Here is a 288,358-nt window from a genome sequence, read left to right as displayed (position 1 = left end):
TAATTAAGATATTTCCTTTAAGCAAAGTTGATTCATACATTTCTTTGTCTAATTGCATAGGCTATCCAGTTATTATCTCGAAAGGAGATAGCCAATGTTTACCAAAGTGTGTAGATCTAAGATTGAGGAGCACTTGTGGAAGAGCTTTTGGCCATGAGAGATTAAATGCTTCTGAAAGCTTTGCCAATTGAGTTTTGATTGTGCCATTAGTTCTTTCCACCAATCCCGAGGATTGGGGATGGTAAGCGCAGCATCATTGGCCAAATATTACAAATAGATTTAATTATTTGTCTGGTGAAATAAGTTCCGTGGTCACTAAGTAACTCAGTAGGAATTCCCCAAACAGGAATTATTCTCTCCAATAATAATTTGTCTAAAGCCATCGCTCTTCTGCAAGGAAAGGCCTCAACCCAATGTGAGAACACACAGGTCATTACAAGATATATTTAACCTTGAGGTGGTGGCATTTGGACAAAGTCCAATCACCATACCTCAAAGGGTACCTTAGGAAAGGGAAAGTGGCCTTGTGATTCATGGTATTGTTTCCCTAGATTGTATTTGGGGCATATAACACAACAAGTGTAGGCTTTATGTGCTGCTGTGGGAGAAAGTTTTCAAAAGTATTGCTTTCCCCACAAAATTACCTTTTCAGGCGCTCCATGGGTTAATTGGTGTATATCCTGGAGCAGAGGCAATTTTGCTTCAAAAGGTACTATGGGTTTTTCCTTTATTGGACCCAAAGCTTACCTGTGAGGGGGTGTCAAAAATTCCCCCTTCGGACTGCTTTATCTGTTTATTTTCTTCCATGGCAATTTCTTGAGCCTATAGAAGGAAATCTTTTACTGGATTAGCAGAATTAATAGGAAGCAGCAGGCATTCTCGGGGCTGGACAGCATATCCAGCTTGATAATGTCTTGCTTATCACCTAAGTAAGACCCATCTGTAAACCAAAGTAAGTAGAATGCAGTGGTCTTTTCCTCTTGTGATGTTGGAAGCAAGGTAGCAGGGTTAAAATAGTGAATAATATTTACTTATGCAACATAACCTAAGAAAGTTTATCATTTACTTGACAATGCTTCCCATGCAATTTAGCATACAAAACAAGCCTAATTAATTTAGTACTTCCCTCTTTATAGCAAGAGAAAATAAATTTCTTTGAGAAGTCCCAGGGCCCTTTGAAAATTCTCAAAGAAAAAAGTCAAAAAAAAGACTTCATTTAGGATATGAATTTTGGGGAGCTTGCCAAAAATATCAAAAATATGAAACAATGCTTAGTTATCCATTCAAACAAAGTGACAACAGAAACAGTCAAAGGCAAACAGAGTCTAAACAGTCAAAAAAAAGCCTTAATAGAGAGACCTCAGTCTTTTGAACATAGGAAATCACCTTAACAAAATGTAGATCTCTGTCTTTTAGGTAAACTTAAGAAAATTATCCTTTTAAGAGAATGAGAAAACCAAATTCTAATTTTTGTACCAGCTTACTTCTGATATTAAAACTTGTTCCCTTAACTAAATTTATTTTAATCTTAGTCCACTTGACCACGTACAAAACTCTTTCCTCAAGGTTCCTCTTCAACAAACCTTCTATAACTTTCTTGTTACATTCAGAATTTGTCCCATGTCTTTCTTTTTTCCTTTCTAGTACGTTAGGACAAGTTTATCTTTCTTAACCAAACAAAAATATTTCCATTCTTCATACCTTTTTTACGAAAACATACATCTTACTTTCCTTGAATACAAAGATGTTTCCCTTATGAATTTTTAGTAGCTTTAATCACATATTAGAATTTTTAACCCTCAGAAACTTTCTTTTACATTAGCATTTCATGGCTTGGCAAATTTATAAATACCTTTTATAATTTTTAAAAATATGTTACTTCATAATACAATCTTTTAGTAAAACACAAGACATGTTTACCAATAGACCCAAAACACCTTGTGGTTTCTCTGTAATAAGCCAAAAGTAGATAAACCTATATTTAGCAATCAATGTCTAATATCTTATCTTATTTGGAAGTGATTTAGACACTCAATGAACTTTTATCATTTAATTTAACCTAGCAAAATTTCAAAGTTTCATGATACCAAAGAGATTTTGGAAGCTATTTTAAGTACATACACCATAACACATAATTATTGTTAAAAGTTCACCCAACACTTGTCTTTTTCACATCTATTTAGTTACATGTTCCCAATAATTATTTAGATTGCCTACAAGACTTCATGAGATATTAAATAAAATTAGCCATCATTTAAGTTATTATTTTTGTTAACCAGTTTTGTCATAGAAATAACATCAGCTTATTCGACCAATAAATGTAGAATAAAGGCTGCACATCTGCATCGTATCCATTGCTGAAAACCAACAAACTTAAATAAGCTTTTATTTACCAAAGATTATTTTATATCAGGTTAACTTGAAAGACATTTGGGTTAGTTGCATTTAGAAATTATTTTTGTAAGTGCTTACTTTAAGCCAATTAAACAGAGATCTAATTGTAGCCATACCATCCAGAGATAAAATATCACACACATATAACATACATATAGACACACATATAAACAACAGACAGATGCAGCAGAGATTTTATATCCTCTGTTTTAAAATATTTTAGCAATTTTCAAAAGCTTCTTTTCCCTTTTTTTTTTTCCTTTCTTTCAGTCTTAGTCCCCTTTTTTTAAGCACTTGTGCAAGTCTCCAGAGTTTGGAGGGGGAGGCTGGCCATTTGGGAACTAGTCGGGCTTTTTAGAAGCTCAATTTCCCACTTTTCTTTTAGTTTTGTTTTGCTATAAAGTCCGAACCACATCTAAGGACAGTGTAGTGGGTCAGAAGTGTGCTGCTTGTGAGTGTTACTCCCTAAAGAAAGATCACAATCACCCTCTTGTGTGCCTCGGTTTTTCCCGCCAGCATCCTAATACCTCCGTGGGGGCTTGGAGAGCAGGTGACTGACCCTGATAAGCACTTCTCTGGACAAACCTTTAATTAATTAATGTGAATGATAGTGGAGTTCCCTATGGGACCAGTGCACATCATAAGGATCACCTCTGACGCTCCCACTGAGGTTCTCAGTCACCTGAGAATGCCTTTCAGCTCAGAGGAGCAGTGTCCCTTTTCTTCAGAGCTGAACACATTCAATGTCTCATTTCTCTGTCAAGCAGTTTGTTCAGACCATATAAACATAATTCTTTCCAATTTGAAGCCAAATTAAAAAGGTCAGCCTGCCCCATTGACTCCAAAGTTCCCCCTAGGCTCCCCTGGCCTAGGACACTCCCCCTAGGTTTCTCTTCCCTAGGAATTGCCCCCTAGGTTTCTATTACCTATGGTATGTACCAGTACCCCCCTTAAGACACCTAGTCTTAAGCCTTGAAACAGCTCATATAAACTCTGGACCATCGACTTAAAATAAGGAGGTTTGGGTTTCAGCAGAACTCACTGAGGTCACCTGAGGAATGCAGGGATCCGGGGGTGCTCAATGGGCCCTTATTGCTACCGAATGGAGATTCCAGGTGGTCTCTGGTGGGTTTCTCTGAAATCCTGCCACAACCATGTCAAGATATGGGAAGCCATTCCCTCAAGACTCAGATTCACTCACAAACACAGACCCAGAGGTTTCCAGGGCAATCAAACACATAATCATGTAATCAATCTGAAGCAGGTGGTAGATGCACTCAATAAATATGGAAACTTCTGTCTTCCCTCCCCTACAGAGGTCAAGCTCCACTCGTGTGAACCTGGAGATTGGGTCTTTAAACTTGGAGAAGCAGTTCACCCCAAGATCAGCTAAATCTTATTTGAGTAGGGCCTCACTTGGTGTTACTAACCACTTACTCTTCTCTAAAACTAGAAGGAATCACCCTTTGGATCCACCACAACGTGGGTAAAAAAGGTGCCCACAAGTGCACATCAAGAGAGATCGTCTCAGACAACTGATGAGTTTTCCTGCAAACTGCTCTCTGATTTGAAACTCTTATTTTGGTGACATCATAAAGATAAGTAAATCCCAATGACCTGTCAACCTTTGAATGACTGGCTGTCCACCCCAGGCTCTGCCCTGGATCCTAACCCACCCCATACCATTTAGGCATGGTGTGCTTACAAGGAGGTTGTAGGTTCCTGGCCAGTGAGACTAGGTCCAGCAGAGAAGGATGAATAACCCAGTGTCTAGACTCTAAACGGGCTGGTGGAATCTGGACAGTGGGACAAGTATGCCCAGAGCCTAAATATGTACGGGTTTATAACCATACCACCGTAGCACCTCAACAATCAAGGGAGGAAAGAAAAAGAGTGCAGCAGGACTTCTTATTGCTGGGATAATCTCCCTGATCGGGTCATGAGTGGCTTTGGCTGGAGGCACCATTTATAATACGGTCACTCTCAAAGAAGTCACTGCCACGGTGGCCATGGTAACAAATGAATCAGGCCTGGACTTTAAGGTGTTACAAAAATCCATTGACTCTTTAGCCAAAATGGTACTTAATTATAGGATTGCCTTACATTATCTTTTGGCAGACCAGAGGGAAATCTGTGCCTTAGCTAATACATCTTGCTGTCTCTATGTTAATACTAGTGGCACTATAGAAGAGAGTGAAACCAGGTTACTGGAAAAGGCCACTTGGCTAACAGAAAGAAGCCAGCCAGACCTCCCACTCATGGGCCCCTTAATAGCTATCCTTCTCTTGCTCTTTGGAGCCTGTGTATTTAATTGTCTGGTACAGTTTGTGACTAAACGCAAGAGGCTATAAAATTACAGAGGGTTGTTACACAAGGACATGAGCAACTTGGGACTATGCCTGCTGACCCACAAATTTATCTTAGATTAGCTGGGGAAAAGTTCTGCTCCTGTATTGGTCCCTATGATAATGTCCAGGCTCAAGAGGAAGCAGCTACAGAAGCTGGATCTTTGACCCATGCCCCTCAAGAATGAGGAGCAGGATAAAACTAGAGGAGGGATTTTGCCACCAACTAATTGTCCTGAGGAACTCAAAGGAGGTTTCAGAATCTTTTAACTGTTTAAGAGATGCAATCACCAACCACCCTGAACTGGTCCACCACAAGAGCAACGCCTGCACAGATGGGTCAAGAAGTGCCCAAGAAAGATACCTTTGTTTCATTTTAATGTTAAGATCTTCACCCCAGGAGGAGCTTAGGCCTTATCACCATAACATGCGATGTATGTGGAAGCATGTTTTCCAACTGTGCCTGTGCAAGTGATTACCCATCTCTCCCTTTTGAATATTCATTCCCCATCCAAAATAAAAGGTTCCAGCTATCCAGTGCTCAGGGGCCACGCTTTGGAGACAATTGCCCGTGGTCTGTATTTGCTGCACATAAATCTTACTTTGTGTGACAACTACTTCTGGTGAAGGCTTTGATTTCAACTCACCAAGAAGTGGACCCACATTTGCTCAGTCACAAACCCACTTGACCTAATACCCATCAACAGTAGAATACAAATTCTTTTCAAGCACACCTGGAACATTCTCCAGGATAGATCATAGGTTAATCCATTAAAAAAAAGTATTAATAAATTTAAAAGGATTTAAGTCATACAAACGGATTTAAATTAGAAATCAAAAACAGAAGGGAGCTTCAATAATCAAGACTGTAGTATTGGCAAAAGAATAGACAAATAGATCAATGGAACACAGTAGAGAGCTGAGAAATAGACCAACACAAATATAGTTAACTGAGCTTCGACAAAGGAGCAAAGTCAATTCAATGAAGAAAATAGAATCTTTTCAATGAATGGTGCTGGAACAACTGGACATACAAATGCAAAAACATGAATCCAGGCACAGACCATACACCTTTCACAAAAATTAACTCAAAATGGATCACAGACCTAGAACACAAAACTACAAAACTTCTAAAGACATTATAGGAAAAATCCAGGTGACCTTTGGTTTAGTGATGACTTCTTAGACACAACAGCAAAAGCACAATCCATGAAAGAAAAAATTGATAAATTGGACTACATTAAATTTAAAAATTTCAGCTCTGTAAAAGACACTGTCAAGAGAATGAAAAGACAAGCCACAGATAGGGAGAAAATATTTGCAAAACCCGTATCTGATGAGGAACTTGTATCTGAAATATACAAAGAACTCTTAACACTCAGCAATAAGAAAGCAAACAACCCAATTAAAAAGTGAGCAAAAGAACTGATCAGATACTTTATCAAGCAAGATATGGAGATAGCAAATAAGCATATGAAAAGTCACTCCACATCATCTGCCATTAGGAAATTGCAAATTTAAACAAGACTACACACACATTAGAATGGCTAAGATCCAGAGCACTGAAAACAGCAAATGCTGGCAAGGATATGGAGCAACAGGAACTCTCATTCATTGCTGGTGGGAATGCAAAAATGGTACAGCCACATGGAAGACAGTTTGACAGTTTTAAAAACAAAGTATTGGCTTACCATATAATCTAGCAATTGCACTCCTTGGTATTTACCCAAATGTGTTGAAATCTTACCTTCACACAAAAACATGAACACATGGAGACAGATGAAAGTGAAAATACGACATGCTAAAATTTATGGGATACAGCAAAAGTGATTCTAAGAGGGAAGTTAAAGCAATACAGACCTACCTCAACAAACAAGAAAAACCCCAAACAATCTAGCAGTGCACTTAAAGGAACTGGTAAAAGAAGAACAAACAAATCCCAAAAGCAGTAGAAGGAAGGAAATAATAAAAATCAGAGCAGAAATAAACGAAATAGAGACTGAAAAAAAACAACAGAAAAACATCCATGAAACTAAGAGCTGGTTCTTGGAAAAAAATAAACAAAATTGACAAACCTTCAGGTAGACTCACGAAGAAAAAAGAGAGAAGGCTCAAATAAATAAAATCAGAAATGAAAGAGGAGAAATTACAACGGACACCTCAGAAATACAAAAGATTATAAGAGAATACTACAAAAAGCTACACACCAACAAATTGGATAATCTAGAAGAAATGGATAAATTCTTAGAATCATACAACCTTCCAAAACTGAATCAAGAAGAAATAGAGAATCTGAATAGACCAATCACCAGGAAGGGGATGGAAACAGTAATCAAAAACCTCCCCAAAAATAAAAGTCCAGGACCAGATGGCTTCCCTGGTGAATTCTACCAAACATTCAAAGACTTAATACCTATCCTTCTCAAACTATTCCAAAAAATTGAAGAGGAGGGGAAGCTTCCTAACTCAGTCTATGAAGCCAACATTACTCCGATACCAAAACCAGACAAGGACAAGACAAAAAAAGACAATTACAGGCCAATATCACTGATGAACACCCATGCAAAAATCCTCAACAAAATACTAGCAAATCGCATACAACAATACATTAAAAAGATCATACACCATGATCAAGTGAGATTTATTCCAGGGATGCAGGGATGGTTTAACATTCACAAATCAATCAACGTGATACACCACATTAACAAAATGAAGAATAAAAATCACATGATCATCTCCATAGATGCAGAGAAGCATTTGATAAGATACAGCATGCATTTATGACAAAAGCTGAACAAAATAGGTATAGAAAGAAAGTACCTCAACATAAGTAAGGCCACATATGACAAACCCACAGCTAATATCACTCTCAATGGAGAAAAACTGAAAGCCATCCCTCTAAGAACAGGAACCAGACAAGGATGCCCACTGTCACCACTCCTATTTAACATAGTACTGGAAGTCCTAGCCAGAGCAATCAGGCAAGAAAAAGAAATAAATGGGATCCAAATTGGAAAGGAAGAAGTGAAACTGTCACTATTTGCAGATGACATGATTTTATATATAGAAAACCCTAAAGAATCCACCAAAAAACTTTCAGAAAGTTTAAATGAATACAGTAAAGTTGCAGGACACAAAATCGACATACAAAAATCAGCTGTAGTAACAACAAAGCAGCAGAAAGAGAAATTAAAAATACAATCCCATTTACAACTGCAACACAAAGAATAAAATACTTAGGAATAAACCTAACCAAAGAGGTGAAAGACCTGTACACTGAAAAGTATAAAACATTGTTGAAAGAAATGGAAAGATATTCCGTGCTCTTGGGTTAGAAGAATTAACATAGTTAAAATGTCGATACTTCCTAAAGCAATCTACAGATTCAATACAATCCATATCAAAGTTCCAACAACACTTTTCACAGAAACAGAACAAAGAATCCTAAAATTTTTATGGAACAACAAAAGACCTCGAATAGCCAAAGGAATTCTGGGAAAAAAGAACAAAGCTGGAGGTATCACAATCCCTGACTTCAAAATATACTACAAAGCTATAGTAATCAAAACAGCATGGTACTGGCACAAGAACAAACACACAGATCAATGGAACGGAATTGAGAGCCCAGAAATAAAGCCACACATCTATGGACAGCTAATTTTTGACAAAAGAGCCAAGAACATACAATGGAGAAAGGAAAATCTCTTCAATAAATGGTGTTGGACCAGCCAGACCCTAGTGGATCCAGCAGCTGACTGAAGACATTGAGGGGGCTCAGCCAAGATGAGCTGAGCCTGATCCACACTGGAAGAACCACCCAGTTGACCCACAGAATTATGACCATTAATAAATGGTAGTTGTTTTAAGCCACAAAGTTTGGGCGTGGTTTATTATGCAGCAAAAGGTAACTGACGGAAGTCAAGAAATAAATATAGACTGTATATTAGACAATATTATGGAATCAATGTTCAATTTCTAGGGCATGATAATGCTATTGTGGTTATGTAGAAGAATGTCCTTATATTTAGGAGATAAATATGATACTTTATAAAAGTATCATGATGTCTACCCCCCAAAAACGTAAATCTACATATATAAAGATAAAGCAAATGTGGGAAAATGTTAACAATTAATAAATCTAAGAGTTTTTGAGTGTTCTTTGTACTAATCCATCCATTTGATATTTTTCAAAATAAAAAGTTAGAAAGAAAAATAAATAAATGAATAAATGGTGTTGGAAAACTGTGCAGCCACATGCAAAAGAATGAAAGTAGACCATTATCTTACACCATACACAAAAATTAACTCAGAATGGATTAGACTTGAATGTAAGATCTAAAACCATGAAACTTCTAGAAGAAGACATAGGCAGTATGCTCTTTGACATCAGTCTTAGCAGCATATTTTCAAGTACCATGTCTGACCGGGCAAGGGAAACAATAGAAAAAATAAACAAATGGGACTACATCAAACTGAAAAGCTTCTGGACAGCAAAGGAAACCATCAACAAAGTGAAAAGACAACTTAACAATTGGGAGAAGATATTTGCAAACCATATATCTCATAAGGGGTTAATCTCCAAAATATATAAAGAACTCATACATCTCAACAACAAAAAACTAACAACCCAATTAAAAAATGGGCAGAGCCGGGGCTGGCCTGGTGGTGTAGAGGTTCAGTGTGCACGCTCCACTGCAGGGGCCTGGGGTTCACAGGTTCGGATCCCGGGCATGCACCGATGCACCGCTTGTCAAGCCATGCTGTGGCAGTGTCCCGTATAAAGTAGAGGAAGATGGGCATGGATGTTAGCCCAGGGCCAATCTTCCTCAGCAAAAAGAGGAGGATTGGCAATAGACGTTAGCTCAGGGCTAATCTTCCTCACAAAAAAAAAATGGGCAGGGGAAATGAACAGACATTTCTCCAAGGAAGGTATACAGATGGCCAACAGGCACATGAAAATACGTTCAACATCACTAACTATCAGGGAAATGCAAATCAAAACTACAATGAGATATCACCTCACGCCCATGAGAATGGCTATAATTAACAAGACAGGAAATAACAATTGTTGGAGAGGATGTAGAGAGAAGGGAACTCTCATACACTGCTGGTGGGAGTGCAAACTGGTGCAGCCTCTATGGAAAACAGTATGGAGATTCCTCAGAAAATTAATAATAGAACTACCATACGATCCAGTTATTCCACTGCTGGGTATTTATTTAAAGAACATGAAAACACCAATGCATAAAGATACATGCAACCCTATGTTCATTTCAACATTATCCACAAAAGCCAAGATTTGGAAGCAACCTAGGTGCCCAACAAGGGATGAATGGATATAGAAGATGTGGTATATATACACAATGGAATACTACTCAGCCATAAAAAAAAGATGAAATCTGGTCGTTTGTGACAACATGGATAGACCTCGAAGGTATTATGCTAAGCAAAATAAGTCAGAGGGAGAAAGTCATATACCTTATGATCTCACTCATAAATAGAAGATAAAAACAACAAGAAACAAACACATAGAGACAGAGTTTGTATTGGTGGTTACCAAAGGGGAAGGAGGGAGGAAGGAGGGCGAAAGGGATGATTAGGCACGTGTGTATGGTGATTGGTTCTAAGTAGTCTTTGGTTGGTGAACATGATGTAATCTACACAGAAATCAAAATATAATGATGTACACCTGAAGTTTATATAATGTTATGAACCAATGTTACCTCGATTAAAAAAAAAAAACCTGCACACAAAGCTTTATTCATAACCTACTTAAACGTGGAAGCAACCAAAATGTCCTGCAGTAGGTGAAAGAATAAACAAACCATAATATATTAATACAATGGAATATTATTCCACGATTTAAAGAAATGGTAAGACGTGGAGAAACCTTAAACGCGTATTGCTAAGTGAAAGAAGCCAATCTAAAAAGACGACATACTGCATGATTCCAACTACATGACTGTGGAGAATTGACCTAAGCTACTCCACGGTATTGCTGCCTCAGCATCCATTTTGTTTGGCCAAGCAGCTTGTGCGGGCCTTAAACTGACATTAGCCCCTTAAGAAAGCACATGTGCCAGGTAACAGCCTGCTTCACGGGCAAATGTATGATACAACTTCCCCAATGGCCCTCGTGATAAACAGTATCCCCCCGCCCCGCCCCAGGGCTCTCCCCTTGTGTACCCCTTAGAGAAGACGCCCATGGAGCTTATAAAAACGCCAGCCTTTTCGGTTTGAATTGACCAATCTGGTCTTAGCCTGGGAACTCCAAAGCATTCTACCCATGGACCTAAATAAAAGCATGAGGCCCAGGTCCTGCCATTCTCTCTGCCCACACCCTGGTTTGACCTCTCCACATGGCCCCTTGAGGTACACTGTGTACTTCCTCCAAGACCTATGAGTAATAAACTTCTCTATTTCCATACCTTTACAGTCTTTTGTTGAACCAGGACACCCCGGGACTCTACTTAACAAATGCTAATTTAACACAGTCACAACAATGACATTCTAGAAAAGGCAAAATTACTGAGACAGAAAAAAGATAAGTATCTTCTAGGATTTAGAAGGAGTGAAGGAGGAATGCACAGGTGTAGCACAGGGATTTGGGGACAGTAAAACCATTTGTATGATACTGTGCAATGCATTTGTAAAAACTCATGGGATGTACGGCACAGAGTGAACCCTAATACGAACTATGGACTTTAGTTAATAATAATGTTTCAACATTGGCTCATCAAATGTATCACACTCATGCAAGATGTTAATAATAAGATGTTAGTAATAGAGAAGATTGTGTAGGAGGGGTGGGGCAGGGAGTGATGGTGGGCAGAGATGGTACTTGGGAACTCTCTGTACTTTCTGCTCAATTTTTCTGCAAATCTAAAACTGTTTTAAAAAATAAAGTCTTGGGGCCTGCCCGGTGGCGTAGCAGTAAAGGTCACGTGCTCTGCTTTCGCAGCCCAGGGTTCACAGGTTTGGATCCTGGGCGCAGACCTACACACCACACATCAAGCCACACTGTGGCCGTGTCCCACATACAAAATGGAGGAGGATTGGCACAGATGTTAGCTCAGGGACAATCTTCCTCACCAAAAAAAAATAAAAAATAAAAATAAAGTGTATTAATTTAAAAAATGAACAGTAAGGTTGGTTGCTATATACAAGATGGATACACAAAAATCAATTGTATCTCCATATATGAACAAAATTAAGAAGATAATTTCATTCACAATAGCACTAAAGAGAAGAAAATACTTAGGAATAAATTTAACAAGAGAAGTGCAAAACATACACTGAAAATTACAAACTTTCCTGAAGCAAATTCAAGAAGACCTAAATAAATAGAGAGGCATTCTGTGTTTATGGATTAGAAAATTTAATATTGTTAAGATGGCACCTCTCTCCCAAACTGATCTATAGATTCAACAGAGTATCAAAATTCTATAACATGATAGAGGTGCTAATTATCACTACAATGGCAATCATATTACAATATATAAATATACCAAGTAAACATATTGTACACCTTAAATCTACACAATGATATATGTCAAACATATATCAATAAAAAAACTTCCAGCAGGCTTTTTTTTTGCAGAAATTGACAAATCCTAAAATTTATATGGAAATGCAAAACACCTAAAATAACCAAAATAATTTTTAAAAATAAGAACAAAGTTGGAGGACTTTCAGTTTCTAATTTCAAAACTTACTGTAAAAGCTAGAGTAATCATGACAGCATGGTACTGGCATATAGACATGTAAGCATATAGATTACTGGAGCAGAATTGAGAGCCCAGAAATAAAGCCTTATATTTTAATCAACTGATTTTTTTACAAAAGTGCCAAAGCAATTCATTGGGGAAAAGAACCGTCTGTTCAACAAACGGTGCTGGGACCATTAGAAATCCACATACAAAAAAGATCAACTTAGATCTTCATCTCAGACCGTACACAAGATTAACTAAAAATGGATCATATACTTGAATGTAGGAGTTAAAACAAAAATTTTAGAAGAATATATAGAAGAAAATCTTCAAGACCTTGTATGAGGCAAAGGCCAAAAGCACGGTTCCCCAAAGAAAATATTGTTAAATTGGACCTCCTCAGAGTTTAAAACTTTTGCACTTCAAAAGGTATCATTAAGAAAATGAAAAGAGAAGCAACAGATAGGAAGCAAATATTTTCAAAACACATACCCAGAATTTACAAAGAATGCTTACAACTCAATATTAAGGAGATAACCCATCAAAAATGGGCAAATGTGAACAGACATTTGCAAGAGAAGATATATGAGTGGCTAAGGAAAAAATGGTACATGTAAAGATGCTCAACAATATTAGTCATTAGGGAAATGCAAATTAAAATCACAATGAGATAGCATTTCACACCCACCAGAATGGCTATAATAAATCAGATAGGCAGTAACAAGTGTTGGGGAGGAAGTAGACAAACAGGAACCCTCCTCCATTGCTGGTGGGAATGTAAAACAGTGCAGCCATTTTGCAAAACAGTTTGGTCATTTCTCAAAATGTTAGACATTAAACTACCATATCACCCAGCAATTCTGCTCCTAAGCCCAAGAGAAATGAAAATATATATCTGCACAAAGACTTGCACAAAAATGTTCACAGCAACCTTAGTTATAATAAGGAAAATTGGAAACAACCTATGTGTCCATTAACTGGTGAATAGATAGGGGAAAAATATGGTCTATCCATACAATGAAATACTATTCAGCAATAAAAAGAACAACTGATTGACACATGGTACGTCATGGGTGAGCCTCAAAAACGTTATGCTAAATGAAAGAAGCTAAACAAAAGAGACCACATACTGCATAATTCCGTCTGTATGAAAGGCTTAGAAAAGGCAAATTTATAGACATAAAGAGTAGATTAATGGTTGCCTGGGGCTGGGGGTGGGAACAAGAATGAACTGTAAATAGGCAGGAGAGATCTTACTGGGGAGGAGGAAAATGTTCTAAAACTGTTTTATGGGAATGGTAACTTGGTAACATTACTAAAAATCATTGAATTATACACTTGAAGTGGGTGAACTTTACGAAATGTAAAATATACCTCAATAAAGTTAAAAAAAAAAGTACGGTAACATGATATGTGAAGTATTCATTGATATTTTCTCTCATCCCTCTTGGTTTCCTATAGATCCTCCCAAATATAACTACACAGGAGAAGAAAGTACATATTTCCTCAAGTGATTTCCAAGGTGAAGAGAGAAAAAAATAGATGTCAAATTTTTCACTTCTAAGCTGAAAAGGACCTTTCCAGACAGAAAATATTTTAAAGGAAAAACAGTAATCTGAACGAGCCCCTACTAGATACGGAATCCTTTGAGCAAGAAATAGGCAACTTTGGAGAGAAAAAAGAGAGCTAAGTAAACTATAGGCGACATGCCTCTTGCAGGGCGACCAACTCCAGGACTTTCTGTGTTTTCAGACTGAAAGTCCTGCATCCTGGAAACCCTTTATTCTCAGGCAAATCAGGGTGATGGTGCTCAGGGCAAGCTACCCCAGGAGGCACCACTCTGGTATGCGGATTATTTCGAGCTGAAGATAATAAGGACTCAGAGAACTCAGGAAGAATATTTGAGTTTCCCCTCCCAAACTGCCTAGAGAATTTAAAACAAAAGATCTGTTTCAGGAAGGAGTTATTATCATGACGGCTATAAAGATAATGTAGGATAGAGGTTACAATAGAAAAGACACCAACAAGCCCATCTTATCGGAAGTTCTGTCTCTCTGGCCACATGCTCTGGATGGCCCTGCGAGGAGTACCAGACAATCATTTACAAGGGAAGTCTCCATTTGTAAAGGTATCTCTCTCTCTGTATTGGGAAGAAGGGGGATGACCTCATTTCTAGAGACTTATCAATGTGGAAGGTGAGGCCTTAAAACTGCATAATAAACCTTACTCTTGTTTACAGTGCTTTAGTGATAATCTCCTGTAACTGACACCCCCACCCCCAACATCCTCCTTGTCTTTGGTTGGACATGGTATTTAAGACGAGAATTTCTGCTATTGTGTTGAGAAACGCAGTGTTCCTGCTTTCTCCCATGTATATATGTTATTAAACTTGGTATTATTTTCTCCTGCTAACCTGTCTTGTTAATTATTTGGCCAGCCATAAGAACCTTAAGGGAAAGGGCAGAGGGAGATTCTCCCTCTTCCCCCGACAAGGGGAATTGGTCAGCCTACTCTTAGTTCAGACCTTCTCAGTTAAGTCCCAGGGGTTGATGCGAGGGTGTTGACTGGGAGCCAAGAAGAGAAGAAACTTGTGCCCTGATTTCCACCTGGAATTTCTGAAAGTCGGGAGCCCACTGCAGCCTCAAGGAATTAGGAAAAGAGTGAGGAAGGGGAGATTGTAGTGTGGCACGCCTGTGAATGAGATGTACACATCCTCCCGGGACACCTATGGCACCTGTAGAGTGTGGAAGCGGGTCTGAAAGTTCCTTTGGGCCCCACATGTGGCATGGAAACTAACTGGGAGAAAGCATGGTTACCTTGGCAGGTGGCCCTAGAATTGGGATAAAGAGAAACACACACAACAGGTCCTACCTGGGCCATCCTCAAAAAAGAAGTGACAAGAACGGACTCGGGGAATCTCCAGTGATATGAAGCAGAGCAGATGCCAAGATAATGCCACATTCTACCCACGTTGCCATTTGAGAAAGCATCATACTTAGCCTTTGCCAAGAATCAGATAGGATAAATTATGTAGAAATTAAGGATCCAATTTAGGACTGAACAAATCAAGACCTGGATTAGATCAGCCTCCTCTCACATCACCCGCAGTGTCAGTTGCATAAACTCCTAAAATTTAACAATCCAACCCTGGAAAAAGGGTAGCAAGAAAAGACTGAATGGGGAGAACATCCCGAATATAATTAAATTTCAAAACTAAATGACTGAATTTACCTTTATTTAGAAACGACTAAACCAAGTTTTCTGCCGCAGGCAAAATAGGAACTTTAATAAGACAAAAATCAAAGTGAATTGTACAGAAAATGAAGGAATGGATATTTGAGAAGCTTCTGGCGCAAGAACTCTACCCTCCACGGAGGTTCTGTCACTTCAGCTTCCAGAGAACGTGCCCGAGCAGTGGCCCGTGATTGGAATGAGGACACGTGCTGGCCGTCATCGATGGCTGCGTGTCCTTAGCAAACCTGGGCGTGTTGGCACCGTTACTAGCAATGATCCAACGGAGAGCCGGGTGCATCAGGAAACAGCTCATTGTGTGTTCGAGAAAACCCAATGAGGACAAATGGGAACTCGTTATTTACTTATTTTAATAATTTACAGACTGAGAACAAAGGTTTACTTCCACAAACAGTGATTTTAAAGTTAGAGATCTTTCAACAATCTTGCCCCTGAACTTTGGATTCTGGTTAAATAATATCTATTCAGATTTTCAGACTAACATGGGCAGAGAAACATGGTTTCAATACATTATTTTAAACTTCCTTGAATTTATTAAAAACTGGAAAATATGTTCTGTTTTGTTTCTCTCATTCACATACTGCCTACGTGGCCCTTCTCGTGCAAGGAAATGATATAACCTTGCTTTCAATATGTTTTACTCAACATTAAGTATTTTTTCTGATCCTGTTTGTTTAAAACAATTATAACATATCGTACTATGTTATTTAATCCTATCTTATTTCTCAGATACTGATAGAGTTATATTATTTAGCTAGTAGATATAACATTAAAATACACAGTGTTTTTGTCCGTATGAGTGAAAAACTATTGGTAAATAATCAAATGTAATTATCATTTATGATCTCGTATTTTGGCTTGGATCAAAAATCCACAACTGTGACCATACAGCATGTACTTCAAACGAGGATTATATTTCTACAGGAAAAAAACTGAGGAAAATTATTTGAAACTGAAAATTTGAAAAACTTTTCCATTACTAGTTCTGTTGTATAACACGCTGGCAAAATCCCCACAAAATGCAGAAGGAAAAATATGTGTGCCAGAAAGGTACATAAATACTAAGAAAAATATTTATATTCTTGATGAAAAATATGTCAGATTATACTGATACAGAATTAACTGTAAGAAAGATAGAAAAATGGAGAGTGGGAAGACTCAGTCAAGAAAAACACTGAGAGAGGAAGGAGAGAGTTGGAGAGAAAGAGAGATAAAGAAGAAAGGGAGGGAGGGAGGGGGAGGAGATCTAATTTATCCTCTTGCTGTTAATTAAATCGTACTATTCAAATCTCAGGAGTTCTTCGAAAGTAGAAGTTTTCATATTGATTTATAATAATGTTTTGAGAGAAATGGCCAAATTATAAAAATCACTGCTTATAAAACAATACAGTTTGCCCAGTTCGCATGAGATGGTACTTACAGTTAGACTTATGGAGAGAAAAATGGTAAATGGAAAGGAGAAATGGCAAAATAGTAAATGCACTTCTCAGTTTTGAAATTGGTCTTGATGTTTTTCATGGCATTGAAAAATAAGACAATGTCCAGTTTGGCTTCAATATCATCAGTCATTTCAGTCTTTGGTATAACCATATTTTTTTGTGTCAGTTAGGACTACATGCAAATCATGTTATAGGAAATCTGAGTGGCTTTAAAATATACACTCATCTTTTTTTCTTGCACCAGAGGAAGACTGAGGCAGACATCAGTTCAGTGGCTTACCTCCATCCATGGCCCTAATGGTCACAAAGTATCTGCTAGAGCTTAGGCTCACCACCAGTGAGCAGGGCAAGAAGAAGAGGATAGCGGCAGTGCTGCCTCACATGTTTCTTTTACCAGAAGATCAAGAAAATCCATGGAAATTCTCCAGCTCAATGGATGCAAAAACTGTTGGGTCAGCCAACCTACAGTGTCAGTAATCGTTTTCAAGAGCTGTTTTTAATTCCTTGTCCTAACTGAGATCCTTATTATTAAATAAATCAGATTCAAGAGCTCCACAACAAATTGTAAGAAATTTATTTCAAAAGAACTAAATATTCTAGGAACTAGGTGAACCTTTAGGTTCCTCCTTTGTATTATACCCAAAATGCCCACAATGCCTGACATTGTACACGTCTTTCCGTGAGAACTCAGTTCAGCATCTGCGTCTGCCAGGGGTAGGCACTGGCCCAAGGGCACCCGGCATATACAAGCTTCAGTGACCTATATGTGTGCTCTACGACCTGATCAAAAAGACGAGGTGGGGGCCAGCCTGGTGGCATAGCAGTTAAGTGCTCGCACTCCGCTTGGGCGGCCCAGGGTTCACAGGTTCGGATCCCGGGCACCCACCGATGCACCACTTGTCAAGCCATGCTGTGGTGTCCTCTCATATAAAGTAGAGGAAGACGGGCATGGATGTTGGCCCAGGGCCAATCTTCCTCAGCAAAAAGAGGAGGGTTGGCGTCTGATGTTAGCTCAGGGCTGATCTTCCTCACACACACAAAAAAAAGATGAGCTGGGCCGGTCAGATTCCTCTCTTAAGAAATTAAAACTGAAAAGCAGAGGCAGAAACAGTCATAGTTGTGAACGTGAAAGGGTTCCACAAAGTCGAAATGGACCCGTGGCAAGCAACATTCACGTGCAAGAAAAGTTATGACAGAGCAGAAGTTCACAGAGTAAATGATCAGTGCCCAGAATGCATCATTTTAAATTTTTTTCTACATGATTCAAGAATCAGTAAATTAAAAAACAACAGGCCAAGTGAGTTGCCCACATTAAAGTAGTAGAAAAAGACTAGGGCCAAGTTTCAAGAAATATGTATTTACTTTATAAATAAGGAAAATGTAATGCTATTTATTCCATTTTTTGCATAAACGTTGATTTATAGTTATGAATAAACCAAATAAACAGTGTTAAATTGCAACCAATTCACCTAGAAAATTAAACCAAGTCCTCTGTTGATTAACGATGGTATTAGAAGATCAGGACACAGTATTTCATATGAATACAACAAGCTCTACCAGAGCTTAGAAATCCCTTCACAGAAAAGAACACTGGCGCATATTATTTTCTGGACCGAAGTAGCCAATTATTTTTAAGTGGAGAATACTGCCAAAATTTGCCCCCCTAAGTACTTTGAGTGTTTATCCTCTAGTTTTATTTAGTTTATTTTTCATGTTTCACAGTATTTCCATATGATTAGCATGCTAGAAAATATCTCAGCATGACATCATGTTTGTTTTTCCCTGCTTGCCTTACATATAGGTATTGGTCAGAACTGTTCTCACAGGGAAAGTTCATAAAATAGATTTAGATATGCTGGAATCTATCTAACAAAAAGAAGCAGGCAAAACCATTAGATTGTATTAATGCTTTTTCCAGTAAATTATTAAAGTCAGGTAAGACAAGTTAATCAACAATTATCAGAGATTCTTGAGCTGTCTATTAAAGAATCCTCAGGCCTCTCTCTATGGTTATCTCTAAATATTCTGATGAAGGCAGGACCTGGCCACCAAGGCCCTGTTCCTCATCTTAGAGGTATTTGGTAGACAGCGTGATTCCATTGAATTCAGGGAAACCCATGGGCCTCACAGGGCTGTATGCCAGCCCCATGTTTGAAATTATTTAGATTTTTAAATTCTAGTTCATATTGGAAAAAATCATGACTTTGCCCTTGCCTCCGGAGATAGGCCAAGGCAGAATAGTCTTTGTGGCTCAGTGTCTGTGTCCAGGAAAGGTCGCACACACAAACTAGGAAACTATTTTTGATAGCTTGGACTTGGAAAGGCCAGCTTAGCTCTCTATGAGCTATTTAAAACCTGCTCTGGATTCTCAGGCAGCACAGATCTTCTGATTACATGTTTACAAGCCTGTCCTTAAAGATCTGTGCGGCTGTCTACTCCACAGCCAGGACACCTAACGCTATTCACCTTTAAAGTGAAGTCCAGATACTAATGGGGAAGTCTCCATAAATATCTGTGCATGTAGGTGAGTGCAATTAACCCCATTTTAGAGACAGGCCAATAAGCTCCTCGTCTGGTGTCATCAGGAGAAGCCACATTAAATCTGGGTCCAAATCTTACACTTTTCCAACTTGGTCACAGCTCTTAGGATAAACCTGATGTACCTGAAATATAGTATTTGAAGAAATATACGCTACATCCTGAGGAGCATGAGAATGTAGTGGTTAAGTTCATCGGCTCCAGAACCAGACTGGCTATCTCCCTTGGCAGTTTGCTTAATCTTCCTGTGCCTCAGTTTCCCCATTTTTAAATCGGGCTAGTGGTAATAAGCACCTGACAGATTTGTTTTCAGAACAGAATGAGTTTAATATTTGTAAAATGGTGAGAATCACTCCCTGGAACATTGTGAGTGCATCAGGAGTATTAGCCATCATGAATGCAAAGCAAGAGATCCCGTTCTCCATAAAGACTTATTTCCCATTACCAAAAATAATTCAGTTACATCTTCTCTCTGAAAAAAGAAAATTGGCCTTGCTTTTCTGTGACACCAGTGGTCTACTTCTTTAATCTTGCTCTGGACTAAAGAGGTCCCTATCAAGGGTGAAATAGTGGGTGTGAAGATTTATAACTACAAATATTGGGTGCACAAAAGTCTGTAAGTAACTTTTATTTCTCAATAACTGAAATTAATTTTACTCTCAAGCCCCAATTTGCATCTGTGGTAGACAATGTATTCTTGTCAATTCAAGGTAACTTAGTTACTTCAGTTTAAAACTCGGTCTCTTATGAGAAGTCCCACTTCTCTCTTCTTTTGTGTCCTCTTTACACAGGATACAGTTCCCGGGATGTGCCTTGTGTCCCTGGGAGAGGAAGGGTGTGCTGACCTCTCTCAGGTGTGATGGCAATGAGAATGAGGCTCAGGCTACCTGACCTTGGGCATCGGCCTCTGTCTCCACTGCCTCCCATATATGCCCTCAGCCGCTGTAAGAGGCAGTCTGGTGCCTTGGCATGGGTAGTTCACCCTTCAGACCCTGCTACAAGATTCCATAACCCTAGCTCTGAGCTGCCTTCTCAGATCTTGATTCTTAACCCAAAAGATTTGGGGGTCTGGGGTGGACTAGCTCATGCTCGCTTTGCTCAGACATGCCACACCACCATTTCTATTGAAGCCGTCTTTTGTTGGTGCTAGACTATATTAATCATCTATTACTGCAGAGCATGTTACCCCAACACTTGTGGTTTAAAACAATGAACATACGTTATCTCTGTTTCTGATGGCCAGGAATTCAGGAGCAACTTAGCTGGGTGGTTGTGGCTCAGGGTCCCCCATGAAGCTGCAGTCAAGAGGTTGGTAGGGCTGCAGTCATCTGAAAGTTTGGCTGGGGCTGGAAGAATTACTCCCAAGGTCACTCATGTCTCTGTCGGCAGAAGGCCTCAGTCCACACCACGTGGGCTTCTTAGAGATTCTGAAGACTCCCCAGGACGTGACAGCTGGCTTCCCCCAGAGCCAGTGATCTGAAAAGGAGAACAAAGAAGAAGCCACATTGTCTTCTGTGACAGCCTCAGAAGTCATATACCATTCTATTGGTCACAGTGATACAACGTAGCACAACACTATACAAGCATGTCAATACCAGGAGGCAGAGTCCATTGGGGGATATCTTAGAGACTGACTCTCGCATAAATATTGTCAGGTTTCCCCCCTCCCAGAATTCCATGTGGGATGCAAGACATAAGTCACTCTTTCTGATCCCCAAACTCATCAGAGATGGGGCAGGCTCTAAATTTTACTGTCTGGGTTCTAATTCTGTTCAACACATTAACTGTGTGACTCTGGGCAATTTACTGACAATTTCACATCCAAGTCCCCATTATAAAATGGAGATAATAATTCCACCTGCAACTAGAAGTTGGGAGAATTATGTGAAATAATCCATGTAAAGCACTTAGGACAGTCTGGCATACAGTTATTGCTCAGTAAATATCATCATCATCATCATCGTCATTATCAACACTTACAGAGATTTCAACCCAGGAAGGGAAGAATGGGCAGGTAGGGAGTCAAGCCTTACATTTATTTAAGCTCTCTGGTTCTTCTTCCCAAATTCTCCCCATATATCTTCCTCAAACCAAGGAGGAGTATTTTTGGTTGTTGAGTTTCTGTTTTGGTTTTTGTTTTCTAATTTCCTTACCTTGTCACTTAAGACTGCTCTTGCATCTTTATCCAGCAGCCTCCGTAATGGCTACGGTATATTCTCTGCCTTAGGCCCAACGGCTTTGGTTCTTGGTACTTAAAGCCAAGCTTTTGGAATTCAGAGAGAATTTTTCCCTCCCAAGCACCTGGCTCTTGGAATCTTCAATACCCTATTTTGAAACTCAAAGCCAATAACTAAAGCAATAGCTCATGCTCACTGAGGGCAGGCACTAAGGCAAGTCATCACAACAGCACAAACATGACGTAAGTACTCTTATTACCCCATTTAACAGATGAAACAGGTGTTTCGTGGACCGAGTCCACAGCTAGAAGACCTGACCTTTGAACCCAGGCACCCCAGCTCCAGAGTCGGTGCTCCCGACCACGGCCTCACGTCACCTTTCAGGAATAGGCTCTTGGTTTTTGCTAGTTCTATTACATTCTTCTTTTCCTGTAGCACTATATCCCAGCCCCAAGGACACTTCTTTTTAGCTTTTTATTTTGATGTAATTTCAGACTTACAGAAAAGTTACAAAAATAATACAAAGTATTCCTTATAACTGTCACCCAAATTCCACAAACGTTAACATTTTAGCATATTTGCTTTGTCATTCTCTTTCACTCTCTGTCTCTTCCTGTCACGTGTCTTTATGTGTGGCGATTATATATATATATGTATAAATACATCAGACTTCTTGAGAGTAAGTTGCAGACATAAAAGCTCTTTGCCCTTAAATATTTCAGGGTGTATTTACTAAAAACAAAGATATTTCCTTTACATAGTTTAGTACAATTATCAAAATCAGGAAATTAACAATGATACAATACTAGCGGTGGTATGCTGGTAAATATTTAACAACTATCCCTCCAGGTTTAAAAAATTTTTTACAAAAAGCCCTGGTTTGTCACATTTGTTACTTCCCACAGTGTAAATACTCCGACTACAGCCAATTTCAAGCCACCAACATGATGTCACTAAACTTGGAGTTGAGAAGATGTGCACGATCAGCTCTTATGAACCAGTAGAAACTGACTCTAGCACACCACTGAAAAAGAACACTTTAATTGGTATAATGGCTGTAAAATCTACAAACCATTAGGGAGAAAGAAAAAATGTATTTGTAATAATCAAAATATTTTCCTACTACTTTACTTATCTGTGTTCAGTTAATATCCTCCCCAGTTTTGTCTAAGTACTGTTGTCATCAAGTACCAGGAGAGAAAGTGTGGCTTAACAGTCACAATTTTATGTAAAAGAAGAACATGTTTTACTTGTAAAACAATGTTACACATGACTCGGTGGTTAATGTGGCTTCCAAAGCAATTAAGGAAATTTTGATATCTAGAATTAAAGAGATAATAGTAATCCTGCTCTACGATTATTCTCAATTGTAATTTAAATAGCTGCCAGATATTGTGAATTTGAGACTGAATCTGCAAAAATAAGGATAATAACAAATCTTAAATCGCAAGAATCAAATTTTGCCATATAATTATGTTATTTGAGCAGGAAATTGATATGAATCTTATTTTGAATTGAGTACACATACACAATGACATTGTTTCTCTAAGATATTGGAGAATTTTTTTTAATGCACACAGGAAAAAGTAAAGATAAACATCCCAATATATCAGCCTCCCCTCAGGAGTAAAATACTAGGGAAAAAATCTTGTTGGGCAAATGCCGTTATTCATCTTCAAATCAGTATCAGTAGAAACATTCAGGAAAACTGAAGAGAATATTTTTTTATACTGCAATCATTTCCTTTTAGTTGAGCATGACTTACAAATTCAACAGAGATAGTACAGGAGGAAAGAATTGAATATGATCAACTTTTATTTAATGAAACAATCACACAGATCAACTTTAGAGAGATACATGTTGTTTAAAACAATATGAACCTACAACAGACTAGGTATGAATTTATGCACATTTACGTTGTATCTCATCTCAGACATAAATGTATTATAGTATTTTCACCAGTATTGATTTAGCAAACCCTTAGTCTTTATTTGGAATTTGGAGCATCCTCACAAAACTGTTCCTGGTAACTAATCATCTACATCTAGTAAAGAAATATTTGATAGCAGCAATAAATCATTGATTTTCATCAAAACAAAAAGAAATATAATTTAAAGAATACTAAAAGTAAATAAACATCTCCCACAGAGAAAATATTACAGATGGATAAAATGGAGATGTGATCCTAGGGATTAAAATCAAATAGATTAATAGTTTAGATGTGAAAAGCGAGAAGAAGGCATCTGCATATTTCTCTGATGATGGAGAAAGCAGCGTCTGGGTTACTGATCTAGAACAAGCTGAGCCACCTCCAAAGTCATCAAACAAAACTGAGTGAAAGGAGATGATTTCAGAGGGCGTCTTGGTCAGGATTTTGATTAAATGGAAGGAGTACTCCTGAGCCATCAAACCCTGTGTATGTGTCAGGACCATGGCCACTTACCAGCATGCGCCCCTGCCAGCATGATGCGCTTACGGAGATTTTCTTCAGGGCAACACAAGGAATCAAATCTCAAGCTAGAAAAAGTTCATGTTATAAACCCACAAAACATCACCCGGCTGTTATAGTTAGAAGGTAGCAAGTTACTGGTATAGTTTATGAGATGCTTGGGGGCGGGATGGGGGGAAGAGGTGCATTACTAACAATTCCCTCAGCCATTTCTGAGTTTTATTACTTTCTGTCCCCCAAAATACTTCCACTGCTGGTGGCAATATTTTAGCCATGAATCTCAAACCACACTATGAAGGATTCATCCTTCCGTTGTTGAATCCTTCTGCCTTCAGGCATTTTCTCCTAATTCTTAAATACCAGTGTGAAGGGTAAACCTTTCTCCTAACACCTTTTAGGATAGTCAAAAACTCAGGATGATGGAGAAACAGGAATGGGCAGAAGATAACTAAACAGGGCACACACCACAAATGTTACCAATTCTCCCTTATAACTGAGGCTAGCTTTGCCACTTATATTTTTTTATTTTTTTCCATTCATAATTTTTTTTCAGTATTTTATTAGATCATAATGTTTATAACACTGTGTAATTTCAGATGTACATTATTATTTATCTATTTCTGTGTAGACTGCATCATGCTCACCACCAGTAGTATAATTTTCATCCATCACCATACATATGTACCCCTTTACCCCTTTCGCCCGCCCCCCGGTAGCTTTGCCACTTTTAAAATGCAAATGTATGTCAGGTAATAATCATAATCACAAAAACTCATCTTTATTAAATGTTTTCTATGTGCCAGACGCTGTGCTAAGTGCTTTGCCATCATTCATTCATTTGTTTATTCGATTACTAAGCGCCAAGTACTAATCTTGGTACATGGGTTATAGCAATGAAGAAAGCAGATCACATCCCTGCTTTCCTGGAGTGTCCATACTGGTGGGGAAGGCAAACAGACTGATCAATAATATATCAATAGGTGGTAAGGGATATGCTGAAAAATAAAGCAGGAAAAGATGGTTAGAAAGTGATGGCATCATCTCATTTAATACTCACAGCAAACCTAGGAAGTACAGATGAGAAAACACGAGGCTCTGAGAGGTTAAGTAACGAGACGAAAGTCAGACAGCTAAGGAGTGGAAAAGGTGACCTTGAGCACTTAACCATTGTGTGGTTCTCATGGTTATTTATATTTAATTATGTTCACTATTTGACAAATAGTGGGACAAAGAACAGCAAAGAACAAAGGGAGGAAAAATTCTGCACCTCTTAGAACTTCTAAAGGAGGGTAAGTCATAGTGTACCCCCGCCGGTCATAAAAGCCTCCCTGGTGCCAGAGTGGGGTGCTTGTCCCTACGTGGTCTTTACCATGCCGTATTTACTATTCTTTGTTTATTTTCTGTTTCCTTTGGCCTTGAGCTTCTCACACCCCAGCTGAGGAGAACATCACACACCATGCAGGGCCACACAGGGGTTGTACTGGGGAGCAGAGGGAGCCAACAAGTCAGGATTTGTAGTAACAAGCGGGTGAGCTGCTTCCCAGTTCCCACTGGGAGATGCGATTGGTTTGTTTGAATAATTTTGCAGGCTGACACAGAGGAAAGCCCATTAGGTTGAGGACTAGGTGTGGTGCAGCTGGTCCAGCTGAGAGGGGAACTAGCCAGGTGGGGAGCCTCTCATGCTAGGTGGGAGGCACATCTGATGAGAGTAAGGGGGCTCTCATTAGGACCCTTGGGGCTCAACAATGTCACAGCAGCACTTGAAAGTTTATATCTTATCCCTCTATTCCTGAGATTCTCTCTAATACTCCGTACTTCATTTTTGGAGTAAAACTAAGTGAGCCATCTTATTTTTGTCATAGAAATGAGTGATGGGAGAAACCAGTTCAATAGGGGAAACTGACCATGAGATTGACTCTCAGTGAGTAACACTGAATTAGGGAACTGATCTGCAGCCTGATGGTACTCACTCTTCGCAATTATTTTATGAGCACCAAAGTAGGGAGTAAACCTGTGGCAGAAACAATGTTGTGTGTTCACCAAACCCACCTAATTTTCCTCCTGAGAACACATACTGTCTGCCTCCTCAAGCTATTTTGCAACTACATTACAGCCATGAAACTGAGCTTCAGCCAATGGAATGCAGGCAAAACTTACAAATGCCACTTCCAGACCCATATGGGATCCGCCATTTTCTCTTCCCTTTCCATAATGACCCTGGAAGCCTCATGTTGAAGATGACAGCCTTACAAGATTAAAGGAGTTTATTCCCTGAATGACTGTGATCATTATGGTCCCCCACAACATCCTCATTGGACTAGGACATACCTGAACTATAATAAACTTATTGTATTAAATCTCCAAGTTTTGAGAATTACTTGTTATGGCGGATAGCTTACCCTGATAGATAACTGCAGTGCAGAATATTAAGAAAACTTCAGATATGAGAGCAGAGCCTAAGTATTGTTACAAATACTTGATACCATTTCCTCTGAGTAACCATTCCTCCCATTTTGCCTTGTGCTGTGGAAAATGTCTCTAAATTGTATTATAAAAAAAGAAAGTCAGCTCATCTTAGGCATAGTGGAAGGAGAATCAAGAATTAAACATATTACAGCAAAGATAAGTTCTGAACAACACTATGCAAATAAGAATAAGGTGAAAAGAAATGGGAAGACCATCTACTATGTTAATAAATAAAACAAGAGCTAAAAACAAGGTGATAAAAAACAAACAGAAGGAGAAGCAATGTGACATTATAAGAATTCAATTGAGGGGCAAACGGTCATTACAGATAAAGGAAATAAATTAGAAACAGGACAGAGACGAAAATTGAATTACTGAGATAAAGGAAAGATTTGAGAAATCACCAATAAAATCAATCACCAGATAAAAATATGGGAGAGGGAGGTGGATATTGAAAAAATCAAATATAAACAAATAGATATGGGCCACAGATATCCATGATTCAACAGGAGGCATTCTGAGACTAGAGAGCTCAACAAATGCAATAAAAAAAATGCTTCCAAGGAATTACCACCAACAAATAACCCATCAAATAAAGAATGATTCCAGCAGACTGAACACACATAATCAACATTAATCAAGCCATAGCTTAGTAAAATCATCATATTTTAAAAATAAAGAAGACAAACAGAAGAAAGAGAAGAGGGAGAGGAAGAGAGGGAAAAGGAGAGGAAAAGTTAGAAAAAGACGGCATTCTTCAGGCATCAGGCAGAAAAAAAAAAAAATCCCCTGAAAAGGTAAAAGAATTAAGGCACAGGATGACCCAAGCAAAATACAGTGGAGTAAGATATGAAGAAAATTTCTAAAGGAAAACACATATGGCCCAAGGAGATTACACTCAACCAAGATGTCGGAACGTCAAACAGACCTTCTCCAATCTGAAAGAACTCCAGGAATACAGGACTCATGGGTCTTAGTGAGAGGGGGAAAAAAAAAGAAAGCAAAACAAAAATTACTGAACTCAGAAATGGAAAATCCGTGTAAAAGGACTGGGGACGGACATGAAATCCTCCTAAATATGGAATAAGTGCTAAACTAGCATGGTCAAAAAAACAATAGCATGTAAAACAGTAGAAGTGATATACAATTTGACAGTCTGAGAAAAGAGCTGAATTAACCAGTGAGGATGCAGGCACCAATGTGAAGGAGGCAGTGAGAGTCGGGGACCCAGGGCTCTGGGCCCAGGGCTGAACGCTGATTTTGCTGCTTTCTCACAGATGTGGCCCTAGGTAAGCACTTACGTTTTCCTCGCCTTAGTTTTTTCATCTAAAAAATGGGGATGATACCTCTACCTCATGGGGTTGTTGTAAGGATTACATGACTGAATACACTTAAGGCATTTAGAATAGAGCTTGGCACATTGTAACCACTCAATCAGTGTTAGCTTTTTTTAGCAATGTCCTCATTTTCCATAGCAGAGACTTCAATCAAAACCATTTAAAATGGAAATAAGTAATTTTTAAGAATGACTCCAACTTCTTAGTGTGTTTTATCTCTTTTTTGTGTGTGTGTGAGGAAGAACAGCCCTGAGCTAACATCTATTGCCAATCCTCCTCCTTTTTTTTTCCCCTTTTTCTCCCCAAAGCCCCAGTAGATAGTTGTATGTCATAGTTGCACATCCTTCTAGTTGCTGTATGTGGGACGCCACCTCAGCGTGGCTGGTGCATCAGTGCGTGCCCGGGATCTGAACCCAGGCCGCCAGTAACAGAGCGCGAGCACTGCACTGCTCAGCCACGGAGCCGGCCCTTATCTCTTTTCTTAAGCTTAGAGAAATCTTAAAGAATATAATATTCCATCAATTTTATTTCTCTTAAACACAGATAAATTTAAATTTAATATTTTTAACTTAGAATATAATCTCATTGAAAAATTGCTTCCACCAATTTGTATACCTATGCTTCCATCTGTATATATGTGTAGAAAGATACCTGGATTAAAATTATTTCTATATAGTGGGGTTGGTAGTAATTTTTTAAACTTTTTTTGTTTTTTTATTTTTTTATTATATTATTTATTTTTTTTTTTTATGTATTTTTTTTTTTTTTTTGCTGAGGAAGACTGTCCCTGAGCTAACATCTGTGCCAATCTTCCTCTATTTTGTATATGAGAGACTGCCACAACATGGCTTGATAAGCGGTGTGTAGGTCCATGCCCAGGATCCAAACCCAAAAACTCTGGGCTGCCGAAGTGGAGCACCCGAACTTAACCACTACTCCCCCAAGCCAGCCCCTTGTTTTTGCTTTTTTAATTTTTTGCATTAACTTCTTTATGCTGATCTTGTGTTATTAAAATAAAAATAATATTACATGAGAACAAGAAAATTTCTTTCTTGCTCTCCTTAGACTGTGTATCTTTGGGTGTTATGTTTAGATATATTTACTGTTGAAATATTAAGGGATTTTATACAACCAAATACTCCACCCTTGGCAAAACCAGTTGGTTTATAGACAGTAGATCTTTTGGTTCAGCTCTCTACCCTAATAGAGCCTGCAGGAGCTTTTTATCATGTTTGCTTTTGTCTTTCAAAAATCTTTTCTTAAAGTTTTCTATTGGAAAAGTAATGTAAACTCTTGGAAAATTTCAAAGGAAAAAAGGTATGGAGAAAAGTAAATCCTATCATTGACCATCCCCCAATTCCCATTTTCATTGCAACAACTTATTATTACACCACCTCAGAAGATTTCTAGGCATTTATAAGTGTGCACGTGTGTGTGTGTGCAGAAAACATATGTCTATTCATTATTTTTCATATATATAAGATAAAACTACACATATCGTTTGCTGCCTTAAGTCAGGTTCCCAGGAAATAGACTTTGAGATGGAGATTTGCATGCAGAAGGTTTACAGGAAAGCGATCTCAGGAACAACACCAGTGGGAGAATACAGGGAGCAGGCTGGGCAGAGGGAGAGGTTGAACTGTGCTGCTGAGAGCATCAGTATCCAGGTCACTCTCGGCAACCACAACGACTCCATACAATTTTATCCTAATCTCACCTATCCCACTCTTCCTACCAGAATTGACTTGCAAATTAGATCAATTTTCATTTCCTCTAATGGAGCAATGTGTGAACAAACAGGTCAGAGTTCAGATCCTGGGCCAGGTACAAAAATCCACAAGAATGATGACCTTGCATCTCTTTTCAATCTTCTGTCAATTTATTATAGCTTTGGATAAGTTTTTCAGTGCGGATCAAGAAAACCACCGTCCATGTATTAGTTATTGCCGCAATAACGCTGCATAACAAACCAAATCAAATTCAATGGTTTACAAAACAAGCGTTTATTTTCATGCTCAAGGATCTGCAGGTCAACTACAGTTCGCCTGGTTTAAGCTGGGCTCAACTGAGTGGCTCTGCTTCTGGCTTGGGTCCAGATTGTGGATTAGGTTCAGGTTTGTTCTACATGTGTTTGTTCTACCTGAGGTGTGCTCTCTTCATGGCATATAACGGGAATGCCAGGACCAAGCCAAATTAAGAACCGAGCACATTTAAAGCGTCTGCCCACATCATGACTACTAACATTCCATGGGCCAAGCAAGTCACAAGGCCAAGCCCAACACCACGAGGTTGGTGAAGTACACTCCACCCACACTGTGAGGGAAAGAGGAGTGAATACTTGCTGATCGATTATCCAGATTACCACAGACTAGTTCGCTCAACATTATAGATGCCTCCTGACAGCTCTCTCACGTAATGGGTAGTTTGAAAACGTTCACTCTGTCATTGTTTTAAATATAAGGAAAAATTTCTTGATTGGGAATATCTTTTCCAAAATAAGAAAGTAATGTATGAATAATTTAGAAAATACAGTATAAATAAAAATTTCCCATAATAACATGAACAACAGATCATTACTCTTAAGTATGGTGCAATTATATATCCATAAATAAATCTATTCCATATCTATGTTTATATATTATATTTTATAGCACACGTCTCATCGCTTCTCGGCCTTTTGGCTAAGATCAAGTGCATAGCACATGTCTCGATTATCATTAAGTTATGAGCATTTTATTAGGTCATTAAATATTCTTCATAAACATGAAGATATTCCATCATGTGTCGATACTCTATTCAACAGTACTCATTACTGGGCATCAATGTGCATAAATCTTTGTGCAACTCTGATTTTTTCCTTAGTACTTACTTCCTTCTCACTCCTTACTCTTTGTTCCAGCCACACTTGCCTCCTTGCAGTTCCTCAAAATGTCAGGCGCATTCTAGCCTGAGGGGCCTTGCACTGGCTCTTCCCTAAGTCTGGAGTGTTCTTCTCCAGGATATCTCACATGATTCCCTCTCTTACTGTCTTGAAGCCTTTTCTCAAGTGTCACCTTTCCAATAAAGCCTCTTGTGACCACCTCATTTGAAACTTTAACCCATGCTTTATCCTCTTCCCCATTCCCTTTATCTGGTTCTTTTTTTTCATAATATTTAACATCTTCTAATACCCTAAATAATTTACTTATTTGATATATTTGATATTTATTGTCTCTCTCCCTCTGCTACAATGTAAGTTTTATGACAACAAAGATTTTAATTGATGTTTTTTCACTTATAGATCCCTAGTGTCTAGAAAAGTATCTAGCATACGGTAAGCACTCAATAAAGATTATGAATTAATAAACATCTAGAAGTAGAATCAAAGACTATGCTTTAAACTTTGAAAATTAAATTATGGCCATAATTGGCCTAAGAGTAGGCATTTTAAATAAAAGTAAACCAGGTCACATTTTATTGAGTATACTTTATAATGTTTCCACATCCAGATAAAAGTCTTGTACTATATAAAAATTATTATCTATTCACAATACACTCAGACTTCTTGCAAGTTAAGTGATCATATTCATACATAAATGCTTTCAAATTTCATTACCAGAAAAATCGATCCTGCTTTTGTCTAGTTAACATGGCCCTAGCTTGGCTAGATCATTAAAATTCTTCTACTCTTGGCATAATTTAAGAACAGAGTTAAAACTGAAAACCATTATTAGAGTCTCACATAAACTTTCTCAAATCTCTTAAACATTCACTAAAGAGGAAAAAGTCATGTAGTCAAAAGGAATTTGCTTTCAGTGTTTATAGTAGATAAGTAAATGCACTTTAGTGTTTTACTTAGGAAATTACTAATTTCCTGCTTCTCTTGTTCTCTCTCTTTTCCAAATTGCCTCATCTTCCTTGGCTATGTTACTCCTATTTAATACACATTCTTCCTTTTGAAATTTTTGTGGTATATATTCTTATTCTTTACCCATTTTCTGTACTTAACAGGGACTCTAAAATGCTGCTGTATCCAATTTTCATCATTTTAAGGGCTTATTTTCAAAATGACTTTATAATAAATACTCATAAGAATATTAGGAATTGTTGATTTTTTTTGACATGTGTTTCTACTAATCTTTAGTACTCTTTTAAGAGCATACACCCTTTCATGCCCATGAGGATGATTATAGCTGAAAAAAAACAAAACAGAAAATAACAAGTGTTGATGAAGATATGGGGAAATTGGAACCCTAGTGCATTACTGGTGGGAATGTAAAACAATGTAGCCACTGTGGAAAATGGTATGGCAAGTCCTCAAAAAATTAAATGTAGAATTACCATATGATCCAGCAATTCTACTTCTGTGTATATACCCAAAAGAAGTGAAAGCAGAGATTTGAACTAATATTTGTACACGCAAGTTCGTAGCAGCATTATTCACAATAGCCAAAAGGTGAAAGTAACACAAGTGTCCATTGGCAAAATGAATGCATAAACAAAATGTGCTATATACATACAATGGAATATTATTCAGCCTTAAGAAGGAAGAAAATTCTGACACATGCTACTACATGGGTGAACTTTCAAGACATTACACTATGTAAAATAAACCAGTCACAAAAGGGAAAGTATTGTATGATTCCACTTATATAAGGTACCTAGAGTAGTCAAAGTCACAGAGACACAAAGTAGAAAGGTGATTGCCAGGGGTTGGGGTGAGGGGGAAATGGGAAGTTAGTGTTAATGAGTACAGAGTTTCAGTTTGGGAAGATGAAAAAGTTCTGGAGATGGATGATGGTGATGGTTGTACAACAATGTGAATGTACTTAATGTCACAGAACCATACACTTAAAAATGATTAAAATTATAAGCTTTATGTTATACATACTTTACCACAATAAAAAAAAGCAATGAGAACAATTAAATAAATAAATAAGAGTAAACATTCTATTTCCAGTTAAGAACTGTGAAACACAAATCTTTCCAAAGGTTTGATAGAAGGTAGCACGGCTTATACGGTGCTTAGGGAAAGCCTGATGAAAATGGATTATGAAAAAGAAATCAGAAACTTCAGTCAAATCTTTACTATGCAGTTTCGCTTATAGTATATGAAATGAATTTCCATAGCATCAAAAAATATGTAATTGTATTTAAGAATAAAAGACTTTCCTACTCCAGGGGCCAGCCTGGTGTAGGCGTAGTGGTTAAGTTTGCACTCTCCGCTTCAGCAGCCCAGGGTTCGCAGGTTAGGATCCGGGGCGCAGACCGATGCACCACTTGTTAAGCCATGCTGTGGCCGCGTCTCGTTGAATGTAGAGGAAGATGGACACGGATGTTAACCCAGGGCCGATCTTCCTCAGCAAAAAACAGGAGGATTGACAACAGATGTTAGCTCAGGGCTAATCTTCCTCACAAAAAAAAAAAAAAAACTTTCCTACACCAAAACAGTTTTGGTTCTTCCTTTATGACAGACAATTGTATATCTTTATGCAACTATAGTTGTATAAATTTTATAAATACAATTGTTCACTACATATAGAACAACAAACGACGTTCCTCAATAATTCAGTGGCACTTAAACTCTTGATAAATGAGAGATAAGTTCATTTTTCTGTTAGTTTTTATTTATTTATGTATTTATTTTTGTGAGGAAGATCAGCCCTGAGATAACATCCAATGCCAATCCTCCTCTTTTTGCTGAGGAAGACCGGCCCTGGGCTAACATCCATGCCCATCTTCCTCTACTTTATATGAGATGCCACCACAGCGTGGCTTGACAAGTGATGCGTCAGTGCGAGCCCAGGATCCGAACTTGAGAACCCCGGGCCACCAAAGCAGAACATGTTCACTTAACTGCTGTGCCACCAGGCCGGCCCCTCTGTTAGTTATTTTTGATCAAACATAGAGGACTTCCCAGAGGATCTGAAAATGTAATCAGAAGAAGAAACTGCAGTACTAGGGAAACTGTCATTAATTATATGTTTTGGAGTCATCTGGGGTTCTTCAGTTTCCCTAAATAACAAAAGAAAAATCAGAGGAAAATAAGTACTGTTTATTAGTTATGATTTCTGAAAAAGATATGCTTTATGATGTAAAGGAAATAAACAGTAATGTTATAGATGCGTATCACAGATTTTTCATGGTATTGAAAATTTCATGAAATTGAAACCCAATTTCAAATATTATATCCTGTTGTCACACTATGAGTTCCAATTTTTGGTCTTAAAAATATGGTCGATACAGACAATGAGAACAGGAAATTCTTATCTCCACCTTTCTAGCAATGTGGGCTAAAGCAATTTAATGGAACTCTCTAAGCCTCAATAAAGTGAAATGGGAGTGGTAACATCTACCATGCAGTTGTCATAAGAATTAGTTATAATAAAATTAATGTCCCTGGAAAATATTAGGTATTTAACAAATCATTATTACTATTAATAATACAAATAGTGCAAGGACTTGGTAGCAAGAGGGACATCTATTTGGGTTATCTGTATCCTCCTGGGAACTTCACGTTGTACTCATGCACAGTTAAACGTGTAAGAAGAAATAAGGCTTAGAACCGATGTTAATAAAGGATAATAAAATGCCGTTAACTACCCTTGGAGCTTGAACCTAAGGGACAATAGAGTAAATGTTTTTTATGAATCTCGATCCAAACTGCCTTTAAATTTTCCTTGTACAGGAAACATTTTATTTCAAACTAAAAATGCCACCCAGGCCCACAGTGAACACTCGACATTTTTCCAACTGCAGCTCTCTTCTAGGTTCATTCCTACTGAAACAGCGGTAGTGGGGGAAAGACTGGAGGATAACCTGCCTGTTGAATAACTTTTCTAAAACTGTCTTTAGGGAGAGTGATGTCGACTTTCATTCTACCCCATTTACCAGTGGAATGAGAGGAAACGCTCTGATTACAACCAGAAAGATCTACTGTTATAATGGAAGTTTTCTTCATTCTGCTCTCCCCTCAAATTACCATCCTATTATGCCCTTCTTTCATCACAATGTCACAAAAATAGCTTCCTTTTCCTACCACATAATCCACGCAATGTGGTTCCTTCTCCTTCATTCTCAGAGGTCTCTAGTAATTTCACAACAGTCCAAAAATGTCCTCCTTGCATTTCATCCTCTTTCATTTCTCCATAGCATGTGACTGGACTAGCCCTTCCTTCATGGAACTAGACTAGTCCTCTCTGAACATAATTCTCCAGTGTCTTGAATGGACGCTCTTCTGTCACCTGTCTCTTAAGAGTAGGCATTCCCTAGCCTTAGGTCATCTTCCCTTTTTTTTTTTTGTCTCTGTCATTGCACGCTTCCTTCAGTGATCTTAGCCATTCTCATACTGTTACAGGTGCCCTATATTACAGCCACCTTGGGTTAAAGGCCATTTCAGTATACATCCTGCTCTTTTCTGTCTCCATAGCCTTACTTCTATTGTTTACTTGTGCTAAAATGATCTCTTCAATATCGTTTTTCAAGACTCAGCTCAAACTGCCACCTTCTCAATGAAGCCTTCTCCAAATGAAAGTGAACATTCCTTCTATGAATATCCATAGTAATTTTTTTTCACTTTCTTTTTTCTTTTTGGTGAGAACACTTAAGTTCTACTCTCTCAGCGAATTTCAGCTATACGATACAGTATTATCAACTATACTTACCATGTTATACATTAGATCTTCACATCTTATTCTATTTATAACTAAAAGTTTGTACCCTTTTACCAACCTCTCCCTACTTCTCCCACCCCAAGCTCCTGCAACCACCATTCTACTCTGTTTCTATGAGTTTGCCTTTTTTTTTTTAGATTCCACATATAAGTGATACCATGAAGTTTTTGTCTTTCTGTTGGGCTTATGTCACTTAGCATAATGCCCTCCAGTTTCATCCATGTTGTCACAAATGGCAAGATTTCCTTCTTTTTTATGGCTAAGTAACATTCTGTTATACATACCATATTTTCTTTATCCATTCATCCATGGATGGACACTTATGTAGTTTCCATACCTTGGCCTATTGTGAATATGCTGTCATGAATGTGAGCGTACAAATATCTCTTTGAGATAATGGTTTCATTTCCTTTGGATATATACCCAGAGGTGGGATTGCTGGTTATATGGTAGTTCTATTTTTAATATCTTGAGGAAACTCTATAGTGTTTTCCATAGTGGCTGCACCAGTTTACATTCCCACCAACAGTGCACAAGTGTTCTCTTTTATCCATATCCTCACTAGCATTTGTTATCACTTGTCTTTTTGATAACAGACATCCTAACAGGTGTGAGGTTGATACCGGCCCTGATATCAGTTCCCCTATGTTAAACCCAGAATATATGGAGTTAAAACCAAAAGCATTCATCCTCTATCCCTGTTTCTAAGTTACATTCAGGTGTAAATATTGTTTTTTTAAACCTTTGTGTCCCTGAACTTCACAAGGCAGATAGAAGTTACAAATTGTTAAAAGCCCAGGTGGCCTCAAGCTGGGCTCACACTGAAGTTTTGGCCAATTACCAGTTCTTGAGGTTTGTTACAGGGAAACTGATATCAAGAAGCTAAAGCTTCTCAGACCTCAACTCCTTGGCTTGCTGGCACCAGAATTCAACATCCACCACGGAGACAGAGAGAGTTGAAGGACACCCACCTTCGATTCCCTTATCTCGCCATCCTCCTCCCTGCCAGCAACCTGGCAAGGCCAAAGGCAGGCTGATGAGAAAGCACCCACCAACAAGGCCACAGGCTCCCTCTCTCTACTAGCAGCCACATTCCTCACAACCTTTAAAACCCCTTGCCTCCCATCTTTCAGGGAGATGGGACAAATTGGAGAGCTCTCATCTCCCTGCTGACGTCACCCAAAATAAAAACCCTTTCCTTGCCATAAGCCTGGCTTTCCAGTTTGGCCCCTCTTGTGTGGCGGGTAAAGAACCTGGGTATGTATCAGGTAACAAGGTGACATCTCATTTTGATTTTGACTTGCATTTCCCTGATGATGAGTGATGTTGAGCACCTTTGCATGTACTTCTTAGCCATTTATTTGTCTTCTTTGGAAAAATGTCTATTCAGGTCCTTTGCCCATTTTTCAATTGGGTTATTTGGTTTTTGCTATTACATTGTGTGAGTTCCTTGTACATCTTGGATATAAAACCCTTATTGGATAAGTGGTTTGCAAATATTTTCTCCCATTACATAGGTTCTCTTTTCATTTTCTTTTTTTTTTTTGTTTGTTTTTTTGTTTGTTTTGTTTTGTTTGTTGTTTTTTGTGAGGAAGATCAGCCCTGAGCTAACATCCATGCTAATCCTCCTCTTTTTGCTGAGGAAGACCGGCTCTGAGCTAACATCTATTGCCAATCCTCCTCCTTTATGTCCCCAAAGCCCCAGTAGATAGTTGTATGTCATAGTTGCACATCCTTCTAGTTGCTGTATGTGGGACGCAGTCTCAGCATGGCTGGAGAAGCGGTGCGTCGGTGCGTGCCCAGGATCCGACCCCAGGCCACCAGTAGCGGAGCACGTGCTCTTAACTGCTAAGCCGCGGCGCCGGCCCTCTTTTCATTTTCTTGATGATTCCCTTTCTTGTGCAGAAATTTTTTAGTTTGATGTAGTACCACTTGGTTATTTTTGCTTTTATTGCCTTTGCTTTTGGTGTCAAATCCAAAAAAATCATTGCCAAGACCAACGTTGAGGAGCTTACTCCCTATGTTTTCTTCTAGCAGTTTTATGGTTTCAAGTCTCGCATTCAAATCTTTAACTCATTTTGAGTTTATTTTTGTGTATGGTGTAAGACAGGGGTCCAGTTTCATTCTTTTGCATGTGGCTGTCTACTTTTCCCAACACTATTTGTTGAAGAGACTATCCTCTCTCCATTGTATATTCCTGACTCTTTTGTTGAAAATTAATTGACCATATATGCGTGGGTTTATTTCTGGGCTCTCTATTCTGTTTGATTAATCTATGTGTCTGTTTTATGCCAGTACCATACTGTTTTGATTACTATAGCTTTGTAGCTCGGTTTGAAATCAGAAAATATGATGCCTCCTCAGCTTTGCTTTTCTTTCTTAAGATTGCGGTGACTATTTGGAGTCTTTTTTGGTCCCATACAAATTTTAGCGCTATTTTATCTCTGTGGAAAATGTTGGAATTTTGATTGGTTTTCATTGAATCTGTACATCTCTTTGGGTAGGATGGACATTTTAACAATATTAATTCTTCCAGTCCATTAGCATGGAATATCTTTCCATTTATTTGTGTCTTCTTCAATTTCTTTCATCAACGTTTCACAGTTTTTGGTGTAGAGATCTTTTACCTCCTTGGTTAAATATATTCCTAAGTATTTTATTCATTTTGATGCTATTGTAAATGGGATTGTTTTCTTAATTTCTCTTTCCAATACTTCCTTGTGAGTGTATAGAAACACAACTGATTTTTGTATATTAATTTTGTATCCTGCACTCTTACTGAATTCATTTATTAGCGCTAATAGTTTTTGGTGGAGTCTTTAGAATTTTCTATACATAACATCATGTCATCTGCAAACAGAGACAATTTTTCTTCTTCTGTTCTGATCTGGATACCTTTAAATTTTTCCTTACCTAATTGCTCTGGCTAGGATTCCCAGTACTGTGTTGAATAAAAGAGGCAAGAGTAGGCATCAGTGTCTTATTCCTGATCATAGAGGAAAAACTTTCCGCTTTTCTACATTGAGTATGAGGTTAGCTGTGGGCTTGTCATACTTGGCATTTAATATATTGAGGTATATTTCCTCTATACCCAGTTTGTTGAGAGGTTTTATCATGAAAGCATGCTGAATTTTGTTAAGTGCTTCTTCTGCATCTGAGATGATCATATAATTTTTATCCTTCATTTTGTTAATGTGGTGTTTCACATTGATTGATTTGCATATGTTGAGCCATCTTTGCATCATGGTGTATGATCCTTTTACTGTATTATTGAATTCAGTTTGCTAACATATTGTTGATGACTTTTGCAGCTATGTTCATCAGGGATATTTGCCTATAATTTTCTTTTCTTGTGGTGCTCGTGTCTGGCTTTGGTATCTGGGTAATGCTGGCCTTGTCAAATGACTTTGGGAGTATTCCCTCCTCTTCTATTTTTTGAAAGAGTTTGGGAAGGGTTAGTATTAATTCTTCATTAACTGTTTGACAGAATTCACCAATGAAGTCATCTGGTCTTGGGCTTTTCTTTGTTGTGAGGTTTTGATTACTGATTACTACCTTACTAGTAATTGGTCCATTCAGATTTTTTATTTATTCATGATTCAGTCTTGGTAGGTTATATGTTTCTAGGAATTTATCCATTTCTTAGGTTGTCCAGTCTGTTGATGTATAGTTGTTCATAGTAGTATCTTATGATCCAAAGTATTTCTGCGTTATCAGTTGCCATGTCCCCTCTTTCATTTCTGATTTTATTTATTTGAGTTCTCTCTCTTCTTTTTCTTAGTAAGTCTAGCTAAAGATTTGTCAATTTTGTTTGTCTTTTCAAAAATCAGCTCCTGATTTCATTGATTTTTTTCTGTTGTCTTTCTAGGCTGTATTTCATTTGTTTCCACTCTGATCTTTGTTATTTCCTTCCTTCCACTAATTTTGGGCTTGGTTTGCTCTTCTTTTTCTAGTTTCCTGAGGTATAAAATTAGGTTGTTAACTTGAGATCTTTATTTTTTCATAATGTAGGCATTCATCGCTATGAACCTCTCTCTTAGAACTGCTTTTGCTGCATCCCATAAGTTTTGATATGCTGTGTTTCCATTCTCATTTGTCTCAAGATATTTTTTTATTTTCCTTTTGATTTCTTCTTTGACTGACTGGTCATTCAGGAGTATGTTGTTTATTCTCCATGTATTTGTGATTTTTCCAGTTTTCTTCTTGTAACTGATTACTAGTTTCTCACTGTTGTGGTTGGAAAAGATGCTTGATATGATTTCAACATTCTTAAATTTATTAAGGCTTGTTTTGTGGACTAACATATGATCTATCCTGAAGAATGTTCCATGTAATCTGACAAGAAATGTATTCTGCTGTTGTTGGATGGAATGTTCTGAGTATGTCTGTTAGGTCCATCTGGTCTAACATGTCATTTAAATCCACTTGACCTTTGCTGGTAGGGTGGAGATGAGACTACAGTTTTTACTGTGGTGTTTGACTGGAATAGAGCAGTTATTATCTAAAAGTTTTCTGCCTTGCTCAGCTGCCCCTTTCCTGATCCTTTGGCAATAGAGAGCAGGCTTTTCTTGGAGCTTTATTTGTATGAGACTGTTGGCATTTCTGGGTTTCCAGCTTCTCCAGTATCCAGTCTGTTATACACAAGGCAAAAAAAAAAAGACAAGAAAAGAAAACATGGGGCCATCCCAGTGGCGTAGTGGTTAAGTTCACGTGCTCCGCTTCAGTGGCCCAAGGTTCACCAGCCCAGATCCCGGGTGCGAACCCACACACCACTCATCAAGCCATGATGTGGCAGCATCCCACGTACAAAATAGAGGAGGACTGGCACAGATGTTAACTCAGGGCCAATCTTCCTCACCAAAAAAAAAAGAAGAAAACCCAGAGAATATACCTCTGTGTCATTCCTTGGGTCTCAAAGTTCCTAGCTGATCTGCCATCTTTTTTCTACTGTTTAGAGTCTTATTGTTTGTTTTATATATGTGTCCAGCATTTTTCATTGTATTTAGTGGGAAGAATAGAGACACATATGTCTACTTCACCTTCCTGGCAGCAAAAATCCCCCTATGCTGTGAACTGAATATTTGTTTCCCCCAGAATTCATATGTTGAGATATAATCCCCAATGTGAGGGTGTTTGGAGGTTGAGCCTTTGGGAGGTGACTAGGTCACGAGGTCAGAGCCCTCATGAATGGGATTAGTGCCCTTATGAAAGAGGCCCCAGAGAGATCCCTCTGCCTCTTCTGCCACCTAAGTTACAGCTAAAAATCAGTCATCTATGAACGAGGAAGTGGGCTCTCATCAGACACATAATCTGCAGGTGACTTGATCTTGGACTTTCCAGCTTCCAGAACTGTGAGAAATAAAATTCTGTTGTTTATAAACCACCCAATCTGATTGGTATTTATTATAGCAGGCCAAACAGACTGAGATCCCTGTTTAGCAATTTTTAAAACACTGTAACATAGCAAATAGTAATACCAAGACTTTCTCACTCATCATAATCTGAGGTTTTCTTAAAAAGTTGGTAAGTACCTGTTATGAGCTGAATTGTGTCCCCCTAAAAATTTATACGTTGAAATGCTAACCCCCGGTGCCTCAGAATGTGACTGTATTTGGAGATAGAGTCTTTAAAGAGGTAATTAAGCTAATGTGAGGTCATTAGGGTGAGCTCTAATCTAATAAAACTTGTGTCCTCATAAAAAGAGGAAATTTAGACTCAAATGCATGCAGACTGAAGACCGTTCAAAGACACAGGAGGAGACAGCCATCTAGAAGCCACAGAGAGACTTCAGAAAAAACAACCCTATCAACACCTTGATTTCAGATTTCTAGCCTCCAAAATTAGGAGAAAGTAAATTTCTGTTGTTTAAGCCACCAGTCTATGGCACTTTGTTACGGCAGCCCTAGCAAACTGATACAATTCCGAAGCGTTAAAATACAAGGTATTGATATTATTTAATTACATAAAAAATTTTCTATGTGATAAAAGTTAGATATCTTATTTTTTCTTATCTCTTCCTTTTGACTTAGACTAAAAATTTACAATTGTAATAGCCAGCATATGCTCCAAAAAAGAATTCCTTTTTTCTAGGAAAGATATTCAGTGAAAGTAGTTAAAATTTGAAAATCTGGAAAGTGTTTTGCTATTGAATCTGTTCCACAGTATGCTGACAAAAACTCCTAAATTCATGAGAGAAATACCTGTCTGATGCAAAGACAGATGGTGCCAGAAAAAAAAGAAATCTGGATAAAAACAATACATGTCTGGAAAATAGCCACATTACACCATACAAAGAACCAAGTAAAAGAGATTAAAAGTTAGATGCAGACACAAAAGAATAAAGGAGAATGAAGGAAGACAAGGAGAAGAGAGTGAAGGAAAGGAAAAAAAGAAAAGGGAGAAGAAAGGGAATTAAAAAGAGAAAAGGAACAGGTTGGGGAAAGTGAGAGAGAAAAAGACTATTAACCATTTTTCATCTTTATTTAATGTTACTAATAAAAGCTCATGGAGTTCTTCCAGAGCATTTGTATGGGTTGATAAAAATGTTTTGGAGAAAATAGCCAATATGCAAAATAGTAATGTGTGAATGTTTATAAAATAACACATTTGGTTTGCTCAGTTCTTTGCAGTGGTACTCATGACAGCAATGCAGCATGGGGGGAAAAAACAGTAAATGGAGAGGCAGGACAGGGTTCTCAAATATGATGACTTCAAAAAATTGCAATGCACAGAAAACCAGAGAGAGGCTTTTCCTCTCAATGATTGCATTCAGCAGTATTGTGCATTCCAAGCACTTGTAAATATTGTTACCAAAACCTGTTTTAATTCTTGTTGCTGGCTGATAGCCACTCACGGAAATCCCTTTCCCCAGAGTATTGCCCTCTGCCAAACAAGAGACACCTCGCCTAGAAAGATACTAATAAAGGAGACATTAACAATGATACAATTTCTAGAGCTCCCTTAGGACAGACTGAAGCTAGCCTCTAGTTGAGACCACAGTTTTGCTTAGCTTTTTATCCCCTGCCCTGTCTTGCTTCCTTCCTTCCTTCCCCTTACCCTGAGCATATTCCTGCAATAAATAACTTCATAATATCCCCCGTCTCAGGCTCTGTTTGTGTTCTAGGAGGTGGTCCTAAGAAGCAGGCTCTAAGGATGAGATTCTTGAGTTGGGCCGCTCCCCAACTGAATGACGATGATGACACATCACGGGTAACACGTGAAGTATTCATAGTCGCTGGCTTGCAGTAGCTGTGTGATTGTTAAGACTTTTACCTCTGGCGAACTGTAAAGATGTGTAAGGGTATACAAAAGCTGGCACTGTGTTTTGGGCATTTGAGAAGTGTTAGAGGAATAGCAGACATAAAGATTGGAATGAGTTGCTAAGTGTCATTGATTCATTGAAGAGAAAAAATAAGTCTCGGATTTATTAATCAACAACGTAAAGCAAAACATGAAAGTCAGAGGCCCTCTCTGGCTGCCTTTAAAGAGAATCTCATCTCCTGTAGTTGAAACACTGAAGACCAGGTACAGAATTTAATTGTCAAGTGGCAAAATCACAGAGAAGTCTAAATTCTCAGTCTGGCAAATCACCTGTGGCAAAGCCAGGGTTCTGATGGGGAAGGAGTGGAATTGAGATTTGGAATGGGGATATCTGGGTAGATGAACTTCAGAACCTTGAATCTCTGAATTCCCCTGAACCCTTCCAGCTCACAGAATTGACCGACTTTCTCTTCCTGGGTGATAGATCCACCTTCACTTCCTTGCTTAAAGCCTATGTGAAGACCTCATATGAGGCAGAAGCCTTACAAGACCGTATTGCCCCATCAAGACCTGCCTCCACCTCTCTAGCTATGGAGACATAAATAGGGTCAAGTCTCTGTATAACCAGATTGGAGAAGGCTGGGCCTGCTAAGAGAGAAAAGAAAGTATATGCTAGAGTTGCTGTAGGACCTGGCTAACACGTTCCAGCAGGAACTGAGAAAGTGAGTGTATCTGGAGAGTGCTGGATCAAGAGAGATGAAATCTAAGACTGGATATGGGTGCTTGTCAATGTGGGGACATTATCCCATAACACAGAACTAACATCTTGGTCAGAGCCCTGGGTGGGGGCTCCAATATACTACTGGGATAGTTCCTGGAAACTTAGAAAACATTATGGCCCACATTAAAGTAAAGATGCCAGATCTGCCATGGCAAATTAGAGGAGGAAGGAATCAAAAGGCTCAGAGAACTGGGCAGGCTAGAATGGGTTGACTGTATAAGACTGGAAAACTCTCCATGTGATTATGTTCAGTTCCAGATACTTCTGATTTTAAAGGAAGTAAATTCAGAATTTAATCTCAGTCAGTACAAGACTCTAAACTTTCTCCTTGATCTCAACTTGTCCACAGTAATGGCATGAGGAAGATGGTGATGGGGTAGGGGGGTGCTGTATATACCTCCCTGGCATGAGGAGCAGGTGTCCCATCCCAATGCCTTCCTCTGGTCCTCAAAGGCCTCCACTGAGGTACAGCTTCACTTGCCTAGTCTTCAGGCTTTCAGATTATTGTCTCTATTATACAGCTTAACACTACCCACAATTAACTGAAAAAGCCTTTGAAAATACTTTAACTATAGACCTGTATGAGACCAAATTTTCTTCATGTACTTCAACCAAAACGATATACGGTAAAAGATTGAATGCAGAAGTAGATATGAGAATTCCTCTGTCTACTACCAAGGCAAACATTAAAGATATTTGCAAAAATGTAAAGCAATGTCACTTTATGTACTATTTTTTTTTTTTGGTCTGGGAAAATATAGTTATTTTTCATAAATGTATGCTATGTTAAATGTGATGTTTATTATTGATATTTTTTAATAAATAAATGTTTTTAAATGTCTCATTTTTAGCTTACAACACAGTTAATGTAAATGGGTACAACCCTCATTAACAAAAGCTCTTTGCGGTCGTCAATAATCCTTAAGAGTCTAAAGAGTTCTTGAGACCAAAAAGCTTGAGAACCACTGACCTAGAAGATAGTAATCAGGGTCCTACCCCTCCATACACAAGCTAAACCAAACAGAATCTTGAGTAGAGGACCACAGACTCTGACAACGAATAGAATGCTTCCCACTGGGTTAGCAGCATCCCGACAAGGCAGCTCCTCCTCCACGAGCCCGTTGTTGTGTGGCCGCTGAGCTTCTTCAGTTCTTGCCCATTCTCAAGCTCCACCACCTCCCCCACATTATCCTCAAGTTCTTCAGAATAATGTCCCATATCTTTCCAACAAGTTGACTTTGCCTGAGTTACCTGGGGTAATTTCTGTTGACTGCAATCAAATCATGCTACCAGATACAGTGTCTAATAATACTCCATCATTAGGTCTGAGCCTGAAATCTTTCACACATAGTTCAAACTCAGTTGTGTCAATGAGTTCCTGCTTATGGAGGCAAGCATCTGTGACATCAACGGAACCACACAACAGATGAGGAATTTAATTGAAAGTGTTGGGAAACCCAGTTCTGTTCTCCCTGGACTGTTTTAAAACAGTAACGGACAAAGCTCACAAGACACCACCTCTTGTTTTAATTACACGTTGACAAACCAGTCACTAAAGATCCACTTAGTCCTTTACTCAAGAGTCAGGGTACCTGTTACATTTTATCTTCAAAGTGTGGTACATACATCAGTGGAATAATCTACAGAAGAAGTGTAAATATTGATGGGAATGTTATTAGCCCCATTTTGGAAAGTACAACAATTGAATCTCTTCGCTTAGGTCCTCAAGTGGATATCAAGAAGATCCTGGCTCCAAACCTCACACCACACAATATAATCATGGCTCCCAGAATAAGCATGTATGCTCATATCTATACAGAAGGAATTTGAAGATAACAAATTTACCGGACAAATTTTCTATAAGGCCTTATTTTATTTTTTTATTTTTATTTTTTTATTTTTTTTTAATTTTATTTATTTATTTTTTTCCCCAAAACCCCAGCAGATAGCTGTAGGTCAGAGCTGCACATCCTTCTAGTTGCTGTATGTGGGACGAGGCGTCAGCATGGCCGGAGAAGCAGTGCATCAGTGCTCACCCCGGATCAAACCCGGGCCGCCAGCAGCAGAGCGCGCGCACTTAACCGCTAAGCCACGGGGCTGGCCAATAAGGCCTTATTTTAAAATACAATAGAAAATTCATGTTGCAAATTTATTTTACTTTCCTCAGAGACAAATTTTATATTTCTCCCTTCTAACACTATCTAATTTCTTTCTACCTTTTTCTGGAAGAATATGTTCCCTGGGAAGCCTTATTTACTATCTTTGGTAAATGTCATTTTCAGGCTCTAGTTTTGGTAAAAGATTTATGGAATCTATGAACCTATGTCTGATCTGAGAGTCACAACACTTCGTATCTAGAATTAGCGAAGATACAGTCCTGCTCTACACTGCCTTTGTCAGACTACATCAGAAGGGATTGCATTTATTCTTGGTCGTGATATATTTAGAAAGTGTATAAAGTAGAGAAAATTGACAAGGTTGATAAATCAGATCAAAATCAGACATTTTACAAAGAAATTTGGAATTATTAGCCTAGAGAAATGCAGACTAGGAGGCATGACAATGGTTGCCTATTTAAATAAAAGAGTTATTAGACCTCACCAGCTTATCACCAATTTGTGAAAGCTACAGGCTTTCCGAGTTTTCTGAAGGTAGAGAATTCCCCATCACAGGGACTATATAAGATAACTACGCTATAGGTGTGGAAGCATCCTCCTAATTCTGAAATGCTTTCACTCTATAACTCTTCTCCTTTGTTATTTAAATAGCTTCCACGTCTGAATGTGAAACTGATTTTGAGTTCATGGGAGTAGCTACACAGCCTACATCACACAAATTAATTTTGGGCTTAAAGTTAATAATCTATAAGGATAAAATAGCTCTAAGTATGTATCTTATTTGTCATTGCATAAAAATATAGTAATGCTTTCCTCAAGCATCTAAGAACACCAGGAAATGTGCACAGAATGAAATAAAGTTTTAAGATGGTGGTGCTAGAAATTTAAAAAATCAACAGAGCAAATGAAATTGTCCTTTTCACTTGAAATCAAGGCCCAAAACAGATTTCAGGAAACAGAAAGATTTTATTTTCACTCACTTCTATTAAGAGTCTAGTATAGATTTAATAAGAAGGGAAAAAGAACAGAAAGAATGGATGAGTGGGAGAGGCAGGTTACAATTTACTAAGATACGAAAACACAGGGTCACTACTATGAAAAAAGGCCCCCTCTCTGGGCAGATGCATCTTCCCCTTGAGCACACGAAGGAGGCAGTGCCAGCTGGCTGGATTGTGGCCCCTACTCAACGCACATCCTTAAGAAGCACCTCTGTGAATAAAGGCATTTGATTTTCATTTTAACAAAAGAAAGTATTTTTAACTATGAATTCTGTGCAGTTTTAAAAATATACCTGTTTCCATATGCTAGATGCCATATATCTTGGAATATGTAGATACATGATCTCACTCTTAAAAAAAAAAAAAATGGTTAGGCCAACCTGGTGGCATAGCAGTTAAGTTTGCACGCTCCACTTCAGCGGCCCAGGGTTTGCAGGTTTGGATCCCAGGTGCAGACCTACGCACTGCTTATCAAGCCATGCTGTGGCGGCGTCCCATATAAGATAGAGGAAGATGGGCACGGATGTTAGCCCAGGGCTAATCTTCCTCAGCAAAAAAAAAGAGGAGGATTGGCAACAGGTGTTAGTTCAGGGCTAATCTTCCTCAAAAAAAAAAAAAAAGGTGTATAGAACTTTCACACCAATGGTTTTACCAAGGATTTATCTTCATGTAGAATTTGGAGAATCCATTCCCAGATACTTCAGAGAGGGAAGCATTCAATGGTAATTTTAAATATTAAGTGCTTTTTTTCAAACTAAATGGAATAAAATTGAAAGCACATTCAAGTTAATTATAATAAATATTCCTCTAGAAAAAGGAGAAAAACATAGATTAAAATGTATCTATGGAGGCTTGATCATTGGGATCAAAGCCAAGCAGAAATTAAGGCTTTCTGGCCAATAGAATGAAAACATTTAAAAAAAAAATGCTACCTATAAACATCCAGATACATTTTTGTATATCTTCCTATAAAGATGTAGGAAACAGCAGATAAGTTAATGGGAAAAAATGAGCAAATATTAAGTTGTTAGCTAAGACTAATTTTCAGAGATATTATGTTATTTTTTAAAGGATATTGGTCCAAAAATAAACGTTTAAGAATTAGAGTGATTAAGCAGTATCCCTCTTTTGGAAGGATGGCAGTAAGGCTAAGCATTCTGCAGACCACAGTGGAATGATCGTTTATGAGAGTTCCTGTGGAGCCAATATAAGTATCAATATGTTTCATCGGACAAATCTCAAGGCAGGAAAATGCCAATGATAAAAAACACAAGCAATATCTTTGTGTCTATTGTTATTCACAGTTGGAAATGATCAGCACCAAATGGTGTAATCTCAGGCCTGTGAAAAGTTCGGGAGTGGAGAAGGAATTGGAAACTTGGCCAGAATAATTCTCCTTAAAGTCTGCCAGGAGAAACATAAATGTCTGCTACCACTCTCCCCTTTGATTTAGCACTTCGAGAATCCTGCACTAAATTGCGCAGCTTGGGAAAAAATAACGTAGGCAAACACTTCTGACGTATAATTTGAGAAAGCAAACCCTCTCCTCTACCCCAAAGTATCTCCACAGCTAGTCTCGGATTTTGCACCTTGTAATTAGATGTGCATTCTTTCTAGGTCTTGAAAGGCTTTTGTGTTTGCTTGTTTTATGCAACTGGAAAACATTCCTGGGAAGAGTAAAGCTATCAACTAACACTTTAAAGAGAATTAGTTACTAAATAAGGGGGTGAGAGGTCTGAAGCAACACAAAAGAAGGAAAGCATTAAGCAGGGTACACCTGAGACAGATTTCAAGCAGTTCTCAGTCATCCCCAAGGCTTTGTAAATTTTTGTGCATAATACCATTAGTAACAATAAATAATGCTAATTGAACACATTCTACGTGGCAGTGTGCCTAACCCTCACTTGAGTAGCAGATTTGAAATTAACAGTCAAAAGGCTCTCATAACGCTCCAGAAATGCTTCCTTTATTTCTCTAGAATTTAACACGAATTAGTCCATGAGAACCTACATCCACTAATTGAGGAAAACTATAAACATGCCCAATCAAAGTAATTCCAGGCGCATCTGATTTTAAAAGAAGTAAATGCAGAATTTAATCTCAGTCACTGCAAACTTTCATCCTCCTCCTTGATCTCATCTTTCCTCTGGTAGTGGTGTGAGATAAAAACAGGCCCAACCCAATGCCTTCCTGTGGTGCTCAAAGGCCTTCGCTAGGCAGGTATGGTTTCTCTAGCCTGGTCTTCAGGCTCTCAGGTTATTGTCTCTATCATAGACATTAACTTTCCATTTGGAAACCTAAAGATAAGCAATACTCTGTAATTCTAGGCTGGATGGATGCTCCATCTCTATAATGATTCTAAGGGTGGAAGCCCAGGGCAAGTACATAAATCCCAAGAAATACCAGAAAGGAAGAATGTCTCTGTTAATACTTCACAAGGATTCTTCCACTATCCATGCTTTATTTTACCTCAACTTGTCCAAAGTTCACAGTTAGTGAGTGAAAAGTCTGGGAGTTTCCTCAGGTGGGCTGACAGCAGATCCTGAGATCTTACTTTCCCCCATTTATACTATCACTCAGAGGAACAACAAAATCACCATCCACTGTTAACACCTCAATTTTTATTTCAATAAGTTCAATGATTGGTTAAGTTCAATGATCTAACAAACGTCTAGGACACGGAAAAACAAAGAAAAGGGGGGGAGAAAAAACTCTCCCATGTGTTACTCTTAAGGAGAGACCCTAGGGCGATGCTAACATGGGGAACCACAGAAACCTCCTGTCGAGGTTAGGTGCTCCTCAGGGATTGTTTCCATCTGAGGAGACAATTCTCTAGAGGTCACTAGCATTTCTGCACTTGTGAGCAGAAGTTCTGGACTTCTTTTCAAGAATGTTTGCATAGCAAACAGTCTTGGAACATACAGATGATGCCTCCCTCTAGAGAAGGCAGGGTTGTTTACTGTCAAATATAACACAGATAATGTCTCCCTCCAGGGCAAAAGTTGATGAGGTTTGCTTGCAGTGCGTTAAAAAGATTCAGGTTTCCTAAGCTTGAGGTTCCTAAGCAGTGACACAAAATCATAGCACGTGCAGCATCTACACTGGCCAGTCCACTCCGCTTCTAATTTTGGAAATAAGGGGAACAGACGTGAACGTGAAGCTTATGCTGCTTTTAGTGCTGTCACAAAGTCCTTTGTATCTGAGCCAGGAGTCTCATGTCCTTTTCCAGCCTCCATGAAACTGGCAGGTTAACTTGTCGGCTTGCAAGTTGGGTAAAAATCTCAGATCCTTCGCAGTTCCTGATACCCGTCAAATCCTGTTCTTGCCTTAATGTAGCACTTACTGTAATGTTACTATGTTTGGGCCTGTTATATCTACCACAGCTTGTAAACTGTTTGAGAACGGTGTATCAGACAGCTTAGGCTAAGTTGTGGTGTGGTCACAAATATCCTCAAATATTAGTGACTTTAAACGCTGGAATACTGAGAGATATTTAACAACGAGCTCCGCAGGAATAAGAGCCCCAATTGGTAGTATTTGGCAATTTCCATAGTGTAAATAATCCCACTTTGCCAATTTTAAGCTACCAGCGTGGCATCACCTAACAGAGAATTGGGAGACGATGACTATAACCATTTCCCATGGGTTAATACAAGCTGACTCTGGCACACCACTGGCTTTATAACAACAGAGAGTTAATTCTCGCCCATGGTACATGCTGTTTTTGGTTCAGCTTTGACCCTGCACTAGGTCATCTTCATTCCAGAATATAGGCTGAAAGAGCTGCCCTTATCGGGACAGGCCAATTAGTGGCAGAGGGAAAAGAGTAAGAGTGGGGCTACAGGATGACTCTCAATGGTTCTGTTCAGAATTGACATAAGTCACTGCTACTCACATTTTATTGGCCAAAGTGGATCACTTGGCCAAACGAGAGGATGGTGGGTTGGGAAGTATAATCCTCTTGTTGAGACAGACCCAGTAAGGAGGGACTGCAAGTATTTTGACACCAACAACCTATAATAGTGTGGATCATGTCTTTTTTCTCCTTAAATCCACACCATCCAACAAAATGCTTTGCACGTAGTTAGTGCTCAGTTAATGATAAAACTAAACAAGCAGTTAGTGAGAGTCTGAATGATAACATTAGAAGGGTAGTCTGAAATATTTGCTATAAGACCAGCTAACATTGTGATATGGACTTTGTTTTCCCTTTCCCCAATGTGTTCTCAGAGGTTTACACAGCCCTCTCTGTGGAATGCAGTATATCTAGTAAAGACTGTTAATGTCGTAGTATTATACCTTCAACAAAAATATCTTGAACCCATACTTTGGGCCAAGCATTGTTTTAGATTTGGGAATGTGAAGAAAACAAAGTTCTTGCTCTCATTGAACTTAAAATCTATCAGGAGACATATCATAAGCAATAAATAGCATATAATACGTCATTCCATGATAAGTTCTGAAGAAAACTTATTTTGAAAACTTATTTTTGAAGAAAAATAACAAATATTTAACTAACATTTATGAACCCACAGCAAGAGTACAAAGGAAGCCTCACCTATATTGTTTTTGCTTTAATTAGTAATTAAACCTTCGTTTAGCAAAGAATATGAAGTTACACAGAATCATGACATGTGTAAGTTGTGAATTTGATGAAAATAATTTTCCTGCTTGTTTTTATTGTTTTGGTCACTAATCAAATCTTCATTAAATAAAGAATTCGTAAAGGGTTATCATAAATTTTATCTGAGTCATGCTTGACTCTCACTATTTGCAGTTTTTAAAAATTTAAGGAGTCTAGTTTTGCTTTTTTGAAGATTTTCCATTTCATTTTTCTTTTCAGGTTTTTTTATTTTGAGGGGTCTATTTTATATTTTTAAATTTTTATCATCCTTTCAACTTGTCCTTATTCTCAATGATCTAAAGAATAAAATATATATATAATTGTATTCAATGTGCTAATAATTTGAATTATATTTTATCAAAAATATAAATATAAAAATTAAAATTTTCATTCATGTTTTCAAATATGTTCTACTTTTCCTAAAATATTTAGTTTATCTGTCAAAATGAAAGGGCAAAATTCAAATTATAATTAGAGAATATCAAAACTCTAAATTACTATTACTTAAAGACAACATTTGAATTTTATTTTTCAACATTTTAATTAAATCTTATTAAAATTTTTGTCAAAGAAAACTATTTGCAATTTTACATTTTTGCCTAATTAATTTGCCAATGTAAAGAATTGGTATTGTGCTTTATATGTTATATCCACTTACGTACAAATTTAAGAGTAAATATACATTGTTAAACATTGCAAAACGTTCCTCAGGCCCCACAACCAATTTTTCTGAACCATGAATTGAAACAGAAAAAAGATAACAGGGCACTACTGGGAAACGGTATTTCATTATGCAAGAATTGATTGTATTCATGCTACTTGAGAGAATCGGTTTGAGAAGTAATTAGTTTGCCTTTTCTCTTGAGTTCTTTCACTGCCTTTTGAAGTCAAGTCAATCTCAGATGTTGGCAACAGCACAATTCACAAATACTCACAGCATTTGTATACAGTTGCCTTTTAATTTGAAGACATAGGTAAAAAAGGTAGAAAGACATTTCCCTGGGGCCTGAACAGAGAGAGTTCCAAGGATGTATGTTTAGCATGGGGCTGTGCCAGTGCTAGAAATGGGTCTTGAGTCACGAAGGTTACCTGTGTGTCCTTAATAAATCTATTTTTGTGTGTTTGTGTAACACGTGGGCATCTCTAAAGTATGGAACCATCCAGTACCTTGCAGGCTGCGGTAAAGAGTTTAGATTCTGTTTTAGAAGGATAATCGTTGGAGAGTTTTAAGCAAAGGAGTGACCTGATCTTACATCAATTTCAAAATTATTTTTCTGAATGCACCTTGCAGAATGGACTATAGGAGAGCAAAAATAGAAACAGAGAGACCAGTTTGGCTATTGCAATGGCCAGGTGGAAATAAAGACGGTTTAGACAACAGCGGTGGGTGTGGTTAGTAGCAGCCCAATTCTGGGAACATTTTGAAGGCAAAGCCCAGAAGCTTCGTTCACTTGCACCTCCACATTTTTATGATTAATTTTCTTCACTTTTAAATGGGGCCATCTTTAAAATTGGGTTTACAGAAAAATTAAATGTGATAATCTACGAAAAGTTATTCTCATGACACCTGGCATATAATAATCATACAATAAATATTAGCCATTAAATTACTTTTAAAGCATTACCTGATAAAATCACTTTTCCCGAATATCCTGTTTCATGCCTCTAAATTTTTGCACATTCATATTTCCATAATTAGAGAACTAATTGATCCTCTTCTTTTTTTTTTTTTTTTGGGGAGAAAGATCAGCCCTGAGCTAACATCCGTGCTAATCCTCCTCTTTTTGCTGAGGAAGACCGGCTCTGAGCTAACATCTATTGCCAATCCTCCTCCTTTTTCTACCCAAAGCCCCAGTAGATAGTTGTATGTCATAGTTGCACATCCTTCTAGTTGCTGTATGTGGGACACAGCCTCAGCATGGCGGGAGAAGCGGTGCATCGGTGAGCGCCTGGGATCTGAACCCGGGCCACCAGTAGCGGAGCATGTGCACTTAACCACTACGCCACGGGGCCGGCCTGATCCTCTTCTTTTCCTGTCAAAATCTTTCTATCTATCAAGGCTTTGAAGAACAAAAGGCTTTCCAGTCTCAAAAGAATGAAGATAAAATATTGAGAATGGTGGGGGATGGGTTGATGTTTGGGGGATGGGAGATCTTACTTTTCACAAGCAGTTGCCTATGCCACTTATTACTTGCTAAATCTGAAACTGACTATTAAGTACTACAGAATACCATTTCATTAGCAATTCATTCATGTTTTTTAAAAAAAATCTCACCTATATGCGTGAATAGATGCATAAAAATAAAAACTAATCTTCTTGTCAAGAGACTAGTACTCACGATCTTTGCTTGACTGCTCCAGGAACCATCTCCCCTCTCTAATGAGAAAATGTGTCACACTGAACTACAGAGACCTCACATTGTGTGGGGCTTACACACCAAGACGCTGGAAAATTAGACCGAGACCACATTTTCATTATACGTTTTACAATCAGTTGAGTTATAAATAACTCTCCATATTGAAGTTCTGAATATATTCTTCGAGTATCATAGAGCTAAAGTTGTCTTTTCAAACAGAGGACAAATTATAAAGTCCATTAAATCCTAAGACCAGATTCCTCATTTTAGTAGTCCTATCATTAATTATGCAGTCCAAAGGGGATTTGCAAAGTGAAGATAGTGTGGGTAACCAGAATTGGCCACCTCAAAATATGTCTTTTTGCCTTGATTATTTTCAAGAATAAGAGACTCTGAAAGAAACTTTGACCTTCCCTCCCAACTGCCTAAAAGAAATTTAAGATAAAAGGCCTGTCCCCAGGACAGGCCATCATCATAGATAACTCTGGGTATCAGTAGACTGTGAGGGTCCTTGCAAAGCCCATTCTTATTTACCAAACATTTACTGCTCCATCTCCATGTGAATTGCCTTCCTCCCCTTTGAAATCCCAAACCACTACCACCAACATCCTCCTTTGTCTTCAGCTGAAGATGGTATTTAAGATGACAGCCTCTGCCACTGTGGTGAGTTACTCAGTTTTCCTGGGTCTCTCCCACATATACATGTTATAAAGCTTTGTTTGATTTGCTCCTGTTATTCTGTCTCACACCAATTTAATTCATAGCCCAGCCAAAAGGACCTATAATGGGTAGAGGAATTTGTCTTCCCCCCCTACAATTATCAAAGCAATTATACTGATGTGATAATCAAAATGGTTGCCACAATAGTCATTATTGATACAGTCATAGTCAGAGAAGAGGGAACTTTAAACTTTGTGAATAATAAAAGCAGCTGGCCCTTTTGGCTAGCGGTTCAATTCAGTTTTGTAGGGAAAATACATTAGTCAGAAAAGCACTAAATTCTCAGACAGAAACACCAAAAACAATGATCCATGTTATTGAGGAGATAATTGTATCAGCTCTTAAGATAGACACAGCATCCACAGAGAAGAAAAAAGATACATTTGAAAAGAATCACCAGTGACTCATGCTTTAGTCTATTTTTAAATGGTAGAGGAAATTCTTCTCTGATAATGAAGAATATTGACTTCTATCCATTTAGTTGCATTAGAGGCTCCACCTTAAACATATATAAAATTTTGTACACTAACTCTACTAAAGCACTAATAGTGTTTCATAAATGTTGATTTTTATCTGTCTCTTCTGCTAGATTATGAACTATTTATTGAACTGAGGAACACTAAGAAAGGTCCTAACAGGGATGTGAGTGGTTCAGTTCTGAATCTGTTAAGTTTGGGATATCTAGGAGATAGCAGCCTATTTCTGGGACTCATTTATGTTTTCTTATATCATATTGATTACCCATCTCAGATCATTTTATATAATAGGTGCTCAATAAATATCTGTTAATTGACTTAACCACTAATGCAAATCATTACTGGATTTTAAAGCTGACTATTTCATTTTGCAACTTAATAAAATTCACTCTAACTTCTGGCTTTCAAAGAAAGAAATTGTGTGTAAAGTCATCATATAAAGTAGATATCCTCTTAGTGTCTACAAAACTTTTGTTAATAGAATATTTTCACTTTGATTACACTGTCTTAAGATATAAGTATTTCACTGTATTACACCATGTATGATATATATCATATGTATTCATATGTAATATATAATATATCATATGTATTACACTGTCTAAAGAAATATGTATTTCAAGGATGGCAGTGCTCCTGCTAATAAATGTAGTCACACTCCATGCCGAGAAGCGCTGGGCCAAGTTTGTACTCATTCAAACAATTTTCTAAGAACGGAAAAGGAAATGGGGAGAGGAAGTGAGGCTGACTCAGGGGGAGGATGTTTGTTAATTAGTAAACATGCTGTATGCATATTGAGCCACTGGGCTGCTTTTCAAAAAAGCAAAGTACGTGGAGAAATTTCAGCTGTTTCCAGAAAACAAGCTCACTTACACTTCCCTGATAGAGAGATGTCTTCTGACCTGTGAGAACGGAAGAGCTTGTTCATGGAGAGAAGAGACAGCATGTGGGGGAGGGGGAAGCAGGAGTGGTGGGGCATCTCAGAAGCAGGCTGAACAAAGAGACGACATTGGTGGCTGAGGGCTTGCTCAACAGAGACGAGTAGGTGACATGTTCTTCTTACCAGGAGGGCATAGTCGCATGTTTTTCCTCAGGAAATTTGCAAATTAAGAGTGGAGGACAGAATTTGGGTGTCGATGGGGTGGCAGGCCAGTGACAGTTGCTGACGATCAGCTAAGTTGTCCAAGTGTGTTTGAAATGTCAACGTTTTCCTCAAGGACTGTCAGGATCGCCAGGATGTGGACTGGTTGTCCAGGCCCTCGGCCCACGACCGTGTCACCGAGTTCTTGGACTTTTGTTTATTCAGTAAATATTTACTGAGCACATACTAAGAGCCAAACATTGTTCAAGGTGCTAAGAACACGGCAATAAAAAATTTTTGAAAAGATTAAAGTCTCTGCTCTATAGGAATTTACATTTTCCTAGAGAGACACAGGCAAAAAGCAAATAATCAAAGATTTTCAGATGATGATAAGTACCACGAAGAAACTAAACTAGGGTGATGTGATAGGCAGTGACTTTGACATTCAGTAGAATGAAATCCTCTCCAAGATGCCAGACCGTCTCCAATGGGGTTTGACCCATCAGCCCCCTAGGAGACCACGGGCCATGGTCTGTGTGAAGATGGCACATTATTTCCCTATTGGACAACAGCTCTGAAAGCCCCCAACTTGTCCTGGACCTGCCTTGGCTACAAGGGGCTCTTTATGATCCAGAAGAAGGAATGCTGTCCAATAGGTCTGAGCTGCTGTGAAATTGTAGGATTCTTTCAGCAGATGCTCCTTGACTAAAATAACTGCTCCCTCCAAGCACGCCCTGATTTGTGGTCTGCTTGATTGTTTCTCTTGATTGCCTTAACTTTGTTGTTATCAGATTCCATTTAGCCGTGAGCCTTACCTCCTTTCTCCACTGCCGTACCTAGACTCTCCTGCTTGCTTTCTGCGACGAAGCATGCTTGCCTAATCCTATTCGGGGTCTAACTCCGTCTAGCTGTAACTTGGACGGAACATGTTGCTGACGTGCTCCACAATGATGACATCCTGGCAGAACCTGGTCCTTGCTTTCCCTGTGCCAGTACCGGGACTTTTGCCAACTTGCCTGTTCTTACAAATGAGCCAGAAATCCCTTTTAATCCATACTATCTAAAATATTTTGCCAGCTGAGGTTAAGATGTTATGCTTTGAACACTTGGTGGTAAAAGGTCCTGAATAAGACATCTAAGCTCTAGGCCTGCTAGTTGCCAGAGAAACCCTCTATCCATCAAGACCAAAAATATCAACTGTTTAAGAGGTACACCCATGGGTACAGGAATTTGAACTAAGAGAGATAAGAGTTTGACTTAGTAACCAGTAGTGGTTCCTGGAACTGTAACTCCAGGTTAAGTCTGAGCCAAAATGGCCCCAGAGCAGGGCAGGGGCTCATGTTAAGCTGAGGTTACTCAGGAACAGAAACAAAGAGCCTTCTGAAAGAAGCCTGGCTGCGTAAAGGAGAATGAAATGGAGCTATAGGTGGAGAGATGCAGAGAAGAGAAATGGTGCTGCCTGAAAGAAAAAGGAAGAAAAAGTAGGTTGCCTGAAAAAGTTTCCAGCACTTCGAGGCCTAGTGGTACTATCTGCAGTTGGATTAGGAGGGATTCTGAAGTAACCTTCAAATAAACTCCCTTTTCACCTGGTCTATTGGAAAGTCTTTCTCAGCTCCCCAGGCAGGTGACTTTGGAGCGAGAAGCTGCATAGCTATTTCAGGGTCCCTCAAGCTCTTCGGTAAAGTGACCCGATTCCTGGCGTAATAAGTCTTGGGCAGGTATTCTCATGCTACCTGTGCTTCCTCCACCTGTGCCCACAGCTGGATCTCTCAGACGATTGACATTTTTGGTACTGATGGGTAGTTTCCTCTGCCAACTAGCAGGCCTGGAGTTTCGATATCTTATTCAGGACTCTTTGCCACCAAGTGTTCGAAGCATAACATCTTAACCTCAAATTCTCAAAAAGAGTATCTGATTGGCCCAGCTGGGCTTTGGGTTGTTTTGCTCTGGGTCATCCATCCAGTCAGCTGTGGCAAGGCCCTGGGGATGAGGATCTTAAGATTCTGTGCTACGAACATAATAGCCATGGATGTGGTCGGGGAAGGGCGGGGTGAGGGAGACAATAATTAGCATACAAGTCCAGAGAAGCTGTAAAGTCCAGTCATAATCCACAACTACCAATGAGGCCACACTTTCCAGGCCAATGGCCATAAAGAATCTGGTGCCTCTAACTTGCATGAAAGCTTGAATTGCCCATTGTTGGTGTAGAATGTATTTCTAAATTTGTCCACTTTCCAAAGGCAAATCAGATTGTAGGTGTGCTAAAAATACACATTTTGTAAATCTTGATCTAACAGAATTAGTCTAGCTAAGCAAGAACTTGTGAAGTAATGGTGAAGAAGAATATGAATAAAAAATAGTTTATACAGGGCTAGAAAATGGTGGAGGCTTCCCTGCACTTGCGTACTTTTTTTTTTTTTTTTGTGAGGAAGATCAGCCCTGAGCTAACATCCATGCTAATCCTCCTCTTTATGCTGAGGAAGACCAGCCCTGAGCTAACATCTATTGCCAATCCTCCTCCTTTTTTTCCCCCAAAGCCCCAATAGGTAGTTGTACGTCATAGTTGCACATCCTTCTGGTTGCTGTATGTGGGACCCTGCCTCAGCATCGCCGGAGAATTGGTGCATCGGTGCGCAACCAGCCCCGGCCACCAGTAGCGGAGCGCGTGCACTTAACCACTAAGCCACGGGTCAGCCCCTGCATACTTCTTCTTAGAACGTCTTTCTCTTCACCATCTTCTGGGCAAAGTCTTATTCACTGTTCAAGACCTAGATTAACTATCACTTCGTCTAGAAAGCCTTTTCTGACATGGCCAACTTTCCTCTTTCTCAGGCGAAAATAATCAGTCTCTTCTTTGATCAACACGGCCACATGTACCTTGTTTAAGCCTTCATTTCAGCAATTCTAACACTGATTTATATGTATTGCCTTACAACACTGTGTCTGCAATGCGAGCTCAAGTCCATTGTGAGCAGAAACGGTGTCTTATTCGACTGTATATTCCTGGCTCTTAGCTCAGTGCCCAAAACAGAGTTGGTGCTGAAGAAGTGTTGACTGAATGAGAGTAAAGGAAAGTATGTTATTGATTTGGCACAAACGCGGTCTGAGAAACGTCCCAGATAATTGAAGCTTATGCCTTCAGCAATCAGAACTTTCAGAATGTTTTATGAAGACGGAAATCTTTATAAATTGTCTTAACAGATTTTTCTGCCTCATTAAACAAAATGAAACAACCATAACGAATACTTTCTAATTTATTCAAATTCTTCATTATGAATCAGTTATACTATTCTCTAAAATATTCTCAAGAAAGCTTAGTTCAGGCACCACCTCCCACCGGGAAGCTTTCTCTAACCCTATCCCATCAGACTTTACTAGATACTCTCTTATATTATCCATAGAACCCCCTTGAATACAGCTTACAATATTTTATGGAAATTATCTGTTTATTTACTTAATTTCACTACTTCACATGGTCACACACGCTCTGTTTTCACACATGCTGTCTTCTCCATTAGACAGTGGAGGGCTCTGGACAGGAGACAATGTCTTATTCATCTTTTCATCACGAGACGCCAGGCAGAGCACAGCAAATGCCCAACACCTGTGGAACTGAAATGAACACAGTAATGCTATCAGAAGGTTCTGAAATGTGTGAACTGTTGGTCTCTACACTAAATTACTCCCAGTTTTTTCCGTTTTATAGTATTAAAAAATTTTTTATATTGTGTCTGCTTTTTTCCTCCCAACTATATCATGTTACTCTATCAGGTTAACTATCTCTAGAAAACCTTCTCCACCCCTTTTATCAGTCCAATGATTTTCAACCTTTTTTGATCACATATCTTATCAGTAGAAAATATTTGAACTCACACCTCCACTGAAAGAGGGAAAGTAAATATGTGTATAAATTTATACACATTTATTTCTAAATTACATACGTGTATTATTGTATTGATATTTTATGTATACTCATAACCCTAAGCAAAAAAAATAGAAATTAAAAGAAAAGGTTAAGTAAGGATGAAATAAACATTTTTAAACTAAAGTGATATTATGTTTATCAATAATATAAAAGTTCTTTTGCTCTTTGTGAGGTTATCTTATTTTAATTTTGGTATAATATATAGTGATATAATATTTTGAGGGCTTGAATTCTAAGTTCAACTGATTCAATACTTAATTATAATGGCTATCATAGATGAAAAAGATAGTTCAAAAATATGTCGATACCAGTGGACAAAGCATATTGCTGTCTTCAGTTATTTAAATATAATACTCATTTTTCATTCCCAGACACCAATTATGCCAATTTTTTGTTGAAATTCAAATAGGAAATTAGTTCACCTTGATGTCATCTTGATCTAGGCATTGAATTAAAAAAATAAAGTTAACAAAAGATTAAAAACTCTTCATTTAGAAGATGTTTAAGTAGTGTAGAAAATTCTATTTCAAAAGTTTTAAAGTTTGCAACTATAAGCATTCTTGTAGGTGACATATTTGTATCAATTTTCAGCCACACTATCACATACTAGTGGAAATATTTCTGAACACCTTCTCCATAATACTAATTTTCTCCAAAATCATTTACTTTCTCATCCACTGTAAAAAAGTGTTCCCTTTACTTTAATGATACCTAAAGGATAAGTGTGGTTGTTTTTAAACATCTGCTATGTGGCACTCTTGACAGCCTGCTGTCATCAGTGAAAGGGTCAGCAAATTTTAAGCACTTATGTTTTTATAAATGAAATGCTTAATTTGTCTTTAAATTCAACAACTTTTTAAAGTACTTTTCAATGAAATAAACAGTGAACTTCTCTGTGGTGGCAAATATTATCATTGCTATTCCCTATCTTATTACAAAGTCATGTAAATATTTGACAATATTTTGAAGGGCTGTGTTTTTATAAAATTAAAAACATCCATGTTGATACACTCTTGGCTTCCATTTCTCTGATGGAAAACTTGCCTATCAACGATGCAGTTTAAGACATTTCACATTTGAAAACATTACCTAGAATCTTTTTCAAATTTTTAACTCCAGGCAAAGCAGTAGCTCCATTATAACATATATTTCTCATAAAATATTTTTAAAAGAAATTCAGTAAGGATTCTCTTATACAATTTGAGACATACTAGAAATGCTGATATAGCCACCTAATTCTAACATGACATAAATTCTAACACTACCTAATTTGTTCTAATACCTTTTTCTCAAAAGTCTTCAGCAATGTTTTTTATGTATCTTCCAACACTGGTGACAAAGGAATAAATTTTAGTTTGTGGCTTATTGCTTCATGTCTTATTTCAGTCTTATTCATGTTGGAAGGAAAAACAGTTTTCCAAGGGGTCTTTATTATTAATAAGTAAATTTCTAAACATTCATTATTAAGTTTAGTGAATTTTCATTAAATGCCAGATTGAGTAACTCTTGACTTTGAAAACTTTTGAAAAATATTGTAAAAGAGTGTCCTATGTTTTGGATGCTTAGTTTTTTAATGCCTTGCTAATCACGAGCACATCTCCAGGCACAATACATGCAGTTGAGGTTCTTCATTAACAATAATAGCACAAAAAATCCACATTTCAAATAGTTTCATCATAACTTTGAACCTGGGAGGAGGTGACTTTTTGTTAGATCTGGTCAGATCTTGTTTAATAATGTGGATGCCAAAAAGCTTATTCACAAGAAGAAGTGTCACGGCTAAGATTTTCTTTTTTGTCCAATTGCGCTTGCATTGTTAATTTTATCTGCTATTTCTTTGTGGGAATTTTTAAAGTCACTTGTCCATTTCATAAAGGTTAATTTTGTTAAAACTTAAGGCAGCCCCGATAACCTGCAATGCTCACCATGAAGGAACGGGAGGAGGTGCCCCTTTGGTCTGGGGAATATAATTCCCACTCCCTTGCTCCCACGTGATACCGCGTCAAACCCTAACACCACGTATCCATGGGCTACGGACCGTGGTGGCCCATTGTCAATCCTTTCATCCAATGTTAGTAATGATAAAATTAATTCATATATCAGGACCCACAAGCTGGAGACCACCCCAGTGGCCCAGCCCACTTCGCAAATGCACCCCTAAGTTACCCTGCACTATGGGAAACGCCTGTTAAGGAAACTAACACACACCAATCACAATCCTCCAACTCAGCTTGAGCTGGCTACCTTACAATACAATACAATACAAATCAATACAATAATACACGTATGTAATTTAGAAAATAGGACGTGTTCACCTGATGAGGAAATTCCCAACGTCCTGGTGAATCATGCCCTGTCTCCACGTCGTCGCTTCTAACAGTCTGTAAAACTCACTGTTGCCCAAAATCCCTCCGGAAGGGCGCTCCACTGCCTGTGAGGCGCTGTACCCTCCAGTCCGTGGATTGTTTTCCCTTGAATAACGGAAATCAAACTCGTTACCAAATTGCTTTAGTTTTGTCATTTGGCAGTAAGTACTAGTTTCTTTTTTTTTTTTTATCATTTTTAAATAAGTAGAAGTTTTAATATTTTCTTCCCAAGTACAACGGATTGCCTTGTGCATCTCTGCATTTCACACACCCCACTTTGGAGTGACTGTTTTAATATGCGTTGAATGAGAAAACATGCCAATCCCTTGAGAGATTTTCATCCACTGAACTTCTAAGCCTCTTAATGTCTTCAGCACCAGAATGTATCCTTTATTGTTTGCTGTTATTTTCATCTTGAGCGTACTTGTCTTGTCTCCTCCGCTAAACTATAAACAACTTGAAGGCCTGCTATAATTCTTACTCTTCTATGATTCACATTATCTAGCACAGTACTCTGTCTAGAAGATCTATGACATGTATGTTTTCTTGCGCTTAATTGTTTTTACCTTCCCATATGCTATTGTCTTGTTTGCTTGAATTGCAGTTTCTGTAAGGGCAGGAACCTTGTTTTATTCTTCTTTGGATCTCCCACATCTGCCACATAACTCACATGGACTTTTAATGAATATTTTATGACTAAAACCAGATGACCAAATAGATTTGGCTAATAACCTAATTCTACACAGAAATTAAGCCAATAGGCTATGGATCAGGGCTCTAATGGAATGCTGAACCATTAATTTTAGATAATACAAATCACCTCTATTATTCCCACGACTACTTCCCCCAATTAGCAGATGTATTACCAAGAGAAAAACCTTTATATACATCTTACCACAAAGAGTACATGTGTTGTTATGTAACAGTATCAAAATAATAATTCAACAGTAAAAGGCAAATTCTATCAGGAAATATTCATTCATTCATTCACTCAAGTAATGTTTATAGTATACTGTCTATGTGCCACACATTAATTAGAAATGTGGCGTCATGAAACAGAAAGCAGAGAACACAAACTAAAAACCTGATAAAGTAACATGTTATATAATCATCATATAATAATCCACACTGAATAGAGGCTAAAAGAAGCTTTTACACTCTCTTGTAGAATATCCATTTTTGTTTTGTAATGCCTAGTGTGCCTCATAAATTTTTTGTTCAATATTGGTCTGTGTTTCTCACTGGACCGTAAACTCCAGTGGGGCCCAGAGCAGCTCTGAATTGTTATTACTCTTCCCCGGGTGTGTAGTACAATGCTGGCACATAATTAAGTATTCAATAAGCATATGTTGAATGAACAGGTAGACAGATGTATAGGCAGAAAACAACACTGAGAGTTGCATATTTTTTAAAGTCCTAAAATAAGGATTATACTGTATGCTTTAATCTTATACAGTGCTCTATGTCAATTATATCTCAATAAAACTGAGATATATTTATATACTCAAAAACTGAGATATATTTATATACTCAAAAAAATAGGGAGAATTATAACACAGAGGATTAAGCTATCCTTTATTGAAGACAATTTGAGAAAGACAAATTATCCGAGAAAATGAGTCTTTATGAGTAAAATTTAAAAGAATAATTTAAAAGATAAATTTCTATTGGACTTTGGCAAAGGCTGACAGGGTCAAGAATTCAGTAGTTTGCTCAACAAATATGTATTGAGTCCGTACAAAGTGCCAGGCACTGTGCTGGTGCTGATATGCAGGAGAGAAGAAGATGAACTTGGTCTCTGTCCACAGAGATCCAGAAGGTGCTAAAAGGCTCGAAGATTATTTTCCTAACATGTAACGTAAAACAAAAACTCTATTATCAAAAATAATTGCAGGGGCTGGCCCGATGGCCTAGTGGTGAAGTTCATTGTGCTGCACTTCAGCAGCCCAGGTTTGGTTCCTGGGTGTGGACCTACACCACTCATCAGTGACCATGCTGTGGCAATGACCCACATACAAAGTAGAGGGAGACTGGCACAGATGTTAGCTCAGGGTGAATCTTTCTCAAGCAAAAAGAGGAAGATTGGCAATGGATCTTAGCTCAGGGCAAATCTTCCTCAGCAAAAAAGAAAAAGAAATTGCATATTTGGTAACATAAGCAAATACCTAACAGGTCTTTGATTATATTTTGGCAAGTGTAACTCCTGGTCCCACGTTACGTTCTGTGGTTTCCTGTATAATCCATGCTGTTCCACACTCCAGGTCATTGTTCATGCTATTGCTCTTGCTAGAATCTTTTCCCACCCAAGCCCTTCTTTTACTTGTTTAAATCTACTCATCCTTTAAATTTCTCAAACACAAACACAGCCCCCCACCCACCACCTGACACCCTCTCAACCACCATAAGCCTGATGTGCGCGCCCCGTTGTTGTGCTTACCATATTATATTGAAATCATGATTTATTTTTCTGTCTCTTTTCTGAACTTTAAGTTCCTGTAGGGCAGAGGCTATTTTCACCGATTGTGTATTTACAATGCCTGGAACATAACAGGAGATCAATAAATGTTTGTTAACTTGAAATGAAGCCTCTGTGTTTTCTTTTTAGAAACCAGTATTTGCCTAATATGAGAGCAAGGACTTCACCTGACAGCCTATATTTCCAAGATTTCTTTAAAAGTCATTCTAAAATCTATGAGTCATCAGGAAAGGTCATAACTGAAAGCATTCACTAACCTAATTACGTTTTTTTCCTTCTTACCAACAACTTAAATCCACATGAGAATTTGAGGCAGAGAATGTCTTATCTTTACCATTCCAATCACATAAAATCCACTTACCTTATTAACACTTCAAATATCAAAAGACTGCATAATGAGCAAAGTCAGACTTCTTTTTTGGCAAGCCTAGTGCCTAAAATGCTACTGAAGTGCCAGAGGGGAACATTCTCTGGTATCGTTACTGTTCCCGGGGCAATAAATGAGTTTTTCCAGAGACAGAAGAAAACAAAAAGAGATATGAATATATGAAAATATCTACCATCTGTGAATATTATCCCTGACTTGGCATCCCAAATACATGGTGAGGTCCACTCATTGATTAATTACTATTTCAGCATATCTGTATTATCTGCTGCCACAATAATGCTTCATCACAAATCATCCCAAGTCCAGTTCCTTAAAATAATAAGCATTTATGTTGTTTACTACAGGTTGATGATTTTGAATGGGTTTAGCTGGGAGGTTCTTCTGATCTCAGCTGGATTTCCTCTCCTATCTGAGGGCTGGCTGGCTGATCTAGAATGGCCCTGGCTGGGGTGTCTGGAACAGCTCAGCTCCCTTCCACACGTCTCTCACATCCTTCCTGCAGGCTAGCCCAGGCATGTTCTCACATCATATAGAGGGGAATAGCGAGCAGGCCCACCCACACAAAAGAGCAACAAAAAAGCAGATGCACTTTTCAGGTCTCTTCTGAGGTCATATTGGCTAACATCCTATATACCAAAGCGAGTCACCTGCCCAAGCCTAGAGTTCGACTGGGAGGGAACTTTAAAGTAATAGGACAAACACTGTGAATTCACGGAGGCTGTTAAGTGGGGTCATTAATGCAACTAATCTGTGGACACCTGGCCTCCTGAACCCACCATGATACTAAACTTTAAAGACAAACCTGTTCAAGAGAAATTGCGTAACATTGTCATATAGTGAATTCTGGATACTTCAGAAAGTAGAGTTCACTAAGAAATGTACTACAGTGTTTAAAAGTTTTGAATTTTTATTTGGAATTTGCCACTCAGTTTCACAAAGCTATAGATTTAAAAAAAATACAGATTTTCTATCTGAGATACACTCATCTAACGTAAGGGGAAAGGAAAGTTATGCAATAATAGCAATTGTAAATTGCAAGTGTGGGAGGTCAGAATTGGCCACCTCAAAATATGTCTCTTTACCTTGATTATGTTTTCTGAAAAAAACTTTGACACCCCCCCCCCAACACACACTAACTGCCTAAAAATTTAACTCTGGGTATGGATAGACTGGGAGGGTCCTTGCTAAGTCCATTTCAAGTAAAAGTAGAAGTTATGCTTTGTAAGAGACATTTACATTTATAAAGGAAATTGCCATTTGTAAAGGTATCTCCCTCTCTATATCAGGAAGAAGAGGGGATGACCTTATCTCTAGAAACTCTTATCAGTGCAGAAGGCAAGGACTTAAATCTGCATACTCTTGTTTACTGTGCTTTTCTGGTAATCTCCCATAGATGACATGCCCAGCCATAACATCCGCCTTTGTCTACCTCAATATGCTATTTAAGGTAAAAACTTCCACCATTTGTTGAGTTACCTAGCTTTGCCTGAGTCTCTCCCATGTATACATGTTATAATGCTTTGTTTGATTTTCTCCTGCTATTTTCCTGGTCTCACGTCAATTTAATTTGTAGCCCAGTCAGAAAGGACCCAGAGTGGGTAAAGGATAGTCTTCCTCCCCTTCACAAGTAATTTTGTCAAACCTTGAAAAGTATCACTGAGACGGCAGATAATATAAATGGCCCACCAGAGAAGTAAATAGGATGTAACAGAAAAAATTTAACCTACAAAGATAGTATGCACATGCACACATACACACTTACACGTACAAGAAAAACTATAACCAAATTCTCTGAATGAATAGCAAAAAAAGAACCCACTGGAAAATTAAATCTAGCAATATTTAAAAAAATAATTGCATTAGTTTGGTCTTTTCAGGCAGCAAAAAAGCCATATGTAGATAATTTCAGTTGATACAAAAGGACGTATGCAAAAACAGTCTTTCAACAGTCATGTGGCCAGGTGTCCAGGGAAACCGGAATGCCAATCAGGATGCACAGGTGCTCAGTGTCTCTGCAACTATAGTAATCCAGCTGCGAGTCCTGTTCATCCTATGACCCTTCAGCAGCAAGTGCCTGTTGCTCTCTACTCTAGTTTCTCTTCCATATTTGTGGCTAAACTTATCTTTGCTTCTACAATGACTGTTTCTATTTCACTGCCACTTCCATCTGGCTGTTTTTACTTTTACCTCATGGCTTCTGATTACTGCTTCTGTCTGTAAAGCCTCTTTGTTTCCATTCCATTCTGTTATCTGCATCTCTCTGTGAGTGTCTGACAGTGCCGTCATTTTCTGGGAGACTGTTGGCAAAGCCCATATTCCAGACCATGTTGTAAGCTACAGGCTAATTTTAAGATGAACATCTTGGGGCCAAGGACCCATCACTGCTCAACTATTGTCAAGTTTTAGTGTTATTGGGCCAAAAAAAAATTTCTCCACTGTAGGTATAAGTATTACAAGCACTCTGAGTCCTCTCAGAAGGGGGTAGCCTAACTATCAAGTGCTTTCAATAGACTTTCAATAGTGTAATATAAAAAACCACTATAAACGGGAAAAGACTAATCCAGGAATGCAAGGATAAATCACTGTGTGGAACCTATTAATACAATTCCAATGTGTGGTTTTTTCAACACTAAGCAATTCTCCAATTCTCAGTGGACACTGACAGGGTGCCCTACAATTTAATTCAACTCTGACACTATCTACCTGGAGATAGCATCAGATCCCATAGGTTAAGGGCTCAGTCCTATAAGAGTTACTCCCATCCCCCCAGACACCAGTTGTCAAGTCCAGGTTGTCACCTGTGCTTCTGACCTACCAGCTATAGATCAGAGGTTCCCACAATCCCCTCTCTGGGTTTGATTAATGTACTAGAGTGGCAAATATCAAAGGATGGGCTAACCTCAGCTGACAACTGGGTTAACTAGTACATGTAGTAATTCAGACTGTGATTAAAAAAAAAACAAAGTGGCATTATAAGTCAGTGGGAAAAGGAAGCATAAATTAAAGAAAAACATCGCCTTTCCTTATAGGTTTAGCTAGGGAAGGATGGAGTCTTACCTAAGAGTACAGTCAAGGGATCATCCATTAAGAATTATATTCAACTTAGCACCTACTGTATGTCAGGCTCTGTCTTAGGCACTAGGGATACAGGAGTGAACACAGGAGACAAAACACTTGCTCTCAAAAACTTTCCATTCTACAGGGTGGAGACAGACATTTTTAAAGAGAGGGGTATATGTCTTAGTGATGGGCTATTTTTGGCATGCTATAAAGTATGCTTTGAAAGCAGTATGAATGAAGAAAATTTATATGGTCAGCAAAATGACATGAAAAACTACCTCAAGTAGCAAGGGAGATGGCCTTGAAAATTATGGAGTAATTAATTCATGCTTTAGAGGAAGAGACAGCAAACTTATTCTAGAAAGGGCCAGATAATAAATATTTTAGGTTTTGTATATCATAGCCTACGTTGCAACTACTCAACTGTGACATTGTAGCTTAAAAGCAGCCACAGACAACACAAAAATGAATGGACGTGGCTGTCTTGGGGTAAAACTTTATTTTTTTATTACCCAAATTCTCTAAGCTTCATACTTCATAGAGGAAAATTAGATAAAGCAAATAAAGTGGTTTGTCATACTTCCTGGTTCATAAAAATTTCTCAAAAAATTATTACTACATTAATGTTTTTACAGCCTCTGATAATTAATTTTGTCCTTGACGTGTGTGCGTGTGTGTGTTTGTAAGTGTATGCATGCATACAGGGAAATGTATGTTTGTGTGAGACTAACATCTAACATCCACTCTCTGGATTATTAAAAGATTAAAGAGTGTGGAAATCACACTGGTGAAATGGCCACCAAAAGCGAAGGTGTTTGAGTTTTCATGGCCATAGTAGGCAGAGGAGCTTTGAGTACCAGGCTCACCCCCACTTCAAAAATAAATCTGTTGGACTTGGAGGACCAAAAACTAACATGGACAGAACTTCTGGGGCCCTAGAACATTATTCTATACTGAATATCTCATGCTTGGGAATTCTACTGTTGCAGGAGTGGTAGTAGGGGGAGACTGAATGAATATTAAGGTGAAATTCACCCCCTGAGTTGAAAAGACAGAAAATATAGTTTGTGAAGATCACAGATTTTGGGGAGCAGAGAACTGGAGAGGAGAAAGCAACATGAAGAAAGAGATCTGGAATGCTGCACAGGGGTTCCCTTGAGACTACTGTTGAATACTGAGTGAGACATGCATAGCGTGAAACTCTTCAAGGCTAGACAGAAAATGGACCAGGGAGCCATAGAGTAAATGACACGGAAAGCTCACAAGAGCTTGGAGATGTTTGAGTTCTGGTCAGACAGATTCTAGGAGCCTTATTTAATACCCCCAGTACAGTCTACTCTAAATCAGCCCATGAAAAAAGGCTTAAAAACAAGACTCAAAAGAATCTAGCTGATTATTGAATAACTTAGCTAATAGAACAAAGTTTCAAAGTTTAGCATTCTTAAAAAAAAAGAAACAAAACCTAGCATTCAGCAAGCTCATACTTACAATGTCCAACATGCAATAAAAAATTACTAGACCTACAGAGAAGCATGAACATATTTCTCATACCAGAAGAATAATCTGTCAATTGAAACAAACTGGGAAATGATATAAATGATGGAATTAGCAGCCAAGAATGATAAAAGAGCTATCATAAAGATGTTCAGTATTTAAAGAAAAATGTGAATATAATGAGGAAGGAAAGTTTTTTTTCTCTGAGGAAGATTAGCACTGAGCTAACATCTGTGCCAACCCTCCTCCACTTTATATGTGGGTTGCAAACACAGCATGGTTGCTGAGTGGCGTAGGTCCATGCCCAGGATCCAAACCTGCGAACCTAGGCGCCATGGGGCCAGCCTACAGAAAGACGTTTTTAAAAATACCAAATGTATAAAACGTTATTGAAAGAAATCAAAGAAGACATAAAGAAATGGAAAGATATTCTATGCTCATGGATTGGAAGAATAAACACAGTTAAAATGTCCATATTACCTAAGGCAATCTACAGATTTAATGCAATCCCACTCAGAATCCCAATGACATTCCTTACAGACATAGAACAAAGAATCCTAAAATTTATATGGAACAACAAAAGACTCTGAATAGCCAAAACAATCCTGAGAAAAAAGAATAAAGTTGGAGGTATCACACTCCCTGAATTCAAAATATACAACAGAGCTATAGTAATCAAAATAGCATGGTACTGGCACATGGATCAATGGAACAGAATTGAAAGCCCAGAAATAAACCCACACATCTATGGACAGCTAATCTTTGACAAAGGAACCAAGAACATACAGTGGAGAAAAGAAAGTCTCTTCAACAAATGGTTTTGGGAAAACTGGACAGCTACATGCAAAAGAATGAAACTACACCATTATATTACACCATACACAAAAATTAATTCAAAATATATTAAAGACTTGAATGTAAGACCTGAAACCCATAAAACTCCTAGAATAAAATATAGGCAGTACTTTCTTTGACATCAATCTTAGCAGTATCTTTCCAAATACCATGTCTCCTCAGGCAAGGAAAACAAAAGAAAAAATAAACAAATGGGACTACATCAGACTAAAAAGCTTCTGCACAACAAAGGAAACCATAAACAAAATGAAAAGACAACCCATCAACTTGGAGAAAATATTTGCAAATCATATATCTGACAAGAAGTTAATTTCCAAAATATGTATAGAACTCATACAACTCAACAACAAAAAAATGAAGAACCCAATAAAAAAATGGGCAGAGGATATAAACAGACATTTTTCCAAACAAGATATACAGATGGACAAAAGGCACATGAAAAAATGTTCAACATCACTAATTGTTAGGGAAATGCAAATCAAAACCACAATGAGATATCACCTCACACCCGTCAGAATGGCTATAATTAACAAGACAAGAAATAACAAGTGTTGGAGAGGATGTGGAGAAAAGGAAACCCTCATACACTGCTGGTGGGAATGCAAACTGGTGCATCCACTATGGAAAACAGTATGGTGATTTCTCAAAAAATTAAAAATAGAAATACCATATGATCCCGCTATCCCACTACTGGGTATTTATCCAAAGAACATGAAATCAACAATTCCAAGAGATTTATGCATCCCTATGTTCATCATAGCATTATTCACAATAGCCAAGATGTGGAAGCAACCCAAGTGCCCACCAATGAATGAATAGAGAAAGAAGATGTGGTATATATATACAATGGAATACGACTCAGCCATAAAAAAAGACAAAATTGTGCCATTTGCAACAGCATGGATGGACCTTGAGGGTTTTCTGCTAAGGGAAATAAGTCAGACAGAGAAAGACAAATACCATATGATTTTACTCATATGTGGAAGATAAACAAACACATAGATAAGGAGAACAGATTAGTGGTTACCAGAGGTGAAGAGGGTGGGGGGAGGGTGAAAAGGATTAAGGGGCACATGTGTAAGATGACAGATAAAAACTAGACTCTTGGTGGTGAACACGACGCAGTCTATACAGAAACTGAAATATAATAATGTACACCTGAAATTTACACAATGCTATAAGCCAATATGACCTCAATAAAATAATTTTTTTAAATCATGTTGTACACTGTAAATATATACAATTTTCACCTGTCAATTATACCTCAATAAAGCTAGAAAAATATTTTTATAAGTTAGAAAAGTTAAAAACTGACACAAACTTCAAAGAGAATGCACCTCAAATCCCAGCTCTAACACTTATTTAGCTGCATGATCTTGAGTAAGTCACTTTGAGTTTCAGTTTCCTCACCTCAAAATGGGGAACTTAAGAATGTTTACCTCACAGGGCTTTTAAGAGGTTAAAGTAGATAATGCATGCAGTGTGCTTAGCACAGTTCCTGCCACATTGTGTTAGCATTCAATAAGTGTTTGTTATAAACGTTTAGTATTCTGCACTTCATAAAATTTTCACAATAAAAATGCATTTCTTTAATTAAAAAAAATACCAAATGTACTTTCTAGGGTTGAAAAATACAATATCTGAAAGAGGAAATTTATTAGATGGTCTTAACAGTAGATTAGACACCACAAAAGAAAAGATCAGTGAAATTCAAGACAGCAATAGAAACCATCCAAACTGAAGTGTAGACAGGAAAAAAAAACTCTAAAAACAAACAAATTAAAATATCAACAATAACAAAGACATAGCCTCAGTGAAGTATGGGAAAAAAATTAAAAAGTAATTGTTTAAAATATGTTACATATATTTAATTACAATATATGTAATTGAAGTCAGAGAAGGAGGACAGAGTAAGCAGAGGCAGGAAAAAAGTATTTGAAGAAATAACAGCCAAGACTTTTCTAGATACAATGAAACATATAAAGCCACAAATCTAAGAAGTTCGACAAATCTGATGTAGGTTAAATACACAGCAAATCACATAAAGATATATAATAATCAAATTGCTCAAAACTGTTGATTAAAAAATATTAAAAAAAAACAATAGCAACAAAAAGGGGCATTCTACAGAGGAACAAAAATTTAAAATTTCTTCAGACTTTTCATGAGAAACTATTGAAGCCAGAGGACAAGGCATGACATCTTTTAAAAACTAAAGAAAAAAAGCAATCAAACTAGAATTCTTTATCCAGCAAAAACTTCCTTAAAAAATGAAAGTGAAACAAAATTTTTTTGGTCAAATGAAATCTGAGATAATTGTTGCCAGTAGAACTTTACTATGAGAAATATTAAAGGATGGCCTTCAGGCTAAAGAAAATTGAAATCAATCTGTAATCCAGATGCACACAAAGAAATAAATATCACTGGAAATGGTATATATGTGAATAAATATGAAACTTTTTTTCATTTTTCAATTTTTAAAAACATGATTGATTCTTTAAAGCAAAAATGCTAATAATGTATTATAGAGGTTATAATACACTCAGAAATTAAAATTATGACAACAATAGCACTAAGAAAAGGAAGAGAGAAATGGAAGTATACCGTCATAAGGTTCTTACATTAAACATGAAGTGACATAAAATTATTCAGAGCTAGATTGTGTAAATTAGAGATGCATACTATAAACCCTAAGACAAACACAAAAAAACTAAGAGCTATAGATAATAAGTCAATAGTGGAGATAAAATGGAACATTAAAAAATACTCATCTAATCCAAAGTAAGGCAGGAAAAGAGAAAAATAAACAAAAAGAGATGGTACAGATAGAAAAGAAATTTTAAAAGGTAACTGTAAACCGAATCATACCAATAATCACATTAAATTTAAATGGTCTAAACCCTCCAACTAAAAGGCAGAGATTGTCCAGACTGGATAAAAAATCAAGCCTCAACTAATGTTGTCTGCAAAAAAAACTAAATAAAAAGACATTGAGATATTAAAGGTAAAAGATGAAAAAAGATACCACACAAATACCAATCATATGCAGGCTGGAGTGGATATATTAATATCAGGAAAAGTAGAATTCAGAACAAGTAACCCTAACAGATATTAAGAGGGAAATTTTATAATGATAAAGAATACATAACAATCCTAATGTGTGCACACCTAATAATAGACCTACAAAATACGTGAACCAACGGCTGACAGAATTGAAAGGATAAAAAGGTGCATCTACAACTATAGCTAGAGATTTCAATATTCCTCTCAGAAATTGATAGAACAAGTAGACAAAATTCAGTAAAGCTATAGAAGGCTTGAACAATACTATAATCCAACTTGACCTAATAGCCATTTGTAGAACAATCTTCACTCTCTCCAACAACAAAAGAATACACACTATTCATGTGCAAATGAAAAAGTCACCAAGAATGCCAGAGGACAAGACAAGTATCAACAATTTAAAAGGATAGAAATAGGGGCTGGCCCTGTGGCGTAGCGTTAAGTGCTCGTGCTCCGCTGCTGGGCAGCCCGGGTTCGGATCCCAGCCTCGCACAGACGCACCGCTTGTCAGGCCATGCTGTGGCAGTGTCCCATATAAAAAAGTAGAGGAAGATGGGCACTGATGTTAGCCCAGGGCCAGTTTTCCTCAGCAAAAAGAGGAGGATTGGCATGGATGTTACCTCAGGGCTGATCTTCCTCACAAAAATAAATAAATAAATAAAAATTTTAAAAAATTTAATTAATGTTCTAGGGCCAGCCCGGTGGTGCAAGCGGTTAAGTGTGTGCGCCCCGCTGCGGCAGCCTGGGGTTCGCCAGTTCGGATCCCGGGAGTGCACCAACGCACCATTTGTCAGGTCATGCTGTGGTGGCGTCCCATATAAAATGGAGGAAGATGGGCATGGATGTTAGCCCAGGGCCAATCTTCCTCAGCAAAAAGAGGAGGATCGGCAGATGTTAGATTAGGGCCGATCTTCCTCACAAAAAAAAAAAAAGAGTTAAAAGGATAGAAATAATAAAGTATGTTCTCTGACAATAGCGAGATTAAATTAGAAAACCACAACAAAAAGATATATGGGAAATTCCCAAATATTTGGAAATTACACAACATGTTTCCTGATAGCTCATGGGTCAAAGAAGAAATCACAAGGAATATCAGAAAATATTTAGAACTAAATGAAAATAAAATACATCAAAATTTTGGGGACACAGCTAAAGCAGTGCTCAGAAGGAAATTTATGCTCTAAATGCTTATATTAGAGAAGAAATAAGGTCCCCAGTGCATAAGGTAAGCTCTTACCTTAGGGAGCTAGAAAAACAAGAGCAAATAAACCCCAAATAAGTAGAAATGTGCCAATAATAGAGATGAAGCTGAAACAGAAGATGAACACACAATAAAAGTAATTAAACCAAAGCTGCTTCTTCGAAGAGACCAATCAAACTGAAATACCTTTAAATAAACTGATCAAGTAAAAAAGAAAGAAGACATAAAATACTAATATTAGAAATAAATGATGGGAAATCACTGCAGTCCAACAAATATTAAAGACTAATAAGGGAATATTATAAATAACTTTAGGCCAATAAATCTAACAACTGAAATGAAACGGAAAAATATCTCAAAAGACACAAATTTCCAAAACTGGCACAAGAAGAAATAGAAAAATTAAATTTCCTTTTACCTACAAATGAAATTAAATTCATAATTTAAATTTTCTCCAGAAGAAAACTCCTGGCCTAGATAGCTTCACTGGTGAAATCTTTCAAACATTACGACATAAATAAAAAAAATTATACACAACTTTTTTCAGAAAATAGATAAGGAGGATATACTTCCAAGCTCATTTTATTGGGCTAGCCTTACCCTGATAACAAACCTAAACAAAGACATAACAAGAAAACTACAGACCAACACCCCTAATAAACATGGATTCCTTAAAATATTTAAAATTTAGCAATATCCTGCAGTATATAAAAAGTATAATACGCCAAGATCAAGTATGGTTTATCTCAGCAATGCAAGGTAGCTTTAACACTTGAAAATCAAATTAATTTAATCCATCATATCAACAATATAAAAAGAAAAAAAAAAAAAAACCAGAAGATCATCTCAATAGATGCCCCTTGAAAGTATTTGATAAAATCTAACCCTCATTTGTGATAAAAACTCTCAGCAAATTAGGAAGAGAAAGGAACTTCCTCAACTTGGTAAAGGGCATATACAAAAAATCTAGAGATAACATCATACTTAATGGTAAAACATTGAATGATTTCCCTTAAAATCAGGAAGAAGGCAAGGCTGTCCTTTCTTACCACTTCTGTTCATCATTGTACTGTATGTTTTAGTGAGTGCAATAAAGCAAGAAAAAGAAATAAAAGCATACAGAATGGAAAGGAAAAAATAAAACTCTCTCTACTTGCAGAGACATGATTGTGTACGTCGAAACTCCCAAGAAATCTACAAAACACGACTAGAACTAATAAATTCATTAGCAAAGTCTCAGCACCCTAGGCCAATATTAAAAGAACACTTGTATTTAAATATACTATCAATGAACCATTAGAAAATGAAATTAAGAATACCATTTAAAGCATGAAATACTTAAGGATAAGTATATGCAATACAAACAGTATAAAAAATACAAAACATTGCTAAGAGAAATTAGAGGAGACCTAAATAAACTGAGACCTATACCGTATTTATGGATTGGAAGACTAAATATTGTTAACATGTCGGTTCTTCCTAAATTGGTCTACATATTCACAATCCCACACTCCTAGAGGTGTTTTTTAAAAAATTAAAACTAATTAATTCTAAAATTCTTATGGAAATGCAAAGAATCTAGAGAGTCAAAATCATTTTGAAAAAGAAGAATAAATTTGGAAGATTTATACTTCCTGATTTCATCACTTGCTGAAGTTTATAGTAATAAATACAGTGTGATATTTGTGTAAGGATAGGTGTATAGGGAAATAGAATGGACTAGAGAGTTCAAAATTAGACATTCAATTTATACCAAACTTGCCAAAGTAGTTCAGTGGGGAAAGGATTGTTTTCAACAAATGGTGTTGAAACAACTGTATATCCATTTAGAAAAAAAATTAACATTGACTCTCCTCATACCTTACACAAAAATTAATTTGAAATGTATTATAGACTCAAATGTAAAACCTAAAACTATAAATTTCAAGAAGAAAACATAAAAAATCTTCACTCTCTTGGAGTAGGTTAACTTTCTTAAATATAAAAAGGATGAGTCATAAAAAGCATGAGTCACAAAACAAACAACTGATAAATTGAACTTTATTAAAATAAAAACTCTGTCCTTCAAAAGACATTATTCAGAAAATGCAACACAAGTTTATCTGTTCCCATGTAAAAAATTTCTCCAAAACTTAGTGGAGAATAAAAATAGTAGAAAATAAAAATAAACACTCATTATCTTTCACAATTTTTGTGGATCAGGAATATGTGAAATGCTTGGCTGGCCAGTTCCGGCTGGGAGTGTCACATGAGAATGCAGTCATCCAAAGGCTTGACAGAGGCTAGAGGATCCACTTACAAAGTACCACCTATGGCCGCTGTGGGGGATCAGAATTGGCCACTTCAAAATATATCTCTTCACCTTGATTATTTTCAAGAACAAAAGAGTCCAAAAGAAACTTTGACCACCCCCTCACTAACTGCCCAAAAGAAATTCAAGATAGAAGCCCTGTCCCCAGGACAGGCCATCACCATAGATAACTGTGGGTATCAATAGACTGGGAGGGTCCTTGCCAAGCCCGTTCTTATCAAAATTCTGTTCACCGAACATTTGCTTTTCCATTTCCATGTGAATTTCTTTCCTCCCCTTAGAAGTCCCAAACCACTACCCCCAACACCCTCCTTTGTCTTTGACTGAAGATGCTATTTAAGATGATAGCCTCCACCATTTTGGTGAGTTACCCAGTTTTTCCTGGGTCTCTCCCATGTATACATGTTATAAAGCTTTGTTTGATTTTCTCCTGTTATTCTGTCTCATGTCATTTTAATTCATAGCCCAGCCAGAAGGACCCAGAGTGGGCAGAGGATATGTCTTCCTCCCCTACACCGGCAAGTTGCTGCTGGCTGTTTATCAACAGGCCTTAGTTTCTCTTTGCATGGGTCTGCCAAGGACAGACTTTCTCTAGAGCAGGCAACCCAAAGGGCAAGATGGAAGCTGCAATGTCTTCTATGACCCAGCCTCAGAAGTCGCATATCATCACCTCCACAATTTCCTCCTGGAAAATCTGACACAGGTCAGCTCTATAGGGGAGGAGACTGTACAAGAGTACAGACACCAAGAAGCCAGGATCAATGCAGTCCATCTTGGAGGTTGACCACCCCAGCAAGCCACAATCTAGGAAAATAGTCACAACACATGTATCTGACAAAGGATTGGTGTATAGAATATATACAGAATAGACAAAAACAATTTGAAATGGACAAAAGATTTGAACAGACACTTCACAAAAGAAAATATACAAATGGTTCATAAGCACATGAAAAGATGCTCAACATCATTAGCTATCAGGGAAATACAAATTGAAACACACTGACTTACCACTACACACCCACTAGAACGGCTAAAATCAGAAAGGACTGGCATTACCAAGTGTTGGAGAGAAAATAGAATAACTGGAACTCCCATATACTGTTGGTGGAAATGTAAATGGTACAGCCACTTTGGAAAGCGGTTTGGGAATTTCTCATAAAGTTAAATATATCCTTACCATGTGACCCAGCAATTCCACTTCTAGGCATTACTTACCCAATAAAAATGAAAATATATGTCAACACAAAGACTTTTCACCACACGTTCATAAAATATTGCGTCATAATAGCCAAAAACTGAAAACAAACCAAATATGCATCTAAGACAAAAATTAAAAAATTTTGGCAAATCCATACAATAGTATAGTACTCTACAATAAAAAAGAAGGAACTACTGCTTCATACAACAATATGAATGAATCTCTGAAATATGCTGAGCTAAAGAAGCCAGACACAAAAAAGTACTTACTGGATGATTCCATTTATACCAAATCCTTGAAAAAGTAAAACTGTTCTCTACTGACAGAAGGCAGATTGGTGGTTGCCTAGGACTGGGGTAAAACAAGGTAAAGCAGCACCCAGATGAGCAAAGCATGTGAAGCAAACCCAGCTTTTTCACACTTACATGTGCAAGAGGGAAATTCTAAGGTGCAGGGAAAACAGGTTAGTGGAAGGTTTCTCACCTGCAGCACTATTGTCATTTTGGATCTGATAATTCTTCGTTGCTGCAGGTATGTGTGTGTGTGTGTGTGTGTGTGTGTGTGTGTGTGTGTGCTGTCCCGTGCACCAAAGGATGGTTAGCACTCTCTGGCCTCTCCCCACTCGTCCCTGCCAGTTGTGACAATCAAAAATGTTTCACAACATTGCCAAATGTCCCTTGGGATACAAAATCATCCCCATTTGAGAACCACTGGGTTAGTACATTTGGTATCGAGTGCCACATAACAAATTATCCCCAAAATTTAGTAGCTTAAAACAATGAACACTTATCACCTCACAGTTACTGTGGGTCAAGTATTTGGGAGTGACTAGCCGGGGTTCTTGTTCAAGGTCTCTGACGGTGTTGCAGTCAAGACGTCTACAACATCCAAAGGCAGGAGTGGGGCTGGAGGATGGGGGATCTGCTTCCTAGATGGCTCCATCACATGGAGATTGACAGGAGGCCTCAGATCCTTGCTGGTTGTTGGCAGGATATTCAGTTCCCTGCCATGTGGGCCTCTGAAAAGGCTACTTGATATGTCTTCATGACATGGTAACTGCATTCCACAGAGCAAGTGATCTACAAGAGAGTAGGGAGGAGTCACAATACCTTTCTAAGATCTACTCTTGGACGTGAGACACTGTCACGTCTGCTATATTGTGTCCATTAGAAGGAAGTCACTAAGAATAACCCACATTCATTTGGAAGGGAATTAGGCTCCACTTTTTGGAGGGAGGAGTATAGATGAATTTGTGGGCATACATATTTTAAAACCATAAGAGTTGGAGAAGGATTCTTTAGCAAATGAACTGGGGAAGACTGTGAGCTATTTAGAGAAAAAAGGTAGATCATCACGCCAAAATAAATCCAAAAGGATTAAATTATTTTATGGAAAAAGTGAAATTGTCAAATACGTAGAAAAAAATAAAGGCAGATAAATGATATGATCTCAGGATGGAAAAGGACTTGTGAAGCAAAAAATAATAGAAGAAAATAAAAATGGAAAAGACCAATAGTTTTATCTAGAATCAATATCTACATTATATAAAGTGCCTTTTTGTGACTCTCTCAGCAAGAAAATGGACAATGAACCAACAATAAGATATCATATTTGCCCATATAAAAATACACCATGATGATTTTGGCACAGTGAAGAAGGACAATCATATACTCTCGTATAGTGTTATGGGAAAATTGAGAACAAAAATTGTAACAACAGTAATTTATTGATTATGTGCCATGTAGTTCTAAGTATTTTATTTGTAGCAACTCATTTAATTTTAACTACAACATTATATGGTAGCATTATACCAATTTCCTGGTTGAGGCACAGTCAGGTTAAGGAATTTGGCCAAATCTCATAGCTTGTAGGTGGCAGCAGGGTTGCCTTAGCCAATTGTCATGATAGGCACAGTGCCTCAGGCTCACCATAATTTTAGAGGCCCATAAATGTTTTAATTTCTTTTAAAATCAGATGGAAAAAAATGGATGTTCAGGTAGAAGAAAACTTTTTTTTTAGGAAGATTGGCCCTGTGCTAACATCTATTGCCAATCTTCCCTTTTTTTTTTTTCTTTTTTCTCCCCAAAGCCCCAGTACATAGTTGTGTAGCATAGTTGTACAGTTGCAGCTCTTCTATGAGGGACGCCACCTCAGCATGGCTTGATGAGCAGTGAGTAGGTCCGCACCCAGGATCTGAACCAGCGAACCCCGGGCCGCGGAAGGAGAATGCGTGAACTTAACCACTACGCCATCGGGCCGGCCCTGAAGAAAATGTTTTAATGTATAGTATCAATATATTGTCCTTATATCAATGCAGTTATAAATATAATTTTTAATATTATTTTATGGTGGAAGAGGCCACAAAGGTAAAAGCATCTAGGGTCCATGAAAATCTGAACGTGGCCCTGGGTGGCAGAGCTGTGGTTTAATCCCAGGTGATATGATATCTAAGCCTATGTTCTTCCTGGGAGGCAGCTTGCCAACATGTTTCTAGAGGGCCAAAATTGTTCATGCCTTTGATTATTTTTAAGGATTTAAATTAAGGCAGTAAGTAAGGACACAGAAAATGATTTGTGAAAAGATATTTATTCATAATAGTGTTCATCTGAAACCAAAGAAATACTTAATAATAAAAGGCTGGTTCAATATTGGCTGTCAACTTTGGGGCCTAGGTGAGCACTAGGAGCTTCTGCATGGAGGAGAACTGAGGGAGGAAGCTAAGGACTCAGGAGAGCTCCAAGTGAGACACAGTAGAGCAGGAAGTGGAAGGGGGCCTGTGTGCACTCTGCAGAGGGAATGCAGACCTCTGCTGGGTGTTTGTACGCAATGTCTGAGAGTGCACTTGTAAGTCTGTTCTTGAATTTATTTTTAAAGGAACTGGACCAACAAAAAGGTGAGGAAAAGGTTAGAGGAAACAGTACTCATTAAAGCAGAAACCAGTGAGCACAATCAGGGGACTCGGAAGAGTTTGTCGTAACAGGAGAGACAGAGCATGCAAGCATGAAAGAAGCCTTGAGGATCATGTTTATTTTTGTCTTAAAAGCTCTGATAAGCCAATGAAAGATTTTAAGCAGTGGAGTGTCGTGCTCAGATGTATGTTTTGGAATAATCATTGTGGATATAGTGTGCATCAAATCCAGGTATCAAGTCAGAGGGTAGGACCTGATGCAATGGAGAGAAAGAGAATGTGCATTCATTCAGTCCAAAGGTATTTATTGAACCCTACAAATATTCATGGAGTGTCAATGCTGTCCGTGGTACACAATTCTTTCAAAAGCTTGGTTATGATGGAAGAAGACAGAGAACTAGAAGGAGGTTGTAAAGTCAAGGGAAAATTTAAGACAGAAAAGTCTTAAAATGTGATTATACTGAGGAGTTGTACCCAACAGAAAGGATGAGGTTAGAGATACGTCAAGGAGAGGGTCCCAGGAGGGAGAGGTTTGCTTGGAGAGGAGCAGGGACACTCAGCCTCTGAGACAGAGCACAACTAGTAGGCTTGCGTGTGGATGTAGGTAATTTGTGGGGTTTGGGTGAGAGAGTTGGGCAAAAATTGCAGAAATCCCTGCTTGATGGTCTTCATTCTCTCTCTGAAGTAGAAGCACAGGTCATCTGGTGAGCAATGCGGTCACCAGTGACTTCTACTTGCAGGGTGGCCTTTCTTCTAAAAGCCACACACAGAACCAACAGCCCTTCTCTAAACTAGTTGATTGGTTTGTATAAATGGGGAGAATAGACCCTTCCATATGGGACTGCTGTACGGATTAATCGCCCTGACACGGGCACCTGCTCAGTATTAGTTTTATCACTGTACTCATGGGGGCGGGAGGAGTGAACGTTTTGAGTACCAATAAAAATGGACTGGAACTCTGCTTATGACCATCCCTAAACGCTATTATTTCCTCTCCCAATGGGTTCTAAGCCAAACACTCGGTTAGGTCAAGGGGGCTATACTAACAGCCTCCTTTTGCTGTAAAGCGTTCAAGAACTGAACGCCAGCGCCCCACGACCTCACCTGAGGTCACGCACAGGTCCGGCCTCGAACCGGAGACTCAGGTCTGCAGCAGCCTGCCCCGCCGCCGCCTCCCGCTCGGGGAAGACTCCTCCCAGTCTGGGCCGCGGCCCCGCCCCTTCCAGGCTCAGGCCCCGCCCCCCTCTCCCATTGGCTGGCCCCTCGGCCGCTCCGAAGACCCGGAGGAGCGGAGTTTCCCAGACGCGTCGTCGCGCCGCCTCACTGCGCATGCTCGCGGGAAGCCGGATTCCGGTCCGGAGCGGGAGGCTTGGGCGGCCGCGGCGCCGCGCGCGGGGCGGGGCGGGCGTCGGCGCGCTCCCGCGGGGCTGTGGGGTCGACGCGGGCGGCGGCGGCGCGCGGCGTGCGGGCTCCGAGCGGCGGAGGCGGCCTGGCGGCCGGGGCCGCGCTGCTGCGAGATGGCGCCCGTGGGCGCGGAGGGCTGAGGCGCCGCCGCCGGAGGAGGGCCGCCGGCCGACGGCGTCGCGCCGGTGAGGACGCCGCGGCGGGCGGCTGAGGCGGCTGAGGCGGGGCGGGACCCTCGGGGGCGCGGGCCGCCCTGCGGCGCCGGGAGAGCGGGCGCGCGGGGCCGGGCCCCAGCGCTGGCCGGCGAGGGGCGTGCCGGGAGTCGCCCGGCCCTCCGCCCGCGGCTCCGCTCCGACGCCGGCGGGGCCCCCCGCACGGCTCCGTCGGACGGGCTTCCCGCGCGGTGCGCTCCGGCCCCCGGCCCCCGCCCCCCCCCGCCGGTGACCTGGGAGGTGCGGTGACCTTGCAGTTTTGACTAGTCCTCAGCTCGCCGGTGACTTGCACCTTCTCGTTTCATCTCTGTTTTTGAAATTCTCGTCCTGCGCTGTGCCCGCTGCCGCTGCAGCCTGCGCACGAGCAGCCTGGGCGCGGGCTCTCTCCCCACCGTGGTTCGGGTGGGCTCCGTGGGCCCCCGTGATGCTGCGACCCCTTCCGTGCCGGGGAGGGGGGTGTCTGTTACCTTGACGTTTGGACTCCTCCTGGGTGAGATGTTTTCCAGGGCCTCGATGTCGCTTTCTTGCTCTGTTTGATAAGTTTTTATCTTTCTGTGTAGGCTAACGTGCGAGAAAGATTTGAGCGTCTGCTTCCAAGTGCCATTGGTAATAGGAGTGGGCAGGAATTACACCCGAAGTTCTCCTTTCCCTCCCTGTGCTGTTCTTGCCCGAAATTCCTAGTGGCCAGTGGTCTGCAGATTTCTACAGGAGCACATGTTTAAATCGGCCTCACCTGCCTCGCTCAATCGCCGTGTGTGGGGCGAGCAGAACGCACCTTTTAAGAAAGAAAGGCGTTCTTTTATTTATGTGACTTGCTGTTAGCCATCAAGTGGCACGTTATCTGTGACTGGAAATGGTCACTTTTCGTAAGAAGTTACTATTCTTTCAGTTGAAAACTTAGCGGCCAAGTGTTGGGAGCTGCTCAAATCAAGAAGTGTCGAGTGTGGGGAAGAGTTCTTCGGGCTCTAACTTATTCACATGTTCACATGGTTCTTCCCTTAAAATGCAAAAAGGTCTCTAAGACCTACCACACCAGGGCTTTGAAAAGCAGTAACTAAGGGTTATGTTTTTTGGAAGCCTCGCATGATAGAGAATGTCGCTGAGAAGGTCTTTGCCTTCAAGGAAATAGTCGTCTTTGCTGTTTACCCCGCGAAGGCTGGGATTTCTTTTGCCTCCTTGCACAGTTCTTAGCCTCTGCTGCATGACTGTGTGAGGTGTTTGGGGGAATATAAAGATGAAGATGATACCAGTTTCTGCTTTCACAGACGAGGTAGGCACGTAGGACTGTACACAAAGGCCTCGTTTGTCTTTTAACATATAGTTAAGTTGCATAGAGAATTCACATTCAGAGCGGGTAGAGCCCACATCTGATTTGGCAAGGTGGGGTTAGTTCATAGAGCTGGCTTCTGAAATCTTTGTTTTGAAGGATGACTGACTCGGGATAGGCTGGGAAAGGTAAACCAAGCAGAGAGAAGGGACTGAGAGCACCGAGGTCAAAGACTTGGGGAGGAGCAGGGCATTATGTTTGGATGGGACACAAGGTGTGTGTGCTGGTAGAAAGGGTAAAGCTTGAAGTAAAAATCTGGACCGGTTTATGATTGTTGTATATGCCTGGCTAATGACCTTGGATGGGGGGGGTGTCTTACAGATGATTTTTGAGTTGGGAATGAAATGATTAGAGCCTAGCTTTCAGAGGATTAATCTGGCACCAGCGTGTGGAGTGAATTGAAGTAGAGAGACCCTGGGGTAGGAAGGCCTTGATTGCTGTGGTTGTAGGTAGTGAGGGTCTGAACTGCGGCACTAATAATAGGAGTGGGAAGGAGGAAGGAAGTAGAAGAGACAGAATTTGATGAGAGAGGAAATGAAGAAAGTAAAAGATAGCTAAGATTCCCATCCAGGTTGATTGGGAGAATAGTGGTACCATTTTGAACGACATCCATGGAAGCTTTATCTTTGGCATATGTGTGTTACTTTACAGCAGTGGTTCTCAGCCTTTTGGGGATTACTAATCCTTGAAACTAAAATCTGCTGGCCTGGGAAATTTCCATGTGCACCTGTGCTTTGTGGATATAATTTTAGGGGAGTCCATGGACCACCTGAAGCTCATCCGTGTAACCCATGGGCCAGTGGATTAGTCTGGGAGCTGCTCTCAGAATTACTGGGGGCTTTTTAAGGCAGTAGAGCCTTCAGATTCTTCCACTTAGTTGATAAGAACCCCTACTGTAGAGACAGACTGTAAATACACCTAGAGACAGTATCTCCTTACACTTGTGTTGTGGTTTACAGTTTACAGAGGATGTGGACTAACTTATATTATTTGCTGTTATATTACAGAACAGACTAGCCCAAGAGGTTAAATAATTTGCCCGAAGTATTTCAGTTAGCAAGTGGGTGAATTGGAGTCAAAAGTTGATTGACAATGATGGTTTTCTTTGTAGGAAGATAAATGCAGCTGATTTACCATCGATTGGATATAGTTACTGCCTTTAAGTGACCTCATCAGTAAGGTCTAGATGATCCTGGGAGGTTTCTTCCAGTTTTTGACATTTTGCTATTCTTGGTCTTAGATTTTCCTTGAACTATCTGTACCCTTCTTGTTTTCCACGTGCAGGGTTGCTGGTGAGGCTGAGGGATGGATTGGGTGTATGGAGAGCAGATGGCAATATCAGACCAGTCATTTACTTACTTATTTTCTTTGTATCTCAGTTTGGGTTGGGGCAGGGGAGGAGGGATGTGAAGTGAATGAAATAAGAAGCTTTAAGAACTTTTTTCTGTTCAGGTATGCCTTACTTAAGAATACCCTGTCCTTCATTCAGGAAGCCTGTATCAAGTAAAAACTGAAACTTTATAAAATAAATGAAGTACAGGGTCCTATCAGTGAATTTTTTCATTGGATTAAGTAGCTGACTCTCCCTAGTATGGTTAAAGCATAATATGATTAGTAAACAATTGACCTTTCTGCACCTATAAGATGATCTTCCTGGTAGGGAACCAGAACAGGTTATTACTTGGTATCTTTTATAGCTCTAGAAACTGATTCCATAATGATTAGAAAGACTGGGGTCTTTTTTACCCTATAAAAATATGATGTAATTGTAACAAGCAGTGGAAAAACAAATAAATTGGCCTTTATAGTGGTGTTGAAGGACCTAGTTACTAATACGTAATGGAGGAAAAATGTCTATTGAAAGCACATACATAGACGATTTTTTTTATTCTCTCCTGGCATTAAGAAGAGTATCATATATTAGTATAGCATTTTACATTTTTTCATAATGGTTGTATAGACTTTATCATTTGATTCTCATGACAGCTGAGCACTAGTGTGTCGGGAGATAATCATTGCTTTTTAGATGAAAACACTGAGGCTCAAAGAAGTTATAAAAAGTTAAATTTCCAGGGTATATGGCTAGTAAGTGGCTAAAACTAGAACTAGAGCTAAACCCATATTTTTGTTCCTAGGTCAGTATTCTTTTCCCACTGACTCTTCATCTACAATGGAAATTTAACTGAAGGCTGTTGTGAGGAGATGGAGTTTACCTGTTTGGAATCTGTGTTAAACTTCTGTACTGTGTAGATCTGAACTTGTCTGTTTACTCCTTTGTGTTAAAATGGTAACCTCATTGCAGTGGCTGTTGGTAGGTAATTTTGAAATTTGTAAGTATTTATCACAAATGGTTATTTTCCTGTCAAGGAAAAAGCAAAAGTTGATTTTTTTTGGTCTGAAAAAGTACATTGGTGAAATGTAGGTATTAATTTCCTTTTGAAAATTTGTTGATTTTAGTTTAGCTGCTTTTACAGATGAAGTTTGTTCTCCTTTTATAGAAGTGTAGTTTATGAAAATTTGTGTTTTTGGAGCATGTAAATCGGGATCTGATTTCCAAAATATATATCATGATATTTCATGATTTTACCATTACATAAAAAGCTTTATCATTTAAAAAAAAAGATTTATCATTAAAAAGTTCTTAGTATACACTTCAAATTCATATGTTTAAACAACTTTTTGTGGAGTATATTATGTAAAACCATATATCAGATAATTCCTAAATTCTAAGGAAGGTTAATGTTTGTCTTGACATTCCTTCAACCTATTGTTTGTTCACATATTGATGTTCCTCCTACGTGCTGCACACTGTGCCGGTACAGTGCTGGGGTGACAACGTGGAGCCTGTCCTCTTGGAACTTGGGATTTAGTGGAGTCACTAACGTCACGAAGGGCATAGACTTTATCTTTTGAGATTTTGTGAATATTTGGGATTATAATTAATTACACCTCTCCTTTTCTCTGGGTTTTCAACATATTATGCAAAAACACAAAGAACCAGGTGAGCCTTGTTTTGGTTACTTATTGCTGTATAACAGCCCTAAAACTGAGTGGCTTTAAACAGCCGTTGTATTTGCTCACAGCTTGGCTGTCCTCTGCTGGTTTTGCCATTGGTCACTCTAACAGCTGCTTTCAGCTGGCAGTTCAGCTGGATGCCTGTCTTCTCTCTGTCTCTTGCTCTCTTTCTCTTTCTCCATATAGTCTTGTAATTTCAGGGCTCCTTCCTCTCAATGTGGCCTTTCCAGCAGGGGTGCTGGCCTTCCATGGTGGCTTAGGGCTCACAAGAGTGCAGAAGCATAGGCTTGAAACCAGCATAGCATCGTTTCTGCCACATTCGATTGGTTAAAGTAAGTCACAGGCCCAGCCCATATTTAAGGGAAAGGGACTAGACAAGTATGTGAATCCCGGGATTACACCAAGAGCTGTATTACACTAATACAGGGCTTCTGGAAAACTGGAAGCTGGGACTTAAGCTGCCTGGTGCTGTCAGTACTTGGAGTCTGGGCCTGTCAGAGGGAAAGCTGAGTCGAAAGTGCAAATGATAGCATATTTGGCTTCTTGGAGAGATGAAACAGCCAGCACTATCCCTGGGTAGAGAAGAAGAGAATGTTTTGGACCTCTGGGGTCTGACCCAGTATGCTGCTGTAATGGGGCAGACTGACTTGCTCTTTTGAGGGTTGTGGAGTCTAAGAAGTGTAGGACCTGAGTGCAGGCTGCTCTGAGGCAGAGATTTACCCAGTTTCACAACCTGGATCGTCAGACTTCCGTCAGCACCCGGTGCAGAGGGTGGGCCACCATGGGCAGAGATCCGTCCCCTAGCCCTATGAGACTGAGGGTCGCAGAGCTCCTTGGCTGGTCACTCTGGCCTTGACTAGCCTTGAGCAGCCTGGTGCCTTGTAGGTAGTATTTTCTGTTTGCAGTGTCTTGAAATTGGTTGGGATAAACCACTCTTCCTCGGAGAGGAGTCGTGATAGTGGAGAGAAGGCTCCTTCCTGGGGAGACTGGAGTGGAAGTCTCCTCTCCTCAGGGAAGTGTGAGGAGGAAGGGGATGCTCATCCCTTCCGGGAGCAGAGAGCCTCATTGGTTGCTAGCTGGGTTTCTCTCATTTTATCTTCTTTACTATCTTTATCTGACTATCACTTTATCTTAGTCTCAGTAGTATCTTTTTGTTTTAGTTCAGGTTATCTACTAAGTAATGTTATGGCTAACTGTGGAATTGAAGAAAATGAGCGTTTCATTGTTATTACATTATAGCTTCTGAGTGGAATAATGAATGAGTATATTCCATTTAAAGAATTTAGGTGTAGATTTGGAGCGTTTTTTTGAAGTGTTTCATGTACACTCAAAAGTGGGCCCCTGCATCCTAGTGCGAATCTCTGTAAATTTCTGAATCTAGTACATTGGCTGTTGAGGGGAGGAGTTTGGTGATGATGAATACTGAGAAATGTGGTTTATATAAATAGGAAAGGCCAGGGCGCAAGGAAGCGGGCAGATAGAATTACCTTAGGGTGTTTCTTTATGGCTCTCCTCCCTGCCCTAAATTACATGGGTAGTTTAAAAATGTACTAGCATTGACAGAATTGTAGGTGTGATAGCTTTTTATTTAACTAAGGAAAACAAGTTCTTTTGATAGCTGTTTAGTACACCCATAATTACGATTAAATAGGGTGGGTGGAAGCAAACTGTTGAGTCCTGACTTGAAGTAGGCTACTCCGCTCATGTGTTAGCCCCAACTTGTTTGTGTTTAGTTAGTGTGGGGAGGAGACTTAGTTAAATGAACTTGTTCTGTATAAATTAGGACGTACTCTACCTTGGAAGTAAATAAACTAGATCACTCTGCTCCTAAAGGGTAAGAATTGAAGGCATCCTGGCGTGTGGGTTAAGAGCCATAGCTTGAAGGCAGGCAGAGCTGACTTCTGTCAGTGCTGCTTAATAGCAGTGTTGCCTCAGTTTCTTCTGTAAAATGTAAAGAATATCTTCCTTACTGGGTTTTTGTAAGGATTAATTAAAATAATGCTTGTAAAGCAGCAAGTGTGGTTCTTGGGACATAAGCAGCCCTTAAATCATTTTTATTGCTCTTAATTCATTATTATTAATAAATTGAAAATTCAAACAAGTAGTCTAGTTTTCTGTGAGCCACTCATTTCTCAAAGACGTTTGTAGCTTAGTTTTGGCATGTGCAGAGCTGCATATCGAATCTCACCTCTTCACTTAAAAAATAGGTTGCCAGAAGGTTAAGAATGAATCTGAGAAAGATACTGACTCAGCACTGGCGGTGTATCAGCTGGTGATGGTTTGGCTGTGCAGTCTGAGAGCAAGAAGTTGTTAACACCTTCATGACATGAAATACGGTGCAGACCAGCGTTTGTCTAGGTGCAGTCCCCGCATCGCAGTCGTCTGGGATATCTGTGAAACGTAGATTCTTCACTACGCTTCGAGATCTGTGGTGTGGTTCTTGATGGTGGAGCTCAGGAATCTTCATTTTTAACAAATATCTCAGATGATTTTATACACATCGGTTTGAGAACTGGTAGGAACTGAATTGGTAATTTGGAGTTCTGGTGTTCTCTGAGGCTGTTTTTTAAGCTACAGTGTTCAATAAATACAGGTGTATAATGTAAATACAAAGAGAGCTTAACCTCTGAACCTTCAGATGTTTAAGGAGGCTTAAGATAATGGCCAAGAACTTGATCCAAACAAACTATGGACACCTGACAGAGGATGATTATGGTAAGGAGTAGGCCAGAGAAGTAACCCGTTGAGAGGCTCCATCAGGCTTCCTTGTTCAAAAAATTTCCCTGTACTTCTACAAAAGAAGAACTTTTGAATGAAGATATTTCTTTTTTAAAAAATGCCTACTGAAACAGTCAAGGTAGATATTGTGATTATCAGATAATCTGATTGCTTTTCACTTAGCTAAAATAAGCTGCTCAAAAATAGATGTTTTGGAATTTGGTCCTGTGAGCTGTGAAATACGGTGTCAGTGTTTAGATGTGAATACCCAGCATGGAAAGTATACATTATACTCAGGAATGTCACTGTTCTAGGTTAAAAGTTTTGGTAACTATAACTTGCTTTAAAACTTTCTTTGTGATTTAATTTTCCTTTAAAGTGTTAACTATTACGAGCTTACGCCTTAAAGTAAGACCAACCTAGATTTGAGTTCTGATGCTCATTTGTTGGCTAAGTGACCTTGGTCAGGTTAACCTTAGATTAAGCCCTGGTTTTGTCATATGTAAACTGGGTCTTCATATGTAAAGTGGTAACAGTAATACCTAATTCATACATTTATTGTGTGGCTTAAAAGTGGCATTAGTATTCAGTAAATATTCACTATGATGGGTTCATAATACCTTGTCGCTGCTGTCAGATGTGTTTCAGAATTAATTATTTTCTTAATTTTAGAAGGGTAATGCACTCCGTATACCACAGTACATGAAACCGCACTGAAGTCTAGGGTGGCACCTGGTACTTCTTTGGCAAATGTTTAATGAAGTATGGGTGAATAAGGATGGTACATAGCCACACATCTGGTCAGATTTTGCTGCCAAATGAGTTCAGGTCAGTTCAGTTTGCCACCCAATGACTTAATGAAGCAACTTGAAGTTTTTCTAGCTTTTTGGGTTTTGGATTTGTGGATAAAGGATAATGTCCCTGTATTTTAAACTTGAGAAGAATGATGTTATTCTAAATAACATATAGTTATTATATAAATAAAGTTTTAGCTGTTTAATTGATTATCTCATTTTGGAAAGTTTCTGTGTACTTTGAATTCCTATGTTTTCCTCTAAGAGTGAGGATATCTGATGAAAGTTTATACTTAGCAGCCTGCTTTAAAATTCTTAGGAAGAGTATTTGTAAATAGTAAGTTAACATTGTGTGTCTGATACTTAAGTAGTTTTAAAATATCTTGAAATGTGTATTTATAACAAAAAATTTAGCAGCACTATATTCATCTCAAGTGCTTCAGTGTAATTTTGGTCTTATCCTTCCTGCAGATGTGGGGCTTTGCTGTGTATCATTTTGCAGCACGCCTCTGCAACTGAAATGCCTCTCTCAACCTCCTGTCCTCTGAATTGTTGTGGAAGTATGCTAGGAAAATAGTGGAGTTTCTCTGCCTTGCAGTAATTGAGAGTGCGGCTGGAGTGGTGGTGGTGACAGGAGGGTGTTAGGAGATTAACACTTATGGGCACCTTCTATATTCCAGGTTCTAGAAACAGTTCTAGTTTCCTAGAGCTAATGTTAACACGTCACAAAACTACATTAGTATCCTTATTTCAAAGATAAGAAAACTGAGACTCAGGATTGAAATGTACATAGGTAGTAGAGTTGAAGTTTGGACCTAGGTTTGTCTGACTCTAAAAGCTGTTCTCTATGTTACATTACCCCAACGTGCTCTTCTTATGCTAGAAATTGGCACTTTGGAATTGAAGAGTTAGCAAGTCTCCATGGCTGCTTAAATGCTGGTAGTTTAGAATCCTTAATGTATTTAGAGACAATCAGGAAACGTTTTGGGGTGAGCCTAACTTTGGGTCCTGATGTCCTAGTGACTAGGGCAGTGCAGGAGAGTCCTAGCCGGGTCAGCAGGCCTGGATTTGGCCTGACGTTAAGGAGCTTTGTGTCCCTGAGGACGTCCCCTAATCACCTCTCAGCCTCAGCTCTCATGACTGTGCCTTCTGCTGCTTCATGAGACGTGGCAAGTACTGTGTATTTGAAGAATACCAAAACATTTAAAATTTTTGGATTTGAAGGAAAAAGTCTGGTAAGCAAGTGTTATATTATTAAGGTTCCACACTTTGAAACAAGTGACCAATTATGTACGGAAATGTTGTGTCATTTTGAAATATGAGAGTGTACATAATATAATTACATGAAGTTTGATCTTCCCAAATGGTAAGAATGTTATGTTGCCCAGAACATGTTTTTCCTGGAACACATGGAAATGGTTTATTAAACCCAGTCCCAACAGCTTCCTCCTTCGTTGTTGTTATTGTTCCTACGTTTTTACACATTATCTTTTTAAGATTACTTGTTCTTTGTCTCTCAGCCTTTGGGAGAAGTCTTTTCAATGACTAGCCTAAAAGCCCCACAAAGCCACCCTACTATGAAATTGTTTAATCTTTAAGTGATAAAATAAGAGAAGAGTAACTTCAGGTTGCTATAGCAAACTGCTCATTTTAAGGCGTGGGTTCAGCTCAGCATTTCTTACTTTATATTCTGTTTTTGCAGTGCAGGTGTAATGAAAAGAGCATTGGCTTTGAGCCCAAGAGATCTGGGTTCAAAATCCTGACTTTCACTAGTTTTCTGGCCTGGGCAATTTACTTAAATTCCTGAAACCAGTTTTTCCCACATCTGTTAGTAGGAATAATGACTCTGAAGGTAATTGATGACATTAGAGGTTTTTTGTAACATGGCTGACAAATAATAGGAGCTCATAAATGGTCACTGTTATTCTTACTATTTTTGGAGTCAGAGACCTGATTCAGATTCCGGGTTTAAGACTGCCTGAGTTTCTGTGTCGCTTAGACACCCCTTGGAAGTGCAGGGGTCCCAAGTAGTTCCGCTGTCTTATCTTACTCTTCTTCCTGGGGAGTGTTTATACCGCTCTTTTTATATATGACCTTGATTCTGTAAGTTTGGAACCCGAGTTCTCAGATGCTCAGCGTTCTTTGAATTTTATTTTCACAATTGATTTTATGCAGCACAGGAGTAGGAAACCTGTTTTCTACTGATGTTCACTAAGGCGTGGGGAAAAATTACCAAATGCAAAGTATTTTGCTTTCAGTTTTGGTGTTTTGCCTTTGTAAACATAATGTTGCATATTATAAGAAATTGAGAAATTATAGCAAGTTAGAGAAGAACAATCTCATTCTCAATGCTGATAGCATTTTGGTGTAGTTCTCCTTTTTGACATAAATAAATTTTAGTATCCATTTTTGAAAACAGAAATAGGAATCATCTCCCTAAATTAAGAATAAAAAAATAAAGTTAGTCAGTGCGTGATAAGTAAAAATACATTTGAGTTTTTTATTATGGCCTGGGGAGGAAAGGGAGGGAGCAGGGAGAGAAGGAAAGATTAGTGTGACGAAGGACCCAGTAATGGTGCCAGAGTCCTCTGTTCTTGTTGTGTTTTTAAGGACCATAACTGTTTAGCTTAAAAATTAGAATAGTTGCTGCTAAATTTGATGAATATATTTCCTCACTAATGTTTTCTAGCAAACAAAATACAAACATTTTTGATACTCCTTCCTTACAGTGGAGGGAAACTATTTCATTTTTTGGAAAGTTGGTATAATGTTTTTAATTATATTTTTTAAAGGTGCATTTTATGGAGCAACATCACCACCTTGTGGCTTTCTAGAATATTGTTGTCAAAGTTATGTTTTCACAACTATAAGCGTAAATTAAATTGTTCTTTGATGTTGGCCAAGGGCTCAGGTTTGTAATCGGCATTCTTGTTGTAAATGGGAGTTGGGGGTAGAAAATAAAATGACTTGTACACTAAGATTGCTACTTTGTAAAAAAAAAAAAAAAAAAAGTGTATTGGAGGAAAATAATGGTGCAAAAATGAAAATAGTCATTGGGCCGGCCCCGTGGCTTAGTGGTTTAGCGCGTGTGCTCCGCTGCTGGCGGCCCGGGTTCGGACCCCGGGCGCGCACCGACGCACCGTTTCTCCGGCCATGCTGAGGCCGCGTCCCACATACGGCAACTAGGAGGATGTATAACTATCTACTGGGGCTTTGGGGGAAAAAATTAATTAATTAATTAATTAAAAAATGAAAATAGTCGCAAGTTAGGTTGGTGCACTTATGGATGATTGCTACTCTTTCATGTTTTCATGCAGTATGCAGTGTTTTTAGTGAAGCAGTTGTAAGCTAGAAAATCTCAATATTTCTGTGCTCTATTTCTTTTTTTTTTTTTTTTGTGAGGAAGACCAGCCCTGAGCTAACATCCGATGCCCATCCTCTTTTTTTGCCAAGGAAGACTGGCCCTGGGCTAACATCCGTGCTCATCTTCCTCTGCTTTATATGGGACACCGCCACAGCATGGCCTAACAAGCGGTGCGTCGATGCGCGCCCAGGATCCGAACCGGCGAACCCCGGGCCACCGCAGCGGAGTGCACGCACTTAACTGCTTGCACCACCAGGCCGGCCCCTCCATTTCTTATTTAATAAGGTTACCACAGCCCAGAGAAATTTAGATGCCCTGTCTGATTCAGCCACTTAATGAGACTGTTTGTTGTCTAAGCTGGTAACTCTTGGAGGAGTATTTCCTACATAAATTTTTGTTTTTCATTTTGATGATAATTTTAAGGGGAAAAAAATCAATTTGAGAAGCATTGTAGTTCATTTAAAAGAGCACCTAAGAACTAAATAAGGCTATTTGGTTTTAAGCCTGTGTTTGCTTGTTTTTGAATTCAGTTAATGCTGGGTATCCTTCATCAGTGAGTGTGTGTTAGACACTCCTTTGTGCCAGGCTTTGAGGAGGTGCGTGGATGCAATGGTGAGGACTTGTCCCTAAGTTTACAGTTTAAATGCAGTGAGAAAAATAAAGCTATTTTGATGAACACACAAGTTTGAAATCAGGGATTCTGGATGAAAACAGCTGTAATTTATTGAGTATTTACTATGTGCTAGGCACCATGTGAAGTGCTTTTGGTATTTTCCTCAGTGTCAGCAGTTTATTTTGGATTTTGCTTGATTTTGCAGGAGCAGTGCGTATGCACACAGAGGTATTTGTAGAGGCCCTGAACTGCCTCTGTGGAACAGTAGGTCTCCTTGTGCAGCACGAATGGTTTGGCTGATACGGGTTGGGTGGGCTATTGTGGCTTGGTTTTGGTACCTTACCACCATTTATGAGATTTCTGTGGGAACGTTTGCTGTGTCCTAAGTAGCCATCTTTCCCCAGACTTTTAGAGTCCAGTTGATGTATAATTTGGGGATTAGCATATGACTCCTGAATTATTTTGAATATTTAATTAGGGCTAGAGAATGTCCAACTTTAATGAGCTTTTCTCTGGTTTATATACTTTTGGACATGTGAGTATTTAATAAGTCAGATGAGCATTTTAGGTAACATTTATCCTTTACTTTTGTATTGGGCATTTTTGTATTGAGCCTTTATTGTGGGCTGTGGAGATGAAATCAGATTGGTAAGATGGACTTGGACTTGGCGCTCAGAATTAGCAGGGCACAGATGGGAGAGGCTATAGATGGTTTATAGTCCCACCTGTATAGGATTTTCTTTATAATATTTTAGTTTAAAGTTCCAGTTCTGTGCTATATAGGTACTTTTTTTAATGTTTTATTTTTATTTTTATTTTTTCCCATTAACTTTATTGAGATAATAATGGTTTATAACATTGTGAAAATTCAGGTGTACATTACTGTTCATAGGTACTTTTTCTTTTACCCTAACTGCTTTAACCAGTTCTACAGCATTAATGTTTCATTAATCGTGAATCTTCATTTAATACACATTTATTGAGTATTTAATAAGGGCTGAGCACTGGGCTAGTGGCTGGAATTAGAAAGATGAATAGTAATCAAGATAGTGTAATAGGAGAGATAAAGAAATAAACCTGGTTAGAGGGCTGTGAAACATGGCAACTAACTCGTTCAAAACTGGAGGAGAGATAAAGAAATAAACCTGGTTAGAGGGCTGTGAAACATGGCAACTAACTCGTTCAAAACTGGAGAGACGACACTTGAGCTAAATCTTGAGGGATGATTAGAAATTAGGTAGATGAGTGGTGGGAATAACATTTAGGAAGTCATTGATACATAAATGTGCCTGTGAGAATCACTTAGAGCCCCCAGCGTCGTCCCCAGGTGGTTCTGACATGGCAGCTAGGTTGGGAAAAACTGGCGGTGGATTAGAAATGTGTGTCCTTAGTGAGCTTTGCATAAAGAGCTTTTCTGGAGAATAACAATCATCTTATTTTCTCTAGCTGAATTTTAACGAATGAAGGTGACAGAGTGTGTATACGTAATGCATTTGAATGACCAGAGGTATTGTCATAGTAGCTAGAGTATGCCCTTTTCTGTTCTGGAACCTGTGCTCTAACCAGCTCTAACAGTTAATGTCGTTGCTTCTAAACATCAACTATGAAAATGATTTGGAAAAAAATTCATGTCTGTGGAGATTGGTGCTGCTAGTCACCTGGGCCCAAGTCTCTGCTCCTTCTGCCTCAGATTCCTTACCCAGCCACATCCCTGTCAAAACAGGGCATTGTGTCTATTGACTATTGTGTTCCCAGTGCTGCAGAGTGCCTCCTTCACTGAGGAAAATGGTGGGTAAAACCTCCTTAACTTTCTTTCTAGACACTTTCAGAGATATCTGCATTCACACCCATTCTCTTCTCTTTCTAGTTTCAGTGTAAGAGCTATTTATGTCTATACCTTGGAGTTAAATCTCAAGCAGTCCTGCCTTCTCTGAGATCTTGTCTTAGTAATCATTGTCTCTCCTGTGACTTCAGCTTCTTCCTGTCTGTGAACATGGTTGAGTCTCTTCCATCTTCAAAATAAACCTATGAACACCACTTCCCCGTAAGCCTGTATCTCTCTTTTCCTTTATAGTCAAACTTCTGAACAGTGGTTCTGGCTGTTCATTTGCTTCTTAAGCCACTGGCTTCTGGTCCTACCACTGCATTAAAATTGCTCTTGCTAAGGGCCGGGAAACATCTGTACTGTCCAGCAAACAGTCGTCTCTTTTTACTGATCTTACTGGGGCACTTGGTGAGGTTAGCGACTCGTTCCTGCTCCTCAAAATTTTCTTGAAGTTTTCTTCAACCCTGTGCACATAGTCCTCATCTCCTGTTCAGCCTTTCAGTATTGGTGTACCCCAGGTCCTGTCTGTCCTTCTGCTAATCGTATGCAGTAGGCCTTTCCTGGGTGATTGCATGGACATGCACAGAGGCCTGTCGCATGGAGTTGGCTTTCCGTTCACTCTTGAGCTCCACTTACGGGATGCCATGCATACCTTTACCTCCAGCACATACCTCTCTTCTGAGCTTGCCTCAGTCAGTCAGTACTTACTTACTGGAAATCTTCCCTCAGCCAGGTTCTGGTCTGGTTCTGGGAAGAGAATGGTGAATCAGATCGAGTCCTTGCCCTTGGGGGTGGGGGTAGAAGTGAGAGGACAAAATATGTGAGCACAAATAATGGAGAATTGTTAGGAAAGATAAAGTAGGATGAGGTGGTAGGGTTGGAGGAGGGAGGGTCTTGCTTTGCCTGGGCTGACTGGGAATTTCTTCTGAAGGGATCATATTTGAGTTGAACCCTAAGACTGAGAAGGCAGCCAGGGGACTATCAGATGGAGCTGTGAATGCGGAGGTCCCTCAGCAGCACAAGGTGATCGGGTTAGGGATGGGAGGAGTGCCAATGAAAGGGAGGGGAGGGGAGGAGAGAAGTAAGAGATGTCGGGGCAACAGATCACAGGAGGCCGTGTGTGAGTTTGGATTTATTGTAGTTAAAATGAGAGAACATTGGAGCGTGCAACAGTTGTTGCAATGGGTCCTGTTAGGGAAAGATCACTCTGACTGCTGGATGGAGGATGGATATGAGGTGGGCATGAAGGGGGCGCAGGGAGACCTTGTAGCGAGCTGTGCTTGTAGTTTAGATGAGAAATTATGAGGCTTAGGGAGGAGAGCTGTACTGGAGATGGTCAGAGGTCATCTCCCTGTCTTCTCTCCCTGCATCTGCTTAGCCCACCAATTATTGTAGACTCTGGGCCTTCTTCCTCTATTTCAGGCCACATCCGGCCTAGCCCTCTTTCAGGCTACCCTCACAACACTATTAGAGCAGTTTTCTAAAATATAAGTATATTCCTTCCCTGCTGAAAGTTCGGTGGCTCTCTATGGCTTTCTTGTACCCTTCGTGGTACAGCTTCTCGATGCCGTCCGTAATGGTTTCATCTCTTAGATTTCTCTCTGCACACCCCTCCCTTGTATGCTTGCTGCACATATTGGTCTTGATAGCATTTCTTTCCTTTCGCATATACAGTCCTGCATAGGAGTCCTCCACAACTCGTCTCAACTGCTGCTGGCTCTCAGAAGCCCTTCCTGACACCTCTTCACTTCTCCCTCCAAATCCCATGTCAGTGCTCTTCTCTGTGCTTCTGTCGTGCTCTTTGCACAGCCCAGTCAGTGAGCTCACAGCTGCTGCTTCCTTTGTCTGTTTCCACTGCTGCGTTGTAAACTCACTGAGGGCTAAGAGCATGCCTTAGATGATTCTTGTGTTTCCTGAAAATATGTCTAGTATAAATGTGCTGAATGACTTAATTCAGAAAAATTGTTTAAAAAAATGCCTAATGTCTAGTTTGTGTATTGATCAGCTCTTTTTTTGCCCCACGGTAAATTGATTCTCTCTTACGGGAAAGATAACATTAGAGGCTTGGGTCAGGATTTCACAGGGAGAGCGTGAAGGCCCAGGGCACAGAGCACAGTCAGTGTTTACTGAGTGAACCATCGTCTGGTGCTGCAGAGGGGTCCAGGAGAAAGTGAGCATGATGTGGCCACGGAAGAGGAGGAAGTACTTCAGTCGAGTGGTGAGGCAGCAACCGCATTAGATGGGTAGGGGAGTCAGGAGGTGGGAAAGGTTAGCTATTCTTTTAAGAAGTCAGTTGGTCAAAGGATTTTTTTCTTTCTTTTTTATTGCTCTTTTTTTTTTTTTTTAAATAGTACACGAGCCCTAGGTCTGTTTGTTAGGCAAAGAGAGGAAGGTATAACTGGGGCCGGGCAGGGGTGGGGGTATCCTGGGAGGTGGAAGTGGAGTAGGTACTCAGTCACTTTGGAAAGCAGGAGGGTGTACTTCGTTTTCAAAGTGTTAATACTAGGACAGGATTTTATGTGGTCTATTTTTATAAGAATCTCTATCACAAAAACTATGTAAAATAAGGCAGATGGGGTGAATGTCTCCAAAGGCCAAAGTGTTAAGTTTTAAAAGGGTAACTTGAGTATTTAGAAAAATTGATAAAATTGAATAAATATAGCAGGACTATGTATATTTTTCTATATATGCTTTATTTTTCATTGTCTCCTATTGTTTTTCTCATGTTATGTTCTTAATAATTTAGCATTTATACAGCACTTTATAATTCACAAAGTGCTTATAGAATATTAATATCACCTAAGACATCTGCTGCTTAGAGAGGTTAAATTACTTGTCCAAGTTCTTGTTGATTTATTTGTTAAGCATTTATTGTGTGCCAGGCAGTTTTCTTGGCAGTTTGTCAATATTAAATCATTTAATTCTCTTAATAACCCTATGAGGTAGGTACTATTATCTTTCTCATTTTATAGATACAAAAACTGAGGCTCTGTGAGGTAAAGGAACTTTCCAGAAGCTGAGCATAGTCAAATGGAGCCAGGATTTGAACCTAGGCAGTCTGGTTGCAGAATTGACTCTCTTGACTGCTGTTATGCTGCCTCTTAGTAAATGTGGGAGCAGAAATTCAAATCCAGATTCAAACTAGACTCTGGTAAATGATAGTGGCTTATTTTCCATTGTTGGCTGTCCCTCCCCACCCCCAGTAGAAATAACTGGACTGTCAGCCAGACGGCACGTCTTCTGTATGTGAAAGGTTGGTCATTGACAGGATTTAACTTGGGTTTCTTGTAACTTATAACATTACTGGATGTTTATAGAGTTTATTTTAAGTTTGCAATAATTGTAATTTTTTTTAATTGCTAACCTCTGACTTGGAAAAGAGCAAAACCAGCACTTTTGTCAGCTCAGAATAGAAATATCTTTGATATTTGATCTTCTGGACTGACCTGTACTTCGTCGTGTCGTGGTTACTGCCTGCTTAGCCTCTAGTCTTCTGTCCAAAGGCTATTATTAATTATTTATTACTTTTTGGGGAAGGAATTTTCATTCTGTATAGACAAGAAGACCCTGTAAATTTTGCTAGCTCAAAGTTTATATGAAACTCATTTTGTTTGAAAGAGTGGGTGGTTAGTTTTGCTGTGGTAGGTAATTGTAACTATTTCTCATTAATTGGGGCAAGCACCTTGATAAGAGAAGCGAAAGTTGCTCTGATTATGTTTTTTGCTGTGACTGGAGCCTTGCTTGTTCCCAGAATCAAGAATTAACTTGATTAGAAATAACTAGAATGAGAATTGAGTTCAATAGTTTGGCTAGCTGTTGGACTTGAATTTCTGTGAATGGAGTGAATTTTATGTGAAGAGTAAGGAGGTGGTAAATTGCAGGAAGTCAATGGGCAGCAGTTAGAAGGTATGCCATGATAATTTGGGGAGGCATAAGGTTAAATTCAAGGCTTTTGACTACCACAGGCATACAGTAATAATGCAAATGTCTGTTGACTTGAGGAAGGGAAAGAAATTTAATTTTCTAACCGCTAAATCTTGATCCCTCTCTGGGTTCCCTTTTTACTGCCAGTTTTAACCATTTCTAAACTATGTGAACGCCTTGCTCTCAAAATTACTCTATGATCAATCTACTTTATCAGTTATAGTTAATAGTTAATACAGAATTGTGATGTGTATGGTGCTTTTTTTTTTTGTGAGGAAGATTAGCCCTGAGCTAACATCCGTTGCCAATCCTCCTCTTTTTGCTGAGGAAGATTGACCCTGGGCTAACATCTGTGCCCATCTTCCTCTACTTTATATGGGATGCCACCACAGTATGGCTTAACAAGCGATGCATCGATGTGTGCCTGGGATCTGAACCTGTGAACCCCGGGCTGCCGAAGTGGAGCACGCACACTTAACCGCTGCGCCACTGGGCCGGCCCCTGTGGTACATTTTAATGTAAGATTTTTTTTGCTTATTAGCGTGAAGTGGCAGCAGATACATATACTAATGAGAGGCAGATTTTGAACATACACTAATGAGAGGCAGATTTTGAGATAAGTTAATTGTAAAGCAGATTTTTCGTGTAATTGTTTGAAAGGAGTAACACTTAAAAATAAAAAAATACAGTTGAATATAAACTCCTTGTACACAAGAAAGTGAGATAGGTGAAAAATAGGGAGAGAATGAATTTTTGAAGGGGTAGATGTGAGATATATCTGAAAAAGAAAAGAGGCCTAGATTTGTGTTACTGGAAAAGTAAATATAAAAAGGGGAGGATGAGCAAAAACAGAACCAAAAGACCTGAGAAAAATTAATGTATTTACCTCCTCTGGTTGAAAATCTGAAATTGGGTGGAAATAAATAATAAGAGTTTAGTATTAATACTGACTTAGGAAATTTGGCATTTGGAAGATAAATACATTTTTCTCATTAAAAAACACCTCCTGTGGGGGCTGGCCTGGTGGTGCAAGCGGTTAAGTGTACGCACTCCGCTGCGTCGGCCTGGGGTTCGCCAGTTCGGATCCCAGGTGCACACCGATGCACCGCTTGTTAGGCCATGCTGTGGCGGCATCCCATGTAAAGCACGGATGTTAGCCCAGGGCCAATCTTCCTCAGCAAAAAAGAGGAGGATTGGCATGGATGTTAGCTCAGGGCTGGTCTTCCTCACAAAAAAAAAAAAAAAACCACTTCCTCTGTTCCTCCCGTGGAGTGCCACATGTTGTGCACTAAAAGGAACTTTGAAATTGACTGAAAGTTCAGAGAGGTGGAGTAGAAAAAGATGAGGTTATTAGATCCTGTGATTAGATAAGCTTTATTAGATTAAAATAAACACCCAAACTATAGTCAGAGGTTAAAGGGTACTGGTGGATGCCCATCTTTGTTTGTCCTTTGTCTGGTAGATATTGTGAATGCTCTTCAAGAAACTAGAATGGCACAGTTTAAAAGTATTTTTCTTTTTCGCCCAATAGCACTTGTAAATTATCAAGAGAGACACAAGATGTCTCTTTGCATTTAAGAGGATTAAATAAGTGATTTTTCGCAAGGAGGTCAGTGTGGACAAGTAAACTTTTTAAGAAATCAGTTAGCTTCTGTCCCAAATAGTTAAAAGCATACATTGAGACCTTAGCACTAAGTTTATTTAAAGTTAGAAGGAAAGGCAAAATGGTTGAGAGATCCTGGAAGGAAAAGCCGTGTGGGAGACAGAATAGGAATAAAAATAATGTTAATATTGCCTTGTTAAAATTGGAAATGATTGTGCTTAGCCTATTCCCCTGAGATACGTATGTGGCAGTTTGAAACTGTGAAGTGCTTTGCAAACAAAGTAGTGATGATATTACTAGTTAGTACTGCGAGGAAGGAGAGTTGGAGGGGCTGGGGGCCCAGAGTTAAGGGACAGGTTCTAAATGGAGTGTGGGAGAGAGAACTATTTGGAGATGTGAGCAGAGTGGGGCCCTTCAGCTCCAGCACAGAGTTGTCCGTGCTAGTCAGTGGAATGGAGATTGGTAAGATATAAGGCCAGTGAGTTGTTGGTGTAGAGGCAGAGACTGGGGAGTGAGGATGATGGCATGGTGGGATGGTGGGGTGAACAGTAGGACTGAGTGTTAGGAAGCTATTCAGGAAGTTGGAAATGTCTTCGGATCCTTAGGAGAACACAGTGGTAATTATTTGGTGAGTTTGGTAAAAGTAAACAGTTCTGAGGGCTAAAAGACACGGTATTGAGAAAGCTTGTTCCCTCCTCCTCCCTTCTCCCAACATGTAGTCTCAGTGGTGTGATATTCAGGTCTAGTGATGAATAGTCCCTGTAAAATTGATTTTTCCTTTCTCAATATTTAGGTCATACAGAAATGTAAAATCTAATAGAATTATGCTTTATTATAATAGGATTCCACTAGACAAATCTCTTTGAGATACATCGAAAAAGCTGTCTTTGCGGTTAGAGCCATTACATTGTTTACTAAGGTTACCAAATATCCCAATGTGCCCAGAACTGAGAGGTTTCCCAGGAAGCAGGACTAAAACCTGGATGGTCCTGGGCAAATCAGGACGAGTTGGTCACCCTCTTGTTTATTGTCCTATTTTATAAACTTATTGAAATGACCAGCAGTATCTTCTTATAAATAATCTCTCTGTACCGAAGTAATATTCCTGTATTGTTTAAAATTAAATCCCCTATTTTGTAGTTTATGTTTTTATGAAATACTTATTTTCTGCTTTAGAGTTGCTGAATCTTGGATATTTTAGGGCAAGGGAGACTGGTCTTGATTCATCTGGCTTTATATTTGCCGCATTCATTGGGTTTTAAATTTTGTGCTATTGATAAAACAGCATTGCCTAAAGGCAGGCTTTGTAGTTTTCCTAGTTCTGTGTTCACTGGGCTAAACTTCTCTGGCACCTGATATGTACCATTCTATCTTGTTATTGAGGTTTTTACTGTGTATTAATGTTGTCTTCAAAACTAGACTCAGTATTGATGCTCGGACTTGGTCTTCTACCATTTTTGTGTCCTTGCCACACCCACTTTACAGAGTGGGTGATCAGTAAGCATGTTATTAATTGATCCAGGCAGATAGATACGTGACAGAATTTCTCTGGCTTTTTCAAGCCTTAACACTACGCATAGCATGCAGAATAGATCAGATCTGTTTTTGTTTTTTAAAATGTTGGTTCTGATTTAAGAATGACGTCTTGAAGTAAGCAGGCAGTTAAGATAAATCTAAGTGAGGATTTGATAGGTCTGTAACCTTGGAGGACTGGAAATGTCGCTTATTATCTACATCCAGGACTCTCGCTCTGTTCTTTGCAGTTGAGTAGTAATGAACCTTTATACAGCTCGGTGGCATTTTGAAAGGGTTGAGCTGGACATAATCAGCTTACATAAACTGGCCATATCCTCTGGGCAGAGGTTATGACCTAAATTCATTTGGATGAATAACCAATTTGCTTCAAAGTTTATTAAAACTCAGACTCTGCTTTTTCTTTGGCCACGCTTGGTCACGCAACTGTGAAGTGGCAGATTGGAAACGAAATCCAAATAATCTGACTCCAGAGTCGGCTCTTGAAAACTGTGCTGTATCGTCTGGCACAGCTCGCTCCTCCTCTTCTCCTCCCTCTCCTGGTCATGGCGCTGTCATCCACCCAGGTAGTGAGGTGGGAAGTTTTAGTTGTTCAGGATCTTCCTTCTTTCTAACCCTCAGCTATCCTGTAATCATCTGATGGAAGATCTTATACACATCCTGAGTTTTTTCCTTCACACCACCAGTGCTCTAGTTCAGATAGTCGTTATTTTAAGTCTAACCCCACTGCTGCCAAAGTTATTCTAAAATGCAGTTCTCATTATTGAAACCTGTCAGTGTGTATCAGTTACCTTCAGGATAAACTTTAAACTACTATGGTTGGTATATTGAGAATACCTTATAAACTATTCCATAGGATCCTACACTATTTAGATTACCCTGTTTGCCTGTTAGCCTCGTCACTTTACACTATCCTTACATTCCATTTTCTAGCCATTCCAAGCTTCTCTGAATGCTCCCTACTTTCCGTAATTCTCTCTTGAAGAATTACACTTCAAGACACAGTTTATTCAAAGGTTATCTTCCCTGTAAAGCTCTTCCTGATTCCTGTAGATTGGATTGTCTGCTTTCTCTAGTGTGCCCCAGATGTACTACTGTACATTTTGCCTCTATTTAGTAACTGTCACACTGAAAGCTATTTATTTGTTTACAGGTTTGTCTCCTCACTAGACTATGAGCTCCTTGAAAGAAGGAATCGTGTCTTACTCATCTTTATATCCCCAGTGTCTAGTACAGTTCCTGGTACATAGTAAGTGATTAACTTTTTTTTTTTTTAACTAAGACTATGTTTAACAGTCAGTCTCCATACATGTTGATAGTTATTTATACCTATGTAGACCTAGTAATACTTTGTCATAAAAAGTATGGCGGTAGACTTTTCACACTTATGAGGCTCAGTTTCCCCATCTGAAACATGGGAACAGTACCTCCCTACTTAGACAGTAGTGTTGTAATGCTCAGATTAAAGAATATATATAACAATACTACATTATATTTTAAATACCACACAACTTTGTTATTAAAGCCTTCCGCACACTTTGTTATATAAACAAAATTGTTTGTTGAAATAGATAATTTTATTGGCTATGTATCTTCCTTTTTAAGGCAAGATGGTACCATTTTTGAACCATCTGTGTCATGTTTTGCAGTTTAAATTTGCAGTTCCTGGTTACCAGAGGCCTGCACTCTTGAAACTGAGGACTGGTTTATATAGAACAAAGGGAGAAATAGCTTGGAGTGGGAATCTGGGTGAAGAAAGATTTTCAAGTAGTAGACTGAACAGTCTTTACCTACTTGTCACTGTTTCCCAATCTGCATAGTGTTTTAAACTCTAAAATTCTTCTCAAATAGCTAATCCTATGCCTGTTTGTCTCCTTTATTCCCAGCAGTTATCTTTCTGTCTAGTTCACTAATAAAGTCCCTCAGTTTTTTTTTTTAAAATCTATCTACAAATGAATTAATATCTTCACTTATCCTTAGGTCTCTCTTTTATTCTTCAGAGGAAGAAGTGTCTTTTTCTTGAAAGACTAATTGTTACACACCATCTGTGGGAAAGCTATGTCTTTGCCTTCTTGTCCTTCACGGGCTACAGACATAGTCCCTTACCATCTCACTTGATGAATTAGTGATCTGAACTTTCCTGTATCTACTTCCTTGCCTTCTTTAAGTTTTTAAAATTCTGTAATTTGAACATGCTCGTTGTATGTAACATCTGGAAATTAGTAACTAATCTGGAAATTAGTAATAAAAACAAACAGTTGTGAACCAACCACTCGAAGTAAGAACTCGGTCAGTACCCACCCCAGTTAAAGAGCTGCCTGTGAGCATCTCTGCAACCCCGTATTCTTCTTTCCCCAACTTTTGTAGTAACTGTCTAAATTTGTTTATTTTTTATCTCCTCCTCTTTTTAAAAAATAGTATTGTCACAAATATATGTTTTAGTTTTAGGTTTCATAATTGTTCCGTTTGTAGGCTATTTAAAGCTTGCACAAATGTTATTTTATTATCGAGGAACATCTGATTTGTTCATCTTTATATATTTCAAAGAAAATATTCAAGCATCATAAAAGAATACATAGAAAAGTATGCAAATTTAAAACAGGAAAAAATCACAGAGACTTCCCTTTGGAGTGTGGATATTATTGTAGTAGATACAAAGTAGAGCTGCTTATCCAGAGCGCGTGAATGTAGCAGAAGCCTTCCACACACTCGTTTCTTTAGTTTGTGCAGGAGTGTTTCCCGTTAGGGTCATAGTGTACTCCCTGGCGGAGTGACAGCTTGTCGTGGGATTGTCCTTCAGACCTCAGCAGTTCTTCACTGGGCTTCATTTGTTTGTTTGTTGATTGTGCAAGCTTTTGAGACTTAGGATCCACAGTGCCCCATGTTTCTGTGTTTCTTTTTCAATCATAGAATTACAGCATTTTCAAAGGAAATGCGTAGGAAAAGATGAGGTCATGATAACCACCAAAAGTATTCATTTCTTTCTTTTTTGTTATTAGGAGTTGGAAGCATTTTTTGGTTACCTCAGTGTAGAATGTTAAATCTTGGAGGTGGGGCTGAGTGAGAGGAAGATGTTAATACTCAGAACTCATATTTGTCTTTTTTTCATTCCTAAGATCCATTCCTGTTGTTGCCTACAGCCATAGTTCATTCCTTCTCACTGCTGTGTAATGCTCTGTTGTGTGTTAGCCTAATTCATTTAACCATTTTCCTACCAGTGGACATTTGAGTGTTCTTCAGGTTTTTTTGTTGTCGTTATGGTGAGGAATGCTTATACTTGGCACACAAGTACAAAAGTTTTTATAGTATATATCTAGAATTGCTCATTGAATGACATGCAAATATTCAACTTTACCTGATAATGCCAGATCATTTCCCAACAATTTTACCAATTTAAACACCTACCAGCAGTTTATAAGAGCCACCACTGTGCCACTTTTTTCCCTATTATTTGGTACTCTCAAAATTCCTAGTTTTTACTATTTTAGTGAGTGTTAAAATAACATCATATGTAGTCTTAACTTATAGTTCTCTGCTGAATAATGAGATTCTGCATCTTTTTATATAATTATTGTCATTACAAGTTTCCTTGTCTATAAAAGTCTTGTTCATGTTTTTTGCCCATTTGCCTACTCTGTTGTCTTTTTCTTACTTTTTATAGAAATTCTTACGTAATTTAAATGTTACTCTTTAATCAGTTTTACACTTGGCAGATATCTCTCACTTTGTGGCTTGTCTTAGTTTTCTTTATGATGTCTTATGGTAAATGGAAGTTCTAGATTTCCACATAGGCAAAATATTCACTCTTTTCTTCTTTGGTTAGTATGCTTGTTTAAGAATTCCTTCCATTCTGGGAAGACATAAAATAATAGTTTTCTGCTGTAATTTCTTCTAAAAACTTTAAAGTTTGCCTTTCATATTTACATCAGTAGTCCATCTTGAATTGATTTTGTATATGATGTGAGGTAGGGATCCAATTTCATTTTTTTCCATGTAGATAGTTTCAGGACCATCTAATTGTCTCTCTTTTCCCTCAGATCTATGTTGCCTACATCTGCCACATGAGTATGTCCTTACATGCATTGGTCTGTTTGGGGGGCTCCCCATTTTGTTTTATTTTATTTACCCTTCATTAATCTTGCCTGGCATTTATTTGTTTTAGTGTTTCTAAGAACTCTGACTTTGTTGATCTTTTCTGTTACCTTTTTTCTACTTTATTTGCTTTTGGTCTTTATTATCTCCTTTATTATCTTCTTGGGGTTTACTCTGCTATTCTCTTTCTAACTTAACAGATTGGTCGCTTAACTCATTAATTTTCAACCTTTCTTTTCTTAGTAGAAGTCTTTAAGGCTGCAGATTTGCCTCTAAGTGTAACTTTTACTGTAACCCACAAATTTTTATATGTAGTATTTTTCTTATTCAGTTCTTGGTTTGTTTTTTTTTTAATTTTCAGTATGACTTCTTCTGACCCATGAAATATTTAGAAGTGTTTTTTTTTTCTATTTGTATTTTTCAAATTTATCTTTCATTATTGATTTTTAACGTAATTGTATTATGATCAGAGCCTGGGAACAACATGATGTATGCTCTCTGAAATTAAATGAGATTTTCATATTCTCCTGGTATGTATGTTGTTTTCCTGTACGTCCCTTGCATGCTTGAGAAGAATGTTTATTTTCTGATAGTTGGATATGAGGTTTTGTTTATGTTCATTAAATCCTGCTTGTTCATTATTTTGTTTTAATTTTAATTTTTATTTTTTTGGTCCATTTGACCTATGAAAAATTGGAATGTGTTGCATTGCCCACGACAATGGCCAGTTTGTCAGTTGCTTCCTGTGGTTCTAACAATCCTTTGAAGCTTTTTTATTTCCCCCAGGACATGGTGAGTTTTATTTTGTCTTGTCTGGACAGAGATTTGATTTGCTCAGGAATGTTCCGGGTTAGAGAGAGACTAGTAGAAAGCACAGAGTGTAATGTAATGTAATGTAGTGTAATGTAATCCTCCCCTCATTTTAATCTTCACCATCAGCTGAGAGAGCAGCATACTCCAGTACTGAACTTAAAGGCTGGATTCTTTAGGTTTCTTTGGCTCAGGTGCAGATTTGGAGTCTTGATCCTTTTTGTCATGTTTCCTTTCAGACTCCTTCCGTTGGTCTTTGTTCCCTCCACTTCTTGAACCATGCTGGAGTTCCCACTTTCACCTTTTGGGACATTTACCCCATTGGCTTTATTTTCATCTTTTCTGGTTGGTCCTTCCTGAGATAGTTGAGCTGGAGCTGCTTTTCCCCCATCGCTTGCTCTGTGAGGGGGTTGCTGCTCTGTGTCTGAGCTCTGAGATCAGGCAGAAGGATTAGCACTTCATCCAAGCGTCGTCTTTTGATGGAGGGGCCAGCATTACCTTTAGTGGCTGATCAGGTTTGGGAGGCTTAGAAGTTGGAGAGTGACAGTCTTCTGCCATACAGAGTATTTCATTTTCCAGAGACTCCTCACTTCCCTCCTTAAGTACCCTGGTCTGCCTTGGGATAGATGTAGCCGAGGTCCCAGTCTGAGGCGAATCCCTTCCTCTCCTTGACCATTGCTGTTCCTGAGTTTCTTCACTTTGCCGGTTTGAGTGTCTCTTCTGAGGCTGCATTCTAGTTTTGGTTCCTCTCCCTGATGCTGTGATTTCTCCTGTTCCTTCTGAAGCTGCTCTTCTACTTCTGCTCTCTCACAGCTGGGTCAACAGGCTTTGCCCCTCCAAAGATAGAAGCTGCTTGACTAGACTGGGAGGTACCAGCAGAGGAGTCATCTTTCTTAGGAGTACTGTGAGGCTTCAGATAAAGTTTGGGTCTTTGGGAGGGACCTCTGCCATCACGCCTGTAGTCGTCTTGAGAGGAATCGTCTTTGGAGCTCCGTGAACAAACGTCTGTCATATTGGTCTTCATAGTGGTCCTGCTTCCTGTGTGGTCGTCATCCTTAGAGAGCCCACTACCACATGCATCTCTGCACTGTTTATCTTGGAGCCATAGCCTCTGTCATAGTCTCTGCTGCTTAGTCACCGTAGCAGTCCTGGCCTCCATAGTGATCACAGTGTTTGCCTTCAGAGCTGTCGTCACCTCTTCGGGGTGGATAGTCATCAAAGCTGCCTGTGGCAGGACGATTCCTCCAGTCTGTTTCTGCTTTGTCAGAATCCTGATTTCTGTCTTGGCCAAAAGAACAACCATCCCTGTCTTTATCCTGTGTTTGATCAGCAATATCCACTGAAATTCTTTTACCCAGAGACTCTTCATTGAGGTTCAGGGTACTTAGCATGGAATCCAGGTTCTCAAACTCAGCATAATCAAAACCTTTCAGGCTCCCTGGATTGCTGAGTTTGCATGTAAATACACTGCACTGATATTTAATCCTCTAAAGAGCTCCTTAATGGAGACTTCTGTCCCATCACAAGTTGGGTTCCCTAGAGGAGCAATGTAGCGTGGCAATTCGGGAAGATGGCTCTGGTCAGTTTTGGGTCTCAAGCAGCCTGTGGAGCAGTGAGCAAGACGCAGTGGTCAGTTGGAGGTGCCTTATGCCTTGTCATCATTGCTGTGCCAAGTGATTAAATATCTTCCAGGTCATCTGTTTTATGGTCCAGCTGACTGGTTTAGGACAGATTCTTCCTCCACCAGGGCTGCCATCCTCAGTAAGGCAGTCTGTTAGCGAGAGACTCTTCCCTGTCTTTTTTGCTGATACCGCTGTGTTGGTGGGGGCGGGCAGTAGGTGAGAACAAAAGGTTAGGCATTTTTTTTAAGGCATGCAAGTTTAGAGTGTTGTATCTACTTACTGAATTGAACCTTGTATCATTTTCTTTGCTCTCCTTAATAATGCTGGTTGTCTGCTATTGTAACTAATCCCAGCTTTCTTTTTGTTTATATTTGCCTACTATATGGTTTCCGTATTTTTGCCTTTGTCCTTTCGGTATCTTTATTTTGTAGGTGTCTCTTATCTTGCTTTTGAATTTGTCCATATACATTTATTGTGATTATGTCTATATTTGGACTCTCTTACTTTGTTTTCTGATAGTCCTGGTTATTTATAATTCTTTTTCTTTCCTTGCAAGCCTTTTTTTGGATTGATTGAGTTGTTTTCTTATTGGATTCTCTTCTTTACTAGTTTGGAAATCATACCCCCTTATTTGTATTCTTTTATGATTACTCTTGAAATTCTGCTGGGAATACTATACAGTCTAAAGTTAAACCAGATCATAATCCCTCTGCTAAGCAATGCAAGCAAGGATTCACAGCGTTAACTGCCCTGCCCCCTCCGCTATGTGCTTCTGTTCCTTTGTTCCCTATTTTAGTGCTTTATAGTGTTTTTGTTTAAACATCATAATAAGATATTGTTATTTGAATCAGACAATGTTTATTTAGATTTACTTGTATGCTTACCAGTTTCTTCACTCATCTTTCTCTTCTTGTGTCTCAGGTCATCCTTCTGTGCTAATCTTACTCTTTTATGAAACACATCCTTTAGATTTTCTTGAAATAAAGGTCTGCTGTTGGTGAACTCTGTTTTATCTGGCAGTGTCTTAATGCCGTCCATGTTCCCCAAAGAGAGCTTTGGTGGTTGAAGGCTTTTGTCTCACTCCTTTGTAGATGCTTGTTCACCTTCTATGCTTCCATTGTTGCTGTTGAGAGTTCTGCCAGTGCTTTACTCTCCTCCTCTGTATGTAATCTCTTTCTCTCTGGCTGCTTTTAACACGATCTATGTTTTGGTGTTCTGCAGTTTCAGTGCTGTGTGTCCAAGTGTGAATTTCTTTATGTTTATCCTGCCCCTTTTATATATGTTATGTTTCTTAAAATTGTGGATAAATGTCTTTCATTGGTTCCAGAAAATTGTCGTTTTCTCTCCTAGTATGATCCCCCTCTTCCTTCATTTTTTGGACTGTGAGTAGAACTATGTCAGGTCTCAGTTTATCCTTAATGTCTTGTAACCTCTCTTTGGTATTTTCCTTCTGTTTATTTCAGCACTCTTTCTAAATGATTTTTTCAGACTTATATCAAGTTTACTGAGTCTCTTACAAGTTCTATCTCATCTGAATGAACTATGGAGTTTAGTTAATAATGATGTATTGATATTTGTTCATTAACTATGACGAATGTAGCATACTAATGTAAGATGTTACTAATAGAGGAAACTGGGTGTGGGTATATGAGAACTCTACTGTTGTCACAACTTTTCTGTAAATCTTAAACTATTCTAAAATAAGGAGTTTAAACAAATTCTATCTGGTTCTTTTTCAAATATGCTGTGCCCTTTTCATAGTCCCTTTCTGCTTGACCATATTTTATTTTATCTTTTATTTCTAAAACTAATTTTTAAAAGTTTATATGATAATCATAATATTTAAAGTCCTTGGAGGCTTAGAAACTATTATTTTTTGTTTCTGGTGACTCAATCATGATGGCTTATTTTCTTATAAGTTTGATTTTAAAATTATAGGCTCATAATTGGTTGCTCTTCTCCTCGGGAGATCCCAGTGGCCTAATTTGGGGTGCTTTCCTGAGAGCCTGTGTGCATGCTTCAGCTGTGTGTTCGAGGTGGCTGCTGACTTGGGCCCTCGCTTACTGAGGGAGTCTCGGCCCCCTTCCCTTGCGGCAGGCCCAGTGCTTTGTGTCTGGATCCCGGTGCTGCTGTCAGCATGCACATCCAGGGCAAAACTCTAATTGTTTGGCTTACTACTCACTGTTCCCTTCTGTTATTTCAAATCACTTTTAAAAAGTTTGTTTTTTTGGTTTTTTTGGCTACTATTATATGGAGTGGGAGCAGGCTTGATAATTTCTCATACTTCTTGAGAACATAACAGTGTTTAAAAAGTACGTTGGTTTTAGTTTATCCAGGATCTGTTTGCATTAAAGCAGGAAGACCTTTCAAAATATCTAGTATACCAGACTGCTAGAAATCGAAAACCTTCAATTTCCATTGATTTTCTTCATTGTCCGTTGGTTTTGTAAGGCTTCCATTTCCATTAGTTTTCTCATATGACCATGACAGCTGATGTACCTGCAGGTAGATGTGACCCTCGAGCCTGTTTTCTCATCTGCAGAATGAGAACATTGGCCTGAATGAGGTCTCAGGCCTGTGAATATATGTTAATTGGAATCAGTTAATCAAATAGTACGCAACCGTTTATCTTGTCGTTTTACACACATATATGCAACTATAAATAAGTGAAGAGAGTGTAATGATTTTTAGAATATTGGGTCCTTGAATTTGGAGGAGGGATCTAAATGGAGCATAGAAAAGACTACAAATAGGGAAAAACAAGGTAAACATTAATGTTCATTATTATTTCTCAATCTTGCCTAGAATGTTCCACTTTATCTTTAGTAGTTAAGAGTGGATAGAAGTTTAGCGTTAAGATATTTGTCATGCAGAAGAAAACTGAAATAGCTATGCTTTGTATTTTATTTAAAAAGTAAAAATTGGGGTGGAGGAGTGAAGCAGAACTTGAAAAAAGTTATCTATAAAAAGAAGTGTGGAAGATTTACTGGGAACATGACAACTAATACAATGTATAAACCTGAACTAGGTACTGCATTTAAAACATGATAAAGAACATTGTTGGGACAGTTGATGAAATTATAGAATATGGACTATATATTAGATAATAGTAATACATTGGTTAAATTCCTAAATTTGGTCATTGTACTGTTGTTATTTAAGAAAATGCTTTTATTCTTAGGAAATACATAGCTAAAGTATTAAACTGTAAAAGGGCAACCTACTCAGGCGGTTCAGAAAATTAATAAACAAATAAATAAAATGTATAATAATATTGTTATTCTATATAATATGTAATACTAAAATAGATGAAAATTACTTATATGTTTATTTTATTTATTAATCAACACATGACTCTGGATTCTTTGCTCAAATTGACCCAGATATGGTTTATTGGCAGTATTCTTCTGTAATGCTTATAGTACTAAGTCTTAATTTTAAATGGAGGACAACTGTGACTATATCAGCATGTGATAGGTTGAAAATATTGTGTTAGGTGTGGTTTCTTAGTTGATTCAAAGTAATAATTTTAATCATATTGAAAATTACAATCTCTTGTCTAACACTTGAATAAATTAAATTTTTTATAGGTTTAAGCTGAATTTTGGGACATGGCCACTGCTTCACCAAGGTCTGATACTGGTAATAACCACAGTGGAAGGTTACAGTTACAGGTAACTGGTAAGTTATTTTCATAATAATTTAAAATAGTGATTCCCTGATGAAACTTTCTTTTTAATCCTAATTCAGCAGACTTAGTTCATAAGTATCTTTTCTTTTAGATTCATACTGTAGTGTATTTGTTGCAACAGGCCTCTAAGGTAGATACCCTCTAAGAGTGTTTTATTTATTCATTAAATATTTATTGAATCTGTGCTGGATGCAGAAAGAAGTGCATCCTCTTCAGTAGTGGGAGAATTTCGATATTGGAATAAGTGTCATTAGGTTGGTCTTTAAATGATTATTAGGATGGAGAAGGATGCTGAAGGCCTTCTTTCCTCCATTTAGCCAATCCATTCAATCATTGGGCAAATATTTGTTAAGTGGAATTACGTATATGAAAACACAAGGCCTTAGTTCTCCAGGAATTGACTGCATAGTGGTGGAACAGGTTAGTTTTGTATGGACAGCTACCATGCGGAGTGATCATTAACTGGATGCAGTGAGGACTTAGAGGAAGGTGTCTTAGGTCTGCTTGCGATTGGAGGTGGCCTGTAGACATCGGAGAAGAGGATAAGAGAAGGATTCACAGAGCGTTAACACTTTCACTCTTGCTGGAGGAATCGGAGTTCATCTCAAATTAGATAGGCAGTGTAGAGCATTAGAGGGAGAGGGAACAGCTTTTGCAAAAGCGTGGAAGAACCTTGGTTAGGGGACTTCACATAGTTCATTCTTGCAGTTGCATACGTGATTCAAGGAGGAGTGGTCCTTACGCTAGCAATTTTACTTCTAGGAATTTATCTTGCAGATATTTATATTGTTTATATAATTATAAACAAAAGTTTATAAACTGTTACATAGTTTATATGATTATAAACAATATATAATTAAATATTATATTATTTAAATAAACAATACAAATATCTACAAGATAAATTCATAGAATTTATATATAGAGAGAGTTTGTAATATATGTATATAATATATAATTATATGCAGGGTTGTTAGTAGTAAAAGACTAGCAGTGGAATTTTAGATAGATAATGAAATGAAATAAATGAATATGTGTACCAAAGGGGTCAAGTTCTAAGATAATATTTTTGAGTGAAGAGCAAGATGTGGAACAGTGTGTATGATATGCTACCATACGGATATGGAAAAGGAGGGATGTGTGTGTGCGGCTTTGTGCTTAGAACATAACAAATAATATTGGCCTTCAGAGGGGTGGGATTGATAGTAGGGTAAGAAGGAGATATACTGTAATTCACATGGTACTCATTATTGTGAGGTCAGTTGTTTCTAGGAGTGTTCAGTGTTATTTTTATTTTACAGTACTATTTAAATATTGGGAGAAATCTCTCATTACTTTGTATTTTAAAATATGCCTTCACTGTGTTCTAAATTACTTTACCTTTCACTTGAATTTTAGAGTCTCCCTCCCTTTTCCTCTGTCCTTCCCGCCCTCCCCCCCAAAAAAACCTCCCTCATAACCAATGTTAGTGTTTTCCTTTAGATCATTTAAAAATAATGTATTGGAGAGAGTTGAAATCTTTCGGTGTTAACACTTGCAAATCCAGGAATATATCATGTCGTTCCCTCCAAGGCTTTTGTGTCCATCATAAAGTTTTGTGGTTATCTTCCGGTGGATCCTGTACATTTCTTAAGTTCATTACTAGTTTCTTTGGGGGGTATTACTGCGAGTGGGATTTTTAAATTAAATTCTCTTTCTCTACATATGTACACAGAAGATTCTCTTTTTCTGATAGATTTTCAATGTTTATATAATCTTACAGTAGAGGACGTTCTGTGTATAACACCGAAGGAAACTCATTAAATGGGGAAATAGAAACTATCCTGTGTATTCCACTAATTAGAATTTTATTAATAAGGTTAATTAGATTAATTAGTAAGGTTGTAAGGTCTAATTAATAAGGTTAATTTTAATTAATAAGGTTATCTTTTCGTTATTTAGAATCATAGTGTTCTAGTTATTTATATGCACGTTTTTTGCCTGCATATTATAAATTCCTTGTGAGATAAAATATTATATCTTTTTAAAAATCACTTTCCTTTCCCTGCCAGCATCTAGTAGTATTGAGGACTTTGCTAATTAAAGGTATATAATGGATGTGTTATGAATGTATCTGTAATTAACTCAGAAGAGTTAATACTATGCCATCGGTAATAATAATAGAGTAATAGGCACCACTGTTGGGTGCCAGGAGTTCATTGATGATATTAGTACTTTGCATGCCTCCACTCACCAGTCCTAAGAATCAGGTACCATTGGTCCCGTATTTTTCAGATGAGAAAATTGAGGGTCAGAGAGGGTGATTGACTGACTTAAGGTCAGACATCTAGTAAGGGGCAGAGTTAAAGTATGAACCCAGATGTGTTCAGCTCAGTGCTTTTTTTTTTAAGACTTTATTTTATTAGAGCAGTTTTAAGTTCACAGCAAAATTGAGAGGAAGGTACAGAGATTTCCTGTGTACCCCTGCTGCCACACATGCACACCATCCCCCATTATCAACATCCCTCAACAGAGCGGTACATTTGTTACAATTGATGAACCTGCACTGACACGTCATTGTCACCCAGAGTCCATGGTTTACGTTACAGTTCACTCTTGGTGTGGAACATTCTTTGGGTTTGGACAAATGTTTAATGGCACGTGTCTATCATTAGAGTATTATATAGGGTATTTTCACTGCCCAAAAAATCCTCTGTGCTTCGCCTGTTCCCTTACTCTGCCCTAATCCCTGGCAACCACTGATTTTTTTTACTGTTTCCTTAGTTGTGCCTTTTCCAGAATGTTATATAGTTGGACTCATGCAGTATGTAGCCTTTGCAGATTGGCTTTTTTTACTTAGTAATATGCATTTTGGTTTCTCCATGTCTTTCCATGGCTAGATAGCTCGTTTCTTTTTAGTTCTGATTAATGTTATCTGGATGAATTACAGTTTGTTTTTCCATTCACGTACTGAAGGACATGGTGGTTGCTTCCAAGTTTGGGCTGTTATGAATAAAGCTGCTGTAAACTTCCAAGTGTGGGTTTTTGTGTGGACATGAGTTTTCATCTTCTTTAGATAAGTGCCAAGGAGTGCAGTCATTGGATCCTATGATAAGCTTATGTTTAGTTTGTAAGAAACTGCCAAACTGTCTTCCCAAGTGGCTGCACCATCTTGCATTGCACCAGCAGTGAGTGAGGGTTCCTGTGGCTCCACACCCTCCCCAGCGTGCGGTGGTGTGCGTGCCCAGCTTTTGGCCGTCTGTTAGCTGTGTGGTGGTGGCTGGCTGTCTGACTTGCGCTTCCCTGATGACACGTGCTGTGGAGCTTATTTGCCATCTCTGTATCTTCTTCTTTTTTTTTTTTTTTATAAGATGACTTTTTTTTTTAATAATTTTATTTATTTATGTTTTTTTCCCCAAAGCCCCAGTAGATAGTTGTGTGTCATAGCTGCACATCCTTCTAGTTGCTGTATGTGGGACGTGGCCTCAGCATGGCTGGAGAAGCGGTGTGTTGGTGCGCGCCCGGGATCCGAACCCGGGCCGCCAGTAGCGGAGCGCGCGCACTTAACCGCTGAGCCACGGGGCCGGCCCTCTGTATCTTCTTTGGTGGGGTGTCTGTTAAGATCTTTAGCCCATTTTTAAAATCGGGTTGTTTTCTTATTGTTGAGTTTTAAGGGTTCTTTGTATATTTTGGACAACAGTTCTTTGTCATATGTGTCTTTTGCAAATATTTTCTCTCCATCTGTGGCTTGTCTTCTCATTCTCTTGACGTTTCTTCCGCAGAGCAGAAGTTTTTAATTTTAATGAAGTGCAGCTTATCAGTTACTTCTCTCATGGATCATGCCTTCCATGTTGTATCTGAAAAGTCCCTGCCATACCCAAGATCGTTGAGGTTTCCTCCTCTGTTATCTTCTAGGAGTTGTATAGTTTTCTATTTTATGTTTAGGTCTCTGTTACATTTTGAGTTCATTTTTGTGAAGGATGTAAGGTTTATGTTTACATTAATTTTTCTGTGTGGATGTCCAGTTGTCCCAGCACCATTTGTTGAAAAGACACCCTGTGCTTTTAACACCATCCAATACTGCCTTCCCCTTCTTCCATTATGTAGATAAGACCTGCATATACTGAGAAAATGGCACTTGTATTTGGAGTGAAGGATCTTGGTTGGGGGATTTCTTGGGAGAGAGAAGCCTGTGTCTTCTTATCACTCTAGGGGTGTTGACCTTGGAACAGTTTGGAACAGAGAAGGATGGAAGTGAGTTTTGCCAAAACCCTGGTAGTGACTCTTCAGGCATAACGTTGAATCCCCTTTGATTGCTTTATGTTGCCAGTATGTAAAATAGTATTTCCTTTGAGCCTCTCTTCCTGTTCTTCAGATATTAGTTGAGGACTACGGTTCAAACACTGTACTTCAGCTTAGCATTTATCACACCATATTTTGGTGATTTATGTGTGTGACTATTATTTACATTACTCTTCTCTCACAGCAGAATGGAAGCTTACATTAGTTTATTTATGTTCATATCCTTAACATGTGGTACAGGTATGGCAGAGAAGGGGTTTTCCCCTTTCTCGTCTCAGATCCTTGGTGTTCATAGGTAGTTGACTATAGAGGTGATCTTGATAAGTTGTTATTACTGCTTGATAGTCAGTACTTTTCCCTGAAGTATGTATTCCCCATTTGAATTAGTAGTTGTAAAAGTTATTTAAAATCAAATGTTTAGCCTAAATTAAGTCTTCCTCCAAATCTTAGGTCAATTAGATTTAAAATTCACTTTCTGTAAAGGGTGTGATTAACTTCTATAATGACATTTTGATTTCAGAGTTTTTATTTGAAAAAGCAAATACTTGATTTTTTTTTGAAACCAACTTGCCAGGTAAACCCTTTTTAAATTGCCAAAGTTTGTTTAATTTCCGATAGGCAAGTTATGAATACTACCTGGCAGAGAGGTTAATAGGTATGTTGAATCTGAAGACACTTACGCTTGACGCAGTTCAGTATTAAATTGAAATGGTTGGTGAGGACGTGGAGAAATCAGAACCGTTATATACTGCTGGTGGGACTGTGAAATGATACAGCCACTTTGGAAAATAGTCTGGCAATTATTCAACACAGTGACCGTATGACCCAGCAGTTCCACTCCTAGGTCTATGCCAAGGGGAATGGAAACATAGGTCCATGCAAAGACTTGTGTACTAATGTTCATAGCAGTATGTGCACAATAGCCGAAAAGGGGAAATAACCTAAATGTCTGTCAGCTGATGAATGGATAAATAAAAAGTGGTTTATCCATACAGTGGAATGTTATTTGTCAGTAAAGGGAATGCGGTACTGATACAAATGGATGAACTTTGAAAACATGCTAAGTGAAAGAAGCCAGTCACAAAAAGACGTGTTGTATGAATCCATTTATATGAAATGTCCAAATAGCCAAATCTATAGAGACAGAGAGCAGATTAGTAGTTGCCTAAGGCTGGGGGAGGAGAGGGTTTGGGAGGGGTTCAGAGGAAATAGGGTGACTGCTTAGTGGTTTGGGGTTTCTTTTTGGGGTGATGACTATGTTTTAAAATTGATTGTGGTGAGGGTTACACAACTCTGTGAGAATATTAAAACCGTTGAATTGTATAGTTTAAATGGATGAATTATATGGTATGTGAATTATATTTCAATAAAACTTAAAAAAATTCAGACAGCTCTCAGGCATTATCAACTGTTGTTTTTCGTTCTGGCAGTGAAAAGAGTTCGCGCTGCACAAGAAGCGCAGTTCCATTTTTATTGATTTGTTAATAGAAAACACTGCTTTTTGGCTACATATATTCACTAGTGATTATCATATTTCTGTTAGTTTCTAGTGCCAAACTAAAAAGAAAAAAGAACTGGTTTGGAACAACAATATATACAGAAGTAGTTGTGGATGGAGAGATTAAGAAAACAGCAAAATCCAGTAGTTCTTCTAATCCAAAATGGGATGAACAGCTCACTGTGTAAGTCCCTTGTATAAAAAATGCAAAACCCTCAAAAAGGAGGGTACTTCTTGAATTTTTTTTAATCATTTTGTAAGATGACTTCAAAGTATTGAGTGTTCTTTTCCAGTGTGAATGGACAATTTAAAGTATGCAAAAGTTTTTAGTTAATTTCATTTTCTTTAGAGAGAAGACATAATAATCCTTGCTTTTCCTTTATAAACTAAATTGTTTCTATATAGCCATATTTTCTCTTACTGTCTTGTAAAAATAAATAGGGCAGAAAATCAGTCATCCTTAATTTTGTCATTTCTGAAATATAATGTAATAAATTTTTGTATTGTAATTAATGCCTTCACTTGTCTTATATCTTTAGAAATTTGTTCAAATTGAAATAGTGTTGTTGTGAAGTCTCAGACTTATGATGTATTGCTGGTGTTTTAGTTTGCTAAAAATTCTTACCTAGTTATTAAAAGTCCTAATGTAAAAGTAAATATTGTTTTTATTTATAATTCAAGTAGTTTACTATTCCATACAATATTTTTTCCTCAAGTAAACTGAATTCATGGCTTTTTAAAAATTATTGAAGCAAATGATTATTTAATAGGAATTATCACTTAGAATAATGGTGTTACTCCTGTATTTTTGTTGTAATTTTACCCTTACAGAAATGTGACCCCACAGACTACATTGGAATTTCGAGTTTGGAGTCATCACACTTTAAAAGCAGATGCTTTATTAGGAAGAGCAACAATAGATTTGAAACAAGCTCTGTTAATACACAATAGAAAATGTAAGTTTTTGTTCTAACCTTTGTTTCTTTAAAAGTTTTATTTTAGACACTTTGAAAGTATCCTGAAGTCCAAAAGCAAAAACTAGTTTTGTATTTATAGAGGAGAACTTCAGTTATTGCCTGTGATTGCTTTAAGTTGTGGTGTTATGTAAGATAGGAAATATTTACTGAGGCCTTTCTCCATCCTACAGATTTATAGAAAGACCTCAGTCATCCATGAGTGCCCTATTGTCAGTGCTTATCAGTGATTTATCATTTACTTACTATTATATACTTTAAAACTTGAAATCATGATCGTTATCTTAGCCTACTGTACTTTGTTACTTGGTTAATAACAGTTGTGTTTGGACAAAATACATTCTAACTCTTAAATTTTCTTTTTTCATTTCATAACTAGTGCTTTGTAGAAAACATGGAGAATATAGAAATCACAAAGGAAGATAAATTATCTGTGAATTTGCTATGCAAGGATAACCACTCCTAATAATTTGGTCTCTTGTCTTTTTCTTGTTCATAGACACAAGCACATGTTTTTTTTCTTCTTTGCATCTGCTAGTTTATCCCCTGCTTTTTTCATTTAACACTATAATTTCTCCATGTTATTAAGTTTTTGTATTCTTAGGATAGTTTAAGCTTCAATTATTTGTAAGCCTCCTATCATTGTATTAAAAAATTTGGGAGTTTATACATATATTCTAATTCTGGGAAGAGAGTTCATTCCTTTTATCAAATTCTCAAAATACTGTGTGATCCAAAGGTTAAACACCAGAATTCAAGTTTATGATTTTTAAGGACCGTGTAATGTTTTTTCACACAATAATTTAGTTAAGTAGCCTTTTGTTTGACGTTTAGGCAGTTTCTTGTAGTTCACTCAAACTAGTGCCCTTATTCAAATATGTAAATCTTTGTATTTGTCTTCTTATTTCCTTAGAAATTTTCTCATTAATTCCTAAAAGTAGATTCGCCGGGTTAAGGGTTAAAATACTAATATTTAAAATGATAAGTTGATTTCTTTTTAAAAGTTTTTTTCTGTTTTTAACAAAAAAGAAAATCCACATATAATTTAAAAATCAATTTTTGATGTAGTTTTTAACCATAAAGAGTTATGGGTCAAGTAAATGTAAAAGCCACACTAATTTTTATGTATTCTGATTTAAAAAAAGATATTCTCTTGAAGCATTGAAAGTTTGATTCTCTGCTCTGCTGTGGCTTGTTTTTTGGTCGTGAAAACTGTCTTGGTGATGGAAATAGGTAGTTGGTTTTGTAAGCATATGAAACCTCCCCTGGTCTGATGGTGGCTGGATTTGTACTTTTCCTGGCTATAAGGTGTTATTGGTATGGATATGTAATACCTCAGTTAACCCATATTATTTCAGAATTGAATATTTTGTTTCACCTATTTTTATGCTATTTTTGTGCTGGAATAAGCATTTGCATAGAACCTCTTTTTTAGTACTCATACTTATTTGTCTTAATCTCATAGCTGAGGGATAGTAACTGCTAACATTTTGATGAATTTTGTTTACATGTATAAGTGTATAACAATTGGGATCATATTCAGTTTCATATTCTGCTTAGTTCTCTTAATGTGCATTTCCCTGTATAATAATTCAGTGGTAATGTGCATTTCCATGTATAATTCAGTGGTATTCTTTGAAAGCTGATTTTAGTAGTTTTATAAAATTTTATCATTTGCTGTAATTTTTTTAAACTGTGCTATTGTTGCCATTTAGATTGTTTTCAATTGTTCTATTAGACTGTACTGAACCTTCATATAAAGATTATAATTATCTTCCATACAAAGATTATAATACTTATCTGCCAAAATGATTGTTGTAGGAAGGTTGTAATGTCAATATACTTTGAAATGAAACTCTTATAAAATATATAAACTTAAAGTTGTCTCTTATGATTTAGTTGAGCAGAATATGCCCAGAGGAACAATAAAACTTTATAAACATTCATACATTTCTGAAGTCAGTGGCTTAAGAGATTGTAGTAGTAGCATCCTGTATGCTGTGGGCAGTCAGTAGATTTTTTTGGATAATTGAAAGGTGTATTTACCAGGGCTGCCGTACCAAAATACCACAGCCTGAGTAGTTTAAACAACAGAATTGTATTTTCTCGCAATTCTAGAACTAAAAGTTCAAGATCAAGGTATTGGCAGGGTTGATATCTTCTGAGGACTCTCTTTGCTTAGATGGCCATCTTTCCTTGTATCCTCATACGGCCTTCCCTCTGTGCATGTGTCTGTGTCCAGATTTCCTCTTATAAGGACACCAGTCGTATTGGATTAGGGCCACCCTAATGACTTCATTTAACTTAATGACCTCTTTAAAGATCCCATTTCCAAATAGAATCACCTTCTGAGGTACCAGGGGCTAGGACTTCAATATATGCATTTCTGGGGGGGGGGGGGGGGGACAGAATTTAGCCCATAACAAAAGGTAAGTAAATTAATTTAAACAATTAAATTTGTGATAGAATCATAGTGCTTTAATGGTAGAAGAAACCTATGGCATTAATCCTGGTCACTCATTTTATTGATAAAATAACTTAATGTAAGTGACTTGCTCAAGAACACAAGTACTTGTGGAGTTATGACTAGAATACAGGTTTTCTGATTCTTACTGCTTAATTTTGATTAGAAGTAATAGAAAATTAATACGGTTCGAGACAGTCTTGTAGAATTTAAAAATACACTTATAATTGATAAAATTCTTGGTTGCCTTTCATTTAACCTCTTGGACTCTAGATTTTACTTAGGTATCAGTTGAATGAGCTCTAGTTAAATTTTGGGGGTGTTGTGGTATTTACTTTTAAAAGAAGCAAACAAATAAGAACTGTTTAAGAACAAAATAATAGCCCCAACTAAAACATGACGACATAGTGATGATAAAGATACTCAGTACTAAAAACATTCCCTGTCTCCTCTGTCAAGTTAGAGTTCACTCACCAGCCTGGGAGGCAAGGTTGTTATAAAAAGGTATTGTGTTTCGGAGGTGTGCTGTATCGAGATGATGTTTGATGACATGCGCCTTAAATGAGTAGAATCTGTATGCTTGTATAAAAGGCTGCAGTGGAGGGATATTCCAGGGTTATGTCTCTGTCGCACACTTGTTTACAGAGAACAGATTTTTAAGGGATGAAGTGGGAGCGGAATCTCCTGACAGGAAATACAAGTAGACGGAGGTTTTAGGTCTTGTGACAGTGAAAGAAGAGAACAACATTGCAAGCTGGTCTGGGCTTTAAGGAGCCCTGGATCTGGCATGCTGAAAAGTTCCAATATGGTTTCTGGCAAGACACTTTAAAAAAAAGTCTGTGGTATGAATAGTAGACAAGATAAAAGTCCTTAAAGGCAGATTACAATATGCAGGGGGTAACTGGAACCAGAAGAAGTATTTGTGGGGGCCATGATATTCTAGGGTCATGTTAGCGATGTAGGGACATGGTTTAGTCATGGTAGGAAATGTTGTAAGAATTTGAGATGGCCCTTATAAAATCTGTAAATCACAAACATAATGGAATTAATGAGCAGCTTGAAAGCAGAGACTGTCTTATTCGTCTGTATTGTTCAGTGCTTTCCACAGTCAACAGCCAGAGGTTTGAATTTTAGGAAACTTGCTTATCCAAATAAAATCTTACTATAGAATCGTACTGTATCTAAAGCATACGGCAGTACTGGACTACTCAAGCATGCACATACACACAGTGACATGCCTTTAGCTCTTGTTACCCCCACGGTTCCTGAATTAATTTCTTGGGACGCTCTTTCTCAAACTCTTTTGAAAACCACTTGCCTAGAAGCACAAATCCAACTCCTGCTTTTAACACCTTTAACACCTAGAGTCTTAATTCAGTGTTAATTTCCACTTAGAGCTTACTATATACTCTGAGTGCTCTGTCCAGCTCGTCTTCTCCTGATCTTCTGAGTATCCTTTGCTTGTTCTCCTTTCAGAAGAGCAATGTCTTCGTCACTCATCACTTCCTTCGTATTTTCAATAATTTTACATTTGTTTAGTGTGTCTTTATATTTAATTCTTTAACATACATGGAATTATTATGGAGAATGGTGTACAAAAGTAATCTAAGTGAATGTTCTCCTCTTGCTACCCAGTTTTTTCCACGGTATTAATTTTTCTTATCACGTGGATGGATTTGGCCCACTAACATTTTGTGTTCCACTTATGTAGCAGGTTCTCCCCCTTTTTTTGTCTTGACAATGATGCAGGCTCTGTAGTGAACTCATTATTTTTGTCTAAATGCTATTGGAATGTAACTTTTTCTAAACTACCCTTATCTTTCAACATAAGTTTACTTAAACTTGCCCTAAATCCTTTCTGGAATAGGGTGGCGGTATAATAAATAATCAAATAAAAACATAAACTAGTTGTAATAATCATCTATAACTGAAGAAACTTTGAATATCATTCTGATGTAGGAATGAAGTTTTTCCTATAGGTAATGGTCCAACTTTCTCTTATCCTAAACTGGTGTTTATGGTTGCTGTATATACCTTACGTGACTCTTACTCCTTCTTTCATTAGTATTGGAGCTGTATGTTAGATATTTCTGTTTTATTGGGCACATGTTTATATTAGAACCACTTAAATAAGGATGATCTACCAAGGATCTTGTGAAGAAGGGAGCACCAAGAACGACAGTCTGAGTAACAGCACGGATTATAATTTGCGTTGCCACTTGTCCTGACCATAATCTTGATTTCTAAACTTTTTAAATGTATTCTTGTGTAATCCCAGTACCACTGAATTTTATTGACACACTCTTTTGGTGTTTTGGATCTTTATGTAATTTTCTTCTGTCTTCAGAATGAAAAGTTAGATTTATTCTCACAGTTCTCTAAAAGCGGCTGTTCAATAGAACTTTCTGCGATGGTGGATATGTTCTCTATCTGTGCTGTCCAGTATGATAGTCACTGGCCACTTGTGACAACTGAGCGTTTAAAATGTAGCTAGTACAACTAAGGAGCTTAATTTTAAATTCTCATTTTAATGAACTTGAAACAGCCACATGTGGTTAGTGGCTCCCATATTGGACAATGCAGCCTGCAACTTTTTTTTTATTGTTTGAATTACAAAATGAGAATTTATTCCTGTTTTTCAAAAAAGTAAGCTTTCCTTTCCTTTTGCCTGCTTATTTTATCTTTCTCTTTTGTGAAGTTTTAATTTTTATTAGTAGCTGTCAGGTTATCTTTCATGTAAGGGTCAATTCTGGAAGCTTCTTAGTGTATTTTCTTAATTGCTAGTCTGAAATCTATATTCTATTTTAGAAAAATTTCTGAATTTCTCCCCCATTATGATTCTCTGCCTTCTGTTGTTTGTGTTTCTTCTGGCGTCCTTATTGATATAATTTAGTCCTAATGATCTTTTTTCCTAGGTTTGTCTCCTGTGTCATCAGTTTGCTTGGTCTGTATTTGTTTTGATTATTTGTAACTCCTTTCTTTGTTGCCTCCAATGTTGTTTTTAAGTTTTCATGTTTACCATTGTATTTCTAGTTTTTAAAAAATATGTAATTTCTTTTATAATAGTTCTTAAGATTGTATTTAAAAGTCCTCATAGCATATGTTGATCAGTAAATCTTATTTCATTTGCCTAAGATTTAAAAAATTTTTCCGTATAACTTAAGGATTTATTCTTTTGACCTCTGCAGTCTTTTAAATCAGACCCGAGTTGCTTTTTTTAACTTTGTTTTCCCATTTGCTAACAGCCAGTAAGACTTATTTTTCATTTCTTACCATTTATGATTGTTTAAATAAAGATGCCTTTGTTGTTTTGATGTTTGGTTCAAAGCTTCCTGTCTTCCCAGAAGTTGCATATTTTACCTTTTATATGCTCTGATAACTTGACAAAAGTTAGAAACCCATAAAGTTGTTGTTTTTTAACTTCTTTGGATTTAGGACTTTTCTTCATTAAAGGAACATTTGTTGAGTTTAAGAAAGAAACGTATAAAGAAGACACAGTTTCTGATCACTCCCCCACTTCCACCATAGTATGAATTCAGCAGTCTCCCATATCAAAATGCATTTTGCAATTGTCAAGGTCATTGTTCCTCTTCGGATTTATGAGGCTAATTCCTTCCTGTACTCATGGCCCTGACATTTTCTTCTCATAAATTCATGTTTTTACATATCCATTCTCCTGATATATTTGGGGTAAGATTGGAGTATTCATTCATTTGGTTAGCTGTTTCTTCTATTTTTGAAGATGTTTACTTCTTCAGCCTTCATAATGTAATATGCATTGTTATAGCCATCCATAGCCTTAAATAAAACCCACAACTAGCCCAACATAAAATCATCGTATTTTCCCGGTAAAAATCCAACTGCAACTTACTGGGGAAATTTCTCCTCTTCTTCCTATTTTAATCCTAGTGAGCCTTCAAGGCCTTAACCTTCCTTGGTTTCATGTGATAAGCCTAATGGGTAGGGTCCAAAGCTTTTGCTCATGCAGTCCTCTAATATATTGACTCAAAACTTCTGTGGATTTAAGCCCTCATTTGCACCTCAGTTAACCTTCAGTGTTGCGTTCAGATCATTTGAATACCATTCTAAATTGTAGAAGTTATTTAATTGGCTCTGCAGAGATGTGTGGTATTTTTCGCTTTCTTTTCTTTATGTCACCAGCATTAGATACTGATATCTGAGGTATATTTTTTTCCTCTCAACCACACAATTTTTTAAGTTGCAAAGGAAAAATCCCTCTGTTGTCAAAGAAACAAAGCTGGACACTAGTTAAAGTGGTAAGGACAGGGCCCGCCTGGCGGGGTAGCAGTTAAGTGTGCGCGCTCCGCTGCTGTGGCCCGGGGTTCGTAGGTTCAGATCCCGGCCGCGCACCGACGCACCGCTTGTCAAGCCATGCAGTGGCGGCGTCCCATATAAAGTAGAGGAAGATGGGCAAGGATGTTAGCCCAGGGCCAATCTTCCTCCACAAAAAGAGGAGGATTGGCATTGGTGTTAGCTCAGGGCTGATCTTCCTCTGACACACACAAAAAAACTGTTAAGAACAGAGGTTAATCAATAATATAGTATTGGAATAAGGAAGCGAATCCAGCTTGAACTGAACTCAACTTTACCTTGGACAAAGGTGACTGGGCCTTTTAAAGGGAGAATGGGGAGAGGGGAGCAAGCGGATGCTGGGTAGAGTCAGGGAAGTGAAAAATTAGGGTTGATCAGTGTAAATGTGGTTAGGCCAGCTTTGCTAGTTAGAATTCCGTTTTCCCATAGACTGGGAGACCCTGTCTTTCCTGATGATTATGTTTCAGAGGAATGGCTTTCAGGTCCTTGGGAAAGACACTCCTGAGTTATAGGAGATAACATGTGCATCTCAAAGGGCCAGGAAGGATTCACCGTTGTAAGCTGTTTGTAATGCATGCTGTAAGAAGGCGTGGTCAGGGGCCATCCCAGGTGTTGGCTGGGACATGGTAAATTCTTTTCGCAGGCCTCAGCTTTCTGAGGCAGGCACTGTATAAGTGGGGCTGGGGTGATCCCAGGGATGCAGCCTTGAGCTGTTAGAAACTATGTTAGTGTTTGTTCAAGTCTTTTAATGTTTGGGGGATGGCGGTGGACGAAATCATTCATGCTGAGTTTGCAGTGTTTATAGGCCAAGGTTGAGGCCAAGTTGAGAAGAGGCTCCGAGGAGGCTGCTGGAGTTTAGTTAAGGAGAGAATTTTGTCACTGTATTCATGGGTAGGAAGATGTGTAGCTAATTCTCATGCTGGAGTGTATACATTTTGTATTTCAATTTTGCGGCTGACAGAGCCACTTTAAACATTCCAGAGCAGTGTCAGATGACTGCCATTCGAACACTGGGAATTACACTGAGTTTTTAATGATGTTAGTTGAACCCAGAACTTGGCTTTTGTGAAGGAAAGCATTTTGAAATCCCTTAAGTTCACTTCAAATTGACTTATGTTCAAAATGCTTTACAATGACCATTTATCTCTTTCCACTGAATGGTAGGGAAACACAGCAGAGAAATGTGTCAGTTATGATAGAAGACAGAGCATAGTCAAATTTAATTTTATTTAAAAATTTGCTTTAGCCTATTTACTTAGGTATTACTAGTTACTTGTTTAGTTTACTAAGTCTTAAGTTCTCTTTTTTATATTCACTTGCTTTCAGTACAAAGATATTTTACAGCTGAGGTTTTAAACAAACTGTGTCTTTATATCTGTAATATAAGTGCATTTCTATTCTTTAGAAAGGTTTGTAGGGTTGGAATTACGGGGTCAAAGGGAATGAGCAGCTTTAAGCCTCTAGCTCTGTATAGCTGTCCAGGTGCCTTCCTGAAGGCTTATGTTAATTTGTGTGCACAATACAGCATGTGTGAGTGCCTATTTGGAAATATTGGCCACGCTGATAGATAAAAAGGTGAAGATTTTTATCGAAACATTTCTTTGATTATTAATGTAGTCAGGTGTTTATTGCTTGTTCATATTTCATAATTTGTGATTGTCTTATATTCTTTGTACATTTTTCTATTGGTTTGTTTTTTCACTGATTTATAAGAGCTCTTACTTTTTTCTCCTTGTTCATCATTTGCCTCTGTATTTTTTATCCTCAGTTTTGATTTATAGAAGTTTAATATTTTTTCAGTCATTAAAGTTTATTCATCTTCTGTTGTTTGTAGTGCTCAGAGAATCCTTTCTAATCCTTGTGTTTGATAGTTATCTATTTTGTTCTTGCACATTTATTACTTTACTTTTACTTTAATTCCTTCTGTAAATTCTGAAATTTATTTTATCACATGATAGGAGATAGGGATTTCGTGAGTTATTGCACGTTGACTTATAGTATGATGTAATAGAAAGACTTAGGAATCGGAAAACCTGGTTATTCTCAGCCTGTTGCTTACAAGCTTTATAACCTAATGCACTCGTTTTTTCCCTAAAATTCTACTATCATCATATTTATGTGTATGTTGGCCAGCCTTCACATTGCTCCCAAGCATTCCTACCTTCTGGTGTTTCACACCTCTATGGAGTCCCCTCCCCCACTGAATCAGACGTAGTCTGTGTGCCAAACAGAGTATGGCGGAAGTCATGGTATATGACCTCCAAGACTCGATCGTAGAAGGCATTCCAGCTTTGGCCTTGGTCTCTTGGATTACTCACTCAAGGGGAGACGAGTTACCATTGTGAGGACTCAAGAAGCCCTGTAGAGAGGCCTAGATGAAGGGGAACCGGGCTGCCTCTCAGCAGTCAGCACCAACTTGCCCGCTACCTGTATGAACCACTTTTTAAGCAGATTTTCCAGCCCCACCTCCGAATTCCCCGCCCACAGAAACTGTGTGCAATAATAAGTGGTTATTGTTATTTTAAGTGACTAAGTTTTAAATAATTTGTTACTTAGCAATAGATAATATAGTGTGCAAGCAATTTCTAAAAGTAGCTTCAGAATGTGACTGAGCTAAATCTAAATCTGAAACACCTTAAAAACCAAGATTTTTGAAGATCTTTTGTTTTCTGTGGGGACAGAAAGAGCATTTGTTTTCGACAAATCCATGATTACAGGATAAATTTTCTAGTTATATACCTAGCTTCACAGAGACTCAGATTGTTCTGTTACCCTATTAAAACTAAGGAAGAATGTCTAGGAGGTAGGAAAAATCAGCTTGTGTCAGATACGGAAGCTATGTGACTGAATTAGGTGGACAAGATCTCTGCTCTATTGGAGACTTCAGTTTAGTTAGGGAGGTAAACTCCCCCCCCGCCCCCCCCCCCCCATTCTGGTGGTAAGTCTGATGAAGGAAATAAGCAGAGTAGTGTCAGGGAGGTCTGCCTGAGGCTGGCCAGGGCTCATCCTGCCTTCCCAGAGTACAGTACCTGGCACACACTGGGCGCTCAGGTATTGAATGGAGGACTGTGTCTGAGTTAGGTTGTCTATACTGTAATTAGGATAATACCCTCACACCCCCCACCACGTACATACCCATGTAGATGGAAATTATTTATGTGGTAATCCTCCCAATTTTATGATTCAAAAATGTTATACGCCAATCTTCCATGTTTAGCATTGTGAAAGACTTGACGGTATAATGGCCTTGCCCTGCAGAACAACTAGGTCCACAAGTTTTTGTGGCACTGATGCGTTTTGCAAAGAGGCAGAGGTGGTCTCCAAGGCCCCCCTTCTTCCGAAAAAGAAGGCAAAGAAAACCTTATGAACTGGAGTTAAAATAGTGAATAGCCACTTTAGGGTACTGAGCTTTTGGCTAACAGCCAGATAGGAGCTGAGCTTGGACTCCTGTGGTCTAGACACTTGGAGGTGCCCTCAAACCACTGGCGGAGTTAGAAACAGACCCTGACTATACTAAAGCCCAAAGATTACCCTTAGACTAATATCAGAGAATGAACTCACCATCAAAGATTACAAATTACAAGAACAAGCCACCATAAGCAGGGATTGGCAAATGTTTTTTGTAAAGGGCCAGATAGGAAATATTTAGGCTTTGCAGGCTATATTGTCTCTGTTGCACCTGTTCAACTCTGCTATTGTAGCAGGAAAGCAGTTATAGAAAATATGTAAATGAATGAGCATGGCTGTGTTTAAATAAAACTTTATTTACAAAAACAGGTTGATGGGCCAGATTTGGCCAGCAGACCATAGTTTGCTAACCCCTGGAATACAGGTTGGAATAGGGTAGATATTTTAAGAGATAATGGCTGTAAGTTGGTGAACAATAATGAAAAATAAGAATCCACAGATCCATAATATCCCGAGAAAGTCATGCCTAGATACATCAAAGTGAAATGCATGACACCAAAGACCAAAAAGCAGCTATGGAGAAAAACAGGTTGTTTGCAAAGATTTATAAATTAGTATTGCAGAATTAGCCGTAATAGGAGAAGATAATGGGAAAATATCTTCAAGGAGTTGAGAGAAGATCATTATCATTGTAAAACTGCATGCCCAGCAAATCTTTCGAGGGTGAGAATACTTGAAATAACTTAGATTAAAAAATGAGAGAATTTACCAACATGAGACCTACACTAAAGGATTTTGAAAGGCTGTTCTTTAAGAAGCTACTCAAACAGCTAAATATTTTAGGAACAAGAGCCAAACCTCCAAATTCCGGAAACTTTAAATGGAGAGAGATGACAAGAATGAAATAGAATGGTGGTCAATATACTCTTCTTCACATATAGATTATTAGAATCTAGATAAAGTTGAAATTCATGCTTTTGTAACTTTATGGGGGTTTTGGGGCTACTTTTGTACTCCCCCTAGTTTCTTTAATTATTTTTATTAATGTCATTTTTGTGATGTGGAGTGAAAATGAGGCTTAGGTTGGTGCAAATGGTTGGGGTAGGAATTCTGTAAGGTCCTCTTTTATTACATTGTTCTTAAATTTTTTGCAAAGAATTCCTATCCAGCAATTAGTCATTTCAGATTTTTTTGTCTTGTGTTTTCTGTACTTGGAGAATTAGTCAGTATGCTTATGCTGCACATTTGGTAAATGGACAAAAAAAAAAACAAACCAACTTGTTAAATATAGGAAAGACCAAAGTCAAGGACTTGATCTAAGAAGTGAAATGTTCCATGATTTCAAAAGAAATTACTGCAGAAAGCCAGTGAAGATCAGATTGAAGTAATTGGCCTTATTTTGTATAATAAAGGGATCACTAATAACTTTTAATATATATTCTGTGGGAGAGAAGTTGAAGCGAAATGAACTTGAGTTTAAGAACTAGATATCCTAATAATAGGAAGGAAATATTTGGTTTTATATAAAAAAGAAATAATAAACTGTTGTCACAGTACTTACCATTTATTGAGCGCCTACCATGTGTCAGGTGTGGTGCCAAGAGCTTTCTGTATGGTTTTGCATTTGGACCTTATGACAATCCCTTTAGTTTGATGCTCTTATCTCTATTTTGTAGTGAGGAAACTAAGGCTTAAAGTTGTTTGACCGCTTAGTCAAAGTACAGCTGGAAGTAGCAAAGCTAAAATTAGTAACCAAACCACCTGAGTCGCATGCAGAATTTTTCCCTCAACCACATCTTATGTGGTACCTTGGGCTGAAGAGCAGGTTTCGGCAATTGCTGCATTATTGTCTAGATATGTTTCTATGTTCTCTGAGGTCTGTACTGTGCAAAGGAGCAGTTACAGATGATACTGAAAGTGTGGGGGGTGGGGAGGAGTTATGCAATGAGGTGTGAAAGGGCGTGATCCTGGTGTCGTGTAGAAGGGTCTGCTGGTGAAAGTGCAAGTAACTGTTTCCACACGCAGACGCCAGGCACTGAATTAGACTAACTCTTGGTATGTAGTTTGGATTTCTAAAACATTTTTGTATGTGGCAAGAGCTTTTAAATTTGGATCGTTTTTTTCCTAGTGGAAAGAGTGAAAGAACAATTAAAACTTTCCTTGGAAAACAAGAATGGCATAGTGCAAACTGGTGAATTAACAGTTGTGCTTGATGGATTGGTGATTGAGCAAGAAAATCTAACAAACTGCAGATCATCTCCAACCAGTAAGCTAACTTTATGTTTTTTTAAAATTTGAAGGAAAAAAAATCAGCAGGAAGTATATAAAAACCTAGTTTCTTTCTTTCTTGTTGTTCAGTAGAAATACAGCAAAATGGTGATGCCTTACATGAAAATGGAGAGCCTTCGGCCAGTGCAACTACCAGGTAGAATATTTTATTTTAGTATTTGTGGCAGAGTAATATAACGTTTCCCATATGTGAAGTTTGTAATTTTAACCTTAGTTTGCCATAGAATTTAAAGCTCATATCTAAACACGTCATTTGGTTGAATTCTTGCAAAAGTAGTTTTTAAAAAAATAACAGCTTTATTGAGATATAATAAATATATCATAAAATTCACCCTTATAAAGTATACATTTCAGTGTTTTTTAGTATAATCACAGAGTTGGGTAACCATTACCACTATCTAATTTCAGAACATTCTCATCACCCTCAAAAAGAAACTGTTCCCACAAGCAGCAGTCTCTCCCCGTTCCTTTCTCCTCCCAGCTCCTGTAGCCACTAATCTACTTTGTCTTTATGGATTTGCCTATTCTGGTCATTTCTTATAAACGGAATCATACAATATGTGACCTTTTGTTACTGGCTTCTTTTCTTTAGCATACGGTTCATCCATGTTGTAGTATATATCAGTACTTCATTCTTTTTCATTGGAAATGGCCTTTTAAAATCTGTATTTAGACATATTTTATCAGTAAATAAATAGAGTCAGATAATGTGGGAAAATGAGTATCTCACTGCTATCTGAAGTGGCAGCTTCCTGTAGATCACTAGAAGAGAGGTGCTCCACAGATTGTGGCCTTCCTTCAGAAATCATCCGGTCATTTCAAAAACTTCCTTGCATTTATGTTTGATGACAGTTAATAGAGGCTTTCCATTTGAAATAACTTAAATTGAAATAAAAGCATGTAATAGACCAAATATAATGGAATGAACACCTGAAAATATAAAAATATATTGCTCTAAAACTGACTTGTTGCATTTGAAAAAGCATGCTAGTATATGACAAAGTGTGACCTTTATTATAATCTACAGAGTAACTAATATCATTACTCCTAAATTACCATTAAATGATTCTCTTCAGAGCACTTAAACAGAGAATATGTCTTCTAAATATATATTTGGCTTAAATAAATATATTAGTGTCCATATTATAATTTACAGGGTACAACAATAAGGTTGATTAAAATGTATTAGCACGTGCATATATGTGTCTGTTTTTATAATTTTCGAAATACAGTTTTAGATGGGTGAAGGAGCTTGAATCGTTACCAGTCTGAAACCTAATGTTTTGTTTATTAGGTAACCACACGTTTTGAATCAAAGATTAGCTCTGCAGCACCAGGAGAACTTCAGATGGGTTCTTTCACGTGGGTCGCTGATCGGTGCTGAGTGGCTGGGGGTGCTTATTCAGATACTTACTGAGTGCCCGTTGGTGCCAGGCGCCAGTCCACGCACTAAGAGTATCAGCCCTGCTCCTGTGAAGTTTTCCTTCTGGTGGGATAAAGGTAGATAGTAAACAAGTGAAGACATAAGTTAGCTAGAGATAGCGATAAGAACTGTGAAGTCACTGAAACAGGGCAAGGTGACAGGAGTGGAAGGGAGCCTGTTTTAAGAGAGATGTCAGGGAATCATTTCTGAGGAAGTGCCATTCGAGCCAAAGTTAAAAAGCCAGAAAATGAACTGTGCATGCAGAGTTCTGAGGGCAGAGCATTACAGGCAGAGGAAGTACAAGTGCAGACGCTGAGTTTATTTCTGCTTAATTTATGCTCTACAAATTCTTCTAAGTCTAGAAGATAATATTTAACCATTTTTTGATAATCCTGTAGACATTATAGTTTTACTGCCTGTATATAATAATTTGTAATAAACATTTGATGTCTTTTCAGCATGTTTTTCATATTCACTAAAGTTGATACACTATATCGGCTGCAAGGGGAGCCAGGCAGAGCTGGGCAGAAATAGATCAGACTGAGAGAGGGGTGGGGACTGACCTTGAAAAGCTTTGCTGACTGTAGTAAGAAATCTAGATCTTGTTCCAAATACAGTGGATTTTAAGCAGGAAGGGGACGTGATCTGATTTATATTTTGAAAAAAACAGTGAGGCTGCTTTGTGGAGAACAGCAGCTGCAGGATGCCCTGTGTGTTTGGAAGAGCTCTCCTGATCACTCACATGATGTCACCCAACTCCCTAGCCACTGCCAATAAGATTTAAGTTACAGTTTTTATTAATTTATTTGAAGTTGATTTATACACTATAAATTCTTTTAACTCTGCAATATAATATTTAGCTTTTTCTGATCATGTATTCATTATTTTAAAGCCTAGTATATAATGATTTGTAATCAATATTTGAAGATTTTTCAGCTTATTTTCCAGTATTTGATAAAATTACACTAGTTTGGAATTGATTTTTATAAGTTTGAGCTTTTTGAAAGAAAGTTCAGAGCATTTTTAAAATAAAAATTAATATTGTTAGACTTAAATATTTAAAATGTACAGTGTGATCATTATTTTGAGGGGCTGAATTCATTTTGACCTGGTATATTTGTATATTTCAGTATATTTTTATCTGCTGGCGTGGTGTACTTAGAACTGAGAGTAATTGAAGCTCTAATTAATAAGAGCATGTCATATTTTTGTTCATTACTCTGTCTCATGACTTTGCTTGAATGCTAAGAACTTAGGAAATAGTTCTTATGAAGATTCCGATGAAAAGTTGTTTAATGTACTTAACTCGTTGAAGTAAAGCATCTTCTTTTAAAGGTTGGCTGTTGAAGGTACTAATGGAACAGATAATCATGTGCCTACAAGCACTCTCGTCCCAACCTCCTGCTGTTCATATGTAGTTAATGGAGAGAACACACCTTCATCTCCGTCTCAGGTTGCTGCCAGACCCAAAAATACACCAGCTCCAAAACCACTCACATCTGAGCCTGCCAATGACACTGGTAAGCATGGCTATTTATGACATATTGTTTAAATGAAAGCTAATTAAATTTTATGTATCTGTGCCTATGCTTCTCTTATTGTGCAGTCTTTCTTAATCTTCAGTTCTATAATAGGAATTTAAAAATTACAATGCCTAAAATTTTTTCTAATTATTTGAATTTTTCTAAATTATTAATGAAGGTATTCCAAAAATATAGAGAGCACACATTTCGCTAAGCAAATACTTATGTGATAGCTAGATTCTTAGCCTTTATGCTATAAAAAATACCTATTTAATTCATAATATGGAATATATTTCCAGAAGAACTTTAGTGAATTCATTGATTTGTCAGTAATGAATGGTTCCTTAACTTGTCTTGCAGTATACAAATATTTATTTCTTGGCATGTAACTTAGTAGAAAAATGTACTGTGAGCTGATAAAACTCTCAGAAGATTTTCTATTTTCTAAGGGTAAGTGTTATTCTATCGTAGAAGGAATGCCTAAGGAAGATTTCCTCTATAATCCTGGTTTTCAATGGACTCAGCTGTAAAATTCATAAATTATTGTTTGTTTGATCTTTATGTATTAACTCTTTCAAATGAATCTCTTGAAACTCAAACATCTTATCACTTAAGATTACTAGGATATGTGCTGGGGCTGCAGTTGGAATCCTGGTCTTTTGATTCCAGAACACTGTATTCTTTCCTGTGTTTGTCTATTTATGAGAAAGTATTCAAAAGTAGAAACATGTAAAGAAGCAATTCAGTAATTAAGTGAAAATAGATGGATTTATAGGTAAGACAATTGTGTATTTATACCCAGGGTTGGGGGATATTTACCATGTGTTATCCTGAGAGTTTTTATAAACATGGGAACTGACATATGAATGGTTATTTACAAAATTTAAATTTGTTTATTAATGCTGCCCTTTTTTAAAATAAGATGGACTTGCAGATCCTAAGTACCCACAATAGGTAGAACTTTTTAGTCATTAAGGTGGCTGGAAAATGAACAGAAGATCAGTGCATATAACCAGAGTGAAATTAGTGAGCAAAGTGCATTTATTTTCTGATTCTGGCTTACTTTCTAGTATGAGCATTCGTCTAAGATTTCCGTTAGCAAAGTAGAAAAGGAAACATTATCTTACATTATTCAGAATTGTCTCTAAATTAAGAACAGACCAGTTAAAACAGTTGATACTCCATCTTTTATAGATATATATGAAAAGACACCATAGTGTGAACATACTTAATAATTCCAAGGAAGTAAATACAGTAGTGAGTTTCACAGAACTCTGCCTTATATTGTCTATCCTAAATTAAATTTTACAGTTTTAAAAAATAGTCTGAGGAAATACCAGTAAGAAGGATCAATAATTTATTCTTTTAAAATACAACACATAGAAAAATGGTTTATGTGAATACCAGAGTTCTTTGCAGTAAAACATGAGTCCAATGCCTTTTTAAGTGATCAAATATTTACCTATACCAGAAAACATGAAGAAAAAAGCCTAGTTATCCACTCATAAAAAAATTTCTGTTGTAAAACACTGTAACTTCTGCGAACTCTCCAAAGAGGTTATAAAAAAGAAAATACCCTTATGTGACCAAATGAATGAGTTGATTTGTTATATGGGATTATCATTGGATTCAGAATGATAGATGTAATTTCCTTCTTTCTGGAAGTAATTAGATAACGGGGCTAGTTATTTATTAAGTCCACTCCTGATTCATGAAAAGTGTAAGGATGTCAAATGCTCATTTTATTTTTTATTTTTTTAATGTCATAATAGTTTATAATGTTGTGAGATTTCACTTGTACCTTATTATATGTCAGTCACCGTATAAATGCACCCCTTCACCCCTTGTGCCCACCCCCCAACTCCCTTTCCCCTGGTAACCACCAAACTGTTCTCTCTGTCCGTGTGTTAGTTTATATCGAATGCTCATTTTAGAAAGGCTTATACCACCATTTCGTTCTTGTCATCACCCTCCATTTATAGTATATGGAATTTGGAGATTAGCTCTTCTTTCTAAAGTATTTAGCTGTTGAATAGATTGGTGCAAGTATCCGTTGACCACAGTTAGTTGCATGTTTTAGTGTTGGGCATGTTCAGATGTTGATGCAGAAGGGACTTACCGAGGCCACCTCATTGTAGAATCTCTTATTTACACTCTATGGCTTGTCAGATACTTTATAGACTCTTTTCCATTGGGAGTAAATTCACTTCCCACATTCTTACTTATTCTTGAGATTTCAAGGTGAAATAAAACACATATGTGAGGAACTAGAAATGAAGGCTCCATTGTAAATAATTCCCCTGACGTTACAATAACTGCAAGGAAACCTAAGACAATCAGAATAATAATGTTAATGTTTGTGCTGTGCATGTTCTAAACACTATCCATTTGCTGATATCACTCTCACAATAACTCTCTGAAATAGATCTGATATTTTTCAGTTTTTTTTCAGGAAGGAACTGAGGCACAGGGAGGTGACAGCTGGGAGGTAGAAGAGCTGTAATTGACATCAGCTCTTAGCTCTCGGCTTTCCTGTTCATCTTGATGTGTGTGATTTTTATAGTGTCTCAAAGTTGTACTGTTCATCTTTTATACTATGATAGGCTTCAGATAATATTCCCCCAACCAACGTAGTGACTGTGTTTTCTCCTTCTCTGATTATTGTTGGTGACATCTGACAAAACAATTGAACTGTCATCATTTGATTGGCCGGTTTACAAAGCCTTCCGGAACCTAGTCTGTTGGTAGCAACCACTTAACCAGTGTCTTTTGTATGATCTGTCATCCCTTAGTAGGAGGATGAATTCAGGTATCTTTTCAAAGAATGGGGTAATCTGCTTTAAGGTGTTAGTGCAAAGATGATATTCCTTTTTTGAATGTAAACTTTAAAAATCCGTTTTCATTGTTGAAGTGGTAGTGGGGATGGGAGTGTACGTATTCTGTGTGTAAGACATTACATGCTCTTAATCCCTTACCTGCAATTCTAAACTCCTAAAATCTTTAAAAGCAAAAATTTTTTTTTGTAAACTCATTTGGTGACAAAATGACTAGAACTGACTTGAGGGTATTACAGTTTATCATGTTTACTGTGAGTATCTCTACATTTTGCTGCAGAAATATTGTGTTTAATTACAGTGTATCCTCCAAACATACTCATGTAGTAGTGTAAGATACAGCATATGTGCTATACCATCTTTCTAAATTCCGGAAAGTTAGTGAGTTAACTTAACTGGAACACACTTTAGGTAAGAGATTGTGGGCCTGTGCCAAGCAGTTTGAGAAATGGTGTTTTTTCGCCAGAGACAGCATTGTCTATGAAGGCTTCCCTGCCCCACCCCCTGGTCTTTTGAGTCTTGATGAAGGGGCTCCGTTCTATAACTTGAGTTCCTGTGAATATTGGCAGTTGTTTTAAGCTAAAATGGGAGGCAGTCATGATTGAAGAGAGTAGATGTGGCTTCTACAGGACTGGGTTCAAATCCCAGCTCTACCACTTAATGTGTTAACCGTGTGGCCTTGACAAATTTAACATCCTCAAAATTTATCTCCTCCATTTGTAAAAAGAGGATAATATTCAGTTAACTACCTTTTAGGATTGTTTTGAAGGTCAAGTGAAATAATAAATCTAAAACATCTACCATAGTCCTTGGACAGTGACAGGTATTTAAGAAAAATATTATTTTCTTTTCCACTTCTTCCCCCCTGCCCCTCACTTCTAGTGTGAAATGACTTTTTTCTAATATGTAATTATTGTTTTGTTAGTAAAATAGATTAGAGCTCAGTGTGATGAGTTTCAGACAGGGCTAACTGATTTCACAAGTTTATTAGATTTTTGTTTTTAACTTTCTATTTTTCAATAATTCTAGATTCACAGAAAGTTGCAAAGAGATATACAGGGAGGTCCCCTGCACCCTTCACAGCACCCCCAATGTTACCGTCTTCTATGACTATAATACAGTATTAGAATTGAGAAACTGGTAGTGACACGGTCCACAGAGCTTGTTCACATTTCACCAGTCACCCCTGCTCTGTGTGTATGTGCGTGCACGCAAGTTTATCCCATGTGGCTTCATATAGCTACCACAGCGATCAAGATACAGAACTGCCCTGTCACCAAAGGCTCCCTCACGCCCTACCCCCTTTATAGCCACACCTGCTTTCAAGTGTGACCTTTTTTTATTTTGGTGAGGAAAATTGGCCCTGTCTAACAGCTGTGCCCATCTTCCTCTATTTTGTACATGGGGCCTCACCACAGCATGGCTTGACAAGCACGTGAAACTTAACCACTATGCCACTGGGCTAGCCCCTACACAAGCTGTTTTTTGTGTCAGACATTTAAAAAGGAATAAAAATGATATTCAGATACTCCAGTATTTCCACCTTTTTCTCTTTATTTGAATGAACTGTTGGAGTGAGGACAAATTCATGGTGTTATGAGAGGTACGTATCATAAAGTCCATGGGATACTTGCTTCTCAAGGATTAAACGTGAGATTAGGGAGATCTGTCTTACAATCCAGAAGTCATAATGGCTGAAAATAAAGCTTGGGGTACGTTCAATAGGAGACCGAGGGTGTGGTCTTATGTCTGTAGAGAAGGAAATGCTTTGCATGAGCTTCTACTATCGTACCTGTCACATAAGATTTTAGTAGTTTGCTTACGTCTAATTCTCCATATTCATCATGAGCAGTGATTCATCATGAGCCTGTGATCCGCCCCCCTTCCTTCCTTCCCTTTTGCTTTTGTCTTGTTTGTCAGTTTGTCCATTTAGTCATCCTTATATCCTGTCTTGGTTAACAGATGTTTATTTTGCAACTACCTTAGACTGCACACTGCCCAGTGGCTGGGGACATAACATCAGAATTTCTCAGCTTTGGCGCTGTTCACATCTTGGGCCAGATGATTCTTTGTTGTGAGTGGCTGCCCTGGGCGTAGCAGGATTACAGCAGCATTCCTGACCTGTACACACAAGAGGCCAGTAACATCCTCTCTTTGCCCAGTAGTGACACATCTCCAGACATTGCTAAATGTCTTTTGTGGGGGGGTGCATGTTTGTCCCCAGTTGAGAACCACAGATATGTATGAATAATGATCCCTCCAATCAAAGATGTGCTCCCCTTCCCCGCTCAGAAGTTCCCGTTATTAACAGCTTGCATTACTGTGGTACGTTTGTTACAATTAATGAACCAGTATAAATATTATTAACTGAAGTGCATAGTTTATATCAAGTTCACTTTATGTTATATGGCTTCTGTGAGATTTAAGGGATGCGTGTTGTCACGTATCCACCATTACAGTATCATACAGAATTATTTCACCACTCTAAAAATCCCCTGTGTGCCACCTGTTCATACCTTTCCCCACACTCCTGGCAACCACTGATCTTTTTACTGTCTCTATAGTTTTGCCTTTTTCGGAATGTCATGTAGTTGGAATCAGACAATCTGTAGCCATTTCAGACTGGCTTTTTTTCCCTTAGCAATATTGAAGCTTCTGTTGTATGGTTGTACCATACCACAATTGGTTTATCCACTCACCTGTAGAAGCATTTTGGTTGCTTCCAGGTTTTGGCAGTTGTGAATGAAGCTGATATAAACATTCACGTGCAGGTTTTTGTGTGGACTTAAGTTTTCAACTCAACTGAGTTGAGGACTGTGACTGCTGGATTATACAATGAACATGGTTATTTTTGTAAGAGACTGCCAAACTGTCTCCCGAAGTGGCTGTACCCTTTTTCATTCTAGCCATGAATAAGAATTCCTCTTGCTCTGCCTCCTTACCAATATTTGCATTTTGAGGAGAGTTTATTATTATTATTACTTTTTTTAACAATACTGAATTTTCCCATCCTGAGATATTTTGTGTCTTTCCATTTAATCTGTGTTTTAAAATGTCTCTTGGTAATATTTTTTAGTTTTCTTCGGATAGGTCTTGAGTGTAATCTTGATGTTGAACGTGTATGTGGTCATTGTGCTGAAATGTTTTGGACAAATTAATTGGTTCTAATGGTTTTTCACTTGATTCTTTTCTGTATTCTAAGTAAATAATCTTATTTTCTATAAATGAGTTTTACCATTTTATTTCCAATATTTTTCACTTCTTTCTTGTCTTATTGCAAATTGTCAATTATAATCAACAATTTTGAATTGGAGTGGTGATTATGATCTTCCTTGTTTTGTTCCTGATTTTAATTTGTTCCTGATCTTAATAGAAGTTCTTCTAATGTTTTTCCATTAATATATAATGTTTACTCTAGGTTTCTGATAGATAATCTAGATTATTCATGAATTTTCCTTGATTCCTCTTATCACGTGTTTTATCAAGACTTTATTGAATGTTTTTTGGTTTGTATTGAAAATAATCATATGGCTTTTATCTTTTAATATGTTAACATAGTCAATTTCTTAACATAATTTCCTAATATTAAACCATCTTTGAATTTATTCAGTTTCAGCTTTAGGGTTATATTACCTTCACAGAATAAGTTAAACTTTTTTTTCTTTTTCTCCCCTAATGTACTGTAACACTTTAAATAGCATGAGAGTGATCTGTTCGTTGAAGGCTTCATAGAATTTTCACAAAAAAGCTAACTGGGACTGGTGCCTTCTGGGGGGACAGTGTTAGATCTTTCCTCAGGTTTTCCATTGTTACCCTGATTGGTCTTTTCACTTTTTTTTTCTCTTGCGTTAGTTTAGTTAATATAGTTCAGACTTACTGGTATAAAGTCGTACGTGGTATTCCTAATGTTATTCATGTTATATATTTTTCTTTCTGAAACTTGGCAAGGTATATTTTATGGTTTCTCCATCTTTGCTGATGAGTTAATCTGATGCATTTGTTAAAAATACTGATTCCCAGACCCTTCCCTAGAGATTTCCCCTAGAGATTCAGTAAGTCTAGATGGGAACTGAGATTTATACTTTGAACAAGATCCCACCTGGTTCTTATCAGGTAAGTTAGGAAATTCTGGTCTGTTTTATTAGTCTTTTAATTCTTTTCCTTCTACCATCCTCCATACCCCCCACCCCCACCCCCAGCTCTAGAATTGAATGCTAAGCTCATTTTTTGCCACTCTTTCTTATATCCTTGGATACATCTTTGGCCATGTCCAATAGCAGTTTGGTATAAGTGTTTTCATTGCCATTAATTTTCCTAAAGTTTGTAATTTCATTATTATTTCTTAACACAATAATTATTATTATTATTTATCTTCTAAACAAATTCATTGTGGGTGGGAGAGAACTATCATTTTTATGGACATATAAGAATCAGTTTGCTTACCAGTAAAAAGGGAATAATGCTGGTGTCTGCCTCATAGTATTGTTCTGTGAGAATTAAATCAGATAATCCTTAAAAAGTGTTTAACATATTCTTCCAGACTTTAGTAAACATTTCAGTTAAGTTGTATTTTGTTTTGTTTGTTTCCAGTTTTATTGAATTATAGTCAGAATGTGGCCTCCTGATTATGAAATTGAGGATTTTCCTTTTGTCCTTTACATATGTCAGCTTTCCTAAAAATTCTTAGAGTAATTGGATGGAGTACATACACAGTGGAAACTCAGAACTACGTCTCTAACTGTGTAATTTAGATCAAGTGTATTGATTGTGCTGTTAAATCCTTCATATACGGGCTGGCCCCGTGGCTTAGTGGTTAAGTGCGCACGCTCCGCTGCTGGCCGCCCGGGTTCGGATCCCGGGCGCGCACCAACATACCGCTTCTGCGGCCATGTTGAGGCCGCATCCCACATACAGCAACTAGAAGGATGTGCAGCTATGACATACAACTATCTACTGGGGCTTTGGGGGAAAAAGAATAAAATAAATAAAATTAAATCCTTTATATATACCTAGTTAGTGTTTCTACCAAGGCTGCGTCTGTTATCTGCCTAGTTGTGAGAGAGGTGTGTTCACTTCTTCCTCTGTGATTTGTCTTTAATTTATTGATTCAACAAATATTTGTTGTTTTCTTATGCCAGGCATTTTGTAGCTGTTGGGAACACAAAATGAACAATTCTGACAAAGTTTTTGCACTTTGAACTGAATGAAAAAGACATAAAATGATTTCAGAACAAGAGAGGCAAAAGAAAACAGTGTAATAAGTAGCCTAGGGTGAGGGTGGGGTGGGTACAACATTGAATAAGTTACTCGAGACTGCCTTTCCAAAGGTGTGGTGAGCATGGACTCTAAGTGGTGCGAAGAAGCCAGTCCTGAGATATCCTGAGCCCGTGGGAACAGGAGGTGCACGTCCCTGAAGTGGGAAGGAGTTTGCTCTGTTCAGGGAACGGAAGGAAGACCGTTGAGAAGTCAGGCGTAGCTGTGGAGCAGACTGTCCGGTCTCCGTCACGGGCTGTGATCAGACACTGGACTTGATGCTGGTTGTAATGGCAATCCACTGGCATGTGTGAGTAGGGGAGTAAACAGATCTGTTATATGTTTGGAAAAGGCTACTTTGGCTGCGATTTGGAGAATGGGTTGCAGTTGGACGAGAGAGGCATCGGGTGGACAGGTGAGGGGCTGGTGCAGTAGTGTGAGCCAGCATGATGGGGCAGGCGATGGTGGTCAAGATGCAGAACAGAGCCAAGAGCCCTCACTGTTGGGTTATTGCACGAGGGAAGGTTTCGCCTCGAGCAGCTGGATGGTGCTGTTTCATGGTTAATCTTCTTCCTCTGCTTCTAGCGGTTTGTGTTGCATGTGCTATGTTTTAGTATGCACAAAGGTTTACGACTGTTTCTTGTTGGATTATCTTTGATCAGATATTCCTGTCTTCCCACTTAGTGTTGTTTCATTTTGACAAGACCGCTGCTAATCTTTTCTTTTGTGGAAATTAATTTCCACGCTACTGAAGAATAAAAATTAAATGAGACAATTCTTGTAAGTGAGCATCATAGAGGAGACACCAGAATTTAGTCTCTGTGCACATTCTCTTTTCTTCCTCCATGTTATCTAACAGTGTTGGGTACACAGCAGCTTTCTAAGTTTTTTATTTCTTGTATTTCGTCATTGATTGTGTTTCCCCCCAAAGCCCTTCTCTCCCCCGGGTTTGGTACAGAAATTCGTTCATTCTGTTCTTCTGCACTTACGGTTTGATTCCTTTAATAGTATACTCTTCTCTCCTGTCCACTATGTTAGTCTTTTTCTTTGTTTAAAAATCTACCTGAAGAGTCCATTACTCTTAATTATGTCTCTGTCCCCCATTGATTTAGAATCTTGATGTATAATCTAATAGATTTTGATCAGTAATCTCTTCTCTTTTCCATTTTAATTTGACTCACTTTTATAGTGATACATAGTTGAAATGGATCAATCACATTTAAAATGAAAATTAAGAAAATTGTATCACCAGATCCCAGTAGTAAGTTATTTCTTCAGAAAGTGTATCTTTTTTGCAGTGCTCTGTAGTACTGTCTTCAGAATTAATGCTATTACATATTTCCCACTGTTGGCGAAAGAGTTCTTTTGATATTAGCTACAATTTGCATACTAAAAGGGAGATTGAAAGCCATCATATTTAAAGTTTTTATATAGCCCATGCAGACTTTCAGAATTAATAATTTGGAGGAAAAACGTTTGTTATCCTAATGTTGGTTTCTCTTTCCTAATGTTGGGGGGTGTGTGTGTGTATATATATATATTCTTAAATTTTCATTATTTGCATGTTTATCTCTAAAATATGAACAACAAAAAATAGAATGTCATTTTATTTTCATCAGTACCTGGTACATTGCTCAGTGTGAATTAGGTCTGAACAAGTATAACTCATGAGTTAATTGGTTGCTGTGTCATCCTTTGATAGATTGTCTTATTAACGTTCCTGTTTCAGTTAATGGAGAATCATCCTCATCTGCACCAACCGACGATGCTTCCGCCCCGGGTGCCGCAGTCGCATCTGGGGAAGCCGCGTCATCGTCACCTTGCACTAGTGCTGCTGCTGAAGAACCTCCGGTTCAAGACCTGCCGCCTTCCACAGAAAACCATGAAAGTATTCTTTCTGCCAGTGCAGCATTTGGGTCTGAGGCTGGAAGTATAGTAGACCCTGCCGCCGCTCATTCTGGAGGCAGTTCTGCTTTAGATGCAGCAAAGTTAAGACAGCCTGATGGATGTGTGGAAGCTGTGCGGCAGCAGCCTGGAAATGCCAGCACAGAAACTTTGCCATCAGGGTATGTTACGTTTGTTGTTTAGACTTCTGACTTAAATTGAAGCAGCAACTGTTTGGTAATATATGACTGTTTAATATGTATGTAAAATTTTTCCATTGTTCATTAATTTGAAATCTAAGTTGGAATCTGATTCATACTATTTGCTTATTTGCTACAAACCAAGTACTTTTTAAAACGAAGAACAATTGCTCATCTAGTTGCCGTATGTGCAGTATGAAGGTGAAAGAAAAAAACTGATGTTAATTTGCAGGACCCTCTTGATTTGGTTCTTGGTTTATTTTTACTTTGTTTTTTCTTTATTGTGAAATTTTTATTGTACGTTATTGTTCGTCAGTCACCATGTAAATGCATCCCTTCACCCCTTGTGCCCACGCCCCTCCCCCCTTGCCCCTGGTAACCACTAAACAATTCTCTCTGTCCATGTATTGGTTTATCTTCCACTTATGAGTGAAGTCATGTGGTGTTTGTCTTTGTCCTTCTGGCTTATTTTGCTTAACATAATACTCTCCAGGTGCATCCATGTTGTTGCAAATGGGATGATTTTGTCTTTTTTTATGGCTGAGTGGTATTCCATTGTGTATATATACCACATCTTGATCCACTCATCAGTCGAGGGGCACTTAGGTTGCTTCCACTTCTTGGCTATAGTGAATAATGCTGCGATGAACATAGGGGTGCATAAGCCTCTTTGGATTGTTGATTTCAGATTGGTTGGGTAGACACCCAGTAGTGGGATGGCTGGATCATAAGGTAGTTCTATTTTTAATTTTTTGAGGAATCTCCATACTGTTTTCCATAGAGGCTGCACCAGTTTGTGTTTAAAGTGATGAGGTTATATTTATTTTTGGTGTTTTCTTTCCCTTGATCTTTGGTTTTATAATTGAGTGTCTGCTAATCTATTCTGATAGCTGCAATTTTGATGGTTTTGTCAACTTATTTTCTTCCTTGTTCGAAACTTGTATCCCCTTTCTCTTTTTTTCTCAGGCATGAGGGCCTTCTTGAGCACTTCTTGTAGTGGGGGTCTTGTAGCAATGAACTCCCTTAGCTTTTGTTTATCAGGGATAGTTATTGTTTCTCCATATCTTCCTTCATATCGGAAGGATATTTTTGCTGAATAGAGTATTCTTGGCTGAAAGTTTTTGCCTTTCAGAATTTTGAATATATCATTCCACTCTCTCTTAGCCTGTACAGTTTCTGTTGAGAAGTGGGCTGAGAGCCTGATAGGAATTCCTTGTACATTATCTTTTTTGTCTAGCTGTCCTTAATATTGTTTCTTTGTCATTGACTCTTGCCAGCTTTACTACTATCTGCCTTGGAGAGGGTCTTTTCGTGTTGATATATTTAGGAGATCTATTTATTTCATTCACTGGTATTTCCAGCTCCTTCCCCAGGTTTGGGAAGTTCTCAGCTATTATTTCTTTGAGCAAGTTCTCTGCTCCTTTTTCCCTCTCTTCTGCCTCTGGAATACCTATAATCCTTATGTTGGATTTCCTAATTGAGTTGGATGTTTCTCAGAGAGTTTCTTCATTTCTTTTTAGTCTTAGTTCTCTTTCCTCCTCTGTCTAGAGTATTTCTGCATTGCTGTCCTCAATATTGCTAATTCTTTCCTCCATATTGTCAGCTCTGATGCTTAAGGCTTCCAGATTTGTCTTTGTATCCTCTATTGTGTTTTTCATCTCTAAGATTTCTAATTGGTTTTTCTTTATAATTTCAGTCTCTTTTCTGAAGAAATTCCTGATTTCGTTGAATTGTCTACCTGTGTTTTCTTGTATTTCATTGAGCTTTTTTATGATGGCTATTTTGAATTCTCTGTCATTAAGTTTATACATTTCTGTGCTTTCCGGGTTGACTTCTGGGTGCTTTTCATTTTCCTTTTGGTTTGGAGATTTAGCATATTTTTGCATAGTGCCTGTCGGTGTTGGCTTACTTTTCCTCACAGTGAAAATATCTGATCGAAGTTTCCTCTTGCCGCGGTTGAATGGGGGCCAAGAGCTGTGTATTCTGTGCCTGCCTCGATCCGCGGGTGCTCTGGTCGGCCTGCGGCTGAGCTGAGGAGTGGCTGAGCTGAAGCGCAGCTGAGTGGAAGCAGCTGGAGTTAGAGAGGGCTTGGGTTGAAGCAGCTGTAGCTGAAGCGCGGCTGGGCCGGAAAAGCTGGGACTGGAGCGTGGCCAGGCCAGAGTAGCTAGAGCTGTGGCCAGTGCACGATCAAGCCATTGCATCTGGGGCTGGTGCGCGGTCGAGCCTGGGCAGCTGGGGGCCGTGGTGTGCAGTCGAGTCAGGGCAGCTGTGGCTGGGGTGTGGTCAAGCTGAAGGAGCTGTGGCCAGTGCATGGTCAAGCTATTGCATCTGGGGCTGGTGCGCGGTCGAGCCTGGGCAGCTGGGGGCTGTGGTGTGCAGTCGAGTCAGGGCAGCTGTGGCTGGGGTGTGGTCAAGCTATTGCGTCTGGGGCTGGTGCGCGGTCGAGTCAGGGCAGCTGTGGCTGGGGTGTGGTTAAGCTGAAGGAGCCAGGGCAGCTAGGGCTGTGGCGCGGTCGACGCTGGGCATCTGGGGGCCATGGTGCAGTCGAGTCAGTGCAGCTGTGGCTGTGGCACAGTCAAGCCAGGGCAGCTGGGGCTTGGGTGCTCTTGGGCCTGAGCCACTAGTGCCTGGGCAGGGGTGCGCTGCTGCTACTGCTGCAGGGGCTCCGGGGGCCGTCGTCTCTGGTGGGGCCGGGGTGTTGGGTGTCACCGCTGCTGGGGACTGGGTGTGGGCGCGCTGCTGCCGCTGTTGCCCGGGCACCGGGGGGCTGCCACCTCTGGGGCTGGGGCACATGTCGCTGGTGCCGGGAGAGGGGCACACTGCCGCTGCTGGTGCCGGGGCTCTGGGGAGCCACTGCTGGGGTGGGACACAGGTACACCGCTGCTGCTGGCACTGGGGCCGAGCCGCAGCGCCGCTGAGCTAATGCTGCAGGGCCACTATGCTGAAGCGCCGGGGGGGTGGGGGGGCTGTCACTTACTTTAGCCTCCCGATCCCAGAGGTTTCTCACTTCCCTGTTGCTCTCTGCTCTCCCGAGGGGCTAGCTTGTCTAAAGTACCCTCACAACAGTTCCGCCCCCTCCATACGGGGATTCCCCTCAGTCTGTGAGGGGTCTTGGGGAGCGCTGGTTTTCCCGTGGAGAGCTGCATGTTCTCAGTCTCAGGGTCGAAGAGCTTGAGGAAGGAAGGGAGCTCCTCTTACCTCGTTCCACTTCTGGGGATTCCAGCACGTCTGTCCTCGGGTGTACAGCTGCGTGGGTACCTCAGACGTCCCCTGTGTTGTGTGGATAGCTTCTGTTGGAATGTGAATGTCCTTTGTGTTGTGTCTTAGAGGGGGAGAGTTCAGTGGAGGAAGCTCACTCCGCCATGCTGCTCTATTTTTACTTTTAGATGAGAGTGACCATGACACTCTACATAATAACTTGAGTTCTCTGGCTTCCTTTATGGTCTACTCTCCAGGCCCCAAACTTGCGAACAAGTAGCCATCCTTTTTCTCAGTTAATACTGAGGGCTGGGGAGGGTCACCTAACTGCTGACTGGCTCTGTTACAAACTCAGGTTTTCATTGCTGCTTGGTAATTCTTAATCTCCTTTAAATTTCCCACTGTAATTATTCAGCTCCCATGATTTCCTTTATGGGGTATTCTGTGTGTGTGTTCCATTTGGTCATCTCTCCCATATTTACTTAGCAGTTTTTTTGAGTCTTTACTTGGCTTTGATGGTACTAATTTTAATTAATGATTCATTGTCTCTGCCTTCAAGAAGCTTATTTAGTGGCTCAGATTTGTAAACATATGTACAATGCAATTTGAAAATGCTGTAATAAAAAGATGGACACAGTACTTTCCAGTGCAGCTGATAGCAGTTAGAGTGTCTACTCACATGGCTGTGGAAACTGCGCTTCTGGAGGTCTCTCCCTTGTTGCCCTCATTTTCTCAGGACAGTCGCTGTGTTCACACCCCTTTCTTACTTTCTGAACTGTGTTACCTCAGTGCTCTCTCCCGGCTCATCTGATTTCAGTCGCTGCCTAATTGTGGTTTCGGCCTTTGGTCCTCTCCTGCGTGTGCTTACTCTGGTGGATCTTGCACTCTTCCATCACTGTGTAGTCTCTGTGTCCAGCCAGACCTTTCTTTGAGCTTATTTTCAACTATTTACTGGAAATCCCCACTTCTGTTTTCTGTAAGCGTTTCAGGCCCTACATTATCTTCCCTTCCCTCTAAAAAGTCTCTCACTGTCCCTTTATCTCCTATGTTTGGCAGCTTAGTTGTTTATCCTAGTCTCTCATGTGCCTGCCAGTGTGACGCAGACATATAAGAAGTTGTTCTTTGCTCTCAAGAACCTCATGGTCTAATGAGGGATAAAGATAAGTCAACAATCAATGACTATGCAGTACAGTTAGAGCTATGCTAGAGGTAAGGTGAGGATGCTGTGGGAGGGAACATATGCAGAGAGAGGTTAGCGGGGAGTAACTTGTGCTATTGAGATCAAAGAATCCTTTTGGAAGAGATGACCTTTATGTGGATTTCTGAAAGAGGAGTCTTTGTTAGTGCTGTCGAGTTGATTCTGACTCCTAGCGACCCTGTGTATAGCAGAGCGGAACCTTGCCTGGTCTTTTTCCACCATCCTCTCACTTTCCAGTGCTCTGTCAGACAATGCTATGCTGCTATTCACAGGGTTTTCATGGCTAGTTTTGGAAGTGGGTGGCCAGGTCTTTCTTCCTAGTCTGTTGCAATCTGGAAACTCTGCTGAAACCCATTTACCACGGGTGACCCTGCTGGTATTTGAAATACCAGTGGCATAGCTTTCAGCATCACAGCAACACGCAGCTGCCACAGTATGACAACCGACAGACAGGAGGTGTGGTTCCCTGACTGGGAAATGAACCCGGGCCACTGCAGTGAGAGTGCTGAATCTTAACCACTAGACCACCAGGGCAAGCCAAAAGTGGAGGAAGAGTTAGCAAAGCAATAATGGAGGCGCAAGTGGTGAAGGGATTTATTCTCAGTAGAGCCAACTGCATGTTGCTCTAGCATCCATAAAAACGAGTAAGCTGAGCTCAGGAAATAGTATTTTGTTACAGCTTGAGTTCAGCATTTGAAGAAGCAAGGTATATAGTACTGAAGAGTAAACAGTCCTATGAAGAATTTTGTATACCTGCTAAGTGTTAAAGAATTTTAAGTAGGGGAGTGGCATAGAAATGTTTGCGTTTTATGAAGATCATTTTAGTAGTATAGACAGATTAGGAGTTAAGGAGACAAGTTAGGGTAGCAGCCAGGCTGTTTTATAAATGAGAGAAGCAGGCATTCCAATTTAAAAGGATAAGTACATAAACTTAATTCTGTGGGGGCCAAATAGATGCTTCAGCTTGCCTGTAGCTGCCATATGTGATTTTTGCATTAGGAGAATTTTGTAGTAACCTAGATGAGTGATTTTCAAATTGCAGGTTGCAACCCATTAATAGATTATGACCAGCATTTGAACACATAATGAAATAAATCAATATAGATGAGAACAGAAAGTACTGAAGTGTTTTAGTTGTAGTAAGAGCAAGCATTGTTTCCAGAAAGTTTGTTCTTCTGGTGTTTATGCATATAAAATCTGTAAATAAATAGCAGACTAGAACACACAGAGATGTTTATGTAAAATGTATTTCTTACTCTGTGAGCTATGGTCAAAGAAGTTTAGAAGCTACTAATCCAAGTGAGAAGTTAAAATTGCCTGCACTAAGGAAGATGCTGGTCTTTCAGGGTGATGTTAGGATGGGCCGTGGAAACGGGTTGTGAGGAGACAGAAGAGTAGGAAGGTAGAGCCAGGGTTGGTCCTCCTGCCTTAGGCGTACTTGGCTTGTGTAACTAAGTCAGCGGTTTTCAGATCTACATCATCTTCCCTCCTCAGAAATCTTCCTTAGTTCCTATGTTTCCTCTCTTTGGTAATTTACTCAATTCTTTAGGTAACCACACAATAGAATCGGATGGCTAGAGTGTCCTGAAGGAAGAGTGTGCCAACTTGGCGATGACATCGGAGCATTATGCCAAGCGTGATCTCACCCAGAGACCTTTGCCTTTGCTCTAACTGCTGTGTGGAATGTTGTTCCTCAGATGTCTGCCTGACTCAACGTTCAGGTCTCGGCTCAAATGTCGTTACCTCCAAAAAGGGGTCTTCTGCTTGCCACAGCCAGCAGTCGAGAGGCAAGGTGACAGAAGAGAAAGGGTCTTATTACAGCTTGCTAGCAAGGTGGAAGGTGGGGGACTACCATCCAAAAGAACCATCATACAGAACAAAGACTACAGGCCAGTTATATAGGGGCTGGTCTCGGGGTGGGGCAGACATCTGGTCTATCTAGTCTTAGTTCCTTATAATCTTTTGTTTTACTGGATATGCCTCAGAGACTGGAGCAACGCCCCATACCCTGATGTAGATTAAAGATGATAAGAACAAAACCTTTAATATGTATGGTAAATACATACATTTATTGTATGAGTGGCACCAACAATGTTACCTCATTCCAGAGGCCTTTTCTGATTCCGCTGTCCAAATCAGGCCCCTCTGCCCCATCCCCTTACCCTGCCTTATTTTTTCCCAACCTTTTGTTATGAAAATTCACAAACAGGTAGAAAGTTTAAAGAATTTTACAGTGACTATTCATATACCTACCACTAGATTCTACAATTATTTTACTCTGCTTGCTTCATCTCATATCTCTTCCTGTCTCCATCCGTCTAATTTTTCAATGCAATTCAGTAGGTTGCAGATATCAGTACATTTTGCCTGTCAACACTTCAGTTTGTATATCATTAACTAGAGCTTAATATTTGTTTAAAGTTTTTTAGGTAAAGTTTACATAGAAAGAAATACACAAGTCTTAAGTGTACCATTTTGATGACTTTTTTTAATTGAGAGATAATTGACATAACATTACATTAGTTTCAGGTGTACAACGTAATGATTCGATATTTGTATATAGTGTGAAATGACTACCACATGATGAGTTTTGGTGAACACGTACATCCGTGTAACCCAAACCCTTATCAAGATACGGAGTATTACCATCACCCTAGAAAGTTCTCTCAAGCCTCTTTTTTCAGTCAATCCTTGTCCCTACTTTTAGAGAAGCAATCACTGTTCTGATATTTTTCCACTGTGGATTAGAGATTTCCCTCTTCTAGTACTTAATGTAAATGGAATCCATATCAACTCTTTTGAGTAGGTTTCTTTTAATTAGCATGCTATAATCTGTATTATTATTGTTTATAACACTTAAATCCCTGTGTGACATATATCTGTTTGTGTGTTTTTCTTTTCTCTCCCCTAGACTGAAAAAGGGACTTTATTTTGTCCATTTCTATATTCCTTGTGGCTAAAACTGTGCCTGCCGTATGGCAGGTACTTAATAAATATTTTTTAAGTAGAAGTGAATTAGCACTTGATTAAACGTGTTGAATGAGCGAGCAATTGGGCAAAGGCCCTGGCTTGTAAATGCCTCTAGAGGAAATGGTTAACAAGGTCAAAAGCGGCTAAAAATTTCAAGTAAGATCAGAACTGAAAGGCACCCATTGAATCTAACAACAAAGAGATTATTTGTTGTTGACCTTTGACAGAGTGGTTGCTGTGTGATGGAGTGAATGGGAGGGGTGGAAGTATGATAAAAAACTCTTGAAGAGTGAGAACTGATGTGTAAAACTTTTCCCCTGTGAACACACAGGGGAAGCAGAGTGTTTGGTAGGAGTGGGCAAGAAAAGGTAGAGGGGTGAGGGGTGCTTTTTGTTTTGTATAATGGGAGAGACAGGGCAATCAGCTGCTGGTGGGCAGGGGTCAGTGGAGGCAGATGAGCAGTACAGGAGAGAGGGAACTGCTGGGTCGAGGTTATGAGAGGGCAAGTCTGCCGTCTACCCCATTATCCAAGTTTGAAACCAGTAGTTATCCAGTCAGCAACTACATTCTGTTATTTGTATTGTCATGTATTTCACAAAATTCTTCCACATTTACTTTTTTTTAAAATACGGTTTTTGTTCAGTAGTAAGTTTTAAAAAATTTATATGTAATGTCTTAGTGAAACAGGCAGACTATATCTAAATACTAGAAAGGAGAGTGTTATGATTAAAAGTGAAATGTGGCAGGTACCGTCTCTCTGTGAAATTAAAGAATTCTGCTGAGAAGTCTCATCAGTCAGCCGGGTAATTAGCACCTATCTGGAGGTATTCATGAATTTCTACTACTGGAATAATCTAGTCTCTGGCTGGTTCCAGCCCACCACTCTTATAGGACCCATAGGGACAGCTCTAGTGAGCTATCACGGTGAGTCACCCACAGCAAGCCACACTGTCCCCTTTGCCCTGTACCACCTCTCCCCGCTCATCCCACCAGCACCTTCCTCCCTTATTGCTGCCGGAGGCCCACTCTGATCACCACCTACACGTTGGGGACTCACTCTTGGCAACTGCCAGTCCCCAAGAGATAGAATCTCACTCTGCCTCCTCTGGGACCAGCTGCCAGGGGAGGAGAGAAAGGCCTGGGACCCTGGAGTCACTGGGACAGATAGTGACATTGACCAGGCTCCTCCCCTGCACGCCAGGAGTTCTGTGTCCCGAGAGTATTGTCAGCAGAGTACCACTGGTACACAGCATGCCCACATCTAGGATACCCCACCCTGGGAAAACAGGTTGGAGGGCGACAGGAATTTTCTCTCCTATTATGTAAGTACCTACATAATCTTGATTTTGCCTCTTGGCCTGAAAATCATAAAATATTTACCGTCTGGTACTTTACAGTAAAAGTTAGCCTACCCTTGGTCTAGTGCATAGAATGTAGAAATTATAAAGAAGATATCCAAAAGTAGTTCTAGATATAATGTTCTGTGTAGCAAGCAGTTTAGTTTGAGAAAGATAAATTCTGTTTAAAACAAAAACACTAAAATGTGGAAGTGATCCCCTGTTTTGGAAAAATTAAGAACCAGTGGTTAGCATTATGCTTGGTGCTTACTGAATATTTGGTGAATTTCAATTAGAAATATTTGCAATTAACTTAGCGTAAAATTAGAAAAGGGCTTCATGGCCCATTATATGGATGGAGCACTTAGTTATGTTTATTTTTTTCCCCTAACCTTAAAATTTGTTTCTGATCACAAAACTAAGACATGACCAAATAAAATATTTAAATCATACAGAAATATTTGTTAGGGGCTGGCCTGGGGGCATAGTGGTTAAGTTCGTGCACTCTACTTCGGCAGCCCGGGGTTTGCAGGTTTGGATCCTGGGTGCAGACCTACGCACAGCTCATCAAGCTGTGTTGTGGCAGCGTCCCATATACAAAATGGAGGAAGATAGGGACAGGTGTTAGCTCCGAGGCATTCTTCCTCAATCAAAAAGAGGAGGATTGGCAACAGATGTTCGCTCACGGCCAGTCTTCCTCAGAAAAAAAAAAAAGTTTTTGTTAAAGTGCCCTTAGCTCACCACCCGACAGTGGTGGCACATATGATTTCACCAGCAGGTACTTCTCTGGGTCAGGCTTTGTTCTAGGCGCTGGGTGCTCAGAGGGGCCAGAGTGCCCAGAACTCTGCTGTGGGGCATGTGTTTCGGCAGGCTGACCACATGGCGCTGTGTAAAAACCTACTCAGTACTGTCAGATAGTGATAGTTTGTCTGAGGAAGATAAAAGGTGAAGAGGATCGAGAGCAGCTATATAAAACACTATTTTGCATACACTTGTGGAATTATCTTAAGAAAAGGAGATCACTCTCTACATACTGTTTTTCAGTTGCTCTTTTAAACTTGGTCATATTTCCACGTCAGTACAAGTAGATCCACACATTCACCAAACATTTTATCAGTCAGTATTAAGCGCCTTTCCTATGCAGGCACCGTGCTATGTGCTGTTAGTACACTGATGGGCAATGCAGACTAAGGCCCAATCTTCATGAAGCTTATGGTCTGAATATGTAGGTCTCCCTCAGTTCTTTTGAGTGGTTTTATAGTGTTTCCTTGTGTGTTAATTATTACTGTGTAACAAATTACCCCCAAATTTAGCAGTTGAAAACAACGGACGTATCATCTTACACAGTTTCTGAGGGTCAGGAATCAGGAAGTGGCTTAGCTGGATGCTTCCGAGCCAAGTCCCTCATGAGGTTGCCATCATGTGGAGGACGATTAAGTGGAGCTGACTGAGCAAACCCCAGAGAGCTGAGTTCTGGCCTGTCGGTGGGAAAAGCCCGCTCTATGCCTTGGTGCTTCTCAGTGGCTCAGGAATTGGCAGCTTCAGGTATCCCTGGAAGTGGTGGTGAAGATGGCACTGTAAACAGCAAGATAGATTGAAACTCCCTTTGAGAGATGAATCCCTAATCTTCCTCCCTGCAGCTAGGATTGCTCGCCTGCCCAGGGGTTTCTTCTCTGGAGGTTCTCTGCGTTTGGGAACACCAGGCACGTTTGAGGGCAAGGTCGTGTACCGAATCAAGGGACATAGGTGAACCTTAGGAGGTTAGTAAGTAAAGAAAGTTGGAAGTGAATTTTCAAACGTGCATCCTTCTTTCCTGCCCCAATCCCAGAAAATTGACAACTAGGATTTTACCTTTTCACCCAGGAGATTGGAAGGGTCTTCTATTGAAGACCCCTCAAAAGAGGCTAAAAATACTGATATCCTTTTGTTCAACAAAGTAGCCTTATATATATATCACCCTTCAATGAATCCCACAGTCCACAAGCCCCACCTAGGCACACACAGCGCCCGGTCAGCTGTGTGGTACTTACTCATCAGACATCTGAGGGAGACCTCAGTGTGGAAGACAGAGGTCAAAACAACCTAGAAAATGCTGCTTGAAGAAAACGGACTATTTTAGTATTCTCAGAGGGCTGAGAGTGGATATAACATATTAAACAAGAACGAGGTATTGTAAAAACAGAGTACTCAAACAAAAGCTCTTGGGAATCTAATTCAGTGGGACTTGGCTGACAAAGATAAAGAAATTTCCCAGAAAGTAGAACCAAAAGATAAACTTATAAAATAAAAGAAATAGAAAAATTAGAAGACCAGTTCAGAAGATCTGATAAGGGAAGTTCCAGAAAGAGAAAATGGGAAGAAATCCTTAAAATACGCCCCCCAAAAAAAATCTTTTTTCACAAATATGAAGAACTTGAATTTTCTTATTGAAAAGGCTCACCAAAACTCAGGATAATAGGTGAAAATAAATCTGTATTAAGACACCGCGTTGTGAAAATTTAGCACATTGGGACCAAAGAAGAAATCCTAAACATTTCCAGAGGTTTAAAAAAAGGAAAAATGCAGCTCTGATACTCACCAGAATGGCATTAGACTTCTCAGAATCAACACAAGAAGCTAGAGGACAATGGGCCAATGCCTTAAATGCCGAGGGAGATTATATCCCACCTAGAATTCTGTGTCCAGCCATGCTCTTGAGTGTGTGCACAGAATAAATACGTTTTCAGACATCCCAGGTTTCTAGAAGTTCACTTCCCGTGTATTCTTTCTTAGGAAGCTACCAGGACTCGTGTTTCTCCAAAACTAAGGAGAGAGAGTGAAAGACGTGGGATCCAGGAATTAGGGGTCTGCTGAAAGAGGAGTGAACAGAAGTGCCAGCACGATGAGGAAGGGAAAGGCAAGGTGGCAGACGTGCGGCAGCCCTGGCAGTCAGCTGGTGTAGACTGGCAGCTGATCAGAAGGCAGGTGACTAGGCAGGACTGATAAAAAGTACCTGATGAGCTTGAGTATTCAGAGAGGAGATTTATGCAACTAGAAAAGGATTTGGAGTTAATAGTAAGTACATAGAAAATGGGAAGAAAAGAGACAATTAAAAAAAAGAAATAGTGTTATGTTCCATGGCTCAGCTGTTAAGAGGGTTTACATAGTCATAATAATAACCCTAAGGGAAGGACGCAGCATGTGTGTGTGTGTTTGGAAGGGCTGGAAGGAGGGTAAGTGTTACAGAGTATATGTGTAAATGTGTGCAGGAAAGGGACTTAACAGCTTCACCTTCTTAGTGAGAAGTCAGCATACCTTGTTTGAAATTAGGTAAGAAGTACTATACACCTGAAATTTTTACAATGTTATAAACCAATGTTACTGCAATAAACAAAAAATTAAAAAAAAAAAAAAAAAAAGAAGAAGTACTGAAGTAAGCTTGTTAATAAGAAAAAAGAGGTAAACACTGAAAGAATTGGCTAAAACAGTTGCAAATGTGCCTGTGAGGAGTGGAAAATTAGGTTAAAAAGACAGTAGGCTGTGTTGTTTTTTTGTAATGAGCCTCGTAGACTATATGACTGTTTAAACTGTGAGAAGGTGTACATAATTATATAACTGTGAAGGTATATATTAAACTATGTGAAAGTACATATAATTTTGATAAAAATTAAAGCTAAATTAAAAATAGTAAAGAAAAGATGGAAATGAGAAAATTTTGCTGTAGAACAGCAATAAAAATTCAAGGTCTGATTATAGGAATTAATACCTAAAAATAGCAAAAGTATCATTATCAGGAAGTTCTTGAAATTTGATGCATTTTATAGATATTTGCTTTTGGCTGTTAAGCTTTCATACAAGTCAATAGCCTATTGGTATGTGTTATAGGTATCCCTGAAATGGAATCCTGCCTTCCCGTGAACTTTTATTATATAAAAACAAATGAAGTAAATCTGAAATGTCAAGTTATTTATTTTTAATGAAATACTTTATAAGGAATATCTAAATTTTTGTAGTACAGGATAGCATGAATGTTCCAGTGTAGGATTTTATACCACAGTGATTTTTTAGCAGATAAGTTTAATAGTTTATATGATCCTGAGTCACTTGTGAACTCAGACATCTTGATTGGTCATGGTTCCTACTTAAGAATGCATTTTGTGACTTACGTTTGTTAGATGTGACTCAAAGAACTATTAATTGTTTTTTTTGCATGCCATTTTAAGTATGTCTATGTTCTTCTTGTTTAGGAAATAGCTTTAATATATGTGGTCATTGTATATGAAAATAAGGAAATAAATGAATAATTAAAGTCTTCTCTAAAAAGAAGTTAAATCTAGTCTCTGGGTTTAAGAGAAAGGAAAATATTTTCCATTTATTTTACTTTGAAATTGAAAACAAGAATGTTAAACTCAGAAACCAGATTTTTACTTTTTACGATTAAAATTTTTCGGGGCCGGCCTGTTGGCGTAGTGGTTAAGTGTGCACGTTCCACTTCAGCGGCCCCAGGGTTCACAGGTTCTGATCCTGGTTGCGCACCATCACACCGCTTGTCAAGCCATGCTGTGGCGGCATCCCATATAAAGTAGAGGAAGATGGGCATGGATGTTAGCTCAGGGCTAATCTTCCTCACCAAAAAAAAAGAAAATTTTCTTCTGTACCATATTAAGGAAAGACTGGAGAGGAAGAAACAGGGACCACAGAGAGAAAATGAGAGTGGGGAAGTAAGAAATTGATGGTCTTCAAGATAGAACAGAAAAGACAAAACGGGGATGTCCATACTCTCGGCAGCTTACCAGAAACGAGAGAGGGATGGAAGCGCACAGCAGGAAGGCACTGTGTACGTCTAGAGGGAGGGTGTGCCTAGAGCAGTATCGCCACATGCTTGTCTAAGGCGATTTCTGCTAAAATTGTTTAGATGTGTATTTTTGAAATTATAGGCATAAATGGATGTTACTTCATTGATATTTTGTGCCTTGGGCGTGATATTAGGCTAAGTTCCTCTACCCTTGATTCAATTTCTGTTTTCTGATGGTTTGGAATTCTTTAAATTAGTAACGTTTAAAAACTTTAGATATTATTCTGTCCTCCTTTGCTAACTATACTTACTGAGTCTCCAATACTGTTAAGGAAAAGGAATAATTAAGAACTTAAAAAGCACTAATAATTGAGAAAATAAACAACTTTATAATATGTATAGCCTTTTAAGGTAAAACTTATCTGTAATTTCCCTGATTGTAAGAAGGGATCATTTTTTGGATTGCCTTAGTTTGTTGTCTTTTACGTTTATTTTTGCATTTTTATGAAAGGTGGGAACAGAGGAAAGATCCTCATGGTAGAACCTATTACGTGGATCACAACACGCGAACGACCACGTGGGAGAGGCCACAGCCTTTACCTCCAGGGTAATGTAGCGTCTTCATGCATCTTCACTTGTGTTTTATCATACATAGGATTTTTAAAATTTATTTAATACAACATAAAATGATTCTTTAATTTTGCATATTATGTTTCCTTGATTTGCTTTTGTGAATAATGTATGTTCAGTAAATGAGATTTATGTTGTATTTCTTTTGCAGCTAGTCTAAAGGGCTTTCTCAAGAGATTGTCAAACATTGGCATGAGTTACTGAGAATAGTTGCAGAATTTTGGTCCAATTTCAGTCCTTGTTGTTATTTTTTAAGGAATGAGAGGCATATTTAGGACAATTTATATATATGGTTCTCCGTAGATAGTGATCCCTAAACTATGTTATTTCATGAGATTTAATGACATAAGAGATATTAGAGTGGTCCAAAATTATGATCTAAAAGATTGCTGCAAGTAAAATTGTATTACATTATGGCTAAAATTATATAGAGAGTTGTAAATGAATAACATTTCTGTGACTAAATTAAGTTCATGCTCTTAGGCTGTCATTCAAGGCCATTCACAAACTGATCTTCCTTTTCCTTTGGGTTGTTCTCTTTCATGACTCTTTGTACGTACTGCTCTGAGAGCTAGTTGAAGTACACTATTTCTGTTCTCCTCGAACACTGTCTGTACGTGGAATATTCTCCTTATTGTCTTTGCCACTTCTCCTTCCAGGTGCAACTTAAAGTCCACCAATATAAAACACATTCATAGTTCAGAAAATTCAAGGCAAAGAATATGTTGTTTTTGTGATATTGGTTGCTGAAAGGCTTCTGAAATTGTTGTATAAATTAGTGACACAAATTGGTTTAAAGTGAACTGGACCCTGGAGGATGGGGAGAATTCTGGTTGGTGGAGAAATAGGGACAGGCATTCTGTTCTGAGGGAATGTTGAAACAGGCGTGACAGAATGAAGCATAGAACACATTTGGGACCAGCAAGTGGTTGATTTGGCTCTCATGTGGGTGTCTTGAGGGATCTCAGGGGAGATGAGGCTGAAGTGTGAACGCGTGCCTCTTTGCGTCGTGCTCTCCAGAGAGCCGGGGTGGGTGGGGTGATGAGACTGGGTCAGCACTTCAGTCCCGAAGCAGAGTGACAGCAGGAAGGTGGGTTCAAAAGCTGTGAGCCAAGTTAAGATCCTGCACGTGGGCGGTGGCTCTAGGGGCAGATTGCCCCCCTCTGAGTAAATGCTTATCAGACAAAGCGGGAGAAGGGGCAGTCAGGTTGACACTGGGACTGTTCTGTCTATGGCCTCTTTTCAGACAGTCCCTAGGAATCATGTAGTTGTAGAAGGGGAAGATAATTGAGCTACAATAGATAGCAAATTACGTGTTCATAATTTTTCTGAAGAATGTCAATATTTACATTCTTTTAAAGTTATTATGTCTTGGACTTGATATTAAAATATTATTTGAGTGAAGTGTTAACTAAATATTTTCCAATTTCTTATATTAAGAGATTATTTTTTATTTTAATTATTACTATTGCTTATGTTATTTGCGGTAGTTGGGAAAGAAGAGTCGATGATCGTGGAAGAGTTTATTATGTGGATCATAACACCAGAACGACCACCTGGCAGCGGCCGACCATGGAGTCTGTCCGGAACTTCGAGCAGTGGCAGTCTCAGCGGAACCAGCTGCAGGGGGCCATGCAGCAGTTCAACCAGCGGTACCTCTATTCGGTAACTAGCAGCGTATAAGGTGTTCAGACAACTTTTTCCTCCAGGCGTTTGCCCTTCTCTATTTTGGTGATTTTTTTTTTTAATGTTATAGATTGCATTACAAGGTATTTTTTAGTTGATCTTTAATGAATAATTAGCGTTTCTGATATACATGATATTAAGTGGCTGTTGCATAAATGCAATTTCTTAATAAAATAATTTGTCTTTGCCAATTCACAGTCCTCCACCTTTAATCATAATCATTTTGTTTGCTTTAAGCAAAACTGGTTATCTCCTGATTTTACTTGAGGCCAGTCTTGCCATAGTCTGGCTATTCTGATTTCCATCCTAGATTCTCAGAAACAACACTTTCATCTGTTTGGCCCACCAAAGACATTCCTGGGATTGGAGATAACTGTCCAAAAAGTCAAATGCTATCTGAAAATTGGATCAATTGGTAATTTATTTATTGAAGTAAACAAACACCCATTAAGAAGAGTGGGGAAAAAATTTAAAAACATTTGTTAAATAGGTTTGATCACAAGAAGTAGAAAATATAAGTTGTAAGTACTGAGCATTTCTAGGTAGTGTTTTGAGGCAACTTGAAAGCCCAAAATGTAGAGGCTAGCAGATGGAAAGGAATTAGGAGAGACACACACAAAAACTTAAGTAACTCTTTCTTCAGAATCCTGTCTCAGGCTGGCTCGTTCAACTCCATTTTCTTCCGAGGTTAGATAAGTCCTCATTTGCAGCTTGACCCACTCTCCTGGGTGTCTGTAGCCATCGGAGAGGGGGGTTGCCCAACCCAGCTTGCATAGCATCTCCTGCTGCCACCAAGTGCTGGTCCTTTGGTAACTTGTACAGAAATCTGTAGTAAGGTCCCATCGTTTAGTGGTAAATAGTAAACAGAAAATTTTGTACTGTGTGTGTGTATTTTTGGTTGGACTCAACTGTAGACATTAAAGCTGGGGGAAACGGCAGAATCAGGTCATAGTGTGTATCAGAAGCGTGTTCTCCTGCACATAACAGAACATCTTTAAACGGATTGAGGTTTCCTATCTAAGTACAACACCGAGTCTGGGGTAAGAGTCGAGGGCTGATCCTGCCTTGACGTAGTGGTGCCATCCAGTACCCAAAATATTCACCAAGATGCATGTACTTTATCATTAAAAAATGGTTTTTCAGGTAATGATTTTTGTATTTGTCATTCTTTTGAAATTGATGGTTGAATGTCTGCATTTTCTTTGGAATATATTTCTGGGTTGTAATAATGTGTAAACATAAATTTGTTTTTATGGATGTATGAATATATAAAAGATGCTAATATTAAGATAAAATTATTTGTACAAAGATGATACTAGAGTTTAATATTGGTTTTATTAATAGGCGTTTGTTTTAAAAAGAACTGTGATAATCGTTCTATTTTTAAACAAATAATATTGCCTTGTTTAAACACCACAATTTTCTATATGCTCTTCTCTCTCATCCTGTCTCGCTCCTGTAGATTATTATGGAAAGGCTAAGAGATTAAAATATTGATGTCAATATATTATTTTTAAATTAGTTTAGAAAAACTAATAATTTTAATCAGTTGATAATGACATTTTTAGGACTTAGTGTCTTAAAATTATTGTATTTGCATTCCTTTATCATATTTTTTAGAAAATTACTATAAAATTTGATTCTGCCAAGTGCTTAGTTTATCTTTGCTTTTACATTAAAATACTGTTGTTTTATTTCTCCTCCCAACCCTTTCTCCAATCAGGCTTCAATGCTAGCTGCAGAAAATGACCCATACGGGCCTTTGCCGCCAGGCTGGGGTAAGCTGATATGTTGTTGGTAAAAATATCTGCGAGGTATATATAGCAAATAGTTATTAAATGCTGTGCTCACTTTTTCAGAAAAAAGAGTAGATTCAACAGACAGAGTTTACTTCGTGAATCATAACACAAAAACAACCCAATGGGAAGACCCGAGAACCCAAGGGTACGTATATTTTACAGGTTTAAATCGTCTTACACGTATCTGCAGCAGAATCAAGTAAACCTGGATTCAGATGTTTTTAGTACCTGGAAAATGTTCACGCTGTGATTGTAGCTTTATCTGTTAGCTTACAGAATGAAGAACCCCTGCCAGAAGGCTGGGAGATTAGGTATACCCGGGAAGGCGTCAGGTACTTTGTGGATCATAATACAAGGACAACAACATTCAAGGATCCTCGCAATGGGAAGTCATCCGTGTAAGTGAAAGCCTATTTATTTCTGTGAGGACGATCAGCCCTGAGCTAACATCCATGCCAATCCTCCTCTTTTTTTTGCTGAGGAAGACCAGCACTGAGCTAACATCTATTGCCAATCCTCCTCCTTTTTTTTTTTCCCCAAAGCCCCAGTACATAGTTGTATGTCGTAGTTGCACATCCTTCTAGTTGCAGTATATGGGACGCAGCCTCAGCATGGCGGGAGAAGCGGGGCATCAGTGTGCGCGCGGGATCCGAACCCGGGCCGCCAGTAGCGGAGCGCGCGCACTTAACCACTAAGCCACGGGGCCGGCCCAGCCTGAAGTTCTTAAATGAGGTTTAATGAGGACATTAAGTTTAGCTCTAATTTACCCTAAAATTTTACTTCTGGATCAAGAAAACGTACACAAATAGTACCCCAGAATACCTGTCTTTGCTCCACCTTATTACAGAATGGATATGTGGCACATAATTCCTTAATAACTATAGCCAATGTTTGTATAGTGATTATGTGCCGTGGATTGTTCTCAGCACTTCATATATATTAGCGCATTTTATCTTCCAACAACCCCTTGAGGCAGATAATATTATTTTCCCTTTTTCAAGTGCAGAAGCTAAGGCTTAGGGAGCATAACTTCTGCAAAATCGTACAGCAAGTAATGTAGCTGGTTTCAGACCAAGGCAGTCTGTCTGCAGTCTCTGCTCTTAACTGTCACATCGTGCCGCTGGAATGTCAGGCAGTGAGATGTTCAACAAAACTGAATTTTCCAGATAAAGGTATCTTAATTAGAGCCGGCCCCGTGGCTTAGCGGTTAGGTGTGCGCGCTCCACTGCTGGCGGCCCGGGTTCGGATGCCGGGCGCGCACTGATGCACTGCTTCTCCGGCCATGCTGAGGCCATGTCCCACATACAGCAACTAGAAGGATGTGCAGCTATGACATACAACTATCCACTGGGGCTTTGGGGGGAAAAATAAGTAAATAAATAAAATTAAAAAAAAAAAGGTATCTTAATTAAGCATTTGACAGACCTCTCCTTCATCCTTACTCTTAGGCATGATGTCTTTGCATCATTAAGAAAATAGAAGCAGTCAGAAAAGGTCTTTTGCAAATTCCTAACATCACGTCTACCCACCTCCCAGCATCTGTCTTCCCTCTTGATCCTGCAGATGAACTATTGCTGTTCCTCTCAAGGGCCAGTCCCTCTGCTGATGCACTAGGTCCTTCCCCTCTTCCTTACTCTGGCATTTATCATCTTTCTGTCCTCCATCCTCAGTTTTTCTTTCTCTGCTGAATTATTCTCATCAGCTGTTATTCCTCCTAGATTAAAAAAATAATAATAACTCTTCACCTTACAGATCCATTCTGTGTAAATTCATCTTTATTGCTGCCCTACCCGAAAACTGCCTGGAAGAGTTGTCTCTATGTTGCTCGTTCTGACCTCTCTCAGACCTGCCACCAGGAAGTCCCACTGACCGTGAACTTGATCAGGGCACCAGTGGCCCCCACACTGTTAGTCCGAGGGTTGGATTTCAGTCCTGGTTCATGTGACTTATCAAGAGCGTTTGATACATTTCTCTTTCCTTGCAAAAGCAGTACAGGGACTCAACTTTCCTGATTTCCCCATGCTTTTCGGGTCTTATTTCCTCCTCTGCCTTGCGGGCCCGCCTTTTCTCTGCAGCCTCTGTTGAAGTGCCCGGAGCTCTGTCGTTAGTTCTCTTTTCTCTACACTCGTTCTCTTAATGAATCTTATCCAGTGCCATGCTTCTTTTTTTTTTTTTTTTTTGCTGAGGGAGATTTGCCTGAGCTAACATCTGTGCCAGTCTTCCTCTATTATGTATGTGGGACGCCTTCACAGCATGGCTGACGAGTGGTATAGGTCTGTGCTGGGGGGCTGGCCCCAGGTGTCATGCTTTTAAAACACATCTCTGTGCTGATGACTCACAGATTTTTACCTCTAGCTCGTACTTTTCACCTGAAGTTGCACTTCCTATTTCAGCTGCTCACTTGACGTCTCTACTCAGAACTGCTTCCTGATAACTCCCATAAAACCTGTTCTCCCAGGGCTATTTCCCGTCTCGGTTGATGGCAACTCCACTCTTAGGTGTGCTTGGACCAAAAATCTTGGAATCATCCTTGACTCCTCTTTCCCTCTTACCTCATAGTCCATCGAGAACTCCCCAACTTCAGAAGAGATCGTGAACCCAGCTGTGTCACCACGTCCACTCTGCCACCTTGGTCCAGCTACCATTGTCTCTCCCCTGGAGTGGTACCTTTGTCTCTCTGCTTTCTACCCACACCTCGTACAGTGTTATTCTCCATAAACGAGTGAGACTGATTTTTTTAAAAAATTTAAAAAGTCATTCCTTTGCACAAAACCCTTCCGTGATTTCCTTCTCAATCTGGGTGAAAAGTAAAATCCTTACGGTGGCTCCCAGGCCTCACAGCGTCTGAGCCCTGTTCGCTCTTCAGCCTCACCTCTCTTTTCTCTCCTCCTGTACTGCTCCAGCCTCACTGGCCACCCAGCTGAGCCTCAGACACCTGAGGCTTCTGCCCCTGGGTCTCAGCTTGTATTCTCCCTGCTTGGTGTGCTCTTTCCCCAAATATCTGTGTTGCTTAGCCCTTCCATCGTTCTGCTCAGATTTTACTTTGTCTCTGAACCTACTCTGTTCACTCTTCTCAGAATTGAAAAATTCTTCTCCCCGTGCTACTCCTTACCTTTTTCTTAGTGCTTTCTTTTTGTTTTTGAGGAGCGAGAATAGTAAGACATTTATTCCCTTCTTACACACTACATACATAGTGTACTTACTCACTCTGTTTCTTGTCTGTCTCCTTCACTAGCATGTAAGCTCCACGAAACAGGTATTTTTATGTTTTGTTAACAGATAGTGCTCTCACTGTCTAGAAGAGCACCAGGTGCATACTCTGCAAATATTGTAAATATTTGTTGAATGAAGTCACTTGAACCCGACACACAAGAGAACATTTTCCATCCATTCCAGAATGTTCTCTGGGGGGCTGGAAGTTCTTTGTGCTTGTCTCTGAGGCTTTCGCTCGGTGGGCACAACTCCCCGCTCTCTCAGTGTGGATCAGCCTGTCCCTGCGTGCTGCCCCCGCTGCCTCTTCCTCCCTGACCAGCTGGGCCCGGTGACCTGGGTGTCACCTGTGCCTGGGAGGAGTTTGACTGTGCTTTCGACCTCCAGCAGTATTTGTTTCAGGTTCAGATTAGGTTTAAGATGTGGTAGGATCTCCTTTCACGTCTCTTCTGTCTAGAGCCTCTGTGCTCCTTAGGCTTAGGGATTATCAGAGGTTTTCTTTGAGATAGGCAGTGATAGACTTAAAGATTCTGTTTAGCCGACTTCTTCACGTGAGATCCGTCCACATGTGCGCTCACCCTCTCTGGGTGTGTGTCGTGTGTCCTCACTGCTCGAGCAGCTATTGGCCCCTAAATAGATCTTTACTTCTCTCCCGGAAACTAACTTTCCTGAGGTCATTTCTAAGACTCTGGAAACACTCCAGTTTCATACTGAATATTAAATATCCAAGTTTATTGTGAATTAATATATGGTTTGTTTTTGTTTTTCTGTAGAACTAAAGGTGGTCCACAAATTGCTTATGAACGCAGCTTTAGGTGGAAACTTGCTCACTTCCGTTATTTGTGCCAGGTACTACAGTGGTAAATAAATCTTGTGTTTATAACCATTTAGTCTTGTCTTTACACAATGCATATACTACAGCTTACATGATATTATGATGTTATTTCCGTTTTTAGTCTAATGCACTACCCAGTCACGTAAAGATCAATGTGTCCCGGCAGACGCTGTTTGAAGATTCCTTCCAACAGGTAAGGGAGATGTTATCAGAAGAAAACAGTACGATTGGTCTCGTTGTAGTCTATATATCTAAATGGATTTAGGGTTTAGAAATTGTAAACCATTGAGAACCCAACTGTCACAATGACTATGTATCACTCACTGAATGTCCATTATAACGGTGTGTATTAAGTGATTGCCATATTCTTGGCACTGGCATCTTATATTTATCATTTCATTTAATTCATCTTCACAACATCCCTTTGAGATAGTTCCTATCACTATCTCCATTTTACAGGCAGAGGTACTGAGGCTGAGAGACACAATTATTCTACCATGAATTAGATTACTCAAATAAAGCTTAAACAGCTTCTGGAATAAGTTGACACATTTTGATGCCTACTTTTCTAAGACTTTATTTACTCAACCAAAAAGGTTTTCATAATGCTACCAAATTAAAATTAAACTGGTATAGATACTATATTCATTCAAATATTCCTTTAATAACCCTAATTTTAAATCTCACCTCCTTTAGCTTTCTGTTTGAATGTCATGATCTCAGAGAGATCTCCCCTGAGCACACTGTTTAAGATGCCAGCTCCTGTGCACCTCCCTCACAGTCCGTTCTAGCCATTTATGTAGTTGATTCTTTTTTCTAACACTTAGCACCACCTAACATACTTTGTCTGTCTCCCTTACTAGAATGTAAGCTCCATGAGAGCAGACTATTCTGTTCACTGCTGTTATGCCTACCACCTAGAATAGTGCCCTGCACATAGCAGGTATTCAGTAAATATTTGGTGAATGAATAATTGCATGTAGTATGTCTACCTTTTCTGAATCATCTGCAGAATATTTAAAGATAAAAAATCAAAATATTATCTGTTCTTTTTTTCTGATGAGGTGGAGAATTTTTCATATAAGTCTTCTCACTCTCCTCCAAAGTATTACAGGGGTGAACCAAAATTCCCCATGTATACAGGTACACAGGGACTGTTACAATCCAAAATGGAATAACAGTACTCTGAAGTCAGAGACGTTCAAATCCTAGCTTAATTTTATTGGCTGTTGAAGTTGTGGCAAGATATTTAATATAGCTATTAAAACTTTTTTTGGTTTGAGTTAACAAATTCTTAGCTTGTTCTAAGCTCTGTTTGAGCTTTATTTAGTAATTGTACATCTGAATTTATGGTAGACTTGATTCTGTTTTGTACTCTGGCTTGGGGAGAATCATGGTCTCTTGATGTGAAGACTGAGCCCCTGAGTGCCTCTGCTGTTGAGGCCTGCTGGTGCACTGTCCCTGACCCAGACGTGCCAGGCTTAGCTTTGATTCTGACACGTGTGCTGGAAGGAGTTCATTTTATCCAAAAGTAAAGCCTTAACCTTAATGTAAACCATTAAGGATTATGAAAATTTGGCATAGGGATTGTTTTAAGATATACTTTCTTATGTACAACTTCATTGTCGTATGAATAATTCTTTGCTATATAGCTGAGTTCCTTTCCTATTGAGAAATGGAATGTGTGGAATAAGCAGGTTCCAGAACAAGATCTTTTGCTTCTCATTAAGTGTTGCTAGTCAGAAAAATTGACAGGTTGACTCTTATACGGTTTTGGTAAAACTTGGGGAGTGATGGGAGGAGGAAATGTTTAGAAAACCTTAAAAGCTTTCTGTGTCAAACTCCTCCTCTCTTGCCACTAACCCAAGTAGAACTACCATTTAACACTAGAAGAGGGGAAGGGATTATATGCGAGTGAGACAGAGAAAGCTTCATAGAGTAAGATACATAGTTAGCAGTTTGTGGAACAAATCAGTTATCTCGTGAGTTAAAGGCGTTGTTGTAGGAGATGAGGAAATGGATAATTTTGAAAATACAGATGAAATTTAAATTGAATTGTTTTGGAAGAAACTTGTGCTGTATGTGAGTGTTTAAATATCCCCGTTTTTGCTTTTACTTAGATAATGGCATTAAAACCCTATGACTTGAGGAGGCGATTATACGTAATATTTAGAGGAGAAGAAGGACTTGATTATGGTGGTCTAGCAAGGTAAAATAAAAAACACATATCTGCTCTGAAATAAGTGTATCCATTATATGCAATGGATGTATTCTTGATATATTTTTTCAACAGCAATCCAGAATTATTTTTAAAAATAAAAGTTAAGATATTTGCACAATTCTAGAGGTAACCAGTATTATTGCTATCTTGGTTATCCTATACATTTTCTCTGCATTTATATAATTAGTATATATGTGTGATATAGTACATATTTGCTGTTTTTTTTAAAACAGTTGATCATTCAAACCTGCACAATATAGTGACTTGATTTTGTTATTTTATATATCGTGAACATCTTTCTGTGTCATGTGTAGAGCTAATACTCTCTTTTTATTTAATGGCTGCACAATATTCCATTGTATGGAGATACCATAATTAATGGATCAGCATGCATAAGGTGGTTCCTTATTTTTGCTATTATAATAGTTTATGTTGGTTTTATGTTTGTTTTTAATCCAGTCTGAGTCCTTTTGAGAATAAAGTTTTCCACATTCAGTAAATATATTGTTAACAGTAAACAGTTGTGAAGCAATATAAGTGGGAAATCCTTTTAATTTTTAATTTTTTTCCCTCAGTTACTTTGCCCATACCTAATTTGACAGCAATTTATTTTTTAGCAAAACACTTTAATTAAATGTTTCCAAAGAAAAACTTGCTTTTCACAGAAACAAATCTTTCTTTGAACTCATATTTCACAGTTGTACAAAATTACAAAATCACCAGTATTGTACAGCTAGCAAAAAGAGATGCAGGACTAGGCACAACTGGTGGGGGCATATGTGAGGTTATCAGAGTTTTGGTTATATTAGCATATTTTCTCATCCAAAATATTAAGCAGCTTTTTCAGCAAAGAAACACTACCGATCACGATAAGTATTCATGTCACATTCATTGTGATTTATCTCAATTTCAGAAATGTTCAGACATTAAAAAGAAAGGTACATCTTAGAAATGAAATATGGTATTATTTTTACAGTGTCTGATTTATAACATTCACATTCTTGTCTGAACTCTTATTTGCCACAACTGTTTGGGTTTAGTTTTATATTTTGATGGTTTTGTTGCATATAGTCACGTACTCCACACCATGATTTTCTCACTTGCAAATTCTTTGTTTTTATTCATGTGTTGGTTTTGGTTTATTCAGGAGATCACACGGATGATACGTTCCTGTAGTTTTGCATGTTTGAGAATGTGTTTCTGTTGCTTTTGTGTATAGACAACAGCTTCGCTAGATACGGATTTCTTGCACACACTCATTCCTCCAGTCCTCTGTGGATGTTGCTTCACTGTCCCTTGGCATTGAGTGCCAGCACTGTGAAGTGGGAGGCTGGCCCTTGTAGGAGACTTTTTCCTCTGAGTGTCCATGCAGTCCTTTTTCTTGAAGTTTAATTTTATTGTTAATTGTTTTATATCTTTTTTTAGGAACATATTAAGATCTTCCTTATTTTAAGGGAAATTTTCTTCTATTATGTCTTTGAATATTTTTTCTGTTCCATTTGTTCCATTTTTCTTCAGGAACATCAGTCATGGGTATGTGGAATCTCCTTTGTCAGTCTTACGTGTGTGTCATCTTTTCTCTCATCATTTTTATCTTTGTGCTTTTCCATTTTGTTTTCATTTTTCTCAAACCTACCCTCATGTCACTGTTTGCAGTAATGCCCTAAGTTTTGCTGCTTCTAATGTGATTTTTCTTCATTAGTGATTTTACCGTTTTCTTCATTTTCTTCTTAGGCTCTGCTAGCTCACCTGTTGTCTCACAATTTTCTCGCCTCTTGTATCTCTTTACCTTATTGAGAGTACAGAGAAGGATGTGTTGACAGTGGGCTCTTCTGCGTCTTGCTAGTTAGAATCTTTCCTTCTTTTCTGCTAGTGTCAGGGTATAGATTAGATCCCATGTTATAGTCGTTCTTCTTTTGAATGTACTCACTTTTCTCTGAGCTGCTGTTTGCTAAAAGTGATCTGCAGCAACTGGAAATTTTATTTCTGTTTTTTGTGTGTCTAAATGCATTCTTGCTGGATGTGTCCAGTCCTCTTCCCTGGCGACATGTCTAATTTCAGCCCCATCACAGCAGAAGGTCACCTTGGTTCAACTGCTCTGTTGGGACTGGATTTAGTTTTATAAATTGGTGTTTATCATTCTTAGTTGATTTTGTGTAGGGACTCCCTTCTCTACCCTTCAGGCAGTTTCCGAGATTGTAATTTAAAATCTTTGAAAAAACATTTGTAAACAGGCTGCCAGGCCAAACCTAGACTGCGGAGTGATGCCCTCCATTGTGATTTAAAATTTTTTTAATTACTTGGCATTAAAGAAAATCACTAGATTGTGCTCAAGAATTGATATTTCTTACGCATGTTCCCAGCTTCTTACATGGCATCAGTTGGCTGGATCAGAATAGCTGCTTCCCCTGTAGGGTAGTGTACACTCTTTTTTGCTTCTATGCCCACCACTGCCCAGTCATCTAAGGACTATGATTAGATGCCCATAAATAGTTCTTCCATAAAACTGATAATAACTGTTATCGGGAATACAATGAGGAATGGGGGATTGTGGTTAAGAGGAGAAAGTGAGGTCCATGTAGAGAAGGAAGCACACTTTACTCACTTAACTGACCGCTGTAGGCGTTGGAGTTTGGAACCGTGCTTTAAAGGCATTGCTGTTGAAGAGAATCTTGCAAATTGAGTTTATTTTGTAATATAAATTATTAATCTTTTATCTAGTTGGATTTCATATATTGGACTTTTTTAAATGAGCCAACATAGGTGGTAAATAGTTAGAGAGTGCTTATCACATTTAAAGATTTTACCTTTTTAATTATAGTTCCATTTTTAATGTATTGACAAAATTAAAACTGTTCCGTAGTGGTAGTGCTGTGTACCTCAGTATCATCAGCAAGTCTTGATTAAAACTTATTGCGTATAGGTCTTAGAATGCTTGTAAGAGTTAAGGATACAAAAAATATATAAAGACTTGGCTTTTGCTTTTGAGGAGCTTTTTACAGTCTGGTGGATGGGGCAGGTCATGTGCAGAAAAATGAATAATATTGTGAGGTTGTTACCACAAAGTGTTTAGTGACTGATACAGATAATATGCTGAACATTGCTGCGGTGGGATAGACCTCAGCTAGATGTGAAAGAACAAGTGGGCTCTACGTGGGCTGAGGGGACGTTGGGGAGACATACCCAAACAGGAGGATGGCATAGAAATAACCTGCTGTATGTGAGCAACACTGCAGGAACTGGCAAGTAACTTTGAGTGGAGGGCCAGATCCTAGGAGGACTGGAATGGAGGGCTGAGGGATCGGGCAGCAGGTTGTTAAAGGCTGTTGAGCAGAGGGATGGTGTGTGTATGGATGTATTTAAGATCTGTTTTTCAATTCATGTATATATAAATGCTAAAAAATAATCTTGACTTATATTTTCTTTTAGAGAATGGTTTTTCTTGCTTTCACACGAAGTTTTGAACCCCATGTATTGCTTATTTGAGTATGCTGGCAAGAACAACTATTGTCTACAGATAAATCCAGCATCAACCATTAATCCAGACCATCTTTCCTACTTCTGTTTCATTGGTCGCTTTATTGCTATGGTGAGTCCTGACTTTCTATTAGTTATTTAAACTTTGCTTATTTCAAAAGTATTTTAGAGAGGACTTAAAAAAATGATACGGCATTATCCTTGATTTTGTTACCAAGGATGTTTGCCTACGAAGAGAGTATCAAAATATAGCTTATTTTTGGAGTACCTGTATGCAATCAAGATTATGAATATGAGGATTATTGCTATAGCCACTTAGTCTTTAAAAGTCCTTTTATTTTATAAATTACAGCCTAATTTTAATATATATGTAATATATAATAAAAATATAAATAATTTTATAATATATAAAAGTATAATAATATACTTTTCTATAAAAGGACAGTCTGAGTTGTGTAATAATTGCAGTTGATTGCTGTATCTGGAATTTTCAGAGCTATGCTAAAGCTATTCTGGGACTATTATCTTTTGTGAAGTGTTTGTGTTTATTTATTTGCGCTTTGTTATCTGTTAATTCACTCAGCAAATATTTATTGAGTGCTGACTACAGTATCATAGTATGAGAGAGATGAGACCATGGAAAAAAGACACATTCCTTGCTCTCAGGGGTCTAAATTCTATTAGTGGGAGACAAATAATAAGTAAGTATGTGCTGAGGGAAAGGGAATGTTGCTCTTTTATATAATATGATCAGAGGAGGCCGCTGACAGGTAACACATGAGAAGAAGCATGAAGAAAGCAAGGAATTGAATCATGCAAATATCTTAGAGAACAACATTCTAGGCATAGAGAACAGCAAGAAAAAGGCTCTAAGGTGGAAGTACATTTTTGATTGAAAAATGGCATGGCTGGAGCAAAGTATATGTGAGAGAACGTGGTAGGAGATGAGGTTGAGAGATGCTGTGTGAAACCTTTAGGAAATTCACTTAAGGGTTTTGAGCAGGGAGTGACATGATCTCAGTAACATGATCTGACTTTGATTTTATTAAGCTTACTGTGCTGCTCTATGGAAGAGAGACTGACTGGGGGCAGAGGAAAGCAAGGGTAGAAGCAGGAGAGCCATTTGCAACAGTCCGGGTGAGGGATGAGCGTGGCTTGGACTGGAGTGTGTCGCAGTGGAGGTATTGAGTAGTGGTTTGGATTCCGGATCTATTCTGTAGTTAGAGCTAACGGTTTTCTGACAGTTAGATGCAAGGTGTGAGAGAGTCAAGTATGGTCCCAAAATTTCTGGCCTGTGTGTCTGATTGCAGTTGCCATTTCCTAAGATGGCGGGGTTGTGACGAGGGCAGAGATGTCTGTAGACGTCCACGTGGAGATGTAGAGTAGGTGGTTGGATATCCAAGTCTGGTGATGCGGGACGTCTAGGGAAGGCTGTGTGATCATTTAAGGAATAAGTGTGGACAGAGAAGAAGTTTAAGGACATTTATAAGAGAGGGAGATGAGAAGGAACCAGCCAAAGAGCTGAGGGGGAGGAGGTAGGAGAATCAGATGAGAATGGTTCTCAGAAGACAAGGGAAGAAGGAAGTGTGTTTCAAGAAGGAAGAAGTGCTAGCTGTGTTGGGTGCTGATAAGTAAGCCTGTGATTTGGCCAGGTGAGAGATACTCAGGAGCGCTAGAGAGGAAAGATTGATGGGAGTGATTCAAAAGAGAATGGAAGGAGAGATGGAGACAACAAATATAAACAAGTCTTGAAAAGAAAACATTTCTATACTGATAGTGATGATCAGCTAAGAGGGAAGAATTTGATGAGGTCAAAGAGAGAAGGAATATGTGAGCAATGACCTTGAGTAGGAGAGGGAGGAAGAGATCTGCTCAGTGCACATGGTAGTAGAGAGCTTATCCATGATGAGAGTAGATAGGGCAGACGTGGTGGTTCTCTTCTGTTTCCTCGGTGAAATAGAAGGCAAGATCAGTGGCTCAGAGTGAGGAGTGGGGAAGGGACGTGTCTGAGGAATGAGGTCGTCGTCGGGAGAGGGGAGAGTGAATGCACTGGGGAAGTGGGATCACCAGGCAGCACTAAGCTCTCGCATGCAGTTGTTGTCATGAACTGGTCAGCATGGTTGTACATGCATTTCTAGCACGTTCCGCTGCCCAGGCATGGGCATGGAGTAGGTTGAGAGTTGTGTTTAGCTAGGCTTTGGATTTTGCCAGAAATACACTGCAGAGAGGCAGGGTTTAAAGGTATACAAGGGAGTAATTTTAATGATTGAGGGTGGAATCTAAACTGAGTAAGGGGAGAAATAACTTCCTGAGGGGGCTGAGAGACAGTGACAGGGTAGTAGGTTCAGTGGATTTTTTTTTTAGATTCCAGTGGGGTCAAAAATTGCTGGTCTTACTGCTAAAGGCAGTGAACTGGACAATTAGGTGGTGTTTGAAATCGAGTTTAAGAAGGAGTTGCATTATTGCTAATAATAATATCTACAGTGTGGTGCTGAGAATGTTTAGCTAAGTTAGAGTAAAAACTAAGATCCTTGGAAGGACTAAAAAGCCAAAATAGTAAAAGAATCATCAGTGTGGGTGTTGAAATCTCCAAAATTATGATGGTGGTGTAGAAGAACACGATATTGAAGGAATAAAGAGGAGAAACCAGAGATCTAAGGGTGACCGCACAGGCGGGGGTGGGAGGGGGTTGGTAGCCGCTAATGTAGTGTGATGGCGTGAGCTTTTAAGGCTGGGGCAGGTGTAGGGAGGAGGAGTTAGTAATTGGGAGCAACACTCGCCCCACTTCCAGGCCTGGTGACATGAGTGGGTGGGAGAGGAACAGCCACCCCTTAGAGAGGACTCCAGGGGAAGCAGAGTCCTCAGAAAAATGCCAGATTTTTGCTACAGCAGGATGCTAAAGGATCTTCAAAGAAAGAGTTGAGGATGTGGGGGATGGATCATGGGCTCCAGAGGGCAAAGCAGAGTAGATGGTTTGGTAGTTTGGGGATGTGTGGGAAGTAGCATCGCCTTTCAAGATACAGGCAGCTGGTGGTGAGAGTCGAGTACCGAGGTCTGGGGCTTCCTGTGTAGCCTTGTGAACAGCAGTGAAGGCACGATGGGGTTAGTCCTGAAAATCTCAGCAGGGTGAGATGAGAGGGGAGTGCAGGAGGGGTCTTTCCAGGGGTCTGTACAGGGGGCCCTCAGGCTCCTTCTTCATTTCTGCGTCCAGTTAGGTTACTTTAATTTATACAACATATTAGAAAGAGGGTGTTAGTAAAGCTCCTTTATCATCCTCTTTTACAGTTGTTGACAGGACATGATATAGCTAAGTGTTGGACCTTAGTTAAATAGATGTTGTTTTAACTCTGTAATTTGTTTTTCAAACAGCAGTTTATATAATATTTTAGTTTTCATGATTTATGCTGATTACATATGAAGTGCTTTTTTTGCCTGTAAAGCCTCGTGATTTCTCTCTTATCATTGTGCTCTGAATAAGAAAATAATTTTGTAAAGTTTTAAATAAAAATGTTTGTTTTTCTTGGCAGGCACTTTTTCATGGAAAGTTTATTGATACTGGTTTCTCTCTACCGTTCTACAAGCGTATGCTAAGTAAAAAACTGACTATTAAGGATTTGGAATCTATTGATACTGAATTTTATAACTCCCTTATCTGGATAAGGTTTGAAGATTTATCTTTCAATAAGGCATTTTCTTGAAAGCAATTTATATATCTTGTTAATTAGTGGATATATATCTATATCACCCAGAGACAACAACATTGAAGAATGTGGCTTAGAAATGTACTTTTCTGTTGACATGGAGATTTTGGGAAAAGTTACTTCCCATGACCTGAAGTTGGGAGGTTCCAATATCCTGGTGACTGAGGAGAACAAAGATGAATATATTGGGTAAGGTGTTCTACCTGATTGACCTTAATTCCTAGAGCTTCTAGAGCATGTTAGACTAACTTCTCTATCTGTACCCTTACTTTCATCCCCTGCTCGCTCCCCTGGGGAGGTGTTCACATCCTTTCGCTCTTTCACTTATCCTTTTTAGTCACTGTCTCTCGACTCAGTCTTCCTCTCAATTTATAAACATGCTCCAACAGTCCGGAAAAATTCAAATGCACTAAAAAAACACTTCCCTTGCCTCTGATACACATTTGAGTTCTTCTCTGCAGTACCAGTGTTGTTGAAATAAGAGAATCTTGGTGACCCTCGCTTTCCCACAGCCACTTGCTGTGTGCATCCTACCTCTGTCCAGAGAAGAAATCGTGGAACACTGGTGCTGCGAGGGCTTTGCAGAGACTGTGCAGCCCCTTCATTGCTAGATGAGGAGACCGAGGCGCGCTGTTGGGTAGTAGGAAAACCAAGTCTGGGAACCAGGCCTTGACGGGCAGTCGAATGCTCATTTCCTCTTCCGTCTTACTTTCCTCTCTTAACCTACTCTTTCAGTAGCGCTCACCACAGCCTCTGTTTTGAAACTCTGTGTTCTGTTGAAGTCCATGATCCCACACCGTACTGATTTGCTTCATCTTCTCTTTTAATAATGGTTCTCTAAATCTCCGTGTCCTAAATGTGGATATTTTTCCAAGGCTCTTTATTCAACCTGCTTCTCTAAATAGTCTGCTACCATGGCTTCAATTTTCTATTAAAGTAATGCCTGAACTTTAGAAATAAGTTTCATTTGCCAGCCAGGTAAATCCAGACTTTTCCAGGAAAGAACCAGATAGTGTTTTAGGCTTGTGAGCTGCACACGGTCTCTGTTGCAGCTGTTCCACTCTGCTCTCCTAGCGCAAAAGCAGCCGTAGACAGTGTGTGAACAGAGGTGTGGCTAAGTGCCAATAAAACTACTTGTAGACTCTGAAATTGGATTTCATATAGTTTTCAAATCATGAGATATTCTTTTAATATTTTTTCAACCACTTTTTAAAAAAATGTAAAGACTGTTCTTAGCTTCCGTGCTGTACAGAAGCAGACAACAGGCTAGATTGGGCGCACGGGCCCTAGTTTGCCAACTCCCGAACTACTGAATGGCTCATCTTAAATTTGACGTGTTGAAGTCAAATTTCTCATTTTTCCCCGTATTGCCTCTTCTTGACCTATTTCTATTCATGGTACTACCATTTTCACCATCTTTTAGAGTTGAATTCTCAGTGTCATCTTTGTCTCTTCCTTTCACATTTTTTGTTTTTCATATTTGTTAAAAAAGATGGGATCATATCATACTCTTTACTCTGTGGCTTACTTTTTCCGTCTTCCAGGTCAGTAGAGAGAGGTCTAACACATTTATTTTCTCATGGCTGGATAAACGATAGTGCGTCCATTCTGTAGTATCCTGCCATCTCTGCTGCTAGGAGTCGTTCAGAGCGTCTCCAGTTGGGGCCACTGTAAACAAGGCAACAGAAGACCTCCTTGAGCATGAGTCCATATATCCTGCTGCTTTTGTCTTTGTGGGATAGATTTCCCGAAGGTGAAGTTATTAGGTCGAAGATTATTGAATAGCGATTGCTGTGCCGCTTTCCCTGCAGATCCTGGCAATTCTCTCTTCCCTTTTGACCCTGGAAATTGCTGTGGCCTTTCAATTTCACGTCCTGAAGTGTGTCTCTGCTAAGTTGTTGCAGCCTTCTTAGCAGGGCGTTCTAGGCCCCTTGCTCTCTATTTTTTCTGCTCAACTAGTTTTCTCTGAGTAGAGGAATTCCAGTGACTGACTTTCTTCTTTATATGTCTTTCATTCTCTGAGGTGTTTTTGTTCTGCTTGCTTGTCATGCAGTGAGCATTTATTACTCTTGACAGAAAAACGACAAAGCTGTTTACCTTTTGAAGGAAATAAATTCACAGATAGTGCATAAGGCACTGGGCTTTCTATATCTGTTAAACCTTAAGCCTTCCACAAAATCCAGCAATAATTATTAAATAGCACAGCCTAAACATTTAAATAACACCATCAACATTTTAAATATCAAAAGCAGGTTAAATAAAATTTCATCACGTAAAGTTTATATTTAGTTAGCTACTTTGAATTTTATACTTTGCACTAAGGTAACCACTATTTTTAAAAGTCTTACCAGTATAATACCTACAATATATGAGAGTTGATATCTAATCCTGAATTTAACAATTTTTGGAGGATTTTGTTTCAGTCTCTGAAACAATAGCAGACTTTAATCTTGTTTTTTAATCTTGCTCTTTAAAATTATGTGATAATAGTCTTCTTTTTTAGTTATGATATTTTGTTTTTAGTGCACAAAATAGGACCTCAGTGAATCGATGAGTACATGAATAGTAGAAAGATGTGTAAAGTACTGTTAGAATACGGAGTAGGAAAGAGGCTACTGATTCTGCTGGGAGGACTCCGGAAGGTTCTTCATCAGACGTTGCACACAAGTGAGGTCTTCAAAGATGAGTGAGAGCTTGCCTGAGGGACAGAGGGCAGACGAGCTGAGCTGTTAAAGGCATTAGTTTATCCAGAGAATCCACAGCCACAGTGCTGTGAGAATGGTGGAAGATGTGAGAAATAGTGATGAGATTGGAGCCTCGAATGGAAGCCAGATTGTGCCTTAGTCTGAGGAAACTATAGTACTTCTTTAAAAAAACCTGGATTTTTGCTCTAATCTAAAGAGCCCTCGAAAACAAACCAAAACCAAGATGGGACGATCAGAGTTATTTTTGGAAGGCTAATTCTGGCATCTGTGTGGAGGACGAATCGGGACTGATAGATGGGAAGGAGTGATCGGAACACTAGTTAGGAGGTTGTTTCGGTAATCTAGGAGCCAGGTGTCGCAGGCCTGACACAGGGAGACACAGTGGAGGTAAGAACGAGGGCGTGGATTTTTGAGGATGTTACAGGAACAGAACGGTTCGGATTCAGTGACTCGTTCCATGTAGTAGGGGAACGAACAGTAAATGAAATGTTGATGGTGGAGGTTTCTGGATTGGTTGACAGTTGGACGTGTTAGCAGGATATCGAAGGAGTACGACTTACATCTTAATCTCAGGAGGAAAGCAGAATTGGGGAATTTAAGAATTACTGGCTTTTCTATGATAGTTAAAACTTTGGTAGTTAATGATACCATCTTTAGATAGTGAAGAGCTAGAAGAGAAAGCAAGGCAGAGATCTCCGTGACACCAGCGTTTATGGGACCGTGAAGCCAGTGAAGGAGACAAAGGAGTAGCCAGAGTCAGACCAGGAGGAGTGGTACGGCCAGACCAGGGGACAGGGGTGTGCGAGTGGGGATGCTGACATCTGGGGTTACAGGAAGTTCACGTAGCTCGAGCACTGAGAATAGGGCATCGGGCTGGGAAATTTGGAGCTCTTTGGTGACATTTGTCAAGAAAGTGTTTTCTTCCTGGAGGAGGAGATTTTGAAAGCCCAACTACAATGGTTTAAAGTTTGGGTGAATAGGAGGTGAGAAAGTGGAGACAGTGTAGAGTGAGTGGTGGTAAAGAGAGGAGAGAGAGTGGTTAAAAGAGGTACTGGGTTGAAGGAGGGGCTTTTGGAAAGTAGTGGTCCGAGCACCCTCGTGGGCAAATGGAGAAAGGAGTAGGAAGGTGGAGTGGAGGGCATGGGGCAAAAGAGGGTTAATAATTGATGAAAGTTTCGGAGGCAACAAAGATGAAAGATTTGTCTCAGAAAAGAAGATGACCAGGATCTTCTAGGACACAAGAAGAGGAGTTAGAAGTGGGAAGAACGTGGATAAATTGGCTTCCTTTGGCCTGCTGGTGTCAGTGGCTTCTCAGTGGTGTGTGCTGTTCCTCCACAAGGACCTCCAGGCCCATCTCCTTTCGGATGCTCCTTGTGGAGACTGTGTGTCACTTACGGATTCTCTTCTTTCTTTTTTGTTATACTTTCCTACTCTGCAGCTGCTTATGTGTCTCCTCAGAATGTTTTCTTTCCGTCTTCAATTTCTTCTTTTCTGGTTGGGAAACCTTCATGTTCTCCAATAAATGAGCGTGTGAAGAACGAGTTCTCCAACTCTAAGCCTTCTCAGACAGAGGCACCATACGCCTGTTTGAACACGTGGCCCACAGAGAGATCGTGCTGCCTGTTACTGAGACAGTCCCTTGCTGCCCTCGCCATGGAAGCATTTGTGTTCTCAAGTCTTCCTTGGCAGAAGCGTCGGTGGAAGGGAGAGTGTGTTAAAGGACTGTAGCCATACCCTTACTATGTCAGCACACCGTATTTGGAGTTACTTGTCTAGATATGAACAGGAAATAGTGCTAGAATTTGGCTGTCTTGCTGACAAAGAACCTATTTACTTTGAAAAGCACTCTTTTTTATAGCTACTGATATGCTAGAACTGATTTCCTCATGTAGAAACGTGTTAAAACTTAAATTACCTACACACACACAAACATATATGTGTTATGTGTATATGTGGTATATTTAGAAAAAGGAAGGAATTTTAGAAGTACTTGGTGTTTCCAAGCCTTTTACCTCACATACAAATTACCTGTTTTAAATACCGTCTTTATTTTCAGTTTGATGACAGAGTGGCGTTTTTCTCGAGGAGTACAAGAACAGACTAAAGCTTTCCTTGATGGCTTTAATGAAGTTGTTCCCCTTCAGTGGCTGCAGTACTTCGATGAAAAGGAGTTGGAGGTGAGACTCTTTTATTATGCCGTTACAGGGAATGTTGACGGGAGGAGAGACTGCTGTTGTGCTTTTACAGAAGAAGGTCCACACATTTTAAAATCTTTGGCACAATCATGAGTCCTCTCCTTCATCCAGATGTTTAAGGGGTTAAAGCCCTAGCACGGAGTGAGGGTCTTACGTTCTCTGAACCATGATGATGTCATCACTAAGTACCAACTGTTGGGGTCCTAAAGAGTGAATGCACCCTTAATAATTCCAGTGAGCTTGCAGAAATCCTGGATTACTAGTGACTTGCCCCAAAGATCAGACTTTTAATTCAGGAATTCTTAGTGACCTTAACTTTATTTAGACTTGTTAGAAGAATATCAGGAATGCTTTTCTTTTTTTGGTAATAAAATTCAATTCACATAACATAAAATTTACCATCTTGAACATTTTTAAGTATACAGTTCAGTAGTGTTAAGTATATGCACATTATTGGGCAACCAATCTCCAGGACTTTTTCCTTTTGCAAAGCTGAAACTCTATACACATTAAACAACAACTCCCCATCTCCCCTCCTCCCAGCCCCTGGCAGCCAGCTTTCTGTTTCTCATATAAGTGAAATCATACTGTATTTGTCTTATTGTGACTGGCTTAATTCACTTAGCATAACGTCCTCCCAGTGCATCCATATCATAGCATGTGTAAGAATTTCTTCCCTTTTTAAGGTTGAATAATATTTCATTGTACGTATATACCACATTTTGTTTATCCATGCATCAGTCAATGGATATTTGGGTTACTTCCACCTTTTGGCTGTTGTGAATAATGCTGCTGTGAACGTGGGTGTACAGATATCTCTTTGAGACCTTGCTTTCAATTCTTGTGGATATATACCCAGGAGTGGTATTACTGGATCATACAGTAATTCTATATTTCATTTTTTGAGGAACTGCCACACTGTTTTCCATAGCGGCTGCAGCATTTTACATTCCCCCCAGAAGTGGACAAAGGTTCCAATTTCTCCACATCTTTGCCTACACTTGTTATTTTCTGTTCGTTCGTTTGTTTGCTTTATAGCAGCCATCCTAATGGGTGTGAGGTGATATCTCATTGTGGTTTTGATTTGTGTTTCCCTAATGATTAGTTACCATGACTTCTTGAAGTCTCCTTTTCCCATACAGAGTAGAACATGGGCAGGGCATTAGGATAGTCCATGGCATTTCCTTTCTGCCTCCTTTGGGTATAGTATTTTAACTTGAGCCATCTTGGGTCCTCTGTTGAGAAACTTGGTTCATTCATGTAATCAAATGTACATATGAAAAATTAGCATCTTAAATTTCATGCAGTAATATTCCTATGTAGAAATTAGCCCTCTGGAAACTGACTGACATGGGAAGTAAATGAAAATCAGGACTCCGAGCCTGAATGACACGTGGACTCTCTCTAAGCCTAGTTAACATCTCTTTCTTAACAGCTTGCTTACACAAATTAACAGAAGCATGTTAGAAGAGTAAAATGGAAGATATTTTTTAGAGTAGTTATTAATCATTTTTAATCACAGACTTCATTAAGAATCTGAAGAAAATTAAACAACTTTATATTCTCAAAATTTGTACACCTAAAATATTCCATGTCTTCGGTTAAGAACTCCTATCTTAGAGGCAGAGCTCCGGCATCGGAGCAGAGGTGAGACCAAACAGTAGGTCGGAAAGGATGTGGACAGGCACACTTCCCCGTAGCCCTTCGTCACGTTTACAGTGTTGTCACGTACAGTCCTGGAAATGGTTTGGCCGTATGATCATTTCCTTTTACGCACAGGGAGACAAAAGCCCTTACTGGTTACCAATTTGCCCTTAGCTCATAGTACAGAGCTGTGAGAAAATCTTGATTTTTACTCCTAGTCTATTGTTCGTTCTTTCACTCCCATTCATTGTCTCTGTTAACCGTGAATAATATCACAATAATAGGTATTCATACCATTATTCAAAATAATAGGTATTCATAATCATGCCCCGTTTTACAGGTTAAAACTTTAAGAAGATATGACAGTCATTCTTTATAAAAACTCTCATCACACTAGGAATAGAAGCAACTTTCTCAGTTTGATAAGGGCATGAACAAAGAAGATAAACCCTGACATCGTTCTGAATGGTGATACCTTGAGTAGTTCTTGTTGAGACTGGAACAAGGCAAAAATGTCCATCTCTCCATTTCTGTTCTGCGTTGTACCAGATGCCCTAGCCAGTGCAAAAACCAAAATAAAGAGCATACAGGTTGGAAAGAGTAAAACTGTCCGTATTCACAGATGATAAGATGATTGCCACCTTAGCAAATCCTAAGAACCTACCCCAAAGCTACTAGAAATAATAGTGAATTTAACAAGACTGTAGGGGACAATGTCAGTAATTTAAAAATCAATTGTATATCTTGTATATACTAGCAACAAACACTTGGAAATTGAAATTTTAAAGTTTCATTTGCTAATACATCCAAAAAATGAACAAATTTAACCAAAGGCATGTAAGACTTCTGTACTGAAAACTCAAACATTGCTCAGCAAATTAAAGACTTTAATAAATGGAGAGATATACCGTGTTATGCATTGGAAGACTCAGTATTGCAAAAATATTCGCTCCAAATTGATCTGTGTATTCAACACAATCCCAATCAACATCCCAGCAGAATTTTCTTAAGGAACTGACAAGCTGATTCTAAAATTACGAGGAAATGCAAAGGCTCTGGATTAGCCAGAACAGATTTTAAAAAGGACAAACTTGGAGGATGCTCATTACTTGATTTCAAGGATTACTGTAAAGCCGTAGGAATTAAGATCATGTGGTATTTGTGAAAGGATAGACAGATAGACCAGTGGAACACGAGAGAGTCCACACATTGTGTCAGTTGATTCTCAAGAAAAGTGCTAATATATTTCAGTGGAGAAAGGGAAAGTCTTTTAAACAGATGATGCTGGATCAACTGGATATCCATATGGAAGAAAATTAATCTTGACCCCTACTTCAGCCCATAAAGATTAATTTAAAATCAGTCATAAACATAAATAAGAAAGCTATAAAGAAAATAGGAAAAAATCTTAGTGTAGGCAAGAGTTTCATAGGGAGAACACAAAAAAGCAATAAACCACATGCACACACAAAGGATAAATTGGACTTCATCAAAACTTAAAAAACTTCTGTTCTTCAAAAGACGCTGTTAAGTAAATGAAAAGGCAACCTACACACTGGGAGAAACTATTAAGACAGAGGTCTTATATCCAGAATATATATTCACAAAACCTCTTATGACTTAATAAACAGTCAAAATGTTTTTTAAATGGGCGAAGACTCCACAAAAGTTGGGGGTTTTTTTGTTTTTTTGTGTGTGTGAGGAAGAATAGCCCTGAGCTAGCATCCGCCACCGATCCTCCTCTTTTTGCTGAAGAAGATTAGCCCTGGGCTAACATCTGTGCCCATCTTCCTCTACTTTATGTGGGACGCCGCCACAGCATGGCTTGACAAATGGTGCATTGGTGCTCGCCCAGGATCCAAACCCGCGAACCCTGGGCCGCTGCAGTGGAGCACGCACACTTAACTGCGATGCCACTGGGCCGGCCCCCTAAAAGAGGCTATATTGATGACATAAACACATGCAAGATGCTCACTAGTCACTGGGGAAATGCAAATTAAAACTAAACGTAATACCACTTGGGGGCAATGTTGGTAGTTTCTTACACTGTTAAACATCTATCAACCTTACGCCCTAGCAGTTCCACTGTTGGGTATTTACCCAGGCGAAATGAAATATATATTCACACAAAGATTTTGCCATAAATGTTCATCACAACTTTATTCATCAAAGCCAAAAATTTAATCTAAGTGTCCACCAGCAAGTGAATGGATGAATAAATTGTTGTATATTCATAGAATAAAATACCACTCAGTGATATGAAAGAAGCACTGGTCCCCACAACACTGTGGATTAATCTCCTAAACGTGCTGGTGGGTGGGGCAGGGGGTGCAGAAGTGAGAGAGAGAGAGTGTGTGTGTGTACACACTATGTATGATAGTCTCAAAAATCTGATCTGTGGTGAAGTCATTGATCACCTAGAGCCAAGGATGAGGATGGTAGTTTTGACTGCAAAAAGGGACATAATGGAAATATTCTACATTTTAATTGTGGTGGTGGTTACACAGGTGTATACATCTGTCAAAACTCATTTACGGGACCGGCCCCATGGCTTAGTGGTTGAGTGCTCGCGCTCCGCTACTGGCGGCCCGGGTTTGGATGCCAGGCGTGCACCGACGCACCGCTTCTCCGACCATGCTGAGGCCGCGTCCCACATACAGCAACTAGAAGGATGTGCAACTATGACATACAGCTATCTACTGGGGCTTTGGGGAAAAAAAAAACAAATGGAGGAGGATTGGCAATAGATGTTGGCTCAGAGATGGTCTTCCTTAGCAAGAAGAGGAGAATTGGCATGGATGTTAGCTCAGGGATGATCTTCCTCACAAAAATAAATAAATAAATAAAACTGTTAAAAAATTTACCTCTATACTTAAAATAGGTGAATTTTATTGTATGTAAATTAACTATTTTATTATGCCAAAAAAAGTTTTCATCCCATATATAGTAAACTGGGGTTATTTGCAAATTTCACATATGTAGACTATTTTATTCCCAAAGCCAGGATAAATGAATAACAGGAGATTAGTATATTTTTACTTTTAAATAGATAAGATAGGGCCGGCCCTGTGGCTTGGTGGTTAAGTGCGCGCGCTGCGATGCTGGTGGCCCGGGTTCGGATCCTGGGTGCGCATCGAGGCACCACTTCTCCGTCCATCCTGAGGCCGAGTCCCACATACAGCAACTAGAAGGATGTGCAGCTATGACATACAACTATCTACTGGGGCTTTGAGGGGAAAAAAATAAAATAAATAAAATCTTTAAATAGATAAGATAGCATAGATTTTAAAAAAAGAACCAGAAATTTATGTTTGAAACTTTTCAGTAATTTGGGATGTATTTATAGTAGAAGAGATACTCTTTTTAGCACAACTAATGTTTTTCTTGAAGAATAGTTTCTCTAAATGTTGTGTTCAGTTTGAGTTCAATAAACATGAATAAGATAAAGTACCAAAGAATCCTGTATGTTAAATGGCCACAAATTTTGTTGGATTTGCTTACTGTGATCATTACTTGTCGAGCACACAGCTATTCATGTAATTATGCCTGTGCTTAGCTGTGCGTCAGTGGCCTTCAGTCTCGTGGTTGTCCCCGTCCCCAGATCTTCACCACGGCCTGGCCCTGTGCTCACTCCCCAGGTTATGCTGTGCGGCATGCAGGAGGTTGACTTGGCGGATTGGCAGAGAAATACTGTGTATCGACATTATACAAGAAACAGCAAGCAGATCATTTGGTTTTGGCAGGTATTTGCTTTTATTTTTTTGAAACAAAATATTCAAAGAAAACGTTTTCTAATGAAACAGTGGTTTAAACAACAGTTATTTTTCATATTGAGACTGCTCTTGGATGTGGTCATTAGTCTTTGAATTCACATCAGAAGTAAGTCGCGTGGACCCTTGTTACAGGCCTTCCCAGTGCTTATCTTGACTGTCTTCCCAGATAAGAGCATGAATGACAGACTCTCCTGTGCGGAAAAGTGTAATGGTCATAGTTGTAGCTATAGCATTTTTTTTCCTAGTAGTATAAAAGTACTCTATAAATTCTACTTAATTCTAAACATAAATGAGGAAGTGTGTTTTTAATGAGAAAGTCAGTGCAGATACTTCTTCCTCTGAAGGTGATACTGTGCTAGGGAACTAGAATAATCTAGAGGACCATGTCCAGGAATGACTTTTTCCTTTTCTCTCTCTCTCTCCTCCCGCTCTCTTTCCTTACTTTTGTTGGTGTGTTGGCTTAAACTCCAATAGCGTGGTCTCTGGGCATCCACATACTACAGCTGATCTTGAAGCACATGTTAATAGACTTCCTGTTTTGTGTGTTTATTTCAGAATTTAAAATCTCTATTTTAAAGGGCTATTCTTCACACAAATCTGCTAGTTGAGACTCATTCAAGCAGCTTAGTGACTGAACTTCTGGTTTACTTTTGTTTAACTGTATCACTTTCAGGTGAAAAGTAAGCCTGGGTTTTTGTATTACTATAGAAAGATTTTCCAAAGGTTTCATCTTTTCATAAGGATATGTTTCATGTGTTTACTGCTTAATACTTTAATGAAGTGTGCACACTTCTAGAAATTTATCTTACAGATGTACCTCAACATATGCAAAATGGCACGTACCAGAATATTTACTGCAACGTTATTGGTATACTAACAGACTTGAAACACCTAAATGTCCATCAGGAGGGGACTAAGTAAATAAATTATAATATATCCATTCTGTAATTCTGTACCTTGTAATCATTCTTTTTTAAATGCAAATTAACAAAAATATTGGAGAATAATATGTTTCAATACAGTATTAAGGGGAAGAGGAAGGTGTGTATAATATGATGCTATTTGGTTGAAAGGAAAACTTAGATTCTGTGGAGTCAGGGTCTGTGCGGGTATGTGAATGTGCCTTCTCTGAGGAGGAGGCAAGAAACCCGGCAGCAGTTCCAGAGCGAGCTGAGCAGTCAGGGGAGAGGTGCAGAAGCGGCTCTTCACTCTCAGTTCTGTACTGTGTGTGCGTATTACCTGCTAGAAAAAGTCAGTAAACAAAAAGGTAGGAATAAATCCATTTTCAAGCCTCACGTATCTGAATTGCATCCCAGACAGAACGTATGCAGGTGTCTGCAGTCTTCCCTTTCAGGCCCTTTCCCAGCCTCCTTCCTCCCTTGTGTTCTGACTTTCCGTTTGGGCGTTTGTGTCTTTGCACCTGAGGAGCTGAAACTTGGGGTCCTGTAAACCTAAACGAAGGTCGTGTTTTCTGCATTGGGTTTGTTTTAGGGAAAGTGGTGAGGTTTATGTCAGACCCGGTCATGAGCTCTCTCTCGTGTCTTGACAAAATACATGCCTCAGCACAGTTCTGTGTGTTTGTTCATGATTAGCACAGCATTTTCTCTTATCTTGAGCTAACGTGTAGTCCCTGTCTTTAAGATATATTTCTATGCACACTGCGCCCTAAGTTCCTTGCCTTCTAAGATACTGAGACCAACTCAAATCAGTATTGCACCACGTTACTCATTTATGGCCCTCTTTAAAAAGAGAGAGTCAGTGAACTAGATATTTTTAGAGGAATGCATACTTTGGGTTTTCAAGTATGAAGAACACAGAAAGTTTGGAAAATGGTGTTTAGTGGGAGAAAATACCAAAAACTATTGAGAGTGGCAATTGGGAAGTGTTCATTTGTCTTTGGTAACTTATGAGGGGGAGAGTAGTCGGCTCAGGTCAGGATAACAGGGGTTTAGAACCCAACCAGACTGAGTTGATTGTTAGTTCTGCTACTAATTAGCGGTTTGAGAAGGAGAAATTATTTCACCTCTCTAGGCCTCCATTTTCTAATATGTGTAGAGGAGTGGTTAATGATAGTACCTCCCTCTCAGTGTTGTTGTGAGGGCTAAATACACAGCAGGCATATGGGGAGCCCTCTGTAGGTGACGGCCCAGCATCTGCCCTGGGTACCCGTTAGTGGTACGTACGGCCTTGGACAAATGACAGCCTCTCGGAGCCCCTGTTTCCTCTCTGTGGGTTGATCACAGTGGCTGACCCACGTTCATGTGGGAATGAACTGAAGTGAGAGTCGCCATGTACTTAGCATGGTGCCTAGCCTTCATAAACAATAAATGCCCCAGCCACTTGTTATCACAGACCTTTTGAACCAATTTCTGTGTTAAATTTCTTATTCTTCAGGATAAATTCTTAATTTTATTGAAGAAATTTAAGAATAATTTGTCTACTATTTTTATTACTGAAGATAATTTAGCATTGATTTTATCTTAAAGTAACTTCGATTTTGTCACAGTTTGTGAAGGAGACAGACAATGAAGTGAGAATGCGACTACTGCAGTTTGTCACTGGGACCTGCCGATTACCTCTGGGAGGGTTCGCCGAGCTCATGGGTAAGTGCAGTCCTCTGGGGTGATTTGTGACGGTGATGGCCTTTAGGCACGGAGCAGACATGAACCTAAGGATTGTTCTTCTGTGCTCCATGCTGTGTGTGTGCCAGACCACAAATAAACGGTTAATACCAAATACGTTTGTAAGACAAGAAGGAGAGTCTGCTCACACAGCCTGGCTGGCCATTGCTTTGCCCCTAGGGTGACTGTGAAGGGGACAGGATTCTGTAGACACTTGTCTTTCCACGGACGTGCTCTCAGTGGTGGGTCTCTGCAGCAGGAAGACACTGCTCTAGGCAGAAGCAGTTTACATTGTGGTTCATTCTGCATCATTCATATGACTGACATCTTCCCTTATTTAACTAGTTGTCAACACCAGAAAGTTTAACGGACCAGATGAATTTTGTCTTGTTTTCCTGGTTTAGGAAGTAATGGACCTCAAAAGTTTTGCATTGAAAAAGTTGGCAAAGACACCTGGTTACCAAGAAGCCACACGTGGTAAGTTCAAGACTCCTAAATAGGAAGGTGAAAGCGAGAATGAGTCTTTTGTTTAAATATTTAAGACTCAGTATTACTGCTTATTCATTAAAGTAGCCAGGATTTCAGTTTTGACAACAGACTGATTAATACAGCATTCTATAACTAAATGCTTTAGAATGATTTCTAGTTGGCTAATGTAAATAGTTGAGAAAGTACCCATTGATTGAGCAGATATTTAGAGTACCCCCATGTGTATAAAATAAGGCTGACGTGCCCTCTGCCTTTTATGACGTTTTCGCTCTGTTGGGGAAGGGGCCACGAATCACCACCAGGTACACAACTATGTGCAAATTCTAGGAAGCCCCTCAGAGGACGTAAGGAGGTGCTGTAGCAGAGCTCACCTGGAGGGAGCCTGCTCCGTGTCAGGTGGTCAGGGAGATGTCTCAGGAAGGTCATGCTGGAGTCTGATAGTGGCACACTGTGGGAAGGAACAGCGCGTTCTTTGTACAGGGTCATTTCCAAAGAGCCTGAAGTAAGAAATCATTTTTCAAAGAAATGAAAGATGACGGCTGTGAATGGAACTTCATTAATTGAGAGAGGGGATAAAAAGAATTGGGAAATGTAGGCACTGGCTAAATTATGTAAAGCCTTATAGGCTTTTATAAGGAATGTGGATTTCACTTTGAGGGCAATTAGAAGCCTTTGAAGAGTTTTAAATAACAAGTAGTGAGATCCAAGATGAATCCCTCTGCAGCAGAGGAGAGAAGGAATTGGATGCAAGAGTGAATGCAGAAAGATTAGTTACAGACTTAAAAGATGATGATGGCTTAAAGGTACGTGGTTCTTTCAGGGGGTCAAAACTGTTTTTAGACTAAGCCATTATTTGCCTTTTTATTGCTTTGACATTTGCACTTATGGTGCAAAAGCCATGGCGGGTAAAACCGCTCGTGCCTTCGCCCAGATCAAGGCAGTGGCACCAGCTGCCGTCTCTCTGTTCCTCGCCACCACACACCCGCAGTTTAAAGCAAAAAAAAAAGCCAGGCTCATTGAAGACTGTTCTTTATGAAGCAGTAGCAGTTATTAACTTTATTAAATCCTGAGGACTGAGTCTGTGTCTTTGTAATATTGTGAATGACAAACAGGACGTGTGCACAGAGCATTCTGCGCACCAAGGAATGGCAGCCGTCCCAAGGGGAGCTCTTTGGCAGCTGGTTGAGTGGACAGCTGAACCGGCTTGCTTTTTTCACGCAACACTGTTTTTCCTTGAAACAATGACTGACAAACAAACTGTGTTTATTCAGACTTGAGTATCTAGCAGATATTTTCTTGAAAAGTAATGAAGTCAGCTTGTCACCTCAAGGAAAACATTTGGAAAACTTGTCTATACCACCATGAGTTTGACAACTTCACAAGACTCCTCTGATGAGTTTGGTGGTTTAATTAACAAATGTGATTTTTTTTTCTATTATATAGTTAAATGTGTCAACATTTGGAAATTCTTTATAACTCGGTGAACCAGTATTTCCAAATGACCAGGGCATGATGTTACAAAATCATGCGTGGGTAAAAGATTCATTCAAAGTGCAAGGTAAACCCATGGATTTTACGTAACAGAGTACAAAAAGTTCTTTGATATGATTTCAGAACCCATATTTGCGTAACGTTGTCAAATTTAGTATGGTATCAAAGAATAATACCCACAATTATCTCAAAAAATGACTAGAGTACATCTCTATTTTCTAACTGCATCTCTGTGTGGGGACAGATTTTCATATACTTAAAAACAATACAGTGCAACAGAATCCAGATGTCTTGTATTAAGCACATTAAAAAGCTTTGCAAAAATACAAAATAAGGTCACTCTTCACTATTTTTTTTTTGAAAATAGTCATTTTTTCATAAAGTTATTTTAAAGTGATTTTTTAAATTTCTCAGTTTTAACTTCTAATATAGTAAATATCAATAGATATAATTCACATAAACAAAGCTCTTCGGGGTTCTCAATATTTTTAAGTGAAAAGGGATCCTGTGACCAAAAAAAAATGGAGAATACCAGCCTAGATTAAATTGGTGAATCCTATAGAGGAGGACAGATTGTTGAGGCGGGGTGAGAAGAGAGTTCATGACAAAGGAGCTAATTCTGTAAGAAAGATGGAAAGAACTGGGATTCTGAGGACACATTAAGGAATTGGCCTTGGATAAAAACAGGAACACTTCCATTTTTACAGTAGAGGAAGAAAAGTTGGGTATAACCTATAGATCTACTTGAGATTCTGTGAAGGGAAAATAGCTATCAACTGTTGGTTTCTATTTTCTCAAAGTATAAGGTGAGGTCACCGGCTATGAGTGAAGACAGGAAAAACTTTTGAGGAGGAAGAATGGGAGAGTTGTCCGAGATAAGTATTTACTAGAGAAATATGGCGAAGAATGCTGGGCAGTGTGGATGGCCCGCTCGGGTCTAGTCGTTCATGTAGAGTGACACCAGTCTTCCTGGTTGTAGGATGTCCCCCCAGTAACTTGCAGTGTTAAGGTACAAGGAACAGGAAAGTAGAAGGCTGAATTCATTCCTGGTTTGAGTTTTGATTAGTAAGTTCAAAAGAGGGAGAGACGGGATTTAAAAGTATTTTCGAGGGATAGTGATTGTAACAGTGGGCTGTGGGTTGAGTAGAAAGTGAGGACCGGGGCGGGGAGGGGGCGCCGTCTGACAGGATAGGATGGTGAGAAAGGAATGGGTCAACAGGGTGGCATTTTAATTGAAGTCAGCTGGAAAGACAGTGGCCAGAGGGTAGTTTGTTAATTAGAAATGTTCTTCACTGAACCTGAAGTCAGTAACTGAAGTAGAGGAGCAGGTCACTGAGGAGGAGGAGGACTGAAGGCCGGGGCGTTGCCTGTCGTCCCCGTGAGGGAGAGGGGACTGTGGCCCAGTGCCGAAGCTTTCAGTGAAAGGAGCGTGAGCGGGCGGTCTACAGCTGTAACAGAGTCCGGAAAGAAGGCTGCACGGCTAGATGGTGTGTGCCTCAGAGGGGAGAGTTTTGTTGACTGGCTGCAGGGGAAATGGATGTTTCAGACTAGCTGGATTTCAGTTAAGGCAAGAGAGGAGTTAAGACTATAGAAAACTGCAAATCATAAAACAGACGTTCAGAAGGGTGGATTGGAAAGGTCTGAGATGGAGGGTGGGGTGGGGATGTAATTCACATCAGGCCAGATACAGGTGATCAGTACTCAGATGAGAACTTGGATGAACAGAGGTGATCCAGAAAGGTGAGTCAGTAGTGACTGAGGTAAGCAGTGCCGTCATCTGTGGTGGAGTCGTGTGGACAGTTCTGACGGGAGCCTACTGCTCTCCTCTCCCGTGCTCTGCTGCGTGAGGTGGCAGCTGTCAGGGCAGGTGCCTCAGGCCATCTGCAGTGGTATAGCAAGCCGACAGGAGCTGTTCCCGCAGAGTCCTCAGGAAGTGTATTGGTCAGTGTCTTCCCTTTTTACAGATAAGAAAGTAGAAGTAGCAGATTTGACTCAAAGCTGGAACTAAAAAAAAGCTGAACTAAAACTTAAAACAGTATTCTGATATTCACATAGTAAGTACTCAATAAAAGATGAGTAGATTTTAGTATGTCTCTGTCCTTTTTGTAAACCAGCACAAAACATAATGCCTCATGTCTTAGAACTGTTGCAGATGTTTTCAAGTAATCCACTTTCTTATGTAGTTCAACTAAACGTTACTAAATGTCTACTGTATGTGAAATGGATGACTGTTAGGAGAGTACAGTGACAACTCTGCCCTCGTGGCTTTTAGAATCTAATGGAAGAAACCAGTCAGTCATAATAAAGTAAATGCTAAAATAGAAATAAAAAGAGCTTATAGAGAGGGGAATTATTAAGTCTATATAATACGCTCAAGAAGAATTCCTGGAGGAAGTTGTAGCATTTGAACTGATTCTGCATGAATAAACAATATTTTCATAGGCAGAAAAGGGTATTCCAGGCCACAGCAGAGCCATAAGAGCATGGTCATAGAAGAGAAAAGCACGTGGCCTCCTTGGAGAACATTAAATAAGTTGATGGGGGCTACACCAAACAGCACAGGCCTCCTTCCCCACCCCTCCACAGTAATTGGAAGCAGCAGAGGTTAAACTGGTGGTCTTCTTAGGAAAGTTCCTCTGGCAGTGACAGAAGGCTCGATAGGTTGTGGAGAAGACTTAAAAAAGTGTATGTAAGATCAGTAGGCAGGAAATTCTGATGGTCCAGATAAGAGATGACGGGGAAGTATATATGTACGAGAATATAGCAGCAATAGAAAGATCAGGAGGGAAAGAAGGGAGAGAGTCGGTAGCCAGAATGACGGAATTGAACAGAGGTTCTTCATGAAGGCTGTAGGAGAACTGGAAGGGGACTGGTGTCTCAGTTTAGGGCTCCACTGAAAAATCTTTTGCTGGCTTCCACTGTCAGACTGTGCCTTGAGGCACACTTGAATGGTGGGGGCAGTGGCAGGGGCTGCGTAGGAAGTTCTATGGTCTGCTGGACTGCTACCGTCAATACATTTAACTTTTCATACGAAGAGGATAAAAAGGTTTGAGAAGCACACCGTTAGGTTGGCTGCTCTTGGTTTTCAGGTTTCCTGACTCGTAGGTGGGAGTGGGGCAGGGGCAGGTGGGAACCAGCAGGAGTGGTAAGAGGAACCTGGATGGTCTAAGAACCTTCCACACGAGAAGACCAAAGTACAGAAAGGTGTGCCTCCTCAGAGCTACTTCACTACACTGACGGAGTGGGGACCACAACCCTGGACCCCTGAATCCTCATCCAGCTACTCAGTGCTGTATCTTAAAAAATTCAGTGTTATTCCACCGTTGTAAATTGAAAAACAATACATTGATATTTTAAGCATTTTTAATATATTTTCTATATTTCATCAGTTAATCTCAGCAGGGAAACTTGGAGTCTGGCAGGACTGAAAACATGTCATTTTAGAAAAGTTTATACATAAGGTGAGATTATTTGAAAAGACCAAAGTGTACATTTGTCTATCGACTGTCTCTACCCCAGAATTTAAGTTCCATGAGGCAGGGATTTTAGTTTTTCATCACTGTATCCACCGGCTCCTGGAAAAACACCTGATACATAATAGCGTATCAATAAATAACTGATGAATGAGTGAGTGACTGAAAGAAATGGGCTCTTAACCCGAAAGAAGTTAGGGACTCATGACACACTGTAACAGAAACAGGACAGAACAGAGAAAATTAGACTTTTTCAAAAAAAAATTCCAGTCTTTATCCATATCATTACAATTATTGTTTGTAATTCCAGTTTTCTCTGGGAAATGTTAAAATATTTTTATGAATAGGTCTTAAATTTGAATAGATTGCTGTAAGAATTTGTATATGTTAATATTATATTAAGTAATATTACAGTAGTAAATTGTTAGAATACTTCCAGCAAAATTTTTACATACTTCCTCTATCCATTTGGTTTTTCAAATGTGGTTAAAAGATACTGTATTAGAAATTTTTACAGTTTGTTTTGTTGAAAACACATCTGATTTTGTTTTTGTTTTTGTTCAGTTTTAATCGCTTGGATCTACCACCATATAAGAGTTATGAACAACTAAAGGAAAAACTTCTTTTTGCAATAGAAGAGACAGAGGGATTTGGACAAGAATGAATGTGGCTTCTTGTTTTGGAGGAGCTCTTGCATTTAAATACCCCAGCCAAGAAAAATTGCACAGATAGTGTATATAAGCTGTTCATTCTGTACAGTGAATTTTCTGAACCTCTCAAAGTATAAACATTTTCCGTTCTTCCACAGAAATATGCAAAACAATTCATCCTTTTCTACTTTATTTATTGTTCCCTTGAAGTGACTGACCAGGAAAAAGATCATCCTTAAAATTTGAAGCAAGCAAGAGACTTTATCAAAAATGAGAAGTATATATCTATCTAAACGTATATGATGGTGGCTCTAGTTTTATAGAGCTCCGAGTGTATTAAACATGACAGCCGTTCATTCAAAAGTATTCTGGATTTGCTCGACCTTGTTTCTGTCATCCAGGGGAGAAAGTGCAAATTGCTCCACGTTCTCCTCCCGTGTGACATCCCCTGAGGGCGTTGAGTTGCATAGCTGTTCAGGAAGGTATTAAGGCTTAGGCCAAATCTTACTTTGAGTATGTTAAACAATGCTGCTGGCTTTTCTGGAGACAGGTGCTTGAACCTGTCAATTTGTTTTAAATAAATACAATAGTTGAAAATTTTCCCTCTTTGCTATATCACTAATACAAAGTAATGAATGAAACCATAACTTTCATGAAAGTCATATACTAGATCCAGTACCATTTAGTTTATTTTAGAGACTGGGAAGACTTCATCACACAGCATAGAGGTTTGTTTACATGTTACTTTGGGATGCTAGGCATTTGTGGAATTAAAAAGAATCAGGCACTTCTGTATTTTTGTTTTTAAGTCTGTGATGTTCTTTAAATTTAATTCATAATAAATTGATGCAGTTTAATACTTAGGAACATATAAAAAGGTCATGTGAACTTTTCTGCTTTTGTTTGTGTTGAAAGTTTTTTATTATAAAACCAGATGGACTGAAGAGTTACATAAGCATTTGAACACTCAAACACGAGCTAATGATTTTCCGTTAGTGTTTAAATATCTTCATTCCTCTTAAATTCATGAAAATTCTATGTATCTGAATTAAATAAGCATATAAAAAATCTGGTCCCTCCCCCCCTTTTTACATAGATCATTATTTTTGGTCTAAGTAAATAACACTTTTAAATTGTTTTTCATTATCAAGGGCATTTGCTGAATTACAAAGATGTATAACAAATTAAAATCTGATGTTAATGCTCCTATAGCAAACAGCTTCCTTATTAATATAGAAACTTAAATTTCCATTTGTATCATTATTTCAATATTCACTGTAAATTTCACTAACTTAAATTTTTATAACCATGGACCTGACGTCTTGGATGTTATCTGTAACTTATTTCACTGCTAAGTACATATGGAAAATCGTAGCATACAATTTAACTGCCTTTAACAGTAGTTTGTTTTGCCAAAATTTTATTTTTCTACATATTTAGATTGTGTTCTGCGTTTTTATTCAAAATTCATAGTAAAGATGAAATAAAGGCAGGATCCACTTGAATAGACTCCTTTCCCAAATCCTGGTTATTTTCAAACCTAAAAAATTGAAGAAAACAAACAACTAATGTATATGACAGACTTGCAGTAGAGGGTGACCAGTATTCAAAAGGGCTACTTGAGTGATGCCATAGAAGTCACCACTGCTGGATGGATCCGGCTCTGGCAGAAGTTACTGAGCATCATTGGTGGAGGTGAGGGAGACCACCACCTGGCAGACCTGACTGAAGACAGATGGCTTTGGGGGTGCCGTCCTCCCTCCTCACCTCAGGTGAGAAGTGTCTGTGCACAGATGAGGCTACCCAGAGGCTGCAGAGACCAAACCAGCTTTCTGGAGAAGGCTGGTGTGGAGATCGTGTCAGGGCCTTCCACCCTTCATACCCAACTGTAGAACCCAGGCCTCTAGGCAGGGTTTAGTGTCTTTTTTTTTTTTTTTAAAGATTTTATTTATTTTATTTTTTCCCCCCAAAGCCCCAGCAGATAGTTGTATGTCATAGCTGCACATCCTTCTAGTTGCTGTATGTGGGACTCGGCCTCAGAATGGACGGAGAAGTGGTGCCTCGATGCGCACCCGGGATCCGAACCCGGGCCGCCAGCATTGCAGCGCGCGCACTTAACCACCAAGCCACAGGGCCGGCCCTTGGGTTTAGTGTCTTGATTGATCCACTCGATGGCAGTGAGAGAAACCTGAGGAATGCGGCGCACCTCTCTCCTCCTCTCCTCCTTCCCCATCCCTGTCCTGCCCTGTGCTGGGCACAGAGAAATCAGAAGTGCACAGCTCACCATGCCTGAACAGTCAGTCAGGAGGAAACAGGTGGCTCAGACACTCCCCATCCCCACCACCCATAAACTGAGCCCCGGGAGTGGATCACAGGCACAGCAAAGTCCCTCAGGCAGGCTAGTGTCTGCTGGGGAAAGAAGCTACAAGTGGACTTTCGGTTTTGTTTTTCCTACTTCTAGGAGGTTCAAGCTGAAAGGATTAACAAAATCTGTTACCCTTCAGCCTTGTGTTAACCACCTGGCTCTTATCCTCAAAACTGGATAGGGTGCTGTGTGTTAACAACAGTATCAGGCAATATTGCTTCTGTTAGAAAGGACCCCTGACTGGTAAGCTGCCTCTGGACTGGGCCAACTCCAGACACTTGATTGCTAGGAAACCATAGCTTTGACTTCCCCGAGTGTGGAATCTCGTAACTGTACGTCCCCATGAGGTCCCCGAGCTTTCACCTCGGGAGACGATGGTTCTTGCAGCCATGTGGACGCTCTGCTACAGCAGCTGCTCCTGTAAGGTCACCTCCAAATGTGAGGAGGCCCCACGCTGGCCTGGCCAGCTGTGTGTCCTGTCCTGTAGCCTTCTGAGTGAGCTGAAGCCAAGTGGAGCCTATCAATCACAGGCTTTCTGAGTCTGAATGTTGGGTTGAACCTAAGATCCCCTGGTAGACACTGCAGAATTCAAACAAAACCTTCTCTTGTTGAAATATGCGGATGAGAAAATAATACAGGTTCTCTTATAACATCCCCCCCCCCCCCCCCCGTTTTCTTAATCCACTGAATTTAAAAACCGAATTTGAGTTCAACTGGGGATTATGTCTGTCTCAAGGGAAAAGCCCTGCCTGGATCACAGCAGCTTTCTACCTTGATGTGTTTCCCTTCTTCCTAGCATATACTCTTCAGTCACAAGGCAGAAGCACAGTTCATGGCTTTCAGAGGGCGGTGCAATGGGTCAGGACAGGATGTGCATTAAATTAACTGCACGTGGCCCCTGCCGAAGTACTCAAGCCCTCCTCCTAGGTTTTTCTTCCCAGTAACGCCCAGGCACACAGTCCAAGAGAGGCTGTATAGTGAACACCACATGAAAGCAAAGAATACCCCCAAAATAATGTGCCAACAACAAAAACTTACTTACAAATGCAAAAGTGGTATTTCCTAAATTCCAAATTTTCTCTCCCAATCTCAACCAAGGAAAATGCAATCAGATGATAATAGTTACTGATACTCATGCTAAATACTTTACATGTTCTGTTTAATCCTCACAACTCGATTAGGTAGGTGTTTTTTTGCTTTTTCCTTTGTTGTAATGATGCTTATTTTATAGATAAGGAAAGTGAGTCTGAGTGAAGTCATTTTTACCAAGTCCACAGCTAGTCCAGTCTATGATTAAACACTCAGTGGGAAATTTTGCCAACAAGAAATTGAGAACTTTCAGATTCTCATAGGATAACAGCCACTTTCCAAATTCAGATTTCTTCTCATATCCTCAAAAGAAGGAAGGAAATATATCCACAGAAGAGGTAATTATAATCCCCCACAGCCCACGTCTGTGATACGTTTAGAAGACAGAATACTACAAAATTCTGTTGACACATGTGGGGATATAAGCATCTCAAACTAGCTCTGGAACACACAAGAGCAGAGTCAAGTGTGGAATGCACAGGAAAGAATATAATGGGGTCCCTAGGGTTCATTCCCAGAAGTCAGGTCTCACCCTGAGTGGAGAAATGCCAAGAACCATGTGAGACCTACTGAGTCAGACTCTTGAGAAGTCAAAAGGAAGAAACTGAGAAAGTGCACAGAATCACAATTTTGGGGAGGTACCACATCATGGAGAAGGGAGCCATCCCTTAGTAAACAGGGAAAAAGGAAGATAACAGCTCTCTAACAGACCCAGCAACTGCACTCCTAGGCCGTTAACCCACAGAAATGAAAATTGATGTTGCTATAACCTGCGCCTGATGTTCGTAGCAGCCAAAGACTGGAAACAGCCTAAATGCCCTTCAGTGGAGGATTAAATAAACTGGTACCACCATACAATGAAATATAGTCAACAATAAAAAGATCTCAAAGAATTATGCAGAATGAAAAAAGCCAATCTCAAAAGGTCACATAGTGTATGATTCCCTTTATATAACATTCTTGAAATTACAAAATTAGCACAGATTAGTGGTGGCCAGGCTTGGGGATGGTGGCAGGGAGGGGAGGTGGATGGCTGTGACTATAAAGGGTAGCGCTAGGCATGTCAGTGATGCTGGAACAGTTCTGTATCTTGATTATGGCGGCAGTTACAAAAATCGATACGTGTGATAAAACCATAGAATAACCGTGAGAGCATTTTAAGTGATAAAATCTGAATAAGACCTGTGGCCTGTACCCATTTCCTGGTTTTGATAGTGTTCTGTGTTACCATTGGGGCAACTGGGGAAGGACCTCTCTGTACTATTTTTTTTTTGCAACTTCCTATGAATCTATAATTATTTTAAAGTAAAAATTTTTTTAAAAAGCTCTATAAAGTAACAGAAGACCGACTCTCCCCTCCATAAAATAGGTTTTATTACTGAAAAATACCTCATTTCACAAAAACTACTCAGCAGAAGGTATTTTTGAACTAAAACCCAAACCCCTCACGTCCCATTTGATTACCCTGCTGGCACTCAACACACACACACAAATGGCATCTCCAGAAAAGACATTAAAAGTCACTCTAAAGAGAAAATTGAAAACAGAAATATTTCTGATGAAAATGCTTAAAACAGAAAAAAACTGAGTAAAATTCTTTAACAAAATATACTAATATGAATTAAATATAAATTGCAAATATGAAAAAAATCCAGATTAGAAATTCAAAAACTCAGAAGTGGACAAACAACATGAAGATGTGAAATGACTGCTGACTGAAATCAGGAAAAACGTGGAAGAAAAAAAACATCTGAGAAGTGAAGACAAGAAGTATCTAAGGAAGAAAACATACAATCAAAAATAAAATAAGGGAGAAATGAAGAGAGCCAAGAAAATGAAACTGAAAGAGGTAAATAGAAAACTTAGAAAGTGATAAATATAAAAGTTAGCCAAAGATCCAATATACATGTAATAAATTGGAGTCCCTGAAAATAAGATGGAACGGTGGTTCTCCAAGTGTGGTCAACACGGCTGAGCTGGAAATGTGGGATAATCTGTAAGAGGACTAGACCGGTCTCTTCAAAAAGTCAACACTGTGAGAAAAAAGATGAGGAAACTGTTCTAAATTTTAAAAAACTAAGGCGGAAAATCAAATGCAATGTATGATCTTTGAATGGATCCTGGTTTTAAAAGTGTAAGACATTTGGGGACATTTGAGGAAATTTGAATATGGCTGGATATTAGATGATGATCAAGAATTACTGTTAACTTCCTAGTTGTGGTAATGGATTTGTGTTTGTTTAGAAAGATGTCCCTTATTCTGAGACAATGCATGCTGAAATACTTAGGGATGAAGTATGCTGTCTGCAATTTCAAAGGTTTAGAAGTAAATAAAAATATATACACACATTTAAGTAAAAATGTGTGTAATCTTAGCAAAAGATTAGCAATTGTTGAATCAGAGATGGGTATACAGAGGTCCAGTATTTTCAGTTTTCTTTTTTGTTTTAAAATATACATGATAAAACAGAAACAGCACATACCCACACAGTTCACTGTAACATTACAATTCCCAGGTCCTTTGGGAAAAATCCACCTAAACATATACTCTCAGGTTTATCTAAGTGGCATTCAAAATACTCTTTTACAAAACTCAAGATTCTGCAGGGGTGGTACCCCAGCCTCAAGTAAGTAGCATTGTCCTGCCTACTTAAAACATCTTAATTTCCATTTCACCCTTGAGTTCTGTGTTCCTTCCACCCCTTTAGGGAATAGAATTTGGGCTCTGTCTAGTGACAAAAATCAATCCACTTGTGAGACCGCATCACATTTTAAAAAGGAAACCACCCTGTTTTCAGTCCACTCCTGACTTTTCTTTCCTCACACAGGCTGGCTCCGAGATACATCACTTAACTGATTTATACCAGGGACCCTCAGCATCCTAACCTCCTAACTTTCACTGCACCTTCTCTGCAAGACCTCAGCTTTGACTCAATCCAAGTTGAAAACGCACTCCCCCACATGCTACCTCTCCCACAAAGCTTCCTTTTCTTGATGTCCTCCCATCCTGATGTGATCAGTCCTCGTTAGAAATCTCATACCAGTTCGTGTTGCTGCTGCCCCAGACGTACAGTAATCTTTGCCTCTGAGCCATGGAGGTATCTCTCTCACTCTTAACGGCAATTGTTTTTGCCTTGTTGTTTGTGAAGAAACTTAGAATTTTGTATGTTTAATTTATTAAATGGTCACAACCTTAAAAGAACTGAGAAAACAGCCATAGAATAGTTATGGTCAATGTATTATCTTTATAATTTGATGAAAAGGCAATGTTTCTTAGATATTTCATCTGCTTTCCTTGAAAAATTCTCAATTCTTGTCGCTGAAACCTGTAAGCAACTGAGCAGCTTCTGTCTGTATCTAAAATGGAAAAACACACGTTATAAATAAACAGTACAGCATAAGGATCAACTTGTGAAATTTAAGTTCATACAGTGGACTATCCAAAAACCAAGACAGCACATTAGAAGAATAAAATTTCTTAACAGTGACTGATGAGACTCAGAGAACTCTTCCGTATTAGTGCACATCCCTTGTCTTTTTGTTTTAGAAATCTTACTTGGTCTGCTATCTATGTCAAACAGGAATAATTCTGTATCGCAGCAAGTAATTCATAAACTATTTGTTGATAGTAACTAAACACTTGCTATGCAGAAATTATAATGTAAATGTCACTGAATTCACATTTAAAATGAACACTCTTGTTTTTACCAGTAGGCATTTAGACAATTACATTTTTAAAGAAGTTCTTAATTCACCTTTATTTAATAGTGCCTCAGTAGAAACCTATCTGCCTTACCTTATTGGAGACGTTTTACCTGTTTATCCTCCTCTGTGTGTGCTGGGTGGTCCCTGGCTTTCATCAGCCAGAAAGCAGCCAGCTTTCTGTTGTGTAGCTTCAGATATGTCTTTCCTAAAAGAAGCAAGTTTTTGCTGTAGAAGTTTGGATCCACTGTACATAAGAAAAAAAAACAAATTTGTCTCAGGCAAAAGAGTATCGCTCTTATTTTTAAAGGCTTAATTTTTCTGATATAGATTTCAGTAATAAATTTGGTTAATAAATGATTTGGCTAACTGAATTCTCTTTTGTTCAATTATTCAGATCTCAAAAAACCTAAAATAATTACGATTTATTGAGTGTCTACTACGTGCTAGGCACTATATGACACATTTCTCAGTTTTGCAACCATTTTCTAGAACAGGCACTCCATTTACTAGATGGGAAATGAAGGCTCCTGATAGGATAGAGCTCCATAAGGGCAAGGGTTTTCTTTCTGTAATCTCTTTTGTTCCCTGCTGTATCCTACGCACTCAACATACATTCGCCGAATGAGTGAATGAAATCATGGTGACACACGTACACGTGTACATCTGATCTACATTTACTGAATGTGGGCTATCCTTAAGCAGAGATGAAACAAAGTCTTTGCTCTTTTGGAATTTATAATGAAAAGGAGAGACAAACATGAGCACAACCAAATGTAATGTAAGAGTGAAAGGAATGATAGGTATACACACTTTAAAGTGCTATGAGAAACCAAAGGAAAAAGGCCACTAACTCTAAGAGGTTACACCTGGGCTGACTGGAGGCTGAGTAGGACTTGAACAGAAAAGCTGGAGAACATTCTTGGCTGAGGGGAAACGTGAACAGAAAGCCTATGAATGAAAGCACGGGACTGTCTCACCAACTTCATTAATTGTTCACACAGTTTCCTCCTGTCAATCTGGGACCCTCTATATCCAAAGCATACTTTTTCCTGGATATAATTTATGATTAACTCCATCTTTTCCTTAAATCAAAATTGTTTTACTTCTTTAATTTGAATATATTTGTGAGATGGCAAGCTAATGTACTTAAGGGTTCCCTGGGGTTAAGTAAATTCATTCATTCATGTATTTACTCAGTCATTCAGCGAATTAGCCAAGCATTGTACTAAGCAATGAGGATGCAACTGTGAACAGAGACAGGCATCTCCATCTCCTCTGAATTTAGTCTAAGCCATGTAAACATTCATACTATAGAGTCATGAGGGCCATGCTGGGAAAAGTACAAGGTACTAAGAGCATAGAGGGAGCTCTTAAACCAGATATGGGCCGTAAGAAAAGGCCTCCTAGAGGAAGTGACCTTTAAGGTAAAACCTGGAGGATGAGTAGAGTTACTGAGGATTTTAGCTCTGTGAGAGAAGGACCATGTTTTTCTCAACACCTGAACCCTTGAGTCTCTAAGGCCCTGTTTTTACTTTGTAATTCCACTTCCAAATCCCTTTGAGGACACTTCACTCCCACGGTCACGTTCATGATATGTAATACCACCAGGATGAGAGGATAATGGAAGGCAGCAACAGAGTAAACCAGAATTAATGTATTACTGAGACATTTAACATTAGACACAATTCTTTAGAAGAAATGTTTTTTAAAAAATGCTTTGCTATCATGAGAGCATTTGGACAAGTCCATATGAGTAGGCTCTCAAATTCAATAAACACTGTCTTTTTCTTCCGATTAAGTTTTATAGAAATACAGGCAATGCTTTTTTGGTGTATTTGGTAACATGCTTATGTCCCTTCTCTGGTCTGTGCTATTAATATGAAAAAGGATGAACCTAGAACGGGCTGGTCTCAGTTCTGTAGGCTGGCCATTTCTTCAAAGCAAGACTGACATGACACTCTTCTCCACAAAAGCAGACAATATCTGCAACAGAACAAAACTGGCCTGGTTTAAAACCAGAGTTCTCATGTCAATGCTATTTGAATAGTCAAATGCTACTGGAAAGTTGTTAAGAGAGCAGATCTTTGAAAAAAAAATTTTTTTTTAAGTTTTTATAACTATGTAAGGTGACAGGTGTTAACTGGACCTACTGTGATGAACATTTCAGAATGTAGATAAATACTGAATCATCATGTTGTACACCTGAAACTAATGTTATGTCAATTATACCTCAATAAAAAAGTAAAATTTTTTAAAAAATTAAACATGAAAAAACATAAATGCTTCTAATTAGCTGTGTAATCTTGACATAAGACAGTTAACCTGTCAAAGCCTCCTCTCAAAAAGGGAAGGATGATGGGGCCAGCCCGGTGGCATAGTGGTTAAGTTGGGGTGCTCTGCTTCAGCAGCCCGGGGTTCGCAGGTTCGGATGCCAGGTGCAGACCTACACACTGCTCGTCAAGCCATGCTGTGGCGGTGTCCCATATAAGGCAGAGTAAGATGGGCACAGATGTTAGCCCAGCACCAGTCTTCCTCAGCAAAAAAGGGAAGGATTGGCAACAGACATTAGCTCAGCACTAATCTTCCCCACAAAAAAAAGGAGGGAGAAGGCTGAGTTACATCAAATGACGGACCACTCCAGAACCACAGTTCTAAATTCAGCAGCAGTCTATTTCTTACTCTGGTGACCTTGACTGAATAAAAATGGTTTGATAATGTCTAGTGCACAAAGAAGTTAAGTATACCAGAACAGATAACTTATTTTTGTTTTAAAAATTCCTATTACATATAAAGCATTCGTACAATTTTAACCATATTAGTATCTGAAATAAAAAATGTTACCTTGCTCTGCCCTGTGAAAGTAGCCTAAGGCCTGTTAAAAACACAAAGAGCCCAAACATAATGAAAAGGATTACAACAGAATCAATATTAAAAAAGCATTTTCTCAAAAGATCTACTCCTATCTTAAATATAAGTCAGGAAGTAAATTACACCATCTTAAAATAATGGTCAATTCATCAGCACTACGAGTTAACAAAATTGAACCCAGCGCTGTCAGATCATCAGAGCAGACTGCAACATGTGGACCACTTCCAGTAATAACCTGACTGCTGTTTAGAACCTGTAGCAAACCAGCATCGTGTACAGAGAGAAAAGAACATTACCATGTGCAACTCAGCTATTTCGCTCTTTCTCTTCTTAAAGCATAACAGTGACTACCAGTAAAAACTAGATAAATCAAAAGCCGAATTTACTCAGTGATACATTGGTTGTACCAGTGAATTTTTAAAAGTTCTTTATTATGGAAATTCCTACATAAAATGTTACTGTGAGTCTGAAACTCTGCTAATTCTTTTTGTCCCACTTAAACTTTTTATAATGCATTAATTGACAATTTCTTAGAAACATAACTAATTTGTTATAGTAGAACTGACTGTATCTTTTTTCTTAGAATGCATTCTTTTTAATAAGAATAAATATTTCCCAACTGTGTTGTAATTATACAACTAAATATTCTTTACATCAAATTCTACACTATAGCTTCCCAGAAAAAAAATAGCTCCTTGTTATGATACAAGTGGGAAAGCTTTCTCAATTGCCTATTTCCTTACTCTGAAAATTCTGTGAGGAGTAAACGCAAAATATTTGCCCAGAAATCCTTTCAAATTTTATTTTTAACAGGAAAGGCAAAAGGCCTTGAAAATATGAGAGAATATGAGCCTTTCAAACCTACTGTTTAAAAAAAAGTTATAATTACTACTTCCTTTATCAATAGAAATGTGCTTCATTTTCCAGGTAAATGACTGTAATGTGCCGAATGTGTACCTTAAACATGCTGAGTAACAGTTGCTATATTTCTTGTTCTATTTTATGACTTTTATATGGTATAGATTTCAAATAGAAAATGAAGGTAGATTTTAGCCAGGGCCTATTTTAGCTGACAATACAGCAGAATTAGCAGCCACTCACCTAAAGAAAAAAGCCACTCCCCAATCATGGACACAAGATTAAGTCTCTGTGACGAGACAGTCGCCCTGGATCATTAGACACGTGCTCAGGTCCCTCAGTGACCAGAGCTCCCGACGTGGGGACTGGAGAACAGCCCTGCGGCTAGGAAATTAGCACTAACTTAACAGAGACCTCACACTACCTCCTCGTAGGTGGAACTGGGAGGGGTCGCAAACAGCATTCTAGCAATTCTTCTTTGATACCAAGGCATTTCAGCAAATGTGTAACACCTACAGGGAAATAAAATAACACGTATACATTCGAATTGCACCTTCTTTTTTCTTTTAAAGAGAACTAGCATCTTAACAGATACAAAAGAAATCTTCTCCTGTTGTACATTTAAACAATTTGTACTTTACATAATATCCAGTAGGTTAATACTCATACTGAATTATTTAGAGACTGACATATTGATCCATCAATTAGGGTGTATTTTGTGATTAAATATAAATAGGAAGCAAGAGTACTAGTAATAATACAACACAGTCATGCGTGGCCTAATGACGGGGACACGTTCTGAGAAATGTGTCGTTGGGCGATGTCATCGTCGTGTGAATGTCACCGAGTGCACCTACACAAAGCTAGGGGTACAGCCCACCACACACCTAGGCTGTGTGGCACTGATCTACGGGACCACTGCTGTCTACGCGGTCTCTCGGGACACCAGCGTCATGACATGGCACGTGACCATGTCTCCTTCACCACTGAGTGCTGGCTGCAGGTGCTGAGCTAAGGATCCTCTCTCTTATCACTCCTTACAACAACTCACTGAGACAGGATCGTTACCCCTACTTTTTACATGAGAAAAACTAACTTAGAGAAGTTAAAAAAAAATGACAAAAGTAAACATGATATACGTAAATAATGGCAATCAACAATTTAAGTCTATATATTTAAACGGATGTGGCAAATGATTAACATCCGAAGATGCTGACGACTTTCCAAAATAAGTGGGACAAAAAGTGTTGGATCTTTGACTGGGGTGTGAACTCCCTGAGGCGGAGACTCTGTCTCACTCATGTTTGCTCACTAGCATCTGACTTAGGGACTGCCCCTCAATTACTGTTCATCCTCAGTAAGTGTTCTGTTAGTTTAATATGTCCTTTATCCTGAAGGAATACAAGACTGTTTACATCGTTACTCCCTTAGAGGACCACAAATAATCAGCTCTGCAGATTACACCTAAAGAAAACAATGGCGAACCTGTCTCAGGGGAAAATCTTAAACCAGCAAGCATTAACACACTGGTGTACGCTCAGACCAGCAAAATAGTGATGTACGTTGGACAAAAAATGGAAAGACACTGATATAAGTCAGATTACATTGTTCCTCAGGTGAATCAGACTGGATTTGACAAACTTTGAAGACATCAAGACCCTCTTAGGGCATCCTACTGTATTACTAGAGTTAGATAAATCCAGTTTCATTTAGCCCAGTAAATAAGACTAGTCTTTCCCAACAAACGGAATTTAAAAGTCTAACAGAAAGTTTTAATGCTTTTTTAGCCTTAGTTCATGTTTCTAAATGATCTGAATAACAATGTATAATAGGATCACAATCAAATTTAGTATTTTCTAACAATACATGCACAACTGCTGATTAATATAATGGATTAAACACTCTTGATTACCAAACAATATTTTATTTTATTTTATTTTTTTTTTAATTTTATTTATTTATTTATTTTTCCCCCCAAAGCCCCAGTAGATAGTTGTGTGTCATAGCTGCACATCCTTCTAGTTGCTGTATGTGGGACGCGGCCTCAGCATGGCCGGAGAAGCGGTGCATCAGTGCGCGCCCAGGATCTGAACCCGGGCCGCCAGCAGCGGAGTGTACGCACTTAACCGCTAAGCCACGGGGCCGGCCCCCAAACAATATTTTAAAATATTTTACATCTTGCTTTCTTATATACTACAAAACAAGATATGTATACATACTATAAGATAAGATCATACTAAATATCACAGAAATATTTATTTAAAGAAATTTACTTACCAAATACCCATGAGGTGAATTGAGGTAGCATCTTTAGGGTTCAGTTCAATTGCTTTCTAACGAGAAATGAGAAAATCAATCATATTTGTTTTCTATAGACCAGTAAGTACTTTACTATGTTTGCTGAAGAAGCTATGATTAGAAAAAAAAAATTTACGACACCCCCATTTCAATTTTTCTATGATAATCAACATCAACTTTCTTCTTCCTAATTCTTTAATTGGTTAAATTTGTTTCAATACACTATTAATGACTTGTACTAAGGTTACTATTTTATAAGGTTCCAAAACTGACAGCAGGGTTTATCAACATGAGAAAAAACATGAAGTTTGTAAATGAATCTAATTTTGAAAACAACAACAATCTATAGCTCTCAATGTTTCTTTCTTCTAGATTAAAGGAAAAATGAGTAGGAAGTTCTTTTGGCAAGTCCTCTATGAATACTGAATAAAAAGTATTCTTTCCTAAAAGAAGAACAAAGTACATCATAATTTTAGAAAGTCTCTTCCTGTATGCAGATTTTGTTCCACTTCCCCATCTATACATAAAGGAATAATAAATACTATTTGTTCAAAGATTTTATTAATGGAATAATTATATACAGTGTAAAATGTGTTGATAAAGTCTTCCTGATTTCTAGTCACCATGTGCAAGTCCTAGTGAATTAAGGTAAAGCATAAATCACAGAGTAACTTTAAAGAAATGACTCCTCCTTTTATCCATTATTTTGTTGAAAATCACTAAGGAAACCTCACAGATTAATGTCAATCCTATGAGAAATAAAAGACCCTGTTTAAAAAATCGAGACTTCCTAGCTTATGCTGTTCTGTAAAACCACATCTTCACTGTCAATTGGTAACGTGTGAGACACATATTGTCCAATATTTGTATTGGTTATCAGCGTGGGCTCTGGAGCCAGACCACCAGGATTCAAACCAAAACTCAGTAACCTCTAATTTTCTGACCTTGGCGAGTTCTATGTTCTTGCCGTGCCTGAGTCTGCTCTTTTATAGAATCGAGAAAGTCATATACCTACCTCAGAGAGTTCTGGTGAAAATTAAACAAGCAAGTGACAGGAGGGGCTTACCACAGTACTATCTTCTGTCACCAGCATCATTATTATTTTTACTTTTCCTAAGTACCAGGCACTTAATTTATTACTAACATGGATTAATGTTAGTAGTTGTAGAGGTAACAGCTAGAATAAGGCTAACCAAGCTGACTTGGCAGAAATCTTGCTTCAATAATATGGGTAAGAATCAGCACTGACCTAATTTTTACTTTTCTGTAAATACAGATATCATTTAAAGTATATACAACTTATACTCTAGGCAGTCTTTCCCAACTGGAGTTCCACTAGAAAATTAAGCTCTACAAAAAAAATTCTATGAGTAACTATTTTCTCCATTCTACCAAGAATGGTACAGAGCTAGTACCATTCTAAATGCAAGGGAGAGAAGTTAATTCATCGCCTACAATGGATGCCTTGGGGCATTAGAGTTTAATTTTCTTATGGGATGGGTTGAGGGGGGTTACTCTCAAGTAAATCCTTTCTTTTAGAATTCTCCTTGCCATTAGTTTAAGTGTCTTCAAAAACAATCCAAAGATGATAATTCCATATTCCTTATAAAAGCTTTTTATTAGATGTAATAATGGAATTTGAAACAGAAGTACTATAAATGATCTTTTTAGTATTTAAATACTAAACACTGTCATTTTTTAAATACACTTAACACAAACACATTTGAAAACTTATACAAAACATTGCTTTTTTAAAAATAATCCATAGCCTTCACTGTTTCTTTAAGTTTAAAGTATACATTAATACATTTTCTGCACTTTTTCATTATTCACATTGGAAGTTATTCATCATGTATTTCTACAATCCCAAGGCACAGAGTAATTTAGGTGATTTATCTAATACCACTAAGCAAATTACTATATTTCACTGAATCTAAGATACCATACAAGTTATGACACATCTTTATTTTCTGTACACTAAGAAAAACAAACCTGCCAATTATAAGATACCACTGATTATATAATGCAATCTGATTTCAAAGGTCTTAAAGTGTGGAAAATGTTGTATGTTAATAAACTGAAATACATATATAGATAGTATGTAAGTGTATGTGTACACACACATGTACACACCATTGATGCCTGAATAAGAAGCGAGGTCTCCTGACTCCCAGTCCGATGTTCTTTCCCACTAGTCATTATACAGACTAGGAACTGAGACTATAGCCATAAAATTCAGAAAAGCTATTAGATAGCTTATTTAACATTATCTCTACATATGTTTTCATCTCTTTCTCATTCTCTGTATTTTTGAGCTGGTTTACAATATCAAAAGAGAAAGCAATACCCTGGGTTTTTAGTGGCAGTGTTTTGTTTTTCCTGAGGACAAGAGCAGTGTCATGCACGTCATGAAATACACAAATGCCTGGACAAGTTCCGGCGCCTAAGGGAGAGCTTACCATAAATAAATTAACTTCAGGGGAGATATTAAAACATGCACACACATAACCCACACACAGAGATCACAACCATAAATAGTACTACGACTATTGGGAGTGATAAGTCAATTGTGTTAGAGGGTTAGATTAGACCACACCTCCCAGTATTCAGAACCTTGACTAGTCCCTCCCAGACTCAGGTCTTGGCCACCACATGACTTATTCATGTCGACAGACAGGACACTACCAAGTGTGATGCAAGCAGAGGCTTCATACAAGTTTGCAAGCTGCAACTTTTCCCTTGGAACGCTCACTCTTAGAAGTCAGCCACCATGCTATGAAGAAGCTAGGGCTAGACTACTAAGCAATGAGAAGAAAAGTGGAGAGAAACCAACATAGATGAGAGGGCACCTGGTACATTCCCCTCCCAGCTGAGCGTCCAGGTGAATGCAGCTGTCTAAATGACCTCAGCCACACCTGGCAGAACAGAAGCACAAGTGTGCAAAGTTAACCCACAGAACTGTGAGAAATGGTCACTGCCGTGGGCCACTAAGTTTTAGGTGGTTTGCTATATATAGCATAGATAAGTGAAACAGAAATCTGTTCAGAAAATTAATGACTTTTTAAATTCATCAGTACCTCAAAATGCTCCTTGATAGTGTAGGCATTTGCAATTTTAGCCCTGATGCCTTCATAATCTCCAACATCACTTATGCAGATTGCATACCACTAAAAATACAAGAAGAAAAGGTGTCAGAACAATAATACTCTTAATAATATTTCATTCAATACAAGGTAAAACTGAATAACTGTTTATTCCTCAATAGTCTTTCCCATTCAACAAAAAGTTACTGAGCATAAAAACTGTATTAAATATGCTGGAATATACAAAGAAAAGCTCCCTCAAGGTCGGGACATGTTTATAGAGAACTTTAATACAAGCCAGAGAGTAGTGAATCTCTAAGAAAGTTATCAACACAGTGGGGAGTAATGATTCATGTTTAGATCTGAGTATAAACTCAGAAAAATGTGCAGCTGAATGACTATCATTTTATTTTCACATCCTCTTTTCTGGCAGCTGCCTCTTCCCTGACACCTGCACTATGACAGTAAGATCAGCCACATTTGTCAACTGCAACTTTGTCTCATAGCCATAGTTGGATAACAGACCCAAACTGAATTCAGTTTGTTTCTTCCCAAAGAACTGAATCCAAAATATCCAAGCTTCATAAACCCTGGAAAGTCATAAGACTTAGGATGAGAAAAAAAAGTCTGCAGTCAAAAAGACTTATAGATAACAGCAAAGAGGAGAAACAATGAAGCCTCAGAGCAATGGAACCAACTGCTCCTGAAGTTAACCCTGCCCTTGGGTTCTGTGAAATAACCACCATTTCTTATAATAAACACCCCTTCTTTTTGTGTTTGAGCTTATTTCTGTGGGATTTTAATAATTATAACCAGAAACATTTTAACTAACACTTAAACTTCTGTTTAAATCTATTCCCACCAAAAATCTTTTGTATCTTGATATGTTTATTGATAATAAAAAGATATAATTTAAAACACACACACATCTCTACAGACTATGTTCTTTAATCTCCACTGACAGTTACTCAGCTACCCACCTCCAGATAACTAGAGGGGCCACACAGGGTTTCAGACTAGGTACTGTGCTCTTCTCCCACATATCAGGGCTCTGGACAAAATCACTTTCTCTTACACAATTAACTATCATCTATATGCAAAGCAAACACAAGCTTATGGATGAATCCTGAACATTCTACCCTGATTATACTGGCATTTAGTTACTGTACAGGACTGTTAATTAATGCTCATATGAGCAAGAGCTGATGGTAGGCGGTGTGATCCTCGGTGACTTTTATTTCCATATTTGTACTTCTTTTTCAATTTCCAAAATGCCTAATGTCTGTAATGAGTTTACATTATTTGTTAAAAACTTTTATTTTAAATAGATATTCTAGCCAAGAAAGGGTAATAGGTACTATACTAGACTTACCTTCTTGCCTGAAACACTAAAAAACCAAACAAAATATAAAAAATAAAGCCTCGCAAGATCTTACATATCAGGCAACGGTGACTGATACCTGTGGTGAGCCCTGTGAGTATCCCAGCTCATGGCCTAGAGAGATCTCCAGGCTGAGGCCCAGGGAGGCAAAGTCGGCCACCTGGCAGTCTCTCTACTCTGAGAAGATGGAACTGGGAGTCAGGGGAGGCACAGGCGTCTCGAGTTAGCAGAGCAGAATACTGCAGAGAGAGAGCTGAGCACAGCTAGAACTCGGGAGAACTGCAGACGGTCATCCTTGAGCATTAGCTGAGTAAAGATCTCCACTTGCTTGTGATGAGAACACTCAAGGCTAGGCAAAGAACCACCTAAAAGGACTAGAAATCTGGAGCTTACAAAGCACTGGCAACACCAGTTGTAGGAAAAATAAACTCTAGAGAAAATGGTACTCTAGTCCTGCTTAAAAACCTTCAAGCAAAATCCAAAAGGATCAAATTGTTTCTGAGTAACTCAACCATGTCCCAGAACAAAGCTCAAGAATATTTTTTCCTGTTTTATTGAGATATAATTGACACAAAGCACTGTATAAATTTAAACTGTACAGCATAATTTGACTTATGTTTTTCAAAAGCAAAAGTGAAAGAGGACTTTTAGTTACATCAAAGCTGAAAGAATTCATCATCCAGAGACTTGCAATATAAGAAATGTTAAAGGTATGCATGTTGAAGAAATGAGCAAGTCCTCCATGCAGAAAGAAAATAATACAGACGGAAAGCTCCTTCTACACACAGGAATGATGTACACCAAAATGGTAACCATATGGGCAAAGATGAAGACTCTTCTTTCTTACTATTTATGTCTCTTTAAAAGATAACAGACCGTTTAAAGCAAAATAATAACGTATTCTGGGATTTCTAACATATATCGAAGATGTATCACAATAACAGCACACTAGCAGTTATGAACACATGAAGTGTTGTATCACTTTATGTGGACTCTAAGTTAAAGACGTATACTACAAACCTTAAAGGAACCACTAAAATAACACAATACAGAATTCTAGCCATTAAGTCAATAAAATGGAATCCAAAAGTGCTCAAGACAGAAGGTAGAAAAAGAACAAAATGAGAACAGATGAAACAAATAGAAAGATAGCAAATTTAAACTCAAAAATATCATTAATCATGGCCGGCCCTGTGGCTTGGTGGTTAAGTGCGCGCGCTGCAATGCTGGTGGCCCGGGTTCGGATCCCGGGTGCGCATCGAGGCACCACTTCTCCGTCCATCCTGAGGCCGAGTCCCACATACAGCAACTAGAAGGAAGTGCAGCTATGACATACAACTATCTACTGGGGCTTTGGGGGGAAAAAATAAAAATAAATAAAATCTTTAAAAAAAAAAAAAATATCATTAATCATATTAAATGTAAATGGTCCAAACACCCCAACTGAAAGGCAGATTGCCAAACTGGATTAAATTTAAGCAAGAATGAGAGTGACGTAAGCAAAAAAGGCAGAAGAAAGAACTCCAAATTCCGTTCCTCCATAAAAGCCACGAAAAAAATAAGCAAAAACTGTCAGAATTAACTTTTTTTGGAACACCAAAATTAAAATAAGACTTGCAGCAACCTGAAAATGCTTACTCAATGCTACAGCTTACTCTTGGTGAGAACAGTGAACTTTGTACTGTTTTATCTTACTCCAGGCCCATCTCACACTCCCGAACTCAGTGGTAGCCATGAAAATAGCCCGTATTCCTGGCGGAGAGGGAGCAGAACAGATCTCATTTGTTCTGATCTGTCTGGCGGTTCCCTGGAAGACTGGCTCGAAAGCCTTGTCTATATTTCACCTAACTTGGAAAAAGCCTAGTGCCAAAGCTGCTTCCTTGGGGGGCATTTGTTGAAAACACTTATAGGCTAATATCTTAGGCTGCTGCTGCCTCAGGCTAATAAACAGACTAATAAAAAGCTTGAGAGGAAAGGCTAGGGATACAGACGACCCTAAGGGCTTTGAAAAGCTCCAACAAATAAAAGTCAAAAGAAGAATGTTTCATGACATATGAAAATTATATTGAATTTAAATTTCAGTGTCCACAAATAAAGCTTTATTGGAAAACGATGGCTCACCATTTATGCAATGTCTATGGCTGCTTTTGCTCAACAATGGCAGAGGTGAGTTGTGAAAAGAGATCATATGTGATCTTCTACTTGATTCCCACTGCTGCTCAGTGCACTGTGAATCACAGTGATAGATTTATAACTTGACAGCATTTCAACTACCATGCATATTGGCATACCATGACACTTTATTTTTTTATAACCAATGCATATGTCAAAAGAAGATAAAATGGACTTCAAATGTCATGCTTTGAAGGCACAGTGGAGTGTGGATTATTTTGTTATTGAATTAGATGGCAAAGCATTTTGTTTATTATGCAGTAACACCAAAGCAAAAAAAAAAAGAAACGAAAAAGTGAAAAACTCCCGACATATCCTTGAGAATACAGCAAGCCACACACAAGCACAGGATGATGTGCACGCTCGGCAAGGATCTGAGAAGGCCCTAAGTGCACCTCCTGCTGACCTGAAGGCTCTACACAGGCAGGCAGGGAGAGCTGGGGCAGAGTTCTGAACTGCCTGGTGAGTGCAAGGTGTGTCCCAACACACACACAGCGCCATGGCAAGGACTGGAAAACACTTTGGTTCCAGGCATTTTAGAAAATTTCTGTCCCATCATTAGCTGGCCATTAAGCTAACAGAACAGAGACTTCAGTGGCCGCACAAAACAAAGAATACAGACTTTACAGAATTAGTTAAGAAAAGTCACTACAGAAACAATAAGTATAAAAAGCAGCAGCAACAACGAATTCTGGAAGGGGACAGAACCTGACTTCTAGATTTACCGTATGATAATTGTCAACATATCCAGTTGTCAACAAAAAAGTATAAGGCATGCAAAGAAATAAGATAGTAGCACCCATACACAGGGGAACACAATCAATAGAAAATATGCCTGAAGAAGCCCAGATGTTGGGCTTCCTAGACATCCTACATTCCTTATGTATGTGCAACAGAAAAATTATGTATAAAGGACTAAAAAATAGTCTAAGACCAATGTCTCACCAACAGAGAATATCAATAAAGAGACAGAAATGATAAAATGGAACCAGATAGATATTTTGGAGTTGGAAAGTACAATACTGAAATTAAAAATTCACCACACTGAATTGAGGATTCAACAGCAGATTTGAACAGGGAGAAGAAAGAATCAGCTAACTTGAAGATAATAGCTCAATTGAGATTACCCAATCTGAAGAACAGAAAAGAAAAAAGAAAAAAAATCAACACAGCCTGAGAGACCAACCTGTGAGGCACCAACATGTCTCCCAAAATACACATAATGGGAGTCTCAGGAGAGGAAAGGAGGGAAACAAAGGCGTAGAATGAATATCTGAAAACAAAATGGCCAAAAGCTTCCTTTCTTTTTTAATAGGTTTCAGATGTACAGCATTATAATTCGACCTCTGTATACACTACAAAGTGCTCACCACCACAAGTCTAGTTACCATCTATCACCATACAACTCACCCCCTTCACCCATTTTGCCCGCCCCCCAACTCCCTTCCCCTCTGGTAACCACTAATCTGTTCTCTTTATCTATGTGTTTGTTTCGCTTTATTCTGTTAGTTTGCTTTGGTTTTGTTAGATTCCACATACGAGTGAAATCATACGGGATTGGTCTTTCTCCATCTGACTTATTTTACTTAGCACAATATCCTCAAGGTCCATCCATGTTGTTGCAAATGGCAAACTTCATTCTTTGTTATAGCTGAGTACTATTCCATTGTGTGTGTCTGTGTGTATGTCATATATGGTGTGTTTATATATATGCCACATCTTCTTTATCCATTCATCCATCAATAGACACTTACACTGTTTCCATTTCTTGGCTATTGTAAATAATGCTGCAATGACCATAGGGGTGCATATATCGTTTAGAATTAGTGTTTCTGTATTCTTCAGATAAATACACAGAAGTAGAATAGCTGGGTCATATAGTAGTTCTTAATTTTTTGAGGAATCTCCATACTGTTTTCCATAGTGGCTGCACCAATTTACACTCCCACCAGCAGTGCACAAAGGTTCCCTTTTCTCCACATCCTCTCCAACATTTGTTATTTCTTGTCTTTTCGATAATAGCCATTCTGACAGGTGTAAGGTGATATCTCATTGTGGTTTTGATTTGCATTTCCCTGATGATTAGCAATGTTGAGCACCTTTTCATGTACCTGTTGGCCATCTGTATGTCTTCTTTGGAAAAATGTTTATTCAGATTCTCTGCCCATTTTTCAATCAGGTTATTTCTGTCATTGTTGAGATGTACAAGTTCTTTATATATTTTGGACATTAACCACTTATTGGCTATATGGTTTGCAAATATCCTCTCCCACTCAGTAGGTTGCCTTTTTGTTTTGATGATGGTTTCCTTCGCTGTGCAGAAGTTTTTTCATTTGATGTAGTCTCATTTGTTTATTTTTGCTTCTGTTTCCCTTGTCTGTGGGGTCAGATCCACAAATACATCATGATGTCAAGGGGCTTAACACCATTATTCTCTTCGAGGAATTCTATGGTTTCAGGTCTTACATTCAAGTCTTTAATCTATTTTGAGTTAACTTTGTGTAAGACAGTCATCTAGTTGCATTCTTTTGCATGTGACTGTCCAGTTTTCTCAACACCATTTATTGAAGAGACTGCCATTTCGATGAAATATCCAGAGTAGGTAAAGCCATAGAGACAGAAAGCAGATTAATGGTTGTCAGGGGCTGGGAATAAGAGGGAATAGAGTGACTGCTTAATGGGTACGGGGTTTCCTTTTGATGAAAATGTTTTGAAACTCAATAGAGGTAATAGTTGCACAACACTGTAAATGTATTAAATGCCACTGGATTATACATTTTAAAATGGTTAACTTTATGTTATGTGAATTTACCTCAATAAGAAAAAGAGAGAATTGAAAGCAGGTGTTCACACAAAAATTTGTATACAATTGTTTATAGCAGCATTATTCCTAATAGCCACAAAGTGTAAGCAACTCCAATGTCCATCGGCCAATGAATGGATAAACAAAAGTGGTATATCCATACAAAGGAATATTATTCAGCCATAAAAAGGAATGAAGTACTGTCACAAACTCAACATGGATGAACCTTGAAAACATTATGCTAAGTGAAATAAGCCAGACACGCAAAGGCCATATATTGTATGATCCATTTATATGAAATGTCCAGAACAGGCAAATTCATAGAAACAAAAAGCAGATTAATGCTTGCCAGGGGAGAAATGGAACTGACTGGTAATAGCTATGGGGTTTGTTTTGGGGGAAATGGAAGTGTTCTCGAATTAGATAGTCATGAAGGTTGCACAACATAGTGAATAAGCTAAAAACCACTGAAATGTACACATTACAGTGGTGAATTTTATGTTAATGTGAAGTATATAAAATAAAGTAAAAATAAAAATAAGCAAGACTTATCACCTGCTTATAAGAAGTACACATTAAATATAAAGACACAAATAAGTTAAAAGTAAAAGAGCAGAAAAGGATATAACATGCTAACATTAAGCAAAAGAAAACAAGAATGGCTACATTAAAATCGAAGTAGATTGTAAAACCAAGAATATTTCTAGAGCTACAGAGGATCATTTTGCAATGATAAAGAAGTCAATGCATCACGACAATATAACAATCCTAATGTTTATATTCCTAGTAACAATACTTTAAAATACATGCTGTAGAAACTAATAAAATTGCAAAGAACAACAGACAAATCTACAATTATACTTGGAGATTTCAACATCCCTGTCTCAATAATTTATAGAACAAGTAGACAGAAAATCAGTAAGGATACAGAAGACTCAAACAACACTATCAACCAACTTGACCTGAATGACATTTAAAAGCTACACCCAGGGGGCCAACCCAGTGGCGCAAGCAGTTAAGTGAGCACGCTACGCTGTGGAGCCTAGGGTTTGCTGGTTCGGATCCCGGGCGCGCACCAACGCACCGCCTGCCACTGTGGCAGACTAGGGTTTGCTGGTTCGGATCCCGGGCACGCACCAACGCACCGCTTGGCAGGCCATGCTGTGGCGGCGTCCCACATAAAGTGGAGGAAGATGGGCACCGATGTTAGCCCAGAGCCAGTCTTCCTCAGCAAAAAGAGGATTGGCAGATGTTAGCTCAGGGCCAATATTCCTCACAAAAAATAAAAAAATAAAATAAAAGATACGCCCAGCAACAGCTGAATAAACATTCTTTTCACGTGCACAATGAACATTTACAAAGACAGACCATATTCTGAGCCATAAAACAAGTTTTAACAAACTTAAGGATTTGTATCTGTTTTATCCTTACTATAAACCAGCAGTAGTTGGGGGTTGGGGTACCAATCCCTAAAGGCAGCATTTAGAAATGTTTGGAGGTGGAATCTGGTTGTCATGGTGACGTGGGGCTTTATTGAGGACAGTCTAACATGATACAGTGATGTCCTAATCTGAAATACCAATGATGTCCCCTAGTCTCCCCACAGTGTGCGCTGAAAACACTATTCTAAACCCATTAGGAAATCCAGAAACTAGTGGAGCTCCAGGTGAAAAGTTACAGTAGGCCTCAGGTGTCCAGCTGCTATCTTCCTACCTCCACATAAGACAGAACCACGTGAGGAAAATGAGAAAACATCTGTCAAGTGCTTGTACAACTAGGAATAAAGATACAGGTAATTCTGGAAACTATCACTTTTGTTTAAAAATAAGCATTCACGAAAGTAATTTACCACACACACTAATGAAGTTAGAGTAAATGTTCAAGAATGCAAGGAAACAACTACTTCCTTTTTTTTGTTGTTGAGGAAAATTGGCCCTGAGCTAACATCTGAGCCCATCTTCCTCTACTTTGTATGTGAGCTGCCGCACAGCGTGGCCACCGATGAGTGGTGCACGTCCACGCCTGGGAACCAAACCCAGGCTGCTGAAGCCGAGGGCACTGAACTTAACCACTAGGCCATGGGGCCAGCTCCCAAAACTACTTCTTTTTGAAAAAATGTTATCAAAATAATTCTCTTCCCTACTTCTTTAAAACAGAGCAATTTTCTTTCCTATGTAAATTAGGGAGGATAGATAAGTACAGACCAATGTACCTCTCAGTACATGGTAACAGTTCCATTACTTTAAGCACCTCACCTTATGAGCTGCAAAACTTGATTCATTTTTTTCTAGCGCTCTTTTTGCATACTCTAGAGCTTCATACACCAAGAGCTTTTTCTCCTCTTCTGAGGTGCTGCTAAGCTGAGCTGTATCCCGTGATGCCCGTGCCAAACGCCACAGTAACTCTGCATCTTCACTAATTTGAAATAAATATAAAACAACCATTTTAGCTTGCATTAAAAAATTGTTAAAGGTCACATGACTAATGAATACATACGGTCTTTCACATCAGTGAGGACATAGCAAGCAACATGATATTAAAAGCCATTATTATTCATAATGTTAAATTTATTATTTTCTTTCACATAAAAACATTATTTGCCAAAATTTCCTACAAAATATCCAATATTATACATAAATATTAACTTGTCTACAATATGTAAAATACGAACTTCCTTAGAAAATATCTTGGAATTCTCTAAACACTTAGCCTACAAAATTCAACATAAAAGTTGAGGCCTGACTTCACTGGCACTGTGCTTCTGACAGCTCACTTACTGGTTCAGACAGTACCATAAAATACATAAGCCTTACAGACGGTCATGCTCTAAAAAACAGAACTGCTGTATCCCTAGCCCCAAACACAGTACCTGGAACACAACAGATATACGATAAGTATTTGTTAATGAATGAATGATTGAATATAATGTAATCTTAAAATAAATCCTATGTTTAAATGTGTCATCCATGCCATCAGGCATGGAATATTACAAGTAAGGACACTGGACTCCCTGAAGAACTGACAGTTAAATATAATTATGTAAATAAGAAATGGTTAATAAAATACTAACCACAATGAAGAGTTAGAAATATTTAAAAACTAATCTTAAATTCCTTTTTATTAAATGTTTGCCTCTAAGCCTACTATATTATGTATTTCTTGACAAAAAATGGTATTCACATAAAATTTTGAAACTAAAGGTAGCAATAGTATAATTCAGTGAATATGGAGTAACCACCTTATGGCCTACTTTTCAAGTAATTACTGAAATGACTATAAAATGCAAAACCAGCCACCTCAAGTTTTTTTTTTTTTTGTGAGGAGATCAGCCCTGAGCTAACATCTGCCAATCCTCCTCTTTTCTTTGCTGAGGAAGACTGGCCCTGGGCTAACATCTATGCCCATCTTCCTCCACTTTATATGGGACGCCGCCACAGCATGGCCTGACAAGTGATGCGTCAGTGTGCGCCCAGGATCCCAACCGGTGAACCCCGGGCCGCTGCAGCGGAGCGTGTGCACTTAACGGCTTGCACCACCGGGCCAGCCCCAGCCACCTCAAGTTTTTGAAGGAAGAATAGAAAAGGAAAGATGCATCCTATAGATATTTAGGAAGTAAAGTGATGGGTCTTGGAGAGAAAACTGGTTTTGGGAATGTAAGACAGGTAGCTGAAAATGACTCGATATTTTTAGTTTAGGAGCTGAGGTAGATTAGTGATCTGGAAATGTCAGTTAGCCTTCTCTGACTTATTTTATAGGGCTGAATCTCCCTCCACCTCCATCCTCCCAAAAAAATGAGCATGCGTTGATACTCTGAACTAAACACGTAATCTAATACTAAAAATACAAAAAGGAGATACTTTAACTTCTCTAAAAGACTGTGCTTCTAACGTGATACACAGGTATCATTCAATGGTGGCACACAATCATCCTAATTCATTTAAATCTTATGCCAATAAGAAAACAATGTAAATGAAAAGGAATGAGAAATATATAATATAGATAGATGAGATAAACATATATTCAAGGATTACCTTGTATGATCCAAAGCAAAATAACAAAATGGAAAAAATGTTTCAACATTCTACTAGAATGAGTAAGTAGAACCACCTTTTCTAAATCAATGAGATATATGTAGCACTTTTGAGTCATTTAATAAAGAATTAGCTTAATATAAGAAATAGTTTAATATAAATTAAACTCTAAGAAATATTATTTTGAAGTAATAATTTTAAAAACCTATAAGAATTTCAAGCACCAAGAATTATTTTAATTGTTAAATAACAGAGGAAATTGCAAATCCAGGCTATCATACATTGCCCACCTTTCCTTGTATTGGGTTAACAACTGATAAAGTTTTTCTGTTTCTCCACTTTCATATAAGTAGTCTGCTTGTTCAAGGATCTCTTCAACTTTAAAGACTATAAAAGAAAAAATACACAATGAAGTAGGTCTTCCCAAGCCAGATGAAACATAAACACTTTTATATATAAGCAAAAGAAATTAGATACAGAAATCACCCCTAAGAAAAGATTAGAAATTCTGAAGAATCTAGATGTAAGTGTAGTAGAAATAAGTATGAAGTTATCATAGTAAGTGATTTATTGAAATCATGAAAATAAAAAATTAGAAAACTTACTCTGGTACTGACTACATATGACATATTTTAAAAAATGAAAAAAGTAATTTCTTATGAGGAATTTGTGGTACCCTTACCCTCCACACAAGTCTTTGTTGTTGCTGCTGCTAAGTATCATCCACTGTAGAAAATGATGATATAACATCCACTTACAGCACTGAAAATTATTAATTTGCAGGGACTGAACCATATTGTTTTACTAGACTCTCTTCATGACCTAATTTACACGGACACTGTTATAGAAAAAGAGTCAAATCTGTCATCAAAAACCTAGATGAAGTTAACTGCAGACAGAATCTGAAACTTACCTCATTGCACTATGCTCCAAACAACTCTAAACAATGTAGTTTAGACATTACTACAAAACACATAAACCTTATAGACAGTGTAATGCCCTAAAAAAGTTGACTAGTTACTGAAAAAACCACTAAGTCTGAATTTCAGGATATTCCAATCATTACTAAGGAATACACACATTTAATTTTGTCTTCTATAAGGGTGCTGTTATTTCTTAGTCCTATGTATAAGCCAACATTCCAATGTGTTCAGTTAAATTTCCTCATTATTTACCTTAGTATGTTTTAATTAATCATAGCATATTTGAGGTTAAAATTTTTTAAGTTTTTGAAAAATTAAGATCTAGACCAGCAAAAAAAAACCTCATGAATTTATGATACAATGTTATAAAGTGAAGTATTTTTTATTAAGTTAACATCATAATGTAATTATAACAGTTCAAGAAAAATTAAATGACAATAGCAAAGAAACCATAAAATTAAAGATTTTTTTTCCTCTTTATTCATTCTGGTTAGGTGCTATAGTTTAATAATATTCACATGGCTGGTTAATTCTCTTAAGTTTGCCTCCATTCTATTCTATATTTTTATCAGTGGCTGATTCTCCAAATTTGGGTAATAACAACCCAAAGATTCTTAAAAAGAATGAGTAGTAGTCTCAGCATTCTTAGCTGATAGTGGTAGGCAGAATAACGGCCCCAAACACGTCCACATCTTAATCCCCAGGACCTGTGAAAATGTATAGGCTACATGGCAAAGGGGAAGTAAGTTTGTGGATAGAATTAAGTTACTAATCAGTAACTTGAAAATAGGAGGCTAGCTTGGATTAGCCAGGTGGGCCCAATATAATCACAAAAGTCCTTAAAAGTGGAAGAGGGAGGCAGAGGAAAGTCCCAGACGGTGTAACCATGGAAATGCAGTCAGAGTGAAGTGACTGTCGGCTTTGAACGTGGAGAAAAGAGGCCTTCAGCCAAGGAATGTGGAAAGCCTCTAGAAGCTGAAAAACACAAGGAAACTGATTCTCCCCTAGAGCCTCCAGAAAGGAACACAGCCCTGCCAACTCCTTGATTTTAACCCAGTGGGACCCATTTTAGACTTCTGAACTACAGAACTGTAAGATAATAAATTTGTGTTGTTTTAAGTCACTAAGTTTGTGGTAATTTGTTACAGCAGTGACAGAAAACTTTCACAATATTAAATATATTGATTTGGCATATTTGATTGCATACATGGTCTGTGTAAGTAGGAAAGTGACATTTAATTCTATTCATTGATTTTTCTCCCACTCCTTGAGAAGACTGCTAAAGAGATTACTGTCTAATCTAGCAAGTCTACATCTCATCACCCATGTAATTAAAAGAAAAATGTACAAATTTAGTAAATAATTTAAATCTTTTTTGTGTATTATTCTTTTATAACTTCTTAAGTCACTTATCTCTAATTCCTTCAGTATACAGTATAATATCATAAGCTATAGTATTCAGGCTTTAAATATATATATTTTTTTCTTGATTCTAAACAGAAATTTCTAAAATCATACAGTGTGCAATTTATAAGGAAAAAATGCACTTACTCTGATACTAGACTCACATAGGAACTAGGGTAGGAGCATGTAGACCACTCACATATCTGCATATCAGTTGTGTTTTTTTACTTGTTTAATGCTCTGCATTTTTCCTGAAAATATTTAAAAATAAGCTATGTTCCTGACATAAAGAGACAATATTCTATAAAATGGACTAAACTTTCAAAGTAAATTACTTTTCAACTTAAGTAATGAATAAATATCCCAAGGTAAGAATGTAGAGGAAGAAAACTGAGATATTAATGCACCTAAAGAAATCTTAAATTTAGCCTAAAATGAATATGCTCACAATCATAACAATTCTTAGAACTTTTTTTTTTAAAAGGCAATGATGTGCCATACTGCATACATATAAACTTTGGTTTTCTAGTTTTTCTTGCTAAGTGTATTCTTAGCCGTATGAGAGGTATCTGGACAAAAATGAAATACTCTACTACTCTAAGCAAGCAAAATAGCTCTATTTCTGAAGTTTCTCCATATAGAACTTACAAAGTAGAAAATGAGTATCTAGGTTTTCTAGACACTCTTAAGATTTTTCTAGATACTAGAAGACTCTAAGTAGAAGCAACATCATCCAAATTTAAGACAACTCTTCCACACCAACAATATGGTGTCTCGGCAGTACTGGAAGCAGCGCCTCTAAAAACGCCCTGAAGCGGTACAAAGGAACACACGTGAAGGAGCAGTGACCTCAGCTCTGCAGCTTCGTCAGTACAGAGGAACCAATAAAAGTATATGATAAGAGACAAGTGAGGTGACTGTATGAAGAACCTTTATTTAAGGTGAGCCCCTTGTCGTTATCTTTTAAGCGTTTTACAAGTGAACTTGTACACACAAGAGTGCTGTGAACACACCAGCATATCTTGAGGGCATTTAAATTTTGTCTATTTTAAGGAAATAATGAAAAACTTTCTACTGGAGTGCTTCAATTACTGCTGACAATTGGGTCTGTGTGCTATCTTGTGGTAAATATAGGCATTACCATTTAAAAAATGAGTCCCCCAGTCCCAGCCAACTGGAATGTCAAAAGTATATATGCCCTTAAATCAATTTCTAAAAAAGTCTCACTTCAGAATGTGATTTAATCCTGGTAAATGGAGGAGGAAAAAAATTTTAAGTGGCTTTAATGAGCATGAAGCCAATCTAAAGAGAATTAGGCAGAAGTTTTGATGAGTGGAATTATTTGAAGACCAATTCCCAAAAAATATGAAAAATAAGAACCACAGCATAGCAACTGGAAGAGAGATATATGACAAAGTAAAACTCGCAAGGGCCAATAAAGTTATATTTTTATAGAAACATAGATCATTATCCAAGTTAAAAAAAAAATCTGGTTTCTATATTTTATCAATAATTCATGTTTTTTCAAGGGCTATGGCCTAGGCTTACAAATTATATCAACATACCAATCAACTAATTACAAAATGAGGTTTTATTTGTTTTAAGAAAACAAAGCCAAGGGCCAGCCTGGTGGCACAAGCGGTTAAGTGTGTGCGCTCCGCTTTGGCGGCCAGGGTTCATAGGTGCGGATCCCGGGTACACACCAACACACCGCTTGTCAAGCCATGCTGTGGTGGCGTCCCATATAAAGGAGAGGAAGATGGGCACGGATGTTAGCCCAGGGCCAGTCTTCCTCGGCAAAAAGAGGAGGATTGGCAACAGATGTTAGCCCAGGGCTGATCTTCCTCACCAAAAAAAAAAACCACAAAGCTAAAGAAAATCAAGGTAGACAAAACTAATATCCATACTCTGCTCTTTGCATTAACTTTTTTTTTGCTTTGTGAGGAAGATCAGCCCTGAGCTAACATCTGTTGCCAATCCTCCTCTTTTTGCTGAGGAAGACTGGCCCTGGGCTAACATCCGTGCCCATCTTCCTCTCCTTTATATGGGACGCCACCACAACATGGCTTGACAAGCGGCGTGTCAGTCTGCGCCCAGGATCTGAACCTGCAAACCCTGGGCTGCCGAAGAAGCGCTCGTGAACTTAACCACTACACCACCGGGCCAGCCCCTGCATTAACTTTTTAAATACTCAAAACATGCTTGAAAATACAGAAAGGATTCCAAAATATAAGGCAGTTTTCATTAAAATCTATAATAAAAACAATGACTTTAGTTTTCAGAACAAGTTACACCTTGGAATACTAAAATTTTTTTTTCAAGGTCAAATCAAAGTTTTATTTAGTGTTAGGATTGGAACAAACATTTAGTTATTTTTGTATGTACATACTTTTATTTTTACATTGTCGAGGAAGTTATAATTTTTTTTAATAGCATATAAATGAACATAGGTATAAGCCACCTAGAACAAAAGAATTAGCATGTACTGGATGAAAAGAATCAGAATTTCTCTAACACAATAAACGCATACACCAAACACTGTTTTGCACCAAATGGCAACTACAAATATATATACAAGGCAAGTACCAGTACATCAGAGATACCAAAAACATCTTTGATGCACTCACTTAGGAACTGTAAAAAATAAGTATCATCCAGTATCTGATGCTAAATAAAAAAACCAGATGGCTAAATAAACAGGGGAGTCACTCTATCCCATTTCCTTTTTTTAACTTTTATGAATTCAAGTTTATTCACAAGTTGGATATACAATCCTATAACTATTCTCTCTTCTTCAGTAAGTTCATAATGGTAGCTTTAAACAACTTTATAGCTTGAGCTCCTTCTGAATTTCCCAAGGTTTTTTTGCACTCTTTTTCAAACGGACCTCCTCTTCAGGAGTCAGCTTTATCTTTATAAGGTCTGCAATACCATTCTCTCTCAGGATACAAGGAACTGTAAGGAATACTTCTTCATTTATTCCATAGAGGCACTTACTTATGGTGGAAACCAGACACACTCTCCTAAGATTCTTCGAAATGCTTTCCATTAAACCAGCTACAGATAGGCCAACGGCCCAATTAGTATAACCTTTCATTTTAACCATCTCATAGCCACAGGTAATCACTTCTTTGTGGGCATTTTCCCACTGCTAAGGATTTTTATCCATTCCTATATCGGAGTTCAGATCCTTTAGAGGGACACCAGCAATGTTAACTCCACTCCACACAGGTACACTTGAGTCTCTGTGCTCTCCAAGGATCCATTCATGACAGTCCAATAAAGAAATGTAAACAGGCAGTGTCCAGATTACAGCCATTTCCAATAATAATTTTTGGGAAATGCACTCAACTTTCAAGCTACATAAGATAGCCACTGGCTTGCAAACAACTATGAGTTTGCAGTGGGGACTATACTGAGTAATATTCAAAATCATTAATTTAAAGATGGACACATTTCGCTTGACTACATCAAGGCATGTTTCTCCTATTCTTGGGCGTGTACCTGCTGTGATAATCACTAGGTTGGAGTCTGCAATGACAAGGGCATCTTTGCTGGAAACAGTATTTGGCATTTTCATGAAAGGGCTGCCATGCTGAAGACCCCCTGCCTCACCCTCCAGTTTGCCTTCATCAACATCCACAAAGGCAAGTTCATAACCCCAGACTTTTAATACGATGCTGATAGCACAGGCCACACCAACTGATCCAGTTCCTATAACGGAGATCTTACTGTGATGAGTGGTCTCCTCTGAAGTGACATTCTCAGCAAGTTCACACTTGATAGCTGCCATCTTGGAAATGGGGGTGAAGGGCCAGCCGTCCCTGAGCAGGATGCATGCCGCCTAACAGGGACACAGAGCCATCTCCAGGCAAAGGAAATTCGCTCCTACAGTGCCTACTCTCTGGCTGGTCCATAGCCCTCCCGCAGCCCAGTTCACGGCCACGCACTCAAGAGGTGGAGGAAAAGAATGGAGGAAAGCCACGTCAAAGTTCTTCGAGGCACAAAGTAAGGAAACCGTCAACCCCCGCTATTGCAACTGTGCAAGGCCACACCCAGCTCATGTGGGCCTCACAGGGGTCTAGCACCTTAAAATGTTATTTTTAATTTCCTGAATATGCAATAATTTTTTGTCATTAAGACACCTCTGAAAAAATCGACTATGATCATTAAGGCTAAATATAATTTTGGCTTTGCTTTTCAATGTGCCATATTTTATTGCTTAAGGCAGCACTAAATCTTTGCACTCACTTTTGTAATGAAATGGTGCTAAAGCACACTGAAACTAAGTGTGACAGACGTGAAAAGAAACACATAAGAGTTGTAATCTCTGCTCTGACACTTTGACTTCGAAGAAGTTTAACTCCAAGCTTCTTTTCAAAAATGAATATTATAATGACACACACACACACACAGAAAAATCTTGAAAGTGCAACCACACAGCATATCTCTCAAGGATAAGTTTTTAAAAAAATGAATATTATAATGTGATAATACAACTTGTCCTAATTACTTTACAAAGTTGCTGTGAGAAGTGAAGTTATGGTGAAAAGTCTAGTGAGCTTTAAAAAGCTGAGTTATTGTTAAGTATTCGCTAAAATACATCATTGAGCCTGTGACAAAACCAAGTCCTCTACTTTGTCCTTCATGAAAATGATACATTAAAAAAGAAAGAAAACAGGGGCCAGCCAGGGGGCATAGTGGTTGAGTTCATGTGCTCCACTTTGGCAGCCCAAGAGTCATGGGTTTGGATCCCAGGAGCAGACCTACACACTTCTCATTAAGCCATGATGTGACAGCGTCCCACATACAAAATAGAGGAAGACTGGCACAGATGTTAGCTCTGCGACAATCTTCCTCAAGCGAAAAGAGGAAGACTGGCAACAGATGTTAGCCCAGCGCCAATCTTTCTCACCAAAAGAAAAAGAAAGAAAGAAAGAAAACATAAAACAAAAATATAGCAATTCTCAATTATCTGCTTTTTTTAAAGATAAGAATAGTCACAGATAAATGAAATCAATAAATAACTAGTAAAATAACCAGTAATTTTTAGTTAATATCCTCAAATTCTTCACCTACCAGAGCTTTAATAAGAATATCTATTCAAAATCAAATCTCTGCTTCTTTCCCCAATCACCTTCTTGATGACTAAAAAGCGGGGACCGTGAAAAACAAAATGGCTTAACCCACAAATTAATAAAAATTTTTCTCTAATATACTGAAATCTCGGCTCCATCTACATACACAATTGGTTTAACTAAATTTAATTTTTAAAATATGGCAAGTCTTAATATATGTTTACTATCTATGGTATGCCAAATAAGAAATCTGATGAAATTTTTCTACTTTTTAACCAGTTATTTGATCTTTAATATCAAACTTACTTTTGCTTGTAAATAAAATACTTCTATCTCAAAGTAACTGGGCCTTTTAATTATATCAAGAAGAGCGTTAACACCCTGGCATTAAGGAAACAATGGAATCATTAAACCATTATAAAGCAAGGGTCGGCAAACTTTTTCTATAAAGATCCAGAGAGTAAATATTTTAGGCTTTGGAGGCCAAATATGGTCTCTGTGGTATATTCTCTTTTTATCCCGCCACAACCCCTCAACCCTTTAAAAATGTAAAAACACATTCTTAACCCAAGGACTCTATAAAACTATAAAGTATTAATAGAGTATTTCTCTCTGCAGGAGCTCTAGTTGCTAGAAGAAAGTATATATACATATATCAGACTGACAAGTAGAGAAAAGCAGAAAAAAAATCTAGCCTATAACAATGTTAGTTTCATTATCTATTCAAAAATAACTAAATTATTAACAAAATATAACAAACCTAAATAACTCTAAGTGTTCCAGATATTTAGCTTAGGCTTACCTTTGGCTGTGGCATGAACCAAAGCAGCCTGGGAAATGAGTTGATAAGTTTCAAAACCCAAATAAGACAAGGCTGAGAATAAAAGGCTTCTTTTGAAAGCTCTTCGGTATCCTATCACCTATGAAAACAATTATGGTCAGAGTTATCAAACAGAAAATTTGAAGGAACTGCTACCCCCAGCAAAAATTACATGGATTTTCTCCCACTCCCAAAGCAATCAATCCTAAGAATTTTGGAAGCTCAAAATTTACTTCATCAAATTGTTCAGTAAAACTATTTCACATAATTACCTTATAGGGAGAGCATATCCTGTTAAGACTAGATTCTTAAGAATAGCTAAAGGTGGTAGTTTATCTAACAATCACAGTCATGCTGATAAGTGCCAGACAGGAAGATTTACATCTTATTTGAGGAGATATGGATACTGTTATAATTGTATGAAATAAAATATGAGACACCAACATATAATAAATATCAATCCTAAGAACAGACAACAGGGGGCCGGCACGGTGGCAAAGTGGTTAAGTTCACGCACTCCACTTCAGCAGCCCGGGGTTTGCAGGTTCGGATCCCGGGCACAGACCTACGTACTGATCACTAAGCCATGCTGTGGCGGCATCCCACATACAAAATAGAGGAAGATGGGCACAGATGTTAGCTCAGGGCCAATCTTCCTTACCAAAAAAAAAAAATATATATATATATATATTCTTCTTTTCTCCATTTGTATCATTTTGGTGATTTCATTTCGCTTCATGCCTTTAAATACCATCAACATGCCAAAAACATGCAAATGTAATCTGAAGCCCAGATGTCTCCTCTAAACTTCAGAATCATATATCCAGCTGCCTAATCAACATCTGTCTCCACATGAAGTATAACAGGCATCTCCCGTTTATCAGCCAGAACAGCTATTGTTTTCCTCAAAGCCATTCCTCTCAGTTTTCCCTTTCATGGTAAATGGCAACTCTATTCTTCTAGTTGTTCAGGTTAAAAAAAACAAAAAACCTCAGAGTCATTCTTCCACTCTTTCTCTCACAACCCACATCTGATCCACATTTTAACTTCTCATAACATCTAGGGTCAGAATAAAGAATCCAACACATTCCAATTTGCTGAGTGCTTAATTTAATTTCTTGAGCATGAATATTCAAAATATTGTACAAAACTGGATTCAAAATGAATCTATAGGGGCCAGCCTGCTGGTGCAGCGGTTAAGTGTGCACGATCCACTTCAGTGGATCACAGACCTACACCACCTGTCAGCAGCCATGCTGTGGCAGCGACCCATGTACAAAATAGAGGGAGACTGGCACAGATGTTAGCTCAGGACAAATCTTCCTCAAGCAAAAATGAGAAAGACTGGCAACAGATGTTAGCTCACAATGAATCTTCCTCAGCAAGAAAAATAAAAATAAAAAAATAAAACAGCCCCCGAGGGGCTCCGGTTCAAGATAGCAATGTAGGAAGATCCTGAACACACCTCCTCCCATGGACACACCAAATCTACAGCTACATATACAAAGCTATAGTGACAAAAACAGCATGGTACTGGCACAAAAACAGACACAGAGATCAATGGAACAGAATTGAGAGCCCAGAAATAAACCCACACATCTATGGACAGCTAATCTTTGACAAAGGAGCCAAGAACATACAATGGAGAAAGGAAAGTCTCTTCAATAAATGGTGTTGGGAAAACTGGACAACCATATGCAAAAGAATGAAACTAGACCCTTACCTTACACTATACCCAAAAATTAACTCAAAATGGACTAAAGACTTGAACGTAAGACCTGAAACTATGAAACTTCTAGAAGAAAACATAGGCAGTACGCTCTTGGACATTCGTCATAGCAGCATATTTTCAAGCACCATGTCTGACTGGGCAAGGGAAACAACAGAAAAAATAAACAAATGGGACTACATCAGACTAAAAAGCTTGTGCACAGCAAAGGAAACCATCAACAGAACGAAAGACAGCCTAACAATTGGGAGAAGATATTTGCAAACCATACATCTGATAAGGGGTTAATCTCCAAAATATATAAAGAACTCATGCATCTCAACAACAAAAAAACCAACAACTCAATTAAAAAATGGGCAAAAGACCTGAACAGACATTTCTCCAAAGAAGATATACAGATGGCCAACAGACACATGAAAAGATGTTCAAAATCACTAAATATCAGGGAAATGCAAATCAAAACTACAATGAGATATCACCTCACACCCGTCAGAATGGCTATAATTAACAAGATAAGAAACAACATGTGTTGGAGAGGATGTGGAGAGAAGGGAACTCTCATACACTGCTGGTGGGAGTGCAAACTGGTGCAGCCACTATGGAAAACAGTATGGAGATTCCTCAAAAAATCAAGGATAGAACTACCATACGATCCAGCTATTCCACTGCTGGGCAGAGAATATGAATAGACATTTTTCCAAAGAAAACATACAGACGGCCAATGGGTACATGAAAAGGTGCTCAACATCACTAATCATCAGGGAAATGCAAATCAGAAGCACAATGAGATCTTACTTCACAACTGTCATAACAGCTATTACCAAAAAGACAAGAAATAATAAATGTTGGCAAGGACGTGAGAAAAGGGGACCCCCGGGCACTGTTGGTGGGAATGTAAACTGGTGCAGCCACAATGGAAAACAGCATGGAGGTTTCTCAAACAACTAAAACTAGAACTACCATATGATCCAGCAAATTCCACTTCTGGGTATTCATCCTAAGGAAATGAAAACATTAAGTTGAAAAGACATATGCACCCCCATGTCCATTGCAGCATTATTCACAATAGCCAAGAAATGGATACAATCTCTGTCTATAGACGAAGGGATTAAAAAAATGATACATGTATTTATATTTATATATTTAAATATATATATATACACACATACACACACACGTATACACACAGGAATATTATTCTGCCATAAAAAAGGATATCTTGCCATTTGCAACAACACGGATGGACCTCGAGGGCATTATGCTAAGTAAGTCAGAGAAAGACAAATAGAGTATGATCTCGCTTATATGTGGAATCTAAAAAAAAAAAATCCAAACTCACAGATGCAGAGAACAGATTGGTCATTGCCAAACGCGGCAAAGGGGGATAAAAAGGGTATGAAAAGGGTGAAGACAGTCAAAAGGTACAAACTTCCAGTTATAAAATAAATAGGTCCTGGGCATGTAATATACAGCGTGGTAACTATAGATAATAATACTGTGTTGTATATTTAAAAGTCTCTAAGAGAGTAAATCTTAAAAGTTCTCATCACAAGGAAAAAAACTTGTAACTGTGTAGAGATGGACATTAACTAGATGTTGTTATGGTGATCATTTTGCAATATGTACAAATATCGAGTCATTATGTTGTACACCTGAAACTAATGTTATATATCACTTATATCTCGACTTATAAATAAATAGATAAATAAGATGTCCCCCAATGATCCCTGCAGGCCGATATTCTCTCTTATGTAAGCCCCTCCCCTTAAATGCAGGCTGGACTTGACCGTCTCCTAAGAACCTGCATAGCAGAAGTGAAGGGACGTCACCTCCAGGATTGGGTAGAGAAGACTGTGAACCCCATCTCCAACTGCCCGCCTGGCCCGGGGGAGGCCAGCTGCGGGGTCTGAGGCAGCCCTGCGAGCAGCCCTCCGGCAAGGACCCAGGGCGGTCTACAGCCACGGGAGGGAGCTTGGAAGCACAACCTCCCCCTGCCCCAGGCCTGCACTCGAGACCTCAGCAGCCGCAGGAGAGACCTCGCCAGAGGCCCCCAGCTAAGCCTCGCCTGGACCCCTGACCGACGGAAGCCACAGGCGACGGGCGCTGGCGGCTCTAAGCCATCACTGCTGCGGCGGCCGTCCCGCAGTCACAGACGAGCCGTGCCGCCTCACGCTTCCGCCTCGGTCCCTTTCAGCTTGCTCTGCACTCCGGGCCTCAGTCAACAGCACCGCGTTTGCTCACCCCCAGGCCGCATCACGCTGTCCCTCCACCGGAACACCTGTCTTCGCCTGCCTGTGCTGGTGAGCACCGAACCCGTCCTTCTACCTCACCCCGAACCGCTCACACCGCTCCGCTCCCGTCCAGACCAGGAGAGCTGGGACTCCGCTCCGTTTCCAACGCTCCGCCGTCACCACACTTACTCAATGACCAACTACCCCCCCTCCGGCCTGCAGGATCAGCGGGAAAACGCTTCCGCTCACCGGGGGCGTCCACCAGACCCCCAGAGCCCAGAGCCCTGCTCCCCGTGGGCCCTCAGCGCAAACTCGCCGAAAAACCAGCGTTCGGAGATGGCTGTTTTGTAACGTGCATCGCAAATCAAAAACGACAGAAGAGTGACGTCTCTCCTCGGCCCCTCAGGAGCGGCCCCAATCCCTGCCAACACCTGGGGAATAAACACCTCCACCGCAACCTACTGACGCCATGCGCGAGAGAGCGCTGGGAAAAGGAAAACAGAAACGACAAGGGCCAGAAAACGCACGAAGAACCGGAAATCTGGTAATAATACTTCCAACTCCCCCAAAACTCCACACACCCAGAGGGAGGACAGGGTGCTCGTGGGGCCCTTGGGCCTTGGGCGGCGCGTCGTCGCGTACACGCCTCCTCGCCCCCGACCCTGACTCCCCGTCCTCGCCTCCCGCTCCTCGTTTTCAGCGTGGAGCACGGCGGGTACAGGGCTCTGCACACGGCGCCCCCGCCCCAGATGGAACCTTCCCAGCAGCGCCGCCTGGGCACGTTCTGCAAACCTACTGCAGTGTCCCTGAACCCCGCAGGCCCTCAGACACGTGTACTTCAGAGATTGAACGCCCAAACGCCGGCTTCGGGTGACGTACATGACACGCACCCTCGCCCGGCCTCGCCCTCCAGCCCCGCCTCGGACGGAAAGCGCGGCCACGGCCGGTCGGCCAGGAACGCCAAGACGGGACCGATCCGCGGCCCGACACCCCTCCCGACACGTGTTTTAAGGCAAACAGTACAAAATCTGTGCTTCGGGGGCGTAGGAATTTTCAAAATCCCACCGCAAACTCCAGGTCCGGCGGCCTCCGGGGGTTCCCTGACCCGGCGTCGCCGAGAGTGAGACTCTAACGGGGTGAGAGTTCTCCCCTAAACGCTCTCTGCGTGCACACGGGGAAACGGGTTCTCGGGGATGGAGCAGGGCTCACGCCTCCTCCGCCCGGTTTCAGAGAGGAAAGGAGGCCAGGACAGAGAGGGGCCGGCCGTCGGCCACCGGGGCCTCCGGGCACACCCCCGATTCCTCCCTCAGCCCCGCGTCCCCTGAGGGGCAGGCCGGCGGGTACCTCAGCGCCGCCGAGCCGCCCCGGGCCGCACCGCCCGCGGCCGCCGGCAGCCCCCGTCAGAAGCTGACGTCCCCAAGCGAACGAGCGACAGAGCCGCGCGGCGAGCGCCATGACCTGTACTCGCGGCCAAACCCGCCACCACTGAGGTCGCGGCGGGCCTGGGCGGGGCGAAAGGCGCCCGTCCATCCGGGGAAACCCCGTCCCCCGGCTTCCGGCCGGCGCCGTCTCCGCCCCGCGGCTTCCGGTCCGCGGGCTGGGCGGGAAATGCTCCGATTGGGCGGGACTTGGGGCCGTGTGCGCCTGCGTAGAGGGGACTGGGCGGCGAGGGGGCGCGCTGGCTCGTTTCTGTGCCTGCTCCGTGGAGGGCCGTCGTGGTCTTGGCACGAGGATGCGTCGCTGGAGCTGAGTGCAAGCTCGGAATAGGGCCCAGAATTTACGTGTGCAAGACGAGAGTGATTTGTTGTTTAGTGGTCTGCTGCCTCCAAACAGGGCAGATCCTGGTCCTAGGGGGGGCTTTTGGGAAATAAATGCTCGGAAGAATTAAACTGTTCCACATAAAGAAGGGAAAGGAAGAGACCGAGAGACTGGAGGGGGAGTTTCAGAGAAGAACAAGGAGTGGAAGCCCAGGCTGGTCTCAGTAAGGAGACCAGGGAGGGGCCTCTGGACAGGAGGATGGTGCCTTTGTTTGCTGTGGGATGTGGGGCTTCCCCTGGCATCTCCTCCTCGCTGACTGTGAGGTCAATATTCACACCCAAGGGGAATTCTTTTGGAGGGAGTGAAGAGGTCTGAACCCGCCTTCAGAGCTGATGTGGGTGAAAACACCAGCTGCCAATGGAGAACCTACTGTGTGGATTGCATGAACAGTTTTTTTAAATTTTATTGATGTCATAATACTCTATAACATTGTGAAGTGTCAGTTGTACATTATTATTTGTCAGTCACCATATATGTGCCCCTTTACCCCTTATGCCCACCCCAACCCCCTTCCCGTCTGGTAGCCACTAATCTGTTCTCTTTGTCCATGTATTTGTTTATCTTCTGCATATGAGTGAAATCATATGGCGTTTGTCTTTCTCTAGCTTATTTCACTTAACATAATACCCTCAAGGTCGTGCATGAACATTGTTTATGGGCAATAAGGGAAGATAGTCATAGTTTTTCAAAATTAGGTCACATTTATATAGTACTTGTAATACTACATAGTGAATTAACACGCACTTGTTTCCTTTAATATTCCCTACCACCTTGTGAAGTCATTGGTATCCTAAGTCAATTAACGAGGGAACCATAGCTCAAAGAGATTTGTTGACCAAGGACACACAGCTGGTAGGTATTGTTAGAAGACTGGAATTCACATCTTCTAATTCCAAGTCCAATGCTGCTTCTGCATGATTGCTGCCTCCACCACTTCACGTTAAATCAGCCACATTTCCTTAGGACTACGTCAGTGATATCCCTATTTTCTTTGTTTTTAAAGTATATTTTAAAAAACATATAGATCCTTTTCCCAACTTTTTTGAACCACAGTCTTTTTTCACAGAAGGAACCATTTTTATGTTTGTCTGCTTGTGGCTACCTCAATATTGCTAAATAATATGTTTATACCACTGGATGCCATGAAAATCCTGAAATGGAGTTTCTGATATCTCAGCCAGAGTGAACGATAAACGCTAATGAGGAGGATAAAGCAGGAAGGAGTATGGGGTGTATTTCCATGTAGGCATTGCAGTTTTCAATAGTGTCATGGCCATGGAAGACCTCAATGAGGGGGACATTTGAATAAAGACCCAAGGAAGGGGGAAGGAGCCATGAAGATATCTGGGGGCAGAGCACTTCGTGTAGAGGGAAAGGAATGTGCGAAGGCCTGAATGGGAAGACGAGGGGCATTTTCCATGAACAGGAAGTCCACTCTGGATAGAGTCATGTGAGTAAAGAGGACAGTATTAAGAGAGAAGGTCAGAGAGGAGATGGGGACCAAGTAGTGCAGGACCTTGTGTAAGTGAGCATAAGTGAGGCCATCTTGTTACACTAAATGGCCCCAGCCCCTCCTCTGTGTGCCTACTTGCTGCTGCACACATACTCCAAAAAAATTCACGTGCTCTCCTGATGTATGGCCTCTGCTTACATAGGTACTCCCCAATAGCTTGAGAAATTAAAACCTTTGTTCTATGAGTTTCTCTCCAGGAACAGGCTGACCACAGGCGGGAAACACAGCTACAAGGTATCCATCACAGTTGACAGAAGAATGGAACAATAAAAGACCCTGGAGTCCATCATGCCTAAAGGAAACCTCTCATTACTGCCCATTGTCCGTATGTAACTAATTTAAGATTCTGTAATTTGTGTGTGGGTGTGTGTGAGGAAGATCGGCCCTGAGCTGACATTTGTGCTGATCTTTCTCTATTTTGTATATGGGATGCTGCCACAGCGTGGCTTCATGAGGGGTGTGTAGGTCCGCACCCGGGATCTGAACCCTCGAACCCCAGGCCTTGGAAGTAGAGCATGCGAACTTAACCATTACACCACCAGCCGGGACCCAAGATTCTGTAATTTTTGAAGATGGTTTTGTTGAGACATTAGTCTGCCATGTTTCTGATTATGCTGGCTAATCAAATTGCTTGATATCACTTGTAGGCGATTTTAAGAACTTTGATTTTTTCTTTGTATGATTGTGTGTGACATAATCTAATTTACATTTTAATTAGATCCCTCTGACTGTTTTGAAAGTAGACTGAAGGGGAGCAAGTAGGGAAGCAATTACTAGGGTATTACAATAATCTAGAAGGAAATAGTGGTGGCTTGGACAAGGCTGGAAGATATGTTTTGAAGGTAGAGTTGACAGGATTAGCTGACTGACCAGACCGGATAGGGATGGGGGTATGAGAGGAGAGAGTCAAAGATGACTCCAAGTGTGTTGGCCCAAACAACGGAAGAATGCTTTGCCATTACTTGAGATAGAGAAGACTGTGGGAGGAACAGCTTTGTGGGGGGAAGACCAGGAGGTTTTATTTGTACATTTAGATTTGAAATGCTTATTAGACATCTGTGATAGCCAGCCTCGAAGATGGCCCTCAATGATCCTTAACTCCTGGATTTACTGCTTTGTGGAATTGGCTCCCACATTAAATCAAGGCAGATCTGTTTGACCAATAGAATAATGCAAAGGTGATGGTGTCTGACTTCTGAGGCTAAATCATAAAAACATTGAGCTTCTGCCTTGATCTCTTGGATTGTTTGTCCTTGGGGAAGCCAGCAGCCATGTCATTAGGACACTCAAGCAGCCCTATTGAGAGACCCACATGGAGAGGAACTGAGGTCTCCCACCAACAAACAGCACCACTGTTACGTGTGAGTAAGCCACCTTGGAAATGGATCCTCCAGCCCCCTAAGATGACTGCAACCTTGCCTAATACCTGACTGGAACATCGTGAGAGATGATAAGCCAGAACCACCCAGCTAAGCCACTCCTAAATTCCTGAACCACAGAAGCTATGAGAGATAATAAAGGACTATCTAGTTTTAAGCCACTAAACTTGATGTAATTTGTTACAGCTCAGTAGATAACTAATACAGCTTCCAAGTGTAGAGTAGGAAATCTAGAGTTTCTGGGTTTGGGAGTTTGGTAGCCTTTGGAATATAGATGGATTTCAAAGCTGTAAGACTAGATGAAGTAACTAAGGGTGTGAGCAAAGATAGAAAAAAAAGAAAAGTTCAAGAACTAAGCCCTGGAGCAATCTGGTGTAAAAATTGGATTATGAGGATCAAAATAGCAAAGGAGATAAGAAGGAGCAGCCAGTGAGGTAGAACACCTAGGAGAGTATTTTGTGAATATCTCACCTGTTTTAAGATCCATTTAAATCTCCACCAGGTGTTGAGTACCATACTTATTTCTTGTTTCTAGAACATTGTTATGCCTAGTACATAATATACATTCAGTACACATTGAATAAATGGGTGAATGAATAAGAACAAAAGTAGAATAGATTTTAGACTATAGTTTGAGGAGAATGAATAAGTACATTGAATAGCTATGGCACTATGTATTTAGTTTTTTGGGGGGTTTTTTTGTACTTTTTTGGTGAGGACGATTGACCCTGAGCTAACTTCTGTGCCAATCTTCCTCTATTTTGTATGTGGGTCACTGCCACAGCATGGCTTGATGAACGGTGTGTGGGTCCACACCCGGGATCCAAACCTGTGAACCCTGGGCCACCAAAGTGGAGTGTGCGAACTTAACCACTATGCCACCAGGTGGGCCCAGCACTATGTATTTAAATGAGAGATTGCTAATTGGGCACTAAAAGTATAAAACCATTCACTTGTCTCTGCTCTCTCCCTATTTTAGTGGAGACAAAAGTCATAAAAGTTAGGTACGGATACTATGTATTCCGGAAATTTTGAAACTTGCAATTAAATTAGTGATGCCTGAAGACCTTCACTTAAATGTAAAAACAGAATCAAAAACAAAACAAAAAGGTTGTTTTTACCAACCTTTACCAAAAACAAAATAAAACTTCTCCTTCCTCCCCTCTATGCTCCAACCACAAAGGCCTTGTTTCTGTCCCTGCCATCTGCAAAGTCTGTTTCTGCTTTCGCCCCTGCTGAGGTTCCACCGGCCTCTGATCTTTGCGTGACTGGCGCTTCCTTATGTTTCAGGTCTCTGATCAAATATCACCACCTTAGAGAGACCTTCTCTGATCCCCAGTCCAAATAAGTTCTCGTTATTCCTACGTCCCTCTATCACATGATCCTGTAGTATTACTTTCCTCACGGTAATTATGGCTATCTAAAATCATCTTGTGTATTTTTAATAACTTATTATTTGTTCTCTAGCATAGAAGCTTCCATCTGTCACTCGTTTGTCACAAGTCTAGAACAATGCTTGGCACATAGTAGGCACCCAGTAGGTGTTGAGGAAATGAATGAATCCTCACTTGCACTGATGTGATTAAGTGTTTCGATTGCATTTTTTTGGATTAAAAGTAGAGTTTTTACTTAGGAAAGTCTATATTTATTTCATTTTCCATTTCTTTTGTAATTAAAAAAATTATCCTTTGCTCGTTTTTCTTTTTCTTTTTCTTTTTGAATCAATTTGAATGTGCATAAGATACTAACTGTTTCTTTCACTGTCAGGTTTGTGGCAAATATTTTTTCAATGTGTTTGCCTATTGATTTTGTCCCTGTTTTCTTGGGCAGAAGCTTAAATTTCAAGCCGTCGAATGTAGCAGTTTTTCCGTAGTGGTTTGTTTAGTCCCGGGCAGCATCAAGCAGCGGTCAAGCGGGGTGCTTTGAGTTTAGTTTACTAGAATCTGTGACTTTGGGCAAGTAGGCCAAATACTTAGCTACCAAATCTTAAGTTACTCAGTTGCAGTCTTCTCATTTGCGAAATGGGGATAAAGGCACTAAATACGTCACAAAACTGTGAGCATTAAACGCAGTTAAGGAATGACTCCGGTAGTGTGCACACTAGAAGCGCTCTAAATAAGAATGGTTAGGAGCTGGCATTTCACGACTTGCACTCTGATTCTTTCCTGGTTCAGAGAGTGGTACAGATTTCCTCAAATATTTTAATTCTTTTACCCTTCGGGAATTTATTTTGATGCACCAAACAACTGATTTTAAGGCCTCAAGTCACCTGGAGTTTTCGGTAAGCAAGCGATCTCCTTAAAGCAGCGTTAAAGCGTCAGCCTGCAGGAAGCAGCAGTGCCCAGCGGGATGTGGCCAGGACGGGGGAGGCCGAGGAACCGGGCCGCGCCTTGGCCCCCTCGGCCCCGCCCCTCGGCCCCCCGCCCCGCCCCAGCCGCGCCTTAGCCCGGCCCCCGGCCCTCAGCCGCGCCCCGCCTCCCCGCCTTAAGCCCCGCCCACCATCAGCCCCGCCCTATCAGCACCCTCGACCCCCGCCCCCAAGCCCCGCCTCGCCCCTAGGCCCCTCCCCCTCTGCTCGGCCCCCGCCCCCGCGCAGCCTAGGTCCCGCCCCCTGGTCCCGCCCCCTCTGCCCCGCCCCGCTCCCCGGGGTCCTGCCCTCTAAGCCCCGACCCCAGAGCGGGCCCGACCCGCCCCTCGGCCCCGCCCACCCCCGGCCCGGCCCCTCCCCGCCCACAAGCGGCCCTGCCCACCCGACCCGGCCCCCTCGGCCCGCCCCGCCCCGGCCCCGCCCCCTCAGCCCCGCCCCGCCCACCCCCGGCCCCGCCCCCGCGCGCTGGGCCGCAGGTTCCTGTGCGTCCGGCGGCGCTGCGACCCTGCGGGCTCTGCTGCCTGGTCTCGCTCCCCGCCCAGCGTCCGCCCTGAGACCGGGACGTGAGTGCGGGGCTGTCTCCGCGGCGGGGCGGGCGCGGCGGGCCCCGCAGCCCCGGGCCCCGCGGGAGGAGGGTCCGGCCGGGCCCGCGGGCCCGCAGGCTCCGCGCCGGGCCCGCCCGGCCTCGCGCTGGACGTGGCCGGGGCTTGGCCGCGGGGGCCGGGGCGGGGTTCCGCCGGGCGCCTCCGGGGCCTGGCGCTCGGCCTCCCGGGGGGGGCGGGGCGGGCGCCTCCGGGAGCCGGGGCGGGGAGCCGCTGGGCGGGGGCGCGGTGGGGAAGGTTGTCCTCCACTGCCGCCAGCCCGCCGCCGGACGTCTCGGGGTGTGCGGCCACCGCGGCCCGGCGGGGGGGCTGCCGTTACTTGGGGGGCAGAAGCCCGGAGACCGAGCACACCCACCTTTGCGCTTGAGGACGAGCCGCGGTGTGTGCTCGTCCTTGCTCCTGCCTTTCCGTGGCTGCCTCTACAGCTGATAATCAAGTAGAGGGAAGGGCCGGACTGCATAGAGCGATTATTGGTGGCGGTATCCCACAGACACGGCCGGTTTTTATACGTTAGCTCATTTGAGGCTCACAACCACCAGTTTAGGTGATATTGTTGTTCCCGTTCATACTCTTGGAAACTCACAGTGAATAATTTATCAGATGACACAAGTGGTGAGTTGAGCATGAGGGTTGGAATTCAGGCCTGCTTGATTTCAGACGACAGGCTTTATGGCTTAATGTAAAGAACATTACTCTTTGGGATAAGATGGAGACCCAGCTTTCAAATCTACGCTTTGAGGTGCGTTAGCTATATGACCTTGGGCAGGTTACTCAACATTTTAGGCCTGTTTCTGCATTTGTAAAATGGAGATAAAATACCTCCCATGTCATAGGGTTGTTATGAGGGTTAAATAGATCGTGTTTGTAATACACTTAACAGAGTGCCTGGCGCAGAGTTAGGCGGTAAACCTATAGCTGCATATGTCCTGCTGTTGTCGTTATGGGGTCAGCAAACTCCAGCTCTGAGCCAGCCAGAGCCAAACAAAACTTGTGCAGGCCTAGAGCACAGGTAGAGGGAAGCAGGAAAGGATAAGAAAGAAAGGAGAACTGAGAACAGATGATGTGTATGATGGCAGTTACAGTGACACCAATAGATTTGTCTGTGGACCCCGGGGCCACTTTTCTGCCTTTGAGAGAATTTCTTAAAAGGCAATGCCTTCTGGCTGATGAATTGGAAAAATGCATCCCGCTCTGGGCTGGAAAAGTTCAGAGAGGCAAGTCTGTGGGGCTGGACCATGCTGAGGCTCTCTGGATGTCCGGGAGCCGAACCTTAGTGCTCCACAGACTGCAAGGTGCCTGGCAGAGACCCCACAGTGAAATGTGCAGGATTTCTTCTCTCAGATCCAGCCCCTAAAGAAAGGAGAGGGAGAGGAGGTTTCAGGATGTAGAAAACAAAAGGATTCTTTGCCTTTTAAGGGTTGCTTAATGACTGAACACTTCTCCTAATTTTGCTTCTAACTGTGAATGCTTTATAGACAATGATCTTCATTTCTACATAAATTTAAGGCAACCTAAATATTGCACATTTTTAAATGTTTTATTTTTATGTACTCTTTAGAATGCTATCACTACTACTGCCCTGAATATTTGCTTCGCAGCATCTGTTCAGATACCCAGTTCGTACTGTACCCTGGCTCCTATCAATTCTCGCTATAGCTTTAGACATAGTTTTCCTTGCCCTCCTTTTGTGGTACTATCACTGCACTTTTTTTCTACTATTAGAGTTTTCCTTTCTCTTTTTGTTCAAAGCTTTCTTTAGTCAGTGATTTAGTATGCTAGAAAGTATACCTGTCAGCAAAACTAAGAAAACTAGGATTGGGTGTGAAATATGATTAAATAACGTTGCGACTTTCGAAGATTTGTGATGAGTCACCACTGCTCATCAAAAGCATGATCTTTTAGCAGAGATCAGTGCCCCTTTCATTGGTGGCACTCAGCAAGTTTGAGGAGGCCAAACTTGGGCATTCCTTTAATGTACCTGCACCCTGCAGGCCAGTTTCCTTCTCACCAATGTTTTTCCCTCGTTTTCTTACTTATCTTATAAGGATTGCTAAGCAAGTTCAAGTCCAAACAATTAGGTAGGATATTTGGTAGAAGATTTGTTGAAAGAGTGGCTGAGAAGGAGATTTAAATTAGCACCTAAAAGTAAAGTATCAGATTTTATTTAACTACATTATTTAAGTTTCTGATATGATAATCAAAAGCAGACATTGTGTATACATTTTCATAAGATTATGATAACTGCATTTAAGCTGATTATGCTGGTTTAAATGTATTTGAAGAAGCTGAGGGGGGAAGGGTATTGGGATTCTTTTGGAGAGGCTATTTATTCATTTAATATATAACAGCTTACCAGTAGGAAATCATAATTTTAAAAAGACATTAAAATTAGTGTAATTGTCAAATTTACCAGTATCAATTAGATGGATAGCATATTAATACAGTTTCCTCATGAAAAATGGAAGGAAATAGTATCTACTCATTTTAGCAAGTCATTTCGAAATGTCCTCTTACCAAGTGGATGGATTATGTCTGGTTCCTGTAAAAATTACTAGAGCAGCAGTGTGGTTGCAATATGCGTTGTCCTCAGGCTACTTCAGTTTTCTGAGCCTTTGGTTTACCAGGCCTCTAGACTCTAAGGTGATAATGGATGTTAAAATAGATACCTACAACTGTAAAGAGGAACCTGTCTGTCCACATTTTCATTTGTGTAGGGGTCAGGATTTTTAAAAAAGAAGCGAAAATCAAGACAAGTGTTTCCTGATGGTGACGTCAAAATAAGTGTGTAAAACATCTAAAACTGCACCCACCTTCCATACTTCTTCCTCCTCCTCTGCTTTATTTGTCTCTCTAGCACTTACTACCACCTAGCATATGATATGCTGTACTTACTTATTGTTTTTATTGTCTGTCTCCCTGTAGTGTAACCTGAGGGCGGGGATATTTGCCTATTTGTCGGTTTTTTTCGCTGTTGTCTCCTAACACCTTAGAATAGTGCCTGACACACAGTAGGCGCTCTATACATATTTGTTGAATGAGTATTGAGTGAATGCATAAGTACTGTTAAACTGTTCGTAATTGGGAAATATAAAGGTGTTTGACAGAAAGTTACAAACAGCTGAGATGTGTGTGCTAAGCAACCATAAAGCAAATATTCTTGCAATCAGGAAATGTATATAACTTCTCAACAGTTCTTGCTCAACGTACAAACTTTTAAACCTTGAGAACAAAGTGGTTGTGGTTCTTGCAGCTTTAAACTGAAAGAATTTTCATATTATTGTTCACCATGAGCTAGCGAGGCGCACATAGTGACAAAATGCGAAGTGCCTGTCGTGCCCAATTGGATATTGTATGTGCCCTGCTAAGAAGAGAAGGGAGGGAGCCAAGATTTAGAAAGAATGCTTTTAGAGTTGGGCAGGTGAGAATTCTGATGACTGGTCCAACATCTGGAAGATTCCAGAAGGTGGGAAGTTCTTCAAGCACTCTGAGAGGAGTGAGAGCCCCAAGGGACTTCAGTCTCTGCAGGTTGATTTGCTTTAATTTAGCATCCAGCCCGCCTGCAGCACGGCTGGCGAGAACTCTACCAAGTCCTTGTCATTTTAAACTTGCCAGCTGAGCATCCTGGCATTTTCTGCTAGGGGGTGCAGCTCTCATTTTTGTCAAGGCAGTTTTTGGTAAAAGATGATTCACTTCGTAGACAGGTACTCTGTGGCTAACTTGCCAAGATGCGTGTTTCATAAACTGAGTCAATACTGAGCTGTCACTCTTCTAACTTTTAACACCTCCCTCCGTGCACCCACGATGAACTGTTCACTTGGTAGGCTTGAAAATATAATCAGTGACATTTCTAAAATGTGTATACAGCAGCCAAGGGATCAGTAAAGCAGTATAACCTGAAACACATGTTAAGTAAACTCTGTAGCGTGCTGTGAATCAGAGAACAGATCAGTATATCTTAGGAATTTTCTAGAGGCATCAAGGAAGGGGCCTTAGTCACTTTGTAGCAAGAAGGACAGGGTGACGCTGCATAGACTTCTTATGTTTAAAGTAAGAGTGATCAGGTGTCAGCACTTTTCGTATTAACCCATGCTTTCCCCAGTTCTGCATGTTTAGGTATCAGTAGCAGTATCACTATTTAGATTTTATTCAGGACAATTCAAGAATCTGGAAATTCATTAAAAAAAAAAATGGTGGCCAGAAAGTGATTCCCTTTGCTGCCATGAGATGAGCTGAGAGTTTAATAATGTGACATTCTGTGGATGGTAGTAAAATTCACTTCCTTGTTATGCTGCATATACCTAATAGACTGGGCCCTGTGTTTTGTTTGCTGATATGTGTTATTTTTTCAAGTCATCTGGGGCTGGATAAGGAATTTAATAACAATTTCAAGCAAAGATACCTAACTAGTGAGAAAGTATCTAAATGTATTTTTTTCAGATACAGCTTTTTCAATAATGGGAAATGGAGGCTGAATTTGGAAATTTTATCCTTTTTCTTCCAGTTCTCTTTTTGGTTCTTATAAATGTTCTGATATTTTCTACTCTTTTTTTCCCCTACTTTTTTAGTACCACTCCCTAAACAAGTTCCATATTCACTGTAATTAAATTAGAGTCATAGAACATTTACTGGAAGAGGCCTTAGAAGTTGCTTAAAGTGATTGACTCAACTCTTAGTTAATTGAAAAAACCGAGGCCTCGAGAAGCTACAGCACTTGCCCGTGTGTGGTGTGGCTGAGAGAACTACACTCCAGTTCTTGTGACTCGGAGCCAGTGCTCCTTCCTGTCGGTTCTTCTTCACGTTGGAAAGAAAGCATGCCCATTTCTCTGTGCATATGCTTTTGTGCTTGACCTAATTCTCTATCCCTGTCTCTAGTATCCCATGGCAGGGATTAAAAAAAAAAACGTGGGCATCACTTTCTTACTAAATGCAGGGGAAGCTCTGTGAAGTCCTTTAATTAAAGGTTTTCGCTCTCAGAGTCTGGATATTAAGTGCAGTGTGTTCCTGAGAATAAATGTTGCCCTAAGATGGTCCAGCAGTGCCCTCAGAAAGCATTGAGGTCCTCTGACCCCCATGTAGATCTGTGTGTGTGGAGAAAATGTTTCCTTAGCCTGAAGTAATTTACTATTTAATGGGCTGTCTTGAAGACGAACTGCTATGATGTAAATATAAACCATTCAGTTCTGCTACTCCTTTGGCAAGCTACTGCTACTCTGGTTACATTTGTTTAAGAAAGATAGTAATAGTGGTAGCTTAAATATTAAGCTTGTAATTTTTAATATCGTATTGATTAATTTGTGTCAGGCTGAATATTACATTTGATTAACTAGAAAGCCATAAGGAAATTAATTAGAGAATATTGCTGTTATACTAAATAATGAATAATTAGAGGCATTAGTGCCCTCAGGATGTTCTGGCATTAGGGGAAAAAAATCTAGGTTCTTGCCCTGCCTTGCCACTTAATAGCTTGTTTATCCTGGGTAAGTAATTTTGCCTTTTTGGAGAAACTCATCTTTTTTTTTTTTTCTTTCTAATAGACGCTATGCATTGTTCTAACAATTAACAATGTGCTGAAAATTATCAACATATTGTGGGGCATTCCAGATATTTGAGTGCTTACTATTATAGTCATGGCTGTGGCGTATTGAGCTCTTACCATATAGTAGTAATCCTTGTCCTGCCCAATTCACTAGGTTTTGGTAAGGTTCAGAAGGTAATATATTATTTGGAAGCACTTTGAAAATTGTAAAGAGCAAAACCAAACATTATCCAGATGTATGGATACTTTAACTCTTTTCTTTCCTCCTTTTCTCCCATTCTCCCCTCTCCTACTCACTACCCTTAAGTTTCAGGTGAAAAAAATCCAGTAGCAAGTGGCAACAAGAATGCAGATTCTTTTATAGTGACTATAGTTTTAATCCTCAGGAAAAGTAGAAATCTCCAGGAGATTTCTTCTGCTCTGAGGACATTTTGCTCCCTGTCTGCACCATACAATTTTATATTGTCGTGTATTATTTCTGTGTATACATGGCTAGCTAGGTATTTATTTTGCTTTTGTTTTGCATTCTCCTTCCCCTTCCCCCTGCATTTAAAACACCTAGAATATATTCAATAAATAGTTGTTGAATGAGCGGATCTCCCCAATACAATTATTATAATGAGCTCCAAGGTCGTCTATTGCTGTGTCATGTCCCCCTCTGTCCTTCACATAATAATGGATACACAGTAACCTCTTAATATATACTCTTGTCACTTTTACCTGGGACCTCCAAGTACTGTAGCAGCTCTGGGATTTACTGCCATATTACCCTTGCCTCACTTTTTTTTGGAGGGGGGCACCTATTACTGTTGAGTCACATAGTTTAAGAAACACTGCATAGGTGTGTCCTGCTGATGTGGCTGGGCCCCTTTCCAGCCGCCCCAAGGTTACTTCTGCTGCCTTTCATTGGAAGTCATGCAGGATGTGCTATGGACTAGCAGTTACTGAATCATGGTATTGGAACCAGAAAGAACCTTTAGAACTTCATTTTGTAGCTTAAGACTGACGTTTACTAAAGGCATTGGTGAGTGGGCACTGATTTTCCCTCCCAGTTGTTTTAGGACAGATGATGAGTCATTGTCGCTGGCCCTGGGCCTCCTCCCCAATGCACCAATGTGCAGTCACTCAGATGAACAACCTTGTGAGAGGATTTAGGAAAATTAGCACTTATCTATAGTCGAGGCTGACTGCTTCCACAAATTAATTTTGTGTAAATCCCAGAGATTCTTTTATTGTTATTATTCCAAGGTGCACTTCATAAGGAAGGATGAGAAGAGCACTTCATGTCTTAGAATTTAGTAATAAGCCATCAATAATGAGACAATTAAAATTGAATAGTTAATAAAATAATAATTGCTGTAATTCATAGAATGTCTAATATATGCCGAGCATGCTACAAACCTACGATTGTTAGGTATTTTTTAATCCCCATTTTATAGATGAGGAAATGGAGGTTTAGATAGATAATTTGGCAGAGCTGCCACACTCAAGTAAATGATGAGAAAGAAATTTGAACCAAGCATATTGACTCCCGAGTTATTGCTCTCTCTGCCACAAATAACCCGTACCAGTCGCTGTGCTTCAGGATGAAGAGGAAGCTATAAAGCGTGGTCCCTGTCCTCAGCTCACAGTACGTGGAAAGGGAGATGAGCTACGCATACGAGTAACAAGAGTGGAGAGAAAATAGAACCGGTGCCGTAACTGCACTGGGGGGTATAGCAGCAGCTTTATGGAAGAAGTGTCATTTGAAGAGGATCCTGAAGAATTTAGACGGGCAGAGGCAGATGCTCAGGTAGGCTAGGGCTGGATGTGGACAGAGCCGTGACCCAGGCTTGGCTAATTGAAGTAGCTACGGGGTGGCCAGTAGTGATTTTTTTTTAAATCAGAAGTGATAAAATCATGATGTGACTGGAGAGAGGGTGGTGGTGGGACTTCCCATTAGGAGACCCTCACAGTAGGCAGGTGAGGGCGACAGAAGACCTGAAGCAGCTGTGACTGGTGTAGGGAGGGCTCTGCACTTCCACATTGGAGAGAGGTGGGGTCGTAGTGGGCAGGGTCTGCTTCACCGAGTAGATCTGAGGAGGGGGTTACAGGAAGATGGGGAAAGAGGAAGCAGACCAGACTGCAGGATTTTCACCCAGGGCGTGGGAGTGACCACATGCCTTACATTTCCAATCTTAGGTCTTCATTTTCAATTGTTTTGAATTATGTGTGTCATATAATGTTGATTCAGGAAAGTTAGGGTGACTGGGAGAATGGTTGATATGTTTAGTATTTCTAGGGGTTATTTGCTTTTCAGAAGCCAAACGATTCTCCAATAAGTAATCTGTACAGTAGAAGCTGCTGTCGAATCGCAGGGGCTATTTCTGCTTTTCCCTCTATCATCCTGCTCTTTGGGGAGTAAAAGACATAGAATCACTCTTTAGTTGCACGTGCATTCCTCTGCCTGGTCACCTATCCCAGCCAAATCCCCTAATTTCCAGACTCAAAGAATACAAAACATTTGTTTTATTTTCTCCCATCATAAAAGAATACCTGATTGCTCTTTTTAAAATTGTGTATCATGTGCTGGATAATTACGCAGAAAGGAAATGAAAAGAGCCTCTTTGTGAATTTTCCTATTAACAAGGTTCCAGAGCCGAGTGTTTATGCAATTTCTTCCATGTGCCGTTCAGCCGTAATAGGTTTCTAGATAAAAATGAGGCTGCATTCAGAGTCATATTCAGGGGGGAATGATGCTAATGGATGCTAATGCAGTGATGTAACTGTCGGCAATTTGCTACATAATCAGGTGTGCCGGGCTCTTGTTTTTATAGCTCTTATATGAGCATTGTCAGGGAGAAAAATAACACTTGTCTGATGTGCTGTGTCTCTTGGCTATGAGACTGACTTTACAGGTAGATATTCTCTGCGTTTTCTGTTGAATTCTCCCCAACCTTGGAAATTTCAGGGCTTTCTGGTTGCTGGTAGAGAATTCTCTATATTTTGTTTTTTGGGGGCTTTAGAAATCCTGGCTCATTCTAAATCCGTCCGCAGGGTGCTGCATTATCCTGGGTACTGCGGACATGACTCTAAACTACCTTATGCAAAAGAAACAAATTATACAGCTAACATTTATTCCGTAGATTCTTTGTTAGCTATGAAAAGCGAGATGCCCGGCACATGCCAGATATACACGTTCACTTGCAGTGTCTGGTTTTATTGTTGAGGAAATCTAGGCTCAGAGAGTCAAAGTAACTTACACGAGGTCCCATAGCTAGCGCCAGATGCAGGGTTCAACCCGGGTGCGCGTTACTACAAACTGCATCTTGTTCCTGTACTGTAGTAATCTGTTATTATTGGTGCAGCAGGAATTCAAACGAATGACTTAGTGTGGGTTGGAATAATTAGGGAAATCATCATGGAATAGGACAAAAAATATATGAAATGGGGATAGGTAAGAGAGGATCAGGTCCTGGAGGCAGGTAGTCCTAAAATAATAATAATAATAATAATAATAATAGACTTTTACTATGTTCTAGGCACTATTTAAATTTTTAACTCATTTAGTTTTCACAACAACCATATGAGATAGGGACAGTTGTTATTTTCATTTTGTAGATGAGGAAACAGAGAGGTTAAGGCTCTTCCCTAAGGTCACACACAGTTAAGTCAGTGGTGGGATCCAGATGAGAACTCAGGCGGTCTGATTCCAGAGCCTGTGATGTGGGCCGGTGAGGAGGAAGGGGTAAATCAAGGGAGGCTGCTTCAGGGCTGAACACAGAGGAAGTAAACTAGGGGAAAGGTAGTTGTGCATAGGGACTGGGGGTGGGGGGATGGGGCTGGGGGATGCAGGCTTCAGCTGATGCCTGAGGCCTCAAGAGGGGTAAGGTCAAAGAGCAGTAGAGGTAGAGGAAGATCAGGAGGTGACGGAGCCTGAGGGGATGCTCACAGTTCCTGGTGGGAGGAGGAGGAGAGGTACTAGTCAGAGGTGGAGAGGAAGAGAATCTGGGTGGAACATCCCAGGAAGAAGAGCTTGGGGACGGGGCCGCCGTGTCGGTACACCAGAGACCTCTTGGATGTGGATAACTGCAAAGTAACTGGATCATCGACTGTCGTCTCCGTGCTTTTGTGTTTTGTGGTCTCTCTCCTTTCCTGCCAGTTTCTCCTTGCCTCTTATTATGTTGTGAGCACTTTTTCCTTTTTCATAAATCAAAGTGAAGAGGGATGATGATTGTATTCATCCTATCATCGCAAATGCCCTCTACTGTCGTGTACACTTCAGAAAAGGACTAGCTCCTCTTCTGAATTGGGTGGTGTGCAGGCGTGCTCATTTTGGTGAATGCTGTATCTGGTGTATTGCTGGATAAGGAGACCTTCTTGGTTCGTGTTAGAGTCTTCTAAATTCCAAGACACCGTGGAGCTAGAAGAGCTTGGGCACAAGTGACATTTTAAAACAAGCCGTGCCGTCCGCTTATCCGCAGTCTGAGAACCCGCAGTAGCACCTGTTGCCCACGCCCGCGTCCTTCAGCCTGGCTCTCAGGCCCTCCACACTTGCCCCCCTGACGCGGGTGCTCGCTTCTGTGACCACAGGGAGGTGTCCTCACTGTGCCTTCTAATGTCTTGTTCTTTCCTGTCCCTGTGCTGTCTCACTCTTCACCTGTGTAAACGGATGCTTCAGAGCCTGGGCAGTGTCGGTCTCAGCCCACTGAGTGCTGTCAGTTCTCCTCTCTGCTTCACTGACTTCTCCTGGACCTTAACATCTGTGGCGCGTGTTGTCAGTACTATGTATTTTAGCACTTGATAATTTCGATGCACGTGAAGTGGCAAAAAAAAATATGACTTCATAGTAAAAGGCCATAGTAGTTTTAGTTTTACTTTTACTTTTTTCTAAAACTTTTTAGTTTGACTTTTTACTTTTAGTTTTTCCTAAAGCTTTTAGTTTTACTTTTACTTTTTTCTAAAACTAAAAGTAGTTTTAGTTTTACTACAAACATCCCTGCGTAGGGGATTTAGGAGGCAAATTGGGGTTTGTGAATTTTGTTCCTTATTAAGGAATAATTCTCTTCCCAGCTGAAGGTCCACACATATAGCATAGCTTTTAAAAGGGATTTCTAGCTGCTAAGACTACGAAACCTACCTCATTATTCTCTGTTTCCTTTAATTTAGGGAACTTAAATGCTAGTATTGATTTTTGACACATATTGAGGATTGCCACTGTTTTTAGAGAGTCCATCAGAGTAATTAAAGAATTTCCATAAATAAGACATGAGTTGTTTTTTGACATTGCCAAAGAGCTCTTCTAATAGTAATCCTTATTATTTCAGACCTGATAGGCATTTGGTACAGCACAGAAATCCTGTTTAAATATAATAGGATGGTGAGTAGATTTGTTCCTGTTGTCCCAGAATTTCAGCTAACTCTCAAAGTGCAGGGCAGAGAACATTGACTACCCGACAGTCTAAGGATGTTGCCTGCAGCTCTAGGGGAGGAGGTTCCTACCTCCAGACCTGACCTACCTCATCAACCTCCACATCACTCTAGACAGTCGGCCTGGTGGACTTCCAGCTGGGGAACGCGATGCCTGTTTCCTCTTTTTGGTGACACCTGCAGTCCCTTTTTTTCCCTGGTCTCGGAGGAAAGCAGCTCATCCTCAACCCTCTATCACCTCTCACGGCCAGCCCCCAGTACTCCGCCCTGTCCCCAGTCTTCTTCATGTATTGGTTGGAGGTTGGGGTGAGAAGAGGTTGGTGAAAGTAAGGCTAACTGCTATTTCTTAGCAAGTCTTAAGGAAAGATGAGCCATGCCTGTTTGCTGGGTGCTCTCTGTAGAACAGTGGGTTCGTCAACTTTGTCTGCACATTTGAATGGTCTAAGGAGCCGATGCCCTGGTTGTACCCTCACCCAATTAAATCAAATCTCTTTGTGTGGGATGCCAGCATCAGTGGCTTTGAAAACTCCCCCAGTGATTCCAATAAGCAGCCAAGATTGAGAACCACTGCTGTAAAATGTGCTGTAAGTGGGTGAGGAGAAAGGGGGTAGGTATTTGGGGTCTCCTATTCTCCTGGTTTGGGTCTTAGCCACAATTCTTTGAAAGCAGCAAATATCTCACTCAGTGTCATGTTAAATAAACAAAAATAACATTAAGGTTGTGTTTTAATCTGTTTTGTAGCAGAATGCTATGTCTGCTGTTTTTTTTTTTTGGTGAACAAGATGAGCCCTGAGCTAACATTTGTTGCCAATCCTCCTCTTTTTGCTGAGGAAGACTGGCCCTAGGCTAACATCTGTGCCCATCTTCCTCTACATTGTATGGGACGCCGCCACAGCATGGCTTCATAAGCAGTGCTTAGGTCTGTGCCCGGGATCCGAACCTGTGGACCCCAGGCCGCCGAAATGAAGCACGTGAACTTAACCACTGTGCCACTGGGCTGGCCCCATGCTATGTCTACTTTTAAGTGAAGGATCAAGATTATACTTGGACTTTCTGAATGGTAAAATTTATAGTAAAGTGAAAAAAAGGTTAATATGTTTTATTTGCCATCTTAAAAGCTGCATTTTATTGTTGTTGTACAGTAAATGAGTTTCATCCCAGCAAGAGAGTCTGACTGAAGCAGTCTCACTGGGATGAGCTAATAGACGTTGCAATCACCAGGAGGCACATACAGCAAAGTCTTATTCTAGCAAGTTCACTGTGTTATTCTATTCTGACAGTTTCTCTTAAGAATCCAACTATTTCGTTAGGAATGCACGTGCTTCTTAAAGGCGCCATTTCATTGGCTTTCTCATTTCCTTGCTTTTCTCACAGCTCAAGAGATGGCTGCCCAGTGCGTCACGAAGGTGGAGCTGAATATTTCCTGTGATAATCTCTTGGATCTAGATGTAGGGTCAAAGTCGGACCCTTTGTGTGTGTTATTTTTGAATACAAGCGGCCAGCAGTGGTATGAGGTAATATTAAATACTGTAGGTGGAAAGCAGTCTGAATTGCTCTTTTGACAATATGAAGAGTTTATTAAAAATGTTAAAATAATACAACCATTCTCATCTGTTAATGTAGATGTTTGGGGGCAAGTTTGTCCTTGATTGTAGAATTTTTCATCCACATCTAGAAACTTCCTTTAGCTCTCGTGCCTGTATTTAGTTACATATGCTACACAGAAAAGTTAAAATCCAAGTGCACCATTGATCTGAAGAAACTTTTTTGTCTTGGGGTGGGTATAGGTTGACCGCACAGAAAGGATTAAGAATTGCTTGAATCCCAAATTTTCCAAGACATTTATTATTGATTACTACTTTGAAGTGGTTCAGAAGTTGAAATTTGGGATTTATGACATCGACAACAAAACCATTGAGCTGAGCGATGATGACTTCTTAGGAGAATGTGAATGTACCCTTGGACAAGTGAGTGTAAATAGTTGCTGTACTGTATTTTGGCTAAATTTTAACAAAAGAATTGAGTATTTTGGTAAGTGCTCATTAGTTTAATTTTTAAAGTTGAAAAACATGTAATCACTTTAAAGACCGAGTTCATATATTAGTATGGTTGTCTTGAACATAATAGAATTTATCTAATTTTTCATAAGGGCAGGGATCATGTGTTTTTGGCAAAGCCTATTAATTCTTTTGAGTTAGGGGTGTTTCATTCGGCATTTCGATAAATAGTACCATTGCTCTAGCTGCTTTGTGTGCTGGTCACAGATTTCAATACAGTGTTCTTATTTAAGTCATAAATGCTGTCTGAGTAACAGTGACTTCTCTGATGTTCTGACCAGCATGACTGGTACCTCTTGACCCCCAATGCCCCAACACCATCCCTTTACCTGGCTTGCTCCTCCTGAACCTTAGATACATCAGTTTAAACCTTACTCTTGCTTGCAAGCCTTCTCTGAGCCCCGCAGTAGTTTGGAGACTCACTTGATGCTCTCTCCTGCCCCTCTACCTTAACATTCACCATATTTTATTGCAATTGCCTAATTTGCTGTCTTTCCAGTGTGTGACAAGTTGGGTCAGGGTAGGGTGTGTCTGTGGGCGCAACCATTTTGCTCCTAGCTCAGAGTCTGACTTCTAAGGAGAGATCACCACCGTTTGTAGTAGAATGGGGAAGGCTTTAGGAGGGAGGAGTCATCTTTTTTCATTGGTGACATGTATTGCTCAAGTTTGTCCTGTATGAGTTTATCTCTCAGTGTTGAGTTATTTGCGGATCACGGTATTTCCCATGACTCAAGGACAACCTGGAGCTGATCAGTGTTCTACAGCCTTGATAAATAGTCTCAAAGAGAAAAATCAAAGAAGTATTTATTTTTTGGAAAAAAATCACAGTGTGGCTAAAATTATAATGAATTTGAGAGCTATATTTGTTTGAAAGTGCCTAGGTCTGCTCTATTATTTTACTCAAAATGATATTTTTGTGGGGATCATATATTGAAGTTATGTGTCAATTGAAAAGTCAAATCCCATTTGCTGAGTGTTCTGAGGCCCACCTTCTACCTCCCGGGGTTTCAGCTCAGTGACTGGTGTATGCAGTGGGAATGTGGCCCTCTTTTTCCATTACCAGGAAGAAGTTAAATGTTGAAGTAGTTGATAAAGAAGCTAGTGGTGGGAGATTGTATCGGCCAGGACTGGCCCCTCAGGAATCTTTGCTAGTGAGTTTTAAATGTGTAGATGGCTTTTATAATCTCTGTATCTTTAAGGAAGGAACTTAATGTTTGCATTTCTAATGACTTTTGAACTTTGTACTCAACCTTTTTTTGAAACCATTCAGTTTAGAAATTCACATGTGGAAGTGAAATAGCTCTTTGTAACATCGCTTTCCAATTTTAACAGATTGTTTCCAGTAAGAAGCTAACTCGACCATTGGTGCTTAAAAATGGCAGACCTGCGGGGAAAGGGAGCATTACGGTAACAATAAAATATTTGTCTTTTGCCTCAAAAGATTTAGCATAATTGGACATGCTGAAACCGTACATTTCAGACACATATTCTACAGCCAGCCTTTGTCATGTGATCCTGAATCTTGCCCTCCATCCACTCTTGCCTTATGGTGATCACAAATGGGAAATGTGTTGTCCCAAAAAAGAAAGAAAAATGCAGTGTGGGAATCCCTTCTTTGAGTTTTTTTACATTGCCCATAGCTCAGGGGTACCTCGGTGATGCTTGCCTCTCCCCTGAGGAAGGGCAAATTCCCAAGTTAGAGAGAAACTCTTTAATCATCTGAATGGATCAGTTTGGCTCTCTGCGAAGCAAATGTTGTCCCCCCAACATGACAGAAACTTTCCATAATGGATTTTAGTCCAGATGGATCTTGTGTTCTGACATGGCCTTTGAACCTCTCGACTCCTAACCATCCTTTGTGCTTGCACTCTGCTGCTCCTGTCCTCCTACCCGTTGCTGATGGCCTGGCCCTGGGCAAATGCATATATGCTTCATCCTATTTTAGATTCCAAATTATATAGTGCCACGCTCTCAAATATCTTATCTTCTAGAGTTTCTGTCCAGGTCATCACTGCCTGGAGCGATAGTTTTCTAACTTGAGCTCTGTCTGAGAATGGAAGGCTGGCTCCCTGAGGAAGCCACGTTTGAGGGTTATTGTGATTATCAAACGCGTTTCTCTGAGCAGCTGCTCTCCTCTAGTTTAAATTTCCTGAGGCATGAGAGTGTTCAGTCAGTTGGGGGTGTTGACTTCTGTGGGACAGAGAACATTATCAGTGGTTAGTTTTATAGCCTGGAATTTGTTTTTAAGTAGAATAAGTCTTCTGGTTACACTGGATGAAAAGCATTGGTCTAATATTTCCATTTATAGTGTCTCTAGGTGTGATTTACTCATGCTTCTCAGTGTTTGGAGAACTTTAGCTAGTGTTGTGCAGTCTTCCAGGGCTTTGATTTTTCACTGAAATGGAGAAGATCCAGTTTGGGCAACAACATTTGAAAAGGAAGTTGCATAATGCAGACTAGGCATATTTGGGGAAAATATTTCTTTTGTATGCATAAAAGAAATAATGATAAATATTTCTTAATGGTACCATTTTGTTATTAAACATTTAGAATTCATTTATAGTTTATAAACTTTATATATTTTAGATAACAGAATAAATCAATACTCCCTAATTATGTCAGAATCCCTAAAAATGTATTTTCTTTCACTTACCTTATGTACTCATAGATTTCAGCTGAAGAAATAAAGGATAACAGAGTGGTCTTGTTTGAAATGGAAGCAAGAAAACTGGATAATAAGGTGGGTGGTGATGCAGATTTCAACAAGGATCTCATGTTTTGCCTCACATTGATTCCTTTTGAGAAAATAATAGTGCAATTAATATTATGAACTCCATCATCTGAGCATCACTTAGAGTATTAGTTACTTCCAAATGCTGCTTTTCTGTGCGTGTGTGTTTAAGCAGAACCCATTTCTCTTTATCTCTTTCCTCTAGATGTAATGAAAGGGTTTGTCTAGCCTAAAAGAGGAGTTAATATAAGCATTAATTTTGTTGTAAAAGACATTTGCGAGAGTATAGTTGGATTTCCTTAAGGAAAAAAGCAAAAATTCCATGCTTTATTAACTACAGATTTTCCTTTTCATTCAAAAGTCAATATTTTTTTATGATGGATAAGTACCAATACATAACAACACAACAATTTAGTATATAGCATGGATTAGAATAATTCTTTGAGTGATCTTTGTACTTAATTCTATAATCCACTCAATATTTTTCATCACTTGCATTTACCTTACAATTCAGTTTGCAAACAGACCGGTAGCCAGGGACCTTTTTTCATTTTGGAAAAATTTAAACATATACAAAAATAGAATAGTATTTTAAAAAAAATTTCATGTCCCCGTCACCCATCTTCAGCAGTTATAACTCATGACCAATTTTGTTTCATCTCTACCCCATCTACTTTCTCTCCTCCCAGACATAATATCATTTCATTTGTAAATATTTTGGTGTCTCTCTAAAGACTCTTTAAAAAATATAATTGGTCAATATGTTTCTTATATCTTTTTTAATCTATAAATTCCCTCCTTCTTTACTTCTTTCCTCCCTCCCTCACTCCCTCCCTCCTTTCCTCCTTCTCTCCCTCCTTCCCATCCATCCATTCATCCATCCCTCTGCCCATGGAATTTATTCCGTAGAGAAACTGGCTGCTTTGTCCTGTAGAAGCTTCTATACTATGTATATGGCTGCTTAAACCCCTGTGGTGTCATTTAACATGTTCCTCTCTCCACCTTTATTTCCTGATTTCTGTAAGCTGGTAATTGAATCTAGAGTTATGATCTGATGGTATTTTGAATTGTTGGTAAGACAGTTCCATAGGGGTTGGCGTGTAATTCCATCAGGAGGCTCATATTATTGAGTTTTATCTTTTTGGGTTGTTAGTGATCGTTGATCATAACTACTTAGATATATTGTTTTAATAAGAGTATAAAATAGTGATAGTCTCATGCTATCATTACTCCTCCATTTAGTAGTGAGAATACTTCTATAAAGAGAAGTATTCTTCTCTACATTAGGTATTTATTTTGAGGTACAGTCTGTACAGAAAAGGCAAGTTAAAATATTTGATTTTTTCCCCCTGGATTTATCATTTTTCAGAATAATTTGGTTCCCCACCATCCTCTAAATGTGACCAATGAGGGTTTTTTGTTTGTTGTTTTTTGTTTTTAGTATCACTATCAGTTAACTCCTGTTAATGCTGAAGGTCTTCCAGCTTTGGCCTGTGGGAACTTCTTTAAGTTTGTTCCTGAGACCGTTTGTGACAACCCCAGGGGTCTTTGGGTAGCTTGCTTGTTCTGTGGCATGGCAAATGTTCCAGGCTTATTTTATCTAATTTCTGTCCCAGATTGGCAGATTAAAAGGAACCTTACTACATTTTAGTGGGAATTGGTATTTAGAGACCATATTCTGGTACTAGGGGTGCTTACTCTTTATTGATTATTGCTGCTCATTGTTTCTAGAACTTTTCAGTAAACAGATATAGGAAAGACTTTTATTTAAGAAAAAATAAATCATAAATTTACGTAACTATTTCCTATTCAGTTATAGAATTACAGGGCCTTATGTCTTTAATTCTATATTTATACCTCTTTTCTCTTATGCTGAAAATCTTAGTTCCTAAAAATATTAACATAATTGCTTATCTGTTTTGTCTTATATAAAGTCTAATAGTTTCATAATAAAAATATCCATATTATAATTAAAATATTTTTACTGAAAACAGTTTGAGCTTTCTTTGAAGTTCTTTTTGTCTCTAGGGTTATATATTGCAGTCGGGATATACAGTCAAATTCTTGTGTTTTAAAGAAATAGTTCTCTGAGTGGTTATGCTGTCACATTGACACAGTTGAATTTTGCTTTTGATATTTAGGGATTGCTTTTTTAAAAAACATTTTGAGTTAATTTTTTTTATAATCATATAAAAGATTTACATGGTTCCAAAGCCAAATCTACAAAACAAGGTATGTTCAAGAAATTTAACTTCTTTCCCTCTCCATTCTATGTTTTATACTCTTTCATCACTGTAGGTAATAATTTTTTTAAACTTATATTTTAGAGTTTAATTTTTCAATTTCCTAAAATATCTAAGGTTTTTTTGTGTGTGTCTGTGTATATGTATATATCCATATGTGTATATTTGTGTCTGTATGTATATACACATGTATACACATATGTGTATATGTATCTAGATAGATATGTGTGTATGTGTGTGTTTCTACTTATATTCCCCACCCGCAGCCCTTGGGTAAGTGTACCATACTATATGCACACTTTCTTCCACCTTGATTTTTTCCCTACCATGCTCTGGAGGTCTGAGTCAGGGACTTTAAATTCTTATTTTAGTTCTACTACTGACAACTAATGAACTTTCAAACAAGATCTGTCTTCTGACCTTCAAAATGGTAATAATGATATTCTGCCTTTCTCATAGGTTTATTTCTAAGATAAGTCAGACGGTGTGTTAATGTGTTTTTGGAAAGTTAACTTCTCTATGTATAATGCTGTTATTAGTTTTATAAAATGAGGCATAGAGAGACCTATTACATTACTTAAAATTCTTTTTAGAGATAAGGTTAAATTTTAAAAGTTCTGCGTAGTCTTTGTGTTTATATTTTTTACTGTACCAAATATATTACTTGCTTGACATTAAACTATTGAGAAGGGAAATAATATTATCTTAGTTCTTAATTTAATACTGAGGTTAATGTGGGACTCAAAAAGTCTTCAGTTCAGGGATATAGCTGCATATATTACTGTGGAGTTAACAGGTGTTCTTTCATTTTGACAAATAATAAGTAATTATTCTAAGGAGAATGGAAATTTCAAAATGAAGATGACAATGAGAAAATAAAACCATCCACAATCTCACTCCTCGAGTTTAACTTCTGGGAGTAATTTGTACATCCTTCCAGATTTTGTCTCTCTGTGTAAGTGTGTGTGTGTGTGTGTGTGTTTGTGTTGAGGGTGACCATAAGGGTGTTTTTGAGCACTCAGTGTGCTTGAGCATTGTACAGGAGTGCTATGGTGAATTACAGAGGAAAAAGAAGACGTACTTTGTGCCCTTGAAGTACCTCTGCTGTGCACTGCACACATTTACCTCCGCTCCCTATGTGTGTAAAGAAATGTGTGGAATTGGTGAAAGAGTATTGACTATAGAAAGATAAGATATGAAGTCAAGACTCAGATTCATCAATTAATTAGATATGTAATCTTGGCAAAGTCACTGAACCCCTCTGAATCCATTTGATCACTGATAACTGCTCTGTCCCTCACAGAATTAGTGTGGCTAGTGTCTAGAGTATCTTTTATATAGAACTTCTCAGTGCTACTTGAATGAATAGTGTGAATAATGAAAACAAGCCCAAAACATATTTTATTGATTATGAATCCTGTCAATCAGTATATTTTAAAGCCATCATGTTTTCTGAGAAGTAACGGTGTGATACACAGGATAATGAGCATTTATCACAAATGCCTTAGGAGTTCTAGTAGACTGCGGCAACCTTATGGGTGTGCGAGGAAGGTGGTGGGATTGGTATTTACTACTGTACTGTGCTGTATATATCTGTACTGTGGAGTTAGATCAGGTATCGTTAACATGTAACATGTATAAAGTGTGGTTTCAGAGGAGAATAATGACTTTTTTTTTGTGACATAGGATCTGTTTGGAAAGTCAGATCCATACCTGGAATTCCACAAGCAGACATCTGATGGAAACTGGCTAATGGTTCATCGAACAGAGGTGAGTATCAGAATTTGAAAAGTAGAGTTGAGGTTTCCTTTAGAATTGTGGTAATCTGAATTTAAAAAAATTATATATTTATAAAAATATCAATCTGAGTTCAGACATATATAGCCAGAGACACAGGGTCAACATGCTCATTTTTATTTTCTTTTAATGAGGAGGGGCTTCCATGCTTAAATATTAGTAAAGGTTTTATTTTGAAAAATTTATAACCCTATAAAAAAACACTAAGGTGTCTACCTGCATATTCTTCACCTGTATTCACCAACTGGTCATACCTGCACATGTGTGTTTTCTCTCTCTCCCTCATGTACTCACACACACAGACGCACATATGCACATACACGCACATGCACACGTATACTTCTCTTTTGCAAAACCATCCTAGTGTGGGCGGCAGACATCATGACTCTTTGGTTTTAAATCCTACGGCAGGTATTTCTCAAGAACAAGGGCATTCTCCTGCACAGCCACACCTGAGAGAATTAATACTGATTTAGTAACATCATCCACTGTACTATTCATCTTCAGATTTCCCCAGTTGTCCCATACATGGTTTATATATATATATATTGTGTTTTGTTTTGTCCAAGATCAATTCAAGTTTCACATTTTGCATTTGGCTATTATGTTCCCAATATAAGACCCTTCTCCGTACCTCCCTTATACCCTTCATGCCATTGAATCTCTTGAATAATCAAGATCAGTGTGTCCAACATTCCGGAGTGTTCTGTTTCCTCACAGTCAGATCCGGATCAAACATTTCCATCAAGAACATTGTGTGTGTACCTTACTCTGCGTCATCAGGGGACCCATGTGTCAGCCTGCCCAGTATTGTTGATGCCAGCCTTGGCCACTTGGTCAAGCTGGGGACCACCAGATCTCGCCATGATAAAGTCCCATGTTTTTTCTTTGTAATTAATAAATGATCTGTGGTGTGATGCTTTGAGACTGCACGAATAACCTGTTCTCCAGCATTTCACCCACTGGTTTTAGCATCTATTGATGATCCATGCATGAGTCCATTATTATATTGGAGGTTATAACATAATGACTTTTTTTCTGAATCTTTCATCCCTTTATATATAGTAGCAGATACTCCTCTTTTATCTCTCCTCTCTCACTTTCTCTTTTCTTGTTTTTAGTATCATTGTAGACTTATGGATTGTTATAACACAGTGTATTTGTTGTGTTATAATTCATTAGTGTCACTATTTTTGCTGCTCAAATTAATCCAAATCTGACCAGGGGAGAGTGCCTTCACATGGCTCCTAGGTTCTTTTAACATGGCCTCATTAGTCTTTAAGCATTCTCTTATTTAGTGTTAAAGTCTGTTCTCAGTTCACTTTGTGCTTACCCTGTCCCAGGTCTGGAATGAGCGATTTCTCTTAAGGAACGCTGTTCCTTTAGGAGGGTAGTAGTATCTGGACACCAAGACCTGAGTGCTGGGTGTCCTCCTTGCTGCTGGGATGTCAGTGCATTTAGGCCTTTTCAGTGGACACAGCTGGGAAACGTGCATTTGTGTATATCTGTTTATTATGTGCATATATATGTATATTTCTCAAATTTTAAATCATGAATTTAGACTATTTCTGCAGTTCAAGTCCAACTCCGCAAGGTTCTTCCACATCCTTTCTTATTCCATATTTGAATCTTCTGTGTCCTGCAGTGAAAACCCTGGTTTCCAACAAAATCAATAATCTGTAGTTTCTAAGTGTACCTTGTAATGGGTAGATATATTTTTCAAATAATTTTTTTCTTTACCCAGAGTGTATCACAACTAGACAATGCACCACAGTTTCATGTAGTTTTATAAAATTGTTGTAGCTGGTTTTTCATTGAGAAGGTTGACTGGGTGAGGAGGTGAAGGCTGGTTGGTGAGAGTGTAGCCAGAATCTCGGAAAGGCAAGAGCAAAGTGTGAATGAACGCTTTTCTGACTGGTCTTTGAATCTTCATTTTTGTAGGTTATTAAAAACAACTTGAATCCTGTTTGGAGGCCTTTTAAAATCTCTCTTAACTCCCTGTGCTATGGAGATATGGACAAAACTATTAAGGTAATTTGAAATAATATATCTGTTATATATACACATATACTTGTTTTATAAAACTGATTGATTAGATGCTATTTAAAGAAAGTAAGGGAGGTAATAGATATCTGTAGGACTGAATTTTATTTAGATTTAGGAATACTAAAGCAGAAATGTCTCTGGTAAGGAAATAGTCTGATCTGTTAACCTAAAGCTTAATCAAATGTTGTGATCTTTATTTTACTCTTCATTTTTTAAAATAAAATATTCAATTTAAATCTTTCTTTTAAAAAGATCCCTTTGCTCTGTGAATAGGAGCCTTGAACTACACGCTGCCTTGGGTGTGTCCCTTGCAGATGAAAGTGGCCGTCACTCTAAGACCCCGAGCCGCCTCCTTCCCTCAGCAGCAGAGATCCATGGCGGCATCTTCCCTCGCTTATGTTCAGAGCGAGATATAATTCACTGAAACTTGTAGATGGCTTTAGTTTTAGAGTCAGGAAAGCAGAGTGAGAACAGGGAGTAGCAGCAAATATCTAAGAATTTTTTTTAATGTTTTCATTCATACTTTATTATTAAAAAATATATATTTTTTTTTTTGTGAGGAAGATCAGCCCTGAGCTAACATCCGTGCTAATCCTCCTCTTTTTGCTGAGGAAGACCGGCTCTGAGCTAACATCTATTGCCAATTCTCTTCCCTTTTTTTTTCCCCCAAAACCCCAGTAGATAGTTGTATGTCATAGCTGCACATCCTTCTAGTTGCTGTATATGGGACATGGCCTCAGCATGGCCGGAGAAGCGGTGCGTAGGTGCACGCTCGGGATCCGAACCCGGGCCGCCAGTAGCAGAGCGAGCGCACTTAACCACTAAGCCACCGGGCTGGCCCAAAAATATGTTATTTTTGAGACACTTTATACTAGAGTCACTTTACAAAAGATTCCAGATAGAAGCCTTTTCTTGTGTTTCAATGTCAGCAAACGGAGGTGGGTTTTTCATTTGTTTGTTTGTTTGTTTTTTTCTTTCTGGTAATTAATATGGTGAAAACAGGAAAAGTGGTGTTGTGGAACAAACATAGGACTTAGAGTCAGACCAGAGTCCAGTCGTGACTTAGGCCTTGAACCAGCTCAGGGATCTTGGGCAGGTCATCTAACGTCTTCGCTAATATAATAGAGAAAATAATGTCTATATTACAAAAAAAAGTAAGGATTAAATTAGTGACAGTGAAAATTTTATAAACTGTTAAACACAGTACAGATGTTGTTATTGTTGAAAACTGCTTCGTTTCTTAGATCCATGAAAATTTGCCCTCAGTTTGCAGGGTACTTTAAAAATCAATATGGGTATGATTTGTGTGGTATTTCAAACAGCAGTGAAAATCTAGGTAAAAATAAGTAGTTGAAAAGTAGCTTTAAAAATTACTTTCTATTGTTGTATTAAATCTAGAACTTTTGCTTTTCACATTAAAAATAGTAAGTTGAAGCTTTATTAGATCTGAGATGCAGGAAAGGCTGTGGAAAAAATGCCTAAACCATAACTATTTGATTGTTGTAATAATATGTTAACAATGAAACAATGTTTTTTAAACTTTTTTTGCACACAGTGGCATGCTTACAGGGCTATTTTATTATAGTAAGTAAACTGCTTTTCTGAAGCTTTCTCTGATGAACGTCTTCCATTCTTAAAAGTTTCTCTGTGTTAACCGTACACAACTTGGTTTGCCAAATCATCACTGTCTTTATTTCTGTAGTTCTGTATTTCTTTGTGGTTTCAGAAAGTCATACATCTGTGATTCTCTTGGTGTTTGGAAACTGCTTAGAGGTGTAGTAAAGGTTATAGAGCAGAGAATAGAGTCAGAACCATCAGTGGTTTCTTTGCTGCAGTGTGAACGTGCCAATGTTACCACTCTAGCATGTACTGTCATTTTCATAAGATCGAGTGAATAAGAGAAATAATCGTGCATGCTGCCACCTTGCCTAAAATGGGAATGCATTAGTGAATGTAGTATTGTGTGGTGTGTGCATTCTTTTACATATATACATAGGCACATATGTATATATGCATGTATTTCAATTTCACAAACACTGCTGATACTGTTGTTCAAAACAGCCAATCATACTAGGTTTTGAATTCTTGAAAAGAGAAATTAAATGACATGTATCGTTATATCATTTACCTCAAACTGTAGCTGAACATATGCCAGTGTTATAAATGTCACATCTTTCTTTAGCACTAAACATTTGCCTTCAATGGGGCAAGAGTGAGCTTTTCCTATATATTTATTATGGTAAATTATCAGAAATTACAATTAAAAATATTTATACATTTCCTGAAGTTTCAGGCAGTCTATATATACGAACAGTTTTAGGTCTTCATAAACTTTGTTTAAATAAAATCTTAGCCTTATCAAAGTTTGATCTTGTCTTAGATATAAAGTGGAGTTTCCTGAATGCAAACCTAAAATGTAGAGTCCTGTTTTCCATAATTTTTTTTTTTTTGGTGAGGAAGATCAGCCCTGAGCTAACATCTGCCAGTCCTCCTCTTTTTTTGCTGAGGAAGACTGGCCCTGAGCTAACATCCGTGCCCATCTTCCTCTACTTTATATGGGACGCTGCCACAGCATGGCTTGACAAGCGGTGCGTTGGTGCACGCTGGGGATCCGAACCGGCGAACCCCGGGCCGCCGCAGTGGAGCGCATGCGCTTAACTGCTTGCACCACCAGGCCGGCCCCCCATTTTCCATAATTTAAAAAAATCTATTAAGAAGTGAAATCATTAAAATATTAAGATTGTTTTCAGCTTTATCTTGATTTTACTTCCTATAGAAAAAAATTAGTACGAAAATTAATTTTCTTTTCCTCTGACACTTTGAAGAGTCAGATAAAGGGGTTTTGGTTTAAAAATTGAATAGCAAATATATAGGGCAAGAGTCAAACTGTCAGAATTGGCCAGAGACTGAAGTGCTTGCAACAAAGAAAAACCCTTATTGTTACTCAAAATTGCAATTCTGCACTTTGTTTTTATTAATTGATTGATTTATTTTTAGTCTTCCTGAATAATAATGAAAATATCAGTAAGGCATGAAAGACTTCTGTTATGATAAACGCTCAGTTCACTTTTCACAGAACTGAGAAGGAAGGCAATCACGTTGCCAGGTGAACCTAAATAAACCCTGAGCATTCCAGCTTGGCGGTTAATTTGGGCGGTTAATCTGACTTTGTAAAGGACACCCTGTTGGCATAGGGTAAATGCAAAATGCTTCTCAGTTACAGGCTTTTGTTTTAAATCATAAACTCTAGGAGGATTCAGAAGTGTCCTTAGCACAGCCTTACTTTACCTGTGTTGGTTACCACGCAAGACATACCATCTTCTAAGACTGTTTAATTCCTCTGCCTACCTCACAAGGCTAAGCAGATAATGCATGCACTGTACATAATAAATGTTTGCAGGAATGAAATCATCTGTTCTGACATTATAAAGCACTATAAAAACATTGGTTATTCAGTGATCACAATGCACTTCTCTGCTGGCTAACAGTTCACACCACCTTAATTGTCTCCTTGCAATGAATGTTCAGGTATTCTTGTGAATATTTACTCTCTGGCTACACCTGTCAACTTGGCACAAAGCTCCATTCAAATCAAATACCCTCAGCTCTCTTCTGTCTGCTTTAAGAAGGAGCGAGAAGAGAGCCAGAGCTGAGACTAGAATTCACCTTGTCTTACGTGGAAATAGAGTAGATATGACCCAGTATAGACACTTCCTCGGTGGATTAAGTACTCTTTTCCTGGAATTTTCTTTTTCATCGTTAGAGTTGTGATCCTTAGAAAAGTGCAAATCTGACTTCATCCTCACTCCCGAGACAAGCCTAGCCTTACCAGATGGCAGCTAATGAAATCCATTTTCCATCATTTTAAATCATCTAGAATTTAATTACACAGTTTTTAGCTGCCGGGGATACTGGGCTTCCTTTCTTCCTCCAGATAGTGCCTTTTAGCCGTTTTACAGTGATAACAAGGTAAGGGAGTGGATGAGAAAGAAGGTGTAGCTCCATTTTGATTTCACCAGCACCTCCAAAGGGCATGCAAGAGGAACTGGAAACTGCTTCATGTGGAACTTAAACAGTATCCGTGTTTTGCCTCTGCCTGTGGTCTGTCCTGGAACCCGTTCCAAGGATAGGTCGTTTTCAGTATTGCTCCTCCGGGAAGGTAGTTCCTGCTTCTCCATCCAAGTAGGACTGCATAGTAAACATTTTCACTCATTTTAGTTAAAAGGGCACTCCTTGGTAAGTCCCATTTATTGCAACCAATGCTTTTTAACAAAATTATGTTGATTTTTATGTATTTTTATTATACCTAATTCTAGGTAGAGTGCTATGATTATGATAATGATGGGTCACATGATCTCATTGGAACATTTCAAACTACCATGACGAAACTGAAGGAAGCCTCCAGAAACTCGCCTGTGAGTCGCCTCTTTGTCATTTCAATGTACTTTACAGTTTGGCCATATATTTGTTATTTCATGTTTTTCCTTGGTAGAGCAAACAGTTTACCGTGTTTTTACGCTATATTACATAATACTCTGAAATCTGTGGACTGTATTTGTTTAGTAATTGGATGATCCAGAATTTATACTTGGGCTGTGAGTTTACGTTTGTATTTAGAGGTTTGGTGTCCTTGGGCTTCAGGCAGCGTATATTGTTTGATTGAAAATCCTTAGTTTGAAAGCTTTTGGCGTTTCATTGGTCACAATAATTAATATCTACAACACTAGACAAATACCTGGGCTTGAATTGTGTATGTTTATGCTCCTTTCGACAGGCTTTTCCAGTCTGCCTCTGGCTCTTCTCTCTGCCCTGTCCTCACCCAAAGGCAGCATAAAAGCGTAGTTACGGTACTGTAAATTATGGAAGAGTCAGCTGCTGTCTAATGGCACTAATTTGTTAAGATTGTTTGTCTGCCAGTTTATTATTTGGCATCCTGATGTATTTCTAAGAGTGCTTCTGAAACTTTTCTGTCTCTAAGCCAAAGTGGCTAAAAACTATTCCTGGTCATTTTATAAGTAAAACTTGTAAATTGCTTCCATCTTATTTACCTTTCTAGTGTGAATGAGTTGTTAATTCTCTTTATAGCTTACTTAGAATAATATGAATTGTTTATCACCTGCTTAGAGACCTGAATAATGCTCATATAGCCTTTGCTTTTGACAGTACAAACGTGGGGTTTAAGAGGTGAGAGGTTATGGTCGGGTGAGAAGATCTTTTATATTTAGTCATGTAAGTGAGGTGACCTAGAAGATGCTGATAGTTTTAGATCAAAACTTAAATACTAAATGAATAAATAAAACTTATGAGCCATTTGATTTAAATAATTGGGAGAAGTGAGTTTTAAACAAACCTAGTGGGACTAGAATTCTCTGCAGGTCACGCAGAGATCTCCAGTCCTGTCCCTGCTCCCTAGTCACAAAGCCCAGGGATTGGAAGTGGCCTGTACAGAAATGCTTTGTGTGAAGAGGGAAAGGCTTTTCAAATCACACCTAACGGTTTAAATGCAAAGATTCAATTGGCTTTGAGTTAACAATCTTTGAATTCAAACAGCAGCAAAATTCAGCTGTAAATAGTCTATTTAAAGAATTTTTTTTAAAAGGCATAACTAATGGAAAATGGTGAAAATCTGAACACTGCAAATAAAGCAAGCTACCTAAAAGAACCAAATATGAGGAGCTGTCTAGATTGTTGCTTCCCTGATTTCACTTTGTCGTTATTTTCCAGAATTGGTAATGATTTTGGAAGATAGTGAACTAACAACTAACTGTATTGTACTTTATGATCATGTCAAGTTTTCCTGAATCCAGCTAACTTGATCCTCCCCTCCCACGTGACAGAATGAGGCTTGTCATGTTACTGTGGTGACAGGGTTTACCCACGCTGGTTCTTCAGAGACAGGGCTGTCTCTCACCGTCTCTGGTTCTCAGTGTCTAGAGCAGTGCCTGCCACCTGGTAGACACTTTGTAAATGTGTGAATAAGTGAAGTGAAGTGATATAACCTTTTACCAATGAAAAGTCTGTTCAGGGCACTTCTGCATCTCAAACATTCAATAATTAATATTCATGATGGTGACTAAGACTCTGGCAGGGCCTGAACCATCAAGGAATTTGTTTAACATAATTTTCTTTTGTATCACTGTATCAAATGTACTTTTCAGTGTTTGATTCTTAGACAATTAGTAATCACTCTGTCTAAAGTACCTAAGTTGCTTTCTGTTAACCAGAAGAGGTGACTTATCAGGTATTCATTGAGTATCTCTTATATTCTTATTAGGTAAGACAGAGGAAATTGAAATGTATAATTTGGAGGTGATTATACACTAGCTATGAAAAAAAACTAATGAAATGAAACAATTGAGAATAATTAAAAGTGTGTAACTAAATTTTATATGGTTGTAGAAGTTTAAGGAGATGGGTGGGGGTCAGAGAAGACCAGACAGTAGCTCATGTTTTAGAGGAGTATGACTTGAGCCCAGCCTTACAGACGGACAGGTGGGTCGGAGGTGGAAAGGAAGCCCCTTCTGTTTGGGGGAAGGAACTATACTAAGGACAAGATGTAAGATACTAGATTTGTTTCTAACACATACTTGCAGCGGAAAGAGAGGATCTTTGCTGCGTATTTTGTCATAGAGTTGGGCTTCATATATTTCTGTTTTCTGACAGTAGGTTTTTTCCTTCTTTTCTAAGCAGCATATCTTTGTTTTTTGTGAAGTAACAACTAGGAATAATATTTTATTTCCTTTATTGTAAAGGAGAAAGATTACTTGGAGCATTTGCAAGGGAATTTATCCTTAGAAACTATTTTAAATGGTATACAATTTTAGGAGTGCCTTTTGGAAATTTCAGTGATAAATATTTCACATACTTAACATATTATGTAATTGTTTGAGACTTATATTTTGCAACAGACCTACATTAGTAGGTGGTTTGATTCCAAGAGAAAAAAGTCATTCATTTAAATGCACACTGGCATTTCTAATATTGATAGTAAGAGTTAACATTTTGTCTCCTTCCTACAGATTGAATTTGAATGCATAAATGAAAAAAAGAGGCAAAAGAAGAAAAACTACAAGAATTCAGGTGTTATCAGTGTGAAGCAGTGTGAGGTTAGTTGATTTCGACCATTTGTAGTGTGATGAGACCATATTTCAAGTTCTTACATCAATGTGGTATGTATCAAACAAACACTTGAATTGGAGGCAGTTGAAAATCACATGAGCATCTGGAAATCTTTCAAGTAACTTTGCTTCCAAAGTTTGACAACTTTTTAGCAAAGGACAAAGAATATTAAAGTTTTTCATCATCTTAGGAAACGTGAGGCATCGTGGTATTTTCCCAGTGCATTAGTGGAAATGGCCTGACCCACTGCATCTATCCTGGCCGTAATTTCAAGATGAGGTGTTATGAGTGGAGGAAAAAATCCAAGAGATTTCTTACAACAACGTGGGGGTTTTTGTTTTTGTTTTTTTTTAAATTTTGATTACTATACTTATTAAAGCTCCCAGCATAATAGACTTATTACTAGTAGTAGTGTCTTAAAACTTAAAGTGAGTCTGTTTCATCTTTGGCCATTAAAATTCTAGTCTTAACATTGCTATAATTGTCTTGAAGTACAGTCTTACAGATTCATGGCATGTAGGGGCAGTGGTGCCTTAAACTCAAATGCAGGAGTTGTTTCCACACGTTAATGTCATGTTCTGTTCAGCCTATAAACTGTTAAAAATATATGCCAGCGAGCTTTTTGTTTCTCTCGTATAGTAGGAGAGTTTTAATTTTAACAGTTTGCTATTTGATTTTAGATTACGGTGGAATGTACATTCCTTGACTATATCATGGGAGGATGTCAGCTGAATTTTACTGTAAGTAACACAGCGAATTCCTCAAAGTAGGCTGTCACATGTCGCTTTCTCCTTCCATTTTGCAGTGTTCTTTCTTTTCCTGCAAAACCGACTTTGCGATGACGCTTACACCATCTGTTTAGCGTAGTCTCCTCGGACAGGTCCTCTAGGTTTGTCACGAAGCTTTCGGCTTTGTTGATGAGATCTGTTCCTTCTGACAGAAGGCAGATATGTATGAGCCAGTGGTGATCCTGCAGTAATTTAAATAATAGAAAGCATTAGTTAAACAAACATACAAAAAGCAAGCCTTACGTCTCAAGTCATGGGTGCAGTCATTCATAACTCAAGGCGTCTAGAAACATAGGAATAGCAGGTTGTTTCGTGCTGAAGCTTTACTCGTTAGTCATCTGTGGAAGCACCAGGAGGCTCAGGTATTTCTGAGGAAATGGGGTGAATGTGTCTCGTCTCCTGAGGTTTTCCTGGACAGCAAGCATGGGGGTCCCTGCCTTCTCCTTGGTAAGGGCTGCGATCGTTATTTGCAGGTGGGAGTGGACTTCACTGGCTCCAATGGTGACCCCAGGTCTCCTGACTCCCTGCATTACATCAGTCCCAATGGAGTTAATGAGTATCTGACCGCCATCTGGTCCGTGGGACAGGTCATCCAGGATTACGATGCGTGAGTATGCCTGACATACTTGTTTCATAACTTCATCTGCTAGCGCTCTGGTATGGTTGGTGGGGATAAGGCTGCTGGGGGCAGTAGCTATGTCCCCAAAATTTCTCTTATCTTTTCCGTTTTTCTCTTTGTGACAGTCTTCATGTTTACCTTTGACCTCTGATCTCTGGCTGTGACCAGTTACAATGCATTGTGTGTAGCTTGCTTATTTAACAGCTGACTGAAGTCAGCAAGGCTCTTGTTTCTTTGATCTAGTTTCCTTGGGGTTTACTCATTAGAGTTAAGTTATCTGTGCAATTGAGTCTAGACAACATGTTGTAAACACTCCTAAGCACTATTTCTTAACACATTTATTTTCTTGGCAGCCATTGTCAAATTATTATCTTATTGGCAACTTTTCAACAACTGCCAAAGGATAACTTGACCTAATTGCTATAAAATATTTTTAATGGGTTCTCAATGGGTAGAGTTTGAATAGATCTAAATCGGTCCTCTTGAAGGTTTACTAAACAATAGAAAACAACTCTGCATTAGTAATTTTTTGTTCTGGATCTGTTAGGGCAGAGTATAAATTTTCACTTACTTTTGCCTATTTGATGATAAAAGCCCTTACATATAGATGGAGCTTTTTGTTAATCTGTTATGACATTTAAAGAGATGACATTTTCAGGCAAATGCTAACAAGATTAAGCAAAGGTGGCAATTCCAATATTGGCCTAGTAGAGTTTAAGGCAAAACTCCTTAAATACAATCAAAAAATTACTTTAGGGGCCAGCCCCGTGGCTTAGCGGCCCGGGTTCGGATCCCGGGCACGCCACCGACGCACTGACGCACTGCTTGTCAAGCCATGCTGTGGTGGCGTCCCATATAAAGTGGAGGAAGATGGGCACAGATGTTAGCCCAGGGCCAGTCTTCCTCAGCAAAAAGAAGAGGATTGACATGGATGTTAGCTCAGGGCTGATCTTCCTCACAAAAATAAAAAAATTTCTTTATAGAACACTGTTATATTATCCAAAATGAAAATATAACCATGAACATGTTTAATAACAGAGTATCAAAATATTTCAATTGAAAATAGCTAGAAATATAAAAATTTTGAAGTAACACAATTATATTAGGGGTCATATAAAGAGTAAAAAATATACTTTTTTTCTGAGAAAATTCAGTTACTTTCTCAGACTGCCACCTGTAAGTTAATAACAAAAGAATAACAAAGAAAATTTACTATGTGGAAATAAAAAAATTCTTACATAGTTCTTAACCAAAGAGGAAATCAAAGTGTAATAACAGGCTATCTAGAAATAAAGGTATTGAGAAGACTATATGTGGTCCTGTCTCTATAGGGGAAAATTTCTGGCCTTACATGCTTTTATTTTTAAACAAGAAGAATTAAATATAAATGAACTAGCTTTTCAGCAAAATAAAATTAAAGAATAGGAAGAAAAAGTAAAAAAAGTAAAAAACATCATAATAATAGCATATTCCAGATATGTGTTAGCTATGATGTGTCAGGGACAATTTAAAGTACTTTCTATGTGATATTTTTATAATGCTCATACTTCACTGTGAGATGGCTCTTGTTATCTGTGTTGCACAGATGAGGAAACTGAGACATAGGGAGTTCAGTGACTTCTCCAGAGTCTCTCAGCTGGTAACTGGCAGGAACAGGATTCAGCCTGGGCCATCTGGCTCCAGAGACATGCTCTCATAGCCGTGCTATGCTGTGCTTCCTCTAAACACAGAAAGTAATGGCTTGGAAGGTTTTTTAAAAACCACTAAATTAATAAATTAAATGAAGAGATGATTCTTTGAAGTTCAACAAAACTTAGGCAAAACTTTGACAACACTGACTCCCAAGAAAGAGAGAAAACATGTATAGAATATTAGTAATGAGACAGGAATTATAAACATAAATTCAGAAAAATATGCAAAAAATTGTGAGTTAATACTTTGTAAGATTTTATATTATTAATTGGAAAATCTGTATTAGAGGAATATTTTTTAGGGAGCTATAAATTACCAAAGTTGACTCAAAGAGGCAGAGAACTTGATAGAGCAGAACCATGGAAAGAAGGGAACAGCTAGTCCAAGAGCTGCTTCCACAAAGGCACCAGGCCAAGACCGTTTCACACATAAATTCCAGCAGAATGTAAACCTAAGAGACTCAAGTGAAAAATATTAGAAAATGGTGGGCATTCAGAAAGGTGGTCAGGTACAACATAAAATAAAAAATCAACAATTTTTCACTAACCAGTAATAACCAATTGAAGAAATTATAGTGGATAAAAGATCGCAGTTCATAATACAATAAAAAATGAGAATGAATTAGTAAGAGGTCTAGGATCTTTAGTGAGGGAGAACTACAAAATTTAACTGAGGGACAAAGTAGGAAACTTGTTTGACTGGAAAGACAGCATGACTCTAGATAAGCAGGTGTTATAATAATGACATAAAATGTAAAATTTATCCCTGAATTAGTCAATTTTAATCAGAATTGCAATGAAACCATTACAAAATGATTCTTAAAACTTTCTAGAGGGTAAAATGAATTAGAATAGCCAAGAAATTTTTCAGGAAAAAAAACGAAATGAGAGGGAATTTGTTCTAGCAGATATTAAAACTTATTTTAAGGCTATATTAAGAGTGTGGAACTAGTACATGACCAGTGGAACAAAGCAAGAAGTCTTGAAATAGACCCAAGTGTGTATGTGGATTTAGTATATGATCAAGATGGCCTTTTAGGGGAAGGGGCTGTAACATCTGTCACACTGGACACGAACTGAATTTGGATCCCTGGCTCAGACCTGTATCTGTTAGGATTCTGTTCTGCATAAATTAGAGTATAGACAAAACAGCTGACACGGGCACCCACAAACAAAGTGGTTTTGACAAAACAGAGGTTTATGTCTCTTTCATGTTGCACGTCCAGAGGTAAGTAGTTCAGACTGATGGGGCAGCTCCGCCATTCTCAGCTCAGAGCGTCCACCCCCGGGTCCAAGGCAGCTGCTGTGGTTCGCATCCTCCCCAGCCAGTGGGAGGAGGAGATGGGACCTGGGAGTGCATCTGCATTCCCTCTCAGGCAGGATGCAGAGGTGGCTGACAAAGTGCTTCTACTCACGTCTCCTTGGCCAGAACCCAGCCCCTGACCACACTCGGCCCAGAGAAGCTGGAGGAGAGCTGGTGTGGTCTCTCGCTCAGGTGTTCTGTTATTAAAGAGGGAGAGAATGGACTCTGGTGGAGGGCAGCAGTTCCTACTCCAAAACACTTTGCAGATGAATTAGAAGTTTAATATCATAAACAAACCTTGAAGATTCTGGGAGAAAATATATGTCAATTGTTTATAATCTTGCAGTGTGGAGGCTTAAAAAGGAAGACAGTGAAGGCAGAATTCACAAAAGAGTTTTCATGTGTTCACATCCATTAATATTAAAACCACATGGGCCGGCCTGGTGGCATAGTGGTTAAGTTCACGCACTCCTCTTCAGCAGCCCAGGGTTTGCATGTTTGGATCCTGGGTGCAGACCCACACCACTCATCAAGCCATGCTGTGGTGGCTTCCCAAATAGAAAACAGAGGAAGATTGGCACAGATGTTAGCTCAGAGACAATCTTCCTCACCAAAAAAAAAAAAAAATATATATATATATATATATATACACATATATATAAAATAAATTAATTAAAAAAATAAAAACTTTTAGAAGAAAGATATTTTAAACAAAGTTATAAACAGACTAGGGACCAGGTAAAATATTCTTTTTTTTTTTTTTTAGAGTTTTGGAGAATTTTAATTTTTTAATTTTTATTTATTTATTTTTTTCCCCCAAAGCCCCAGTAGATAGTTGTATGTCATAGTTGCACACCCTTCTAGTTGCTGTATGTGGGACGCGGCCTCAGCATGGCCTGACAAGCGGTGCATCGGTGTGCGCCCGGGATCCGAACCTGGGCCACCACCAGCGGAGCGTGCGCACTTAACCGCTAAGCCACAGGCCAGCCCAGGAAAAATATTCTTGATGCATGTGACATAAGTTCTATCCTCGATGCAAAAAAGGACCATTAAAAATTTATATAAAAAACAATATCCCTAGTAGAAAAATTAGTATGTCTGTTGGTGTTTTATAATGGCAGAACCCTGGATTCTCTCAGTAGGAGGAGAATATCCATACAACCATTCCCATAAGGATGCATATTCAGGTCCATAATCTCTTAACCCTTTTGGCCAAGTATTCATACATTTTGCTGCAGAAATGGGAGAGTTTTATAATATGTATCATTTGTGCCATGTTTCTGTGGCCAAATGTATGAATATTCATGGTAAGTGGCATAAATAAAGGCAATAAATAACCTCATATCACTTGAGGTCAGGTTTTGCTGCCAGAGTTTTCTGTAAAGGAAGGAAAAAACTTGTGGCTTTTATAGCTTTGTAGATTTATTTGTATATTTATTCAGTGAAATGATATACAGTATTTAAGTAGAAAGGAATGTGTTATAAAACCTAAATATAAATTTCTTTTGTATAAATGTATAGAAAGAGGCACTTTTCTCCTTCAATGTACAGAAAAATATTTAGAATGCGAGTTGCCAAACATGAACATTGATTCTCTTTGGTGGTTATTAGAGGTAATCGTTATTTTATCTTTCTATTTTTCTAAGATTTGGAATTTTTAAAAAATAAGCTTATATTGGTTTTATTGTGAATAAAGATAAAACTCTGCATTTTGAGAAAATGATCTTTTGCTTTCTTCGAATTTTCTCTTTAGTGATAAGATGTTTCCGGCTTTTGGTTTTGGAGCCCAGATCCCTCCTCAGTGGCAGGTAGGAGGACACCTCCTTTTAAAGCTTTGCCTCCTGGAAAAGCACCGCAGGCCTCATCAGCCCTTCCTTCGTCTTCTGACAGGTTTCACATGAATTTCCGCTGAACTTTAATCCATCCAGTCCCTACTGTAATGGTAAGTTAAAACAGAAACGTGAAGGTTTTGAACTGAAAGCCTCACGAGTATCTGTTACTTGTTTTTTTCTGGTGATTTAAAGCTACGCAGATTCCCTCTCTAGGTTCCTTTTTGTGACATATTTAACTCTCTGTTGTGGCAAATAGAAAAATTGCACCAAGTTGGTGGTGAGAGTGGTGATGACAGTTATGGGGCAGATCACTGTTACGATGATGAAGATTACAGGCTAAATTCTTCTGCCTGGAGAGGTGTGAGAGAACAAAACAGTTCTCAATCTTGAGACTAGATCAATAAAAATAATCCTGTTATTTTCACATGTGAGTTGATTTTAAAATAAACCTTCAATAAAATGAGTCATTCAGTGTACAGATCTCTTGACCCTTTTCTCAGAGTAGCAGTCGCTCTCTACAAAGAAAAGATGTCCAGCCTCGAATTGCTTGTTATTCAGGCTGTTCTGTACGGAGGTGAGGTGGCTAAGGTACTTCTGAAGTACCTTCCTGTGTGTGGAGAGCAGGGGACAGACGTGTGTCTCTCATTTCACCTTTTTCTTTATACCTCAAATATCCAAGTGCTTCCTCGTTTTTACCCCATTGAGCAATCAACCTAAAATGCCAAATCTCCCACAAAATTATGGGAGACTGTATAGTTTGGAGGAGAAAAGGAGGTAGGGGCAGAGCATAAAATTGTAGATAATAAGCTAATTTTCTGTAAAGGGTCCTTTTGACAATTACAAAATGTATAGATTTCTAACAGAAAAAGGTACTGTTTCCTTCTCTTCCTAAACCATGTTCATAGAAGAACATGAACATTTTCTTGGGAGTAGTTTGTATGAGGATTTTCTTCTTTTTTCCCGACTAATTCAGTGTTCCTTTGATGTACTTTCAGTGGCTGGTTGTGACCGTTTTAAGCCCTAGCCATTTGAAAGTGGGAATATTATTCTTTTCAAGAAATGTGCTCTATGTGCGTTGTGCCTGTGAGGTATATGAACCCATTTTTTCCCCCCCAAAGCCCCAGTAGATAGTTGTATGTCATAGTTGCACATCCTTCTAGTTGCTGTATGTGGGACGCGGCCTCAGCATGGCCGGAGAAGCGGTGCGTCGGTGTGCGCCAGGGATCCGAACCCCAGGCCACCAGTAGCGGAGCTAAGCCACGGGGCCAGCCCCAAGCCCAGCTTTTCTACTTGTGGTTTATAAAAAGGATCTGGAGAAAAGAATCAGTTTCGTTTTAGACAAAGGAGGTACTGTACAGAAAAAATACAGCCTTATTTTAAGGCAAGGGAGTTGAGTCCCCTTTTCCTAATTAATCATTGAACTTAGTTGGCCAGAAATAACATGTCTCACTTGTTCGTTTAATGCAAAGGAAGGATTTTGGCATAATTCAGTGTTAGTGGAGGAATTGAAGGCAATTGATATTTGTGAAGAAATTTAATTAATAGTTTGCATACCTTCAGATTGAAAAGGAAGCTGCTAAGATGACAGAAATGGAAGAAAATATTGTTATGGCTGTAGTTATGGCCTCGAGTTTTCTACAGCATGTATGAGAGCAGTCAGATCCTGCTGCCGGCACATGTTAATGTCACTGTTTTTGTTACTACTGGACCCACTGACCACTAGTCACAGCCCCACCCTGTGCCTGTAAACCACCTCCACATACGAAGAGTTACAGCCTCGAAGGCTGTTCATAAGACCACTTGTTCCTAAGGTCAGAGTGACCAAGAGGAGTTCGCTGGAACTCGTCAATTGTAAGAGGAGCGAGTTGGTCCTGGGGAGCTTTGAAACACGTGTGTGCTTCTCCCCCTTGTTGGTCTCTGTTCTCCTCAGCATTTATTTTTTATTTTTTTATTGTGAAATTTTTGTTGTACATTATTATTTGTCAGTCACCATGTAAATGCATCGCCTCACCCCTTGTGTCGTGGGCATTTTTTAAGCAAGAGACCTGTTTTGGTTTCTTTTTTTTTTTTTTTAATTTATTTATTTATTTTCCCCCCAAAGCCCCAGTAGATAGTTGTACGTCACAGTTGCATATCCTTCTAGTTGCTGTATGTGGGACGCGGCCTCAGCATGGCCGGAGAAGCGGTGTGTTGGTGTGCGCCTGGGATCCGAACCTGGGCCGCCAGCAGTGGAGCGTGCGCACTTAACCGCTAAGCCATGGGGCCGACCCCTGTTTTGGTTTCTATTAAGTCTTCTGAGGCAGATTTCCTTGATGATCTCGGCAGGTATTGTGGGAGAGTTTCTGGAGGATTTCTGGTATCTTACTGAATTCTAGACACTAATCTTAGGAGCAGATCCAGCAGGTACGTGGTGGCCTTAACGTTTCAGGGGCAGTGCCTTTACCAGGAAGGTCATTCTACTTTCACAGAGTTGTGCTGCTGTAACAAACGGTCTGTGACTCGTAATGACAATAGTTCATTTCTTGTCCGCTTTGCATACCACTTGACCTGCGGCTGGCCTGCAGCTCTGCTCTGTGTGTCTGCTCATTTGGGGACCCAGGCCGAGAGAACAGCCCCTGTCCGGGATGCGCTGCCCCCGTGGCAGAGGGAAGGAGCAAGATCTCTGGTGGAAACAGATGGTGGTTCTTACAGCATCCACTTAGACACGGACGTCACGTCCATTTACACGCATTGGTCAAAGCTAGTCGTGGCCCTGCCCAATCGTCTATGGCATAACGTCCCAGCAGGCCCAGGCAGTACCCCATACACAACGCATTCGTGTCTGCAGGAAAATGCAGTGAATCGCCTGGAAGAGAATATTTGGAACTGTGCAGTCTGCCATACCATGCTTGACCTTCGAGCTATTGGATAAACCCTTGACCAGAATTAGCATTGGGTTTGTAGCCATCTGGTATTTTTGTAGATCCTCTGGCCACATATGCAAAAGTTTTTCCATTTAATAGATTTTTCTTACCTCTGTGGTCAGTTGTGTGATACAGCACTTTTTTCATAGTTCTTTTTCCATCCGAGTCTCATTCGCAGAACACATCAAAATGAAGCAGTCTACTGTAGATCAATGAATAATTTGGCTGAGATGGCAATAAATGCCTTCTACTAGGGGAGGGTAGAGTTGATAGGTTTTTGCGATGGAGCATAGCTATGCAGTTTTGTAACATATAGCTTAGAAGAACTCTTGAATGTAGCAATTTTGACTATTTAAAGCACTATGTGTTGATATATAATTAGCCAGTATGGTGAGTAATGGACAATTAAATTGTGATTGAGAATTTTTCATACCGTTTTTTTGTCTAGGAATCCAAGGCATTATAGATGCGTATCGGGCCTGCCTTCCTCAGATAAAACTCTATGGGCCAACGAATTTTTCTCCAATCATCAATCACGTGGCCAGGTTTGCTGCTGCAGCCACACAGCAGCAGACAGCGTCTGTAAGTGCTTGTCGCCGGGGGACCAGGAGAGTGGGGTGGGAGTTGCTCCCACTGCTGCTTCTCTGTTTGTTTGGTCTGCAAGATACGCAGACAGAGCATGAAGTAATGATAGAGTCATCCTGGGTGTGGGAGTGGCACCTGTTGTTGTTAGCTTAGTGATCATTAGAAGCAAGACAACAACACAACAACCCGTACGCTCATAAGTCCTTTCTCTGTCTTTTGAATTAATTTTTCTTAAATAGGTTCTATCCCGCAAAAATGGCTGTCTACCTTTTCGAAGGTATACTTAACAAATTAAGGCTTGAGGAGACCGACAGCTTCAGTTGATGTTGCAGAATTACTTGCTGTACTAAAAAGTTTTGACTTAGACAACCATTACCTGTTGGACTTTGGATACCAAATCTCTCTTAGCTTTAGTATATTCAAAAGTGAGGCAAGGATCACCAGCTCACACAGTTGTTGAAAGGGTGAAATAAGGTGTCTCAGAGAGAGTGCACAGTGTCTCGGTCGGAGTAATCACTCAGCATGTTAGCTACTGTTCTACATCTTATTCCCATTCTAGATTTAAATGACCCAAAAGATGAAGTCACAACTTTATGTAACATTTTACCACTCTCTAAAAAGGTTTGTCAGAGATGACAGAATTGAGAGAAAGATTCCCCCCTTAAAGCATATCCATTTTTTTAAAGCGTATTTTAATTTGGTAAACAATTCTACTTCTTCCGTATTTGATCTTCTAAGAATGGAGTTGCCACTTGTTTCCTTGGTACTTTGACATATTTAATAGTTCAGTTAAGTTGAAGTGTTTATTCCTACGCATACTCAAAGTCTAATCTTTGATGTTAAGATGTCTTGCTTCCATGTATTCATGCCAACCCTATTTTGTGGTCTGTTGCACTTTTAATAAACCTGCAGTTTTTGTATCAGTAAATTTCCTTGTCTTCAGAGAATCTTAGAATATTTTATGTAGATGGTATCCTGAGTAGAGACTGGAAGGAAAATGAGCAAGAAAGAGATGAAATGACTCATCAAGCTGAAGATGTATTTATCATTGCTTTTCTTGTTTGGGAGCTGACCTGCTCAGGGGACATAATTTTCTGTTTTGGCAGCAATATTTTGTGCTCCTAATCATTACCGATGGTGTGATCACAGACCTTGATCAGACCAGACAAGCCATAGTGAACGCTGCCAAGCTGCCCATGTCCATCATCATCGTTGGGGTCGGAGGAGCAGACTTCAGTGCCATGGAATTTCTGGATGCCGATGGTGGAAGTCTCCGCTCCCCGTCGGGCGAAGTGGCCATCAGAGACATTGTCCAGTTTGTGCCTTTCAGACAGTTCCAGAACGTGAGTACCACCCCTCCCTTTTCTTCGTGCATACTAACGTGTCTGAATACAGACCTTTGCCAACCCATAACTAAGCCGTTGAGAAGGTGTCTATGGTGAGAGGATGTGTGAATTTTCCATTTGAGGAGCTCTGATTAGACTTGGTGGTTTTGCTTGAGGTTGTATACTTGTGTGCCTCTTGCAGTCGATATGATAAATTGTTGAAAATGGCGTTATTATAAATGTCTTAAAGTATTTTTTATCTTTACCTATGTAACAACAGAAAAACTCTGTACACAGGGCTGGCCCCGTGGCTTAGCGGTTAAGTGCGCGCGCTCCACTACTGGCGGCCCGGGTTCGGATCCCGGGCGCACACCGATGCACCGCTTGTCCGGCCATGCTGAGGCCGCGTCCCACATACAGCAACTAGAAGGATGTGCAACTATGACGTACAACTATCTACTGGGGCTTTGGGGTAAAAAAAGGAGGAGGATTGGCAATAGATATTAGCTGAGAGCCAGTCTTCCTCAGCAAAAAGAGGAGGATTAGCATGGATGTTAGCTCAGGGCTGATCTTCCTCACACACACAAAAAAAAGAAAAACTCTGTACACATATATGATGAATTTACCAAACCAGAAGTTGGTTTGATGAAAATCTCTTAGGAGGCTGTTTTACCCAGTTCACTCCGGTGGTGACACCTTGTGAAACTGTGGTACAGGATCACAGCCAGGACATTGACATTGATACAACCAAGGTCCGTCATACAGGATCCCTCATGTCCCCTTGTGTAGCCATACCCACTTCCCTCCCACTTTCATCTCCTCCTTAACCCCTGGCAGCCACTAATCTGTTCTCCATTTCTCTAATTTTGTCATTTCAAGAGTGTTATGTAAATGGAATTGTACAGTACATAACCTGTGGGATTGAGTCTTTTTCACTGAACATAATTCTCTGGTGAGTCACCAGGTTGTTGCATGTGTTCCTTTTTATTGCTGAGTAGTAATCCATGGTACAGGTGTACCAGTTTGTTTAGCCATTCACCCATTGAAGGACATCTTCAGTTGTTTCCAGTTTTTGTCTGTTACACACAAAGCTTCTGTAAACATTCATGTACAGGATTTTGTGTGAACATGTTTGCTGGGTCATATGATTGTTGCATGTTTAATTATTAAAGAAACTGTCAACCTTTTCCAGCATGGTTATGCCAGTTTACATTCCCACCAGCCAATGTGTGAGTCCTGGGGAGGGGGAGGGGTGTGTGATTAAAAAGTGGTGATGTGAGGGACCTGTGTGGTGATGAAACAGTTGTGTGTCTTGATTGTGGTGGTGGTTACACAGATCTACCCAGATGATAAAATTACATAGAACTAGGTGCACACACACACACACACACACACACACACACACAAGTGCATGTAAAACTGCTGCAATCTGAATAAGGTCTGTGAACCGTACCAGAGTCATTGTCCTGGTTTTGATATTGTGCTGTAGTCGTAGAAGACTTTAGAGCAAACTGGGTGAAGGGTATGTGGGACCTCTCTGTATTATTTTTGCAATTTCCTGTGAATCTATAATTATTTCAAAATGGAAAGTTAAAAAAATTAATACCAAGTGAATGAAAGACCCACATTTAAAAGTTAAAGAACAAAAAATATCATCAAATGTCAACATGCTGGCACCAGGAAATGACTTGATAGATGCTAGCAGGGATAAGTAAGCATTCCTAAGTAACGTCAGTTAGCTTATTCCGGGTTTCATGGACTGTTTCTAAGACAAGATACGAGCCTAGGAAGTGGGAATTGCTGCTTCTTACTGACTGCTGAGGTATTCCTGGTCTTTTATCAAAATGCCAGTAAAACTTTGGTTGCTAATAAAGTCACTTTGCTTCTGTTTCTCGCAGGCTCCTAAAGAAGCGCTGGCTCAGTGTGTCTTGGCTGAGGTCCCCCAGCAGGTGGTGGGCTACTTCAACGCCTACAAACTCCTCCCCCCCAAGAACCCGGCTGTGAAGTGAAGGGAGCGGGCGCCCGAGCAGAGTGCTTCTGTGCCGTGGGGAGCGGTGGCTTCCTCCCTCACCTGAATCATGAATCTTTTCATTTTACACACTTTTCACCCCCAGCATTTATCATGTAAACCTAGTTCTCTATGGAGTGTCTCTATTTAAAGCATTCTCTGTGTACTTTTTTTGGAGGAAAGTGCTAAGTTAATCTTTGCTCAATCAATTCAGTGAGTGCTAGTGATTTATAGTCATTTCAGTGAGGCTGTTTGGATTAGAATCTCGTGTGAGAAAAGCCGCTTTTGTCGTTGTCGCTGTTTACTGGCATATGATGAAAATGCTGTTTTTCGATATTTGTCAATAGGAAGAATGAAACATTGTTGGGATGATGCGATTTACAGCTTGGTGCACTTGATCTGTTCTAGGCAATAGACGTTTTCCAAGCCAATGTCCATATCTCATGACAAGAGCTTCCTAAATGCTGTGCTGTTGAATGTGTTCTGTGCTTTGCCGTGAGGTGAAACCGCCTTCACTCGCGCAGAATTGTGCTTCCCCTCAGACACTGCACGTTTACAGAACAGCACGCGTTCACTCGGGACTTCATGAACAGTCCTGAGTGAGACGGACAGCACAGAGTCAGTTCTCAAAATGTACAATCGACGAGTGAAAGGAACCTCGTGTAAATAAGCCATTTTTATTTGCCTTTCTCCATCTTCTATTTTCACTGCGGAATACTGTAACCATGGTCAGATCCGACCTTCTCGTAGACTGCGTGTGACACTCGGGATTCTCTATCTGCCTAGATCATAGCTTGTCCTTGAGTCAGCATCAGTAGATTATTTTAACTGGAGTTTGTTACAGTGGTTACGCCTGCTTTGTCCAGGAAAGCTGTGAGGACCAGTCATGCAGGGGAAGTTCAGAATCCCATTTCCTTTTAACTCGTGTAAGACTTCACTTATTAAAAAAAAAGACCATTTTTATACTTTTCTTGCTAAGGTCCCGTACATTGATTTGTGCATTTGTGCAGATTCATTTCCACATTTTCTTCTTTTTTTTTTTTTAGTAACATTTTCGGTCTGATTTTTAAGCTCCTGACAGTGGTTATCTGTTAATCAAAATCACATTCTATGTTTTAATAATGTGCTATTTCCTAAGCCCAGAATGCAGTGTACTACGCATAAAACCTGTTGTAACTTAAAAAAAAAAAATTCCAACCGGTGCAGTAGGATAGAGTGGACTTTATGTGCTTTTTTTTAAGAGTAGAATTTTTTTCACTGATTTTTACCCTTTAGAGCATATTACTTAGCAAACATTACATTTTTAGAATAGATTCGGTAATGTTTTATTGAGGACCTGTGTGCCAGGCACTGTGCATATCTGTATGTTGTCCAATCACCCCTAACAATTTAACACTAGAAATTGTGTGTTTATCTCGTATCTTTGAGTGGCTGCCCCCAGTGCTGTGCTGACCAGCCTTTCAGTCTTACTGAAAACTCGCACCACAGCCCATGTGTCTTGTTCTCTGATGTGTCTGAAGGAAGTGAGCTCTCAGCCGTGAACAGCTTTGGCTTCCCAGAAACAGCTGGTTGCCAAGGTCAGGCTGGGAGGAGACCTGCTTGCTACCGTGGTTGCATAGCTCGGGGAGCAGTGACCAGCTGCCCTTAGCTGGCTTAGCTAGCTGGCCTCTGGAGGAGTGCTGTTAACCGGAAGGTACCTAACTCATAGTCTGTTTCTCCGTCGTGTGTCTCATCAGTCGACAAGTCACGTAGACATCAGTTAGGGGAGAAAAAACAGATCATTCTCCCAATAGTTTGGAGCCTTTGTTGTCTCAGATGTCCTAATTTCAGTTCTCTTTGTGTGTTTGGAAACAGCATTTATACGTTGCTGTGGTTTTCAGAATTTTCTTTTTTAAAAACATGAAGCCTTTAAAAAAATGATTCACACACATTCTCAATGTGCAGTAAAACAGATTGAAGTGGAGCTTGCCCGTCTGAAGCCTCCGCAGGGTCCTCCTCACTCTCCCTACCCAGCTCCTCGCAGCTCCCGAGTCTTCGCACAGGGCACTTGGGGACCACTGGTCGTGAGCGCTCACTGTTTCCATTGGCCAAATAACAGTACTTCTGTCATCACTGGCAGACTGATTTAGTCTTCATAGTTTTATATTCTTGTTTTAACCAGAATTGTTCCCTTTTTAAAATTAATTTTTTATTATTCATTCTTGATCAGGTTCATCAACAGAGGCTGTTATTCATAAGAACTGCGATTCCAGCGAATTAGGGTAATTGATACCTGTCCGCAGTTTTGAATAAAAGCATTTACAATTTCTAAATTATCATTTTATAAAATTCTTACATTTTCAACATTTCCCCTCATCACGTGCTGATTTAGTATTATTTTATATTAAAATTGTCCCTTTCACTGTTGTGCCACCATTCACACAAGTGCCATTAGTTCTTAAAAATGCATTTAAAGAAAAAATAACCACGTCAACTTGCACACTTCATATAATCAGCTGTATTACACACATGGACTGGGGAGACAGTGCCTGGATGGTTGTAATGTTTCTCATGTCTGCCAGTACCGAGAAAACAGCATGCCAGTTAGCGTGGTCACGTCACCTTATGCTTAGAATGGAAATTTTCAAGATCGTAAAAGTTTAGAGACAGATCAGGGATTGACAGCTGTTCACTCTGCTCGTGCCTTAGGCAGCCTTTCCAGATCAAATTCAGGGCCCCATTGCTGCTTATGCTTTGTGTGGCACACTTTGCCTCTTTCATTCTGTAAATTGACTGGACAGCCATCTAATAAACGTCTCCTGGTCTCTGTGTGTGCAGTTGATGGTTGTGAAGTGACGCATAAGGGAAGCCAGAAGTTTGGTCGAGATGGCGAGGGGCTGTTCTGTGCTTTTATGGATGTCATACCTGATAATACATGTGTAAGTTACTAATATATGAATTGGTGTTAAATGTATCTTCCATTTGAATGCCCTTTGGATAAAATTATTTCTTGATGTAATACAGTAGTGCCTTGTTTTCATTTTTATTCTTTCTCCAAATGTTATCAAAACCAGTAGAAAAGTTAGAAATAAAGTGAATATAATATTTTAAGTGGCCTGTATTCCATATTTTACTGAATGAAACAATTGGGGGGATTTTATTATTTTATGGGATTTATTCACTTAAAAGATATTGCATACATTCAAGGTACTTTGCTGGGTGCAGTAAGGGAAATATTCTCAGCTTGTAGCTAGGGTGACCTGAGAAATACGGTGCTCACATTTTATCAGTTGCGTTAAGCAGGACAGTATATCCACTTAACTTTTTTATTTTTATTTTTATTTTTTGGTCAGGAAGATCAGCCCCAAACTAACATGCATGCTCATCTTCTTCTATTTTGTATATGGGATGCCGCCACAGCATGGCTTGATGAGTAGTGCATAGGTCCATGCCTGGGATTCGAAC

The 288,358-nt window shown here is 39.2% G+C and overlaps 3 protein-coding genes and 1 pseudogene across 9 annotated transcripts; 2 read left to right on the top strand and 2 right to left on the bottom strand.

Moving 5' to 3' along the window:
• The first annotated feature begins 82,883 nt into the window (after window positions 1-82,883).
• WWP1 (WW domain containing E3 ubiquitin protein ligase 1) lies at window positions 82,884-197,717 on the top strand. 5 transcript variants are annotated; one of them, XM_087420367.1, is made up of 25 exons: window positions 82,884-83,006; window positions 104,903-104,998; window positions 113,864-113,954; window positions 119,789-119,927; window positions 120,575-120,699; window positions 133,050-133,187; window positions 133,283-133,346; window positions 135,969-136,153; window positions 145,973-146,309; window positions 160,316-160,411; window positions 161,925-162,099; window positions 163,844-163,898; window positions 163,980-164,064; window positions 164,189-164,317; window positions 167,903-167,978; window positions 168,086-168,157; window positions 170,085-170,173; window positions 173,615-173,774; window positions 177,190-177,323; window positions 177,412-177,552; window positions 182,125-182,245; window positions 187,546-187,650; window positions 190,187-190,283; window positions 190,706-190,778; window positions 196,319-197,717. In XM_087420367.1, the coding sequence occupies exons 3-25, from the start codon at window positions 113,885-113,887 to the stop codon at window positions 196,416-196,418; spliced, it is 2,766 nt and encodes a 921-aa protein (XP_087276493.1). In that variant the 5' UTR covers window positions 82,884-83,006; window positions 104,903-104,998; window positions 113,864-113,884; the 3' UTR covers window positions 196,419-197,717. The 5 variants fall into 5 exon arrangements, with proteins under 5 accessions (XP_087276493.1, XP_087276494.1, XP_087276495.1 ...); XM_087420368.1 differs by lacking the exon at window positions 196,319-197,717 and adding an exon at window positions 195,671-196,092 and having other exon boundaries at window positions 133,280-133,346; XM_087420365.1 differs by having other exon boundaries at window positions 82,885-83,006; window positions 133,280-133,346.
• Window positions 108,692-111,311, bottom strand: LOC106803656 (eukaryotic translation initiation factor 4B pseudogene; annotated as a pseudogene).
• Window positions 197,718-203,078: 5,361 nt separating the features above from the next.
• Window positions 203,079-236,793, bottom strand: RMDN1 (regulator of microtubule dynamics 1). 3 transcript variants are annotated; one of them, XM_087420371.1, is made up of 10 exons: window positions 236,587-236,793; window positions 231,265-231,382; window positions 223,348-223,444; window positions 221,282-221,441; window positions 212,665-212,754; window positions 209,567-209,622; window positions 207,714-207,801; window positions 206,405-206,435; window positions 203,674-203,768; window positions 203,079-203,215 (listed from the first exon to the last, which is right to left on the bottom strand). In XM_087420371.1, the coding sequence occupies exons 1-10, from the start codon at window positions 236,770-236,772 to the stop codon at window positions 203,165-203,167; spliced, it is 972 nt and encodes a 323-aa protein (XP_087276497.1). In that variant the 5' UTR covers window positions 236,773-236,793; the 3' UTR covers window positions 203,079-203,164. The 3 variants fall into 3 exon arrangements, with proteins under 3 accessions (XP_087276497.1, XP_087276496.1, XP_087276498.1); XM_087420370.1 differs by having other exon boundaries at window positions 203,674-203,807; window positions 236,587-236,755; XM_087420372.1 differs by lacking the exon at window positions 206,405-206,435 and having other exon boundaries at window positions 203,079-203,807.
• Window positions 236,794-242,789: 5,996 nt separating this feature from the next.
• CPNE3 (copine 3) lies at window positions 242,790-288,004 on the top strand. The gene is made up of 16 exons (XM_087420364.1): window positions 242,790-242,883; window positions 255,242-255,381; window positions 255,655-255,834; window positions 257,257-257,331; window positions 258,593-258,664; window positions 262,585-262,668; window positions 264,637-264,726; window positions 269,058-269,156; window positions 271,761-271,847; window positions 272,541-272,600; window positions 273,122-273,255; window positions 278,015-278,069; window positions 278,152-278,203; window positions 281,445-281,578; window positions 282,688-282,924; window positions 284,805-288,004. The coding sequence occupies exons 2-16, from the start codon at window positions 255,250-255,252 to the stop codon at window positions 284,913-284,915; spliced, it is 1,602 nt and encodes a 533-aa protein (XP_087276490.1). The 5' UTR covers window positions 242,790-242,883; window positions 255,242-255,249; the 3' UTR covers window positions 284,916-288,004.
• The last annotated feature ends 354 nt before the right edge of the window (window positions 288,005-288,358 follow it).

This window comes from Ceratotherium simum, chromosome 31 (assembly GCF_057802395.1).
Source record: "Ceratotherium simum simum isolate JZ-2026a chromosome 31, ASM5780239v1, whole genome shotgun sequence".
Taxonomy (NCBI): Eukaryota; Metazoa; Chordata; class Mammalia; order Perissodactyla; family Rhinocerotidae; genus Ceratotherium; species Ceratotherium simum.
The sequence above is the reverse complement of the archived record's forward strand: the minus strand, read 5'-3'. Positions and strand labels throughout refer to the sequence as shown.

Coding starts and splice junctions, on each gene's coding strand:
- WWP1 (XM_087420365.1), top strand. CDS start 113,885: ATGGCCACTGCTTCACCAAGGTCTGATACTGGTAATAACCACAGTGGA. Junction 146,310..160,315: donor ACAGAAACTTTGCCATCAGG/GTATGTTACGTT, acceptor TTTTTATGAAAG/GTGGGAACAGAGGAAAGATC. Junction 164,065..164,188: donor GAAGACCCGAGAACCCAAGG/GTACGTATATTT, acceptor TTTATCTGTTAG/CTTACAGAATGAAGAACCCC.
- RMDN1 (XM_087420371.1), bottom strand. CDS start 236,772: ATGGACGGGCGCCTTTCGCCCCGCCCAGGCCCGCCGCGACCTCAGTGG. Junction 231,383..236,586: donor GGCGGCTCGGCGGCGCTGAG/GTACCCGCCGGC, acceptor TTGTTTTCATAG/GTGATAGGATACCGAAGAGC. Junction 221,442..223,347: donor TTAACCCAATACAAGGAAAG/GTGGGCAATGTA, acceptor ATTTCAAATTAG/TGAAGATGCAGAGTTACTGT.
- CPNE3 (XM_087420364.1), top strand. CDS start 255,250: ATGGCTGCCCAGTGCGTCACGAAGGTGGAGCTGAATATTTCCTGTGAT. Junction 257,332..258,592: donor CGGGGAAAGGGAGCATTACG/GTAACAATAAAA, acceptor ATGTACTCATAG/ATTTCAGCTGAAGAAATAAA. Junction 258,665..262,584: donor CAAGAAAACTGGATAATAAG/GTGGGTGGTGAT, acceptor TTTGTGACATAG/GATCTGTTTGGAAAGTCAGA.